Source organism: Equus przewalskii, chromosome 14 (genome assembly GCF_037783145.1).
Source record: "Equus przewalskii isolate Varuska chromosome 14, EquPr2, whole genome shotgun sequence".
Taxonomy (NCBI): domain Eukaryota; kingdom Metazoa; phylum Chordata; class Mammalia; order Perissodactyla; family Equidae; genus Equus; species Equus przewalskii.
In genome coordinates, this window is record NC_091844.1 from 29,354,010 (window position 1) to 29,603,569 (window position 249,560).

The 249,560-nt window shown below is 50.1% G+C and overlaps 4 protein-coding genes, 2 long non-coding RNA genes and 1 pseudogene across 16 annotated transcripts; 4 read left to right on the top strand and 3 right to left on the bottom strand.

Moving 5' to 3' along the window:
- Nucleotides 1–18,014: 18,014 nt before the first annotated feature.
- LOC139075524 (uncharacterized) lies at nucleotides 18,015–19,848 on the bottom strand. The gene is made up of 2 exons (XR_011525976.1): nucleotides 19,499–19,848; nucleotides 18,015–19,102 (listed from the first exon to the last, which is right to left on the bottom strand). It is a non-coding gene; the product is annotated as an uncharacterized lncRNA (long non-coding RNA).
- Nucleotides 19,849–20,084: 236 nt separating this feature from the next.
- On the top strand, nucleotides 20,085–58,551 carry RAB11FIP5 (RAB11 family interacting protein 5). Of its 4 annotated transcripts, none has more exons than XM_070572404.1 (6): nucleotides 20,086–20,717; nucleotides 41,888–42,324; nucleotides 42,456–43,152; nucleotides 50,716–52,362; nucleotides 55,845–56,034; nucleotides 56,312–58,551. In XM_070572404.1, exons 1-6 carry the CDS (start codon nucleotides 20,287–20,289, stop codon nucleotides 56,513–56,515), a joined length of 3,606 nt encoding a protein of 1,201 aa, XP_070428505.1. In that variant the 5' UTR covers nucleotides 20,086–20,286; the 3' UTR covers nucleotides 56,516–58,551. The 4 variants fall into 4 exon arrangements, with proteins under 4 accessions (XP_008514813.2, XP_070428505.1, XP_070428504.1 ...); XM_070572403.1 differs by having other exon boundaries at nucleotides 20,092–20,717; nucleotides 50,404–52,362; XM_070572405.1 differs by lacking the exon at nucleotides 20,086–20,717 and adding an exon at nucleotides 20,818–20,848 and having other exon boundaries at nucleotides 50,404–52,362.
- A 1,574-nt stretch (nucleotides 58,552–60,125) lies between these two features.
- Nucleotides 60,126–168,149, top strand: SFXN5 (sideroflexin 5). Of its 8 annotated transcripts, XR_011525978.1 has the most exons (15): nucleotides 60,178–60,336; nucleotides 67,490–67,558; nucleotides 78,649–78,726; nucleotides 93,033–93,059; nucleotides 93,631–93,685; nucleotides 95,677–95,702; nucleotides 114,116–114,169; nucleotides 115,231–115,287; nucleotides 116,697–116,762; nucleotides 126,530–126,620; nucleotides 136,318–136,401; nucleotides 138,318–140,229; nucleotides 142,264–142,349; nucleotides 148,594–148,711; nucleotides 165,054–168,149. XR_011525978.1 is itself a non-coding variant. In XM_008516590.2 (14 exons), the coding sequence occupies exons 1-14, from the start codon at nucleotides 60,232–60,234 to the stop codon at nucleotides 165,129–165,131; spliced, it is 1,026 nt and encodes a 341-aa protein (XP_008514812.1). In that variant the 5' UTR covers nucleotides 60,126–60,231; the 3' UTR covers nucleotides 165,132–168,149. The 8 variants fall into 8 exon arrangements, 5 of the variants coding, with proteins under 5 accessions (XP_008514812.1, XP_070428511.1, XP_070428510.1 ...); XM_008516590.2 differs by lacking the exon at nucleotides 136,318–136,401 and having other exon boundaries at nucleotides 60,126–60,336; nucleotides 140,114–140,229; XR_011525977.1 differs by having other exon boundaries at nucleotides 136,318–140,229.
- Nucleotides 168,150–175,816: 7,667 nt separating this feature from the next.
- Nucleotides 175,817–194,474, bottom strand: EMX1 (empty spiracles homeobox 1). Its single transcript, XM_070572411.1, has 3 exons — nucleotides 192,143–194,474; nucleotides 186,092–186,276; nucleotides 175,817–176,373 (listed from the first exon to the last, which is right to left on the bottom strand). The coding sequence occupies exons 1-3, from the start codon at nucleotides 192,666–192,668 to the stop codon at nucleotides 176,206–176,208; spliced, it is 879 nt and encodes a 292-aa protein (XP_070428512.1). The 5' UTR covers nucleotides 192,669–194,474; the 3' UTR covers nucleotides 175,817–176,205.
- A 27,011-nt stretch (nucleotides 194,475–221,485) lies between these two features.
- SPR (sepiapterin reductase) lies at nucleotides 221,486–229,213 on the bottom strand. The gene is made up of 3 exons (XM_008516589.2): nucleotides 228,403–229,213; nucleotides 227,530–227,820; nucleotides 221,486–222,297 (listed from the first exon to the last, which is right to left on the bottom strand). Exons 1-3 carry the CDS (start codon nucleotides 228,722–228,724, stop codon nucleotides 222,107–222,109), a joined length of 804 nt encoding a protein of 267 aa, XP_008514811.1. The 5' UTR covers nucleotides 228,725–229,213; the 3' UTR covers nucleotides 221,486–222,106.
- On the top strand, nucleotides 228,929–236,620 carry LOC139075526 (uncharacterized). The gene is made up of 3 exons (XR_011525980.1): nucleotides 228,929–229,066; nucleotides 229,448–229,526; nucleotides 235,919–236,620. It is a non-coding gene; the product is annotated as an uncharacterized lncRNA (long non-coding RNA).
- A 3,989-nt stretch (nucleotides 236,621–240,609) lies between these two features.
- On the top strand, nucleotides 240,610–242,663 carry LOC139075527 (small ribosomal subunit protein eS27-like; annotated as a pseudogene).
- Nucleotides 242,664–249,560: the final 6,897 nt, after the last annotated feature.

The following is a 249,560-nucleotide window of genomic DNA, read 5'->3' on the forward strand; positions in this document are numbered from 1 at the left end:
AGTACTTAAAATCTTCTACAGAAAAAAACCCAGTCCCAGAACATTTCACAGGTGAATTCTATCAGATAGTTAAAGATGACATAATACCAATCTTTCAGAAATTTTTTCATAAAATAGAAGACAAGGGCATACTTCCCAATTCATTCTCTGAAAACTACAGACCAAAATTCCTTATGAACATAGATGCAAAAATCCTTAACACAATATTAGCAAATAAAATCAGCAACATATAAATAGAATTATATACCATGACCAAGTGGGCTTTAACCTAGGGATATAAGATTGGCTTAACTTCTGAAAATCAGTTAAGGTGAATCACTGATTATAAATTGAAGAACAAGAATAATATGATCATCTCAATAAATGTAAAAAAAAATTGACAAAATCCAACATCTATTAATGATAAAAGTTCTTAAGCTAGGAATAAAAGGGGACGTTCTCAACTTGATAAAGCATATCTAACGGAAACCTACAGTAGATGTTCTATACGATGGTGAAAGACTGAATGTTTCCACATAAATTCAGGAACAAAGCAAGGATGTCTGTTCTTGCCACTTTCAATCAACATTGTACTGGAGATGTTAGTCTGTGTGATAAGGTCAAAAAGTGAAAAATAAAAATGAAAGCATCCACATTGGAAAAGAAGTAAAATTGTCTTTATTCACGGATGACATGATTCGGTATACAAAAAACCCTAAGACATTCACAAAAATCTACTATTCTTCAGAAAACTACTACTGTCCAAATTGATCAACAAATTCAATGCAATCCCTATCAAAATCCTAGCTGCCTTTTTGCAGAAATTGAGAAGCTAATTTTAACATTAATGTGAAAATGCAAAGGATCCAGAATAGCCAAAATAATTCTTGAAGAAAACAAAGTTCGAGGACTCACATTTTCTGATTTCAAAACTTATTACAAAGCTACAGTAATCAAAACAACATGGTAGTGGCATTAAGTTGGACACACAGACCGATGGAATAGAACGGAGTCCAGAAATAAGCCCTTACATGTAAGGCCAATTTATTTTTGGCAAAGGTGCCGAGGCAATTCAACGGGGAAAAGATATTCTACACAAGTATTGGCAAGGATGTGGAGAAACTGCATCCCTCATACATTCTCGATGGAACTGTAAAATGGTACAGCCACTTTGGAGAACAGTTTGGCAGTTTCTTAAAAAATTAAACAGGGCTGGCCCCATGGCATAGCGATTAAGTTTGGTGTGCTCTGCTTCAGTGGCCCAGGTTCTCGGGTCTGGATCCCAGGCTCAGACCTACACCACTCGTCAGCCGTGCTGTCGTGGCAACCCACATATGAAAAATAGAGGAAGATTGGCACAGATGTTAGCTCAGGGAGAATCTTCTTCAGGCAAGAAGAGGATTGGCAACGGTTGTTAACTCAGGGTGAATCTTCCTCAAAAAAAAAAAAAAAGTAAAACATAAACTTACTATTCAACCCAGCAGTTCCATACCTAGCTATGTCTAACTGAAAGAAATGAAAATGGATGTCCACACAAGGACTTGTACATGAAAATTCATAGAAGGATTATTCATAATAGCCAAAAATAGGACACAATCCAGATGTCCATCAACTGGTTAATGGATGGACAAAAGGTGATATATTCATAGAATGGAAAACTACTCAGCAATAAAGAGGAATAATCGCTGATATGATATAGATGAACCTCAAAAATGTTATACTAAGTGAAAGCTAGACAAAAGACTATGTATTGTATGATCCCATTTATAGAAAGTGAACAGAAAAGGCAAATCTATAAAAGCTAGAAGTAGATGAGTGGTCGCCTAGGATGGATTTAGGGGTGGGGATTGTCTGCAAACAAGCACAAGGGAACTTTTTGGGGTGATAGAAATGTTCTAAATCTGGATTATTGTGGTAGTTGCCCAACTCTATAAATTTACTAAGAATAATTGAATGATATACTTCCAATGAGCGAATTTTATGGTATGTACATTAAACCTCAATAAAGCTGTTTTCAAAAAAATCATCATAGGTTCAGAGACCAGAGTATTGGGATAACTAGAGATGTTTTATTGTTTCAGCTGGGGCAAAATCTGTGGTAGGTCCAACGCTGAAGGCCATATCCAACTCTATACCTGTGGTGGGCTGAATAATGACCTCTAAAGATATTCAGGTCCTAATCTCTGAGGCCTGTGAATGTGAATTTATATGGCATAAGGGACTTTGCAGGTGTGATTAAATTAAGGATCTTGAGATGAGAAGATGATTCTGGATTATCCAAGTAGCGGTCCCTACATGCAGTCCCAAGTGCCCTCATAAGAAGGAGGCAGAGGGAGATGTGACTATGGACAGATATGAAGATGGAAGCAAGAGGCTGGAGGAAGGGGTCATGAGCCAAGGAATGCAGGCAGCCTCCAGAAGCTGGGAAACGCAAGGAAGCAGATTCTCCCTTAGAGCTGCCAGAAGGAATGCAGCCCTGCTGACACCTTAACGTTGGCCCAGAAAACTGATGTCAGACTTCTGGCCTCCGGAACAGTAAGGGAATGCACTTGTGCTGTTCAAGCCATCAAGTTTGTGGTAATCTGTTATAGTGGCAACAGGAAACTAATATAATATCCAACCTCAAATATATTTGATTTATATTTTATGATTTTATGTGCAAACATAAAAAATTCTAAATTTCACGTTATAATCTGGATTTATTTATTTTTTTAAAATTCAAATATTAGGCAGCACAGATCTTCCTCATCAGCACGGCAGTAATGATTGCCTGGAATTGAGTAATGTTGGCCCATCACCCTTCGCTGTCTCCCGTGGCCTGCTTGCTTCTCCATGTCTGCCTGGCTCCTGTAGGCACATGCGAGTTTGGGAACCCACTTTAGAATTGTTACTGTAGCTTTCTGCAGCCATATTTGCGTCTGCATCGGAGGACGTGACCCAGTCACTATGAATGGGTGTGGCATCTTCCTCCCTAGCATGGCTTATAACTATGTCCTCTTTAAGAGGGTCAAGGGGGAAAGAGGGGGCACTTCTAAAGCTGCCTAATTATTCCCCCCGTGTCACTTAACATCTGCTGGCCGAAAAGCCCTTGCCCACATTATTGCAGGGACTCATTCCCTCTGTCAATCATCTGGCCTTTCTAGAATATTTGGGGGTGAGGGAGTCTCTGAAGTCCATACTTTGCTTGTTTTTCCACTTTGCCATGTACTGATCCATCATTCCAGGAGCTCCAGGACCAACCCCCTCTCTTGGAAGATGTTGTTAGCATCTTGGTGGCCTCAGAGGTGCAGGATCGGGTACTGGGAAAGCTGTTCTTGAGTCTAACACATGAATACAGACCTGTTTAATTACTTGCTTCAGCACAGATGAAAGGTTGGCAGACTTACCCACAGTTTTAGGGTGAGTTACAGTGCACAAAAAGATATCTTAAGAGTATTTATTAGAATGCTCCAGCCTTAAAGGCCAAGTGCCCCCACTTAAGCCCCTTTCTGGGCACTCCCCCTCTCCCATCCCTCAAGAAAATGAGACCCACAGCATCTCTCCACCGGATCAGGATGCTAAGGTTGGTGTTCCCACGCTCTGACCTGTTTCCTTCCGAAAAGACAGACAACTTTACAAAATCTTACCCACTTGCTGCACCCCATCCCCACCCAGGAAGCCACGGTCCTCCTCAGTGCTCCTCCCAACGTCAGCATTCAGCAGTCTGTGTTACAGCTTGTGCACAGCCTCATGAAACAGCCCTGCAAGTACGTTTTGGCGAGGCCCCTCGGGGGGTCTCCATGCTGAAGAGGAGCTTTGCCTGGAGTCCTTTCAGCTGCTTTCCTGGCTCTCCTCCCAATTTCCTGTGAGCAAATGCTTCCACTGGGATATATTCACACCCTTGCCCAATACATGGCTGCAGAGACGGCCTGGGCAGAATCACATTTTTTTAAAGCGAACATTTTCCTAAGCCTTAAATGGTTTTACATTGCCCTTAGCCAAAAATCCCAAGTCTTTAAAGTGCGGCACAGGTCCTGGAAGGGTGGCTCCTGCGTTTCGCTCCTACCGTTCCCCTCTGTGTTCAGGCCACACCAGCCTTCTCTCAATGTCATAATGTCTTAATGTCCTGCCAGATCTTCCCTGTCTCAGGCCTTTGCACAAGCCCTTCCTCCTTTAGGCAAACTGTTCTGGAATTCCTTTCTGCTTCTCATCTTTCTCTGGTCTTGCTTAATGTGATTTCCTCAGGGAAACCTTTCCTGACCTCCCATCCCAAATAAAGTCCCCCCATAATACAGGCTCCCGTCATCCTCTGCTCTCTCCTCAGAGAGCTTGCTGAAGTTTTATATTTTTGTGGTTATGTATTTAATATCTGTCTCCTCCACGAGACTTTCCCCACTCATGAGGGGAGCTCCTTGAGAGGCTGTGTCTGCCCCACATTTGTTGAATCAGTAGATGAATGAACGGGAACACTTTACAAAGACACTTCTCCCCCTCCGGCCCCATCTGCGATTTAAAATATGCAGAGTTTCTTACTGTTTTAAACCTTTTTATTTGATGTTGGATATGTCTTTACAATTTGCCTAACCAAGAGGCCCAAGGCTTGTTTTTCTTCAAATAAACAAGAAGTCAGTCACCAAAGATGAAGTCTGGCAACACAAAGAAACTCTCAGGCTTGGAGACTACAGCTTGTCCTTCATGGGACTGAAGGTCACGGTGCCCCTGCCCGCTCTGGCCAGCAGTCGGTGGAGGAAAGCTTTCCTCACACAGGGACAGGGAGCTGGCTCTGAGGTGACGGGACCCCCAGCTACAGCTGCCCTTCCCGAGCAGCCTGTGGTGCTCATGGCCCTTCTCTGACATGCGATGACTTCTTTATCTCTGTTAATGGATATCTAGGCTCCACCCAACGTGGCTTGCTATTTGAACTCATGCAGAAATGAACATCCTTATGCAAAGTTCTTGGAACACTTGCTCGAGGATTTCCACAGGGTAAATTCCTAGAAATGGAATTGCCAGATGAAAGGGATGACCCAAGTTAAACTGCTGATAGATATTGCTGGATGGATCCCCCAAAACGCTGCGCCAGTTCAGACTCACACCAAGCTATCCTTTTGGCCCCCACGCTGGATATCACTGCTGTATTAATTTGCAGTTTTAAACTACTAGTGAGGGTGAGCATTTTTTCATATATTTAACTGCCCTCTGTATTTCTCCAGTGAACTGTTTATTCAAATTCTTTGAGCAGTTAAGATAGAACCCCAAATATAAAAAAATAAACTCCTATATTTAATTCTACTACTTGAGTGGGATTTTTATGTTTAGATCTTGAATGTACCTGACATCTTCTTTTTTTTTTTTAAAGATTTTATTTTTTCCTTTTTCTCCCCAAAGCCCCCCAGTACATAGTTGTATATTCTTTGTTGTGGGTCCTTCTAGTTGTGGCATGTGGGACGCTGCCTCAGCGTGGTTTGATGAGCAGTGCCATGTCCGCGCCCAGGATTCGAACCAACGAAACACTGGGCTGCCTGCAGCGGAGCGCGCGAACTTAACCACTCGACCACGGGGCCAGCCCCCCTGACATCTTTTTTTATGAGTTGGAAACTCCAACTTTGTATTTAATACTTATTACTATCATTTTTTACAAATGGAATGTAAAGTTGTCCTTTTCCTGCATATTTGAAATACCATCTTTATCATAGCCTAAAGTCTTACCAATGTGTAAGCCTGTCTCTAGACTTTCTATTCTGTTTCTGCTGACTCTGTCCACTTCTGGCTCCACTCCACATTGCTTTAGTTATTGCAGCTTCATGGCACGTGCCTGGGACTGAGGAAGCGCTCCACAAATATTTGTGACTCTCTAAATCTGCTCTTTTGAATATACTTTAGAATCAATTTGTCAAGCTATTTGTCAAGAAATTTCATTTCTTTTACTTTCAACTCCTTGAGTGATTTTATTTTAGGCATATCCTTTATTGGCAGCATATGTTTTTTTAACCATATCTGAAAGTATTTTCTTTTAATTGGTAAGTTTCTCCCATTCAGTCATTGCGATGCAGATGGAATTAGTCTTGGCCTCTTTCATAATTTCAGATTGCTTTTTAATACCCTCTCATCATTTTCCTTGTTTTTTGTCATTTGCTTTCTGGTTTGTGTTTTCTTTGTTGTTTCTCCCCACTCTGGACAGTTTGAAAAATGTATAATTTAAAAATATTAATCTTTATCTTTTTATTTATTTATTTTTATTTATTTGGATTTTATTTTTTTTCCTTTTTCTCCCCAAAGCTCCCTGGTACATAGTTGTATGTTCTTCGTTGTGGGTCCTTCTAGTTGTGGTATGTGGGACGCTGCCTCAGCGTGGTTTGATGAGCAGTGCCATGTCCACGCCCAGGATTTGAACCAACGAAACACTGGGCTGCCTGCAGCGGAGCGCGCGAACTTAACCACTCGGCCACGGGGCCAGCCCCTATCTTTTTATTTTTACATAAATGTGCTTAAGACTGTGTAACTCCAAAGTTACTCCTCTTAGAAACCGAAAATGCAAGCCAACAAAAAATAGAGATATTGAAGATCTAAACAGTACAATTAGTGAATTTGACCTATTAGATAGAATAGAACTCTGCACCCAAAAGAGAAGCACAACCTTTTTGGGCAGAAGAAGGACGTGTAAACTGACCATAAAAGAAGTTGCAATAAATTTCACAGAATCGCTATAGTACAGAACATGCCTTCTGACCACAATGCACTACAATTAGAAATAACAAAAGTAAGGCTTAAAAGCACCTGCCTGCTGCAATTTTGCTGCCTCCGCTGTCCCCTCCAATCCCTGCCACCCGTTCCTCCCTCCTGGATCGCTAGATGGCTGCAGGAAACTTGAAACTCTCACTCTACACAGCAATTCAGATTCTCCAGCCTCTCCTGGCAATCCCAGCTCCCAGATCAGCTTTCTCCATCCAGAACCCATCCAGGTGCCCAGCAGAAACAAAAGGGTCATCTTCTGATGTACCAGGATCTGCCCTTCTGAGAAGACTGTAATGGTGACGTCGCCCACAACCAGTATCTATTAGCCCTCCGTCCCCATCTCCGTGAAAAGCGAATGAAGATGCTGCAAACACTGTGGTAATTCCCTCTTCCTCCCTTCCTTCCTCCCCCACCTTTTGAGCATGTTTTATGATTTTTGTTCATTTCTGAAATCAGCAAATATTATTGAGTACCTCCTACATGCCAGGCACTGTAGAGGAAGCCAAGGATAGAGGTGAGCCGGGCAGATGTGGTCCCTGCTCTCACGGAGCTTGTGGTCCAGCAGGGAGAGAAACATAAAAACAAATAGCCACCCAAATCATTGTAGCATTGCCCCTGTGGGCATCCATGAGCGCCTGTGATAAGGAGATTCTATGCAGCTGGGGAGGCCAGGCCAGGCTGGACGGCCGAGGGGTGTGAGAATGATGTTAATAGAGGGGTAAGAGTTACCTTGGCACAGAGGAGGGAAGAATGTGTCAGACAGAGGAAACAGCAGGTGCAAGGGCCCTGTGGCAGGAGGGAGCGAGGTAAAATACTAGAGACTGAAAGGAGGCCAGCTTGACTAGGCCACTGTGAGGCAGGCACAGGTTGCAGAGGAGGATTGGCACCAAGTCATTTGGGCCTCACTGTCCAGGCTGAGGATGGCTGCCCTTATTCTAAGAGCAATGAGAAGCCATGATGATTTTTTTTTGTTTTCATTTTTAATTTGTTACTGTTAAATATAACACAAATACAGAAAATCATATAAAGCAAATTTACCATTTAATGAATTGCTATCAAGTAAATATCACCAATGGAAGAAACTAAGGAGACATGATGACCCAATGCAATGTGGGATCCTGGGCTGGATCTTAGAACAGAAAAAATGGTGATAATGGAAAAACTGGTGAAATCTGAATAAAGTCTGTAGTCTAGTTAATGGTATTGTATCAAATGTTGGTTTCTCAGTTTGGGCAAATGTACCTGTAATGTTAACCTTAACGGAAGCTGAGTAAAGGGCTTATAGCAACTCTCTGCACTCTCTTTGCAGCTTTTCTGTAAACCTAAAATTATCCCAAAATTAAAAAAAAATTTAAGCTGACAAATACCAAAAACATCCTCAAATCCAGAAAATAATGTAATTAAAAACTAATCACTTCACATACTTCTGTAATACTTTTTTTGGGTTTCATTTGATCATGTTATTACATAACAATGATTTTGTAATATTTTCTAAAGATAGAATAAAAGGTAATTTAGTCTTTTCTTTCTTTTTCTTTCTTTCTTTCTTCCTTCCTTCCTTCCTTCCTTCCTTCTTTCCTTTCCTTCCTTCCTTCCCTCCCTCCCTCCCTCCCTCCTCCCTCCTTCCTTCCTTCCTTCTTTCCTTCTTTCTTTTTTTGAAGAAGATTAGCCCTGAGCTAACATCTGCCGCCAATCCTCCTCTTTTTGCTGAGGAAGACTGGCCCTGAGCCAACATCCGTGCCCATCTGCCTCTACTTTATATGTGGGATGCTGCCACAGCATGGCTTGACAAATGGTGCGTAGGTCTGTGCCCAGAATCCAAACCGGCCAACCCCAGGTCACAGAAGTGGAACACATGAACCTAATGACTACACCACCAGGCCGGCCCCTAATTTAGTCTTTTCTTAAGAATAACAGGTAAAATTGACATATAGTGTCTAGAGATCACACTTGACGCATGTGTTAGACAGAAACCTACATAGCTCAGGTCCCCTCAAGGACAGACGCGTCTCCTGAATTTCCTCCCATCTGTGATGGTTATCATGACCTTGACACTTTGGAAGGGTACTGCTCAGGTATTTTGAAGGCTGTCCCTCAATTCGAATTTGTTTGATGGTTTTCTCTTGATGAGAAAGCAGCTATGAGTTTTTACAAAGGCACAGAGGTGAAGCGCCCTTCTCATCACGTCATGTCGGGAGGACATGTTAACCAGTCTGATTTATCACTGGGGATGTTAATCTAGACCACTTGAATAAGGTGGTCTCTGGCAGGCTTGCCATTGTAAAATTACTATTTTTCGTACTCTGCCCTTAGAGGGTAAGTCTCTGAGTCCAGCCACACTCAACAGGAGGGGAATTAAGCTCCCCTTCTTGGAGGGGGCAGTCTCTCCATGTATTATTTAGAATTCTTCTGTAAGGAAGATTTTTCTCTTCATTTACCTTTTTTATCCATCCAATCATTTATTGATATCACTATGAACTCATGGATATTTATTTTATTTTACGGGTTATAATCTAATACTACTGTGATTTATTTTGTGGCTCACACTGTTCCAGCTCTGGCCATTGGGAGTTCTTTCCTCTTGGCTCCTGTGTTCTTTTGACACGATCCCCCAGCTTTTTGTCCTGAGGAAGTCCCTACTGTCTGGCATCACAAAAGGATCCAGGCGCATCTTGTATTCTCCCTGCCCTAGTCCCAGAATCACCCATTTCTCCGAGGAGCCTGGTTCTTTTTTACTGGAGAACGATATTTAGAACCCATGATCTGGGTGTCGGGTGTGCTCATTGCTATTGGTGTATTTACCTGTTTTTAAAATGTGCTTTTCAAGTTTCTAGGTTCCTCTTGTAGCGATTTTTTCCTTGTAAACTATTTTTTGGAAAAACTGGATTGTGCGTCCTGTAGTTCCCCACCGTCTGGATTTTGCTGGTTACATTCCTGTGTTGTGTTTAACATTTTTCTCTGTGCCATGTAGTTCCTGTAAATTCATAGTTGGATCTAGAGGCTTGATCACATTCTGGTTAGATTTTTTTTGAGCAAGACTGCTTCATAGGTGGTGGTGTGTTCTTCCATCAGGAGGCACATAATTCCTGGTTATCTCTTTTTTTGTCATTCAGCAGCCATTGACAACCACCGCCCAGATCCATTCGTTCATTAGGGCTTCAAAATGGTGATATTCTAATTCAGTCGTCCCTCCTTCATTCATTTGCTGGAAACTTCTATAGAGAAACTCTTCTCCTCATTGACTATTTTGTTACCTAGTGTTACAGTTCATATAGAAAGGGCAGGATTCTTTCCCTTTACTTAGCAGTTTTCAAAATAAAGTGTTGGTTCCTCAGCATCTTCTAATGATGACAAATTTAATTTTTAAAAAATCATCATGAAATCATGGATTTAAATATATTTAATGTATTTCAATCCCAATGATTATACCTTGTTGATGCTCTATTTGCTGTGCCTTTGGCCAATGGAAGTCTCTCGAGTTGGCTCCTCAGTACCTTCTGACACCATCCTAGTAGGCTTTGGTGGCTTTCTTCCAATATGGCATCTGGGAAGCCGGTGAAAGGCCGATGCCCTCGGCAGCCTCGAGGTTTGGTGGGAGCCCCTGTGCCTGGTCTCTCCCTTGAAGAAGACAACTCTGCACCTTCTAGGTTTCTGGATAGGGCCTTGAGGGGTTCAGCAAGAGAGGGAATACAGGACAGGGACCCAGTGTGGGTGGGAAGGATAGTGAGTTCAACTTTTAACTTTGTCATGGCTGAATTGTGACCCCCTCAAATTTATATGTTGAAGTCCTAACCTCCAGTACCTCGGATTGTGACTGTATTTGGAGACAGGGCCTTAAAGAGATAATTAAGGTAAAATATGGTCACGTAGATGGGCCCTAATCCAAAATGACTGGTGTCTTTTATAAGAAGAGAAGATTAGGACACAGACAACAGATAGACGGAGGGACAACCATGTGAGGATGCACAAGAAGACGGCCACCTGCAAACCAAGCAGAGAGGCCTCAGAAGAAACCAAATTTGCCAACACCTTGATCTTGGACTTCTAGCCTCCAGACCTGTAAAGAAAGAAGTCTCTGTGGTTTAAGCCACCCAGTCTGTGGTATTTGTTACAGCAGCCCTAGTAAACCAATATAAACTTGTTGAGTTTGAGGTATCTATGGATGCTTCATGGCATTTGTAAGTGTGAGTCTGGGGTTCAGGAAAGAGGACTGGGCTGGAAGTAGACATATGGGAGTTGGGGACGTACACAGGGTGGGTAAAACCCTATGTGTAAAAGCGAATCTGCAGGGAGAGTCTGAGGAGCGAAAAGAGAGGAGGCTGAGAAATACACCAACGTTAAGAAATGAGGAAGGCCCAGGACCAGAAGGCTTCCCTGGGGAATTCTATCAAACTTTCAGAGAGGATTTAATACCTATACTTTTCAAGCTATTCCAAAAAATTAGGGAGGATGGAACACTTCCTAACACATTCTACGAGGCCAACATCACGCTGATACCGAAGCCTGACAAGGACAGCACGAAAAAGGAGAACTACAGGCCAATATTGCTGATGAACATAGATGCAAAAATCCTCAACAAAATTTTGGCAACCCGAATTCAGCAATACATCAAAAGGATCAGACATCACCATCAAGTGGGATTCATACCAGGGACACAGGGATGGTTCAACATCCGCAAATCAATCAACGTGATACACCACATCAACAAAGTGAGGAATAAAAACCACATGATCAGCTCAATAGATGCAGAGAAAGCATTTGACAAGATCCAACAGCCATTTATGATAAAAATTCTTAAGAAAATGGGGATAGAAGGAAATTACCTCAACATAATAAAGGCCATATGTGACAAACCACAGCCAACATCATACTCAATGGGCAAAAACTGAGCGCCATTGCCCTGAGAACAGGAAGGAGACAAGGATGCCCTCTATCACCACTCTTATTCAACATAGTACTGGAGGTTTTGGCCAGACCAATCAGGCAAGAGAAAGGAATAAAAGTAATCCAAATGGGGGAGAATAAGTGCAACTCTCGCTGCTTGCAGATGACATGATCTTATATATAGAAAACCCCAAAGAATCCATTGGAAAACTGTTAGAAATAATCAACAACTACAGCAAAGTTGCAGGGTATAAAATCAACTTACATAAATCAGGAGCATTTCTATATTCTAATAATGAACTAACAGAAAAAGAACTCAAGAACACAATACCATTCACAACGGCAACAAAAAGAATAAAATACCTTGGGAAGTGAAAGACCTATACAACGAAAACTATAAGACTTTCCTGAAAGAAATTGATGATGACATAAAGAGATGGAAAGACATTCCATGCACATAGATTGGAAGAACAAACATAGTTAAAATGTCCATACCACCTAAAGCAATCTACAGATTCAATGCAATCCCAATCAGAATCCCAATGACATTCATTACAGAAATTGAACAAAGAATCCTAAAATTCATATAGGGCAACCAAAGACCCCGAACTGCTAACGCAATCCTGAGAAAAAAGAACAAAGCTGGAGGCATCAAAATCCCTGACTTCAAAACATACTACAAAGCTATAGTAATTAAAACAGCATGATACTGGTACAAAAACAGGCACACAGATCAATGGAACAGAATTGAAAGCCCAGAAATAAAATCAGACATCTATGGACAGCTAATCTTCAATAAAGGAGCTGAGGGCATACAATGGAGAAAGGAAAGTCTCTTCAACAAGTGGTGCTGGGAAAACTGGAAAGCCACATGTAAAAGAATGAAAATTGACCATTCTTTTTCACCATTCACAAAAATAAACTCAAAATGGATCAAAGACCTAAAGGTAAGACCTGAAACCATAAGACTTCTAGAAGAAAATATAGGCAGTACACTCTTTGACATCAGTATTAAAAGGATCTTTTCGAACACCATGTGTTCTCAGACAAGGGAAACAATAGAAAGAATAAACAAATGGGACTTCATCAGACTAAACAGCTTCTTCAAGGCAAGAGAAAACAGGATTGAAACAAAAACACAACCCACTAATTTGGAAAAAATATTTGCAAGCCATATATCCGACAAAGTGTTAATCTCCATAATATATAAAGAACTCACACAACTCAACAACAAAAATCAAACAACCCGATCAAAAAATGGGCAGGTGACATGAACAGACACTTCTCCAAAGAAGATATACAGATTGCCAATAGGCACATAAAAAGATGTTCATCATCACTGATCATCAGGGAAATGCAAATCAAAACTACACTAAGATATCACCTTACACCCATTAGAATGGCAACAATAACCAAAACAAAAAGTAGCAAATGTGGGAGAGGTTGTGGAGAAAAAGAAACCCTCATACACTGCTGGTGGGAATGCAAACTGGTGCAGCCACTATGGAAAACAATATGGACATTTTTCAAAAAATTAAAAATAGAACTACCATATGACTCAGCTATCCCACTACTGGATATCTACCCAAAGAACTTGAAATCAGCAATTCCAAAAGTCCCATGCACCCCTATGTTCATTGCAGCATTATTTACAATAGCCAAGACATGGAAGCAAACTAAGTGCCCATCAACTGATGATTGGATAAAGAAGATATGGTATATACATACATATACACACACACACACACACACACACACACACACACACACACACAATGGAATACTACTCAGCCATAAAAAAGGATAAAATCATCCCATTCACAACAACATGGATGGACCTTGAGGGAATTATGTTAAGTGAAATAAGCCAGATAGAGAAAGACAATCTCTGTATGACTCCACTCATATGTGGAAGTTAAACATGTAGACAAAGAGAACAGATTAGTGGCTACCAGGGGAAAGGGAAGGGTAGGGGGGCACAAAGGGTGAAGTGGTGCACCTACAACACGAATGACAAACAATAATGTACAACTAAAATTTCACAAGATTGTAAACTATCATAATCTCAATAAAAAGTTAAAAAAAAAAGAAATGGGGGAAGAAAGAAAACTTCCTGAAGGAGACCCAGAAGTAGTGGGTTGAGGGAGAGGCAGGAGCAAAAGCATGGAAGAGTGGACTCCTGGAGGCAGAGAGTGGGGTTGATGGAGTTTGGAGAAGGGAGTGGTTAACTACTGAATGCCAAAGAATGGTCAAGTAGAATAAGGACTGAAGGAGGGTCTTGGGATTTTGCAGTTATGTGTGGGGTGGGAGCATGGAGAGCCCAGGCTGCAGTAGTTTGGAGGGAGCATGGGGAAGTGAGGGGATAAAGACTAGGAGGGTAAATCATCTTTGGGAAACCTGATGGAGAAGGAGGACACGGTATATAGGCTGACAGTCAGGGGAATTTGTTGTTTTCTCTGTTTTTATTGGGAGTAATTTGAGCATATTGATATGATGAGAGGAAGGAGCCAGTAGATGAGAAAAGCAGAAATGAAAGAGGGGATGGAATCCTGGACTGCCCAAGGCAAAGAGAGGGAAATTAAGCACACAAGAGTGCCTTTTCCTCTGAGATGGGAAAAAATGCAGGTGGTAGATAGATTTATAGTTGTGGGGTTGGAATGTGAAGATGAATATTGATGCACCACTTTTGATATGGATGCATGTTTTCCTTTCTCTTGAGTATGTATCTAGGAGTGGGATTGCTGGGTCAAACGGTAACTCTCATGTTTAACAATTTGAGGAAGTGCCAAACTGTTTTCCAAAGCAGCTTCACCATCTTACATTCCCACCAGCAAACTATGAGAGTTCCAATGTCTCCACATCCTGGCAACATTTGTTATTGTCTATCTTTTTTATTATAGCCATTCCTTTGGGTGTGAAGTGGTATCTCATTGTTTTGATTTACATTTGCCTAATGGCTAAAGTTTCTAGTGTCTTTTGCCTGCATTTTGGCCACTTGTATCGATTCTTTAGGGTATCTATTCAAATCATTTGCCCACTTTTAAATTGGGTTGTCTTTTTATTGCTGAATATAAAGAGTTCTTTATATATACTAGATACAAGTCCCCTGTCAGGTATATGATTTGCAAATATTTTCTCCCATCTTGCGGGTTGTCTTTTCACCTTCTTGTTGGTGTTCTTTGAAGCACTAAAGTTTTTGACTTTGATAGAAGTCTAGTTTATCTATTTTTTCTTTGTTTGCTTGTGCTTTTGGCGTTGTATCTGAGAAGGCTTTGCCTAACCCAAAGGTCATAAAGATTTACTCCCGTATTTTCTTCTAAGAGTTTTATAGTTTGAATGGTTACATTTAGGTCTGTGATCTATTTTGAGTTAATTTTTGTGTATGGTGTAAGGAAGGGATCCAACAATTGTTTTGCATGTGAATATCCAGCTGTCACAGCACCACTTGTTGAAAAGACTATCGAATGGTCCTGGTACCTTTGTGGAAAAACCAGTGGCCATAAACATAAGGGTTTATTTTTGGACTCTCAATTCTATTCCATAATCTATGTGTTTATCCTTATGCCAGTACCACACTGTCTTGATTTGTAGTAAGTTTTGAAACCGGGAAGTATGAGTCCCCCAACTTTGTTCTTCTATTTCAAGATTTATGAGGTTATCCTGAGTCCCTTGCATTTCCATATGATTTTCAGGATCAGCTTGTCAGTTTCTGAAAAAATAGCAGCTGGGACTTTGATAAGGAATGCGTTGCATCTGTAGATCAATTTGGGACACACTGCCATCTTAACAATATTGTCTTTCCATCCATGAACGTGGGATGTCTTTCCATTTATTTAGGTATTCGTCAATTTCTTTCAAAGATGTTTTGTAGTTTTTAGTGCACAAGTCTTACACTTCTTTTGTTAAATTCATTTCTAAGTATTTTATTCTTTTTGATACTCATAAAGGTTTTCTTATTTTATTTTCAATTGTTCATTGCTAGTGTATAGAAATACAGTTGATTTTAGTATATTGATCCTCTAGCCTCTAACCTTGCTGAACCAAGTTATCAGTTCTAATAGTTTCTTAATGGATTCCCTAGGATTTTTTACATCTAAGATCATGTAATCTGCACACAGAGATAGTTTTACTCTTCCTTTCCAATCTGAATGGCTTTTCTTTCTTTGTCTTGCCTAATTGTCCTAGCTAGAAGCTCCAGCACAATGTTGGCAGAACAGAAATGGAGAGAGGACATCTTTGTCTTATTCCTAATTTTAGAGAGTATATTGTTATTTTTGATAGCTATTATTTGTAAACATGTCACTTTTTCTCGCAACAATTTCTCTCACAATTCCAAGAAGAATTAGAGCTCATGTGAATGAATACACAGGAGAGAGTAGCTATAAAATCTTTGAGAAAAAGAAATGAGAGAAGATTTGCCCTTCTATTATAATAAAGCATTTAAAAGGCGACAATAATTAGAATGGCACTGGCAGAATGATTTAAATCTCAGTGGAATAGAATACAAAGTTCAGACTCTGTCTATAGTATAAATAAGAACTTATATGAAAAAACTAATGGCAAAGGGATAGGGTTTTGCAATAAGTACTGGGAAATTCGGGTGGCTGTTGGGGGAGAGAGGGTTAGATTTTCATCTTAAATCATTTACCAAAATTCTTTGTAGAAGAGTTTAAAGAGAATGAAAGAAGAAAGAAAAGCCAAACGATTTAAGAACTAGAAAACATATGAGTGAATATTATTGGACTTGTTAGTGTGGAGGAACTTAAATTTGAAACAACAGAAGAAATTAAAAGATTTGACTACATAACTTCTTATGTCAAAAATATATTTGCAATAAATATAAAAGACAGCGTTATTATTCTTAACATAAAGTGTTCATACAAATTAATAAGAAAGCTTCAAAGAAAAATGAGCATAGAAAATAGATAATTCAAAAAGTAGACAACTCATTAAAAGAGAAAATAAAAATGACTAATAACTGAAAAAGATGTTCAGTCTTACTGGCAATCAAAGAAATGCAAATAAAACAAGGAGGTATGAGCTTTTGCTTTCAGCAAAGATTTCTGAGATGATAACACCCATTACTGCTTAGGACGTGTTGAGATAGTTCTCATACTAACCCTGTGGGGTAAGGTCCTCATATCAGGCCCATTTTAAAGATGGGGAAACTGAGACTCAGAGGGGTTAAAATGCTGGTAAGTGATGGCACCAGGATTTGAACCTGAGCTGGTGGGGGGAGGGGGAGGATGACCGACAGGGGGAAGTGTAGGTTGAAGAGCCAGGCAAATGAATTTGAAGTGCCTATGTGGAACGGCAAATGGGATTTGACGGTATTGCAGAGGGAAGCAACGAGTGGAAATTACACAAAGGACCAGTCTTTTAAAGCAAGAACTGTGCCTTACGGACAGAGAGGCCCAGGAAGGCGTGAGCACCCGCAGCCCTGGGGAGGCAGGGGAAGCGGGAGGGTTCTCCCCGCAACCCTCAGGGCAGGCTGCCGCAGGTTGGGGTGCTGGTGGTTTCATCTTCTACAGGAGGAAACGCACCTCTGGGTGGCCAAGACCTTAGTGTCTTTGGAGTTTCTGCTCTTTTCTCACCCACAGATGGCTAGCAGACCCCGCCCTTTCCTCCCGGAGCCAAGTGACCGGCAGGGGAGCCCTGCCTGGCTTCACTGCCCTCCTGCTGCCAGCCGCAGTCCTGGTCCAGCAGGAAGCCTGAGCTTGCCAAACTGCGTGGGCCAGGGCAGGAAGAAGGAGAGCGGCAGTAGCCCGTCTGAGTTCTCCTTCTCCCTTTCCTGGAGCCTTGCTACTGCATGGGGTAGGAGGAGGGAGGCAGTCCAGTCACGGTGGAGAGCTGGGAAACAGATGACACAGAATCATTAAAGGAGAGTGACAAACACATGTTGTAGTTTGGTAAAGATGTCTTCAATTGCAAAGCCCTTGGGGAATCCATTCTTAAAGTGGGGGCTTCATCCTGACTCTGTAACCTTGGAGAAGTCTGTTAACCTTTTCCTTACCTCAATTTCTTCATCTGTAAAATAGGTATGACAACACTTCCTGCCTTATTGACTTCAAGTGGATGCGGTGCTTAGATGACCAACAAGCTAGTGTGAGGGCAGATTGCCACAGACAGTAGAGTCACTCAGACCCGAGTTCAAGTCCAGTCTCCACAATTTTCCAGTTGGAGACTTGGGAAAAATTACCCACACTCTCTGCTTCAGTTTCCTCATCAGTGACTTCAGGGATAGCAATAGCACCTGCTTTAAAAGGTAGTCTTCAGAGGTAGAGATAATACATACGAGTGTATGGTAGAACCAGGACTCCAAAGCCCACATTAACCATTACACTACAATGCCTCACAACTATAGTGCATATAAAACAACAACATACAGTATAAAGAAAAGACTGGAAAGAAATACAACAAATTGTTAACAATGCTTATTTCTGGATGGCGAGATTATGATCTATTTTTATTTTCTTCTTTATATTTTGCTGTTTTTTTCCAGATTACTTTTATAATCAGAAAAAAAGCTGTATATGATGTTCAGATGCGTTGAGATCATTTGTGATGGTCTCCACTGCATTAAAATCTTTGACAATATTTTCTCATGTAATCTTCTCAGCAACTGCTTGAAGTAGGAATCATTATCCCCATTTTCTAGATGAGGAGATGAGGCTGAGAGAGGTTAGCGAGCTGGCTTAATCTTCAGGTCTCATTGCAGCTAAGTGGCAGAGAGCCAAGATCCATAGGAAGATCTGGCTAAGTGCTGTCCACAGGGATGCTGGGCCATGGGGCTCAGTGCCAAGGACCGCCAATCCCCCAGTCTTCTGATCACAGAGTTACAGTGGGAGGCTATCAGGATTGGACTTGTGGTGGGCGTGCTCCCATCAGTCTCCTGTACTTGTTTCCTACATCCATACTCCTGGTGGAGGACCTGGCCTAGGAGAGGGGATTTTGGCATCCTCTTCTCACAGCATAGCAAGTCAAGGGGTACTGCGGAGTCTCCCCAAGAAGAAAAAAAAGTTTCTACTATAAAGGTATCCAACAGAGGAAGCAAAATAATAGGAAAACCACCCAAGATTCAGGGAAGTGGGTGTGAGCGAGCTAAAACATTATCTATCAGAGCAGGAAGACAATGGATAGTGGCCAGTCCCGATAAATCCAGATACAGCTATGTAAGCATTTTACACAGAGATATGGAGGTAACCACAGGCCTGAAAACACAGATGGCTATGTAAGTAGCTATTCCTGGATCTAGGAGTGGAGAGGGAGTTTTTTGCTTTTCATCAATAACTGCGTCTGTCCTATTTGATTTTTTTTAGCTGTTACATTTTATTTAAAAATAATTATTTTAAAAGCACAGGCTCTGAAAGTAAAAAAAAAACAAAACAAAAAAGTACAGATTTAGGGGTCATTTGTGTGGATTCATATCCCACCTCTGTCAGTTACGGATCTTGGGCAAAGTTAACTTCTCTAAGCTGCAATTTCATCTTCTGGAAAATAGGGATAAAAGCTCCACAGGGTTGCTCTGAGGATAAAATGAGGTAATACATATAAAGCGCACGAGCTAGCAACGGCCGAAATTCAGCATCTATAATCATTAGCCATTGTTATCATTATTAATAATAAGCCAAGCATGCAAGTAATACCCAAGGATTTGCACATAGTAGGCACTTACTAATGGGTGGAAGTAATTGTTTAAACCCCCCACCAGAGCCTATAATTTTCCCCAACTCGTGACGCATGAGCTCCAGCGCTCCCAGCGAACACTTAAATATTGATGCGGTTACTCATTTATTCATCACTCTGCTCTCCGCCGCAGTGTCCGCTGAGGGCGAGCCCAGCTCGCCCGCCTCCCGCGCCGCGCTCTCGCGGCATCCGAGGTCCCTCCCGCGCGCGGAGGTGGAAGGCGGCGGCGGCTCACCCGCTTCCACGTAGCAGATGCGAGGCCGTCACGTGGCGGAGCGGGAATCGCTTCTGGCTTCACGCGGGCATCGTCCCGGGCAGGGGTGGGCTGGAAGAAGGAGAGCGGGGTTCAAGCTGAGACCGGCAGCCGGGGTCCGCATCATCCCCACATACCCGCGCCAAGGGGATGGTCATCCTGGGAGGGGCGGGCCAGGGCAGTTTTAGGGCGAGGGCTTTCCGAAGCAGGGACGTCTTGAAGGAAGCTTTGGGACTAGCCGGGAGACGCGGAGTGGGCATCTCACACCAGGCGGAGAGTGTGGCGCTGCCCTCAGGCCAGGCGGGCTTTCACCGGTGCCCCCAGCCCGGGGCGGGGCCAACGCGGGAGCCCCGCCCACCCCTCTGCAGAGGCCGCGCGCCCCGCCCCCCGCTCCTCGCCGCGCTCGGCCGCCCTCTCCGGCTCCAGGCGGGTCTTCCGCGGCCCGGGCCGGGGCGCGGCGGTCAGCGGCCCCGCGGCACCGCCTTCTTGCCGCGCGGGGCCTGGGGGGCGCGGGGCGCGGGGCGGGGCCGGGGGCGGGGCACTGACGTCGCGGCGCGGCCGGCGGCCCGGGAGGCGGGGAGGCCGGGAGGCGGGGAGGCAGCGGCCGGCGCGGCCCAGCCCTGCCCGCAGCTGCGGCGGCAGGGTTGCGGGCGGCGGCGGCAGCGCTCCCGGCCGGCTCCTGACCGCCCCCCGCCGCTGCCCGGTTTCTCACTTGGTCCGGGTGTCTGCGCCCGGTTCGGCCGGCCCTCGGCCACTGCCACTTCCCTGCCATGGCCCTCGTGCGGGGCGCCGAGCCGGCGGCGGGGCCCTCCCGCTGGCTCCCCACTCACGTCCAGGTGACCGTGCTGCGGGCCCGCGGGCTGCGGGGCAAGAGCTCGGGCGCCGGCAGCACCAGCGACGCCTACACAGTGATCCAGGTGGGCCGCGAGAAGTACAGCACGTCGGTGGTGGAGAAGACGCCGGGCTGCCCCGAGTGGCGTGAGGAGTGCTCCTTCGAGCTGCCGCCCGGCGCCCTGGACGGCCTGCTGCGGGCGCAGGAGGCCGACGCGGGCCCGGCGCCCTGGGCCGCGGGCTCTGCTGCCGCCTGCGAGCTGGTGCTCACCACCATGCACCGCTCGCTCATCGGCGTCGACAAGTTCCTGGGCCAGGCCACCGTGGCGCTGGACGAGGTCTTCGGCGCAGGCCGCGGCCAGCACACACAGTGAGTGAGGGGCGCTGGCGCGCCGAAACGGTTAAAGGCCTCCCGGGGCGGGGCTGGCGGGGGAGCGGGACCCCGAGCCTCGGCCAGAGCGGTGCGCCCTTTGCCTCGCGCTCAAGGGCGTAAACCGACAGGTCGGTTCTTTGCATGTCTGGGGTCGCCTTCCGATCGCCAAATGTGCGCTGTGCTGCGCTCGGCCGCTGGTGGATCCTTGGGGAGGCCTGGGGGAAGTGTGAGCCATGGCCTAGCGTTAGGAGTAGATTGTCAAGTAAAGTTCGGAGTGGGATCCAGAGGCTCTTGGACTCCTCTAGAAGGGAAATCTTGGGGCCATTGTTAGTGCCTCCGGGCCTGTCTCTCTTTCCTGGAAGGGGAGGGGAACTGCAGGCCCCAAGCCCGGCCCGCAGGGTAGTGGAGAGGCGCTGCCTCGCCCTGGGGACGAGGGAAGGTGCTGTGTTGTCCTCGAGGGCGAGACTGAACGGAGGCGCCCCACCAAATCTGGAGACTGCAGAGGGCATCTGCTTCTTGTCTGGTGATCAGATGCCCTCTGCCGCCCAGAGACGCCCCCCAACGCCCTACCCCTCTCTGTCCCTGGTCCAAGAACAGAAAAACCTCCTAAATAAGGGAAAGAAACACTTCAGTCAGACTTCAAGCGTCTTGTCTCTCCTGCGTGAGGTGAGGGCCATGGCATGGTTAATGCACAGTAGGCGTAATCTCCCAGTCACTTCCACCTGGAAGGGCCAGTGAGTTTTTTTAATCATTTATTTTGGCAGTGTTTAACCTTCGCTGTATTAAGATCAAGGTTTCAGGCTTGGAGCCCCATTTCCTGTTTTGAGCTTGGGCAGGATCTGGAAGCCAGGCCTTAGGGCTGACAACTTGAGTGGATCACTCAAGTGGTTAACTGGGGGTGACACCTTCCCTGGATGGGGAGGTTAAGGGGATGGGAGCAGGGGTGTGCCCTCGGTGAGGACAGATGCTGGAAAGTTTTCCCTGAGTGGAATGGCATCCAACTGAGTAAATCTAGGAAGGCTTGCTGGAGGAGGAGGATGAGCCTGCTGCAGACCCAAATGGAAGCAGGATTTGCATAGAAAAGGATCTGACCTTGAATATTTTTTTCCAAAATGTGGGTAGGTAAGGGCCTTCGTGGCTCTTTGTGGCTTGGGGTGGGAAGCGGGTTAGCACAGGGCAGGTTCCGGGCAGGGCTGTCATCTGGCTCCATCTCCCCCTCCCCTGGCCTTCTCCTCTCCTTCCCTCATGACTTGCTGTTTGGTTGCTGGGTGTGGGGTCATGTGGTGTAGCTTGGCCCTTGTTTTGTTTTTTTCCTCCCCTTTTCTGTCCTGTTCCCTCCTTCCTGGCTCAGGGACCCCAAGGGGGTGGGGGTGGGGCGGAAAGCTCTCTCCTGGGTCTCTTAGCATTTTCTTTTTCCACGGAGCTTCCTGTTCCCAAATTCATTCCACCCGTCTTTTCCAGTCCGTCAACCAGCACTCAGCTAATCTGACCAGACTGGGTGGGTGACACATCTGGGGGGCAGACAAAAAAGTCTCCAGGCTTGTGGGGAGGGGCTTCTGTGAGGTCAGGGACTTGGGGAGCGCTTCTGTGAGGTCAGTGATGTGGGGAGGGGCCTTTGATTATTTTCAGTTCCTGCCTTTGGTTTCTTCTCGGCCTCTGGATCGTCCTTAGCTGAGCGTCTGTGCCTGTAGACCCAGCAGGGCTTGTTTGCAGCCAAGGACAGTCCATCTTGCAGAATTTCTCTTGCCACCCCTTGATCTGAATGAGGGCCTTACTTTACTTTATAGAAGTCGCATCTTTTCCAGCAGGATCTCTCGGCACCCACCCGGCTGCCTTTCTTTTGAGCATGGACCTGGGTTATTTATAGAACCTGGAGGGGCCAGGAGGGGAGAGGGGCACTTGTGGTGGGCAGAGGAACAGTCTGTGGAGTTGGCCTCATCTTATGATTCACTGGACCTAGAAGCATATCCACTGACAGAGGGTGAGAGCCACCACCCCCACGCTGGGCCCCACCTCCCACCTCTGGCTCTAATGGCCACCCCTGGGGGCCTTTCCTGGAGTACCCTGCATGAGCTGCTAAGACAGTGAGTCTGCACATTGTCCATGGGGGAGAGGGCAAGACGGAGAGGACCAGGGTCTATCCTCTTAGCTTTGGGTAATGGTGGAAAAGAACAGTAGCCACTCTTTAACTCCAGGAACCAGGGGTGTTGGTCACAAGGAGGCCAGATGGTAGTCCTGTGTTGCCGAGACAGAACCTGACTGGGGAAAGGCAGCCTCATGGTTAATAGGAGGGGCCTGTGGAGTTGCACGGAACGGATTCCGGTCCCAGACCTGCCATCTTGTGGCAAGTCAGATAAACTCTTAGTGCCTCAGTGTTCTCATCTGTAAAATGGGTCTAATTTACACCCTCACACAGTTGATGTAAGAGATGAACTAAGAGTGCGATTAAAGTACGTGGACATGATTGGTGGTCAGTGTTGGGGCTCCTCTCAGGAGCTGCTGTGTGTGGTGATGGTGACGGTGGCGGCGGGGGTGCTAGATGCCTCGACACCCCAAGGCTCCTTTGTCAGTGGGATGCTCTGTGAGGTGAGGGATTTCACTGGAGGCCTTCAAATAATTGAAGAGGAAATTCTCGAAACAAAACAATGTGATATATGGGGAAACTGATTATAACCCTCTCCCCTCGCTAAAGCCATAAGTGGGTCATCTCAGGTCTGAGAATCCTAAGAGATGCTTCTCTCCTATTTCCTTTCTGGTTTTTACCTCTGGCACCCAGCCTTGTCCTCCCCACTGGGTGCTCTGTGTGGGGTAAAACAGTCCCTTCTGTGAAGAGCCCCCGTTCCAGGCCTGTTGGATTGATGGTTAGAGCCTGGCCCCCTGGAAAGGCTGTCTGTGGGCTCAATTTGGGTTGGGAACAGTTTGTCTTTTTTCATCACAAAGAGTGAAACTGTTGAGACCACGGGCAGGCTGCTAACTGGCCCCCGGAGAGGCTCTGTCGGCCCTGCCAGCCTTGTGCTGTTGATATAGTGGGGGGCGTCCGGGAGGCCTGTGGCTGAGGAGGACTTGGGTTGGAGACCAGAGTCATCTGCCTGGCTGGTCCTGGTGGCCTGAGACCTCCTTGAGAAGGGTGGGTTTGGGGGCACTGGAAGAGGCACCTGAGGGAAAACACAGCCTGCTGGCCTCAGGTCGGGACAGTCTTTTGGGGCTTCCATCCAGCCCTAAACCTCTCGATAGTCTTCGTGTTACTGTTGTAGGCAGATGGCCTGTGACCTCACAGCCTTCTCTCCACTGATTTCCAGATGTGGCTGCTCCTCAGGAAGCGGCTGAGGCCACGAGGGTCCTTGGCTTCGGCTCGTGCTCCAGCCCCAGACCTGGACGCTCGTGGGGCTGCTGAGGCAGTCTGCTTTGGCTTCCCTGCCGGGGAGGGGTGTGGCTGTACTTAAACCAGTCATTAGGACGGAGGAGGCTCCGTCTCCTTTAGCTGTGAGGCAGTTTTTATTTGGGGTTGCTGGAGCAGTAGCGTCTCGGGAGCGGGGAGGGGTAGGAAGTGCCTCCTCCGTCAGACTGGGCGGCTCCTCCTGGCTGGCACAGCAGCTTCCCCTTCCCTCTGCATTTGGCCCTGGGCAGGAACCCCATCTCTGCCCTGTTCTCCCCTCCCTGTTGGCAGCCGGGGACGGGCACCACTCAGCAGAACCTCCACCCCGGGCGACCTTGAGGGCTGTCCCTTTCCTCTGTCGGGGCTGCCCGCCACCCTGGTGCTGTGACGCTCTCGCCCACGCTAAACGACTGGTCTGGCCTCGTCCAGATGTTTCCCCTGCCCTCCCCACCCTGCGCCCGCCCGGACAGATAATTAACGCAACACAGGAGCTCTGTGTGCTCTGGGGAAATGAGTGCTCTATTTCGTTCCTTGTGCCCAGGGCCCGTCCTCTGCAAAACGGCGTGGTCGTGAAGCAGCTTTGCCCTTCCGCACGACCACCTAATAAAACTACGTCCACGGGGCGGGTCCTTTATGCACCTGGCAGTCCTGCCTGGAAAGAGTCTGAGACTTTGCTCTTTCCGAGCCGGCTGAGGACCCCTTAGGTTATTTCTTCCCCCAGGATCAGCGGCAGCCAGGCAGGAAAGCTGGGCTTGGCAGGTCAAGCTGAGGCCCGGGCGTGGGGCTGGGCCCAGGCCGCTCCTCAGTGAGCAGCAAGCAAGGGGGGTCTCTGCAAGTTCAGGTCCCAGGAGGCCGTGCTTCAGAGGAGCTGCATGGGGGAGGGGCTTTGTCACCGGCCACCTCAACCTTCTGCTGACCCTGGGGTGGGGGGCTGTGGAATCATCATGGAATTCCAATGTCAGGGCTAGAAGAGCACTTCATGTGGAATTGAGGCTGGGGAGGGAGAGTGACGTGTTGTCAGCTACTCAGCAATTAGCGGAGGGTGGGGCTCTGTGTGGTTTCTGTGAGGCCCTGGCGGCCTGCGGAGCTATAGGATTTGGGGTAAAGAAGAGACGTCATTTGGTGCCCTGTGTGCATCCCAGGGTTTCTGTGGAAGTGTCTGTGGGGTGTGAGTGAGAGAGATACATTTTGGTCAGGATGGGGAGGGGCCTTGGGGCTTATCTGCGATCCTGGAGAGCAGTCTTGTCCAAAGTGCTGGGCAGAGGCCGAGAGGGGCCCCTAGGGGGGAGGCCAAAAGAATGGGAGGACATGGACACCCCGGCCTACGTGCCCGGAGGGTGCAGTCTCGTTAGGAGGATGGACCCCCGAATTTGCAGGAAGGGCCATATCCAGGTGCTGTATTTTGGGGCCTAGCCAGAAGCGCTGGAGATGTTCAGAGTAGGACAGAGCCACTGGGCTCAGCTGTGGTCAGGGCAGGCCTCCTTGAGGAGGCGACAGACACCAAAGACCTGTCAGGCTGGCCTTTGGAGATCCTGTCTGCCAACCACCTTCTCTGAGTTCCCACACCAGTAGCAGGTGGCGCTCTGTTTTGGAGGGTTATTACTTCTGTGTTGGTCTAATATCATGCATTAAGCCCTTTCTAGGTGCTGGTACTGTGCGAAGGACTTGACTTACAAGAGCTCACGGCAATCCCTACAGGTGCAGCTACTAGAGTTGTGTTTAACAGATGAAGAACCGAGGCACAGAGAGGTGAAGTGACTTTTCTAGAGGCACACAGCACATGCCGGAGTTGGGATTTGGACCCGGGCAGCCTGGCTTCAGAGTCTGCTCTTCACTACCACGCTGTGCTGCCCATCTCAGTTTTCCCCCACATCTCCCACAATTCAGCTCTGCTTAGGACCAGGTGCTCAGCGGCTGCCCTCCTGAGGGTTCCTCTCGCCTCCCCAAAGCCCCTCTCTGTGGTTAGGCTGGGGGCTCTGTGAGCATGCCCTGCGTCTCCTGTGTGAGGCCTTGGCTGACTGGGGTAAGCATGTTTGGTCTGCAGCTCGGCGTCTGTCTCGGAGAAAGGGGCTGTTGCCTGGTACTTTAGGAAGGAGGGTATCACTGCCACCAGGGGTCTCCCAGGAGTGGGAGGAGGCCTGGGAAGCTCTGCCTTGGCCCCAGGCCCCCCTACCCTGGGGAGATTTTCTCCCACTGGCTTATGCAGTAGAGCAGGGCTTGGGAGCATCAGCAGACACAAGACTTCCTGACCTTTCCCGAGACATCACGTGCTGGTTTTACTGTGACAGAGCACGCCGAGCCGTCCGGTTCCTCCTCCTGCAAGCCTTGTAGTTGGCCTTTTTTTCTTTTGTTCAACATCTAGGAAGCAGTTACTGGGCAACCTTTGTGCCTAGGTTAGAGCTTTGGAGGAAAGGAAAGAGAGAAAATTTATAGGCCTAGAAGGGCGAAAATATGCCTGAGACAAGACTTACACAGGAAGGATAAGTAGCCTACAAAGCAGCATATAAAAAGTGTGAGAGAAGGAAAGGGTCAGATGAAGCATGAACTCACCGGGGGTGGAGTGATCAGGGTGGGCTGCCCGGGGGAGGCGGGACCTTGAATGACGGGTGAGGTGTGAGCGGGGCTGGGTGAGTTTTGGGGAGGGAGACTGCCCCTCCTGGAAGGGGAGGTGGTTCGGTGGGGCTGGGCCAGGGGAGGGAATGGAGGGGAGCCAAGCTTACTGACTTTCTCTACTTCTTATTTATTTTTGAGTAGTTCACCTGGTTCAAATTCTAAAGGTACAGAGAGTACACAAAAATCTCCCTCTCCTCGACCTTGTGTCACCTAGCTCCTCTTGGCAGAGGCAGCCAACATTACCAGTTCTTGTGTAACCTTCCAACTCATTCCTTGCATTTTTTTTCTTTGCTAGTTTTTTCTTGGTGAGGAAGATTGGCCCAGAGCTCACATCTGTTGCCAATAGTCCTTTTTTTTTCCTCCTCCCCAAAGCCCCAGTACATAGTTGTGTATCCTAGTTATAAGTCCTGGTTCTTCTATATGGGATGCTGCCACAGCATGGCTTGATGAGTGGTGTGTGGGTCCACACCCAGGATCCAATCTGGTGAGCCCCGGGCCACTGAAGCAGAGTGCATGAACTTAGCCATTATGTCACTGGGCCAGCCCCTCATTCTGTGCCTTTAAAGCCAAGACATTATGTATTTTCTTCTCCCCACCCTTTTTGTTCACACAAATGCAACATTCTCTACACACAGGTCTGTACCTACAGTCAGCTTGACATCCCCACATAGGGGTGTTTATTGTTTGTCTCTACCCGTTGTGGGTCTGAACTGAGACCCTGGCAAAGGGATGGCCACTACTTAGTTTTGTCCTCCGTGACCCAAGACTCCTGTTTCGGGTGAATATGGGGTTAGGAGCAAACTGGGGAGGAGGGTGTAGTTAAGTAGAATTTCTTCCTTGTTCCCCCATCTGCCAAAGAGCCCCTGGGAGAAGTCGTCTTGCTGGTTCTCTCCTTCCTCCCGGGCAGGGTCATTGCTGGCAGTCCTGGGCTACGTTGCTCCCACGGGGCTGATGACAAGCCTGTAAAAGGCCCTTGATAGACAGTAAACCCAAATCTTTATGTGTGGGTTGGCCTACTTTTCAGAGTGCTTTCCCAGCATCACCTCATTTCATTCCTCCCTGAGGGCAGGCAGGGTGACCCCCCTCTGTACAGATGTGAAGGAGACTGGGGTCTCAGGAGGTGGGATGACCTGTCTGAGGTCACATGACTTGTTAGTGGCAGCCAGACTTCTGACGTTGAAGCCCAGTGCTTGCTTTTCTCCGTTGTGCCTTCAAATGTCCGTGCTCTCTGTTGCTGTCTGTGGTGGCTAGCCTTGTCTCCAGGCGTTTTTATAGCTTTGCCTTGGCCGGGTGAACGTGGCCACGTCCGAGGCAAGCTGGTGGTGACAGACCTTTGGAGCCTCCAGCAGAAGGAGGAATGAGGATCAGCGAAAAGTTTGTGCCCGGGAGGGAGAGGGGGGTGGACCTGGCTGGGGTCTGAGGTGAGCTGAGCGGGCCATGCCCAGGGAGGCAGGGGTAACCAACGAAGGGACAGTCTGGGCTCCGAGAGCTGTTGGTGCCAGGCACGGCGCCAGAGACGGTGATGAGAATCATCTTCTGGCCTGATGGAGGCAGGATCCTGTCCTGCGACTGTGTCTGCTTTGCGTTTTTACTGTAGATAGCAAATCAAAGGGCAGGTTAGGTTGTGGTTACAGGCAGCCAGAGGGGATTGGCCTGCGGCCACGTGCCTCCTGTCTGATGGAGTGTAGGGAGGGCTGCTTTTGTGGGGATCCAGGGGCTGGAGGAGACTGGGGGAGAGGTTTCCAGCTGTCTTTCCAAACTCTGAGTAATCACAGTTTTACTTGGCCCTTCTCCCTGCCCCTAACTGGCTTGTTTTATCAGCCCTGTTTACAGAGGTGAAATGACTAGTTTAAAACCACTTAGTAAGTCAGAGCCAGGACCAGAACCCAGGTCTCCCATCTTCCAATCCACTAGAGTTTTCCCACTATGCCCTTAAAATAATTTTTATTTTTAACTTATTTTGGGGACTAGCTGAGCCCCGCCAATTCTGTCTCATTTATCCAGCAGGCGTTAGAAGGTGTTCCATATATCAAGGCCCTGTCCCTGGGTTGTGGGGGATAAAAGGGCTGGCCGGTAGCATAGTGGTTAAGTTCCTGCACTCTGCCTCGGCATCCAGGGGTTCACCCGTTTGGATCCCAGGTGTGGACCTACATGCTATTCATCAAGCCATGCTGTGGTGGCATCCCAAATACAAAATAGAGGAAGATGGGCACAGATGTTAGCTCAGCGACAGTCTTCCTTAAGCAAAAAGAGGAAGATTGGCAACAGGTGTTAGCTCAGGGCCACTCTTCCTGACCGGGGGAAAAAAAGTCAATAAGAGTCCCTGCTGTCCGTAAGTAGTATGAGTGCAGGGTAGAGTGGCTTTGCCAGAGTGCTGCTGGAGGGGGACGAACGGGGGTCGCTCCCGGCCCCTCATACCTTCCCCATTGCTCCTGTCTTAGTTTAGGAATTTTTTTTTTTTTTTTTACCTCTGCTCTGTTATCATAGCTTTGGCTGCCTTTTTATAAGCCAGAATGCCAGTTTATTAATTGGTGGTGAGAAATCACTGCTAAGGCGTAAGGAGTTGCTCGGGTCTGCCTGGCCATGCGACCTGCCCCTGGCTGTGCTGGCCTCCTGCTGGTCTCGTGGCCTCGCCTCTCTGCTGTCTCTTTCCCTCTTCCTGCAGCCCAGTATGCATCAGGTCATGTCCTGGTTTTGTATCCTGGAGTGCTCTTCAGGGCCCAGAATAAAGTTACCACTCTTTAGTGTGATGTTCCAGGCCATCTTCTGTCTGCCCCAAAGCACCTTTCTGCTGTCTTCACCTGTCCAGCCCTGGGCACCTGTGTATTCTGTTCCTTCCACCTGGAAGGTCTCCTTGCCCCCCTGCTTGCCTCCTTCCTACCCATTGTTCAAGGCCCAGTATAAATGCCATGTCCTTTACTACCCCCTCCCTAAATCATCTTACTACTCCCCTTTAACCTTCTTGCACACTTTATTTGTGCATTTTTGTGGTGTTGATCACCTTCCTTTATTTATGTGGCTATCTTTTTTCCCCACCAAGATGTAAGCTTCTCCAGGAGGCTCCCTTTCTTGTTCCTGGCAAATACTCGGGAAATGTTTTGAGCGGAGGCCTGGCTGAGGCCCCCTCTGGTTGGGTGGAATTTCACTGGTGAGTTCCTTGTGCTTCTAAGACCTTGTGAGTGTCAGGGTAGGCTGTGGGGACCCCATGGGCCAGGCCCTGTGCTGGGGCTGTTGCCGTGAGTGGGCAGGGCTGAGCTCACAGGTCGGCACAAAGCTCAGAGACCAGGAGCGGGGCTCAGCCGTGGGATGAAGAGAAAAAGCCTGGTCCCAAGGCTACCCCCGACCTCCACAGGGTCTAGTCAAAGTGCAGCGTTAGTCTGTGTGGGACCAGAAGGAAAGTATGAATGAGCCCGTGTTCCCTAAATGCTTTGATACGCATCTCCAGCCATCGCCGACAGATTCGGATGCTTTTTAAAAAACATAACCATAATGCCCTTATCACACACATAAAATCAACAGTTCCTTAATTATCATCCAGTCTCCAGTCTGTATTCAAATTTCCTTGATATCAGCACTCTCTCTTCATGGGTGGCTTCCTGAGTCACGATCCAAATAGGGCTCCCGCACTGTGCCTGGCTGTTTGGTCTCCCAGGATGACAGTTCCCTCCCTCTTTGTGTTGGACCCCTACCTGATGGAGGAGCTTTGTCCCTGAGAATATCCCGCACTGTGGCTCCCGCTGATGGGTTCCTCATGACACCCTTCCCCTGATTCTCCAGCCCCTGAGCGCTAGTCGCTAGGTCTGGAAGGCCCCTTCCTCACGCCCTGCGTCCTGGCCCCGAGTCCTGGCCCCGAGTCCTGGCGGGAGTCCTTCCCCAGCTGGCTGACTCCCCTGCGAGGCCTCACTGTCTGCGTCTCATCTTCAGTGAGGTCCAGATTAAGTGGGTTCTGGGCTGTTAGCCCCACCCAGCCCTTATGAGGTTCTCCATCGTCCTTTGTCCCAGTGGTTTTAGTATCCACTGATGATTGCCACCTAGGTCTCCAGTTCTGTCTCTTCTTCCACATCTTCAGGAATCTGCTGTAAGGAGGAGCTTTGTCTCTCAATTATTTGGTCCCTTTCCATAGGAACAGCAGGCTGGCACAGTTCACTCAGGGATAGCTGGAATGGCAATTCTCTGCCACTATTTTTTACTTAGTGATGACTTTCAAATTATAAAAACCTACCCTGCCCCGGATAGTGTGCATGACACCACTCATTTACGTGGCAGGAGTTTCCTGCCAGAGCAGACATTGCAGGGCAGCCTGGGGGCGGTGGGGACACGGTGGCCCACCTCTGAAAGCTGCAGGCCTTTTGAGGGCAGGTGATTTAATCTACACAGCATCACTTGAGATGGCCGACAGCTGGCCTGGAGCAGGAATCGGGGGCGCATAGTGTTATGGACAGATATCTTAGTGTTTTCTCCCACACTTTCCCCCGACATCTCATTTTTGAGTCCCACGTTTTCTCCACTCTGGAACCCTGCAGCCCCCCATTTGTACGAACTCTCTCAGGGAAGCCAAATGGGGAGAATGGGGCTGGAAAGGGAGAACTGGATTAGCATATCTTTCCTCTCCTTCACATTGGCTCCTCCCTTTCCCTTCTAGAAGATTCTCCAGCTAGCACATTGGGCAGCACAGTTGTCTTTCCTAAGGGCCTCTTGGCTTCATTTGCCTCAGGGGGTGGGGTTTGACTCCTGCAACTGTCAGCTTGCAGGCCGCTCTAGCTGTTCACTAGCCTGAGGCGAGGCCTGTCCCTGAAGAGGCAGGCTGCAGCCACAGCCAGAAGTGAGAAGCTGCAGACCTGGTGGGCTGCAGCTGTAGCAGCTGAGGACCAGCCCCAGGGAAGTTGGAGGTTGTGCTGTTGGGGCCGTGAATCAAACAAGCCCTCGGAGCAGCCTCCTCCCCAGCTGGCAGGTGCACTTGGCTGTTTTTGTTTCCCTGGAGTCACCTTCACTGGCATGCAGGGTGTTTGAGGGGCAGACTGAGCACTGTAGCGTGACGTGGGAGCCTCGGGGCCTCTGGCCGGCTTCTTGCCCCTTGCCGGGCCTTCCCAGGCCCCTGAGTAGGAAATGGGGCACAGCACCTTTCCTCTGCTTCGAGATCTCAGTGATTGCCATGGACCTAGTGGGCAGAAAGGGGAAGACGTGCCCTCCTGCTGCCTCTGCCCTCCTTACTGTGAGCAGCTGTGCTTGGCCCTCTCCGTGCCGAGAACCACTTTGGTATCTGGGGAAGCCTGTAGACCCCTTCTCAGAACAAGATCTCTAAATATATAGGATTACAAATTACACCAATGATAATGAAGCACATTGATCAATATATTAAAACATTAATTATGGAAATGTTTGCTAAAGTAACATGTGTTTTATTACTATATTAAATAAGATGATCCAGTGGTGCTCTAATAACTTGAGAGTTCAAAGCAGTGATGAAGGTAAATAGTATTTTGTGACATCTGCAACGTCTGTAGTGGGATATGAAGGTACCTGCTTTCTCTTGGTGATACACGCGTAGGTACTGCTGCTGTACTACTCCTGTTGCAAAAATTCATAATTGGAAGAAATGCTAAATTTCAGATAGAGGTTAGGGGAGATAAAGATGTAATTTATCTCCCGTCTAACACATAACTGCCTGCTTTAGAGAAATAAGGGGGTGACTTTGGACTCCTTGGCTGGGCAGGAAGCTTGGGCCTCTGGGCTTGGGTATGTGTGTGTGTGTGTTGTACTTGCACAGGGAGGCAGTCTAGTGCAGTGATCACGGCTAGGGGCTCTGGAGACAGGGAGCCTGAGTTCAAATCCCGGCTCTCCTACTTATTAAAAATAAGTGAGTCACTTAGCTCAACGGGCATCTCTGTGCCCAGCGTCTGCGTCTGCGAAAATGTGTGAGCTGACACTCCTGTGGCATTTCCCATGTGCCAGGCCCTGTTTTCTGAGTGCTCCACACATAATCCACTTAATCCTCATAGTGGTCTGTGAGGGGAGCGGACGTCCATTACCCCCGTCTTATAGACAGGTGTGGAAACTGAGGCAGGAAGAGATGAGGTGACCTGCTCAAGGTTACATAGTGGCTAAGTGGTGGGGCTGGGACTTAAAGGAGGCAGCCTGGCTCCAAAGTCCATGCCAGGAGCCCCTCTCAGGGTCTGCCTCCCACACCTACCTCACAGAGCTGTGAAGAGGATTAGTGAGGTATAATTTGGTGTGTTGAGTGCGTAGGATAGAGCCAGCATGCAGTAAGTGCTAACTGAGATATGTGGTTGTTAATGGTGATAAGATTCATGGCCTTTGAGGCCTAGTGATGGGGTACAGTGGGATCAGCAGCCCCCCTCCATTCTCGGGGCTGGGTACTTCTCAGGTCTGGTTGGTCTTCTCTCAGGGAAGTTAATGAGATTCTTAGCTCAGAGATGGCAGGTGAGGGTGTCAGGGTTAAAGAAGGTCCCCTGTTGGAATTGTCCCCTTGAAGCCTGGCACCTGTGGCTCCTGCCCTCAGGAGGCACCTGTTGGGGGTGGTGGGCACAGAGCCTCCTCTTTGCTCTTTGGGAGCTTCTAGTCTCATGGGTAAGACCCATGGGTTTGTGATGATAGAAATGTTACACAATTGTTCAGTTGTGAACAGGACAAACAAGTTCAATTCATAGATAATTTGTTAGTTCATTGGACAAATATTTAAGTGTCCACTATTTTAAGTGCTGGGGAAGCAGAGACGCGCCGAATCAAGTTGCCTCCTGTGGAGCAGGGGAAGACAGCCGTTAAGCAGCTGTGTATACATGCATCATTTTACTGTCTGGGACACACGCACAAGTGCACGCACACGCACAGTGTCAGGTAGCATTAAGTATGCTGAAGAGATAAAAGGGGGTGAGGGGCAGTTGTAGTTGGGGCACTCAGGGAAGACTGAGGAGGTTCAGGTGAGCTGATTAGAGTGAGGGAACCGTGGCCCGAGATCTGGGCCTGTGTCTCAGGCAGAGAGAAGAGCAGGTGTGGTGGCCTTGAGGTGGGAACATGCCTGATGGGGTCTGGGACACCAAGAAGGCCAGCGTGGGATGAGAGATGCAGAGTCACAGGAGCCGGGACCCAATAAATGGGTCCTCTCCACCATTCCGAGGAGGGGCTTGATGAGCTCCGGTTTCACCTGTTTGCTGGGTGGAGCGTGGATGGCAGAAGGCGGGTAAGCAGGCTGCTGGTGGTGGACTGCACTCTAGCAGTCAGTGGTGAGAGGGCTTGAGTTCTGGATATAGTTTGCAGATAGAGCTAAAAGAGTTCAAAGTTTAGATGTGGGGTGTGAGGGGGTGTGGGTTTGGGGTCTGAAATAAGTGATGTGTAGGGCTCAGGAAGGGGCGTGATTATTTGGGTCGTAAACTGAATTTTGGACTGATAAGAACTGGGGACAAGTCACATGTGCCTGGGCCTGTGGCTGTCACGCCCGTCTCCCATCTGGTCCCTGACAGGAACCGCCCTGGCCCTTGCGTCTGTGTTTGGCATCTGCCCTTGGTCTGCTCTCCCGGCATGCTGGGCCTTTCCAGTTACGGTGTGTGGCAGCTGCATTTCCTGAGAGGTGGGTGGAAGCTGGGTGTGGTGGGCCTGGGAGCCCTGCTAGCAGGAATAACTAGAGCCATTGTCTTGGTAACAGGTGGGGGAACTAGCCCCCGACCCCTTCCATCCCACCTTTGTCCTCTGCCCCTGCAGTAGGGGGGTGGTCCGGCAGGGGAGGAGGCTGAGGGCTGAGTCCTAAGTCCGCACTGGGCCTGCTGGACTTTGTCAGGCCCAGGGAGCTGGGGGAGGTAGAGCTGCTGAGCAGGGGGCCTTTAGGAGCTTTCCCATGGTTCCGCCCTCGCAGGAATTTGGGACCCTCATGGCTGTTGGGGTAGGCTGGGCTGCTCTCAAACAAGGTTTTCATGGCCTGGGGACTAGTCAAAACCTTGAGATTCTCTTAATGACCTGTCAGAGCTTCATCCTCCTGGGATTGTGCCAGCCCTTCCAATGGGTTTCTGGTCTTCATGCCCCATCTCCACGCCTCTTCAGGAGTCTGAGGTGTACGTCCAGGCCTTTTCCAGCCTCTCTCCTCTCGGGGCATCCAGAGGCTCAAGCGTTTGCACTCAGTGTGATGAGAAATGCTACACCTTAAAGGTTAAGGGCACGCGCTGGGAGTTAGGCATCTTCATGTTCAAGTTCCAACTCCATCACTTACTAGCTGTGTGACCCTGACCAAGCCACAGACCTGCTCTGTAACTTGGTTCCTCCTCTGCAGAGTGGGGATGGTGGACCCTGTCTCCTGGCTGTGTGGGTAGTAGAAGAGGAGCCTGATGCGCTGCAAGCATCAACAAGGCTAGCTCTGCTGATTCCCTAGCCCTGTCACGCGTTTCCCTCCGCTCAGGTGTGGTCCACAGGCCAGCAGCAGCACAAGCATCCCCTGGAAGCTGGGCAGAAATGCAGCCTCTCAGGCCCATGCACACCCACGGGGTCAGAGCTGCGTTTTAACCAGACCCAGTGCTCCTTTTACACTTGGCAGTTTGAGAGGCGCTGATGTGCGTCCCTCCTGAGTAGCAGCGTCTGTAGCAGTGCATGGCAAGGACATCAGGGTAAGGAGTTTTCTCCTACTGCTGCTTTCCTGACGGTGCCCATTGTGTCTTGGCTGCAGATGCACCCAGGACGAGTCCTAGATAATTATCATCTTTGTCAAACTGTTGTCTCCTGAGCACGTGCTGCCTGGGCCTTGGAGAGTTCAGTGCCCCAGACAGGGCAGGAGTCCAGGCGGGTGCAAGGTGGAGCCGTTGAGAACCTGCAGTGAAGGGTGTGTCAGCTGGTGATTTACATGCTGTTGGGGCCTGGGAACCCAGCTCTGAGGACTGGGCAGGTGTCAGGGGAACTGTATGGGGGCAGAATCACCGTCCCTCCTCCTGTCTCCACCAGAATGCTGTTTCAGGAGTGGTTTCATGGAAAAGAGCCCTTGTTCGTTTTAGCACTCTTTATTTATAGAAAGTGCTTAGTGGTGCCCGCCCCTCCCCCATGAGCGTGTTCCTCTGGAAGACAGCCTTCTCGGGGAAGGGGGGGCGGGGATGAGCGTGTCCAGGGTCAGTCCTCTCAGAGGAAGCTGGTCCTCGACTTTGGAAGGCAAGCCTTAGGCCGGCAGAGGAGAGACACAGGTTTCTCCTGGGTATTGCCTGAGTGTCGATGATGAACCCGGGTGGAGGAAAGTTGGTTGCTGATCCGTGAAGTGATGTAATCAGGCAGGGAACATCCCACTGTGGTTCTCACATGGGGTCTGGTGGATTCAGTCACTTGAGGAGGGATGCCCGCCCCCCCCTTTAAAAATATAGATTCCCAGCACTGGCCCTTCTGGTTCAGTAGGTTTTAGGTGCTGCCTTGGTGTGACTAGATTTAAAAGAAATCCCGTGCTGTTGCATGGCAGGGTTGGGTGCCAGAGCTGTAGGGCTCTGAAGATGAGGGCTGTCTCATGAGCCGCTGTCTACATGTGTGTTGGGGCTTTGGTCAAATCCTGGCTGATTCTGGCTGGGTCTCAGCCGTGGATGGGAGTGACAGGTCAGGCCTCAGCCTGAGCCTTGGAGTGGGAGTTCCTAGAGCTGCAGTAGCCCAGCCATGCTCAAAACCGGAGACCAGCGTGGGAGACCCGGCTGCTCCTCCCACCAGCCATCTCCTCTGTGGCCAGTCCTGGGGAATTTGGGGGGTATTTGTTAGGGGAGCCAGGAATCTGAAACTGAGGCACACTGCTCAGAGTTAAAGATGTGAGAACAAGACGAGTCCTGGGAGCTCACAGCTCTGGGAGAGAATGACAGGACTCAACGGGAAGCGTTGGTTCCGTGCTGACCAGGCGTTGGATACGTCATCCTCTCAGCAGCCTTGAGAGACTGGTATCTGCAGTGGATGGCCGGGGAAACGGAGGCTTAGAGAAGTAACCCCATAAGTGAAGGTCACACGCTGGTAAGGATGCAGAGCCCAGCTCTGAGCCAGAATGTTCTGCTGCCACGTGCATCCCGATGAGAGCAAGGGGTGGTCACAGCAAGGCGGAAACGGGATGGGGGCCGGCAGTGTATCCCTGAGGCCTTGTAACATCTCAGGCTTTACTGCCATACATTATTTCTTTACTTTGGAGCTGTGTGCCCCAGGGGTATACTCAGTAATATCCTCGGGCAACACAGTCCGGCTGGGGAGACCCTGATACCCAGGAAATGACAGTACCATGTGGTCATGGAGCAGAGTGCATCCAGATCTGGTTGTAGAGTTTGCTTCAGAGTATGTATGCCTGGTTGGAAGGAGGAGGGATTGGACCAGGCCAGGATGGTGGCAGCTGAGAGAGCTTCCTAGAGGAGGTGGGACTTGAACTAGGCCACAGGACCCTGTTGTCACGTTCCCCGTCGCAGCCTCGGTCTGTAGGGATGAGGTGCTCAGAGCCTCTTTGCTCTGGGGTCTACTGCCGGGGTGGGGGTGGGGGGTGGGGGCTCTGTAAAGAGAAAGTCTCTGTTGTTTCACTGAAGGATCATCAGTCCATGTTGGCAATGTTCGTGGCCTCCTAGCCTCCAGTGGACCGTGTGCTGCCGTGCCTGGCAGGTCTGGGGCCTTGGGGGGCCGTCTGGACAGGCAGGAGGAAGCAGGAGCAGCAGGTGGGAGGGAAGGATGCGCCCTTGGTCTGGGAGCTGGTGGTTGTGTGGCCTTGCCATCTCAGCCTGTGTGGGTCACACTCCTGGGAGAAGGCCTGCTCTGGTCGAGTCCTAGGGGCACTCGAAATGCCTGGCAGGGTCCAGCTCCATCCTGCCCTGGACTGGTAGGGAGATAGATGGGAGACCGTGGCTGGGGGTCCAGAGGCAGGTCCTAGCTATTCTCAGCCTCACTGTTCTGGATGGAGGAGTCTCAGAAAATGGTGAGGAGAGTCTTTTCTTTTCCCTCTGGCTTCCCTGAAAAGCAGGTCTAGAGAGAGAACCCCAAATTCCCTGAGGAAGAGCAGGAGAAGCAAGGGTGACCTTATAGAGGAGGGGGTTGGGAGGGCAGGGAACAGGGGTCCTTTGGGCAGAGGACCCAAGCCTCCCCCTGGGCTTGTGATGCCTCCTCCCTTCATCTGAGGGATGTGGGGAGAGGTGGGCAGCCCATTCTGTGGCTCAAGCAACTGGGGAGATAAGATAGGAACAGGCCTTTTCCTGTCTCTTTTTCCTATTATGACAGTAATGTATGCTCCTTATAAAACATTCAAACAGGACAAAAATAGACAGTGTCAGAAGTGATAGTTCCCTGCAGACTCACCCCCAAGAGATAACCATGGTCAATGCTGTGATGTAAGGAGTGTTGACCAGCCGGGGCCAACGGCCCCTGACCTTTAGGCCCTAGCAAAGAATGGCTGTGCTTACCGATTCCAGTTACTTAAGGCTTGCTGGCTTGGGGCTGGAGTCCATATGCTTCTGTTTTGCCCCACCTCCCAGGATCTTCCTGTGCTAAATGGGGCCTAGTCTGGGTTTGGGGAAAGTGACTGGGGCTTGGCCTTTAAAGAGTCAAAGGTCAGGCCCAGGGTGGGCATGTGGTTGAGAAAGTAGGGTTGTGAGGATGTTGATACTAGCTGGTTCGTCCTTCTAGTAAACGTCCCCCTTGGCCCCAGACATCCTCACACACATTCCTTCTGTCTGTCTCTTAGCTCTCTTCTCCCCTCACTTCTCCCCGCCTTGCCTATGTCTTTTCTCCCTGCCCCTGTTTATTATGGGAGCACAGAGGTGTGCACACACAGCCTCTGAGCATGGCTTCTGAGCCCTCCCTGCTTACCGTCCCGACCCAGCCTTCCCAGGGATGGTCTCTCAGGTTTGGGAGAGAAAACCAACAGAACAGCCCAGGCTCACTCTGCTCAGGCCATCAAGTGGGTCACCAAGGAGAGGCCAGGCACGTAGCACATGAGAGGTTAGTCAGGATGGACTCTTGCAGAGGGATGCAATTGGAGGTGCCCCTGCAAAGGCCTTTTTTTTTTAAAGTTTCAACATTAAAAATAACCATCACCACTACCACCACCACCACCAAGCCTTTGCAGTGACTTAATTCTGGACATTTGGGTGTTTAGGGATTTTTCATACAAAAGATCCCTGACTCCCAACTCCTTTATGTCCATGAAAAGCTCAGGGGGTTGGACCTGTGGGGGAGGCAGATCTTAGGAGGGGGATGACCGCCATAGCAGTGACTGAGGCATGTGGGGTGTGGTGTAGTGTGTAGTGCTGTGTGGTATGGTGTGTGAGGTATAGTGTGTAGTGTTGTGTGGTATGGTGTGTGAGGTGTAGTGTGTAGTGTTATGTGGTGTGGTGTGTGTGATGTGAGATGTAGTGTGTGGTATGGTGTATGTGATGTGTAGTATAGTGTGTAGTGTTGTGTGGTGTGGTCTGTGTGATGTGAGGTGTAGTCTGTAGTGTTGTATGGTATGGTGTGTATGGTGTAGTGTGTGGTATGGTGTATATGTGTATGGTGTAGTATGTAGTGTTGTGTATGATGTGTGGTGTAGTGTTGTGTGGTATGGTGTGTATGTGTATGGTGTAGTGTGTAGTGTGTGGTATAATGTGTATGGTGCAGTGTGTAGTGTTGTGTGGTATGGTGTGTGTAGTGTGAGGGGTATGTGTGTGTGTGTACTGAGGCACTTTGAGCCCTCAGTGACTGCTGTGACCACCTCTACTAGGTTTTATTCCACCTTCACGCTTGATTGGCTGGGTCTAGAATTCTAGGCTAGAAGGCTTTCCCGCAGAATTTTGAAGGCATTACTCCATGTGGTGCCCAGTGCTGCTGCTGAGGGCCCGATGCTCTTCTAATTCCTGAATGTGTGAACCTGTCTCCCCTCTTTGGAAGCCTTCAGGGTCTCCTTTTTATGCCTGGTGTCCTGATACCTCACAGTGATACCAGATGACTGGGGCTTTCTTTATTTACTGTGCTGCCTCAGTATGGGCCCTTCTGTGCTGGAGCTCCTGGCCCTCAGTTCAGGAAAACTTTCTTGTATGATTTCTTTCATAGTTTCTTCCTCTTTGTGTTCTCTGTACACACTCTCTCTCTTCTTTCTTTCTTTCTTTCTTTTTTTTTTTTTGGTTAGGAAGACTGGCTCTGAGCTAACATCTGTTGCCAATCCTCCTCTTTTGGCTTGAGGAAGACTGGCCCTCAGCTAACATCTGTGCCAGTCTCCCTCTACTTTGTATGTGGGTCGCCTGCCACAGTATGGCTTGATGAGCAGTGCAGGTCTGTGCCCAGAATCCGAACCCACAGACCCTGGGCCATTGAAGTGGAGCACGCCAAACTTAACCCTTGCGCCACTGGGCGGCCCCTCTGTTTTCTTTTTGTAATTGATAGAGTTTCTTTTTTAGAGGAGTTTTAGGTTTACAGAAAAACGAATAGAAAGTACAGAGAGCTCCCATGTATTCCCTCACCACCCCACCCCGCCCCAGCTTTTTCTGTAATTAACGTCTTGCGTTGGTGGGGTACATTTGTTACAGCTGATGAGCCAATATGGATACCCTACTATTAATTAGAGTCTGTAGTTTACATTAGGGTTCGTCTTTGTTTTATGTTCTGTAGGTTCTGACTAACATATAATGACATGTATCACGCAGCATAGTTTCACTGCCCTAAAAATCCCCTTTGAGTTGTTGATTTTCAGGTTGCTCTGCTTTTTTCTTGTCTTATGGATGGGAGAGATGACTCCCAAGCCCCTCACATGGGAGCAGACGCTGCTTTCTTTTTGGACTTTCCAGTGACTTGCTGGTGAACCTCCTTGGGTTGACCTCTAATAATTGCCTCATTTTTGTCCTTCTACTTTCGGGGAGATTTCCTCCAATTTATCTTGGAATGTTCTATTTCAGCTCTTCTGTGCTGGGGAGGTTACGCATTCTGCGTGTTGCTGTGAGAAAGGGGCTGAGTTTCAGTCACTCCTGTTTTCAGCCCTGCACCTGACCCCTGTGTTGGGCTTGGTGTCCCTAAGTCCAGAGCCTTTCCGGTTCAGGTTCTCTGTGAGAGCTCTCTGCTCATATCTGTAGGAGATGGGGCAGGCTGTGACCTGGCTGAGAGGAGGGGAAGGGGACCTATGGGGCCGTAGCTGTTCTGCACGGAAGCTGTATGGCGCCGCCAGCCAGGCAGATCGGATTAGTCGGCCTTCCTTCTCAGGCCTCCTCCTGGGAGTCTGAGTGGTCGGGGAGTAGGATTTGGGAAGCAGAGGAAGGAAGGGCTCCGTGCACACCCCTCCCCTGTAGGGTGGGCTCCACCCACCCTGTGTAGCAGTCACGTGTTAAGGGTCCCTGGGAGGGTATAGTGGGAAGAACGTGGGCTTTGGCGTGATAAAAACCTGCTCTGAGTCTCCCCGCTCCTTCCTGGCTGCTGGTTCCTCGATGAGTTACTTTACTTCTGAGCCTCGACCTCCTGATTGTAAAACGGGGTAGTGTGTCTGACCCCTCAGGCTTGTTGTGAGTGTAACCGAGAGTGAGATGAGAACCCTGCCTCCGTTGTAGTTCTCACAGTAGATGCTCAACAGATGCGAGTGCTCTTTCCCTCCCCTGGGTCTCTTACTTAAGGCTCCTTTATGCTGTTCTGGTGTGCTCCTCCATCTTGCAGAAGTGTTCCTGGCAGGGCTTGGGGTGAGTCAGTGAGTGGGTAAGGGGTGTGTGTGTGTGTACATGTGTATGTACACTAGTGTTCCTGGCCCCAAGCCCCTGGGTGAGTTGTTCTTTCCTGGGCTCACGGGTGGCTCAGAGCAGAGCTTTGGCTGGGAGTGGTCAGAGATGATGTAAACAGGGGAAAATGTGGGTAGGTCTGTTTATACCAGGGCCTGGAGATGTAAGGGTCCCTCCCAGCCCCAGCTTGCCCTTCTGGGCCTCAGAATTTCAGAGGTAGGGAGATGGGGTGGGTGGGGGAGGTGTCTCTGAGCTCTGGGGAAGGTGCTGGGGCCGGAGGGGGGCATGGTATGGTAGCCACTGCCCCGCCCAGTAGCACTGGGGAGCTGCCCCTACTCAGGATGTGGTTTTCTCCACCATGGAAAAGTTGCAGACAGTTTCTCAGCTCTGCCTGTGGCCTGGAAGGCAGGGCCTGTGTGTCAGAGCAGGAGCCTGTGGGGAGAGGCTGCCATGGCCCCCATGGCAGGGAGGGGCTCTGTGAGGTGCCCGTGACCAGCTTGGCCGCGCTCCTCCTCTCACAGGTGGTACAAGCTGCACTCCAAGTCAGGCAAGAAGGAGAAGGAGCGTGGCGAGATCCAAGTCACCATCCAGTTCACTCGCAACAACCTGAGCGCCAGCATGTTTGACCTGTCCATGAAGGACAAGCCACGGTCCCCCTTCAGCAAGATCAAGGACAAGATGAAGGGCAAGAAGAAGTTCGATCTGGAATCCGCCTCTGCCATCCTTCCAAGCAGCGCCGTGGAGGATCCTGAGCTGGGCAGCCTGGGCAAGATGGGCAAAGCCAAAGGCTTCTTCCTCCGCAACAAGCTGCGCAAGTCGTCTCTGACCCAGTCCAACACCTCGCTGGGCTCGGACAGCACCCTGTCCTCGGCCAGCGGGAGCCTGGCCTACCAGGGCCCGGGTGCCGAGCTCCTCACCCGCTCGCCCAGCCGCAGCAGCTGGCTGTCCACCGAAGGGGGTGAGTGAGAGAGCGAGGGGCCGTGCCTCCCTGGGGAAGGCAGGGGGCGGGCTGTTCCCTCAAGGTGGTAGGGAAGGCCCCGGCCGGAACAGGCGTGTCTCCTGGCGCTAACCCCTGTGCTTCCTTTTCAGGCCGGGACTCTACACAGTCCCCCAAGTTGCTCACCCACAAAAGGACCTACAGTGACGAGGCCAACCAGATGCGAGCGGCTCCTCCCCGGGCCCTTCTCGACCTTCAGGGCCACGTCGACACAGCCTCCCGCTCTTCCCTCTGTGTCAATGGGAGCCACATTTACAACGAGGAGCCCCAGGGCCCCTTGCGGCACCGCAGCTCCATCTCGGGCCCATTCCCACCCTCCAGCTCCCTGCACAGCGTCTCTTCTCGGCCCTCCGAGGAGGCGCCTCGGTCTGCGGATGACTCCTGGGGCAGAAGCAACCGCAGCACCAGCAGCTCAGAGGTGGCACCTGGACAGGAGGAGCTGAGCTCTCAGGCCAAAGTGTTGGCCATTGGGGCCAGCCACTCTGGAGAGGAGGAGGGGGCACGGCCCCCAGAGGGGAAGCCCGTGCAGGTCGCTACACCCATGGTGGCCTCTGAGGCTGTGGTGGAGAAGGAGGGAGCCCGGAAAGAGGAGCGGAAGCCCCGGATGGGCCTCTTCCACCATCACCACCAGGGGCTGAGTCGGAGCGAGATGGGGCGCCGCGGCTCTCTGGGAGAGAAGGGTGGTCCCACTCTGGGGGCCTCCCCGCACCACTCGTCCACTGGGGAGGAAAAGGCCAAGAGTAGCTGGTTTGGCTTGAGAGAACCCAAGGAACCAACTCAGAAACCCAGGTACGTGCTTGGCAAGACTAGCTTTGCTCTTTGGGGAGGACGCTGGGGTGTTTGCAGCCTGGACCCTGGGGCAGGGAGGGCAGAGCAGGTGGGAGCCTCAGGCAGGCTGCTGGGGCTCTGGCTTTGCATGGTTGAGTGAGGAACCCTGTCTCCCTAAGCTAAGGCTCGTTGTCAGCACACGGACACAGGTGAGTTGCAAGAGCACAGAGCTCTGAGGGCACCATGGGTTGAGGAGCCTACCTCCTAAATCATGAGCCTCATTTCACCCCCTGAGGGAGGGCAGGAATAGGAGAAAAGCTGGGAAGGCCATTTGTATGAATTCTTTGCTTCCCAACCTCCGCCTCTTCCCCTCTGGCCTCAAGGTCAGGGAGCCTTGGCAGGTAGAGAGGTGGGGACTGGGGACAGTACCTCAGGCTCCCCTCACCCTCTCTGAAGCTGGGCAACCCTCCACCCCAGCTGCTGAGCTGTATGTGGTCTCTTCCCTCTGAGAGGTGGGAGTCAAGTAATTGATACCCCCACCCCTCCCCTCCCTACTCACCCCCAGTTGCTCCCTTGGCCTGACAAGTGGCTGTGGGCAGCTCCCCTGACATCTGTGACCTACCATCTGTCCTTGGAGACCCTGGGGGCACTGGCCCTCTCTGGTGTCTCTTGGTCTTGAGGTATGGCGAGTGCTGATGACGGCTGCTCTGTTTTGAATGTGCTGAGTCCCACCTGTGAGAGGAATGTAGGAGTCCTTCAGCTCAGGCCCTGGGCAGAGCTCCTAAGAGAATTCTGATACCAATTAGGATTCTGTACCCAATTCTAACATGAGGGGCGGTTCCCCACTCATCCAAGGAATTCTCTGACACCAGCTGGGTGTCCTACAATTCATCTCAATTCTGACATTGTCTACCTGGAGATAGCAGTGGATTCCACATGTGCTCGGTCCTACAGGACTGTCCCCCACCACCAGGTCAGATGCCAGTCGCAAGTCCAGGTTGTCACCTGTGCTTCTGACCAACCAGCTATAGATTGGAGGTTCCAACGACCCCTTCCTTCCTTGGGTCCAATGAATTTGCTAGAGTGGCTCACAGAACTCAGAGAAACATTTTACTTACTAGATTATCAGTTTATCATAAAAGGATCTAACTCAGGAACAGCCAGATGGAAGAGATGCACAGGGCAAAGTATGGGGAAGGGGCACACAGCTTCCATGCCTTCTGAGCGCCTCACTCTTCCCCCAGTCTCTATGTATTCAGCAACCTGTAAGCTGCCTGAACCCTATCCTTTTTTGGGTTTTTATGGAGGCTTCATTGCATAGGCATGATTGATTAGATCACTGGCCATTGGCTCTCCCCTCCCAGGAGGGTCAGGGGGTGGGACTAAAAGTTCCAACTCTCCAATCACTCGGTTGGTTGCCCTGGCAACCAGCCCCCACCCTTAGATTCTTTCCAAAACTCACCTCATTAACATAAACCCAGTTGTGGTGGTGAGGGGCTTGTTATGAATAACAAGACACCCATTTCACCTTTATGGCTCTGAAGCTATTTCAGGAACTGAGGACAAGACCAAATACTAGAGCAAAAGAGACACCTATTGTTGTTATCACTCCGGAAATTCCAAGGGTTTGGGGAGCTGTGAGCTAGGAACAGTGGATAAAGACCAAATATGAGAAATACATATATTTCAGATTTTCTCATCTGAATGACCAAATTTCTGTTTCTTATAAATCACGATATCGCATTCCCTGATGCCCACCCTGGCCCTTTTGCCTCCTCCTGACTGGTAGTCAGCAGAGGCTGCTGCATTGTCCAGCAGGGCCCAGGGAGTGGCTCCAGGCATAGTCCACAGGAGCCAGTATCTCTCCCCCTTCCCAAGGGCCTGGGGCCAGCCCTGGACAGGCAGCATCTGTGGCCACCCCTTCCAGTGTGGCAAGGGTGCCTGTTTGTGTTCTCTCAGCCAGCCTGCTCCTCTCCTTTGGTGGATATATGGGCAGGAGGTGGGGTGGGGAGGCGGGGCACAGTGGTGAAGGGTCGAGCAATGGGGCAGAGGGAGGGCCCCTAAACCTGTTCCCCAGCAGAGGGGAGGGGACTCTGGAAGTCCTGGTTCTTTTCTTTCCCTGTGAAACTCTGAGTCCGCTGAGCGGAGTAGGGAGAGGAATGTAGGACCTTTTTGTGTTTGGGCCCTGGCTGGCTGGCAGCCCTCCACACAGCCTCGTAGACGGGTGTGTGGGCTGGATCCGTCTCTGGGTGACGCCTCCCCTGCTTAGTAGCAGCTTCTGTCCCTACTGCCCAGCCCCTACTCTCCAGAGCCCAGGGGAAGCCTGGGGGAAGAGTGAGATGAGGGGATGAGCCTTTCTTAAGTGCCCAGGCTGAGCCTGGTGGCCCTCTGACAGCTCAGAGATATTTGGAGGTGGCAGGGTAGAGGGAGGTGGCAGGAGCCCTGGATGGGCATTTGCTGGGAGGAGGTGGGGGCCCTGGGTCAGAAGGGGCACAGACCGTGGGCTCAGTGCTGTCGTCTGTGGGGTAGGACAGATGCTGGGGGACATCTGTTTGTGCAATCATTTCTGGGCACGTACCCAGACTTTGGGCTTAGACCCCTGCAGGCCATGACTGAATAACATTGACTTGGAGTGAAATTGGGGTTGTCATTGCTCCTGCTTACAGCCTCTGTTTTCCTTCTCCTGTTTCTCCATGTCTCTTAACGGCCTTTCAGAGTCAAGAGAAGTTGGGTCACTGATGGACATAGGAAGCTGAGGTGTCCTTCTGTACTTGAATTTTCAGCTTGTCCTCAGCTGGTTGAGGGCGCCTGGGCATCCCTGCCCTCCCTGAGGCCCATTTGCAGGGGCAGGCTCTGTGGCCTTGCATCCAGGTAGTGAACTGGAAGGCTGTTCCCTGGGTACAGTGGCCTGGCCTGGAGAGGTGTGAGCCCTGGCCATTGAGTTACATCAGCGTCACCCTTGCCCCGTGTGCTTTGAAGAGACGGGGAGGCTGGCATGGAAGAAATGACTGTTGGCCTTTACTCAGAGGGCTTGCTTAGAGCTTTTGAGGGGAGAATGAGAAGTGAGCTAACTCGCAGCAGGAAGCTGTAGGTTAGACACCCAGCAGCGAGTGACTGAATGTGACTGCAGGATCCCCAGCTGGGGCACGGGGAGCCCATCCACAGGCCCAGAAGTTTGGGGTGCCTCTGCCGGGGGGCTGCGATCCCGGTTGCTGGGTGTTCCTCACTGGGAAGGGCAGCGGCGCCCTCTAGTGCTCCCCTGTGGCACTGATGCCCATGGAGAGGCCTGAAGCTCTGCATTGGCTGTGCAGCCTCCAGAAAAAAGCTGCTGCTGTTGGAGGAGGCAGTGGCTGGAAGGGAGGGAAGGAGGGTGTGAAGGGCCAGGAAGATGGTCCTCCTGTTCTTCCTGACCTGGCTTTCATCGGCCAGGTCCCATGGCTGGCACACTAGGCCTCCACCAGGATTTGTGGCTCGGGGGAGGGGGCATTGGAGGGCCTGCGCAGCAGCCCTGCTGGGAGCCATTCACCTTGAGCTGCGCTCTGGCTGCTTAGTGTGTCGGGACTGCCAGGACCACGGGTGGTACGCCCGCAGTGCCACAGCGGGTTGTCTTTGTGTCTGTCCCTTTTTGACCCTTCTGGAGTAGAAGCTTCCAGAGGGCAGGTGCCCCTGAACTCTGATGCCCCTCCCCCCACTGATCCTAGCACTTTGTGCACAGTGGGGAATCAAGTATTGAACACAAACATTTCCTTAATTGGGGGTAAGTGCGGCACAGCATAGAGGCAGTGTATTGTGGTGGCCTTTACCAATCCCTGCGTCCACCCAGCCCCTCTCCAGGAGTGGTGGACAAGGGCCCCATGAGCCCGGAGTGTGCAGTTGCGGGCATTCTCAGTGGAGTAAATGAGTAACTATGGTGTGTGCCCAGTGAGTTAGTGTGGCCATAACGTCCTATTTGTGCCTGTTTTCCTGGCATAGTTAATAATGTCCCTTTACTGTATTAAAAATGTTCTGGTTTGGAAGATAAATTATGTTTTCCCTACTTACAACTTACAAGGCCTCTCTATGTCACTTCATTGTGCCCACCTGATGGGAGAGGCAATGTCCAGTCTCCTGGACACGTTTCCTGGACTCTAGGGCGCATCTCAGGCAGATTCCAGGACATTGTGCCTTAGGAGAGTTGGCTGAAGGGCAGGTTGCCTAGGGGTGGGTATGCTCTAAAGGCTGGCTTTGGCCTTTTGGGGGCCTGCCTGGTACAGAGCCAGACTGCCTGCAGATCCACATGCCACCTCTGGGACCAATGCCTGGAAATGAAAACAAGGACACAGAGCCATCTCAGCCTAAGGAAGAGCTGTCCAGCAGTGAAACCTAGCCTCCAGCTACAGAGGTGGCCCGGTGGTGGAGTGAGTTGCCCAGCAACAGTGTTTAAGAAGAGGGGGGCTGTCAGAGTGAACAGGAGATTTCTGCGTTAAGTGGCAGGTTCAACTGATTGTTCTAAGGTTCCTGCAGGCCCTCGAGTTCTGTTCCCATAGGTTGAAGGGGCAGAGACATTTGGACTTTTGATTTCTTTCCCCAACTTTCCATCCAAAAAGAGAAGACAAAGCAGCATATGCTGAAGCCCCCACTGCTTGGCGGGGGGATGGCACCGTGCTAGGCTGGCTTGGTAGGTTCTCGGATGCAGGTGGTTTCTGTCTGTCTTCAGAGCATAACCTGCAGAGGTAACCACACATGGGAGTCGATCTCTGATCTGTGTCAGGTGGAATGGTAGGGAACGGATGTTTTAAAGTGAGAACCTTCAGAATGTGCACCTCATGTGGAGCAAGGGCGAGGGAGGCATGGGGTGGGGCATGTTGCTGGGTCGAAAGCGTGGACAGGGTGCTCTCAGAGGTGCCGCCAGCTCTGCGGAGCATGCCAGGCCTGGCACCTGGAGTCCCTTCCTCCAGGGAGAGCCCTTTGCTGGTTCCATACCAACGGGTTTGTGTGCATCTCTGGGGAGCCCATGGGGGTTGCCAGCCTAGCCTGGGGCTCCAGCCTTCTACCCTGCCACTCTCCTGCCCTGCAGTTCTGACCGCCAGCCAGACTGCTGCAGACTGCGAGGGTGAGTGGGGCCAAGCTGGGGCTGAGGGGTTGTAGAGCTAAGCTTGGTGCTATTTATTGTTGATGGAGCTCTCTTCCCTCAGACCCCTCTTGCCACTCATCACAAAGGGGACTGGGGAGAGTACCGAGTACCAAGTATCAGAGTACTGAGCCCTGTTCTTGGGGACTGAGTCCTGCTGGCAGAGTTGGGCTGTATCTGATATGGGTGCTCCAGTGGGGAGCGGCTCAGGGCAGGGTCTTGACCCACATGGTGGTGGTACATTGCTCTCCTTGGTACGCAAGGTAGGCATGTGTGCCTTGGCCCTGGGGCCTGTCTGGAAGGGAGAAGGGATGTCTGCCGAGTTTGGGACTCTGGGCCCAGGATTTTCCCTCTTCCAGTATCTTCACCATGTTGTGACCATAGGGGCAGAGCAGTGCTGGGAAGCCCAGCTAGGGTGGGAGTGGATGGGAATTTTTACATCCTCTCCCTCCATCTCTAGATGGTGGCATGAGACTGAGAATCCACCCTTGGATAGGGAGTTATTGTAGGGCAAAAATAGGGTCAGGAGAGCCTCTGGAAGCTGGATTCTTAAGAGAAAGCCAGGGGCTTGAGACCTGGCTGTGTCCTGCCTGTGAGGCGGAGTCGCAGACTCGCAGACTGTCTTGGGAAACCCACCTTTGCTGCTAGTTGAACTGGACACCTTCCCGTTGTCTGCCCCCAGTGTTTGTGGACAAGCTGGCCCTGCCTGTGCCCCACTCTGTCTGGGTGCCGGGTTCTCAGAAGAATCCTGGCAAGCTCCAGACTCGTGGGCCTCTTTCCATAGGTGCCTCTCCTACCCCAACCTGCATTCCTGTGGGCTGACTGATGAGGCCACCTTCTGCCACCTCAGGGCTCACCCCCTGCATGTCCCTGTGGGAAGAGAAGTTCCCCAGGATGTTTCCACCTGGGTAGGGGTCAAGGAATGGGGGTCTTGGGACTTAGAGTGGGGGCTGGGAGACAAGGCTAGGATAGCAGGTGAGGCCACCAAGGTCTGGGTCTGACATGGCTCTGCCTCCAGGCAGGCACAAACCTCTGATAGACTGCTGTCACCTCGGGTGTTGGCTCCTGCATTGTCTCTCTGGCCTCTCTCTCTGTCCCAGGGGTGTTCTGGGGCAGCCGAGAGCTCTAGTGTCACAGTTCACCCTGTCCACACTCCTAAAGTCAGTGGCGTGCTGTGGATTAGGTGCAAGTGCAGGAGATGCCCCCTCGTGTAGAGGACCCTGGAGGGGACACCTGAAGGCCAGCAAGGCTTTTCCAGCATCTTTAGGAGTGCAGGTTCACTGCCATGGAATGGATTTCCCAGGGAAGCCAGGGTTCTGTGTGGGGAACCCCAGGAGGCCCCTGGTGACATCCAGTGTTGCTGCTGCCGCCTCTGCTCCCACATTCCAGCCTTCATCTCCCCAGCAGGGCTGCTTTCAAGGCTGGCCTGTAGGTGCCATTGGTGAGGAGCACAGTCTGCTAGGTGCTGGGCTGTGTGGACACCTGACAGTAGACATCCTCAGCAATGTCTTGCTGTCCTCATTGGCTGGTTATGGTACCCCTCCAAGAAACAAGAGGGGTGGGTTCTCTTCGATTGACACCTTGTCATACCTGACGACAGCCTCATCATTACCTCCTGTTCCTTCAAGGGGTCAGTGGAACCCAGACTGTTTCAGGAGTCAGAATTCCAGGTGCCCTGCTGGCTTCTATTAGTGTGGCTTTGTCCAGCCAGAGACCTAGGCCCAGCCTTTCTCTGATCTCTTTATCTCCTGCAAGTCAGCTGATACTTTCTTTTCTCTCTCTCAGTCATTAAAGGGATGTAAGGCTCTGTCTGATTGGTTCTTCAGGTGTAAGTCTGGCATCTAGTAGAATCTTCAGCATAGGGTAGTGGAAAGAACGCTAGGTTTATCTTGGGATTCTGCCTGTAAAATGGGATTATTGCTCTCTGGGGTTGGTGTGAGGATTAAATGAGCTCTTGCCAGCATCTTCCTCCTTGGATGGTATCAAATAATGTTACATGTTGGGGCCTTCCCTCTGTCCCCTGGGCCACATGCCTGAACCCTGCCAATGTGGCATGTGGCACCTCATCCTGAGGCAGGTGGGGGGCAAGGGGCGGTATTCAGCGGGGGCGTTTCCAGTCTTGGCATTAACCAGGAGGCTCACGGTTTTGTCTCCCTCCACAGCCTGGACGTGTCTCCTCAGGTAGAACCTGACCCAGCTGCTCTTCCTCACCACCTCCCCTGCTCCCCCCGTGCTCCGGCCCCCCCCACTCCTGCTCCCACTGCTGCTCCCATGCTAAGCACTAACCTTTTAGCAGCCGCCTCCCCCGCTGCTGCCACTGCTGCTGCCACCACCGCCGCCCCTGAAGCCACCCCATCTGGATTCTTGGGTCTCACCAACCCGTTCCTCACCTCCTTGCAGAGCAACCCTTTCTTCGAGGAACTCATAGCCGACATAGCACTAAACTCTCCTTCACCTGCTCCCTCTCTCCCCAGTGCCTCGAGGGCCAGCCCCACCCCCCTGGCCTCCCCTGGGAAAGCCCCGCCTGAGTGGGACGACACCTTCAACGTCTTTGCTGCCAGCAGGCTGCGTCCAGAGGCCAGGAGCAAGATCCTGGCCCCTGCAGGAGTGGGGCTGGAGGCGACTGGGCTGCGAGACCCAGGCCCCGGGGCCATGACAGTGAAGGCAGCTGAGCCCCGGGGGGACCCTGGGGGAGGAGGAAGAGGTGGGAGCAACGTGTGGCTGGAGCCCAGGGTTCCTCTGGACTTGGGACTGGACCGCCAGAGCACGAGTGCGGCTGACCTGGGGCCCCTTGGGTCCGTAGGGGCTGGCCTGCCCTCCACATCAGCCCAGCTGCACTCCAGAGCCTCGGACCCCGAAGCAGACAGGGAGCTGCTGGCCCCAGGAGGGGAAGCAGGGCAGAGTCCAGCAGACAGTGCGACGTCTCTCTTTAGCTCCCCAGAAGTGATCAGCGTGTGGGAGAGGCTGCCTGGCCCAGACGACGCCCCTGAGGGCCAGGATAAGGAGGCCTCCCAAGGCGAAAGCCAGCTTTTGCACGAGCTCAATACAGTGGACAATTCCTGGCCTTGGGATGTGGTTACTATTTCTCCTGCGGCTGAGACGTCCTCACCAGTCCTGCAGGGAGAGTCTGATGAGCTGCCTCCTCCCCAGGTGCAGCCAGAGTCGCCAGAACCCGTGAGCCCCAAGGGGAGCCAGGCACTTCCCCCACTAGAGCTGGAGCCAGAGCCCAAACCCAAGCTGGCGTCCGGCAAGGGGCTGCAACCCAGCACACCACCTCCCAAACCACCACGCCTCTTCACCCCCTCAGTTTCCCAGGAGAAGGAGGAGGAGGATGCAGGGAAGCTGAGCAGCAGAGGGGCAGAGACAGGAGGAGAAGACACCTTCCCAAGTGCTCTGGTTGCTGGTCTCCAGGAGGCCAAGGAGGAGGACAAAAAGCCCAGGTTGGAGTCTGACAGCCGTTCTTCTGGAACCCTGCTGGGTGAGCCAGGCCTGGAAGATCTAGTGGAGGATGCCAGCCGTGCGGGGTCTGGGCCCTGCCTGTCTCTGCCCACCAGCTGCCCTCAGGCTCCTGCCCCCATACCCTGTTACTCAAAGAGTTTGGCTCTTCAGAGTCAGCAGAGCTGGGGGCCTCCAGAAAGAGAAGGCTCTGAGGTTCCTGAGGCCCAGAGCCAGGGACCAGTAGGAGAGGGGCTTGGGCCCCTGTCTGGCAGCTCCCAACAGGCTGACCTGTGGGCCTCGGAGGAGGATGCCTTGAACCCCTTCTTGTCTCAGGGGAGCCAAGGTCCCCCCAGCCTCCCGTCCACATCCCCTCCAGGGTCCAGGGAATCTTCCGTCCACTCTGGTCCAGAAGAGCTGCCCACCCCCACAGAGCCTGCCTTTCCACCGCCCCCTCTCCTGCCCTGGGCCAGCCACCGCCACGGGGGGCCCAGCCCTCCGTGTTCTCCCCCGCCTGGAGCCTGGCCCCTGACCTCTTCCTCTCCACCCCCCGGGGAGCCAGCCTCCCCCTCTGCGGGCTCCCCTGCCCCACTTGGGGAGGACCGTGCTGCAGCCACCCCAGCCTCCCCGCTTGTGCTTCTGCCCTTGGAGACACGACCAGCTGAGGAGCCACAGCCCAGTGCCAGGTGAGCGGCCCCCCGAGAACACTCTCCAGGAGGAAGTGGGTCAGGGTGTGCAGAGCACCCTGAGGGCTGAGGTGGTCCCATTCCAGCCTCAGCCCCTCCAGAGGCAGGCGAGGGGCTCCTTCGCCTCGAGGCAGGATGGGGGAGGCTGTGAGGACATGAGTATTCTGTGGTACTGGCTCTGAAGCCCCCTCCTTTTTGAGGCCTTGGAGGAGCAGGTGCCCCCATAAGCCAGGGGTTTGGGTGTCACACTGATGAGGTGCAGGAGATGAGGAAGGGGGTGGGGAGAGAGGTGATGCGGGCCGGCAGGGGAAGGGGGGTGAGAACTCAGGCACTCAGCCACAAGGTGAGCTAGGGGCTGGGGGCCATGAAGCTTGTCAAATAGGGGCCGTATCCTCCGTGGCAGGCCCTGGGGGAGCAGGCTGTGGAGGGCAGAGAGCCAGAGGAGGGATGGAGACTGAGGTCAGAGAGGAAAGCTGGAGACACCTTCAGAGGACAAAAAGAAAAAAGAAAATGCTTCCCACATATGTGATCCTCAGAAGAAAGGTCTCCAGCTTCGTCAGGGGCTTCATCAGTTTGCGTTTGTGCCTTTTGGGCTGGTCCCCTGCACTTAGGACTGTGCCGACCTGATAGCGGATGCCTAGGTGACTGTGGTCACTGTGGCGTTGGTCTGTTTTGGACAAATTATGAGGCTGTGACCTCACCAGGTGGTTGCTGAGAGGTGAGCAGAGCTGAGGTCTGGAGACACAGTCCCTGGGGGGTGATGGGCTGTGACTTAGCGAGGGGCAGCTAAGTCCGTAGGGGTGCCAGCGCTCGAGGAGCCCTGAGTGAAGAAGAGGGGAGCATAAGTGGCCACTGCCTCTGGGGAGCAGGGCAGGGCGAGGGTTTTGGGGAGCAGGACAGACTCCAGCAGTGGCCTCTGTGAGGCCCCAGCCCACTGGCTCATACATTCGTCATCCAGATTCACTGAGCATCTGTTGTGTGTCAGACACTGAATAGGGCTGAAAGACACTGTCCCACCTGTATTCCCAAGGAGTTCCCAGTCCAGTGGGGAAGATGGAGGTGAATCCATGAAGGGAAGGCCCGGGGGCCGGTGCTGATATATGAGAAGTGGGTGGGAGGGAGTCTGAGCTGCCACCGGCGGCTGTTCCAGTGGTAGGTGGTGATGCCGTTCCCGGAGGTGTGGGAGAGAGGTTGTTACAGCTTCATTGCTCTGATGACAGCATCTTCAGCTAGCCCTGCTGTATTCCAGCACCACTTCAAATTATACTCACCACTTTCTACAAGTTTTATTCTCTTCAGAGTTGGCATCATGTCTGTACTTGGCATGTTCCTTACATCATGAAGCAGATGGGCCAAATGAGCTGTCCCCATTTCTCAGACGAGGAAATGGAGTCCATGAGGGATCCAGGGTCCGTCAGATGTAGTGGGGCAGTCAGACTGGGAGCCCAGGACTCCTGGCCCGTCATTCAGGGCGTTCTTACGCGGCAGTGATGTTCCTCCCCTCCCCCAGCACAGCCCATGGGTGGCGTTAGAGCTGCCTTTCACCCCCATCCCTACTGCAGACCCCTAGGTGGGAAGGAAGGACTGAGATAAGGTCTTTTTCCTCCTGTCTGCCCCTGCCTGGACTCTTGGAGCTCTTCCCAGCTTGTGAGTCTGCATCCATGGCCCTATCCTGAGTGACAGAGCTGGCTTCTCTGGGTTTGGGTGAGCCCCCTCCAGTGGAGATCAGGGCCTTGGGCTAAGCCATTTTGCTTCCTACTCCTGAATGGTCCAAATCCTCTGTGAAGTAAGCGTAAATTTTAAGAGGTGCCCAAGGGGCAGGTTAGTTGATTTGAGGGCCTGATGCTTGCAGTTGGGGTGAAATCACAGGTACAGGTACTGGGGGATCCCAGAGGAGGGTCCCCTTAGTCAGCCTGGGGGAATCAGGAAGGTTTCCTGGAGGAAGTGGCCTTGCACAGCTTTGAAAGGAGAGTAGGAGTTAGCAGGCCAGCAGGGGCAGTGTTCCAGACAGAGGAACAGCTTTTGTCAGAACGTAAAGATGCAAGAGCTGTTTCCCCTGGCCAGAGTGCGTGGGGAGTAGAGGGCCAGGAGGAAGGGCAGGGGCCAGACTGCGTTAGAGACTGTGTTTTCTTACCCTGACAGGGAGCCAGGAAAGGCTGTGTAAGCATTGGAGAGGCTGAGAACATTATCCCACAGCAGAATGGGGGTGTGCTTGGAGGTGGGCAAGAGACCCACGGAGGAGCTGACTTACCAGCTGTGGCCAGAAGGAGGGTTTAGCTAGCACTGGCTTGGAGAGGAGGAGATGGTGTGAGAGAAAGTGAGAAGGCAGCAGGGCTGATGTTCGTTAAGGCTGCATCTGAAGCGAAAGATTCAGAGGGGTTCCCAGGTTTCTGACTGGATTCATGGGAGGCTAATGGTGCCACGCATCGCTGGGGAGCACAGGAGAGGGCAGGCATGGAGGGGAGTATGATGTGCCTGGGGTGACCCTGAATGGAGCAAGGCAGCCTGTGACTCTCTACATGATGGGTCCAGAGCTCAGGGGTGAGTTCTGGGCTAGAGATAGATTGCGGTGACAGGAGTCGAGGAGGTGGAGGGGAGGAACCCAAGGGCAGACAGCAGTTAAGACTGAGAAGGGGCTGTCAGAGGTCAGAAAAGCAGATAGAGGTCTTGAGGGGAAACGAGGGAGAAGGAGAGCAGCCCAAAGGAAGGAGAGGTCCTAGTGTCAGCTCCACAGAGAGGTCAGTGAGGTGAGAACCGAGGGGTTGGTGGCCTCAGCAGGAACATATGTGATGGGCTGGCGGGAGCCACTATGATAATGGGTTGAGGAGTCAATGAGAGGTAAGAACTGAGAGAGACAGAATGCAGCCTGCATCCTCCGGGTGAGAAGAAGGAAGAGGTGGAATGACTGAGGGTGATGGCTGGGCGAAGACAAGGTCAAGGGAGGGTTTCTCAGGCCTGTGTAAATGCTGAGGGGAGCAACCGGCAGAGAGAGGTGGGTGACCAAGTGTCTTAGTTTTAGCACTGAAAGTCCCCCATCCTGGCAATCCCCAGTCCTGGGAAAATTGAGGAAGTGAGAGGGTTGGTCACCGCCCTAGAGAAAGGTTACGGTGTAGAAGAGGGGGAGGGAAGATGGATGGCAGGGGTGTGTGGGGTGTGGCCCTGCAAAGACTGGGTGTAGGTGCAGAGCAGTTTGTAGGACAGCTTCTACTGTCTCTGGGAAGGGTGAGGTTGTCTGAGGGAGTGAGATGGGGATGGTGCAGGTGGTGGGGTGAGGAGTGAGGACAGCAGTGAGGGCAGAGGAGAGAAGGGCTGCTGAGGAATGCTGGGTGCAGATGCCCTGCAGCCCTGGCTGAGTAGGGGCAGCCACCACCAAGTGGTAGGTTTCTGTCCAGCTGACCTGCTGGCCCCACAGAGAAGGTGGCCTCATCTTTCCCTTGTGCTGCCCATCCATCGCATGACACATATCCTGTCTGTCTCTGCAGTCCCCACCCTGTGAAGCCCCTCAGTGCTGCCCCCGTGGAGGGCAGCCCTGACAGGAAGCAGCCCCGCTCCAGTCTGAGCACAGCCCTGAGCAGCGGGCTGGAGAAGCTCAAGACAGTTACATCTGGCAGCGTTCAGCCTGTGGCTCCGGCCCCTCAGGTCGGCCAGACAGTGGACACCAAGAGGCTGAAGGTGAGGCCCAGCAGGATGCCAGGGGGCGTCTGACCAGACGTTTGGTGCTGTGGAAAGAGGGCAGGCGTCTCAAGGTCAGGAGCAGGGTGCTGGGCAGGGCGGAGCAAGGAGCAGGCCTGGTCTCCCATGCCAAAGCCCTGAAGCCAGTTTGGCCATCTGTGGCATTAGAGATGGAGGCAGCTCCAGGGGCCTGTGGGTGTGAGACTAGGGTGTCGGTGGGCAGGCGGACAGATAGGCCTGAGGCTGTCCTGCTCACTCTCATTCCATCTGACTGCAGGACTCAGGTGTGCTGGATCAGTCGGCCAAGTACTACCACCTGACCCACGATGAGCTCATTGGCCTGCTTCTACAGCGGGAGCGGGAGCTGAGCCAGCGGGACGAGCATGTGCAGGAGCTGGAGAGCTACATCGACCGGCTTCTAGTGCGGATCATGGAGACCTCACCCACGTTGCTGCAGATCCCCCCTGGCACCCCCAAGTAGTCCTCTTCACTCCCGCCCCGGGAGGGTTGGCGTGGACCCATTGCCCTAACAGGGCTCACACCCTCCCTCCCTCCCACTGAACTCAGCCTCCCCGGGGCAGGGTGCAGTCTGTCCTCTATTGTGACTCTTTGCTCTCCCTCCTGCCTCAGTGGGGCTGCTGGAAAGGGGCCCTTTGGACTCCCATTGGAGGCATCAGGTTCCGTGTACAACTTGTGTGTCTTTGGGAGCCCTGGGTCTTTCCCACCTGCCTATTTTCGTATCCCTTAGCTTTGGGAGCTCCAGGGAATTGGAACAAAGCATTCAGCCCTCAAGATGGAGCAGGGGCAAGCTGCAATTTGATATGGTATCTGGGACATAGTTTATTACCCCTCAAGGATGGTTGTCCATTTCTTCCACGGCTAAACCCTCATCTTCTTCATCTCTCTCTAGCCCCTAGGGGACTCTTAGTATTACTGGGTCAGTGGCAAGGACCAAGCTGCCCGTTTGTGATTTATGGGCAACCAGAGCACCTGCTCTTCAGCCTCACATCTGTTCCCCTGAGAGAAAAGAGCCCGTGTGGTCTGCTGTAGTCTCATTTCTGCCATGCCCTGAGTCTGTCTGTTTCTAGCTATTTGCGGAGCGAGTGCAGTGTGGATGGAGGGAGATGATGTGTTCTCCAGGCCACTCCCTGCCCTCCTCTTCTGACCTTCCCTTTGAGTGTCATGTGTGAATGTGTGGAGAGCTGGGGCAGGTGGGGGGAGAGCGCCTCCTCACCCACCTTCAAGGTGTGGGCCCCTCTAGGCCTCAGGGTTTGGGGATCAAGCCTTGTCTCTGTTCTTGTTGCCTGTCCAGATGCCAAAACTGTGCTGCTGCAGGGTTTGACCTTTTGGAAACCAATGAAAATGTGCCTTTTGTGGGTGGGGTCAAGAGCCTCTGGATGTAGACCTCTCCCCCTGTTTGACATCCCCCTCCCTCCCTGTTGAGCACAAGGGGCTGATCTGTCAGGGCTCTGGGAATGGGAAAGGAGGAGGGGGGCAGCCCAGCTGGGCTCTCTGCCCCTCCCCTAGAGTTAATTTCAGTTAAGGGTGTGGCCAAGCTGCTGCTGCTCCCTCGGACTCCCTGCTCTCTTCTCCTCCTCCCTCAACCCCAATTGGGGAGGGTTCTAGGATAAAAACTGCATTCTGGAAGTGGGAGGTCCCATCTGCCTATAACTTAGGAAAAGCCTTTGTTGCCCTCCCATCCATCCACTAGCTGCCATCCCAGCCTCTCTTCTGCCCCATGGCCTTGCCTGGCTTGGCTGCAGTTCACTTTGAAATGAAGTGTCTGCCCTTTGGCCCAGCCCCTGCTGCAGAAACATGGCAGGCTTCCCCATGGCATCTGCAGGGAACCTTTGGTGGTTTGGGGCACCCTGCTTTAGCAAAAGTTCTGGGATAAGGAGGTATTGAAGGAGGGTACTTTTGAACCAGTGAGGAGCTAGAGGGTGAGAGCAAGTCTGGGATTGCCTCTTCTTTGTGAGGGCCTGTGGGATCGGTCGGGAAGCCTTGGGAGGAGATGTGCTCTATGGGTAACATCTTCTGCCAGAAGCAGAGGAGCCCCACACATGGGGGAAGGCCTCTGTGATGTTATCTACCTTAAGGACCACTCATCAAAGCTTGAGGAAAGTGTCCACAGGTGCCTAGGACTTCGGTCATGTTTTTTGGGGTCATTGAAGGTTGGAGAGGTGTCTGGGGGGGGGGGGGGGTCACTCCTCTACTAGGTATTCCTCTGGGCTCTATTCAGTCCCAGCCCTGACCCTGATCTTCTACTCATCCTTGATTGTGGGCCTCCAAAATGCCCAGCACAGGGATGTCTTCGGGAGAGTTTTGAGTTGAAGCCCAAGGTTCTTATTGGATGTTTCTGCTCCTGGCCACAAGTTAGAGGAGAGCTGCTGGTGGGGTGGGCAGGGAGCAGGCACAGTTCTGCTTTGCTGTTTGTCTTCCTAGTTGTAACTCCTGTTTATAAAGAGCTTGTTCTTCATGTTTTGAGCACTTTATGAAGAATAAAAAGTTCACATACTGCAGGTGCCTCTGTTGTGTTCCTGTTTGATGAGCATGTGAAGGAGGCTTCTTCGGAGAGAAGGCAGCCTTAAATCAAGGTGATGGGGTTCTTGGATGACACTGCCCCTGCCCGAACATCAGGGGCAGCAGCACAGTGTTGCCCAGTGGCCTGGACTCAGTCTTTTCTCACTCCCAGGATACCCACATTTACTGAGTACTGTCGGGGAGTATAGGGGTAAAAGACTTGATTCCTGTTCTCAAGCTGTGTAGTCTAGAAGGGAAAGATAAGACAGAAATCCAAGTTACAGATGGTTCTGCATGGCTAGCTAGAATCTCTCCAGCTTTAGGAAAAGTCTGTTTCTTGTGGTTCAACTGTGGATGAGGACCTGACTGCTACAGCTCATGAAGTGTCCAGAAAGACATGGGCAGGCATGAGCCAACCCTGCACCTCGGCATGAGACTAAGGAGATCCAAAGTGGGGTTCCCTAGGGTTGAAACCAAGTATTTCTACTATTCTCTTGGGTGAAACAGGCAGTTTCCCCAACTCTCTTCTTCCAGTCTGGCTCACTGGCCAGATAATTCAGTTAGGAATCTCTGCAACTCTGTTCTGCAGGAGGGTGTTGATTATCTCTGCTGGTTTCTTGTTCTTTGATCTGCAGTGCTCCCCCTTACCTAAAGTCCTTGTAGCTGGTGTTTGATAAACACTGCTGAACCCCATCTCCAACTCCCAGTTCTCTTCCTGCCCAGGAATTGGGCCCAGGAGAGATCTTCCATGGTTGGCCAAAGAAGTGGAGCCTGCCAAGGCTCTTAAGCCTCCACTGTTTAGGTCATACAGCCAACACACATTTGTCCCTGCTGTGAGCCCTCTGTACCTGGCACTGAGGACTTAGCAGTGAATCAAAAAGTCACAACTCCTGCTCTGTGGACCATAGAGTAGGAAAGACGGATACTCAAAACCTTAAATAACTATAAATGCAAGGGTGGCAAAAGAGAGGTTCTGGGTGCTAAAAGAGCACGTAGTGGGTTTTGTGGAGGTAGGGTGATGGATCAGGAAATGCAGTGTTTAGGCGGAGGCCAGAAAGATAGCCAGCGTCAGGCGAAGATAAAAAGTTAGTCTTCTGGGTACGGAATGTTCAAGGGTCAGGGGCGATGAGCGCCCAGCATGCTCCAGGAACAGCGTCAGGGTGGCTGCAGAGCACAGGGCGAGGGACAGGGTGGCTACAGAAGAAACTGCATAAAGATCGCGCAGTGCAACTCTGCAGAAGGCCTTCTGAGATTAACCCTACTCCGTCTGGAGTCCTTTCCCAACTGGTCCCGGGTCGGACTCGCTTGAGCAGGGCTCTTCCGGGCTGCAACTCCAGTAGCGATGCCCACCGCAGCAACTCAAACTTGTAGGGGCAGGTCACCAGCGAGGGATCGCCCTGTGGCCCCCTGTCGGGATTTTAGAGTCGTACATGCACGCTCTTCCCGGACTGCAGATCCCTGGCAAAACTGGCGGCGGGAACCGAGCCCGGGTCTGAGTCAGTGCAACTCTCCGCAGTCTAGGGTTGTTAAGCGCTGTGACGAGAAAAACTACATTCCCCACAACCCCTTGCGCCCCCGGCTGTCTGCGGTTGCTTATGACCAATCCGGAGAGGCAGCTGTGGCGGGGGCCGAGGAGGGACATTTTAAAAGGGCCGGAGATTGCGGGCGTCAGTGGCCATGGCGGATACAGCGACTACAGCATCGGCGGCGGCAGCGGCTAGTGCCGCCAACGCCTCGACCGATGCACCTCCTTTCCAGCTGGGCAAACCCCGCTTCCAGCAGGTGAGGACCGGGCTGTGGTCTGCGAGTCGGCGGGTGGCACAAGGAGGGCGAGCAAACTCCACTCCAAAATCCCCTTTAGCCCTAGGGTCTCCGACCCGCGGCCACCGGGGAGCCTGCAGCGACTGCCTCGGGGACCTCGGCCACAGTCGCCCCTTTCCCATTGGTCAGCAGGGTGGACGAGGACTCCCACCTTGGCTCCCTATTGGCTGTCGTCGCCGTCGCTCCGCGGCTGCCAGCGCCTCCCAGCCTCTCCCGCCCGAGGCGCTCTGTGATTGGTCACTGCCGGCCTCGGCCCGGGATCCGGGCGCCTGGGTCCGAGCGGCGTCTGCAGGGTCGCTTTGGGCTGTGCAGCGGTCCACTCTGGGCAGAAAGTTCGAGTCCGGCCCTGGGTGAGAAGTTGGCGTGGACGAGGTCCCTTCTAACTTTTTCCCCGGGTGGTGACTGGATTCTTTCCGAGCTGCTGGCGGAGGCTCCGGGCAGCACCTGCGCCCCGCGGTCGCGCTCCCAGCCCTCGATCCCACGCCGGGTCCGCCTTGCGCGACGGGTTGGGGCCACGAGCCGAGGGTGCCCGCGGCCCGGCGAACCCCGTCCCCTCGGCGGGGGATTCGCTGACGCAGCGAGTTGCCCGGTGGTGCCCTGCCGGGGACGGAGCGAGGACGTGCGGGGAGAACCGGGGTGCGGAGGAAACGCTGTGTCATCCCCGGGACCGCCGGCCGCTCGGGGGGTCCGCGTCCCCGGCCGGGAGCCCGCCCCAACCCCTCCCCAGGGGGTCGCCACAGCCGGGCCCTGCTGCCGCCGAGCGCTCGGCTCTGACCGACCCGGTTGGGCTCTCCGGGGCGCGGTGACAGCGGTCCTTTAACTCCGGGACCCCGGACAGGGCGTCGCTAACTCGGCCACGGAAACGGGGATCGAACCGGCGGCCCGGGCTGAAGGCTGAGAGGGGCCCTTCCCACGCCGTGGGCCACGCGTACTCTCCATCCCCGCTGCCTCCGGCGCCGAGGACACGGACTTTACTAGGAAAAGGGCAAAGAGACTGCTGAGGTGAACCGGGCTTGCCTGGGCTGGGGGCGGCGGAGGCGGGCAGAAAGAAGTTTGCAGGAAGGAAGGAAATTGTAGAAAGGTCGGCGCGGTGGGTTTGTTTCTGTTTTTTGGGTTTTTTTGGTGGTGATAGGAGAGGGACCGGTTCCAGCAAACTGGTGCACCGAGCTTCGCTGATACTTAAGGAAACGTGCTCCTGAGACTTCTGAGAAAATGTCCCCACGGTTTTTAAATAGGACTTTAATTTCTTTAAAAAAATAAACTGTCTGGGCATGTAGGTGCCTGAGGTGAGACTGGCGTCTTCCCGCCAGTGTAGCATGCCCCCTAGGATGACTGTCAGGAGTGCCTCTGCCTGTTCCAGAGTGACTCTTCATTGACTGTCCCCGTTTCCCGGCCCTCCACACACAGTGCACCCATCCTTCAAGGCTCAGTCAGGCCCACCTCCTCAGAAACATTTCCTCCCTTCTTCCCCTGTGACATTACCCACTGGTGGGACCAGGTCACTGACTCCCTCCTGCCTCTTTGGCCACCCAAAGTGTGATCCTCATAGGTCAGCCTTTACTGACAGTCTGCCCTGTGGTCCTCTACTCCTTCTCTGTGTGATTTCTCGGTCTCCTCAACCCCTGTGTGCGCCTTTTGAGAGAAGGGGCTGATCTTGCCCTTTGGGTTGTCTCCATCTTGCCTTGAGGTGGGGCTAGACACATAGTAACATGCCAAATAAAGATTCCTGGGTTGTTCGTTTTCCAATACCTATTCTGGGACATTCGGTCACACAACAGACATTTATCAACAACTTTTGAGTGGCTTTAACAACTGAGCTGTTCTGATCACCCCTGGAGCCATACAGGCACACCTGAGACTGCTGTCATCCTGGCAGCCTTTGCTAGAATCTCTTTCTGTCACTGCTCCTGAGGGCAGTAAAAGTGTTTGTTGTATTTGCCTTTGAGCACCCTTCCTCCAGCACAGTGGCCTGGGTAAACCACAGTGCACGTGATTCATCGCTGTTAAGGAACTTCTCCTCTTTTGCCCAAACCTGCTCCTTCCACACCACTCCCTAGTTATGCAAGCAGCCCAACCTGCCACCCAACTGACTCCCAAGAAACCTAAGAGTCACCTACGTACTTCCCTTCCTCACTCTCACTCTCTAAATACAACCAGAGGGCCAGCGTTCTCATTTCTTACTCAGCTCTCAAATGCACCAGTCTCCGTCTCTGGAATTCCAGACCAAGCCCCATCATCTATCTCCTGAGCCGCAGTGGAAGCCTCCCAGCAGGTCTCCCGGGTCCACTCTGGCTCCCTTCCAGTCCCTGCCTTGTCCTCATGGCGGTCCCAACAATGCAGGTCTGATCAGGTGACTCCCACTTCCCTGCTTAAACACCCTCGAGTGGCTTCCCCTCCTTCTAAGATAAAGACCTCACTTTTGAAAGGGCTTCAAAAGCCTGTGTGGCCCACCCCTGCTGACCTCTTCTTCCTCAAATCAAACCCCCCACCCCCACCCCCTAGAACTCTCCTTCCCACCACACTGGCTGTTTTCAGTGCCTTGAACCCTGAGTGGTTCATAATGCAGGGTCCATTCCCAGGGCCCACACCAAGGACATCACCCTCAATCCCCATCCAGTCTACTGCTTTCTGCAAGACCGGGTGCCAACGTCTTTCCGTACTCCCAGGAGTCATCGCAGAACTCTCTTCGTTTCCTCCGTCAAGGATCTCCCTGTGAAGGAGGGCAGGGGGAGGAAGGCACTGAGCAGCGTCAGGGTGGAGGAAGATGGCTCACCTTGATGGGCTGTGGTCTGTGACCACCTTTCTCCCTGTAGGATGATGCTGATAGCCCAGCGTTGTTCCGACCTTTTGGTGTGTTGACTTATTTAATTTTCACAACAATCCTGTGAGACAGGTATAGTTATCCCTTATATTGTAGGTAAGAAAATCGCAGCACACCAACGGATTAACGAACTTCCTAGGCATTCTGGCTCCAGAGTCAATGTTTGTTTGTTTATTTGTTTATTGTCAACTTTTTTATTATGGAGGTTTTCAGACATACAAAAGTGGAGGCAATTGTTGATGAACTCGTATGCACCCATCACTCCACTTCAACAATGACCACTGTAAAGCCAGCCTCATTTCATCTATACGCCCCCACCCCCAACCAGTGGATTATTTTAAAGCGAAGCCCAGACATCCCATCATTTTTTTGTACCTGCTAGTAGGTATCTCTAAAAAAACAAGAACTTGTTTGATTAGGGTTTTTTTTTTTTTTTTTGAGGAAGATTAACCCTGAACTAACATTTTCTGCCAATGCTCCTGTTTTTGCTGAGGAAGACTGGCCTTGGGGGGGTCTCTTTTATAAGGGCACTAATTCCATTCATGAGGGTTCTGCCCTCATTACCTTCTCACCTTCCAAAGTCCCCACCTCCTCATACTATCACCTTGGGGGTTAGGATTTCAACATAAGACTTTTGGGGGACACAAACATTCAGTCCATTGCACTATTCACATTTCCCTGATTGTCACGTCATTTTTTAAATAATTGGTTTGCTTGAATCGGGATCCCAGAAGCCCACAATTATATTTGACTGATATGCCTATTTTGTCTCTTCTAATCTATTGGTTCTGCCTTCTTTTTTTCTATTTGTTGAAGAAACTGGGTTATTTGTCCTGTAGGATTGCCCTCGTTCTGCATGTGGCTGAAGGCATCCCTGTGGTATTATTTAACATGTTCCCCTCTCCCCTATTGTTCCTGGAAACTTAAAGTCCATGCTTTTAACCACTGCCCCATACTGCCTAGCAAAGGGAAGATGACAAGACAGCCCCCGGGAAGCTCTGTGACCTGACTCTGCTCCCTTTCCTCCTCTGCTCATTTCCTCTCCTGATCTCGCTCTTTTCTTCCCTTCAGGCCCACACACCATTTTTTAGCAAATTGGGGGCCCAGAACAGAAAACATACACACATCCTTCTTCCCATTTGTGTTTCAGTCTATCCAGAAATGTTTTGTTTTTAAAATTCCTTGCTCCTTTGGAAGTCTCACTTTCAGGGGTGATGACTGGGGGTGTGGATCTGCTGGGACGGAAATCCACCGAAGCCTGTGGCGCAGAGCAGGTGGCTTCACAGGGCTCCCTCTAGAGTATGGGGAGCTCTCTGAGCAGGAGGATGCACACTTCGCTTCAAGGCTGAGGGCTTTGTGTGGGCTGAGTCAGGAGGCTCAGTGGGGAAGTTTCTTCTGTAGTTTGCCTGAAATAAGTTCTAAAATGCAAGTGCCTTGCTGATAGTTATGTGTTTTAATCATTTCTCTCCTATAGGCCAGAGAGTGACCGTTTCCCAGAGTGCTGTGGACAGGGCCAATGCCTAGTCCAGTGGCTCCAAACCCCTGCTGCACTTTAATCACCTGGGCAGGTTTCTAAACAGACATTGATGCCTGCCCCCAGCTGGTCCAGCCCTTCTGCCTTTGGGCTGCAGGTTCCATGAGTGTTTTATCTCTAAGCCAGAAGAGCAGTGGTTTAGAGGTGTGGGTCCAGGAGGGCTGTCAGTTTCTTCTAGGGTCTTTGCCCTCAGCTGCTGCTCGCAAGGCCCGCTCTGCCCCAGGGGCTGCTCTGCCCCAGGGGCCGTGGAGGTGGGAAGTCTTGCTGCCGTTCCAAGCCCCTGCTGAGAATTAGCTGACTCACCTTTCTACTAAAGGGAAAGGGAAGGAATCACTTGGCTGACTCATTCCTCCGGTGAAGAAAAAGGGAAGGAAAAACATCTACTGACTATCTGATTAGGTAAAGATGAGGGCTGAATTTTGGAGGGAAAAGAAGGCCATACATTTTAAACTATTGAGAAAATAAAAATTAATCAGACTGAGAAAGTAGAAACCTTCCCAGCCATTCATCAGGCTGGGAGAACAGACACATAAAGCCAGTTACAAAGAAACAGTGTTTCTCACAAGGACCCACTTCAGTTATAAAGTATCCTAACAACTTCCTTCTTTGAGAAGCCACTCTCTCAAGCTCACTGAGAAATCACCTTCTCCAAGATCATAGGTTGCCAGAAACTGTGCTGTTTAAAATATCAGTAGGAATGAAGCACCCCCCCCCCCCTTTTGATTGATGCGTCTATGTCACTTTAACTCAGAGAATCAACCCAAGCTCAGAGCTTCAAATGAGTCTCTGGACACAACCTGCCCCATTTATCCTAACTTTATAGTTTCTAAGGAAACAAGATTCTACACCCACTTCTCAGTCCAGATCTATGTGGACCCCTTTCCCCACAGCCTTGCTTTGCCTTGAGCCTATTAAAGCACCATTTCACTTAAATTTTACTCCACCTTTCTCCAGAATTCTATACTAACTCCATTTTTTCCCTTTTTTGGTGAAGTAGCCTGAAGTTCCTCTGCTGTGTGGCCTCCCTCATTGCAATGAGTCAGTAAACTTGACTTTGTCAGACTACAGGTCTGTCCCTGGGGGGGTCTTAGGCTGATCTGGCCAGGACATTATCATCTATGCTTAGCATTTCTAACTCAGAACACCTTTCTTGAATCTCAGGCCTCTATTTCCAAGTGTTTACTGAAAAATTACTTCTGGAAGGCCCTTTAAGTATCTCAAATGTACATAACCAGTACAGAACCATCTTCCTGTCCTCTAAATGAGTGTTCTTCTTGCTTTCCATATCCTTGTTAATAAGCATTAGTGTCTAACTAGAAATCCAGGCATTATCCACAGCTCTCTGATCTTCCTCATCCCGTAGACGGTCAGCCTTGCTCTACTCCCAGGACTTGGCACAGTGCAGGGCACACAGTCAGTCTTCAGTAGCTTTTTGGTGAATGAATGAATAAACCACAGGAGTCTGGTACAGTTTCTGACTCCAGCCTTCATGCCTTCCAGCTCTGCTGATACCGTTCTCTGCTTGGTAAACTCATCCACCTGCCTGTCCCAGCTCCTCTGGAAGCCTCCTTGACTCACTGGGAAGAAATAACCTGTGCCCCCACTGTGCTTTATGATGCCTCATTTCAGCATGGATCACAGTGTTTCGTAGTTGTTTACTTCTTTGTCTCTCTTGGTAGACAAGGTCCGTGAGGGCTTGAGGCTGCTCCATGCAGGGGGTGCCTTGGGGAGCAGAGAGATGGAGGCGGCATGGGGCCTGGTGTGTGCAGGGGACTTTGAGGTGACACGGGGCCTATGGCAGGGTCTTTGTGGGGAAGGGAAAGTTGGCTGCAGGGTCTGGTGTCCTAGTGAGCAAGAGGAGAGAGTGTGGAGGCTTCTGTTTCCTCCATGCAGGGGATGGGCTCCAAGAGCTGTGGGCTCCAGGGAGGATTTGGGGCCAAGCCCGGGGTGTAGAGCCTGGAGTGTAGCGAGGCATGAACTCCCAGCATTTGCGGCTCTCCCCTTTGTCACCCGGCTTGGTGCCCTCTCTCCTCCCCTCGAGCTGGCTCTGTCTCTTGGGCAGAAGGCCCAGCAGCAGTGTTGTTCCGTCTCCTTTCATTGTTCCCTAATGCCTGTGGCCTGCTTAGCACAAAGCCCTCCTTTTCTGGGGCCCCTGCTCTGGGGCAAGGCCGGGAGGAGCTGCCCCTCATTCTGGGCCTCATAGCAGTTCCAGGGCTTTGGGGAAAGGAAGGCCTGAGGGCTGTGAGCTGGGCACTATCAGGCTTGAGCTCTGCCTGTGTGAGCTTTCCCTGGGGGCAGGGCCTGAGCTGGATCTTGGAGAGGGAATCCCTCACTCGAGAGGTCCTAAGCAAAGCAAGGAGGCTGCTGTGGGCAGGGAAGGCTGGGTGAGGGCTGGGGACCAGGCCCCCCCTCCAGCCTGTGTGCTCAGTGGTGCTCGGGAGCTGCTGGAAGGCTTGGAGTGCATCTCAGTGCATTGGGAGGAGAGGGAAAAAATGGGAGACACCTTGAAGAGACATTGGGACTGGTCACTGAGTGCCTTAATAGTCTTTCTGAGTTGACTTTAGAAAGCCCTGAGGCCTGAGAAAGCTGTCCTCAGGTCACTGAGAAGTGAGGTCTCTTTGGTATTTATCACCCACAGGCATAGTCCTGGGGACTGTGGGACCCCAATAGTAAGGGTGAGCTGCGGGGGAGGGTTCCCCAGTGTCTAGAGGATGGTTTACAGCAGCTGATCTACTCTATTCTCCTTCCTCCCGCTCCAGACATCCTTCTATGGCCGCTTCAGGCACTTCCTGGATATCATCGACCCTCGCACACTGTTTGTCACTGAGGTAAGTCATGGCTGTCACTCTCAATGGAGGCCCCTTGACCTTTATACCTTGTCACTTTAGAAGATCTGTGGGTCATCTGTGTGTACACTTTATACACATTATCTCATTTCATCTGGATCTCATGACATCCCTTTAAGATGGATATATATCATTCTTCTTATTTCAAACTTTAATAAAATTACTACCAAGTACATGAATTACATGCTCATTACAGAAGTTCAAACAGTACAGATGTGTTTACGTAGAACAAAAAAGTATCCTTCATACACTCTTCCTACCAGTTCCCTCGTCTCACAGGTCATGTTAGCTTTATTAAGGCATAATTTTTTTTTTATATATGAACCATTCTATGGGTTTTGACAAACGTTCAGTCACGTATCTGCTGCCACAATGAAGATGCTGAACACTTCCATCTCTCTAAAAGGTTCCCTCATGTCTGTTTTTAATCAGTTTCCCCCTGCCCCGCCCAGTTCCTGGCAACCACTCGTCTGTTTTCTGTCCCTACTGTTTTGCTGTTTCTAGAATGTCACATAAATGGAATCCTACAGTATGTAGCTTTGTGTGTCTGGCTTCTTTGCCTTCTCATAATGCTTTTGAGGTTCATCGGTATTGTTGCATGTATCAGGACTTCGTCACTTATTGCTGAGCAGTATTCCACCGAAAGGGTGTTCCAGAACTTGTTTATCCATCCACTTGTTGGTGAACACCCAGGCTGTTCCCAGTTTGGGGCTATCAAAAATAAAACTGCCGTGAGCATTCTTTGTGTGGATGTTTGCCTTCATTTCTCTTGAGTAAATAAGTAGGACTGGGATTGCTGGCTCATCCGATAAGTGTGGTGAGCATGTATTTAACTTCATAGGAAACTGCCAAACTGTTGTTCAAAGTGACTGTACCTTTTACATTTCCATCACAATGTTCCGGTTTCTTCACATCCTCACCAGCACCTAGTACTGTCAAATTTTAATTTATTTCAGCCATCCCAAGAAGTGTCTCTATTGCCTTTGGATATATATTTACAAATGCATGTAGGAATGCATGCACATATAAAGTAGCAAATATTCGTTAAGCACTCACTGTGAGCAAGGCAATGTCGTAAGCACTTTACGTGCATTAGCTCATCAGGTGAACTCAAAGCAACCCTGTGAGGTAGATACTATTGTAAGTTCCATTTTACAGATGAGGAAACAGAAGTTAAGTCTCATGCACATGGTGCTGGCCAGTGGTGGAGCCAGGGTATGAACCCAGGTAAGCTTGTCTCCAGAATTCTTATTCTTAGCCAGTTTGCATTCCTGTTCAGGTAACTTGAGTTTAGGGAACTCTCCCGAGATTACTCAGCTGGCAGAAGGCCCGAGCTCCCACTCTGGACTCCCACATGCCCTGAGACAAGTCATGGTGCCTCTGAGTTGGCTTTGGAGCAGACAGCACTTCTCTGGACCTCTTCTCTGTGCTGAGCATTGGCTTGCTTCAGCCCTGGAGTTGATGAGCTCTGGGAAGGAAAAGCCATAAAGGAAAGAAGCACAAGGCCTGCTTGGCACCTGGGCCTGGAACCATCCCCATTGTGCCTGGAGGAGCAGCTCAATAAGGGGAAATGTGGGAATTACCCTGAATGTGGTTTCCTGCTGCATCTCAGCAAGGGTGAAGGGCTCAGGTATTTTTCTGACTGGCCTTACGTCTGGACGTACCACTTCTCAAGGGCGAGGCTGCTGTACTTCTGGGCCCTGTCTTTATTCTCCTAAGGAGTAATCAATGCCATTGCATAAAAATTTGAGAGAGCACCAAACTAGAGAAACTACTTACCTAGCCTAGGTTATGTGTCTTTCTAGAAAGTTCCAGAATGGTGCACAACTAGATACAGTTGCAACATAAATCCCAACATAAATGCCACCTGCTTAATGGAGGAGGCTGCAGAGGCCAGTGCTTAACTCAAAGGATGGAGGTGCTGGTGGTGGACTTTGAGGTGCATTGAGAGGTGGTGGAGGGAGCCTTGGGGAGACATTTCAGTGCTCCCCAGATTTCCACGAGCAGGCAGGGGCTTTGGGGATGGGTGGGCAGCTACAGCACAGCATGCTACCTATGCCATGGGTTCACACCCTCTCTGCTCTCCAGTCCACCCTCCTTTCATTCCCAGACCATTTCATTTTTCTACTCTCCTCCTGTACCATATCTTTCTTCTTCAACTCTTGGATTTCGAAAGGCCCCAACATTCTTGTACATCACTAAACCATTTTTGGTCTGTTTCCTCTATCAGTAAATACAAAAATTTCATACTTTTCTTTACTATTAATTGAAATGTCAAAGCAGCTTAATTATTTACTGATTAGAAAATAAACAATGGAATGGTAGTTTTCAAATATTTTTGAAATTCCACATGTTCCCTTCCCTCATCAAAGGTTCTGATAGGTTTCCCAGAAAGATCCGCACCTCCTCTCCCCACTGTCCCCCAGTTGGGGACTCTTTTCAGCACTACCTGCTGGCCTCTTGGAAAGTTTCTGCCCACAGAAGATCTTCTAGGCCCTACTAACTCTGGGAGGGCTCTGAGTGGGGCCTTCAGGCCCTCACTGGTTCTAGACCAGGCCAGTTGCTTAGCAAGACCATCTGCATGGAAGCGATGAGAAGTTGGAGGCACCGAGAGGAAAGAGTGTCTTCCCTGAGCTCCTTCCCCATGAACTGTGGCACTGCCAGGAGGGTCAAGATCCCCCTTCTGCTGGGCTCAGTCCACAGAACATGGCTCATGTCTATAAGACACTGTTTCTCTCCCGGGGCCATTGGCTCATGTCCGTGAGAGGAGAGTGGAGAACATGACGAAGAGGCTTTGAAAGCCGGCGGTTCCTGAGGTGGAAAGATCCTGGGCAGCTGAGCCATCTGGTGACCCCATTCTGAGGGGCATTAGCTGAGTTAATGTGTAGACTCATCTTGAGAGAGTTTGCAGCTCCTCGTTTGCAGTTTATAATTGACCAAGCTTTAAAAAGCTTCCAACCCTTGTATGTGTAATGAGGCGGAGGAAATTTTATTCACCGTAATTTCTCTTAGGAAGAAGGCTGTCTTTGTTCTAAGAATGTCTTGAGCAAGGCTTCAGAGGAGGAGGTTGGTCTGCTTGACAGAGGGGGAAGAACTGTGCTTTTGATCCTAAAAGGAGAGAGAAAAGAGAAGGACGAAGAGGTAGGAACAGAGGAAAGGACGTCGAGTAACCATGATGAGCTGAAAGGCCAGTGGCTGGGGCTCTTTTGAGATGGGTCATGCCTACAGTGCTTGTGAAAGTTATTGACATATCACACTATTGTCCCCTCCACCATCATTCCCGCGAGGTTGTCAGTAAAGTCTGCCTGGTTCATGAAATCTCTGCAGGAGTAGATTGTTTGGGGGGATCTTGAGTAGCTGAGTCTCCTGACAGGAAGCAGTGTGTGCAGGATCAGGCCTGAGGAAGCAGATTCCCAGGAGCTGGCAGAAGCCCAGCTTTGGCCTTCCACAGAGATCATGGAATTGGATCCGGATCTCTAAGGGCAAGGCTGTACCAGCTGACATGTAAGTTACTTTTAATTATGGACTGAAGATGAAAGGGATTTGCTATTCTGCATTCAACAGTTATTTAAGGGAATGAATGGTTGACAGATTATCATCCTGAAGGGCATAGAAAACCAGCTGAAATAGTGTTAACAACGCTGACTCAGTATCGGTGTAGTAATCTGAAACTATTTAGGGTGTATTGTAGGATAGAATAAATAAGTAAATATACTGATGCTGGGAATCAGGGTTCTCACCTTGGGAGTAGGGAGATTAAAAATATGGAGTAGGGAAAAGACAGACAACTCTGCGATGTTGTATTTGAATTGGAGGTGTGAATATGAAGTCACGATTTACCACCCCCCCCCCACACACACACACATACACATGTGTTTACATTTATATTTCCAATTTCCAGCCTCTGTTCACTGAAAGGGCCTGGAAGCAATGACACCCCAGAAACAATGTACCATTATGCACTAAAAGGATCCAGGGCTTCTTGGAGGGATGGCCAAATCCACCTCTGGGGCAAGGAGAGTTGCTATAGAAAGTAAGAAAGTGCTCAAAGAAGGATGGAAACACAGGAGGTGGCTTGAAAGGAAACCCACTGGCCAGATTTGGGACAATTTGAGCATTAAGAAGAATAAAAGCAATGGATTATAACATGTTGAATAATAATAATAATAACAATAAATCCACGAGTCCATAGTAATACTGAAAATCTGGGAGGGGGAACCTCTTCACAGAAGAATGTCGGCTAATAAATGTAGAAGGAAATAACCATTGTGTAATCCTCAGTGAAATAACTGATTCCAACCAGGATCTTTAATGGGTGCTCTTTCCACAGAGTAAAGGGTTTTTGGGAACTAGGATATTCGTATTCTCTGAGTAAGTATCACCCTGAAGATTATTTATCAATTACAAAGGGGAAAAGGTACCTTTATGGTGGAGAGCTTTGAGGACGCCCTTTAACCTGGTGGCCAAACTTAGCTTCGCTAACAGTGAAAAAACCCGACATTATGTGCTTCCTGATGAGATGTGATTCTAGTATTAATTCCTAAATACTGTAAAATATATGAAAGTCTAAAGATGAAAATTAAAACTGCTCATTATCCCACCTGCCAGAAATAAGCACCATTAGCATTTTTGTGTATGTCTATGTACAAAATTAGAATGGTTTATATAATATGTATATGTGTGTGTGTATATGTCTAGCTCTATCTATATAGATATATAAAGAATCATATGACATATATGTACACATAATGTCTATGTATACATGAGATATATTCTTTTTTCCATGTAGCATCTCATGAGCATTTTTCCTTGTCATTAAATGTTGTTTCAAAATATGTTTGATAACTGCATAGTAATCTATCATGTGGTTATTCTCTAATTTATTTAATCATTTTCTCTTTTGTTGACCATTTGGATGGTTTCAAGTCTTTTGCCATTATAAATAATACTGCGATAAATATCCTTGTACATAAATCTCCCCATATTCCCCTTATTTCTTTTGGATAAATTCCTAGAATTTATGAATGAAAGACATAATAGGGCTTTTGATATATATTACCACATTGCCCTGCAAATTGTACCAGCCTGTGCCGAGATTTTACCAGTTTATTCTCTCAATTGCAGTGAGTGAGGGGGTCCATTTAAGTGTATTCTAGACAGCATCAGATGTTCTAATTTAAAATCTTTAATGGATTTTAATTTAAAAAATACCCAAATGTCAGTACCCTTTTGCACTTCAGATTCTTGCCCATCTGCATACATTTTTGGCATCTTTATTACGTTGAACATAGACTTTTTATTTGCTTTTCTCATTCATTTCCAAGTCTTTATAATCTTTTTAAATCAAATCTTATAGTATAAATAACCATACCTGTTAGACTTTTAAGTCTAACACATAGGTTCTTTCCTATCTTTTATGCTCCTGCAAAAACAGTCTCAGGCATATCACTTTTCACTTCTGCTAATTTTTTTTGTTTTAGAAAAAAATTCCCAAGACTTGGGTATCCAGGCTGGAGGCTGTGATTATTGTTACCATTCTTGGGATAGCTGGACAGATTTATTTTCTAAAGGGTTGTACCACCTGTCATGCTACCAGAATTAGATTGATTTCTATGGTGATCAGAGGTCAGCCACAGGGAAAGCAGAGCCTCTCCCTGTGTGTCCCTGGTTTCCTTCCTTTGGGCCTCCCAGAGGGTGGCTCTTGGCTGGTGGGAGCCAAGGACCAATCTCAGCACAGGCAGAGAGCTCTGCGGGTCCCTGGACGGCTGAGAGGGAACAAGAAGGGGCTTAGGAAGGCCGAGGGAAAACAGGAGGGCTTGGGGCTCTACCTGCACGTAAATCATGAGCTTTGGCCCCCAAGTCCCACTGCCTGGGGGCCACAACAGGAGTGGATAAAGCCCTGCTTGCAGACAAGGTAAGAATGCATGGCCCTGCGCTTGTTGGATGCAAGACTGGTCCAGGTGAGAACAATCAGGCACCGAGCAATCAAGGCATGAGGTGACAGAACCTGCGTCCCCCTCACCCCATTTACCCAGCCAGCCTTGCTCTGTTCCCTCGTGCACACCCCACCCCACTGCCAATTCTTTCTCCCCTGACCCTTGACACTGCTCTTTTCTTTTCTTTTTTCTTTTTAGTTCTGCAAGATCTGAAACTCCCAAACTCTCCACTTTGCCTGAAATGCCCATGTTTCCATGGTACCCACTTTCTCCAAACATGCTCTCCAGTTTCTCTGTGTCGGGCTGGGCTCGGCTTTGAATGACAGTGAAGAAGGCCCTTCTTTTTCTTGCCTAGGGTGCCCTCCCCAGCAGGCCTCAGCTTTGGGGGATGCAGGCATTGTTGTGGTTTCTTTGGGAGACCGCCCTTCTCTCAATTACTGTCACGAGGACAGGAGGTTCTTCCCCGCTGATGTCTCGTGGAAACGGCCCAGAACTGAGATTGAGGGGACTAGAGGTCTCCAGGTGCCGCCCACCCCCTCTGTGACCCTGGGCATGGAAATGCCCTTCCCTCTGGCCCCAGTTGTCTCAGACAGGGGTGGCCTTGATGGTTCCATGATAGACACGTGCAGAGGGGTATTCTTTTCCGTTTCCTGTGTGAACAGGGCGCAGTCTCTTGGAATCCGGGGATTCTGTAACCAGCATCACCAAGGGGGCATTTGGTCTGCTGCTTTGGAATGTGGATTCCTAACCCTGACCATACCCTTCACCTTTCCCCCAGCAGCCTCAATCATTCATTTTTGTGGAATGTGCACTGTGTATGGCCTCCTGTTGGTGATGGACTCTGGTGGGTGGGTCCTGTGGTCCTTCAAAGATGCCTAACCAGTGCTGTGCTCCCTGCGCTTTGCAATCTGACAGATAACATGGGCACATGAGCAGTAAGTGGTCAGGGACCTCAGAGTGGTGCAAACTCAATGCTCTCTGACTGTTCAGAGGAGGGAGCGAACATTTCTGGAAGATTCTGGAGCCGATGGCCCTGAGCCTTGAAGGATGGATGGGGAAGGTGATACTGTTGGGGAGGAAGGGTGTCCTGGTGAAGTGAACAGTATGGGCAAGGTCAGGAGTGGGAACTGGCAGGCACCACCTACACGGTGGGTGGGTACCTTTACCAGAAGGGGGGTGAAATATTTCTGGGTGCTACTCACGTCCTGGCCAGGTGCTGTCACTCCCATCATATTTAATGTAGTAAATATTATTATAATACATTAAACATTTAAATCAGTTGACGTTCTCCCTTAGCCTGCATTTAGTTTAGGAAGGGGCTAGGGGCCCCCGCAAGCCCCCCAAAATTAGTTTTGCTTCTGATGACTCTCTCTGGCTTTCCTTTCCCTGCTCTTCCCTTCCTGTGTCCCTCCGTCCCCATTCGTGTCAGGCTTGGTCTCCTGCCCTCTCTGGCCACCACCCTTACACTCTGTGCCTGCCTCTCTGCTTCCTTCTCCTTCCCCTCAGCACCTTTGGGTGGGACCCTCAGGGCCAGGATTCTCCTCATTCAAATTATCTGCCACTGGAGCGGACCTCCCAGGTGCCAGCATTTCCAGAGGGACATTCTGGAGACCATGTCCCTGTCAAATACAAGCAGGCGCCCTCACAGTGACACTTTCTGGCAGGCGAGCCAGAGGCAGGCAGGCTGGTGATGGAGTTTGGGAAGCAGCAACCTGGGCTGTCCCTCCCCCTGGGTTCTCCCTCCCCCTGGCCCCTGGGCTCCTGAGAAGGGCCAGCAGCCTTGTCTCCAACTGCCTGGGCCCCTCATCATTTTAGGATTCAGGGTCTGGCTGCCTGCTTGTTCCTGGTTGAAAAGACTTCCTGCAAAGTTCACCCTGCCACAGACCTCCAGCTTTCCCCACCCCTCAAGAACCCAGGGCTCTTCCGCCAAGCCTCATGGTGCATCGGGGTGAGAGGAGGGTTCAAAGCAGGGAGACCGTCCTCAGGACCCCTGAAAGCAGCCCCCTTCTCTGCAATGAGGAGACCAGCCCCCAGAAGAGCCAGCCCTCAGGGACCTCTCAAGACAAGTGGGCTGAGGCCTTGTCTGTCCCACCGAGGGCCTGGAGCCCCAGCCTCTCAGCCTCTGGCAGAGGGGGGCCTGGCTGAGGGTTAGTAAGGCCCAGAGGCAGAAAACCATGTTCTAGCTTCCTTCAGTCCTGGATTCTCAGACTTGTCTTCAGGAACTTTGGATTCAGTTCTCCCACAACCCACGCCAAGATCAGGGCTCTTTGGAACTTTTTCTTGTGGCGGGAGGCCTCCCTTTGGTGACCGCATCAAATGAGATGGAGCCTGGCCAGGTTGTTATAGGAACTCGGGAGAATCCCTGGAGTGGGAAAATAATGAGGACGCGGGGCCATTCACCATTCAGCGGTGGAAAGTAGAGCATCCATTGTCCTGCGGCAGAGGCTATGGCAGCGGGGGGAAGCGGCCTTGGGGTGGGGGGCCTGCCCTGTCACTAGGAGGCTCTGGGGGTGTCAGGGGCACAGAGCAAGGGTCTGAGCAAACCGTGGGTTCAAATACTAAGCCGCTCACTTCCTATCTGTGTGACCTTAAGCAAGTTAAAACAATCAACATGATCCCATTTTGTTGAAAAAACAAATGTCTTCAGTCTAGAAGGAAAATTATCCTCCCTTTTGCAGTGGTTATCTCAGTTTATGTTTGTAGGTAGTTTAAAAATTTTTTGTGCTTTTCTATTTTTTTCTGACATTTTCTCTCAACAGCATGGATTACTAGTATAACTGGAAAAACACAAAAACGAAAACACCAAGCTATCTCTTGGAAACAAACAGATTCTGGGAAGGGATTCTGGAATTTCAGAGTTGATATGCATACATTTGAAAGGGGAAGGACAGTACTTTCCAGCAGTCAGGCTGCTCCCAAGTAAGACGGCTTCCTGGCCCCCTGACCGCCCTGGGATAGAACAGCACTGGCCACGGGTACTTCACACACAGGCCTGCTGGGTCGCGGGTGGCCTCGCTGGCTTGTCTGTGCTGGCGGTTATTCCTGCTGTTACAGGACAGCAGGTTGCTTTCATTTCCCATCCTATGAGACTGCCATGTCAGCCCGTTCAGCAAATGCCCCATTGTCGCCCCCACTGCGTGCCCTTCCTGGTACTGTATCCTGTCTTCAGACCAAGGGGCTTATGCTGCCTTCTCGGCACTCCCATCCTCAGCCAGCCTTGTCCCTCCATCAAAAGGGCAGCAGGGTGGCTTCACTGGGTTTTTCCCTCCACACTGGCTGGGCGTCCCTGGTGGCTGGGTCCCTCATCTGTCCTTGACATAGGCTGCTTCCTCTGACTGTTGTCTGCTTATTGTTAATTTTTTGAGGGTCCAATATACCTATGGTAAAACGCACAAATCCTGAATTTATGGCTTAATGGATTTTGACAGATATTTATGCCCATGTAACCACCACTCAGATCAAGACATTGAACATTTCCATGAACCCAGAGGGTTCCTGCATGCCCTTTCCACGTCAGTAACCCCCACAAAAGTTACACTATCATGGTCTCTACTATCATAGGTGAGTGTTGCCTGTTTTTGAACTTGATAAATATTCTTCTGCATCTGACTTCTTTCACTTATCATTGTGTGTATCAGCCCTCTATTGATGTGTAAGGAATCGCCCCAAAATTTAGCGGCTTAGAACAACAAAGTCGGTTCTTTTGCTTGCTGAGCTTCAGCTTGAGCGGGGCTTAGAGGGGATGGTTTGTCTATGCTCCCTGCGGCATCAGCTAGTGCAGCCTGACTCGGGGCTGGAAGGTTCATTTCAAGACGGCTCACTTGGATGGTGGGCAACTTGGTGCTGACCATCAGCTGGTGGCTCGGCTGGAGTCATCCGCCAGGCCCTCAGTTCCTATCTACATAGGTCACTCCGTAGGCTGTTTGGGCTTCCTTACAATATGATAACTGATTTCCAAGAAAGTGACCATCCTAAGAGAACAAGGTGCAAGGCATTTTTTTGACCTAGCCTCAGAGATCCCATAGCCTCTTCTTGGCCATACTCTTGTTTGTTGAGGCAGTCATGAAGTCCTGTCCAGGATCAGGGGGAGGGGATATAGACTCTACCTCTGGATGAAGATGTAGGAAGGTTCTAGAAGGGCCTGGGACATAGGAGATATTATGGCGGCCGTCTTTGGAAAATACATTCTGCCACATTATGTTTGTGAGATTCAGCCACGTTGTGACATGTATTTGCAGTTTGCTTTTTTAGTTGCTGTATAATACTTCATTGTGGGCATGTACTACAATTCACTTATCCAGCCTGCTCTTGCATTCAGATAGTTTGCAGTCTAGGGCTATTTGAATAGTGCTGCAATGTATATTCTTATACAAATCTTTTGGTGGACGAGGCTGCCTTCTATCACTGTTGCTGTCTCTTTAGCTTTTAAGATTTTAAAAAGCATACAATTGCATCCTCTTTCATTTTCTCTCTCTTCCCATCAGTTACCGTAGCCATATGTACTTTAGTATGTAAATCTCTGCTAGTGTTTTTAAAATGTTGAAAAGAAATTATATAAGTATTACATAAATATGTTCTCTTTATAAAAACTTTCAATATTACAATTAAGATTAACGTTGCTTCTGACACCCCTTGCCAAGTCTGGGTGCTTTCCTCCTAACCCGAAGTAGACCCCTGTCACCAGTTTGGTGGGTCTACTTGTAGAGCTTTTTTGATGCATTTACACATATAAATATTCTCGTAGAAAATATTGTTTTCTATGTGTATGCGTGTGTGTGCTTTGTTTGTTTGGTACAACGAGTGGCATCATACGGCTCTACAAATCGCTTTCTCACTCAAAAAAAAATCTTGGAGATATGGCCATAGAATTGCATGGAGCTCTACTTCACTTTTTAAGCCAACGAATAATGTTCCCTAGTATCGTGGTACCACTGTGATTTAGCCATTTCCCTATGCGAGGACATTTAGTTTGTGTCCTTCTTTATTGTTTTGTGTGTGTCCCGTGAACCAGAGGGTAGGCCTTGCACACTGCAAATATTGTCAGTACTCAACTCATACTGATGCGTTCTCACAAGGGTAAGAGGTGCAGGAGCCCTAGATCTATGCCCCTCAAGGTCTCTTTTCTTTCCCCTGCAGAGACGTCTCAGAGAGGCTGTGCAGCTGCTGGAGGACTACAAGCATGGGACCCTGCGCCCGGGGGTCACCAATGAACAGGTAACTGCTGGAGGTAGGGCAGGGAAGGAAGGTGGTAAATTCACAGCCATTCCATGCAGCCAGAACCCCTTCTCTTCCCTTCAGCATCCACTTCTGCTGCTGCTACGCGCCCTGTGGACTTGTGGCTCTTTGGAGGAGATACTCAGGTCTCTCCTGTACCCTGGGTCTGGTGGGAAGCATGGAGGCTGATAAGGCTAGAGGAGCCCAAAGAAAGTGGTTTGCTGCAGCTGAAGTGCACGTCTCTTCCCAAGTCAACAGTCAGTGACATCACAGTGGTAGCTTGAAATCAGCCATAATGGGAGTATTTACACCATGGAAATTGGCAGATGCTACAAATCAGAACTTCCCCCCCAGAGAACATGTTATCAAACATTTACCAGCATACCACTACCCAAAAGTTCAGGTTGAGGATGGGAAAGATGGGGGAGGATGGTGGGGATTAGGCTCGGAGACTGTGATTTCATTTTTCTGTATCACATGGGAACTTGAACTAGAGCTAATGGAAATATTGATGGTCATATTTGGTTTGGTGTGGGGAGGGGGAGGTAGTATAGGGCAACTTTATTGATTACAGAGACTGACAGTTAATGTGCCCAAGTTTTTCTTTTTGTTCATAAACTTTATTTCAAAACTTAAAAAAAATTAATTTCACATTTTTTCCCCCAAAATAATATGCGTATATATATTCAAAAAGTCAAATCGTACTAAAACACTTGTAAGGAAAAATTGTGTGCTGCCTCACCCCTCCCCAATTCCCATTCCTATTCCCTAGATACAAATACTTTTAGCTGTTTCTTTAGATAGAAATCTGTATTTCAAATGAATATGCCTTGTCTATACTGCTATTTCTCAACTAGTTCTGTTGTATTATCTGTTACGGTAGTTGAGAAGTCAGCTTTCTTCTTATCCATCCCTGTAAACACACTTCACCCCCTACCCTCATCACCCTCCCAAATTAGTTATCATGTTTTGAGGGTCTGTGGATATTCAATATTCACATTATTACAGTTGTATCGCTAACATTCACTGTAGAGTCAAGTTGGTTGTATCAAGATTATGTTTCCTCTCTTTTTGAACTTTATGTTTTATCTGGAGTTAATAATTGCCTCTTTTTTCTTCCTCATTGGCTTCGTTTTCTTTGTACCATCTCTAATTCTTGCTGCACCCTTCAGCAGCCTTTCAATATTTTCAGGGCTTCCTTTCCATCTGAAGACTCCTGTCCTTCAGTTGCATTTTTTTCCTTGAAACTTTTCTTTCTGGGACCCACCTCCTCCAGCTGCAGGCCTTCCTCTTGGTGTGCAACTTCATTTTGGTGGGACACCTTTTCTAGTGGCTTCCTGAAAAAAGAGTAAATGGGAAGAAACCTTTGAGTCCTTTTATGTCTGAAAAATTGTAATTCTGCGCTCAACCTCAACTGGCAGTTTGGCTGAGGAGAAAATTCTAAGCTGACAATCGTTTTCCTTCAGAATTTTGAAGACATTGCCCTATTGTCTTCTGGCTTCCAGTATAGCCGTTGAAAGTCTGATTTCATTCCTGGTTCTTTGCAGGTAACCTATTTTCTCTCTTTGGGAATGTTTAGGATCTTCTCTATAAAATTTATTTCTGAAATTCCACACTGCCATCTCTTTTAAAATTCGTTATTTTGGGTTCCTGAAAGGGTTCCCCTGTCAATCTGAAGACTCCAATTTCTCAGTTCTGGCAAATTTTCTTATGCTGTTTATTTGATAATTTCTTCTCATTCTGGAATTCAATTGGTCAAATATTCAACATCTTACATTGACACTCAGATTCTCTTATGTTTTTTCTTTTCTATTCTGTCCCTTTGTCCTTCTGTTTGGCTTTGCAGGAAATTTCTTTGAGTTTAGGTTCCACATGTATATTGAATTTTTAACTTCAGCTAGTATAATTTTAATTTCCAAGAGCTCTTTGATTGTTTCTTTTCTTCATTCTTTTAAATAGAATCCTCTTCCTGTTTTGGGAATACAGTATCATCTCATCTCTCTACATTCTCGAAGCCAAAGAAGGAGGAGAAGGAGGCTGGGGTCCCAAAATTCCATTTTCAGACTTTCATTAATTTCCCTGCTTTTAGCCTCACCTACTCCCACCCTCCACTGTGCTAATGTTCCCAATCTGGAGTCTCCTGGATTCAGTTTCTCCAGAAGGTTGATAAACCTCCAGCGTCTGGTGGGGACACAGATGAGGGCGGTAAGAGTCACCTTGCTGTGTGGGGAAGGCCTGGGGGTCTACCTGCTTTGAGGACAGACTTTCAACCAACCCCCTCTGTTTAGCCTTCCATCAGCCCTTTTGTCCTGTGGTACCTGGTCCCTCCACGTCCTGAGCTTTGCTGGTGTCCTGGGCGCAGCGGGCTGGCTCCTTACGTGTAACCTCTTCAGTTATTTAGAGGATGGCTCTCTCCTCGCTGCTGGATCAGTTACTAAAACTCATTTTCCATCCAAAAACATGTTGCCGTCCCTCCTCTGCTATTGTCTCCTCTTCTGTTCTTTTGGTGACTCTGTGAGGCACTGCCCTCCTTCTAACACCTTTAGGCGCGAAGCCCATGCTGAGGCTCCGTGCTGCCAGCATGACCCACTAGTGCCTGGCTGGGTGATCCCGAGGCAGGTGGCTTAGCCACCAGCCCTCCCAATCCAGTTTGTTTCAGTTTGTGTTTATGGAGCACCTACAGGCCAGGGTTGGTGCTAGGGCCTGGAGGAGAGACCAAGGAAGAAGCTGGAGGAGGGTTTTGCCTCATGGACTCCTCAGACTCTAGGCAGTGACTGTGACAACACAGGATACCACAGGAGAGCAGAGGAAGGGGTAACCTGCCCAGACTAGGGATGTCTGATTTCTCGCCAGAGATTTGAGGAATGAGAAAGAGCTGGGGAGGAGCAGGCGCTGGGGAGGAGCGGGCCAGATGAAGAAGCACAGCCTGAGCAGAGACAACAGGCCCCTCCAGAGGAAGTGACAGTGAATGTGCTCCACTGCAGGCCGGCACGTGAAGGGAGGGCAGCACCCGAGTGGGTGCAGCGCCTTGGCCAGCCGTCCTCGTGTGGGACCCTGGAGCGCGGCGCAAGGTGGTGCCGTGCCTGGGTAGGCAGGGTCCATCTTCAGGCGTCTGCGCTGCCTGCTGAGCTGGGGGCAGCTGCCAGCAGAGAAGGCAGGCAGGATCTCTTCATTACCCAGGGGCCATGCAAGGAGCCCGGGTGGCATGTCCTCTCACGCCCCTCTCTAGGCTGAAGTCCCTTGCAGTTCCTCTCGGACACATCAGGGGTGGGTCCAGCCTCCAAGTCCTTCCTGACCCTGTGTCTGCTCCCAGCCCAAGCTCCGCCCTGGCCCCTCCTTGCTGAGGTTGGCCTTTGGGGACTCTTTCCAGCTTCCAGAGTTTAGGGAATGAGGACACATTTCCCTTCTTTGCTCCCTTCAGTAGCTTAAAGCTGCCCGTCCTGTTTCCTGGGCCTTGTTTGTTTTCTGTCCTGAAAGCCCCCTTGGGCCTCCAGGGAGCTGGGAAGAGGGAGGTCGGGGGCCCTGGCACTGGCTGTGCTTCCCGACTCTGGCTCATGATGGTGATGCCCGCAGTGTCCATCTGGTGGCTGGGTAGCACAGTGCTCTAGGTGTGAGCCTGCTGCTCAGTCCCCCTAATGAGCAGATCCCGCCTCTCCCTCCCTCCGCCGTCCTCCTGGCTCCCCAGAGTATGGGGGCTGGGCTCTGCAGCAGCTGTCCCAGTGCCTTCCTCCCTGGGCCTCACCTGCAGAGCCACGCCCCACTGACTGCCAGTGAAACAGGAACAGAGGGGATGGGTGACGACGTACGGGCTCAGGGTTTGGGGAAACCTCAGCAATCTGAGATCAAGGACAGTCTCCCACTCGTGGTGCAGGCTGGCCCTGTTCGAGGGTCCCGTCTGTGCTGTCTGGAGAGGCCCAGGGTGGTTCTCGATCTCAGTCTGGACAGCGGCCTCGTCTGCTCCTGGGCTCTGTGCCTGCTTTGATGTCCTTTTGCAGGCGTGTGGGTCAGAAACCTGTGGCTGTGTCCTGATGCCTGTGGGCCTGTCCCGATGTCACGGGCAGCGCTGGGTAAACTGTGTGCCAATTTGTTATCTAACCTGCCCTCCAGTTACAACATCTCACCAGGGGGTGCTTGCAAGTGGATTGATAGTTTGTTCACCCCTGATGGCCTTGGTTAGTGGGTGGCTGATAGCTCCTCCAGAGACTGTTAATGTGTTAAAAGGTTGCTACGCCAATGGAAAATTAGCCCTGAGGATAAAATAGAAATAATTATTATTTACCCTTTGGGCTTGACAGGTGGAAATTTGGTATGCTAGGAACCCTAGTAAGGACTGTAGCTATCAGTTAAACAATAGAGCCACAGAGGCCTAAACGTGAGAACAGGCAGCTAAGTTTCTGGGTGGCGACTCTGCTGTGCACACTTTATATGCCGGGCTTTGCTGGCCTGATTTAATGTGGATGGAGACGTCCTGTTAGAGCCAACCCCCATCTTCCCCCCACTTTCTGAAGGTGGCTTTGGAAGGGGCGTGGAGTGGAATAATGTGCACAAACATGGAGGCAGAGTGGGTGGTGTGGGGCATGGTTAGAGGAGCTTCGTGTTTGTGAAGGTCTTGCAGCCCCAGTTACACCTGGGTAGTTAATGCCATCAATCCTGGCGGTGGGCATTTGCTGAGCCTCTGGTATGTGAAAGGTGCTGAGGTAGGTGCACGCCAAATGAGCATATGCCCTGGTTCCTGCCCTCCTGCAGCCAGCTCCCGGCACAGACGAGGCGACCACACGTCAATGGGGGCTGGAGGCCAGGCTGGTGGCTCAGCTGCGTGGAGCTAGTGCTAAGGTAGGTAGTAGTTCAGGGGTGAGGGAATCCTGAGAACACAGGTGATGAGGAAAGGTGTCATGGAGGGGGACGCAAGTGGGCCCTGAAGGGTAGGTCGAATGCAGAATGTAGAGAGAGACCCCAGGCAGTGGGAGGGACGTTCCCTGTAAGTCACAGACAGAAGCCGAGAAATAGAGTGGAGTGGAGAGAGAGAGAGATAAGAGAGAGTAATGAGGGAAAGAGAGAGTGATGATGGAAAGAGAGAGATGAGAGAGAGAGAGAGAGAGAGAGAGGGAGGGAGGGAGGGAGGGAGGGAGGAGGAGTGGGGAGAGAAGATGAGATTAGAGAAAGTTGGAGAGGAGGTTGGGAAGTTATAGGCCTGAGTGTGAAAGTCTTTGAAACCGGGGTAGAGTTGCTGGATGTGTTATGTGGGGCAAGAGGAAGCTACTGGAAGCTCTTGAGCAAGGGAGTAGCACGCAAGTGTATGGTGGTAGGATCCTTCTGGTAGAGGGCCAGGTGGATGGGGAGCTTGGCAGCTACTGGAGTCGTCAGGGGTGAGTAGAGCAGGTCTCTGGGAGCCACGGTAGGCTTCTGAGTGGTGGTTCTCATCCATCCCCCACATTCCCCAGAGCCTGAGAACCAGCCCACCTTATTAAGTGCCTACTCTGCACCCAGCGTAACGTATCAGCTGCTCAGAGGCCCCGTGCGGGATAGATTTCTGCCTGCAACCTGCCGAGGGGAAAGGGCAGCTGGGGTATAAGAGCCTGCAGGTCTCCTCCTGTGGCAGAGGGGAAATGGGGTCAGCTGTGCTTGGGCTTTGCTGAAAATAGCCGAGAAAATACTGAATCAAAAATCCTTGCACCCCAAATTTTCTCTGGGTGTCAGCAGGCTTGTCAGAAGCTGGCTGAATGGAAGGCTTGGATGACCCGCCCTTTACCCTGACCCCTAGCCCTAGGCTTCTGGGATCCTGCCCAGCACCCTGCCCCATGGGCCAGCCCTGGGTTGGGCCTTATAGTTAGCATGGAACAGGCAAGTGATCAGTACCAGTTGAAGCATTTGTGTCACGTGCTAGGTGTTGTACCGGATGCTGTAGACGCGTCTGTGGGCTGGGTCACCCCAGCAGCCTCCTGCTGGTCTCCCCATTCTACCTGGGCTCCTCTGTCCATTCCCAGTACAGCACTCAGAGCAGTCTGTGAAAGCATATATTACATCGTTTGTTCCTCTGCTCCGGGCTTTCCCAGCCTCGGCACTATTGGCATTTGGAGCTGGATAATTCTTTGTTGTGGGGACTGTCCTGTGCACTGCAGGATGTTTAGCAGCGTCTCTGGCTTCTACCCCTTGGCTGCCAGTAGCACCCATCTCGCCGAGTTCCTGACAACCAGACATTGCCACGTGTCGCCTGGGTGCAAAATTGCCCCATCCCCCATTAAGAACCATCGCCCTAGTAGAAACTCTGTAATGTCCACCCTTTCTACTCAGTGAAAGCCATGGTCCTTAGCATGGCCTGCAAAGCCCTGTTCATCTCTGACCTTGCCTTCAACTACTCCCCCCCTTACTCAGTCCACTCCAGTCACACTGGCCTCTGTGCTGTCCCTCAAACATGCTGGGCAGGCCCACTTCTGCCTCAGGACCTTTGCACTGGCTTTTCTGTCTGCCAGAACAATCTCCTACTGGATATCTGCATGGCTCCCTCCCTCTTTCAAGTATTTCCTCCAGTGTCACCTCAATGAAAACTACCCTAACCACCTTGCTACTGGCAGGCCCCAAACATCATCCTATTTGAGCATCTGTCAGGGGAGAAAAAGCCCAGGGAGCAAAGTAGGAGCTACTAGGCCTAGAGGACAAGGTGGGATCTTGGGGGGCCAGGCTTCCTGGGGACGAGGGGAATCCCACCTCAATGCCCCTTTATCACATCTTCCCCCCAGCTCCAGCCCTGGCCTTTTCTTTTCATCCCTCTCCCCCGTGACAGAAGCTGTGGCCCTGGCCATGTCATCGTGTTCCTGTGTCCCCTGCATGTTCCCCACCCTTCACTCCCTCCTTTTGTGCAGACCCCATTACAATAAATTTTAAATTAAAAACAAAATCCATCCCGCCGCCAGCACACGCTCCCCAGCCTCATCCTGTCCTACTTTCCCATGTTTCCTGGAGCAGCCCTCCTTCTCAAGGATCAGAGAATCCACTTATTGATTATTTTTATTGCTTAGTCTGTCCTCATTAGCATACAGGCTCTATGAAAGTGGAGATTTTTGGTCCTCGTTGTTCACTGATGTATTCTTAGACTTAGAGCCGTGCTTGGCACATAATGGGTACTCAGGAGATAGCTGTTAAATAAGTGAATTTTCCTTAATCTTCACAATAACCTTGAAAGTAAGTAAGTGTGCATATCCCCATATTACAAATCAGGAAGTGCAGGCTCAAAAAGGTTAAGTTGCCCCAGGTCGCATAACCAGCAAGGGGGAGATCTGCAATTCAAACGCGGGTTTGACTCCAGGGTCCATTCTCTTAACAGAGCGAAGCCGCGTGTGCACGGAGGCCATGCCAGCTGCTGTGTGCTGTGCCGCAGAATGAGGGGAAGTTCTGTCTCCTTTCATGTGCCTGTAGAATTGGGGGGGTGCCTTCACCCCACATACACTTGCCTGTGTACCTAGTACCTGGGAGTAACCATGGCAACAAAATTAATGGTGAGGAATAATGAGATTGGCCCAAATGATAAATTAGGAAGATTTTTTTTGTTTTGTGAAGGCATCCTTTGCCTTGCAGAAGGATCCCCTTCAGGCTCTGTTTAATTACCTTCTGGAGGTTGTTTTAAATAGGCTCTGTCTTTGCTGCCTTCGGAGGTTTGGAGAAGCAGCCTGGAAGGAGGCAGAGGGGAAGGGGAGCGGGCCAGACTGGGGCGGGGCCAGGGCAGTTACTCCTCCTCTGTGGTCTGGCTCTGCAGGTATGCCCTGCTGCCCTACCCCGGAAGGCAGCGCTCCTCCTGCTGAAGCTTGCTGGGCAGCCCCCTCCTCACCCCACCGCCTGTCTCTTGGCCTCTACACTGAGGTTCTAATAGGTTCAGATGGCAGCTCAGCTGAGACACAGGCCTTTCCTGAAATCAGCAAACTCACCCAGACTGCTCCCCCTACACCCTCTCTGTCTTCACTGTCCGAGCTAAGAAGTCAAGCAAGGTCCAAAGTCTCGTGTCCACGCTGGTTTGTTTTGCTGCAGCCGGGAAGTTCCAGGGATCAGGCCTGCACATTTTTATGTTCAGCCAGACGCACAGAGGGAGACGGGCTGAGCCCGAAGATCAGGTCACGCCGAGAAATTATATTTTAAGTGGAGCTGTTTCAGTGGCTGGCGAGAAGACACCAGGGCTTCCTGTCCTAGATTTGCAGTGTGGATGGGCAGTCCAGTGTGTCTCTCTTGGCCCCCTGTCGAATGCTTTACAGCTCAGGATGGTACACACCTGTAACCTGTGGTGGGACTGGCTCATGAAGCTTCAAACGAGCAACCAGCTCTGGTTGGAGGAACCTCTGTGGCTCTTGTGGAGGCAACTCTTGTGGGGGGTACCTGGCCTGTGGGTCCCGCAGGTCTCAGGGAAAAGCCCAGACCCGAAGAGTCAGCCCTGAGTCCTTGTCCTGCTCGCTCTGTAAGCTGGGCTGAGCCTCATCAGACAGGAAGGGGCCCTGGAGAGACTGGAGAGACTTGTCCCCACCTCCTGCTCCTTCTCCTGCCTGATTAACTTAAAAAACAATGTAAGTCTGAGGGGTGCGGTGACTGGCAGGGGACGACCATGCAAGTCGGTGGCGGAGCCAGGGCCGAAATCTGTGACCCTGACTGTTGTTGCTGCAGCCTGGAGCTGGGATGAGCCCAAAGCCATCAGGTCATGACTAGGCATTTTAGCTTAATGGAGATGTCCCTCCCACCTCACCCAAAAACCTCCTGAGGTGGGAGCATTGCCAGATGTCACAAGCAGAGCCTCAAACACCATCTTAGTTCTCGTGCCTTCCTCTCTCCTCCGGAAACACTTCCCTGATGTCATGGGGGGCAGTTTCCTATAACCCCAAATGGGTTATGGTAGGTAGGGTTATACTAACTGCTGTAAAGAAAAGGTCCCCAAATGCACCAGTTCAAATAAGATACAAGTTTATTTCTCTCCCATGTAGCAGTTCAAGTTCCAGGTGGACAGGGGGCTTTGCTCCACGGGATTATTCAGGGACCCAGGCTTCTTCCATCATGTTTCTCCACCATCTTCCTGGGTTATCCTCTCTGCCTGGCCCAGGCTTGTAAGCTGGAGCAGCCACACCCTCACTCTGGTTTATAGGCAGAGGACAGAAAGCATGGAGGGGGAGGTGCTGGCCAGGGAAAGGCACATCTCACTTCCTCTCAGATGCTGCTGGGGGACTCAGTCACATGGATAAGCCTAACTGCAAAGGAGGCTGGGAAATGTAGTGTAGCAGGTCAGCTACCTGCCCCGCAAAGGAGGCTGGGAAATGTAGTGCAGCAGGTCAGCCACTTGCCCACTACTGTTCTATTACTATGGAAGAAGGGGACATAGATTTTGTTAGACAGGTAGCATTCTGTTCTGTAGAGGTCAATGAAGAGCTTAGAAGTTGTGCACCCTGTTTCTATTTTTCTAGTGGTCACTCTTAATTTTTCTTAACAGTTACTTTTGAATAGGTAACATATGAACAATATACAGAATTCTAAAGATATTAAAAAAGTAGAGAATAAAAAATGTCTCCCTTTCCCAATCCCCCAATTGCCCACTTCCTCTCCCTAGAGTAACCATTCGTTTCTTCTGTATCCTGCCAGAGATATCTGCATACATTTATCCTTTTTCTTTAAGTGCTAATACTATAATAATGGTAATTACAGAGAAATTCACTGGAACATGGTTATAATAACAAAAGATAGGACAGTCACAAAAGGACAAATATTGTGTGATTCCACTTATACAAAATACCTAGAGTGGTCCCACTCGCAGAGACAGAAAGTTGAATGGTGGTTGCCAGGAGCTGGGGGAAGGAGGAATGGGGAGTCAGGCCTTACCGGGTACAGAGTCTCAGTTGGGGAAGATGAAAAAGTTCTGGAGATAGATGGTGGTGATGGTCATACAACAGTGTGAATGTACTTAATGCCAATGAACTGCCACTTAAAAATAGTTAAAAAGGTAAATTTTGTTATGTATATTTTACCACAATAAAAAGAAGATAGGAAATAGGCTAAAAGTCCATTACTAGGATACAGTTTATAATATATTCATTCAAGGTTTCTATTAGGAAGAATAAGGCTGCTCTGTGTGCTGATGTGGAAAGCACTCCAAAATATATCAGATGCCTAAAGGAACAGAACAGTGTGCATTGATGTGTTAGCATTTAGAGACAGGAGCATGTGGTGGTTAAAAGTGGGGAATCTGGAACCAGGCTGCTTGGGTTCAAATCCCAGGGCTGCGATGGGACTTTGGGCAAGTCACTTAACCTCTCGTTGCCTCAGTTTCCACATCTATAAAATGGGAGGTATACTAGTCCCTGCCTCATAGGGTTGTTGAGGAGATTAAGTAAGTTAATAGTCACGCGTTGCTTAACGATGGGGATATGTTCTGAGAAATGCATCATTAGGCTATTTTGTCATCATGTGACCATGATAGAGAGTAGTTACACAAACCTGGATGGTATAGCCTACTACACAGCTAGGCTATATGGTACTAATCTTATGGGACCACTATATATGGGGTCCGTTGTTGACTGAAATGTTGTTATGTGGCCCATGACTGTATGTACAAGCCCTTAGAAGGGTGTCTGACAAATGTGAATGAATGAATCAGGATGAAAGGATGAATAAATCTGAGTTAGAGGTCATGAGCTGTAGTTCCGGCTCCACCTGGGACACCTTGGACGTGCCTTTTTGCTTTGGTTTTCTCATCTGTCCTATGGAAACGGGTTTCTGAGCGTGGGAATCAAATAGCTACTGGGAGGGGAAGTGCTCAGCAAAATAGAAAAGCATGGAATTATCACGTGAGGTTTACCGTTGCCTCTTGTCTTTGGCACTGGCCAGCCTGGGCCATGTGCATGGTGGTGTCATTGCGGGGTGGGGAACATGTCTGTAAGCTCTGCTGACACCCCTGTGAACTTCTGCCTTTGCTGGTGAGCTAGCATCTGCCTGACTGTCTCATCGCTGCTCCCTGGGTTGGGGTGAAGGAGGCAGTCCCTGAACCTGAAGGACATGGATGTGGCCATCGATTAAAGGACTGCTTGGCTGGACTTTGGCGAGAGGGTGGGAAGTGACAGGTACTGACGAGGAGCATCGCTGCCGGGCTGCAAGAAGGAGGTTCTGGGACCTGAGGGTGATGTCAGCCAATTCTCTTCCTCCTCTCGTGCCTCAGGCCTGGCAGACACCCTGGCCAGGCCAGACATCCATCTGCTCCATGGGGCCCCTGGAGAGCAGGGAGAACACGAACCTGGAGACCAGGAGGCCTGGTGCCCATCTCCATCCTGCCACCAGGCCCCAGGGACCCTGGCTGAGTCATTTAGTCTCTCTGAGTTGAGTTACCTTGTCTGAAAATAATCTACCCACCTCACAGGTGTACTGTAGGAATAAGACAATAGAGAGGAAGTTACTTTGAAAAATAATTAACTCCATTATAAAATACTGCTCATTTGAATGACTTCCCCTCTGTTTTAGGCATATGGAACATGTTCTATGGGGCAAGTGTTTTAGATATGCATATCTCATTTAAACCTGTGTAGTAGTCAGGATAGCAAGTGCTGTAACACACAACCCCGGATTTCAGGGGCTTAAACAGTAACATCTATTTCTCACTCGTGTCAGAGTCCAGTGCAGTTTGGGGGCTTGGCACGTGCTGCTGTCCAGGGACAGGCTCCTTTCACCTCATGCTTTACTGTCTTCTAGGGCCTCGCTGTCCTCCACTGGGTTCTCTGTGGGGGGCTTTGGGACCAGGCCTGGAAGTGGCAAACATCACTTCTGCCACAGCCAGTTAGCCAGCACCCGGTCACAGGAGCCCACCTGACTCAGGGGAGGCTGGACGTAGAGGCTTAGCTGTGTGCACAAAGGGAGATGCAGACTGCCAGGAGCACCAGGCATGGTCTCTGCCCTGCCTTACAATAACCTGTTCTATGATGGAGAAACTGAGGCACAGAGGCACAGTAATTTGCTCAGGGCCACATGTCCAGTAAGTGATTTGAATGCAGGCCTGCCCAGTTCTAACACCTGTTCTTTACACTGTCCTTTGATGTCTTAGACCAGTGCTTTCCCCCCAGGCTGTTCATCAGAAAATTGGAGAATTTTTTTTCTTTTTTGTTAAGAATTATATGAAGAGATCTTGAGGTTTTTTGGTTGTTGTTGAGGAAGATTGGCCCTGAGCTAACACCTGTTGCCAATCTTCCTCTTTTTGCTTGAGGAAGATTGACCCTGAACTAATATCTGTGCCCATCTTCCTCTACTTTGTATGTGGGACATCGCCACAGCATGGCTTGATGAGCAGTGTTTAGGTCCGTGCCTGGGATCTGAACCCACGTACCTGGGCCACTAAAGCGGAGTGTGTGAACTTAACCACTATGCCACCTGGCCAGCCCTGAGATCTTGAGTTTTTAAAAATGAAACTTTAATTTTAGAATAGCTTTAGATCTGTTGTGTGCCCAGGGCTGTGGGAGATGCTGGGGGACAGTGCTGAAAGGCAAGTCCCTGCCTCCGAGGAGCTGGACCGTGAATCCCCAGGACCCAGAAGCAGAAGGTTCTGATTCGGGGTGGAGCGTGTGGGTCAGGACTCTGTGCACAGGCCTGGGGGCGCACCTGGGGTGGTGCTGGGAGCTGGGGGTGCACTTCCGGAAGGCGCTTTCTGAGCAAAGGACTTTTTTTACCTCTTTGCTATTGTGCTCTCCCTCACCCACTCTAGCTCACAGTGGTTCTGCATTTGGTTTTTCTCTCTTCCGTCCCCTCCATTCCCCAGTTATTATTTTTGAAAAATCTCCTGCTTCTAATCCTCCTGGGTCTGGAATAGCAGACAATCAAATATGTTTGAGATGTAGCTAAAATAGGAGTAATTAGGTTGTGAATTAAGGCTCGAGGGACCCTGCTGTGAGTAAAATGCATAAACTTTAATATATCAATTTTATAACCTCTATTCTTGCTGCTCGCTGGCCTTCTGCAGCTTACTTTATATTCAGATGACAACCTTGCCATGCAAATGAAGCCTAACTGAACAGTTCTATTACACAACTTTAAACATCAACTGCTGGCTGCATCTTCCCTCTCACCTCATACCCTTCTTGCTCATTAAAAATGCACTGGCTTTTGGTTTGCCCACAACGTAAGTTTTTATTCACCATGTTTTCTTGATTCTAAAAGGCCTACTTTATTACACTTTAACATCTCTTAAATGGGATGAGTCTTTTAATTGATGAGGGTCTTGGCATTATGTCATAGTTTTCTTTCTCAGTGGCACATAATAGTGTGTCTTAGGGTCAACGATGTCTTAGATTCAAGGAAACACAGTGTTTATATCATTTGAAAGAATTGACAAATTGTTCTGTTTCTCCAGCCTGTCCCCCAAGCTGTGCTGGAAAGAGACAACTTCACCACTCATTTGAAAGCCACAATAGGAATTAGAATATCTACAACATAAGCAGTTAGAAAGCACGGCTCAGGCGCTTTCACACACCTCCTCAACAAGGTTAGAGGCACAGCTATTATCCCCATTTTACAGATGAGGAAATGGAGGCTCAGAGGTAGAAGTGGCAAAGCCAGGAATCCAGGCAGTCTGTCGTTGTTGTCACATGCTGTCAAGTTGCTCTGACTCCTGGTGACCCTATGAATGAGTATGTCCGCTATGGCCCGTCCTCAGCAGCCCTACTCAGCTCCTGTAGATCACGCCCATGGCTTCCTTTAAGGAGTCAGTCCACCTCGTATTTGGTCTTCCTCTTTTCCCGCTGCCTTCTACTTTTCCCAGCATTATTATCTTTTCCAAAGACTCCTGCCTTCTCGTGATGTACCCAAGGTGGGACAGCCTCAGTTCCGTCATTTTTGCCTCTAGCACTAGTTTAGGCTTAATTTGCTCTAGGACCCACTTGTTCATCTTTCTGGCACTCTGCGGTCTGTCCAGCTCTGAAATGATCACTCTATGCTGCCTGTAGTGATTCTGGGAGACAACTGAAGTATCTTCATTTAAATTAGGGCTGCTTACCTAGCCATACCTTAGCATCAGCTAGAGGGCTTTAGAAGAATGCTGGAAGGATTCTTCAGGTAATTGTACAGCGCAGCCTGAGTTGAGAACCCTTGGTTTAAATGATGTGTGAGATCCCCTAGCTCTGCTGTTCTGGGATCCCTGAGGCCACACTCCCAGGGAAGCTGCCAGACCTGGGGTGACCAGGACAGCCTGAGCCTCTTATGCCCTTTGGAGCCAGATCTCTTGGTTAGAAAACGTGGCTTTGAGACCTTAAATTGATATGTGCTTTTAATTTTTTTTCCTTTCTCTCCCTCCCTTCCTTCTCTTCCAGCTCTGGAGTGCTCAGAAAATCAAGCAGGTAATCCGATTTTGGATTCTTTTCCTTCCCTTCTCCTGCTCTCCTGGACCCTGCCCCGCCCTGTCCCGGGGATCCAGTGGAAGTTCCTCCTCCCATGGCTGTTACTGCTCGGCCGTTCCCCTCCCCGCGTGCCCCCGGCCACCTCACCCCTCCCTTCTCCCCCAGCACCCAGGGCCTGAGCTTCTGAAGACTGGAGTTCAGGCCAGCTCACCTTTCCCTGGGCCCCTGAGCTCCTTCCCTGCAGGCTCCTTCCACAAAATCCTTGTCACGTGCCTGCTGTGTGCCAGGTGTGGGGCCCAGAGGGCCTGCAAGGTGGACACAGTCCCGCTCTCCCCTTCCTTCAGCTTTGCACCTTAGTCAGGAGGAGAAGGGCTGTTGGTGGCCCCTGCTTTGGTTTTCTCTTGCCCTGAATGGTGGGAAAGGACTGACAGACCAGAGGGCAAGATACAGCAGCCACTGGTCATCTGAGTCTTCCTGGGGGAGCTCCCCTTTCCCTCCCCTCCCCCCTCCTTCCCCAGGTCCTCTCTCCCTCCCCCACTGTCACCCTGTGCTCTGTCCCGGCTCTTGCCAGGCTATTCTACACCCGGACACCAATGAGAAGATCTTCATGCCCTTTAGAATGTCAGGTAAGCCCCTGGGACCCTCTGGTTCTGCCCCGCCTGGGCACTTGCTATGGTCACAGCTCCAGGAGCACCCACATGTGTTGGCCTGCGGACGGGCAGAGCCCGTTACACACACAGCCACACCTGCTCCTGCATGTTCACCTGGGCTCAGCGGTGCAGGACTCTGGCCAGGCCTCCCAATCACCTGTGGAGCTTTTAGAAAATGTACCTGACTGCCTTTTCTGCCTGAGCAGTCGGGGTGGAGTGGAGGCCTCCACAGGTGCATCTGGTGCCCCACCCCCAGCTCACACACCGCTCACTTAGCGGCAGCCTCCGGGCTGAGACCTTCTAGGGGCAAGCCCTGCCTTCTGAGTCACTCCCTCTTACCTATGTACACTGCGCCCTTGCCTTCCGTGCCCTGCTCCCTGCTCAGCCCTTCCAGGCAGTTAATCCCAAGACTAACCCCCTGGTCTCTGGTCCTGCTGGTAACCTGCCCTTCAGAATGTATGTGCTGTGTTTGCACTACTGCACACTCAGGGAAGGTGCATGCCATTCTGTGGAGACCAGTGGGCAGAGGGGAGGGTGGGAAAGTGAGTATAAGGTCCTTGCCCGCAGGAAGTCCCCACCCTGCGGTCGCTGGAGGGAGAGCTCTGTATGCATGAGCTTACTGGCCTAGAAAGCACTTGCACATACACTGGCTGGGGCTGGCATGGTTATCCTGCCTACAGTTCTGAGAGGCTGCAGGCCTCGCCCAGGGTCACACAGCAGAGGCCAGACTCACATAGAGCGCTGATGCCTCCTCCATGCTGTTTCTCGGTGCAGTGGGGCTTAGGCACCCCCGAGTTACAGGGTGGGTGGGAGGGCTGCTGCCTTGGGAAGTCCTCAGGCAGCTGAAGAAACAGTCTCTACCAGTGAGCGTTCTCAGTTAAGTGGGTTAGGCAGGGTCCCCTCCTGTAAAGAGCCTGACCTCACGGGGGCGAGAGAATAAACAACCAGGTGGCATCATCATGCAAACTGGGGCAGTTAGCACCCAGTGACCCCGTTTGCCATGAAGACCCTCCAAGGCAGCGAAGGCTCCAAGCATCTTGTATCCATGGCGGTAGGCGCTCCCCAGTCCTGGCACAGGGCCGGAGCAGCTCTCACCCTGAGCCTGGCTTCTCTTGTAATTCCCCAGTCAAGCTTTACACCTCTCTCCAGAGGGATGCGGGTAGGAGAGGGATGGCTCATGTGCATGCACAGTTATGCACACTTGGGATGTGAACCTTTGCTTTAGACGGAACTCAGATAAGCGTAGTTCTCTGCTGACTGGCTGTTATAAGTTAGAGACTGGGGACAGGAAGCTGCCATTGACAGCAGTGGGGGTGGCGGAGGAGCCTTGCCGTGAGCAATGGGGAAACAGCGCCCAGGGCCTGGCTGCGCTTCACCTCGGCCCTCTCCTGCTCTCCTGAGGATGTCTAGCCAGCCTTCTAGAGATTTAAAGACCACTGGCACTTAGAGGTGCATGTCTCACATGGGTAGGGAATTCCCTTTCTGGAAATGGTCATGATGCCAGGGAAGTAAGGGCGTGTGCTAGAAAGACAAACTGAGGGAAGGAGGACATTCAGGGGCCTTCTGAGACATCCAGAGTTGTGAAGCAAGTGTGGGCAGGGGCTGTGATGCCTCGTGGAGGAAATCATGGGAGGACCACCAAGTTAGAGTGGTGGTGCCCCAGCCCTGGGCAGCCCTGCCTTCAGGAATGAGCCTCTGGGTTTTGCATGGGAGTGAGAACTGTCTGGTTAAAGGGGAACAGAGAGAGGGAGGCTGGGGGACACAGCGGAACCCTCTGTCCTGGAGAGGGCCAAGCTGGGAAAAGGTGTGAGGGCTGGAGGTGCCTCTTGCCTAGCCGACCTGAGCCACTTCATCCGGGCCACGGCGAGACCAAGCCCAGAGTCTCTTCCGGTATCTCCTTTGAGAGGTGGGTAGGGTGGAGTGAGGGGGCATTAGAAGACCTGACTCTTTTCTCTCTCCTCTCACAGGTTACATTCCTTTTGGGACGCCAATTGTAAGTATTACTTTGAAAGGATTTTTCTTTTCTAAGAGAAATTTTTAATGTATAACTTTACATCATTGTTCATGAATATTTGATTGAGTTGTTGATTTGGGAAAAATTCCTAGAGGGAAATTATTATTAGACAAAATAGCATATATTTCTTTTTAGTTCTCTTGATGTGTATTGTCAAACATCTTTCCACAGAAATTGTGCATATGTACACCCAACACAGAGCCTCGCAGCGCCTTCATCCCTGCACATTTTCCATCCTGAATATTGTCATTAGGACATGCTGTTTACAGGTTTTCCAAAAAAGCTTGGGCAGTTGGAAAGTAAGGGTGCTTTTTGAAAACTAAAGTTTAAAATTAACTCAGAAAAGATTCAGTATCGTTTTTGTTCAGTTTTGGAATCAGAGTTAAGTTTACTCTTAATTTTTTTTTATATTGGAGCAAAACAAACATACGGAAAGGTGCATTTGTCATAAATGTACAGCTTGATACATTTTCACAAAGTGAGCTCATCCAAGTAAACATGACTTAGATAAAGATTTAGAGCATTACCAGCACCTCAGAAACCTCTCCTGTACCCCCCAGTCACTAACCCCACAGGGAACCACTTTTCTGACTTCCTTCACTATATTCTTGTTTTGTCTGTTATTGAACTTTATATAGATGGAATCATCAGGACGTACTTCTTTTGGCTTAGCTTCTTTCACTCAAAATTGTTTGTCAACTCCTCCTTACGTTATACGTAGTATTAGTTTGTTATTTTTCACGGCTGCATAATATTCCATTGTTATAACTATATTGAAAATTCTTTATCCATCCTACTGTTGGTGAACATTTGGGCTATTTCCAGTTTGGAGTTCACAGCAAATAGTGCTGCTTTGAACATGATTGTACAAGTATTTTAGAGGATCCATATACCATAATTTCTCTTGAATTATACCTAGAAAGCTAAAGAGATAACAACTGAGTGCAGCATGTGATCCTAGAATTGGGATTGGGATGGGGGCAGGGGTATGTGTAAAATGGTGTTGCAGTCTCATAAAATTAAACCGACACTTACAATGTGAGCCAGCAATCCTACTTTTAGGTACAGTCATGGGCCACTTAAAGATGGGGAACATGTTCTGAGAAATGTTTTGTTAGGTGATTTCGTTGTGCGAACATCATAGTGTGTACTTACACAAACTTAGATGGTATAGCCTACTGCACACCTAGATAAACATAGAAAAAGTACAGTAAAAATATGGTATAAAACATAAAAAATGGTACATCTGTTTAGGGAACTTACCATGAGTGGGGCTTACAGGACTGGGCGTTGCTCTGGGTGGGTCAGCAAGTGAGTGGAGAGCGAAAGTGAAGGCCGAGGACGTCACTGGACACTACTGTAGACTTATAAACACTGGGCACTTAGGCTAACTAAATTTATAGAAAATATTTTTCTTTTGTCAATAGTAAGTTAACCTTAGCTTACTGTAACTTTTTTACTTTATAAACCTTTAAATTTTTTAAAACTTTTTGACTCTTTTGTAATAACCCTTAGCTTAAAACGCAAACACATTGTACAGCTGTACAAAATATTTTCTTTCTTTATATCCTTATTCTATAGGCTTTTTTATTTAAATTTTTTTTTTTTTAATTTGAAAACTTTTTTGTTAAAAACTAAGACACACACAGGTGACAAACTAGGCCCACACAGGCTCAGGATCATCACTATCACTGTCTCCCACCTCCACATCTTGTCCCGCTGGGAGGTCTTCAGGGTCAATAACACGCATGGAGCTGTCATCTCCTGTGATAGCAATGCCGTCTTCTGGGACACCTCCTGAAGGACCTGAAGGTTTGCTTACACCAGTATCCCACAAACACATGAATAGTGTGTTGTGCTACAGCATTACAGTGGCTACGACGTAGCTAGGAGATAGGAATTTTTCAGTTCCATTATAATCTTATGGGACCGCCATTGTATATGGGGTCCATTGTTGGCCAAAACATCATTATGCAGCACATGAGTGTATTTACTTCAAGAGAAACAAATAATAAGTCCACACGAAGATCTATACACAAATGTTTATAGTAGGTTTTTTCATATGAGCCTAAAACTGGAAACAGACAAGAATAACCAATAGATGTTAAAACCACCGGGAGAAAAGTGATTGGGAACAGGATATTTGCCCAGTCTAAAAGTTTCCTACATATTTCATATATATCATTCCTTCTATGTTTGTTAGTTGGCACTGTCCTATAAGTAAGAATTTGCCCTTCTGCCTCCCCATTTAATGTTTTTTAAAACTATTGGCATGGTCTTGTGTATTTTTTTTTGTATTTGGTGGGTAATAATTTACTTCTGTCATTATTCATTTTTAAATACAAACTGTGCCAAATTTGACCAATAGGAACCTCTTACAGGAGTTTCTCTGTCCATGTGACATGTCTTCCTTATTCTTTGAATACTTCACTGCTTTCTGGCACAATAAATGGATATTCTAGACTCATCTTGTAGTTTCTTTTTCCCAATCCTGGAATCCTCCATTTCTCCTAGGAGCCCTGCTTCCTTTCAAAGGGGAATGGTATTTAGAAACCAAGATCTAGATGGTAGGTGTGCTCATTGTTACCGGAGTGTCATTGTTACTAGGCCCTCTTAGCAGACATAGCCAGGAGACACAACTTTTTAAAAGTTGTGAGTTCATACTAATACCTCTAGTTCCAATCTAACATCTCAAGGTTCTTCCCCTCCTTCCATTCCATATTTATACCTCCCTTCTCCCTGAACGAGAATTCAACAACAATATATATTCACTTACTAAATCTTATACATACAAATAAAAGAGTTTCAGGATTGCTACATCAATGCCACTACCCCAGAAATGTAGTAAGTAAAGCCCAAGATTTCTCTGAAGTTCTTTTGGTCTATTGACTGTATCCTACTGAGAGGAAACGGAGAACCGTGTTCAAGATTACTTGAGTTAATTTTTTTCTTCCATGTGTTTGTGTTATTTATTTGATACACAGTTAGGTTTATTTGTTTCTTTTGGCATTCAGTTATAGTTATTTCCCCATTCTTATTGATTTATTTCTTTGAACTGTATAAAATGTCAACATAGTTCAAAAGGAAAAGCTATATAAAAAGGCATAATAAAAGTTCCGTCTCCCTCTCCATCCCTTCTATCTCCTTCCTACCCATCTTCTGTAGGTAAACAATTTTATCCTTCCTAATTCTTTTTGTAAAAATAAGCAAATACAAATATATTTCCCCTTCTTTCTTATATAAAAGGCAGCATACTTTATAACTCTTTTGCACAATGTTTTTTTTCACTTAATGATATATCCTAGAAATCATGGTATATCAGTCTATGGAGACCTTTTTCATTTTTTTTTTTTTTAATAGCTGCAAGTAGTGTACTATGTGGAAGTACCATAATTTATTTGGCTAATTTCCTACATATGGATGTTTAAGTTGTTTCCTATATTTTGCCCTTATGAATAATCTTGTACATGTTTTTTGATATTGTTGGAGATATATCTTGAGGATAAACTCCTAGCTTCTATGGAAAGACTAATTAAATAGACATTTCTGGCAACACTAAGCAAGAAAAAAGAGAGAAGATGCAAGTAAGCAATATTAGGAATAAAAAGTACGATAACTATAGATATAACAGAAATTTAAAAGATCAGAATGCATTGAACAATCAGGGGCAATCAATTTGAAGACTTAGAAGAAATGGATGCATTTCTTGGAAAGGATAGTTTACCAAAAACTACCTCGCGAGATGAAATATAGAATTTTAATAGACCTACAAATAGAAAGAAATTAAATTAGTTGTTTGAAATATATGCATCAAAGAACAAACAACCCAAAAATCACCGCTAGGCTCCCATCATCTTCCAGGTGACTACACTCAAAGGAATAGCCAAACTGAATTTTTGTAAAACTCCTGAAAGGGCATAAAAAAGAGGAAATGTTCCTCAATTCATTTCTGAGGCACTTTGAGACCATACCAAAGAAGTAAGTGCAAGAAGAAAATTATAGGCCAATACCGCTTTTGAAATTACATATAAATAGCCTAAATGAAATAATATCAAGTTGAATCCAGCAATGCTTTAAAATTTCATGTAATAATAGCATAATCAAATAATTCTTACCAAGAATGGTAATTTTAGAGAATGTATTAATATAATTCATCACATTAAAAAATTGAAGGAGAAACATGATCATGTCAGTAGATAGAAAAAAGTCATTTGATAAAATAAAACATAACTCCATTTACAGTTTTTAAAAAAGAGAAGGTTAGGTCTAGAAGGGAACTTTGTTAATTTGATAGAATGTCTACCAAAAAAAAAAAATCCAAACCCTGTAACAAGCACCATTCTTTTTGTTTTTTCTATTTTTTTTATTCAGATAAAATTGCTATATGAGATTATATAAGTTTCAGGTGTGCAACATTATAAGTAGACATCTGTATACACTACAAAGTGATCACTACCAAAAGTTTAGTTACCATCCGTCACCATACAATTGACCTCCTTCACTCATTTTGCCCACCCCGCAACCCCTTTCTTTATTTTTTTTTATTGCAGTAACATTGGTTTATAACATCATATAAATTTCAGGTGTACGTTATTAAATTTTGATTCCTGTGTAGATTACATTCACCACCCAAAGACTAGTTACAATCCATCACCATACTTATGTGCCTAATCACCCCTTTCGCCCTTCTCCCTCCCCCATTCCCCGCTGGTAACCACCAATCCAATCTCTTTCTATATGATTGTTTTTGGTGTTTTATCTTCTACTTATGAGCGAGATCAAGCAGTATTTGACCTTCTCCCTCTGACTTATTTTGCTTAGCATAATACCCTCAAGGTCCATCCATGTTGTCACAAATGGCTGGATTTCATCCTTTCTTATGGCTGAGTAGTACTTCATTGTGTATATACCACATCTTCTTTATCCATTCATCCCTTGATGGGCACCTAGGTTGCTTCCAAGTCTTGGCTATTGTGAATAATGCTGCAATGAACACAGGGGTGCATGTATCTTTATGCATTTGTGTTTTCATGTTCTTTGGATAAAAACCCAGTAGTGGAATAGCTGCTTCATATGGTAGATCTTTTCTTAATTTTTTGAGGAATCTCCATACTGTTTTCGATAGTGGCTGCACCAGTTTGTACTCCCACCAGCAGTGTACGAGGGTTTCCTTCTCTCCACATCCTCTCCAACACTTCGTGTTTCTTGTCTTGTTAATTATAGCCGTTTTTATGGGAGTGAGGTGACACCACATTGTAGTTTTGGTTTGCATTTCCCTGACAGTTAATGATGTTGAACATCCTTTCATGGCAAGTATCATTCTTAAAGATGAAACAGATAAGGGTAAATTCTTAATGTCTGGTACAGGATAAGAATGCCTGATAATGCTTCTTCTATCCCATTTTCCAAGGAGACTGGCAAATACAATAAGACATGAAAAAATAAATAACTAGCATTACGATTGGAAAGGAAGAAATAAAATTATTCATGGGAATAGGCACACTGTTGGAACTATTGTTTTAAAAGATTTCTGGTTGTAAGACAGGTATAGAAAATTTTTATTGTATGTCTATAATCCTATAATAAACATCTAGAACATGATTTTTATTAAAAAAAGATAGCATTTAGGATAGCACTTAAAACTATAAGGTACCTAAAAATAAAATCAAGAAAAGATTGTAAGACCTTTATGGAAAAATTTAGAAAACTTTATTTAAGGAAGTTGGAGTTCTAAATAAATGGAGAGGTATATGGTCTTGGATGGGAAGACTCATCATAATCAAGATATCAATCAATGGGGCTGCCCGATGGCACAGTGGTTAAGTTTGCACGGTCTGCTTTGGCAGCCCGGGGTTCGCCAGTTGAGATCCTGGGTGCAGACATGGCGCCGCTTGTCAAACCATGCTGTGGCAGGCGTCCCACATATAAGGTAAAGGAAGATGGGCATGGATGTTAGCTCAGGGCCAGTCTTCCTCAGCAAAAAGAGGAGGATTGGTAGGATGTTGGCTTAGGGCTAATCTTCCTCAAAAAAACAAACAAAATAAAACACAAAAGAAGATATCAATCAAGATATTAATTTTCTTCAAAGTAAAATCTATATTCAAAATCTCAGCAGGATTTTTCATGGAACTTGACAAATTGATACTAAAAATTATGTGAGCAAACTAAGGGCCAAGAACAGCCAAGACCGTTTTTAAGAATAAAGTGATGGGAGATGACTCACTCTACCAAATATTATAAGACAGTTTGGTTTGGGTACAGGGATAAGCAAATAGCTTGATGGAACAGAATAGAAAGCCTGGAAACATACCTGTGCCCATATGGAAACTTGATCTTCAACAAAGATGACATTACGAATCAGAGGGGAAAAAGGATGGACCCTCTAATAAATCATTGGCTACCTAGATGGAAAAGAAAGAAAGCTAGATCTCACCTCATATACAAAACATATTTAAATATGAAAAGAAAATATTTGCAGCATTGTTTATAATAGTAAAAGACTGGAAACCACCAAAACGTCCCTCAACAAGAAAATGGATCAATAAGTTGTGGTTTAGTCATAAAATGGAATACTTAACACAGGAAAGAAAGTAATGAACAGGGGCTATATTTATCAATATGGATAAATCCCCAAAATAATGTTGAATGTAAAAAATAATAGCAAAGTAATAGTACTGCCTGATGTCATTTATATAATGTTTAAAAATATGCAAAGCAATATTATGTATAGTTGTGGGTACATTTTTCATGTATCCATAAAAACATTCATGGGAATAATTAGCAACAGATCCATAATACTGTTTACCTGTCGGGAGAGAGAGAAGGGCTTGGAATCTTGCAGAACAGGAATGCTTCATTTGTATTTGAAGTGTTTCATCTTTCAAAAGACAAAATTTTCATAAAAGTTTGACAAAACTATAAGATTTGACAACACGTGGATGCTCATGTTATCCTCTAGACTTATCTGTATGCGTGAACTGTTTCATTGTATATATATATTTAAATATATATACATATGTAGACAGAGTATCATTCACATCTTTATCCTTATGCAGTTTCCCTGGAACTCCTACATTGTTCTGAAATATTCTGAGGAAGGATTATAAGTTTCCCACCATAATTGTGTGTGTTTAATTTCCATGCGCTTCTTGCAGTTGGTGCTGGATGTATTTCAATGCAATGATGTGTCCATGACAGTTTTACCTTCTTGGTGTCATAATCTCCCTCCCTCTTTGACACACACACACACACGCTCACACACGAAATATCCATTTAGTTAGATATTGTTGTCTTGAATTCTACTTCATCTTGTATTAATCTTTCTATTCCTGTTTTGTTTATTCGCCTTGTAAATCATTGCCTATACCTTTAGATCAGAGTGACATTTCATTTTTGTGTCATTTTGTATTATATGTCTCTTGTAGACAAAATTTAGCTGAATTCTACTTTTTTACCCAATTTGAGAAACCCTGTCTTTAATTTTAATAATAAATGGAACTCATTCATATTTATTCTGCAACTTGCTATTGTGACCACTTATCCCAGGCACCAAGTGGTTGGTTTGTTGGTTTGCTTATTAAGCTTTGTTATTGTTTCCATTTCTTTTACTGATTTGTACTAAAGTGATCGTTTTCATTGGTCCTTTTGGTTTCCTAAGTAGTTTGAAAGAGGAGCATCCCAATTCTCTCTAGTTACCATTCATCTGTAATATTTTAGAGAGGTTCCATTATATTTACCTTATCCATATCAATAATTGAATAATAAATATAACCTCCTCAGCCCTACCCACAAAGGAAGAGACTTTTAACATTCCATTTGACTCTGCTCTCTACACCCATACACACCTGCCAAGATTTGGGAAATAGTTTGGAATCTCATCAGATTTTTGAGTCCTTGCTTGACACCTGTATTAAACCTTACAGTCATTTAGGCTTTGTGTGTGTGTGTGTGTGTGTGTATTTTCTGTGTTTGGCTAGAGTACTTCTTTGAATAATACTCGGAGTGTGTGGGCAATAGACTTTCTGAGTCCTTGCCTTTCTGGAAATGTCTTTTTTCCCTTTCATACATGAACAATAGTTGGCCCGATTCTCTCTTCCTTTATAGGTAAACCTCCCCCCGCCCCCTGGGATCCTTTGGTATTTTTCTCTATCTTTGGAGTTCAGAAATATCCTCAGGATTAAAAAAAAGTCTTCTCTGTATATTTTGTAAAATTATACAAGTAATACATGAATATATTCTTTGGAATTCAAAAATACCACTAAGAATTTTTTGAAGAATATTTTAAAAGTTGTACAAGTAATACGTGAATATGTTCTCTCAGCTCAAAATTCAAACGATACAAAGAAAGTAAAAGTTCCTCTGACAACCCTTAACCCCAAATCTGCTCCCCGAAGTGACCTCTATTAGAAGGTTGCTGTGAAATTTCAGGCCTTTTTCTAGACATACATACATATGAATTGTCATTAAACATTTTTTTGTTTTATATTTTTTCATTAAAAATACAACAATATAGTTATTTATCTACAATTAGCTTATTACACTTAGCAGTTTGCTTACATAAAGATCTGCTTCATTCATTCATTCATTCATTTGTTCATTTTTCCTACTGAGTAGTATTCTCTCCCCAAGTGATGGATTTAGATTGTTTCTGATTATTTGCTATTAAAGTAACAGTGCTGTGAAAAATCTTTGTAAAGCTCTTTTTGCACAAGTATGAGGACTTCTCAAGGCCCATTCTAGAAGGAGAATTTGCTGCAAAAATGGCTATGCACATTGAAATTTTTGATGACGATAGCCATATTCCCTTCAGAAAGGCTCTATTTCACACACCTTTGTAACACTGGTATTCACATTGGTAGTGTTTTTTGCCAGTCTGATAGGAGAAGGGTAGCATCTCATTGTGGTTTTAATTTTTATTTCCCTGAACACCAAAAAGATTGTGCTTCTCTTCATCTATTTACTGGCCGTTTATATTTCCTCTTCTGTGAATTGCCTGTTCTCATCCTTTGTCCATTCTTCCACTGACTGTATTCTCCTGATTGATTGTAAGAGTTCTTTATATATTTTGGATACTAATCCTTTGACTTGCATATATTGCAAATCTCTTCTCTCAGCTGCTTTCCCTTTACTCTCTGGTGTCTTTGTTGTAGAAAAGTTTAAATTATTGATGTTTTTAAATGTAAAGATCTTCTCTTGGATTGATTTTGTGTCTTGTCTCCACCACCCACCTCTATCTCCTTTATAAAAACAACTGGATTTGTGAGCGTTGTGTCTAGGAATCAGCTCTTGGATGTATTTATCAATTTTTCTGTTCTCGGCTCCTTGTTTGTTCATTTCTGTTTTTGTTCTTATAATATCCCTCTCCCTCCTCTCTTTGGTTTGTTTGTTTTTTCACATTTTGCCTTGAGTGCTTAATTTATTTTATTCTCATTTTTTCGTTCTAATGAAAGTGCTTATGGCTGTGAATTTGCTTCTGAGTGTATCCAGTACCTAGCTATATCTAACATGTTTTCATATATAGTGATCTATGTTTTTATTTTCTAAATAAATTTGAGATTGTAGTTTTCAATCCTCTTTAATCAATTAGGTAGTTAGAAGAAAACATTTTAAATCCCAAGTGGTTGGGTTTTAAAAAATGTATTATTTTGTTATTATTTTCTAGTTTATCTATTTTCAGAGAGAATGACCTCTACAGTTCTGCCATTTGCCATGTATTGTGGTTTTCTTTGTAGCATAGTATATGATTATATCAGTTAGGATTAGGACCATCTGCATATAAAAAAGTTTAAAATAACAGTGGCTTAAACAAAATAATTTATTTCTCTCTCATGTCAAAGAAGTTTGGTGATAGTCAGATCCCCACAATGCTATCAAGAACCCAGACTTCCACTTTTCTACACCATTCTCTGTGCTGGCTTCTATCATCAAAATCACCTCATAACCCAATATGGCTGTTGGAGTTCCAGCCATCGCATCCACATTATAGGGAGGAGAAAAAGGTTGTACCTCCCAACTGAATCAATTCACCTTAAGGAGCCTTCTTCGAAGTCTCACGCAACAGTTCTATTTACATTTCATTAGAATTTAGCTAGATGTATAGTTAATCTCCAATTATAGGGATTCTGTTAGTATGAAAGAAGGGAAGAATGGTTAATAAGTAGACAAACAAAAATATGCCATAATAATTTTTATAAATATTCCATTGACACTTGAAAAAAAAAAAAGACATATCATTTAGCAGTATCTGCTCTTTGCCCAGCCAAAGAAATTGAATTTGGGGCTCATTTCACCATAAGAGGCCAACTAGACCCTTACAGATTAATGGCTGCCATCAACTGGAGTGAACTAGGTGACCCAGGGGATGCCAGCACTGTCTCTAGTTCACAAGGTGTTATTGAGGACATCCCATACTTTTCCACTCTCTCCTTTTCCTACCCAAGACAAGTGAGTCATTTCAGGGTCACCAGGGCCTTGGAGGCATCCTGGGAACTTGGGTGCTGATACGCTCCCGTGCCGGTCAGGGCTTCACTGCAGAAGCAGATGCTGTGAATGTCCTATCAGGACCGGTCGTCTCCCAGCTGGGGGCAGACATCCCTCTGGAGATGAATGTGTGGGGTATGAGAACAGGACAGCCCAGCCCCTGAGGTCCTGTGTGGACACTTGATTGAAGTGAATGGGTAGCATGAGCTGGGACATCTCCCAGCAGACCCCAGTGGTGGCCAGAGCTCCTGAGAGGAGCCGTTGGACATGGAGAACCTGTAGCCTTCCATCTTGGCATGTTGATGTGGATAAGCAACCTGAGGACTCATCGGTCCCACTCCCTCCCTGACCACTGCCTCACATTGTGTGGAAGAAGCACTGTGGCTATTCTGGCACTGCCACCCAAGGCCGGGCTCCCCCTGCCACATCAGCTCCCCTCAGGCCCCACTGTCTCCTGGTAGCATGGAGCATCTCAGCCAACGCCTGGTCTGAAGGGGAGTGAAGGTTCCAGTCCACACCTTAGGGAAGCCCCTGGTGGGTAGAACGCATGAGAAATATATACATGCAGAAGCCACTAAAATGCTTACCAAAATAGAAATGGGTTGCCAGCGAATGTGCTAGGAACTGGGTCCCTGAGTGATGAAGGGAAGGGGAGAGGAAGGCCAGCAGATGCTTTGACTGAGATGCTTCTGGAAGCAACACCCAAGTTGCCTCCTGCCCAGGTGAGCATCCCCTCTCGCCCCCTGCCTGTTCCGCCTGGCCTGAGAGTAACCCCGCCCCCTCCCTGCTAGCTCCGAGCTCAGGAGGAAAGAGCTGGTTTTCTCCCAGAGGCTGCTGCCAGTTTAGTCAGCACATTTCACAGATCCACTGGCACCCATGTAGCGTCTTATTTTAAGCTTAACATTTGAAGATGGGAACTTTTCCCCCCTTCAGTGTGTGGCAAAGAGATCCCAATTTATACATAAGCGTGGCGGCTAAACCGGTGCACCAAGGCTGTTCCCGTGGCTAGTGTGGTTCACGGCTCCCCTTCTCCGGGTTCCTTCCCGGAAGAACCCCACCAACTGTAGTCGTTTCTTGTAATCGGCAGCTTTATTCCCAGGTTTCCACTAGGAGGTGTGCAGCACTGTCCTTTCCGTGCATGTGTGGCTGGGGAGAGGCAGGGCCAGTGTTCCAGGCCAGTCCTGTCCTCTCTGCATCCCCCCAACTGCCAGCCTATGCCCTGCACCCTTGGCTCCCATAATGCCTCAGATCCCAGGGACTGGGTTTTTCTCGTGGGTCCGAGGTTCTCCCAGGTGGCCTCAGTGCCTCCCTCCTCAGCCCTGAGCTCCCCGTGACACTGCTGTCCTCCTCTGCCCTCCCACTGTCATTCTGGAACTCTTAAAACTCAAGGCCCCAGTGCCCCATCTCCAGCTGGAAGACTCAGGAAGGCAGACCGGGAGCATCCAGGTGGTGAGTCCAGTGGCCTTGGGTTAGTTAACATCCAAACCAGCTTTCTGTCTTGGGACGTTCAGAGATCAGACTCTATTCTAAATCCTCTCATTTTAACAGTACAGATGATCCTGTGGACTTAGAAATCCCATTTCTCAGAAGGGGCTGGTGTAGGTCACTTCATGTCTGTGGGAAGGAGGGGTGGGCCACAGACGGTTCATGTCACATGAGGATTTCGCTGTGTCCCAGGGCCTTTCTGACGTCTCTCAACCCTCCTCATCCCACACCCTGCTTTTTCACACCTTTAAATCCCAAACCCGGCTTTCCTCCTGGCCCAGCTCCGCTGCAGCTGGACCCGCTCATTTTGGCCTAGTGACACCGTACAACAGGTGATTCCAGTTAAGCTGGAATTGACCGGTGAGGGACAAACATTCATCTGACAAAAGATGTTTACTTTAACTAGTTGGGATCCTTTAAATAGCAGCCCTCCTAATACACCAAAGTGTTATTTTTTAGATTGTTAGCCACATGAATCAGAAGATGGAGACAAAGTAGAAGGTAAAAACCGCAAATTGTTGCGTGCTGGGCCCATGGCAAGTCTTTTGAAGACAAAGGGGAGCATTTTAGAGCTGAGTGAGTCAGTGTGGAGGAAATGGATATGATGCCAAAGTCCTGCTGCTTTACCAGTAAGGACTCCCAGGTACGTGAGGAGTGAGCGTCGGATGGTCTCACCCCACTGAAGCTTCTAGAAGCTCTCGAAGAAGATAGATGTCAAACAGATACTTTCAACTGAGATGAATACTGCAAGGAAGGCAGGCGGGGTGCTGGGGGACTATGTGACTGGAGACCTAACCTTATCTTGAGGGTCAGGGAAGGCTTCCTGGAGGAAGGGACATCTAAGCTGAAACCTGGAGGATGAGGGGGGATTAGCCAAGTAGATACGGGCTGGGGGGTGAGAGGGACAGTTATTTTTGCCAAGCAAGATGCTTCTGTACCCTGTTGTCTTCCCCTGACTTAAGTTTCACCCAGCTGTTTTGACACAACTCCTGTTTCCTCTCCAGATTTTCTAAACTTTTAAAAAATCTCTCTCCTATCACTTGAATCAGTTTTGCATGGGCAGCAACCAAGGGGGTGGGGGTTGCTAAGTTCTCTCTTTCTGAGTCCCAGTGTCGCAGAACACAGAATTGTGACCAGTGGCCGTGCTCCTCTGTCCTTGTCTTCAGCTGTTGATGTCCCACTTGTGGCCAGGCAGATTGGAATATTTGGTGTCTCCTCTCTCCCAGACGGAGACCTCATCTCTCGATGGGGTTAGCACACTCTGAAGGAGGAGGCCTGAAGTCAAGATGCAATTTTGCTTGTGAGCCGGTTGCCATATGTGTACCATTGACCCCATTCCTGATGCTGTCCTGAGACGAGGCTTAAGCACAAACTTCCTTTCTTCCTGGGCTGGCCAGGGCTGCCCCAGAGTTGGGCTAACGGTCACCGGGTGGAGTGGGTTGATAAGCTAGGCTGCTCAGGAACCAACGTCACCAGTGAAGACATAATTGAAGGTACATTAGCAATGGTACAGAATTTTGGAGGAGGAAGGACAGCATATCCACTCTTCATATGTGGTGATCCCTGTATTAATCAGCTGTTTGCTGCTCTAGTGCTGTATAACAAACATCCACAAAATTTTGGTGGCAGCCATAAGCATTTATCCTTAGGCATCTGTGGTTGCCTGGGGTTTGACTGGTCTAAACTGGGCTTGACTGAGGTAGTTCTGCTTCTCATGGCAGGTCTCAATGGGGTCAACTGGGAGTCAGCTGACCCAGGCTGGACTCTCCTCTTCACATCTCTCGTCCTTCTTGGACCGGGATGCTAGTCAGGGCTTGTCTTCCTGTGGCAGTGTTAGAAGCACAAGAGGGCCAGCAGAAACACATAAAGGCTCTGAGGCCCAGGCTCAGAACTGGCACCCTGCCACTTTCTTCCACACGCCGTTGGCCAATGCAAGTCGTATGGCCCAAGCAACGCCGAGGGCATGGAAATACATTCCTCCTGTGGCAAGGGAGGAGTGAAGAATCAGGACCAAAAACTCAGTCTGCCCCCCTCTCCAAAGGTCAACACCCTCATGCAATTCAGACTGTAATAAAAGGAGTAAGGAAGAGATGGATGATGGTCGTCGTTGTCACAATCCATCATAGGTCTTTTCCCTGGCCAAGAATTAATTACCATTCCTGCTAAGGAATTAATGATGTTCTTCAGGGTGTAGCGTGGGCCCAGCTTTGTGCTGAGTGGTTTGAGGGACATCAGAGAGAAGAGCCTTGACTCTAGCTCTGGGAGCTCCAGGAGCTCACTATCCTTTGAGGGTTATGGCTTGTGTTCAAAGAGAAGATGGGGCACAAGTTGGTGCTCAATTGTGTAATGCAGACTGTGGAGTTCAGAGAAAGGAGAGACCAGCAAAGACTAGAAAAGAACAAGATAGGAGGAGAGGAACAATACTAACACTCAACACCCAGTGAGCACTTGCTGCATGCCAACACTGTGCCAAATTCTTGCCATGTTGCTTCCTCTCATGGCCATCCAGGGAGGCACCAGAGTCATCCCCATTTAACAGATGAAAAAACGGAGGCACAAAGAGCTCAAGTCCCTTGCCCACGGTCACACAGATGGTAAATACTAGAGCCAGGATTTGAGTCCCACTCTTCCTGCAAGCAGAGCCTGAGTGATATCACCAGGGCCCATGGCTGGCCACCCGAGGGGAAGGGGAACAGCAAAGATAGACAGATGTGCGAAGAGGACAGCTGCCAGGGGGCGGGAGCTGTGGGGGGCACCCCAGTCATGTTACGAACTATAAATGGGAGCAAAGTTAGGATGTGCGATTTGGCCAAGGTCCTGCAGCAAGATAGGGTGGAGGCTGTACTGGAAATTCTGGCTGTTGGCTCTTCTTCCACTTTCCCTGGTACCAGCCACATTCTGGGCTCTCTCCACTCGTCTGCGCGGCCACGCCTGAAGCTTTTCCCTCTTGGAAGAGGTGCAATCCACTGGCATTGTAGCTGGGTGGACTGGCTCCCTCTCTATCCATCGCTTTCCTCCTTTCCCCTGCCATGTTCTGGAAAGGGCAGCGTGAGGGAATGTGGGCAGGTTGCACCAGAGATATACATCTGAGAACTGAAGGAACATTTATTTTTAATTTAGACTTAAAAAGAAAAAAGGAAGTTATAAAATATCTGCTCTTGCTCCTGGGATTGTGCAGATGGTGCTGCGTGTTGCCTAATAGGGAATGGGGCTGGCACCCGCCTGCTCCTGGCCCCACCAGCCTAACTGTAGGACCTGGAGGGCGGGGTCCCTGTTCCTCTTGCCTCAGCCTCCAGTCGCTCCCTTGGCCCCGTTGGGCCAGTGTAGCATCGTGCTCCGCTGCTTTCTAACCTCACCCTCCCTGGACTCACGTCTGCTGATTTCCCAAAGCTCCTGCTTCAATAAGACCAGACTCTTGTTGGCTCTTCCTGCTCCAGTGAACACACACACACATGTGCACACACACACACGTACACACCTCAGCTCTGTCGTCCCTCCTATCAGCAGATAACCAAAGCACACTGACTTCTCTCTTCCTGAACTCCTGGTTATATGTTAGAATTTATGCACACCCGAGGACCTTGTGAAACAATCTTGTCATTTTCACGCCCAGCTGTTATAAAGGACGTTCTGCATTCTCCTGTTTGGTCTTTGTGTTTATGGTGGTTAGGTGCTGTATATTCCTCTCTTCTGATAAATTTCCACTGGGAGCAGCATGGAACTTGGCGCATAGAAGATGCTCAAAATGGGCATGGAGCATGAGTCCTCCTTTGTGCTTACGGGGATGAGTAGAGAACGAGCCCCTAAAATCAGAGAGTCAGGGCCTCCAAGCCAGGAAGCAGGAACTCTCTTTCTCTAGCTTTCTGTGAAGGCTTGGGCAGATCGCTGAATTTCTCTAAACCTCAATTTCCCCATTTGCAAAATAAAGAAAGTAATCTTTATTTTGTCTAAGCCCCAGAGTTATAATAAGGATCATGGTAAGTGACAGAAGGGGAAGTGCTTAGCAAAATTAATCAATCAAGCAATCAATCAATCTCTTTAAGAAAGCATAAGGGGTCAGAGCTGCCCAGCCTGGACATCAGGCTGGTGTTAGGGCAGGAGGTTGGGACAGGAGGCCAGATGGGGTTGGCCAACAAGGTGAAAACCTCATTAGTTACAAACTGTGTGTAGTACATTGCCTGGGTACTAGTTTAGTTTAGGGCTGTGGTTTGTTCTGGAAAAGAATTGATATCATAAAAAAATGCACGCCACTAGAAAAAAACAAATGAACATGAAAATGATACTAGAGGAAGTTTAGGGACGAAAAGATAAGAGGAAGCCAGCAGTGAAGTTTGGGCACAAAATAGCTGCAGTGAGAGTCCGTATACTTGGCGGATGTGGGCCGTGGAGAGCTGGCCTGAGCTTCTTGACAGTCAGTGCAAAGAGAGGCACAGTTAAATGCCCACTGTCTGCAAGACTGATGCAAACCAGATGCTCAGAAGTATAAATTTCTGACCCTGAGACCAGAAAATTTCCCCCAAGAGGATTCATAAAGGGGACCCTGTGATGTAATGAGCAGTGAGTGTCCTGGGCAACAGCTGTCTGGTGGGTACAGTGAGTCCCATGGGGCTATATCTTATGACGCTCCTGGTGGCCTAAGCCCAGTTCAGGGGGTGCGGTGGGGCTGGAGGGGGAGAAGACAATGTGGTTCCTCACACACTGTGTTATGTGAGCTGACAGATGATGGGGAAGGATATGCTCCCCACTGTGGAGAGCAGCTCTGGTTCCTCAGGTTTGGGAGGCAGTCAGACAAGCACATGTGTACGAGTGTGTGCAGGTGTGCACACACACACTTGCTGGCTCACAGTCTCTAGTCTCAGCTTTAGGCCTTTCTGGGCTCAGCTTCCCTCTGTGGTCTGGCTCCTGACTGGGGGGTGACCAGCAGGAGGTCCTAGGTCCCCCGATACTTCTCAGCAAGGGCTGGGGGCTCCCTTTACAGATAATGGGGTTATCTCTATTGACTTTACATCTACTACTTGGAACCTGAGAATAGAATTTTAAACTTTAAAGAAGATAGGACTTCCCAGGTCAACCCTTTCACTCTATAGGTAAGAAAGCTAGAACCCCAAAGGGGATTGTCTTCTGGAGTTCACACAGGGACAGAGCTGAGGCTAAGACCCAGTGCCCTAAGCTGTCCTTGCAAAGAAAGATCAAATCAAATTGGGATTTCATTTTTGGGAGAAAATCTCCTAAGATAATTCTTCATTGGAGCTATGGAATGGCTTCACATTATATCATTTCATTCAAGCTGATATGGGCCAATAAATATAAATGTGTGTGCGTGTTCGCTGTTTTAAAACATTTTAATGTTTAAAACATGATTTACTAATGCTGCTGAGGATGTCTAGAATTTGATTTACTGTGTAGTATTGAATGTTTATACTTGTTCCTTACAGAAATTCTTGCCAAAGAGCCATTTTATCTACAGGAATAATAATTAAGTCAATATGTGGATGGTTGTGCACATTTCCTCCATATGCAGCGGTACTTGGTACATGTTATTTTGCACACAAGCACCCAAAAGGTAAACTTGAGACACACGCATGGGTCCCTGAAGTCCAAGGTTTGGCCAGTGTCAAAATCAGACAGTTAGTCTTGACTTCAACCAGAAAAACAGAGTCAGTGAGTCCAGGTCTTAGGTGATATCTGGGCTTTGGGAATAATGGATCCACACCTCTGTAGCAATATTTAGCCATATGTGTGTATTTATTCATTCATTCATTCATTCACTCATTCAACAAATATTTATTAGACACCTGTGTTCAGTAGCTTAAATGTGGTGTAGGTTTTGCTTCATGGGGGCTCAGAGATAACAGATATAAATCCCCCCAACTTCTATTTGTAAAGCACTTAAGGCCTTTGAAATGATTGTTTAATCCTTGCAAAAGTCCCTTGGGATGGCCAGGGTGTGAAGGAGCCGGTTAGCTGAGTGGATGTGAAGGTGTTCTTTTTGTTTGCTTGTTTGTTTTTATTGTTCTTCTGCCCACCAATTACGGAAATAATGCATGTCCACTGTTTAAAAGAATACAGAAATATTCATGAAGAATGTGAGAAAGTACCGTGGAGCCCGACCTCCAGAGACAGCTACACACTGTGCTGCAGATTTTTTCATGCTTGGAGATATGGATGTGTGTGTGTGTGTTTGTGTATATGGATATAAATGATGAGATTTTTTTTCTTTACAAAAATGGGATTATGCTGTAATATAATTCTGCAACCAGGTTTTTTTTACCACACATCCTCTCACTGGGGGCCGCAGTTTGTCTGTACATATCATCCACAGCAGTGTGTACAGATGCAGCTCACTCTGGTTCGTGGCTGCGTCATTTTTCTTTGCAGAAGTGTGGGATGTTTTGCTTGCCTTCTTCAGCCTTTCCTCTCTCTCGTAGGTCGTCGGTCTTCTCTTGCCCAACCAGACACTAGCGTCCACTGTCTTCTGGCAGGTAACAGTCTCCTGGCAAACAGAGGCTCCTGAAGGCAGGGTCTGACAAGTGCTGGGGAGAACTCCCCACCCCAGGGTCTCCTCTCCCATCCAGGCCCCTCGGGGAGAGTCATCCCACTTCCCACCCCTCCCAGACCCAGAAGCCACTGGGAGCAACCTCAGGACTTGGGGCCCTGCTGAGTAGGTCCCCAGCAGCCTGCGTCCCAGGCCATTATGTGTCACTCTGACCTTTGCATGGAGGTGATGAGGGCTGGGCTGGTGCCCTCGCCTGGATGGCTCATTGCTGGCTGCCCACTCTACCCCTTGGCTGCTTGTCCCATGACGAGTGACCTCAAGGCCCACAGCCTCGTTTTGACATCAGCCTCACCCAAATCTGTGGGGAGGGTAAATCCACCCCCAACCTCGAGATAGGGAGGTGGACAAAAAAGCGTCACAGCCTCTGTTCTCTGCTCCTGCAGAGAGTCCTCGTTGTGGCTCTCTAAAAACAGCTGAAACTCTGTATGCGAGTCTGTGCAGAGAAAGAGGGACAGGGAGAAAAACCAGTCTGTCTGTGGGAGAAAATGTCAGTCGTCTCTGAGCAAAAGTCCAACAGTGTCCGGGTCTGGATCCTGCAGGCGGTGCAGGACGCTGGGCTGGGATATTTTTGAAAGAGGTTCAGGGCTGTCCGTCCTTCCAGGGGCCCAAATGTCTACCTTCTGTCCAGTAGGTAGTATAATAAGGATGATGTTGCAAAGGCGGGGGGCCCGTTTGAGCCATACGCCATAATCCCAGAAGAGGTGTCTGTCTCTGGATGAGGATAGATGGCAGGGGTAGGCAGGACCAGTGTCCTGGTTTGCCAGGAACTGAGGGGCTTCCCAGGACTGGGGACTTTCATTGCTAAAACTGCCACAGTCCCAGGCAATCTGGGACGGTTCATCATGCTGATTTGTGGGATGGATGGCACCACCATGAGTTACAGACCCACGTCTTTCTGGAGGGCGGTGGCCTCCAGGGGCCCAGGCCTGGCTTCCAGGGAGGTGACCTCACCTTCCCTGACTTCTCCTCTCCCCCATTGTCTTTCAGTGGCTGAACCAGAGCCACAACGCTTGTGTCAACTATGCAAACCGCAATGCTACTAAGGTGAGCACCACAGACCACTGCCCAGGTTCAGGCTGGGGTGACCCTCATCCTCCCCATGGTGTGGCATGCGACCACTGGGGGCTGCCTCCTCTGGGTCAAGCATTGCTCCCCTCTAGGCACCTTATTTAAACTGCCAACCCTTCAGGAGGGGCCCCACTGGGAAGGGGCTGTTCACACGAAGTCAAGAAGGCCCATAAAATGGGAATGTGATGGGGGCGCTGACAGGGATGAGCTCTGCTGGCTTCAGAATTCTCCTGAGGCAGCTCTTATACCAGATCATAGGTGAGGACGGTGTGGTCCACATGGGGACTGAATTCCCCTAAAGCTTCCTCTAGGCATGCCTGGAAGCTGCCTCGGGGCCCCCAGACTGTGGGCTGCAAAGCTGAAGGGCTGCCCTTGAGGGATGAGGAGTCTGAGAGGACCGGCACCTCCTCCCCAAAGTCCCCTGCACTCCTGAGATGAACTCATGGTGGGGGCCCGGTCACCTTCTCTTGTCTGGGGAGGGGCTGGGCCCTGCTTCACTGGCGAGGCTGCCTCCCCTCCTGGCTGATTCTCCCGTACTTCCATCCAAAGGCCGTGAGATGGGAGGAGGGGCGCATGTCCCCTTGGGTGGCTGTCAGTTTGGGGAGAAGAAGGTCTGGGCATTTTCTGACCTTGGGGGAGAGTTGAGGGAAGTTAGGAGCTGGCCTGGGCGGTAGGAACTTCAGGACGTTTTGCTCTGAGGACGCCTCCGCCCCCTACCTAAACCCTCTGTCCACATCTTGCTCATATGCTTCACACGTGGACATCTCCGCATGGCTGGCTCCAGTTTACCTTAAACCTAACATCTCCCAGATTGCCATGATAGCATGGTTAAAGGCAAGTTCCTCAGCTCTTTCTTAATTTTCTATGTTGAAACTTAGTATGTATTTTTCCACAGAAATATTGAGCAAGTGCCTTCTGTTGGTGTAGAAGCCCAGTTGCTGCATGGGTTGACAAGGGCCATGAGAGCCAGCCAGGCTATACCCAGCCTTGACACTGCCATTTCCACCTAGAAGTGCTCTGGGTGCCAAACAGCCCACTTGCAACAGTGGGCCTTCCTACACTGCATCTGCTTGCCCCAGCCATAAATGACCCATTTGGCTCTTGCTGTTCTCTGTCTCCAGCCAGCGGTGTTTGCCAATGACCTTTCTAGAACAGAGCAGAAGTGCAGTGAGCCCTTCAGCATCTCCCTACCTTGTATTTCCATGTATGGAACTGCACTGAGGGTGGCCTGGATCCCTTTGGTTTCCAGAAAGACTTTTTCCTTCTCTCCTATCCCTCCAGGCTGATGGACAGGAATACCCCTAGCTGGCTGGGGCTATTTTCAAGGGTGGAGCGTGGGAACTTCGGGCACCCAGTGAGCCTGAGATTCTGTCTCTGTCTTCCAGCCTTCACCTGTGTCCAAGTTCATCCAGGGCTATCTGGGAGCTGTCATCAGTGCCGTATCCATCGCTGTGAGTAACCCTGCACTCCCCACCTTCCTTTCTGTCCTGTTGCTTTGTGGCTGCCCCACCCAGTAGCTCTGGCCAGACCTTGTCTGAGGGTCAGGGCCGGGTAAGGGGTGTGGGAGACAGAGGTTTCTCTGGGTGGACTGTCAGGCTAGGCTTTCTAGGCAGAGAGGAGAGTAGATCCTAGTGGCACTTTAATGGAGAGGGCACAAACTGGTGCTCCAGATTTTGGAGAGCAGGAGTGGGTGGGGAGGTGGCCCCTGTGGGCGATGCAAAGGGCTGCCCACTCCAGCCAGGGCAGGACGTACTAAACCGTTGTAGTGTACACCATCGTTTGTTTCACTCTTCTTCTAAAGTAGGGATTTGAGGTTGCTCTGAAATGGCCTCATTTCCTCTGCTCCCACATAGACCAGCTCACCTCCAAATAGCAGTTAGGTGGGAGGGGATCCCCATTTCATGCCCCAAATTGCACTCCTTCCCTAAATCCTTTTATCTTACCGCAAGCAAAAACCCAGACATTGCCACATCTATTTAGATGGCTCATCAAGAGACTGCTCACCCCACCCTGGTGGTCCTGCAACCCAGCTTGAGACTTCGTTTGGGGTCATACAAGTTGGGGACCCCTCATTCTATGGGGGGGGTTGCTGACCAAGGTCAGGGGCTCTTGTGAGAGAGGAGAAAGGGCTCTGTCACCTCCTTGTTGCTCCTTATGATAAGAGGAGCTGATGGCTCTGCCTACTATAGTGGTTTGAAAATCCCATTTTCCTCCTTTGGGATTTAAGGGTGAGGTGGGGAGGAGCCGGGAGGAGGGAACCACATGGGAAGAATATTGAGGGGCCCTGGCTGGGAAAGGCTTGAGTGAAGGGGATCGCTATCCTTGACAGATGTCCTCCTCCTGCAGGCTTGGGGCTCCAGGAATGGGAACACAGCTTCTTCCCAGGGCCGCAGGCTCTCGGCATCCCAGTCCTCACTGTCCCACCCAGGGGGCCCTCAGTCATTCCATCCCAACCACCTTATAAGGCCAAAGCTGGCCCAGATTGTGGGGTGGGGGTTCTGATGCCCAAGCCATAGAGTTACTGGGGACTGGGCTTCCTCCAGGGCTCTCAGAGCCAGGGTCTCACCCGCAGAGACTGGGGGCCTCACGCTGGGCCGCCACGGCCCCCAGGGGCTGTGCCTGTGCCTCCTTCCTCCTCCCTGCCTAGCTGCGGAGCCCCTTGAGGAGATTTTTCCTGACCACAGTGGCCCATCCTATTCTCCCCCTGCCCCAAGTTCTAGAAACTTCTGTCCTTCCCACACACTCACTCAGTTCGCCCTGTGTCCTGTCCTCTCATTGTTCACTGGATTACAAGTTAAACAGGGACAGGCCCTGTGTCTTCTCCCCCACAGAGTGGGGCGCGGAGCACTGCTCCTTAAATACTTGTTAATTAGGTTGCTGATTGATTGCCGGCCTGGGGAGGCCCCTCTCGGCTCCATCCCTGAGTCGCAGCAGTGGCGGCGTCCCTCTGCCTGACGTCTTCACACAGTGAGGGTCTGACTCCGGCAGATGGAGTGGAGTTTCTGACTTGGAAAGTCTGCAGCTTGCTTGCTTTTCTTTTGTGTGTGTAAATCACAAAACCTCCAAAGAAAGAGGCTTTATTTTATTTTCCTTTCCCTTGTTCTCTCGAACCCCAGGCCACGCGGCCTCATTAACTGATCTCTGCTTCAATTAGTGACAAATCCCCTCCCAGGGCGAGCCTGTTAGGAGGAGATGACCTGCAAACAAGTGTCACGGCCTCAGTGGTTGGCCCAGCTCTGGCATTAATTAAAACGAGTCCCTACAAGCAGGCGGCGTGGATGGGGGCTGACAGGCCGAGGGCAGGTCCCAGGGACTGAGGACCAGGCCTTGGGTGTCCAGCCTCCTCTCTGAACCCTGCACAGCCCATTTCCCCTCTCATGAGCCCCTGACCTTGGCCAGCAACCCCTAGAATCAGAGACCCCCAGTCTGTGTGCCCCGTAAGTGGAGTCTTGTGCTGGTAGCGGGACCACTGGCATGGGGTTAGCAGCTTTTGGTGAACCCTCTAAATAGATTTGGCAATGTCTGGCTTCTTGCTCAAGAATAAAACAGAAATTTCATCTTAAGTTATTTTTGAAATCTAGCAGTTTGCTGTCTTTTAACAAAGGAAGCCGCCATCAGCCCTCACTGTGTTTTAGTTTGAGAGTTCGCGTTGAGCGTTTCTGTGGTCAGCCCCCGCTGGGCCCCGGCTCCATGGGGTGTGACACATTCATTCCCTTCAGGGGTGCATATGTGCCCCTTTGCAGATGCTGAGCTGCAGATGCACAGACTGGAGTGTCCTTCAAAATGCTGACGGGGAAGCTGAGGACACTCTGTGGTATAACCAGAATTAGGAGGAAGGGAAACATTGGGTGTGGTGGGAGCCAGGAGAGGGGCCCCTAATTCACACAGGGCTGACTCTCATAGAACAGACCAGAGAGAGCCGAAGGCAAGGCTGTATGTTCCAGACAGAGGGCGTAGCACACAAAGAGGCACACAGGAGAAGAAGAGCATGACAGATTCCAGAAGCTGTCAGAAAATGAGTATGGCCTCCATGTCAGGAGTGGTGGCGATGAGGTGATGGTGAAGCGGGGGAGCAGCAGGAGTACTCATGGAGTACTGTGAGGACCCTGCTCAGGAGTTCCGCAGCCACGCCAGGAACCCCTGCCTGGGCTCAGGGACCCAGGGCGTCACAGGGGGTGCAGGCAGAAGTGGCCTAGAGAAGTCGTGGGAGCCCAGCAGATGGACCACTGTCAGGGACACAGGGTCCTGGATGAGAGTGGCCCCGGGCTGGAGAGGAAGGCTCAGGATTAAAGTCCTACATGATTTGTTAGGAGCGGGTTGGTGGAGCCAGAGTATGAGAGATGCTCATGCCTGCTCCTCACGCCCTTTACCTTCAGCCAGGGCTTAGCTGGCTGAGGACTCCCATGTTGGGGCAGTGCTGACCTCCATTCCCAATGGGTTTGAGTCCTGGGGGGCCCTTTCTGTATAGGGTGCAGTGGTTGTCTGTTAACCTTGCTAGACTCTGGAGTACAAGGAGGTGTCCCAGGGGATCCCTGAGCTGAACCCCTCCCCCTCCCAGTTCCCATTGCTTACTGGCCTAGTCAGATGGGCAAATAATCACACTGGTGATAATGGCTAACACTTATGGAGCGCCTGCCATGGGCTGGGCGCTGTTTAGGTTCCATCTCCATTTTACAGCTGAGGAAAGAGAGGCACAGAGGCGAAGTCAGTGGCAGAGCTGGAATTCAAACCCAGGCTTAGTCACACACTATTCTGCTAACACAAGGATCCCAGTGTTCTCGGATTCCAGATTGGAAGAACTGTTACCACCCATCCTGGTAGACAAGCCCCACCCCCACCCCAGTTACCCTGAGAACAATGGGGCCTGGAAAAAGATTTTCGAGAGGCTCTTTAGGTATAATGGAGTTAGACCCTCCACCCACCTTCACACTTGCTTCCTGGGCCTGTGTTTTCTGGACAAAGCTGAGTCAGCAGCATATATTTGTCCCTCATCCAGAGCATGCCCTGCCTCCTGCAAGATCACCCCTGGTTGGCTCTGTGGTTGAGGGTGCACCTGTGGGTGTTCTCTGTGGTCCAGGGTGCCCCTCAGGCCATATTGTTCTTCTTTGGGCTTGATGGAGGTAGGGGGCTTGACAGCCTAAGAATCCTGGACCAGACGATTGTCTTGCTGCTTTTACTATGAGTGACTTCCAGGTTGGAGAGCCCATTGCATGGACCCTATAGCAGAATCTAAAGTGTTCTGGAATCCTGCAGATGGTAATATTGTCAGTGGCAAGTCCAACACAGATGTCAGCTCCACATATATTCTGGAGAGGACAAGTTGTTGTCTCCTCCTACGTGGAAGGGGTCTGATGTAATTGTTTTTCCAGCAGGTGGTCAGCAGGTCCCTATGGGACGTGGTTCAGGGCTCAGGGCTGGTCACTGTTGTTGGCAAACAAGCCACTCAGCTGCAGTTGGAGCTGACTGATGTTTTAGCTTGTGCTTGGCTCTGTCCTGACCACCTTGGCCCTTTGCTCCTGAGCCTGCCGCCAAGTGACAGGCTGGCTGAGGTTGCAGGACAATTGACCTCTATAGAGGGTCATGGGCCCCACTTGGTTACTGAGTTTATTCTACAACAAGCGCCCTCTGGTGGGCATTTTTGGTACCTCAAAGATTCTTTGACCTGCCCCAGTCCTTGGCCCTCCAGGGCCCCCACAAACCCCTGACAATTTGGTTCCATTATCCACCATCCAAGAGTGGATCTAAATTCTGCTCTCATGCCATCCCTCCTTTCAGGCATCGTTCTCCATTGTTCTCCAGGGTCTCTTGGACCCCTTTATGGCAGGCATCAGTAGGGAGTCCACAGAGCCAGCTGCAGACAACCTGGTATTTCATGCTTCTGAAGCTCGGCTGAGCCCCCTTCCCTTCTTACCTGGCTGCCTCCTACTCACCCTTCGGGTCTCAGTCAGGAATCTCCTTTCCCAGAAGCCTTCATGGACCTTGGGGCCACCCCCTCAAGATTCCGCCTCCTGGCAGAGTGGATGAGCCATCCACTCAGGTGGACTTAGGCCCGTGCGTGCAGCACCCAGCACCTTAGAGCTGTGTTTGCTGAGGTGGACAGCAGTGACTGCACAAGAAAAGCCTCCCTTTTTTTTTTCCTGCCTCGGAAATCATTCACTTGATTTATTCTAGAAGCATTTATTAAGCACCCACTCGTTTCACCAGGCACCAGGAATTCCGTGAGGAATAAGAGAGACACAGTCCCTGCACCCAGTGCTTAGGGCCTATTGGGAGAGACAGATATTTAGTACAGAGTTCACAGTTTAGAAACATTTCTGTATGATTCAGTTTTTCAGTCATATACATTTATTACTTTGATTCTCAACATTTTAAGAAGGTAAATAAATATGTACTGAGAGACTGTGATAGGTCCATGGAAGGAGGAGTTCCAGGTTCTGTGAGAGACTGTAAAGGGGAGGCCTCTCTGAGGGCCTGACATTCCAGCAGAAAAGTGAGGAGGCCAAGGGAGGGGCAGTGCTTGAAGGCTGGGGGGTGGGGATTGTCTCATCGTAGGAGCAGGGCCATGGCGAGGTGGCTGGAGCCTTGCAAGCACAGCCTGGCCTGATGGTCACACAGGGCCGTGCGTGTCTCTAAGTGCAGTGAGAAGCCACTGAAAGGCTTTCAGCAAGTCCATATCCTTTTTAGGGGACCACTGTGGCTGCTGTGTAGAGAGTGGACTGGAGTGGGGCGAGAGGGCAAGCAGGGAGCCGAGTTAGAAGGGTCAGTTTTCCAGGGAGAAGTGTCCGGCACTTAAGCGAAGCGGTGGGAGCGGAGAGAGAAGTAGCCACGCTCCAGATACCCAGCAGATGGAACAGGCAGCTCTGCGCAATTGGGCTGGACGTGGGGCAGGAGCGGCTCCCATCTGGGGACACACCTAGGTTTCCAGCATGAGGAGCTGAGCTGGGACTGAGGGAGGGTGACCGGTGTGGTGGGGAAGAGCAAGATAACCTTCATTTGGGATGTGTGAAGGTGGGGTGCCCGAAGCCCATCAAAATAGAGACATCCCGCAGGGGGCTGAATGGATGGGGTGGAGTAGAGGACACAGCCTGGGGGAGAGAGGGCTACATGCATTGCTCAAGCCCCAGCCACTGTCTCCTTGCTGGCCTTGCAGAAATTGGGCTGCTGTTGGCCTGGGAAAGTCCTGGGATACAGCTATCAGCCACATAACTCACGATGCTGAAGGTCTTGTGTCATAGAGCTCCCACCCCACCCCAGTTCTTGGGGCTGGTCAGCACTTGGCCCCACTGTGGGGGGTTGTCAGGAAGCTAGTCTTCCTCCCCTTCCTCTGCTCCTGTCACCTCCCCGTGGCAAATATAGCGGCCTGGGAGCCAGAGCTGGAGAGCAGTGGCCAGAGAAGGCCCACTGCTTCCTTGGGCCTTTGCTGAGGTCCCACTAGTCCTGGGCTCTTGCTTCTCCCAGGACCCTCGTTTGCTGGCCACACAGGGAATTCTTGTGCAAAATCCACACCCTGTTTGTTTTCCCCTCCGCCAAAATGGAGCCCCTGTTTGGTTAATTTCTATTTTGTGGCTTATTTGGAGGCTGTTAAAACAGACCCTGGGGGACCCTCAGCAGTGATTGTTCCATATCTCATTATCTTTCCCGAACCTGATTATTAGCTCAGATTTTTCTGATCGCTAGCTGCTGTTCATGATGAGTTGTGTGCCATTAATGCCAGCTGGTTCCCTTAAACAGGACCCACCATGCCAGGGAAAACGAGCTGGCATTCAGAGCCACCAGCCACTTGGCTTTTTAATTTTAATGGGCTCCACCAAATGTTCCAGGCCAAAGGGCCCCCGAGGAACCAGAACAGACGGGCTCCCAACCCCCGGTCTGCAGCCCACCCTGGGTTCTTTCCCGGGCTGTGGCCATCCTAGCTGCTGGGACAGTAAGGCCTGGGTTGGGGGCCTGTGGGAGGAGCAAGAATGAGTGGCCACTTGGCCACTTGCCGTCCTTGTGTTCACACCTTCCTGCCACCAGGCCCATGATTGCTGGGTGGGTGGGGTGACCTCGCCGGCTCCTAGCCCTTCTCCCCAGTTTATTGGTCCCTCTCTCCTCCCCTGGGCTCTGGTGTGTGGGCCATGCTCTCAGAAACTTGCCTGTGCCTCGCTAATTCTCTCCCCGTCTATGTTGGGGAGACCCCGGTGGACTTCAGGAACAAGGAGGCCAGAAGAGACCCAGGCATTGTTTTCTCTCTTCTTTCCTCCTCCCTACGCTGGGCTCCCGCCTGGGGTCGGGGAGAGACAGACTGGGTCACTCACTCTGGACTGTGCTGTCCTAGCCAGAGTGAAGAAGATCTGGCCAGGGAGGGGAGGGCTTGCGGGGGCTGGGGGAGTAGGGGGCAAGTCTGAGTGTTTGAGTGTTTGCTCCGACCGGTGACCACTATCCTCCTTGCCCTCTGGCCACACTCCAGCTCTGCTGCCCCCAAGAGGCTGCCGGGGGAAGGGCCTGAGCTGCCTGCTGGCTTCTCAGAGGGCTCCTGCTCCCCCTCCTCCAGCGCTTCCTGCATCTTTCCAAATGAGGGGGGTTTGAACCCAGAAGGGTTTCTAGCTGGTGGGAGGAGGGTGTGGTTCAAGGGCCCTCTCTTCTCTGACAGGAGCTGCCTTCCCTTTTCTGCTCCTCTGGGCCCCAGCCCCAAGCCCTCTTTTTAGGCTTTCGCTATGCAAACAGCCAGTTTTAAATGGCATGTCTTAAAAAGAAAATGGCATATCCCACAATAAGCATTCTTCGTTGAGAGGGAGGACAATTGGAAAGTAAATAACACAGCAGTTAAGAGCGAAGCTGTGGAATTAGACCCTGAGTTCAAACCCCAGCTTTACCTGCCCCGTAGCAGCTGTCTATCCTTGGGCCAAGTTACTCCAGTTCTCTGAACCTGTCTGAACTTCTCTGAATCTGTCAAAAGGGGCAACACACCCCATCTGAAAGCCTCGTAGTGGGGACTTAAGTAAAGTGTTTCATGTGACAAGCTCAGCACGTGGCCTGGCATCTCCCCATTACCTTTCCTCCTCCGCTTCTCCACCACTAATGCCCGCCTGCGTGTCCTCCGGCCTCCCTCCACACTTTCCCTTTCTGTGCTCTGTAGAAACGTGTTTCCTGGTATTTTTTGACTCACAGAAATAGACAGTCACTCGCTGCTGAGAGCTGGGAAGACCTGGACTTGGGTTCCATCTGTGTGGCAGGGGCCGCCTTGAAGCAGGGGCAGCGGGGCCCAGTGTGGGCTGGCAGCTCCCTAGCCTACCCCACTGTACCACTGAGGCGTGTCCAAGCCACCCCCCGCCTCCCTGCCTTCCCTTGAGCCAGCAGAGGGGGCAAGGATTGGACTCCGAGCATCAGCTGGAGGCTTCAAATGGAGGCTGGCCACAGCCTGGCTCTGTGGCACCCTGGGCTAACCAGGGGCTGGTGGGCTGGTGCTTCCTGTCTGCTTGGGCCATTCCTGCTGTGCCATGCCCTGCTTTGACTGCTGCAGGCACCCAGCAGCCCTGGAGGCCCTCCCAAGGCTCTGCGTCTTCCCCCAGCAACCCAGCAGGTTGAGGCCATACCCAGGGCTGCGGGTGCAGGATGACCTGGTGAGCCACCAAGTGTGCCAGAGCCGAGAGCAGGCTGCCCAGGCCCCCTCAGGACAGGAGTCCTGCGGCAGCCCCTGTGGTTCCTCCTCCCAGGAAAGGTCTACAGGGCAGGGGCTGGCTCTGACCTCAGTTTTGGGGAGCAGAGGCCTCTCTATGTCCATCTTCTGGTCTGGCCACATGCATCTTACCGTTATCTCTCCATGTCTGTGCTCATGATGTTTTCCCCACCAAACGGTCCTTTTCCTCCACCTCGACTAGCCTCCCTTCCCCGTCTCCGAGGAGCCCGCTTTCCAGTCTGTGCTGATCTCTCCATCTATTTGTTGGCTGAGGCCTTCATCCCTCAGTCACAGTGTATGTGCATGTGCTACATGCCATCCACCGCCCTAAGTGCTGGGCATGGAAAGATGAAAGTGGCGCGGCCCCTCTGTCCCAGTGCGGGGGCGCATCACACCCATGAGTGTGTACTGAGTGCCAGGAAGGAGGGGCTGGTGATGTGCAAGGAAGCGACTTTCTGCCTGGGAGAGGCAACATCCTTCCTTTGTAGCTTCATTTATTGAGACCTCTAATGCGCCAAGCTCGTGCCAAACACTTTACGTACATTCTTATAACAGCCCCGGGATGCTATAAATATTACTATTCCTTTTTTACAGACAGGGAAACTGAGGCAGAGAAAAGTAAATGACTCCTACTGTTACTAAGTGACACTGGAGGTGGATCTCAGAGGTGGGCCTTAAAGAACAGGTGTGGACTGAGCAAAGGAAGGAGGGCATTCCGGGCATAGGGACCAGCCTGGGCAAAGGCCCCAAGGCTGGAAAGCTCACTTGGCATCTGATGAGCAGCAGGCTGGACTCATGGAGGCGAGATATGGGGTGCTGGGGGAGTGGGGAATGAGGTTATGGAGGCCAAGACTGCCACGTGGAGGAGACGGTACCTGCTCACACAGGTTGTGGAGAGGAGCTGGTGGTGGTGGATGTGATTGGACCTATGTTCTAGAAAGATAAGGGGATGGACTGGAGTGGGGTAACCCAAGACAAAAGTGAGGAGGGGCCCAATGTCCTGGGCTGGGTGAGGGGAGCTGGGATCTGAGTGAAGACGGGCAGTGAGCCCAGGATATCCACTGCACCCCCTGCCCTGCGCTGGGCTGCTTGGCTTAGCCCTCAGTCACCTGTGGGCAGGTGTGTGGCTCTCCCTCTCTGAGCCCTGGTGGTCTGGTGAGGCCCATGCCTGGGCCCACAGTGGGGCCTCAGAAAGGTGGACTTAGAGGCTGGGCTGGAAATCAAGCGTTCCTACACTTTGTTTATTTGCAGATTATGTGTTCTAACAGTGACCACCCCACCATCCCTTCTCCCCTCCCCAGAGAGTTTGTGTGTGTGTGTGTGTGTGTGTGTGTGTGTGTGGCTGATGTTTCTCACCTCCCTCTTTCTCCTGCACTGGTCAACTAGGATGACTGGGCAGTGGTGCTTTGAATAGCCACACTGGAGCTCTGCAACATCAGTGATCCTGAGGGTCAGGGGTCTGGGGAGCAAATGCACGGGAACACGGTGCCCCTCACTCTTCCCCAGCCTGCCCTACCTGCCACAGGCCGCTGAGCACATGCACTTTCTTCTCTTTCTAAGGTGGGCCTTAATGTCCTGGTGCAGAAAGCCAACAAGTTTACCCCGGCCACCCGCCTTCTCGTCCAGCGATTTGTGCCCTTCCCTGCCGTAGGTAAGACCTGCGTGGCGCGGAGGTCTGTGTGCATGTGCATGGCGTGCGTGTACCACGCCTGGGCATGCGGGGCTGCAGGCTGCCCCTCCACACTGCTCCTGACACCAGGGGTCTCCTGGCTGGGGCAACTGGAACAAAACATGTGGAGATAGAAGTAAGGGTGACAGGGGCCCTGCTGACCAGCTCTATGCCTGGATTCTGCTTTTGGCACAGGGATGCTTAACCTGTGGCCCCCAGACCCCCAAAGGGTCAGTAGACAGAATGCAGTGGATCCTGTGAACTTGGTTGGGGAAAATATTTACACTAACCTCTAATTGAAATTTAACATTTCATTCCATTATGAATGTAGGCAGCAAACCACAGTAATAAGAAAGACCTGTGACTTTGTCACCAATAGAAATCACAGATATTTTCATGTCACATACAGTTGTTCCAGAAATCTTAAAGTATCAATTATGTTCAATACTAATTCAGAATTATGATTTTTGTTTGTTTGTTTGCTGAGGAAGATTGACCCTGAGCAAATATCTGTGCCAAACTTCCTCTATTTTGTATGTGAGTTGCCACCACAGCGTGGCTGACGAGTGGTGTGGTTCTGCACCCGGGATCCAAACCTGTGAACCTGGGCTGCCGAAGTGGAGCACGCTGAACTTAACCACTACACCACGGGGCCAGCCCCTAAAATTATGATATTTAATCAATCCACTGGTAATGTTTTATAATTCATTTATTAAAAAGCACAATATCACAATTGAAAAAATATTTTGATAACTTATTTCAATATAATCTCTTTGTAATCCTAAATATTTTGTTTTATGCATTTGGAGATATTATTTGCAGAGGGGTACACAGGCCTTACCAGATGGTCACAGTGGTTGCCGGCGTAAAGGAAGATCTGGAGCTTCTGCCGGTCTAGTGTTCGTGTCCCTGGGTATTGTGGGCCCTGTAGGTTTGGGAGGCCAAGGCCCAGTCTGGAGAGCCAGGAGTCAGGCCCAGGCTCGTGGTCCTGACCCTCTTCTTTACCTCCAGCTCTGCTTCCCCATCTGTAAGATGGGGGCAGCTGTACCTACCTTCCTACAGCCCAGAGCTGTGGGAGGATCAAATGAGACCACAGAATGGATTCTATTCATAGGAAAGTGCTTTGAAGCACAGAAAAAGCCCCCGTGAGAAGGTGGGAGATCATTACTGGGCAGCCCCACCCCCTCGATGGCCCAGAGGCTAATGAACTCCCAGGACCAACCGCCCGGCTGAGCCTCAGCCAACCCAGATAATTGCTATAGCAACTCCACACTTTTAATGAACCCTCAGCTATTTCTGGCGCGGACCATTAATGGAATAACTCTTTAGATCAGACTTTGTTAAGGGGCCTAATTGAGTGAATACGGCCGGCCGCCAATCTCGTGTTCCTCGCCGTCCCAGGCTGGAGGGTCAAATGCAGCCTGAGAAGGGGGCAGCTCTCAGCTGCACTGGACTGGATCTGGGTCTCGGCTGAGATGTAATCTGTCCTTGAGTCAAGCTTCATACAAGTGCTTCGCCAGCGGCCCATTCGAGCTCTGCTCTGCCGGCCATCTTGCTATGTGACCTTGGGGAAGGTTTTAACCTCTCTGTGGCCCCTTTAGGAGGAGAGTCCCTGCTTTTGGGTTTGACCCTTTCTGCCATCCTCACCTAAGGCTTTCTCACCTATCCCTCTTTGGGCTCCAGCCTGATTCCTCTCCTGTGTTCTTCTCAGGGAGGAGCCTGCAGCCCCCTCACACTGGCCCAGCCCCTATTGAGGGCTGGGCCATGCATCCCCAGCCAGTTGCACAGGTTGCGCCCAGTGTGGTTTACAGTCTGATAGCCCTAGCTTACCAGGATCCTGAGAGAAGCAACCCCTTCTGGCTGCTTCCTCAGGCCCATTGCCCAAGTCCTGCCTGTACGCCTGCCTACCTTCCACGCCCTGCCCCAGGCTCTCCTCCCCGACGTGCAGGCTTCTGTCTCTCTGGCACCTGATGTCCATCCCAGGGCTATCTGCGAATGGGTGCTTACCGACTCCCTGGTCAACACTGACACAGTGGTGTATGAGATGAACAGGATGCCCCTCACCCTCCAGGGGCTCAAAAGCGCCTGGTCCTCTCAGGCCACCATCTAGTCCCTGCACTGGCCTCCCTCCACCTTGTCCCCAGGCTTAGACAGAGCATCTCTAAACCCACTGCATGCTGGCAAGGCCTAGGTCTTGCCAGGTATTCACCTGCTTTTCACAGCAGAGTAGGCCAGACTGGGCCAAGCCACCATTAGGACCACCAAGAAGCTTGCTCAGGACCTGCTTTTCCTTGTAGAGGGTCCTGTGCCCCTTTGGCCCCCTGGCCTGATGGGGAGACAGGACTCACAGAGCCATGAGTGCACACGGGAAGTAGGTTGAGGCAAGTGGAAGTGATCAGGTTAAGCCCTGGTTGTTGGGATGTGTGTGGGGAAGGGGATGGAGCAGAAGGGAGTCTTCAGGGGAGGGGGGTCCTGAAGGGGCCTGTGTGCCCTGTGCTCAGAGGCCACCTCCCCCCTCCCTCCCTCCTGGGCAGCCTGGGCACTCAGGTCTGGGGAACAAGGAGGCTCCCAGGAGTCAGTGGCTTCCTCCCTCTGCTCTGCCCAGCTGCTCCTGCCCTGCTGCAGCCTGGAGTCTGGGAGGTGGGAGAAGACCTCTCTTCTCTGGACCCCACATGCTGCCCAAGACAGGGGCACGAGGCTCCAGACACGGGATACCTGGTCACCAAACCTGACCCTGCCACTCCCACCTCTCTCTAGCCTTGGCCCAGACCCCACTTCAGCTGCTTCCCACTGAGACCTCCCTGACAGTCACTGCAGGCCTCCTCTGGGTTTGCAGATCCTGGTACTCCAGGGGCTCTGCAATTTCCCCCAGCAGGCCTCTGTTCCCCCTCAACTCTCCTCATTCTCTCTCTGGGAGGACCCTATGGCAGAGTGAGCCATCCCCATTTTACTGGAGAATAAACAAATTAAGACTTGCTGAAAGTTATCCTGAGCTGGCCAAAGACCAGGCCTACCAGGCCCAGCCCAGGGCCAATTCAAGCCCACTTGGATATCCCCTCACCCCTGCAGCCCAGAAACCGAGGGAGGTCGTCCAGAGGCAGCCGGGGCTGTTCACTGGTCCCACCAGGAGCCCTCCACCTTCAAGTTCACCCTGGTTTTTCAGCCAGAGGTGTGTGTGTGTGTGTGTGTGTGCGCAACTGACACATGTGCACACATGTGTGCTGAGTACATGGGAAGCCCCGAGGACACTCACCACGGCCCCTCCTCTCCTTCAAGGTGGTCTTGGAGCCCGGCTCTGCCCTGGTCTAGAACAGCAATCATGTGGGAAATCTCAGTTTCTATTTATGCACGGAGATGTTAGGAGAGACGGTGAGCGCAGGAGCATGTGTGCTGGCATCAGAATCGATTGGGGACTGGTAATTAATTTGTTTAGACCTTAATTAATTCTCCAGTTCTTTCTTATTTGTGGACTGTCGCGCTTAATTGTGTTCAGGAGCTGGAGCTCAGAGCAGGCCCTCCATTAATTGACGTGCAGTTGCTGCGAGGTGGAAGTTAATGGTTTGGGGAGCTGGGCAAACAGTGTAATTAAAGGTCAATCGGGGAGGCATCGGAAAAATACACCCCTCCAGGTCCAGCCACCAGTCTCCATGAGCAGAGTCCATTCTAGGGGAGGCAGGCCCCACAAACAGCCTTCCTGTGAGGCCTTGGGGTGGGGGTTGGGAGGAGTGACCCGCAGGAGGGTGTGCCAGGTCCTGAGTGGTATGACGGGGCACTGGCAGGAGGAGCAGACATACCTTGTCAGGAATGGGCAGGCCAGGGGCTTCAGCCAGGAGCTGAGAGGTGGGGACCCCAGATATCACCTGGCAAGCACATCTGTGTACCCAGGCTCTGTGTGTGTGTGTGTGCAGGGTGAGGGCAGGAAGCTCTGATGGTCACGCCCAGGCTGCCTGGCTGAATCCCCACAGAGCAGGGGACAAGCAGCATTACCTGCTCATAAAGACCCCCATCTGGGCTCTGAGCACCCGGCGGGGAAGGCCTGAGCCTCATCACCAGCCAGCCAACTCTTCGCACAGGGAATACCTTCCTGCATGGACCAGAAATGCCAGCCTCATCCTCCCTTTGCTGGGAAATGACTTCTTCCTGTGCGGTCCGCAGCAGTCCCTTGCATTAAATGTCACAGCTTATTTCATCACCATGAAAACATCTCTGCATTCCCCAGCGGTCCTCAGGGTGTCTGGGCAATCACTGGGAGAAGGTCTTCTGTTCGTTCACAGGAGTGTGCCCCATACCTGCCCCATCTCCATGTTCCCCTTTGCCCACGTGGGTCTCAGTGTCATTGATTCCCCCCCACTGCTCCTCTCTTGGTGCTCAATCTGCCCTGCTTGCCCCGTCCGGGAGGTGGCCAAAGCAGTGTGCCCGAGCCCCAAGGGTCAGTCCCCAGCCTGCTCCTCTCCCATCCCTCATCCCCTGTGCTTAAAAGACAGCAGCGTGCATCTGTGTCAGCTGTGTCCTGGGCCTCTCGACTTACGCTGCCTCCATCCAGGTCAGTGATGATGTGGTGTCCATGGCCTTTAGGCTCCTCTGGAGGCCCACGAGTCCTTTCCTTGACCTGGCCCCTGGGCTTGCCCCTACGAGTACCCCACTGCAGCTGTGGTGAATCTTGTGATCTCCCTTCCTGCCTCTCCCACTGGGCCCCCCACCTTTGCACATGGCCCTGCTTGCCTGGAGTCCCTGCTCTTTGCCACTATCTCAGCCCTGTCCTCTGCCTTCCCTTGGCTGCCAGGCTTTCATTTCTCCACTCAGATACCACTCCTCCAGGAAGCCCTCCGTGGTAGCGCCATCAGCATTAGAGCACAGCCTCCTGTGTGTGCCTATGTCTCTTGTGGAACTGCCTGTTTTCTTTCCAACTCTGCCACCCTCATCAGACTGTGAGCTCCACAGGACAGGGAGTCATCCATCACCTACCTCCAGGCCTCCTCTGTGCCTGGCACACAGTCAGTGTTCAATGTGGGTTTGTTTGGTGATCAAATGAGTGCTTTGGCAGAAAAGGCTCGAAATTGGGCACCCACAGTGGAACCCCACCCTGAGACATGACCACCTTTTGTGGCTTCTTAGACATTACTCTGTTTTTCCTTTCATTTTTAAAATTGGTTTTTGAATGTTCTGTTTTCTTACATAAGTTTTCACTAACACTGTCATCCACTCTTAGTTGGCAGGCCTAGGGACGATGACCAGTGGGTCCACCACTCACCAGGTCATCCTGGGCACATCCTCCAACTTTTCTGGGTTGGATCTGGAAGGATGGGTGGGCTGGGCTGGGTGCCAGAACTGAAGGCAGCTCCAGACTGGCATGAGCCCCTGGTGCATGTCAGGCCCCATGAGGACATGGGCAGTGGGGCCAAGTCAGCCAGAGGGAGGTCTCCAGTGGAATGTCCTAGGGCTCTGTCTTCAGTCTCGTCCCCTTCAGTTACTTTGTAACTGCCTTGGTCACATGTGACTCTGGGTCACATTTCAGGAGCAGGACAGCAACTTGGCAGTGATTGTGAATTCATGGGCAAGAGCACCAGGACCCAGGGTCTCACAGCTTTGTTAGAAGGCTTACTGTTCAGAAAATGCAGCTGCACAAGTGTAGGCGGCCTGAGCTTCCTTGGCTGAATCGTTAGGATAAAGCCCCGGGGACCCTGTGGGCTGAGTAGGCCTGCAGCGGGGTGGGTGGCTCTGATGAGGCTCCCTTGGACTGCAGCTGCGTCACTGGAGACAAGCTACCCAGAACACAGGAGTTGGTTTAGTTCTGGACTCCACGCATCGAGAGGAGCACTGATAAATGGGAGTCCCACAGAGCAGCAGGATCTTCTGGAAAACTGACTGTTACTGGAATGAGCTGCCTGGCCCTGGGTTAGGGAAGTGTCCGTGTAGCTGCCTGGCCCAAGAAAGTGTGAAGGTCATGCACATGTGACCAAGTCACCTGCTTCTGGGTGGCTTGCCCAGGCCCTGGCATAGAGTAGGTGCTCAGAGAATGCTTATTGAATCATTGGCCTTCCAACTCAGAGATTTTATAAATCCTGAAATCCAGAGGCAGAGAAGGTGGGGAAGCACAAGGCAGGGGAAGAGGGTTTAGGGGTGCAGGAGGAGCCGGGCCTGTTGGGGAAGAGGGAGGCGAGGGGGTCTGCAGCCCTGGATATTAGCTGAGAGTTCAAGCTTTGTCTCATGGCTCATGGGGACCACTGAAGAATCTCAAGCTAGGGAGCAGCTGTGCTAAAAAAGAGCTTTCCAGGAGATGAATGTGTTAGCAGGAATCTTTTATTAAGAGACCCTGAACTTCAGAGTCAGCCTACACCTACATTTACAGGCCGATTTTTCAGTCCAGAAATTCCCAGTCCTGAGTTTGTGACACTTCAATATGGGTTGTGAAACTCCCCAAATTCTCAAGTTTTTAAAAGAAAAATCTGTAAACTGCTTTTTAGCCTTACAATGAGTTTTGGATGTATTTCCATGGTAATCATAGAACTCCAACTTATCCTTCTTAACAGCCACAATAATTCAGTCTGTGGCTGTTTTTTTTTTAAATTATGAAATATTATTTCAAACACATGGAATATTATAGGAAATAGAGAAAAAAAATGTTCGATGCACCCAAAGCCTTCTGTGCCCTTCACCTTTGTGATTCTGGTCCCTTCCTTCTCTCCCTGGTGGGATGGCTGTTGACTTGCATCCTGCCCATTTATGTTTTTATATTGTGTCATATGTGTATGTACTACAAACCAGAAATTGTATTGTTTATGTGGGGGTTTTTTGGTGAGGAAGATTGGCCCTGAGCTAACATCTGTGCTCATCTTCCTCTATTTTGTATGTGGGAAGCCGCCACAGCATGGCCTGATGAGCAGTGTGTAGGTCCACGCCCAGGATCCGAACCTGCGAACCCTGGGCCACCAAAGCAGAGCATGAACTTAACCACTGCGCCACCCGGCCAGCTTATGTTTATGTGTTTTTTAAATTTACATTAACTACATTAAATGCATTAACTGTATTGTACTGTATATATCCTTTTAAAACTTACTTTTCATTAAGATTTATCCATGTTAATACATATACATTCATTTTGGCTGCTCTGGGCGTTCTGCTGCATGACTATTCCACAGTTGATTAACTGGGGACATTTGGGTGTTCCCAGTTTCTTGTTATTATACACAGCACTGCACTAAACAACCTTGTACGTGGGTCCCTGTGCACATGGGTGGGAGTTTCTCCAGGGCAGGGGTATTCTGGGCCCTCCCTCAGTTTTGGTCTCACTGTGCAGCCAGTGTTGAGAGACCAGTCTGGGAGCTGTACCGAGAAATGTCAGAGGGCGCGTGTCCCCAGCTTTACTGGAATTGCTGAATGAGCTCGCTGGCTTGTACTCTGCCTGCAGGGTTTGGATTTTTGTTTCCCTCCGTCCTCTTCGACACCTCTTCAACATTTGGTATTATCAATCTTTAAAAATTCCTGTCCATCTGAAATAGTTCTTTTCTCATTTTAATTTGCAATTTTCCAGCTTCCAGTGTGGTTGAGAATGTTTTCTTAACTGTATTGAGCATTTAGGTTTCCAAATAGAAGAGAGAGAGAAAGAAGGAGATCCCTATTTCATACCATATACAAAAATAAATTCCAGATAGATTAAAGACCTAAGTGTGAAAAATAAGATGTGAAAACTTCTAGAAGAAGATATAGATGAACACTGGAGTAGGGGTAGAGTTTCTTGATGACGCAAAAATTATATACCGAAGAGGAAAGGGTCACTTATTTGACTACATATTAAACTCTGTGACTGAAGACACCATCAACAAAGTGAGGAAGCAAGCCACACGCCTGGAATAGCTATTTGTAAAGCATTTAACCAATGCAGATTAGTCTCCAAAACAGGTAAAAACTCCTGCAGGTTGACTTTTTTCTTAAATTCAAAAATCTATCGATTGAGTTCATGTTCATTGATTTTTTAATATTTCTTTTATGAATTCCTACTTGAATATTTTTCTGTGACTTCAATCACTGTATCTTTTCCATAATAATTTTTAAAGCTCTGTATATATTTTATGGATATTTTTAGCTGAAAGTAACAGACTCAAACCAGCTTAAGTAATAAAGAAATGCATTACGTTACAAAGGTCGAGTCCAGAGTGAGGCGTCCAGGGCCCTTCTTCCGTCTCTGCTCTGCCAGGGCCTCCATCTTCAGGCTCGCTTCCTTCATGGTTGTAGGATGGCAGCAGTAATTCAGGCATCGCATCCAGAACCCACTGCTGTCCAGGGGACAGGCCACCTGTTCTTAGCTGGGAGGAGACCTTTCCCAGAAGTCCCCTACAGACATCTCTCGTTGGCTAGGATGGGCCACATCTCCCTTCCTAAATCAACTACCGGCAAGGGCAGGGTTATCACAATTGGTTTAGACTAATCTTTTGGGAGTAGAACAGCTATTGGGAGTCGGTGACCCTCCACAGATCAATATTAGTAGCCCTTTGTCATATATAATAAATATATTTTCCCAGTTCCTCATTTATTGTAACATGGTTCATAAATAGGTATCAAACGCCGTATTTCTCAAGTCTAAGATGGCTCAGTTATAAGAGGCATGAATATAATGGCCTTTCAGAAGAGGAGAGAACTATATTTCATGTTCATTTGACAGAATAAACAAGCATTCGCTACATATTCAATCCAAGTCACGTTCTTCAATGCCACAGAGCTGGAGTCTCAGCCTTTTTCACATCTTCCGATTCTCTTTTGGACGTTGGTGGTTAAACCCAGCATCGTGGCCACCACTGCTTTTGGTAATCCCTGCCTCTAATCGTGACCCTTTCAGCCCCTTTTAAAGTGTAATTTCAAAGCACATAAAAAAATATTGGGAATTTTTTGTCTGCATTTCCTATATATTTATACTTGTGGTTTCCTTTTTTTCTTTACTTGAAAGAAAAAACATTCCTGAAGTTAATCAGCTGCTTTACGAAGTTTCTGATATAGAGATGCCTAAGTGTAGGACCCGTGAATAGGTCACGCCAAACCCTGCTGGCTGGAACGTTTTCAGGATCTACTTTGAGAAGTTTGGCAATTGTTTTTCACTTTGTAGGCAAATAAAGCATGATTATGTTCTCATTATAAAACTGCAAACCGTATAGAAAAATTTAGGGGAAAAAAGTGGAAGTCCTTCAACAGTCCCTAATTGCTGAATTTAGTTCCCTTCCTCAAGGGGATCGCGCTCTGAGGTGTAAACCTCCCAAAACGTTACCTGTGGATTTATGCACACATATGTGTGTATACCAGCCACAAGGTTTAACATTCAGTAAACCATCCTGTACATAATCAGTAGCTTTTTTCATATAAGTTTGTCTTGGAGATCTTCCCGTGTGAGTTTCCTAATGGTGGACATTTAGGTTGTTTCTAATTATTTGCTCTTACAAACAGTGCTATAATTAACATCCTTGTAAATGTCTCTTTGTGCATATGGGCAAGCATTTCTTTAGGGTAGCTATCTATGGTTTGGCAATTTCTGCTGCCTTTAATTGCATTGCCTGGTAGCTGGCAGACGATCTTCTGCATGTACAATAACTTTTCATGTCCGTGCTCCATTATAGTGTAAGTTTTAAAAAGATGTTTTAGGCAACAATTAGGAATCTAAGTTTAAGTTCAAATTCTGTCTGGATTGTTGTAGGCAGCTGAGGTGACACTTGAACGAACAGATACCTCTACACATGGCCAAGTTCACCCATGCATAGGCAGTTGTGATGGGGAGCAGGTAAGGTTCCCCCCATTGTAAGGCACATCATGATTTTTAGCACATTAAAATATGAGAAAATGCATCTTAGAACAGAGGACTTATGGTATTTTATTTTCCAAACGAATAGCCCATTGCTTTGCCTCTGTGTCTGAACGGTCCTTGCCCTGCGAGTTAATACAACTGCTTTACCACAGCCTCATTTCCCCTACTGGTGGGTGTGTTTCTGGACTATTAACACCATTGATCTGTGTGTCTGTTCCTGTGCTGGTTCAGGGGGCAAGCTCGCCTGTAGTCGTCTTTTTGAGAACTTTCTTGTGCATGTGTCTTTCTGCCTACTGCTCTTTCTTCTTCCCTACACTGTCCCTTTCACGCGGTGCTTCATTAGTTGTTCACAATCTGCATGATTTTGCACCGCGATGGGTCTGATGTAAGAACACCTGCAGCAGTGCAGAGCATATTTTCCTCAGGACTTGACACTGAACTTGCCATCAGTGTGAAGCAATCTCTCTCCCTCTCTCTCTCGCTCTCTCTCTCTCTCATCCTGTGACATCTCCCAGCATCGCTGCTCCAACATCAGTTACGCCTGAGTCTTGAATGGTGTCAATCTGAGTTGAAAATGTGCCAGCTTTCTTAACATTATCACTAACAAACTGCTTAATTAACCTGCTGGTAGTGTCAATAATAGATCTTGCTGGTGGGCTATAAAGGAGACCCATGGCCCATGGTTGGTCTCTCTCTCCCTCTCTTTTTCATTTGCTTAGGCTCTCAGTGTCGGTGTCTCCAGAGCTGTACTTGCCAGGAGTGGGATGGGAGGGACCAGGGAGGGTTTGAAAGGAATATAGCAGAATTGAAAATTCTAGATGAGATCATGGAAATGAAATCACTGAAGCAGACTGGCATTCTCGGTGCTCAAAGGCAGGGATGGCTAGTAACCTGTGCATACAGCAAGTGCTCAATAATTGGACTACCAGTGTACACAGTTGAGAGAAGAGATTAGAGGGCATGTGCCATTGGAGTAGGCAGTAAGAACTGTGGGTTTTCCGAGGGAGGAGGCTGGGGGGCGCCATCATTCTGAAGCTTTTAGGGTTTTCTCTGTCTTTTTTCCATGCAGGCAGCTTAGATGAGAGGGGAGTGTTGTCATCCCAAAAAGTGTTCTGGAGGGGCTTGTCTGAGGGGAGAGAAACTGGGTTTTCAGCTCATTTCAGGCTTTATCTTTCGTCTCAAGTGGTTTTGTATTTGAACCAAGTCTTGCCCTGTCCTGCTGTGGTTACGTTGCACATTTGGAAATTGCGGAGAGCAAGCGAGGTGCCACCATGAGGCTGGGCAGGGGGTGGAGTTCACAGAGTGTCGGCCAGCGGCTTCTAGCTTTAAGCAGATGCTCATCCCGTGGACCACATTCCTGTAGCCTTTCCCAACCTGGAATGGGGGGGGTGGGGGGGGGGCGGTTCTCTGAGGGCAGAGACTGATGCCTTTCAGGACAGAAAACGCCAAGATCCTCTCCAATGGTTTTGTTGGCCCTCCTGGGAACTGAGGGCCTGGCTGTCCCAGGAGCCTGAGGGATATAGAGCATTCCTGCCTCCACTAGAGGGCGTGTCACTGACACAGAGGCCAGGTGCCCCCTTCCCAAGGCCACTCTGGGGGCCCTTGTGGGCCCTGAGCCCTGGGAGCCCCTGGGGCTGGCAGGGGCTTACCTCTGAGGGTGAGATGCAGAGTTAGGGTCGGAACCCAAGCCCAGCTGGGCCAAAACCCAGGTTCCCAACCTCTCCTCCTTTACCCCAGACTCAGCTTCCTAATTCTCTCAGTCTCTGGATGTATATAAGACAAGTTTTTCAACATCAGCACTACTGACATTTTGGGCTAGATAATTCTTTGTTGTGAGGGCTGTCCTGTGCATTGTAGGATGTTTAGCAGCATCTCTGGTCTCTGCTCACTAGATGCCACTAGCACTCCCACTACAGGTCGTGATAATCAAAGATGACTCCAGACGTTGCCAAATGACTCACAAAATCGCCCCCACTTGAGAGCCATTGTTTGAGACAGGTGAGCGTGCCTGGTGTGGGGACAGGAGGGACCTGATGCAGAAGAGGTCTGCCCGTGGTTACCACTGCAGCTGAGTGTCGTGTGGAAACGCGAGAGCTCCTCAAAGATGGCATATGTGCTGTAAATACATTTTAAAACTGCCTTTGGTTCCTGCTTTTCTTCTCCAAAGACTGCAGAGCATCTCGGTCTTCCCCTCTGTTTGTTCCACCTCCCCACTTTATTGAAACGGGAGACTGAGGCTCGGAGACCCCCAGAGTCTTGAGCCGCCCCTCACCTGCAGACCCCTGTCCCACAGCAGTGAGCACCCTGGACCACTCTGCTCCCTAGCGCTGGCTCGGGCACCAGGAGCATCTGTGGTCCTCCTCCCACTCCACCTGCCCACGAGGCCCTGCCGCCCTCCAGTTCCCCAAACCCCGGTGCCCCCCCACTGGAGGGAGTGGGGAAGCAGCAGGTGTTGATGCTAATCAGCGTTCACAGCCCAGAACTGCAGTCGCTCCCAGGCTCACACACTCCCCAAAATTAAACACTCATTATACAAAATTAATTGACATTAATTAGCAAAAATTAAAACTTTAAACACAGCAAAGCGCTTTTGGGGGAGGAGTGAAGCAGGCGGGCTCCACATTTGTCACCCCCCACTCCCCACCCGCCCACCACCCCCAAGTCCCCCCACTTCCATCCTGGAGCAGGGCTGGAGGAGTTCAGGCGAGGTCGGCACCAGTACTGGCCCTGGGCCCAGGCCCAGCCATGTGAGTCCCAGGAGAGAGGAGCCAAAAGAGCCTCCCTGTGCTGGTCACCAGATGATGGGTGGCCCACAAACTCCGGGATCCAGCGCTTAACTGAGGAGCCAAGAACCCTCCCCTCTGCCCAGGTCCCCATGATCTCAGCTGAGATTGGTGGGGCATGGCCAAAGAAGGAAACTCAACCATCTGAAGCAAGAATGTAGGAGGTGTGCCTTTAGCTCTGCCTGACCCCCCCCTCCCCCAAATCCTCCCATCTCCTGGGTACCCAAAAGACTGGGCACTGTAGCCTTTCAGCTTTGTCCCACTTTGCTGTGTGACCTCAGATGTCACCCCCTACCCTGAGCTTCAATTTTCCATCCATATGATGAGGGGGTGGTGCTGGGTGAACACTGAGGTTCCTGCCTGCTCTGGCACCTGCTGTCAGGGAAGCAAATCTCTGGGATCTTGATTCACTCAGAGGAACAAGGGACTGAATGTAGAGGGCTGGCATTTGAAGAGGATGCCCAGAAAGGCAGCCCTAGGGACTGAGTTGCTGATGGTGGAGCGTCAGGAACTAATGATGCATCTTCAGGCCAGAGAGCCCTCCCAGATGGGCATCCACTTCGCCTGCCTGCGGGGCCTGCTCCTGAGGAGAGGCAAGCAGCATCCTTGATCGCTGGTCGCTCTCTAAGCCCCTGAACAGTTTCCCCTTCCTCCCTAACACTCGTTATTTTCCACCGTTGCTCATCAGGTTCCCGAGGGCCCCCAAGTCCCTCACCAGGCTGATAGGCAGATGAGCAGCAGAACCACACCTTTGCCCACCGCATTTGAACTCGGCACTTACTCAGAACCTTTGTTGCCTGGGGTAGGGAGGCCGGGCTGAGGGTGGAGCCCAGTAGTCTTCTCCAGCAGATGGAACGCCATCCTCACCCCTCAGTCCTGCTCCCTGCTCCCCTCTCTCTCTCCAGCCAGTGCCAATATCTGCAATGTGGTCCTGATGCGGTACGGGGAGCTGCAGGAAGGCATCGATGTCCTGGATGGTGATGGCAACCTCGTGGGCTCCTCCAAGATTGCAGCCAGACATGTGGGTCTGCCCAGGGGCTCAGGGGGTTGATGCGGGGCCAGGAACAGGAGGGGGTTGATTTTCCATAAATGTTTTCATTCTTCAGGGGCTGCTGTCCACAGCATGCCCTCTGTGTCCTCTGGATCTTTCCTTCTCACCCCGTCCCCACTTCCCATCTGTATGTGCCCCAGGCCTCAAGATCTGGTCCCAGCTATGCCTGTCCCCTCCAACCACCCTCTCATCACCACTGTGAAACACCCCATCTCTTGTCCCAGCCCCTCAGGACCCAGTTTCTCTGATCTGTTAATTGGTGAGGGCAGAGGAACCCCCCGACCCCACTCCGAGCTTGCTTTCTCCTCCCCAGGACCTAGGGCCTTGCTCCCTGGGCCTTCATATCCTCTTGGGTAAGAAGAGGAAGCCTGGGAGTGGGTGGTTTGTGGTTCTGTGCTAACAGGCCCTTCTGCGGGTGATACCTCCCCGGGGACTGAGTGTGGCCCAGGTGGAGGGATTCCAAGCTTGCAGGAAGCCACAGGGGTGGATTGGAGAAGAATATTTTATTATAAGAAGGCCTTCTTTTACTTGTGGTTTCACCAGCCTCACCCACTCTACCACTTGTAATTAAAAAGAAAAAATTCCAGTCTGTGCATCTCCCTATGCTTTCCAGCCTTTATCCTAATGGCGATTAGTGGCTTGTCCTGCTCTGGCCTCCCGGTGCTGGGACGGGGAGGGGTCAGCTATGAACATTCACCTCTGCTCCAGCCACTGTCCCTCAACAGCTCCCACATGGGGCCCTGAGTCTTCCTCTGTCAGTGAGACCTTCTCCACAGCCTCCAGTGTGGGCAGACCCCTCTCTGTCCCTGTCCTCCCCTCCCCACTGGTCTCAGGGAAAACCTGTCCAAGGCTTGTGAGGGGCACCGGGCTCAGGGGTGCCAATGTCAACACTGCATCCTCTGCTTTCTGCAGTGGCTCTGGGTCCCTGTCATTCCCTTGCCTGTTCAGGAGACTGGAGGGACCCTTTCCCAGGCCTTCCTGAGGCTGATCATGAAGGACCCAAGCTCCTGGAAGAAATTTTCAACCCTTAGCCCATCGTCACAGGGGATTTGGCCTTAGTTTCCTGCCTGACCCCAACCTATCCAGCCCTATCCTCTTCCCTGAGTGGCTGTGAGGGAGGCTGACCATGATAACTCCTCCTTGTGGACCAAACAGCAGGGGACCCCAAGCTCTTCTGCAGCCCCAGGCTTCCTTTGGCCTGACTGGTCAGCCCCTTGCTGTCCGGGGGAAGCCTCCAGGGATCCATGGGCTACAAGCCATTCCTGGAGCCTTCTCTGAGGGGCGGGAGCCCGTGGGGTTAAAGGAACTCCCCACAGTGACCGTCAGACTGCAGCACTGCCACTGAACTGTGCCTTGACCGAGCCCCCAGCCCCCGGAATCCCAAGGGAGCCCCTGTAGGAGACACAGCAGACATGCAGCAGAAGCATTTCTCCCTTACAAAGCCAACCTCTTGTCACTAAGAAAGACTCTCATCCAGAGCCAGGAGATGCAAGATCTTCCAGATCTCTGAGTTTAAGGGATGTCAAAAAGAAAGAAAAAGTAAATCCCAGAATTTCTGTCCTCCCTCGGCACCATGAGTCTCACGTGGCTCAGCAGGCCCCAGCTGTTTGTTCTGGTCCTTCCAGCGCCTGTTTTGTTTTTAGAGCATCTCAAGTCCTCCATATGCTTCCTCCCCAGCCTCTGCACCCTGCCACCGAGGCACCTCCCTGGGCACAGGCCCCTTCCTGGGGCTGCTTCTGTGTTGCCACCCCTACCCCCCACATGGCAGGTGACAGGGATCTGCTCTTTTCAAATGCATGTGGTGGGAAGCGGGAGTGGTGGTGGTGGGGGGGGCTTTTTCTGTTGTTGGAATACAGCTTCATGAACAATTCCGTGAATTATTCCATTTGGCCAGATGTGCTTAGCAGCAGTACACACACCTAAGAGTCTGGGGTGGGGTTTGTTGCCAAGTATCTGTCCCCCACCCAGGACCCCCACTCACCACAGCCTCTGCTTGACCCTCAGGCCCTGCTGGAGACGGCGCTGACGCGAGTGGTCCTCCCCATGCCCATCCTGGTGCTACCTCCGATCGTCATGTCCGTGCTGGAGAAGTAAGTTGGGGCAGCCAGCACAGAGGGGCCACCATCAGGGAGGAGGGGGCCCCGGAAGGGGAACCGGCTGGCCCTGGGCAAGGGACTGAGGAGGAGCTGGCAGCCCTCCCTGCCCTGATTTGTCCAGACTCTCCCAGGCAGGCCAGCCCTGCTCTAAGGAGCTGGCGGTTCTGGAGTGTTGCGTGTCTGTATGCGTGTGTGTGTGCATGTGTGTTCACATGTGCGTGTGTGCGAATGCGCTCTGTTAGTACATGGTGCAGGACCAATTGTGAAGAGAGAGTCTGAGGAGTGTTGTGGGAAGACTAGATGTGGGGCCAGTGCTGCCCCTTTGAGGCATCCACCATAAGGCAAATCACCACCTCCTTGAGCCTCAGTTTCTCTGTTTATAAAATACAAATAGTCCTAACTCTCTGCCTCCCTCAGAGGGATGTTCTGAGTACATATACTTGTCATGACTGTAGAGAAATAAAGGAAGACAATGATAACCATGATAGAGTGATTCTATTAACTAATGAGTGTGAAATTGAATCGTGGCGACGAAATGCCGCTCGAAGGAGAGGCTGAGCAGGGAGGGGGCCTGCCAGTCTTCATTGCAGGTTTGGACAGGCCCTGAGGACTAGGGTGAGTCTGGGGGCCAGGCAGGGAGCAGGGCAGGGTCTCGCTGGGGAGCAAGGTGAGTAAAAGCCTGGAGTGCAGGTAAAATGAGGCCATGGCGCCCTCCCTCTTGGGGGTCTAGCCTGGGAGGGGGCCCCTCAAGGCCGTGCTTGGGCCAGGGGGCAGTGCAGGATGAGGACAGGGTGGCGGCACTCCACCTGGGGCTCTGGAGCAGGGGCTTCTCCCCAGTTTGGGGACCTTCTTGTTCCCACAATATGAATTATAATAATGGCTAACATATATTAACTATTCCTACATCCTGGTCCTCTCTCAGCCAGGCCTATGCCCAAATGCCATCACCTCGATGAGGCCCTCTCGACCACCCCATCCAGATGACAGCCACCGTTACTCCCTCGCCCCTGCACTGCCGTATTTTTATTCACAGCACTTGTCAATCTCTGAGATTCTCTCATTCTTTATTATCTGTCTGCTCCACTAGAATGTAATCTCTATGGAGGCAAGTCAATTCCTTGCTTACTGCCCTGCACAGCATCTAGCACAGTTCTGGCCCATAGTAGATGCTCAGTGTTTGTTGAATGAATGAATAATCTGATTAGGTGTCAGAACAGTGCAACACACTATGATATCCCCATTTTACAGATGAGGAAAGGAAGGCAAACAGAGGTTATCTCATCTGCTTGCAGTCATACACTAGGAAATGTCAGAGCCTGGAGTGGCCCAGGAATATGGCTGCAAAACTGGGCTCTTCCTACCGCAGTGGCTGCCTCTTGGGTCTTCAGATCACATCACGTAATCAGCATGTCTTTGGGTCCTACCCTGCGTGGAGGCCGGGGAGGAGCAGATTTGGGGGCCTGGCCTCAGAAAGCCTGTATTTTGATAAGGGAGATGGGCATGACCCACACACGGGTCAGCTGCATTTGAGACCCTGGTGGTCTGGGCGCAGCAGTAGGGGGGCTGGTCCAGAGGACAGGGGCTGCGGCTGACTCTGAGAGCAGGGGAGGATTCTGTGGAAGGGAGTGCTTTCTGGGCAGGGTGTGGGCCTGTTGTGTGGACATTGAGGAGTCCAGCGTGACAGAAGCAAAGCATGCTCGTCAGGGCCAGCTGAAGAGGGGCCCTGTGTGCAGTGAGGAGATGATTCCTCCCTCATTCTAGAAGAGGGGTGAGTCGAGGGGTGGGGTTACCTGAGCAGGGGTGTGGCACACTGAGCACTGAGATTTAAGAAAATTAATCTTGGGGCCAGTCGGGTGGCATAGTGATTAAGTTCGCGTGCTCCACTTTGGCAGCCCTGGGTTCATAGGTTCGGATCCTGGGTGCAGACCTAGCACTGCTCATCAAGCCGCGCTGTGGCAGCATCCCACATAAAATTGAGGAAGATTGGCGACAGATGTTAGCTCAGGGCCAGGCTTCCTCACAAAAAGAAAAAAAAATTAATCTTGTATGGAAGTTGCAACATTAAACAGGACCTGGGAGAGTAATTGCTGTTGTGCCCCTGACCCTTGTATACGTAGCTGCCTCGTGGACTGAGTCTGTCCCCAAATACCAGCGACTGCAAGTAGACACAAGGAGACCACCAGGCAAATGAGGAAGGTAGGACTTCTGTCTTCAAGGCTCCTGAATCCCGAACCTGGAATTTGCTGGGGAAAAATGTGGTCTGTGATGCCTTCTCGGCTGGCATCTGAGTTGGGTTTACAGAAAATGGGGTGATGGTTAGTGTTCCATTGTTCTGGGGACTTAAATTCAGCCTTGGGAGGCCATGGGAGGTGATGGGGCATTGTTCTAGTTCTGAACCTCCCGGGCCTGGGATCTGCTCAGCTTCTGGGCTGCCCTGCGTCTGGCTTGCACACCTCAGATCTGGCTGCGTCAGACCTCAGGGTCTGAAGAAGCCCCTCAGCAGGGTAGAGCCAGGTTAGCCGCTCAGTTCTGGCCGCCTTGTATTTGGTTGGTCCTTCCCTGAAGCTCCTGAGAGGGTCTCTGGGGAGGAGAAAGAGTCCAACCCGGGCTTCCCTAGGAATATCAAGATGAACTAGACCTGGTTTGTGCCCTCAGACTTACTCACCTCGCATATATCCAGGGAACTGCAAGACTGTGAGGCTGGAGGGGCAGGGCACCGTAGCAGCGCCAGCTGAGACTCCTGGTAGGAGAATAAAATCTGGGTTCCTGCTCCCCCACTTTTGAGCCAGGCTGGTCCAGGAGACTTCCCTCAGCCTCAGTTTCCCACCTGGAGAATGAAACCCCTGCCCCTTTCCTGAAGGCCCTTGGCTCTTTGCAGGGGCCCCCTGAGCACCCCGTAGCCTTTCCAAGCAGGGGTGCTGGGGGCAGGGCCTCTGCTGAGGAGGCTGAGGGGGGCAGCAGCCCCCACCCTCAGGGAGCCCCAGTTGGGTGAGGGAGTCAGGACAGCCAGGGAGAAAAGACAAAAGAACACTTACAAAGCAGTCTACTTGCAAATTAATGGAGCGCAAACTACAACTGTGCTCCAAGTGCTGAGGGAATGCACAGCAAAGGGCAGACAAGCTGTTGTGTGGCTGCTGAGGGTGAGGCCTGACTTGCTTCGCCTCTGGCCTCGGTTTCTCCTCTCTGGAGGAGCACTTCGAGATCCTCCAGGTCCTGGGTTTCCTGCTGAATAAGAGATGTAGGAGCCCACACGGTCAGGTTCCTGTCTCTGAGACTGAAAGGAAAAGATTTGTCTCAAGTCAGAAGCAGAGGAGCCTCCATCCCCAGCCCAGAGCACAGGGGTGCACATGCCCTCCAAACACACACACACACACACACACACACACACACACACACACACGCACGCATGCACACACGCGCGAGTGTGCGAAACATCCCCCCTCACTTTCCCTTGGGCTGAGGGCTCACATTCCAGCTTCACTGTCCTGAGGCAGAAGCTGGTTGGTTTTAGACCCAGAGCTGGGAGATCAGCGCCCCCCATGCCACAACATAATCCCCCCAAATGTAGAGGCAGGTGCAGTGGCTCTCTCTCACCAGCCCTGCATCCCTGGCCCTGGAGTTCACCCTCGCTCCCAGGCTGGGTCTCAGCTGGGTTGGGGTTCCGCCGCATCCTCCACGGTGGTTCCTGAGGCCGCTCCCCAGCCTCCCTCATTCCCTGGAATCCGGGTCTTTCCTTTCTCCAGGCATTCGCACATCTCTCCATCTGCATATTTTAACTCCCCCAGCTGCCTTTCCAATCCCTCCCTGCCATTTCCCTCTCCTCCTCCCCTCCCCCGTCCTGCTGTGTTCACTCTCCCGCCTGCTCTGGGCTGGGACATCAGAGGCTCCTGTTTGGCTGCTGTCTCGGGCCTGCCTCCTTCCTGAGTAGGGAGCACAGGCCAGGGGCTTCCTGGACCCCTTTCTCAGTGGGGACTTCAGCCAGCCACTCCTGAGAGAGGAGCCAAGGTCACAGCCCCACCAGAGTCTGTCCTGTGTCCCCGCCAGAGTTCCCAAGGATTGAGTCCATGACCTGCCCCACACCTGCCAGGGAGGGAGCTTCACTCTTTCTCCCTGTCACCTTCCTTGCCCTCAGTGACCCTCAGGGCTGTATCTCCAGAAACTTCACACCCTCCTGGTCTGATCCCCCTCAGGGACTGAGGTCCCAGTCACTGCCACCAGGGCAGGAGAGCAGCTCCACTTTCCACAGCATCTTCAGAGCTGGGACTCCGGGCCCTGCGTGCAAGGGTGGAACCAGCCCATGGGTCCCACCTCCCTGTCCTGCTGGAGAAGGTGATCTGAGCTGAAAAAGATCTCAGGGCCCATCTCAGCCTGACTTCCGGCCTCTCCATGACTCCATGGAAGCCTCCAGGAGGCTTTGGGCTGAGTCCAAGGGAAGTGTGAGGCTCCCCTGGAGGAGAAGGAGAGGATGGGGCACTGGACTGAGGTGGACAGGATAGTCCAACGGGCTGGAGCTTGATATAAGCACCTTTGTCCTGCTGCTCTTAATCCTGAGGAAATTCCCCTCCCCAGTAGCTCAATTCAGGCTTCATTCAACAGCTGAGCAGATCTGGGGTCCAGGCAGTTGGAAGGGCTAGCAGACCACCCAGCCACCGGGATCCTCCCTCCTCCCTGCACGCAAGGAGGGCCAGAACCACAGCAATAATCATGGGCGCTTCCTGTTCCCAGGCCTTTTACTTGCGTAGAATTTACAAGTAATTGGGCTTATTGGTACCTTAGCAGGAGCATCCTGGGGTTGGGTTTCTTAGAAGTGTGGTTGGGGATCAGCTGTTTCAGACTCATGGAGGCCTGTTCGAAATGCAGATTCCCAGGTGTACCAACTGGATTAGGATCTCATGGGGGTAAGGGGCCCTGCGAGTCTGCATTTTTAACCACCTGCCTAGACACTAAGTTTGAGAACTGTTGCTCCCGGTTTTGCTGTCTGCTCAAGGCCAGGTGCTCTTAGGATTCTTGTCCCAGGAGGTAAAGGTGGTGTGGGGTTTGCCTGCCCCCAGGAGGGCCTCTCCTGCCTGTGGCCTCAGCCAGCCCTGCTCCAGAAGGGGAGGGGCAAGAGCCCCGATTATATCCCCTTCACACCAGGAGCCAGTCTCAGTCCCGTGGGGGCCAACACAGTTGCCAAGGTCAGATTTAGTGCCCACCCAGCATCCCCTGGCAAATAGTTCAGTCATCCATCTTGCTGGCACATCCCACCCCCGGCCTCCCCAAGTGGAATGCTTAGTGGTCCCCACCAAAGGGCCTGCTGGATTATACAAAACGTAAAGTTCTGATGGACAATACGGAAAGGTGTATTTGCCGGCTGGTGTGGCCCTCCATCTGTCTGGAGAGCCTGTTTTGTCATGGAGCTGGGGGACCCGGGGCCCTGGAGGGAAGTTTTTCATACCCCTCTCCTGCCCAGGGATCTCACCTCTGAAGCTTGCCAGGGGGAGTGGCTGCCAGCTGTGACATGCTGGTGATGAAGCTGGCAAAGGGTCCGGAAGGCAGGAGCTGGGATCAGCATGGGGTGACAGCGCTGGTGGGGAGTCAGGAGTCCAGGCAGCAGCCCCGCGGGCCTCCTGCAGACTTGGCCTTGGCACTGGGCAAGTCGCTGCCCCTCTCTGTGGCTCTTGGATTGAAGTTGACCAAGTAGGCATGGGTGTGTTCTGTTCCCATACACAGAAGAGGAACATCCCCTCCCAACTGTGTGTATGTGTGTGCAGGTGTGTGCCTGTGTATGCGTGTGTGTGTGTGTGTGTGTGTGTGTGTGGTTTGTCGCCTCCCCTGGGCTTGGCATCTACTCTGGTTTGTTTGTTATTTCTTTTCGTGCTGACTTCAAGGACGATCTTACTCTCCTGGGTGTCCCCGAGGAGCAGGAGCTGACAGCCTCCTCTCTCGTCTCCCCCACATGTGGCCTTCTTTGCACAGGGCTGGACACATGGTGGGGTGGGTGCCCACAAATCCTCATTTATGATTTATGGTTGAGGCTTCAACTAGCCTTCAGGGCAGGGCCTGGGGAGAGGGATGCCAATTGGGGAAGGCATCAAAGACAGAATTCCACCACAACTATTTAGACACGGGCTGGCACTGGCCCAGAACTGTGCTGCCCTGGCCCTGGGACTTGGAGTGGCACTTGGCATGGTAGCTAGCGGCCCACTCACCCTGTCTTCTGGTCTCACGGGGCTCCCTCCTTCTGTCTCCCTCGAAGGACGGCTCTCCTGCAGGCGCGCCCCCGGCTGCTCCTCCCTGTGCAAAGCCTCGTGTGCCTGGCAGCCTTCGGCCTGGCCCTGCCCCTGGCCATCAGCCTCTTCCCACAGATGTCAGAGGTAAGTGAGGGAGAGGCGCAAGGGCAGGACAGGGAGGGCCAAACGGTTTGGCCATTGATTAACAAATACTTATTCAGTGCTGACTGCTTAGCACTGGGCTGGGCACTGGGGTCAGAACCCTAGATGAGACTGGCCCAGGCTCTGACCTATCGGAGCTGAGGGTCAAGCAGTGAACACAACGATGAAACAGGGAATAGCAAATGAAGGTGAGGAGTGTTTGGATGGGAGAAGTTCAGCTGGCTGTGGGAGGAAACAGTAAGGGGCCCAAACCGAGTCTAGAGGGAAGTGGCATTGCACCAGGCCTGGAGATGGGCTGCAGTTGGCCAGGTGCATAGGGGGTGAGGGGACACAGAGGCTGGGCTCACATGGTGGGAAGGCTCTGAGGTGAGGTGGCACACAGCATGTTCCAAGAGCTGAGGAAAGTCTGGAGCAGAGAGTGGAGCAGGATGAGGTAGGCCAGGTATGGGGGCCTAGGCCAGGCGGTGCCAGGAACTGGGAAGGCACAGAGGGTGAATGTCATCAGAAGGGCTGTGCAAAGCAGAACCACAGATTCCTGATTTTCAATGGTCCCCATGGCTGCATCGTGAGGCTGGGCTGGAGCTCTGGAGGAGAAGAAGGCATCAGGAGGCTGTGGCGGGCGTCCAGTGAGAGACAATGGTGGCTTGGACCAGGCTGTTGGCAGTGGGCATCGAGAGAAGTGGGTCCTTTAAGAGAGAGTTAGGGGCGAGCCCCGTGGCTGAGTGCTTAAGTTAGCACACTCTGCTTCAGCGGCCCAGGGTTTTGCTGGTTCAGATCCTGGGTGTGGACATGGCACCACTTGTCAGGCCATACTGAGGCAGCATCCCACATGCCACAACTAAAAGGACTCACAACTAAAATATACAGCTATGAACTGGGGGGATTTGGGGAGAAGAAGCAGAAAAAAAAAAGATTGGCAACAGTTGTTAGCTCAGGTGCCAGTCTTAAAAAAAAAAAAGAACACAACATGAGATCTACCCTCTTAACAGATAAAAAAAAAGAGAGAGTTAGAAGGCAGCTTCATAGGGAATTGATGAAGAGCTGCATGTGGTGGGAGGGAAAGGGAGCCGGCAGGGTATGCGCCCGACTTTCTGGTTTTGAACAACCAGGCAGCTGTAAGTCCTACTTAACAAGCTGGAGACACGAGGAGGGGCTGGCTTGAGGGAAGACAGTGTGTTGAGTTGGGTGGACATGTAGGATTTGAGGAGCTGTGGAATGTGTGAATGGAGGTGCCCTGTGGGGAGTTGGCTCTGGGTCTGGAATACAGGAGGGACAAAAGAAGAGGCCACCAGCATAAAAACAGTAATGGAAGCGAGGGCAGTGGGTGGTATCAGCCAGGGAGCATGTGGAGCAAAGAGGCCCTGGGCGGGGGAGGACGGGGGTGTGGTATCCAAGGACGAATGGCCAGGGCAGTAAGGACAGAGCCAGGTGGGGTCAGCGGGTGGTGGGCCATCCACAAGGTCAGACCCTCCTGAGAGGTCATGGTCCGTGAGGTTGAAGCCTCCGCTGGTGTCTCAGGTGTTGAAGGCAAACCCTGTCCGAGGTGTGGGGCCCAGCTGATGGGTGAGGAGATGGGGCGCAGGCTGACCGCTCAGTCCAGAGGCTGGCGCCAAGGGAAAAGAGAGAAGCAGACCCACAGCTGGAAGGAGATGAGGGATCAAGAGAAGCTTTTATTGGTTTATTTTCCCATTTTTCAATGGGAGAGACTGGAGCTTGTGTAAATGCAACAGGGAAGACACTGGGAGGAAGAGGATGGGGAGAGCAAAGTCCATGAGGCGGGGGGACAGAGCACAGAGGAAGGGATTCAGGGCTTTGCCTTGGCGAGGGGAGAGCCCTCTCCCCCCTTTAGTAGGCAGAGTGCAGGCAGATGCAGTTGGGTGTGGGGTTCGGGGTTGGGGAGGTTCCAGAAGTTGTCCCGATGGCTTCTGAATTCTCATGACTAGCAGAGAGAAAGGAGGGTGGGCAAGGGGGAGGTCAGAAATCTGAGGACTACAGAGAATGTTTGAGACATTCAGAGGGGAGAATGGGAGAGACAGATGACCAAGGAAGTCAGGGAGGCCTGGGGGTGGGTACAGGGGTCAGCAGAGGGGATGGCTGAGGGAGGACATGGATCCATGGGCGTGACCAGGGCTTGTCTACCCAAAGATGCTGGGGCCGGCTTCGGGAGAGGCCACAGGGTTCACTCAGCGGGTTTTGTGCAGCTAGAGGGGGCATTCAGGAGGTTGGTAGGAGATCAGGAGGAGCTGTGGACCCCCTTGGGATCTTAGCGGGGTTGGGGTGAAGAGGGCAAGTAAGGTGAGTGGGAGAAGCAAGTCTGATGGAGAGGCAGACCCAAGGGGGTCAGAGAATGAACGTGGTATCTGGAGTAACTGAGCTCACGGGAAGATGGAGGCTGTGGCCAGAGACCGGCCTTCTGACTTGTGATTGCAGGACTGACCCTGCTCAGTCCTCCAGAGAGCTGGTGGGAGGGGTGCAGGTTCCTGCAGGGAAGTCAGGAAAGGTGAAAATAAGGGGTCTGGGGTGATGTACCTGGACTATGAGAACTGGGGACCCAGGGTCTTAGAGTAGGAGGTGGTGACCCAGCCTCCAGCCCCAGGTCCTAGGGTGGGGTGAGGGCTAGAGTCTTCTCTCCACTGAGCCCCAGAGTCTTAGAAGGAAACTGTGATGAGTGGGGGCTCCTGTCATGGGGGTCTAGGGCACACTGGGATGGGAAGCCTGGTGTATAGTCTGTGCCAGCAGCCCCCTCAGGTCCATGGGATCCAGCCCTGTCGTGAAGCCAGGGATACCCCTCCCCATCCTCTTCCGCACCCCCCAACCCTGAAAGCTGAACAGCTATTACTCGAGGCCAGGGGACTCCAAATGGAGCCAAGGGCTCCAGGTGACCTGGAAGTTTTAAAGATGGGAGGGAGGGCACTTCGGTGGTCCTCGCATCCCCATCCTGGAAGGGCTTGGCCCAGCGCTCCCCGAAGCTGCTGCACCTCTTTGTACAGTTGGGCTGAGCCCGCATGTCCAGGCGAGGGTCAGAGTGCTCGTGGCACACGGTGTTCAGAAGCCTTCAGTGCTCTCATAGCTCTGCCTCTCTGCCTAGGGGAGGACCCAGGGCAGAGAAACCCCACAGTACAGGATTGGAGACCATCCCCTTGGAAGGATTTTCAAGGTCATCCAGTTTACCACCCATTTCTCTGCTGGAGAAATGGAGGCCTCGAGTAGGCGACGGAGCAGCCCAAAGTCACAGAAGCCAGGTGCTGACATGGAAGGAAAGCCCAGAGGCCCACTTCCCATCCAGAGCTCCCAGGAGATGCTGCATCTGCTTGTTTTGTGGGATTTTCTCTCCTCATTCAACCACTTTCCCTACCCTGAGGCAGGGAAGAGAGGAGGGAGCTGGGGGCCACCCTCTGGTAGAGAAGAGTCTAGGAGTTCTGTGGGTCTTTGGCAGGTGTCCCTCGAGGGCAAATAATGGAGAGATGGCCACCATCCACCCAACCAGGCCTCCGGCCCTGGCTGCAAAGAGGTGGTCTAAGTGGGCAGCCCTGGCCTCACAGAGGTTCCATGTCAAAGTCCAGGCTCCTCTCTTCCCCCGTGCCTGCCTCAAATAGGCATGAAAGTTAGTTCTTCTGGGTGTCTAACCAAAGTCCCTCTCATTGCAACCCAAGCCTCTTTCTCTAGATTGGGAAGAATATAGTCATTGCATACTGTCTGTTCTCTGGGAAAGGAGGGTTAGGACATGGTTTTCAGAGCCCTCTCCTTACCTCCGTCAACCCCAACAGCATGCAGGTGGGCCTGGGCATTATGGGGTATTTTGTGGCCCGTCTGTGACCTACGCCACCAAGACCATCAGCCAATTGGCTGAGAGGACCTCACTCCCCCATCCGTCCTCCCAATTAACTCTCTCTAACGAGGTGCTGCCTCTGTCGTATGGGGATCATGTCTCACATCCCAGAAGCCAGTGGGATTTGCTGCAATAAGTCTAGACTTGCTTGGGCTGACCCAACCTTGCCAAGAGTCACCAAAGTTGTCAACAGGAGTAATTGCTGGAACACTAATTAATTAATTAGGGGACTTGGAGATAGAGTTTAGGAACTGGTTCCTAGAGTGGCTGGCCTGCAGTGATGGGTGTGGGGTTTCCAACCCACTAACCCCAGAGGTTGAGGAAAGAACTTTAATCCCCCTTCAATCCCTGGGAGAGAGTTTTGTCTGCTTTTTTCAAATCAGTATTTCTGCCTACTAAAATGGTGCTAATTTAAAAATGAAAATTACAAATAATAATAATCATAGCTACCGTTTACTAAGCATCTACGCCGCTGGGCAGCATGCTGGGAACTCTGCATATGCCTTGTATTAAATCCTCCTAATGCCCTCCAGTCCCAGGTGTCATTGACCATCAGGGATGTTACCTAGACAGTTAGATGTGTGCAGCTAAGCCTCTCATGACAGATTTTGGCTGGATATCTGGAACTTTTGGTGCATGGGAGGAACTGAAGCCGGGGAAGGGGTGAGGTCACTGTGGGCATCAAGAAAGGGCAGGAGCAGCCAGGGGCAGGGGGAGAACCCCGACCAGGTGGCTTCATGGATGCTGAGGACAAGGGCATTTCAAGGAGGGCGGGGGCAGTGGGAGGTCTCTGCAAGTGAACTGCTGCAGGGGGACTAGAAGGAGTTGACAAGACTTGGCAACCGGGTGTTGTAGCGAGGCAAGGCAGTCTAGGAGGCAAAATGGTAGTTAGGTTTCTCTCTTTGTTCAGAGAAGTGAGTTCAGGGATGGGAAACCATTGGAGAACAGCAAAGAAAGCTGTATTCACTGGGTATTCTGTGAGTTGAAGGTTGGGAGCCTGGAGAAAGGGCAGCGATGGGGAGGGAGTGCACATTGCCCAGAGTGAAAAGGCATGGCCCCCTTGGTCCAGTAAGTAGAGGGGCCTGGTTGGCTGTGGTGGGCAAATGGGGGTCCAGAATATGACAGTCCTATGAGGTAGGCACCAATATTATTCCGTCTTTACAAATGAGGAAACTGAGGCACATCAAGGTTCAGTACCTTGCCCAAGGTCCAAAGTTGGTAATGATGGAGTGGGCTCTGTAGCCACAGAAGGATCCCATAGCCCTCCACAGCCCACCCCCACCTCACTATAAAATGAGCTCCAGATGGCTCCTCGCTCATTTATCAGTAGGAACATTCCAGCCCTCCTACCCTTCATGGGAATTCACATCCACATTCAAGGGACATTTTGGAGTAGGTGTTTGTGCCTTTGTCTGTAACCCAGAGCTTGGGGGACAGGGGTTGTCTAGTGGGCCAGCAGGTGGGGCGGGGAACCTCCTGAGGAACTTGGGTGTGACGACGGGGGCACAAGGTATGGCCTCCTTTCTGGGCCTCAGTCCATCACCATGCAGGGAGCATGGGGTCTGCCCAGGTGAAGCCTGTGACCTGCAGGTCAAGGCTGTGGGGCATTGGCTAAGGCCGGCTTAGCCAGGCCGTGCCCAGGCATGGACGGGCCCTTCTGCACCCAGAATCTGTTCCCCACCCCACAGACACTGGGGTGCTTTCCCCTTCTTCTTTTAACTGGGAGGCTCCAGTCATAGCCCCCTGGTCTCAGGGAGCCTCCATTCTAGTGGGACAGACGGAAACCCAATAAACAAGAAATGTCAAGTGATGGTGTAGTTATGATGAAAATAAAGCAGAAGGCTGTGCCAGAGCTTGCCCAGGGTGACTCGAGGTCAGGCGGGTTGTGGAGGCCTCCGTGGCATGGCGGGGCCTGATTTGTGGTGGCCTTTCTGGCCCTGCCCACTCTGGAGATTGGGGCTCCGGGGTCCAGGCAAATGTAGTCATCTCAGTCCTCTCCCAGGCACACATGAGCGTGTGCGCATGCACACACACACACACACACACACACACACACACACACGCACATGCTAGTGCCTTAGCTCCCGCGAAGGAGATGCCCTGGGTCCAGTTTCCGGGCCCATGGGCTTGGCTGCCACAAGAGGCTGGACCGGGGGTGGTGAATGTCCCTCCAACTCCGACAGCCGGTGTTCCCCACCTGGGAGCACTTCCAATCCCGTTTAATGAACCTCATGCCTCCCAGAGCAAGAAGCAGTACCTTGGCCAAAACCCCCTCCTGCGTCCCTGCCTGTTTCTGTCTCTGTCTGTCTTTGTGCCCCTTTCTCCCTTTCCCCATTCCTCTCGGGCTCTCCCCTCCCCACCCCATTCCTCTCTCTTTCCACCCCCGACTGTTCCCCCGGGAGCTCGGGGGCTGGGGACAGGGCTGCACGTACAAGCCGGAGCCATTGTTCTACAATCTGTTTTTGTCTTCATCTTGTTGGCAGGCGGCAGGAGAGGAGCAAAAGGTTAATGAGGCACTGTGCAGCGGGATTACCGCGTGAACGGGCGAGCGGCGGGCGGGCGAGCCAGCCGTGGTGACAGGGAACTAATTAGAAGCAGTTTAACAGGAGGAAAAAGTGAAATCTCCTCTTCACCAACTGTCAATAATTAGCTGATTTGGTGAGGTTGAAATGTGTCCACAGGAAAAGGTGGGGCTTTTCTGTGGATGAGTGAGTCTCGGGGGATTGGGGACCACTGGGGGCTCTGCCCTGTCCTTAGGTAGGATTGGGGCCAAGGTTCCCCCATGTCCCCCAGGCCTGCCCTCCTCCACTCTGGCTGCCATCCCTCAGCCTCAACTATCCGTATGACCTTGGTCTTAACCTGAGAGACCTCTGTTTCCCCAGCCATAAGATAAGGTGTTGAAACTAAGTTTCTTCCTGGCTCTGCCCATTAGGCTTCTGGAAGTGACACCATGAGACAGGGCCCTGGTACCAGAGTCAGGGGAGCTGACAGCAGACTGTGTGACCTTAAGTCAGAAGCTGACCCTCGGGTGTCTCATCTGCAGCATGGGTGTGCCCTCTGAGGGCCACCTTCTGGGGCCAGGCACGGCTTGAGAATGGTGCTGAATCACAATGGGCAGAGCCTAGCCTTCCTCGGAACATGCCTTGCAGCCCCCAGACCCTCACTCTCCCCTTCTGGCCTCCCAGGATCACTAGGGGCTGAGGTGAGAGCACAGGAAAGACCCTCTGGCTGGGCTGCTGGTGGAGGAGAGAGCCCTGGGCTGCTTCTGTAGGGCTGGGGGATCTCCAAGTGTATACGGCTCTGTTCCCTGCACCAGCTCTGCAGGGGCCGAGTGGGGACAAGGAGTCAGGTTCACTAGCAGCAGGGTTGCATCCTGTTGGGCCTGTTTTCCCTGTTGGCCTACCCTGCAGTTGACTGTCAGTTGTAGGTCTCTTGGGCCCTGCGCTTTGGCCTTCCCTGACACCTCAGCAGGATACCCTCTCCCAACCCTCCCTCTGCCCCTCCAGCTTCTGCCAAACACCTTGACTGGGAGAAGAGACATCATCAGAGCCCCCCGGCTTCCTGCTCAGAGCCTCCCATGTCAGCCCTGCCAACCCACCCCCAACTCTCCCTCTCACCTCAGCCCTGGAGGGTCCAGGCACTGAGGGCGTGTTCTGAGGAAGGCTGAGGCCCTCCTTATGTCCCCACGCCACTCACAAGCCGCGCCCCACCCTGGTCCCAGAGGGTGGCTCTTAGGGCCCACACCCATGCTGTAACTGAGGTACCTGAGGGTCAAGCTCAGTCACCCCACTTCTCACTCCCTGACTCCCAGCCCCCGCTGCTCCCCCTTCCAGCTCTCAGAGTTAAGGAACAGAGAGGCATGCCCTCCCTCCCTGGGAAAAGAATGTGGGTACCCCCAGTGGGTGCCAGAACCTCCACCATCCATCTCCTCATCACCAGCCCTGAGGAAAATGGTGGTTTTGATGAACCAGCTTGGCTGGGAGCTGTGACACCCTGGAAGCAAATGTCTCCCCTAGCTTGCCTCTCTTTCTCTGAGAAAGCATTTGAATGAGCTCAGGTCTACATTCGACCTGTTCTAGAAATGACCCTTCCCCAAGGAAGTCCTCCCTGATGAGCTCCACCAGGATCTGTCTCATCTCACACATGGAGACTCTGGTGGTGTGTGTTTCCTGGGTCCCATCTCCCTCCTGGGGACAACAGTCTTTTCTCCCTCTCTCAACACATAGGGTGTCCCTCAGGCTGAGAACTGGCGCTCTTTCTCAACACCTAATACAGAGCATGGCTCACCTGGACTCGCCTTGACTTCGTGGGTCTCCTGCTTCTCCTGTTCTTCCAGGGCTGACGTGAGGCCAGAGACAACGACTAGGGGACATTGTGTCCCTTCTGAGTCCACAGGCGTTCACCATCTCCCCGAGCAGGGCCTCCTCCCCTCCCATCTGACATCCATCTCCTGCTTTGCTTAGAGATGTTTGTTTGGGGTTTTTCTCATTCACTGGTTTAAGCAGCCCCTACTGGACTCCGAAGCGGGCTATTTTTACTGTCAGAAATCTGCCGCCTCCCCGCCCGCTGCTTTCTTGGAGTTTGCCCACAGGACCCCCCAGGAGGGACGGATGGGAATGGCAAAGCCACTCGGAGCCCAGGAACGCCAACGCCACCTGTCATGTTGCCTGTTCCCCACACCCCCACCCCAAACCTGTGCGTGCACACGGGCCCACGCATGAGCACACGCACGAACACGCACACACGTGCCCCAGCGGCAGGCCTCTGCAGGGCCGCCTCTCAGCCTGTCCCTCCCCGGTTCTTTCTAGGGCTTTCTAGAACACCTAGCTGAATTCAGGACAGGGAGGGAGGAGGCGTGGTTGTGCAGAGCTTCTGTTGAGAGGATTAAAGCCATCAATATGTGCGAAGTGTTTAGAACACAGCAAAGGCTCAGCCTCCGAGCTATGAGGAGACCCGAGCGAGCAGGACCAGGCCTGGGCACTGGGATGACCCCGGAGTCCTGCCTTCTTTCTGCAAATTGCACAAGTTTTCTAAGCCTCCAAAGGGTTCTCCCATCCATTTCTTGATACTATCCTCACTCCAGCCCCAGGAGGTAGAAAATCTTCCCACTGTACATATGGGGAAACTGAGGCCCAAAGGCTGTGAAGATGAAGGACAGAGAATGATTCTGAGATTGGTCCACCAGAGGGCACCCAGGAACAGTGCACAGCTCCAAAATGGGGAAGGGGCCTGAGCATCCACCGGGTGCACATCGCACAGGGGAGGAGGAAAAGTATCAAACAGGATGCCTGCACTTGGAGAGCTTCAGTTCAGTTTGATTCAGCCATTGTTGAGGACCGACTGTGCACAAGCCATGGGGATACTGCCTCAGAGACTCACATGGGTGGGGTGGGGGATGGCCGTATTCACGGATAGTGTACAAACTGGCCTGTGACTGGGGATGTGCTGGAGATGGAAATAAGTGCCAGGGGTGCCAGAGGTGGCACCAGTGGATTTAGTCTGAGAAGATCAGGGGAGGCTTCCTGGAGGAGGCAGCCTTAGAGGATTAGGATATAGCTGGATTTAGACCTCAAAGCCTAAACATACAACATACTGGAAATCGAGAGCAGCTGATGGATGAGCAACCTGGAGAGGGTCCCAGAAGACCTTGAATGTCCAGCCAAGAAGTCTGACATTCACTGGGAAGGCAGTGGGAGCCCAGAGCCACCACCAGAGGCCTAGCCCAGGAGTCCAGGCTCAGGCCTCAGCTGCTCCTCAGCCCTGGCCTAACACCCCTGCCCTCTAGGATACTCAGGATAGCTTCCCCAAAGACGGAGCCCGGAGTTGTGTGTCTGAGCAGGACCCGAGGCCTGCCCGGCCTTGGTGAGACAGGGTGGGATGTGGCTGCCTGGGAGGTAAGCTGGTTCCTGGCCTGGCAGAGGCCTCAGGCACACGGGATCAGCCAGGTGCTGGCATGGGCATTGGACCCTGCATCAGTGTCGCCACCACCTGTGGACCGTCAGAGGCCCAGATCCCTGACCAGGAGCAGGAGGCAGCTTTGAGCCGTGTCACAGGGTCACGCTGAACACCCTACCCCCCAGCCCTGCGCCTTTGAAAAGGAGGCGGAAAAGACACGAGAAGAAAGGCAAGGAGGAGGAAGGTCTTTGTAGTGGGTAAAAGCCCCTGAGAAGGGGGCACAGGCCGGGATCCAGTTTCCTGTTTACGTCTCGGCACCTTAGCTCCAGGTTCAAATATGTAAACTATCCGCCCGGTCTGGCTGCAGGTGTGTGTGCTCCCGAGGCTGCAGAGGCAGAGGTGGCCCCAAATGCATTCCTGACCCTGGCCCCACACCCAGGATGAGCCAGGAGACAGGCAAATAGCTCAGGGTTAACCCTTCCTGCGCCACGAAGGAAGGCTGTCAGGCTGTTCTAGGGGACCGTGGGGCCAGCCGGGCATTGGGGTGCTCAGGGGAGGCTAGGGGGGACCAGACATGGTGCTTCGTGTTTGCTGCCTCTGACCTTAGATGTAACTGGAAGTCTGGGGGTATCTGCTGCTGGGGGCAGCAGGGTCTGGCTGTGTCTGGAGGGTGGGGTTGGGTCTCTGATATTGGGGCAGGATACAGATGAGGCTGTCTGGACCCTGGGTGGAAGTTCTGTCCCAAGTCAAGGAATGCGAGCAGAGTAACGCTGCTTGTCTCATGGCAGGGTGGGCCTGTTCCTAGCAGGCCCACGTCTTCCTGGCACCTCAGTTCTGGGGCTGGGGGGTACCATCAGCCAGTGCTGATTCCTTGCTGGTGCCTGCAGCCCCACCCTCTAAGGTTCTGGCTCCCCATTGCAGACACCGCCTCCCTGGAGGGCTCCTGCTGACTGGCTATCAGTTGCCTGGGGAGGAGTCCACCAGAGGAAAGGAGGGACCCACAGGTTCCTGCCTGCCCTCCGCTGGCAGCCTGGGGCTAGGTCACCCCTTCTGGCTGCGGCCACTCCTTGCCCAGCCCCATTTCTCCTTGTCAACTTCTCCCCAGAGGAGGCCACTCAGAGCTCGTCTGTGGTCAGAACCAAGCCCCTGTCCTCAGCCCACTCCCCTGGGGCTCTAGCCTTTACTGAGCTGGTGCTGGTGGCCCTCCTTGCTGCACCCACTCCTCTCGCCGGGCCTTGGCCCTCCCTCCCTCCACAACCCACCTGTGAGCCTCTGTGGCCACCACACCATTCTGATGCCGACATGGCACATAAAGCCCACTTCTGCTTCTTACTCATCAGCCCCCCAAACAGCAGGGTGACCCCAAGAGAACAGCACAGCATTTTGTCCCTACCTCTGAGAACCTGGAGCTGGTTAGGGCAGATGCAGGGCACTCCACTGGCCTCACTCAGTACCTGAGTCACATTCATTTACCAGCAGGGCCCTGGATGTGCTTTCCGAGGAGGACACTTGGCCCCCCACATCTCAGAGAGGTGATCTTCAAGGGAGAGGCAGCCCAGGAGTCCCCACCCCAGCCTCCCTTGCTGAGCCCAGTGATAAGGACCCCCAACAGTCCTGACACCCGTGAGACCTCAAGATGGTGGGCCATTTGCCCAACCTCCAGCCATGGCCAGAGAGCTGGTGGGGTCTTACCCAACGGCCAGTTGAATTGGCTCAGGACAGAAGTGAGAGGCTGTGACTGGGGTCAGCACTAAGTGGGAGTTAGGAAATCTGGACCCCGGAGGCCACCAAATTCCATTGCCAAGACCAAAGCCTTTCATCCCTCACTAGGACCACTCAGAAAACTGTCTGCCTGGTGTCCATGCTGCCTGGTGTCTGTGGCTCCCTCTGTCACTGCTTCCACTCCTTGGGCTGATACCCCAAGGCCGCCGTCATGGGCTTGTTCCCTATACCCGCCCCTCCAATGTGCCTGTTCCCCAGGCCTGGCACCCTCCCCTTCCATCTGCTCTCCTGGGCAAGCTCCTCCACTCCGGGGGCTCTGGCTGTGCTCACACACCCCGGCCTCACTCTCTTGCCCATACACCTGCCCAGAGCTCCAGAACCTGGGACCTGTCTGCCTTCCAGACCTCTCCACCTGGGGGACCCGATATGGCCAAACCTGAGCCCATCACCCTCCCGCCCTGACCCGTCCCCCTCCCATCTTTCCTGCCTCTGAGAATGGCGTCACCAGCCACCCCAGCTCCTGAGCTAGAATTAGGAGTCATCCAACACACAGTCATCCTCGACACCTCCCTCTCACCCCCACACGGGATTGGTCATCAACTCCTGTGGATTTCATCTTCAGAAAGGATCCCCAGCACATGCTTCTCTCAGTCTGGATCATGGCCTGCTCCTGCTCAGAATCCTTCAATGGCTCCCCATTGCCCTCCGATAAAATGCTGACACCTTATGGCCTACAAGGGCCTGGTTTTCCCAGCCCCCTTTCCTGCCACATTCCCAGTCTGCCCAACATCGCCCCCACCCAACGGGCTATGCTGGCCAGCTAATGCTTTTCCCTTTGCCCGCCAAGCTTTCTTGCCCTCTTTTATGAAAATCCTCCATTTTCCACCTCCTCCGAGAAGTCCTCCTTCCTTATTCTTTCATCAATACATGGAAACGCCCACCCCCTCCCCAGTTTCCATGGCACTCTGTCTCTCTGGGATCCATCTGCTTTCATGTCTGACTCCTCCCCTAGACTTCAAGCTTCTCAAGGGCATGGGCTAGTCTTGTGCATCTTTGTGTGCCCAGCCTTGGTGTATGGAGTTGGCAGCCATAAACATCTGCTGACTTGAGGGCCTATCGAATTGAAATGAAAGGAAAAGCCTTGAATGCCAGCTCTGTCCCCAAGCCCCTGCTTTGGAGGGCCTTGACCACCTCCCCCTGGAGCCTTCCCATTGCCCGCATCTCCCCCAGGCGTCCCTCCTACCTGCAGCCCTCAGCGCAGTGGGGAGCCTGGGGGGACCTGGGTCTGTGACAACCCCCACAGCGAGGGCAAGGCCTCGGTCTCCCCCCGGACGAGCGCTCTCCAGGGAGTGGACCAAGTGGGCCGTGGCCCTGGCCCGTGGTCCTCCACCGTGGTGGTGAGCAGCCCTGCCGATTTTAATGCGGGCCTCAGTGCTTCAGTGAAAGCCGGCATGGGAAGTTGCTAATAATGGCACTAAAATAAAATATGCTACATCTGTTATGGGTAGCAGAACAAAATTAGCTGCTCACACCTCTGACATCCAAGATGTCTTAACTTAAAATACTCCTTGGCTTACTTTACATCATTTACTGATTATATTTAAAAGAAATACAATTTTGCAATTACTGTTCTTTCCAGCGTGATATCTATGCATCATTTTCCTTTTATGTTTATATATTTCTCCTTCATTAGTGCAGTCTGAAGGGTGATTAGGATTCTTCAAACATTTTACAGAGGTTAAACGTTGATTAAGATTTAATTATTACTGTAAATAGCTTGGAATGACATATGGTGCAAAAGCCTGACATATGTGCATTTGAATAAATGAAGTGCTATTTCCCAGGATGCCTCAGTAGCTGTTTAACAGCTTTCCCGAAGGGTTATGTTACACCTCATGGTAAGATTGCTGGGATGTTATATTTTGTTGGTTTTTGCAGCTGAAAGCTAAGAACAGTTTTCCAGTTTTTTAAAAACATTGAATATTTTAAATACCTAAATTGTTTTGCACAAATTTTTGCTAATTTGTCTAACTAGGTTAAACATTTTCAAAAGCATTTAGATTTTTAAGCGTGGGTGCTGTGCATTGTGTCAGTGGCAGCGTGGGGACGAGGGGAGCTGGTGGGGTGGAGGGGACTCGGAGGCCGGCAGGGGTGGGGAGGGAGGAGGCAGTTTGAGGAGAGGGGGTGGGGAAGAGGCCCAGGCCCTGAGCCTAGCTCTTGTCTCTTTGGCCCTCTCAAGTGGCAGAGCCTGGGTATTGGGTTACCAGGGACTGCAGAGGCAGGGTCCCCCTTCTCCAGGAACTCCGCCATGCCCACCAGCGCTGGTCCACACCGAATTCCCTCTTGTCTGGCCTGTGGCGTGCATGGCCTGGGCATGACTGAGTTCTTCTAAGGCAGGGGCTGGTCTGTGGTACCTTCTGCCTGCTCCCCAGGGTTGCCATGTTTTGACATCCAGCAGGTACCTGGGGACCAAGTTCAGCTGAGCTGAGTTACAAAGGCCTGGTGCTTCCTTGACTCTGCCCAGGGCCCTGTCAGGCTGGGGCGCCCCCCACGAAGGGGCTCAGGCATCCTCACTGGCTTAGTCCCTGGAGCTGCAGACCAACATCTGGGCTGCTGTGGAGCCTCCAGGGGGACCCTGTCCTCCCAGTGCCTTCTGCCTCTCTTTGTTCCACTCATTTATTCAATGCTTACTGAATACCTACTGGGTACCCATCACTCGGCCTCGAGGAGGCCGGGAGAAGCAAGATCACACACTGCATTCCTGCCTCACGGAGCTTGCAATCTAATGTGGAGAGTGGGGAGATGTGTGAACGGTCAACCTCAAAACCACGTGATACGACTCAGATTGAAGAAGGGCAGGGAGCTGCGGGGGCCTGAAGAGGTGGCCACACCCAGGCTGGATGAGGGAAGATGTCCAAAGCTGAGGCACAGAAGATAAGCCGAAGTCCAGGGAAATCCGGGTCAGGGAGGAGGAGAGGAAGTGGCAGAGGGGCCAGCTCAGGCAGACTCAGGGTGGGACCAGCTCAGTGTCTCTGAGGCCCTGAAATAAGTAGGTGTGCCGTATCTCCAGTCCAAGGAGCAGGGTGGTGAAAGTTGGCAGGGGCGGGATGGCGCACAGGTCTGGACTGGGTCCCTGAGGGCAGTGGGGCCCTGAGCCAGTTTGTAACAAAGAGGGGCATGACCACACTTGTGGTTGAGAAGGCTCGCACTGGCTGCGTTGGGGGATGGACTGGAGTAGGTGAGACTTGAGGGGAGGGAAGGAAAGAGGAGGCAAGGAGGCCCCAGGGTCTCTGGCGCGAGCGCCATTGGGTGGCACTGTGGGAGCCTGCTTAGGGCAGTGGGAGATGGTGAATTCAGTTCCATTTTCGATGGGTTCAAGTGCCTGTAAGACATCCATGGAAAAGTCTAGCAGGCAGTCAGCTGTGAGCCCAGGGCTCAGGGGAAAATGTAGCTGGAAACTCCTCAGATCTGAGAGTCACCAGGAGGGTTGAGTCACCCAGGGGTGTGTGCAAGGAAGAGAGCCCAGCTAGACCAGGCCCCGTGGACCTGAGAAGTGTCCGGCGGATGTTACAAAAAAGGAGCCAACAGTGCCCCTGGAGAGAAAGATTTTCATGGAGTGTAGTGGGAAGAGAAGCCAGATTTGCTGTGGGTTGAAGAGTCAGTGGGAGTGAGGAGGTGGAGATGGCCAGTGTAGACAACGCCTTAAAAAAACTTGGATGTTGGGGAGGAGAGAGACCAAGCGGTAACTGGTGCGGGACGTGGGGTTAACGGGAATTTTCTCAGATGGGAGGTTCTTGTCTGTGCTGAAATGCTGGTGCGCAGGAGTCAGTGGACGGAAAATGTGGGAAAGAGGGTGGACAAGCCAGAAGTGGGCTGCGGGAGTGGGAGGCAGGGAGGTGGAGCCCAGAGGGGATCTGCCTTCCAAGGGGAGGGATAGCTGCGGTGGGGGGCAGGAGGGCAGGTGTGGAGCAGAGTAGACACAGGTAGGCCATGGGTTTGATGATGGGGTGCTGAGGGGTCCCTTCTGATGCCTTCTGTTTTCCCCCTGAAGTATAAAGAAGGCTCATCTGCTCAGGATGAGTGGGGAGCTGCGGGGGGCGTGGCTGAGGAGACAGAGAAGGGCTAAGGTGGCCTCTGAAGAACGGGAGAGGGAGTGGACCAGCAGTGTGGCCCGGGGGTGGGGGTTTGCTGGCCACTCTGAGAGTCCAGCCAAAGTCAGGAACAGTGACTGTCGAGTGGTCTACATTAGGTGGTCAGGTTCTTGTGGAGAGAGGGTGGATGCATGATTGGGTTCCTCCAAAGCAGGGCTTCTGCCAGTCAGGGCTGGAAGGATGTTGGGGTGAGGGAGTGGCTGGAGTGATGGTCCCTGGTGTCCCATTGGAGGGGGAGGGTGTGAGGACTGAGGAGTCTGAGGCCTGAGGTCTCGGTGGTCTGAAAACAGATAGGGAGAGTGAGTGGGATGCTGGAAGGATAGGGGACTGTGGGGTCCAAGAGGGTGGGGTTTGGATTTAAGGAGTCTGAGTGGAGCAGCCCTGGGTGGTGCCGAGGTCCAAGGTGTGGCCCTGGGAGTGGGTTTGTGCAGTGCAGTGGCCAGGGTCCTTGGAGATGAGGGAGACACTGTAAGAAGCCAGATGTTCACCCACAGGGCCATGCCGTCAGAGAAGGAGGCAAGACCTGGGCTGGAAGGGATGCTGTGAGCCCATGGCAGACGGCAGGAAAGAAGGAAGATGTGTCATTAGGCGGCATGCTGGGCCCTGGCTGGGGGTGCTGGAGGCAGAGGCGGAACTGCGGGCACCAGGATAGTCCTAACTGCTACTCCCAGCCTCCCCGTTCACCCCTCCCTCCCCTTTCCTCTGTCTGTTCTCACTCTCTCCTCAGATCGAAACATCCCAACTGGAGCCTGAGATTGCCCAGGCCACCAGCGGCCGGACAGTGGTGTACAACAAGGGGCTGTGAGCGGTAGCAGGCCAGCCGGCCTGGGGACAGAGCGTTGTCCAGGCCGGGGAGTTGGGGACAGGGAAGGGGTCTCATGGGCTGCACCTGCAGAGAGGGGCAAACCGAGCCCCCCAGTCCTGGGCCACCTGGCACTGCAGTGGTAGAGACTAATCCATTCACCTGTTAACATAAGGGTGAGGAATTCTAACACATTTCCTATAAAAATAATCAAGTGCATTTCTGGGCCTTACGTGGGGTTGTCATAACTCTACTCAGCACAATTATGTGTGAAGCTGAAAAATTGTAGAGTGCCCACAGGGTAGAATTAGGATCCTTTTATACTTTGGTTTCTTTTTTCTTTTTCTTTTTTATCAGAATCAAGTCTGAGCCTTGGCTGCAGCCGCCCAGATGCGGCAGGTGGACAGGTGGTAGTGTAGGAGTGGGCCTGGGAGTTGGTGGATTTAAGAGATTACTGTAGCTGGGCTCGATGGCTCCCAGGGCTGGGCTGGGGAGAGGAGGGGAGGCAGTCTCCACCTCATAGGATGAATTGGCTACAACTAAGGTACTCAGGAGGTGGTCCAGGGAGTCAAGCAGCATGGGAGGCCTCTGGAAGATTCCTTGGGCGGCTGGCTCTGAGGGTGGCCAGCCTTTATCCATGCCACATCTGTAGAACCAGTTCCTCTGCACGAAGTCCACTGACACACTGGGACTGGTGTCACCCTTCGTGGAGCCCTGATGTATTTGAGGCCCCTGAGATGACCCCAGCTCCAGGCAGGAAGCCCCAAGAAGGAATGATGTTTTCTGGGAACCACGGACTGCACTCCTTCCAGGCACCAGGCTGGACGGCTGGGTGTTGGGGCTGAGAGTGGGCCTGGAGCCAGGCTGACTGCATCAGGGGGGCCTCTCCAGCCACAGAGGCTGCCTGCCCCATCCAGCTGCATCCTGACTGGGAGGGTCTCGTGCCTGAGGGTGTGGAGGCCAGATCTCTAGGCATCTATCTGAGAGGCAACATCGACCCAGGAACAGTGGGCCCCAGCTCTGGCACTAATTTGGGCTGTGTGACCTTGGACAAATCCACTCCCTTCTCTGAGCCTCCACTCCCTATCCAGAACCAGAGGACTGGATCGAGGGGATCCCACCTGCTCTTCCAGCTAGACCTCGTCTTTGCCTGTCCTGCTTGGATGCTGGTCATGCCAGGCACATCCCCAACGTGGACACTGGACTGGGAAAAGGGCAGGTCCCTTTGGGAATGGCCAGCAGTTTGCCCTCAGAACCTGGACTTTGCCCTTCTGTGTGTGACCCCAAATCTTGGGAGAACTTGAGCTTTGCCAGACACTTTACAGTTCTGAAGGAGGAGGCAGCATGGGTGCCTGGGCCTGAGTGTGGGGTCACATGTGGGTGCGTGCCACCTCTCGCCCCACAGGGCCCTCCAAGGCCACTGGCTGCCGACTCCCATCTCCCTCCCATTTGCGGGCCGGGAGAGAGGAGAGAGCTCTGCAGAAGAAAGCAGGGCTGAGGTGGGGGTGAACAGGGTAACCCCTTGTCTTAAAGGCCCAAGCAAAGAGGAAGTACGGGCCTCAATGCACCCCTCGCCTGACCCCAACTGGAATAGAGCCCTGGACAGGCAGCTGCAGGGCCTCCCTCCCCTGGTGACTCCACCTGGGGAGAGACCTGGCTGGAGGTGAGCATAGGTGCGTGCAGGAAAAGGCTGGCGCCGGGCAGCAAGGGCGTGGCCACAGCGGCTCTCCATCCTGAGGGCAGGGGTAGGTGCCCGTGGGTCTTCCACGGGCATTGACACATGCACCTCCCAGAAGCCCCTGCTGCCCTCACCTCCCAGCCAGCCCTGGAACCCCCAAGCTAGCTCTACAGGACACTGCCCTGAGGGCTCCCTACTCTCCTGAGGAGCTGCCGACCTCCTGCCCATCAGGAAAGGGAGAAGGCAGAGACAAGGAGAACAAAACAGCAGAGTGGACGGGTGCCACAGTGTTGGAGGGGCAGGTATTTTTAAGCTAATCTCGCCATAATGTGAATGTGCCAATGACTGGGGGCTAGGCATGTCTCAGTCCTCTTTTGAAAAGCTCACTTCAAGCTCCCCCTGCCCACCTCTCATTGGGTCTTGTTCTTGTGCACTTTACCTTGGGACCAAAACTGCCCACCCTCGCCCCATTCTCACCCCCTCCAGAGGCCTGGCAGAGATGGGGTCTTCAAATCCCTCTCTGTGCTGGCTGCCTGGGCCTGTCCCAGCCCAGCCCTGTGGCCTCAGCATCTCATAACCTACTTACTTTGTCTCTTGGGTGATTTCTAGTCATGCTCCCAAATGCAATTTCAGGTGAGCTAAGGGGGCTTCTCCTGGTGGAGGAGGCAAAGGATCCTTTTAGCTCAGGGTGATGGTGATGCAGGTTCAGCGGGCCATGCTGCTAAGCCCTGGTCTGGCTGCAGAAAGCACAAGGGGAAACTTTTGGTCAACATCCATCCCCAACTCTGCTGAGGCCAGAGGAAGGGAGTCCTAGTGGGCAGACTGGCTCATGACTGAGGCGGCTGCCCAGCCAGAACCCACAGGTCAGGGCTGGCCCAGCTGTGCCACAGTACGGGGCACACCTGCAGCTGGTTCTCCAGCCCTTGCGCACCCACCCGACCCTCCTCTGGTCATGTCCAGCTTTCCCTCAGGCTCGGGGATGCCCTTCTCCCATTTCTGGAGAGCAGTCTGAGGGTGCAGGGACCAAAAGCCCAAGACAAGATGGCTGCTGAGTCAAGATGGCCGACAGACCCCTTTCCACTTCCTGGTTGTGAGCCGGCTTACTTCCTGTCCTGGGCCTCTAGCCCCGGAGAAGCGTGGAGTCCTGAGAGGAGAAGGACTAGTGGACAGAAGCAGAGGTGATTTTCCAGCCCTGGGCTGGTGTGAGTCAGGCATCAGCACACATGCCTCGGCCACACCCAGGGGGCTCCGCAGTGTCTTTTTAACTTCTCAGAAATTTTCTCAATCTCTGTGATTTATGTAATACTAACGAGCTGTGGGCAATAAATGATGGATTTAAAGCATCAGGGCTCGGCTTTGTGAATTGTGGGTGGGAGAGGGGGGAGTACGGAAACACGGCAGGAAGAAGCCAAGAGCTGCCTGAGGATTTTGTGGGAAGGCCCCAAGGAAGGTGCAGACCAGGCTCCAGGAGGGGTCAGGCCCGAGGCCCAGAGGGAAGAGAGGAAAGGATGCAAGAGCATGTGAGGGCAGGAAGCCGGACAAAGTGGGTGAGTTGATATGCTGCAGAAGGACACCCCCCCACACACCTATACAGAGCTGCTCCTGAGTGCTCACTAAGGGCCCCACTGCAAGGTACTTGAGTAGTTAAGAGATTTTGGTAGATTCTCATACTGTTTGTATCCAGGGGACTAGGGGGAGGGGGAGAAAGGGAGGAGGGTCTTTCTCAACTGCCTGGGGGCCAAGAGAGGCTTCACAGGGAGGAAAAGTTTGAGCCAAGCAGAAAGGTACCTGATGTCTGCAGTGTGGTGGCACCAGCCCTGGGAGCCCTGCCCCTTCCTAACTCCTCCACGGTCCCTCAGGCCTCAGCTCTGAGAGCTCTGGCTCCTCTTCTTCCAGGCAGCCCCAGAGTTCCTTAGGGAGTGAGGCCTGGCCTCTTCTCCAGGACCTCCAAGCATCTTCCACCTCTGCAGGGAGAAGCTGCTGGCCTGCTGTGCCAGGCGGACCATGTACTAGAGGTGGGGTTCATGGTTGGGGTCAGGGAGACCCGGGTTCCAGCTGCAGCTTGGCCCCAGCACGACTGTGACTTTTAGCCAGTCACTTCTTTCATTCACCCATTTATTCAGTTAGCTGTTTATGGAGCATCTTCTCTATGGAGCCTTGGTGTCCTTAGCTGTAAAATGTCAAGAACAGCATCACTCGCTGGACTGGTGTAAGGACTGGAGAGACCAGGTGAGGAGCGCACCCAGACTTCTCTCACCCCTCCCAGGTGTGGAGGGCACTGGGCCTCCTAGGAGGATGGGGGAGGGAAAAGGATGGGGGAGGGGTCTGTTCTCAAAGTGATACTTCTAGGTCAGGGGGCTCCTGGTCTCCGGGGAATGTCTTTACTAAGTGCCCCAGTGCCACAGCCCCTATCCAGGGCGGAAATCCTTGACTCTCAGGACAGACACAAATCCCTCCTGGGAGCTGTTTGTTGTTTTTACCTGGTTTGGGGGCTCAGCTCCTGCCCAGCCCAGAGATCATTAACACTCCAGGAATGCGGCTTCCTCTCACCCATCCCCACCCGCTGGCCCCTAGGGCCTCCCTCCTCCCACTCAGGCCCTGGTTAGAAGGACAGTCAGAATGCTAGGGGATGAGGGCAGTGATGTGTGACCCTTTCCCCAGGGCCTGGGGAGCCTGGCCTCATTTTCAGAATGGAGCTTCTCTCAGTCTCTCAGAGCTGCTGCTGCTCCTGCCATCTCACCCAGTCCCCTGCCACTCATTAGCCCCGAAAACGGGAACGTCTCAGGCTTTCCCCACAAGGCCTAACCCCGACATGCCCATGCTTCCCTGCAGTACCAGATGTCTCTCTCAGGGGCTGAGAAGTGCTCGTTCTCCATGCCCCACTCCAAGCAAGTCTTGGCAGCCTTGTCTAAGGTCAGAGCCTGGCTGCTTCCCCACAAGGACACCACCTACCCTCAGTTCCCTGGGCCCTGTGGAGGGGTGGAGAGAAGGAAGGAGAAAACCAAAAGGGGAAAGAGAAGGTGGACAAATAGGCAGACGACAGAGGCCCCAGACGCCCCCCTCGGAGACCCCATGCAAATCCAGTGAGGAAGTGAGGGAAGGGGGCCGCCATCGGTCCCCAGGCAACTGAGCTGGTTCTCCTCCGCACGTGTAGGGGTGGCAGAGGAGGGACAGTGCAGCAGGGCCATCACTCACTCAGGAGGGAGCTGCAGGAAGCTCAGTGTCATTGGAGAACAGGCAGACATAAATGGGCCAGCTGCTGCAAGGCCAGGGACCCCTGAGAGCCACTGGGGCCTTTCAGAAGGGAAGTGGATTCATCTGGCAAGAGTGGAGTGTTCCGCGGACACAGGCAAGACTGCGGGGAGGCCAGGGAACAGGCCAGTCTGGCAGTCAGGGTGAGGGAAGATGGGGCCTGGACCAGATGGTCGGGTGGGGATGGAGAGAAGTGAAAAGAAGTTCAGGACTCAGCTCTGGGTGACTGATTGTGGGGAAGGTGGCAAAGAGGAGTCAAAGGCAGCCCTGGGCTCCTGGCTTGGACAGCAGAGGACATAGATGGTGGTGCCATTTCTGGGAGCTAAGGAACTGAGAAGGAAGGACAAATCTGCAGAGAAGGTGATTCACTCTGTGTTACAAGTTCTTAGAGGCTCCTGTGAGATAGCCAAGTCAAGACGTCAGGAGACAATTGGCTGTGCTTGTCTGGGGCTCAGGAGGCGGGTCGGCATTCAATATGTAGCTGGCATCTTATCCGTTTATAGAGAGCACCTGGAGCTAAAGGGCGAGAGGCACCCACCCAGGGGAACTCTGTGGGGTGAGAAGAGGAAGACCTGGGATGGAACCTCGAGGAGTCCCCGTCTCTGAGGCCTGGGAAGAGACAGCAAGATGCTAAGAAGCTTAGCCACAAGAAAGGTGTTTTGGGCTGAATTGTGTCCCTCCAAATTCATGTGTTGAAATCCCAACCCACAGTACTTCAGAATGCGATTGTATTTGGAGGCAGAGTCTTTAAAGAGGTAATTAAGGTAAAATGGCCATTAGGGTTGGTCCTAATGCGATATGACTGGTGTCCTTCTAAGAAGAGGAAATTTGGACACAGACGCACGAAGAGAGAGAACCCCATGTGAACATGAAGACAGCCAACTGCAAGCCAAGGAGAGAGGCCTCCGAAGAAACCAACCCTGCTGACACCTTGATCCCGGACTTCTAGCCTCCGGAACTGTGAGAAAATAAATTTCTGTTGTTTCAGCCCCCCAGTCTGTGGTGCTCGCCACGGCAGCCCTGGCACGCTGATCCAAGAGGTGAGAGGAAGATGAGGGTGCGGTATCCCAGAGGGTGGGAGATGAGAACGCTTCAAGCAGGAGGGGTTGTCCATGTTCTTATAGGCACTGGGAGCTGAAGGGAGAGGAAGAGCAAGCTGCGCCCCTTGGAAGGACCTGCAGAGAATGATCCCGGTGGAGTGTGGTCAGGGCGGAAGCCAGATCTCCAGGGTTGAGGGTTGGTAAGACTCCCACTGACGGCCAGTGTAGATGATTCTTGGAAGAAATTTAGTTGTGAGTTGGGCAGAGGCATGACAATGGCTGCAGCGTGACGTGGGGCTGAAGGAAGGCTTTAGAAGGGAGACTCTTGGGCATGTCGAAACTCTAATGGGCGAGAGGCTGAGACTGTAAGTCAGGAAAGAGGGAGAACCACCCAAGTGTGAGGTCCCCCAGGGAGGCAGGGAGAATCCTCCTTGGCCAGAGGGGGAAGGGTCTTGGGTGGGAACAGGAGGCAAGTGGAGAGGATGCATTGGGTGTAGGCAGTGTGGGTTTGAGGGTGGGAAGTTGAGGGGTGACAGGCCAGCTTCCCCTGCCCCTCCACTCTGCACCCTTCTCCACTGGCTCTCCACCCAGGGTGGCTGACTCTGATGAACTTGCTGTCTGGCTCCTGCCATTGGGAGTCACCAGCAGGAAACAGGAGGATGAGAGGAGAGTGAGACTGGGGGATTAATTCCCACTGGCCTCCCCTGCAGTCTGTGGGCCTCTCACTCCTGAAGGCCTCAGCTCCCATCTAAGGTCCTCTCCATCCAGCTCTCCTCTCCGGTTCTCGTAACTGTTCCTGCCTCTTCAGGCTTAGGGGCCATATGGGTTCCCCATTGTTGTCAGCCTTGGGGTGCTGCAACATCTCTTGTTGGTGTCCCCAAATTTGTTAATTGTTCCTTTATTCAGCTCTGCTCAAAGTGCCTCATTTGAAGGGGCCATCTCTTTCTGCTGAGCCCCTGACCATGAAGGTGTTCCCTTCTTAGTGCTTCTTTTTTCTCTCTGAAGATGGAAGTAAGGGCCTCTGCTGAGGGTAAGGGGGAGAGGAAGTTTGGGGAGAAGGGTGACCGTTTGAGACGTCCCCTTGGAGAATGGGAGTGGGCTTCTCAACAGGTGTGAGGCCTCAGCTGAGGCTGGGACCTCGGACTTTGTGGGGTGCGATCCACAAGCTTGCCCAGTGTCCTCATGGACTCAGCTGCAAGGGCAGATGGGAAATGGGTTCAAGCAAGTTTGCAGTTTTGCTAGGCAGGTACAGCTAAGGAACAGTGAGACAAGGGGATGTCAGAGAGAGAATAGAGGGGCCTGTGGCCAGGAGGGGCCCATGAGGTCAAAGCACAGATGGAGAGGAAAATTGAGCGAGTGATTGGGAAGAACGTGTGATCTGAAGGGGAAGGACATCTGAATGTGTGATTTGACAGAGGGTGCAGTTCTGGGCTCTGAGAAGCCCTGAGAGTGGGTGGTGAGGAGGCGAGGAGGGAATGAGAGGCTGGGGTGCTGGGTGGGTTGTCCATGGAGACCCCCCGGGTCTTGGGGAGACAGGAAGACCATAAGCCAGCCATAAGCTCTTTGACAAATGAGGGGGTGTGACTGGGACAGGCAGCAACGCATGGCCCACGTGCACAGCCGCACGCCCACACACACCCACACAGTCACACTTGCGCACACACGCCTACAGCCCTCCCAGACACTCGCAGACACCCTCACATGCACTCACCCTCACACACACCCCAGACAGCAGATGGGGCGCTTGGGTAATTGGTTAAACCTGTTCCCGATGTCTGGCTCCGCATTGGCAGCGCCTGTCTGACAGGAAAGCTGGCTGGGCCTGCACCGCTCAGCCTGCTGGCCTCCCTGCCCCTCCCCCTGCATGGCCGCCCTGGAGCAGGGGCTCCAGCAGAGGCCTGTGGGCCCCGCCTGGCTCCCTCCTGGGCAGAGCCCAGTCCACCAGGCGAGGGTTCCACGAAGCCCCATGGGAAGCAAGCACAGCACCCATGAGGAGGAGCGAGTGGAAACCAAGGGCAGAGATGCTAAGCGCATGAGCCCTGCTGTTGCCGAGGCCAGAGGTGCCAGTCCCGGAAAGTTCCATGGACAAGAGGATGTGTGGAAATCACTCCCTGGAGGCGAGGCACACGGCTTAGGCCACAAGAGTTGAGAACAGTTCCCCTCTGCTCCCTCCACTTCAGCCGCGTGCAGCTTGGGGTTCTCACAGGTGTTGGTCGATTCCTCAGCTCATCGGACTCTGTGGGGCCCGGGGGCCCGGGGGCCCGAGTCAGGCTCACTCAGGGACGGCCTGGCCCAGCAGCCACTGTCCTCCTGCGCTCACGCCTGCAGGCCCTGATCTCCAGGCTGGAGGAGCAGTTGGGGGAGGGAAGGGAGCATCGTTCCTCGGCTTCTCCCCTTCCCGGCTGCATCTGTGTCTCTTCGAGAGAGACTTTGGTTTGTTCCCTGGAGAGGGCCCAAAAACTCCCAAATTAGCAAACCTGGCAAGCCCGCAGCTCAGAAAATAGTTCATCCTGATTCCATGTTTTTCAGGCTCGCAGAAGCCTTTATTAATGAAGTCACAACACCAATATTTACCGTCTGCGGGGAGAGGCACAACATGGGGGATGGATGGGAGTGCAGTGGGGACTCCCGCCCCGCCCCATGCAGGCCTGGCCTAGGAAGATGGGCAGGTTTCCGTGGGTCCTTTCCAGCCCTTTATCTGGATGACAGGGGGTGCTCTGCTGTGATCTTCCTGCTCCCCCCTTCCCCCCCAAGTGAGAGAGAGTCTTGAGAGGAACAGCTCACCCATTCCTCTACCCCCACTGGTGCCAAAAGGATGCCTCCTCGTCTCAGCCTCACCCCACCTATGCATACATGCTCCCCAGAGGTCATCCACCTGCCTGCAGTGAGAGACTCCACTGCAAGGTTTAATCAGGACTTATCCAGGTTAGGATTTTCAAGATGTAAGGGATGCATTTTCCTGGCTGATGGGGGGAAGGGACGTTGGGTTGGGACAAAGCCCTTTGGTTTCTAGCATTAACTGGACCCAGAAGAGACGCTGACAGTCCCAGCAAAAGGACCTTCTGTGCTTGGATCCCTGCATGTGCCCCAGGCACACAAAGCTGGGCCTTTGACATCTTTCCAATGACTTCACTTTTGATCAAGACCCCAGGACATTCCAGCCGCCAAGAACAGCATAAGTAAAGGCACAGTGCAGGAAAACCCATGGCTCACTGGGGGACACGGCTAACACGGTGAGACTGAAGCAGAGGGCACCAGGGGAGAGGTAGAAGAGGCCAAGGGTAGCAAAGAAGTGGAGACAGAGTGGGGGGCATAGGAAGGGGTTGGCACAGTCCTATTTGGGCTCGAGGAAGAGAACCCTAGCTGCACCATGGATGTCCTCCTTTGAAGTGGGCCTCATCCTTGACATCCACTCATTGTGCCTACCACTCCATCCCTCCCCTCCCAATCCCCCAGGAGCCATGGACACTGTTTCCCCAGGTAGAAGAAACCTTGGCTGTTTGCCAAGGTGGGAAATCCTGGAGAACAGGTGTGGAGATGAGTCAGCTGTGAACGTGTTGCATTTGAGGTGCTGAGGGGCATGGAATGCAGCAGACAGGTCTGCAGCTCCGCAGAGGTCAGCTGCAGGCATGGACCAGAGAGCAAAAGAGAAGTCCTGGAAGTGGATGTGAAGCCCCAGGCAGAGGACACAATGAGGAGGCAGGAGGAGCAAGGACTGACCCTGGGGTGGACAGAGGCAACGAGGCATGGACAAGACTGGACAGGACTCAGAGAGGCAGGAGGCGAAGGCGTCAGAGGTACTGCAAGGAAGGCAGGGAGGGGTAAGGGAGTCAGGGAGGGAATGGCCAGAAGATTGGGGTGCCGGTGAAGCCAGACCGGAGGCAGGAGAGTTTGGCCACAGTAGGGTGGCAGTAAATACGGTTGGTGACTGTCATCAGCATCAGCAGAGGAGGGGTGCAGAGGCCCAAGAGCAGAGGGTTGGGAGCACGTGGGAGTGAAGAAGCGGAGACAGGTGCAGACGTTATAAGGGAAGGTTGTTAGGAATATGGGTTTTGCTTTTTCAGGATAAAGGAAACCTTGCTGTGTGACAAGCAGGAGAGACAAGTGGACAAAGTGAAGGGCAGGTGAGCTAGAGAGCTGAATGAGCCCTGCCTTGTAGCTCGTTCCCAGGTTGGGAGGTCCTGAGTCCTTGGGGACAGGTCGCAGGCTCAGCCTCCAGCCCCGTCTCTGAAGCTTTCCTGTGCATGGGGTCTTCGCCAGGGTCCGGTGAGCATCCCGGTGGGGCCAGGACTTGGGGCTGGAACCGTCAGCCTCAGTCAATGGTGCCCCCTGCACCTAGCCCCCAGTACTCCCCTTTTCCTCTGGTTTCCCCTCAACTGGAGAAGCCACCAGAGTCTCTGTGCACACTCTCTCTCCCCTGACCCACCTGGGCCTGATTCCCACTGCTCAGTAAGTTTGAAAAGACCTGAACATAGAGCCTCCCTCATCCACAGGATGGTCCTTCCCTACGTCTAGCCTCAGTTTCTCTTGCTGTGGAGTTGGAGCTAGACACCAGGTCAGCCACTAACAAAGGAGAGGAGTTAATGAATTGAGTCTCCAAGGCCCCACCCCAGGCTCCCAGGTCCTGAACGAGCATGTGGTGCCAGTCCCCACTGGCCCCCAGTGCCGGCATCCCCACCCCAGGCTCGCGGGCCCTGGCGTGGGAGCTGGATGCTGTGTCGTTAAGAGAGAGATTTTTATTTTTCCCATAGGGAAGGGAGACACAAGGGGCTCACTAAGAACTACAGCGGGCATCTGGAAAATAAATTAAACAGAAACGCATCAAAACAAAAAGGAGATAAGAGAAACGGAGAGTGGCTGGGAGGCTGCAGTCACGGCGGCCTGCGGGCAGCCAGGCTCTCCGAGGAGGAGGTGAGCAGTCCCAGGCCTCAGGTGGCCCATTTTTGTTCCTCTGTCGGTGGTGGCCCCAGGCTCCAAGCCCTGTGGGGCTGTGATTCGAGGCCTCCCCGCAGCCGGCCGGGGAGTGGCCAGAGTCCATCCGGGCCCACCTGGGGGCCTGGCCAGGAGCGAGCAGCACTCTGCCTTCATGGGTTCGTGGCTGCCCACTCTAGTCATTGGAGGTGACATCGATGTCCTCCCCGTTGGCCTGCTTCGTGGCGATGCGCCACCGGTTGATGTGGTGGGAGCCCTTCTTCTTCTGCTCGGACTCCGGCCCCTCCTCCTCCAGCTTCTGCCGCTTGTACTTCGTCCTCCGGTTCTGGAACCACACCTTCACCTGGGCCGAGGAGGGAGGGGCACAGGTGAGAAACACCCAGGAGGCCCCCAGAGCAGCCAGCAGGGCCTCAGCACTCAGGCTGAGCTGGGAGCCAGATGGGGAAACTGAGGCCAGGGTCCTCCCCTCTGGCCAGGTGCCACCTGATGGGTCTGGAGGACTGCTCTTCCAGATACAAATGAGGTGGGGCGAGGAGAGGACACAGTGGGCCAGAGATGGGCGGTTTTCCCGTCCCTCTCAACAGAGGGAAGGGAGGCAGCCATGTAGCTGCCCAGCACCCTGTAGCCACAGCAAAGCAGAGGGGAGGAGCCGAGGCTCTGAAGCCCAGTGACCTGGGTCTCTACCAGTTTCTAGAAAAGACAATCACTCCTTCACAGGGCTGAGGGGACCAGTAAATGAGAGAACGTATGCAAAGCCATCACACGGGTCCCGATGGGCTCCCTGAGGGCCTGACGTAGGCCTGTCCCCGGGCCGCCCTGCAGCACAAAGAGGTACAGTGGATGTGGCTACAGATCAGGAGGTGGTGTCCACACCAAGAGTAGCACCTGGGACAGCCAAGCACTCCTGGGGCCATGAACTCCATGCTTGAGGCTCTAACCTCACACAGCATCGAGGTCAGGCTGTTTCACCAGGGAACCCTGTCTTAGTAGCCCCGGTGGAATTGCCCCCATCCCACATCAGAGACAGAGCTGGGCAGGGGAGCCCTGGTCCCTCAGGTGCCAGCTCCTCAGGGTAGTCTGAAACCCACCACAGAGGCCTTTCACTCCTTGAACAGAGGGGAGTCTGAGGCCCCCACAGTACTGACCCCTGCAGCCCATCCAGATATGGGAACAGGTCACATGAGGAACAGCTGGGAGAAATCCCAGGGGACAGAAGCAAGCTCCTCTTTAAACCCAGAAAGCCCCTCCCTGTTCTGCGTCAGGCAGTGAGAGCCTGACAAGGGGAGGGTGCAGAGACCGGACAACCATGCCCTGTGACTGGGGAGGTGGGGTTGGGGGAGGGCAGGTCTATGATACTATGCCTACCTCCTCCAGGAAGCCTCCCCAGATTTAGTCCCATCTCTAATCATCCCTCTCTTCTCCCTCCTCCTCCAGCATTTGTTCAGTGTCCAGGACACAGCCCTTAACATCCTCTCGTGCATGATCTGAGAGGCCCATCCTGGCTTCCTAACTAGTCTTCATGCTTGAGGACTGTGGAGAAAGCCTCCGTCTGTCAACTCCTCCTGACTCTGCAGTTCTTTACTTGGCCTCGCAGAAACCAGGCCAGACCAGATCATCCTGAGTTGGCAGGATGGGCCTGGGCGCTGATCCTTTGCTAAAAGTTCCTCCCCGTCCCTGGGCCTAAGTCCCTCATCTATAGGAGAAAGGCTTTCTGGGGCCCTTGCAGCTCCAGAGCACTCTGGGCTTTTTCTCCAGAGGGTCCTGGGGGAGGTGAGGCAGAGAAGGCAGGGTTACGAGGCATAGATGACTTTCTGGAAGTGACAGCACCCTTAAAAGCAAGTGGGTGCTGCCAGCTGCAGCTGGAGTGACCCATGATGCCCATGGGTGGTGCGCGGTAAGGCGTGTGTGTGGAATGATGGTGAGCACCTCAGCTTGGGCAGCAGCAGTGACTGCTGAGGGGAGACCCTTGAACTCTGGGCAGGGCCAAGGGCAGTCCTCAGAAAGAAGACCCAGTGCAGCCCCTCGTCCTTGAGAATGGGTGGCAAGCACAGGCCTTAGCCATAATACCAGGCAGTGGCAACCAAAAGCAGCCTGGCCTCCAGGCCCAGGGAGCAGTTCCATGCCCAGGACGCCCCACCCTCGCATTCCCAGACACACTCCTCCATCCGCTTCGTGGAGCCCACCCAGCCCAGGGGTTCCCAGGAACCTCTGCCCTGGCCCTTGATTTTAGAACACTAGGATGGGGGGAGGGGGCAGCCAGGCCTCAGCTCACTGGCTGTGCCGAGCAGCCAGCCAGTGACAGGAAGAGAGATGGTGACCAGCCTCAGGATGCAGTGAGAGGAGGGCCTCCTTCCCTCATTTTCAGGGCAGGGTTCAAACCCGTCTCACCTCAGATAGATGGGAAGGATGGCAGGTGCTCTAGGCACAGGGCTTCTGGACTCCACGCCCACCTTTCCTTGGACACAGGACTTGCTGGGCCCTGGGTGGCTCTCGGCAAAACCATTCGGCAGCCGGCCTGGCCCCTACCCCTCACCCTGGAGCCCACTGCGACTGTGCCAGCCAGTGGGTGGATGAGCTGGCCCTGCCTCCTGTGCAAGGCGTGTGCATGACTCAGGCCTGGCTGCAAGGCTGGGGTGGCATTCCTGAGAGCCCTAGGGACAGCTGGAGGGCTAAGTGTGGCCAGCCTGGTGATGGAGTGATCCGGGCAGCCCTGGGCAGCATCAGGGACACAGGGCACCTGTCTGCACCTTCTCCCTCCCACACACACTCCAAAGTCTGCTTCCAGGAAGGAGACTCTGACAATCACACTTGCCTCTAGTGGGATGGACCTACCCTGCTACCCTTGCCCAGCTCCCCTGAGCCAAAGAAGGAAAGCTTCGATGGCAGAACGTCAGGCACAAGATATGTTTTCAGGCCAGGGGCAGCTCCTGGACACACCCAAATGAAAGGTGATTCTGAATATTTCCCCTGTGAAAACACCTGGGGTCAGGGAGACAGCTCTCTAGAAACAGAAATGTAAACCCTCTCCCCAGGCAGCCTGGCTATCTTCCGGAGAACAGCCTCAGGCTGAGTGTCCAGATGCTGTTTACAAAGACTGTACTAACAGGGTGCTTATGACTTCACCGTATCGATGAAGACGGCAGGATGCACAGTTTGGGCACAGTGTGATCACCACCGCGGAAAAACAAAGGCTCTGCGCAAGGAAAAAAGACTAGAAGGAAATGTACCCAAACTACGGCCGACTGTTCTTTCTTCTTTCTACTTTTCTGACTTTTCTTTAATGCATTACTGACAGCGAATGGGTTTTTTTACTTGGAAAAAGAAAAGGAACTGGGCTCTGAGAGGAGTTGGAAATGAGTGACACTCCATGACCTCTCCAACCCAGCCAGGCTATGCTGGGGTCACCCCAGAGCCCCTTCCCTAGAGGACAGAGGCTCTAGAAAGGAACCGGGTCACATGGTGTGGGTACCAGCTCTGAGGCAGCTGGCTTCAGGAGGCCGTGCTCATTCTGCACCTGCTTTCCCCAGCACCCGCACACTACACCCCAAAGGCAGTTGAGGTGTTGGCTGGAGGAACCCCTCACCCATCTCTGAGCCCTCTGGGTTTGGGGAGAGGTTCCCTGTGATCTCCCAAGTCCCCACCTCACTAAACATCTCTAAAGCCAGATCCTCCCAAGATTCTCTGCTTTCGCCTGAACTACCCCACCTGGAACACTCTTACATAGCCTTCGAAACCCTGCTCAGATGTTCCTCCACGGGGCCTGCCCCATTCGCCTGTCTGGAGTGCCTCAGTACTTTTCTCTGCCTCAGTAACAGTGACCCCGGCAGCACATTAATTTATTTGCTTGAACCTGTCTCCTCACTAGACTATGGGGATCTGGAGAACTAAAGTGGTGAGTTCATTGGCTTTGGAGTCCCAGGGCACACATTCCAGGCCTGATCAGCCAGCTGGGCTGAGGCGACCTGGAGCTATGCTGTAGGCAAGAGGCACCTGGGCCAGACTTGGAGAACAGGAGAAAATCAATGGCGGAGGTACTGAGGTCTAATCAGAAAGGGGTCTGGGAAGTGCTACCTGCTGGAGAGAAGGGATCCTTTTCTGGCTCAGTTCAGTGGACACTTCCACATGGGGGTCAATTCTTAATTCTCCATGTTGCACATTGGATTAACCATTTTTAGGGGGGAGCTGGGAGAGAGAGACCCATCGTTGAGGGAGACAAGGGTTGGATTGAGTCAGGCAGGACGAAGAAGGTGAAACTGCTGTGGATGGATGAATGACTGCATCCACGTATTACTGGACTGACCGATGCATGCATTAATGAATGAAGACATGCATGTATTAATGCACGAGTAGATGGATAAATGAGCTAAAGAACAAGCAAACTATAGCTCCAGCCAATATGTCAGACTTTACTTTCGAATAATCTGCTGTTTGAATGAACCAGGTCTGGATCCCTTCTTTTCCACCACTCCCCAACCTTAGCCCATCCCAAATGGAAGGGTCTGTGGCTCCTGGACCCTGCATACTTTCAGGTGAAAACCTGTCCTCTCCTCAAGAAGTTCAAATACCCCTATTAAGGGGTATTAGAGTCTTATAACCCCAACATAAGAAGTTCCTCTTATGTCCTACTGTTCCGTCTCCTACTTTAATTTAAGCCTGTGTCTTCCTGTTCTGTCACCCTCAGACTAGAGAGAGGCTTGGAGATATCAATCAAGCCACCCCTCAGCCTGCTCTGCTCCCTGCCCTCTTCCCTGGGGATCTGTTTCCTATCACTTGATCATGTGAGCCGCTCCCATTCTCAAGGTCAAGCCCAATGCCATGTTAAGCTCAACCTTCACCCACCAAACTGAGGTCAGCTCCGACTCCCCATCACCCACAGCCCGAACTTCCTCCGCCTTCTTCTCTCCCCTCTCAGACCATCCTGAATGCTTGCCCTCACTCTCAGGGAGACATCATAAGTCCACCATGCCCCTGCGCCAGGTCCTTGGAGACCACTCCAGTCTCCCATGTCTCCTCTGCTCTCTCCTGACTCCCACTGGACTCCTGGAACTTCAGAGGTGCAGAAGTTCTTGGAGAAGAGCCAAGACTTAGAGAAGGGATGAGCCCATCTCAGAACACACAGTGAGCTAGTAACAAAGCCCTCTTGACTTTTTCCTAAAATTCAAGTCACTTGGATATCTCCCTCTCATCCATTCCCCAACAAGCAGAGCATTCCAGAGCAGGAAGGGAGCCCAAGAGGTCTCTTTACCAGGCCCCTGGGGGAAAAAAAGCCCATAGGCAGGTGACCACACACTCCTGCCTCCTAAGACCTCCCTCCATGCTTTCTGGCTCCAAGACAGTGGCCAGACTTCACAGCTCTGCTCTGTCTTAATCTGCCCACCTCAAACCCTCCCCTTCCGTCCCACCAACTTAGAATCCTATTCATCCCTCTGAGCCTTCCGCCCATGCAGGTCTCCCCCGACCTTCCGCAGCCCACAGCTGTGACTTCAAGGGGACTCCACTTGCTCGTCCTGTGCATGTCCTGCAAGTGTGCACACTTTGCATCTAGGCCCCACTACTAAATGAGGAATCTCCAAGGCGACATTTCTGTACCCTTTTCCCTCACACCTCAGCTAAACTCAAAGCCAGGGAAGGTCAAGAACCAGCCACTGAATTGTTCAGAGCAGGAGGGGCAGCTGGAAACACTGACCAATCGATCAGCCTGGAGCAACCAAATGCTTTCTCTCATCCCCCTAGAACTAATGTGCCCCCCTCACACACACGCACAGAATCACGCAAGCTGCAGCCCACGCTGTATGACTGCTTACCGGCATCTGATGTGTACACATGATATCACCTGATCTTTGGGCATCAATCACACTAAGCCCATATGTGCCCCATATTGTGGGCACACACATGTTACACATACCCATTACACACACACACACTCACTCACTCACACTCCCAGCTCTCATCTGACCCAGGCCCAGGTCTGCCCCACCAGCCACCATGACTGAACCTTAGATGGGCATCATGCCACTCAGACTCCAGGGCTGCCCTCAGCAGTGAGGGACAAGTAATTAGAGCCAGAGGGAGAACCAGCCCTTGCCCAGGGCCCCTCACTCCCCCTCCTGAATGGGCCCTGGCCTCCTGGATCACAAACTCCCTACTCCCCACCAAACATACAGCCCTGCCCCAACAAAGAAGCTCGGGTTGCCCTCCAGCATGCCATGCTAAAGCTCTGGGCATACAGAGACCCCTGAGCAGCTCCGGATGAAGAGCCACACAGTGATCTGCTTAACCCTCCCAGAAGTTTTGTCCATGAACTACTAGATAAAACTAGATCATGTAGACCAACAATCTGGATGAAAGTGCAAGGGAAAGATAGAAAACAGAGGGACGCGGAGGGAGCAGTGACAGCAGAGAGCAAGGGAAATGACTGATACAGTTAACATATGGATATGTGTCACTCAAGAGAAATTTGCCCATTCATTTAATACAGGTTTATGGAGCAACTACTCCTTGCTGGTCACTGAGCTGGCCCAGGGGTACAGCGAGAAATAGGAAGGCTTGGCCTCTGCCTCCCAGAGCTGATATGCTCAGGCCTGTTGTTCCTCAGAATCACCCAGAGAACTCTTTCAAAAACTTCTCTGGGGGGGCGGCCCTGTGGCTAGTGGTTAAGTCCAGCATACTACACTTTGGCGACCCAGGTTCTTGAGTTCAGATCCTGGGCACTGACCTATACCACTCGTCAGCCATGCTGTGGCGGTGACCCACATACAAAATAGAGGAAGACTGGCACAGACTTTAGCTCCGGGCTAATCTTCTTCAAGAAAAAAAAAAAAAGAGGAAGACTGGCAACAGAAAAAAAAAAAAAACCAACAAAACTTCTCCTAGGTCCCATCCCTAACTCCTAAGACAATCTCCTGAGTGGGGCATAGGAATCTACCTTTTAAGATTTCTTTGAAAGATAGATATAGCCAGTCTACAGCCCAACATTTGGACATGGCAGATAATTAAACAACAAAGTCCTATGCATATTATGATATATGGAAGATACACTGCGAGCTCTGAGAACTTGGAGGAGGGACTATATAGAAATGCAGGGAAGTAGAATATAGATGAGCCAGAGACTCAGGGCTAGAAAGAACCCTGGAGTTCATTTCATTCAGTCTTACAGATACAGCAACTGAGGCCCAGACAGAAGACAAAGCCAGAGCTGCTGAGATGATAGATGACCATTAGCAGACATACGAATATACTATCTGTCAGTTGCTAAAGAGATCAAGAGAGGTGGAAGTTTGAGATGGATGGCGGATACACAGAAGATAAAACAGAGGCGATGATAAAGAGATAATCAACACTTGGGTAAATAGGAGTTATTGTTAGGAAGAAGAAGATTATAATTACTAGAAAATAGGAAATAGAAATTAACCAGCTTGGGGAGGCAGTTTAATGAGCACAGACAGAAGTACATGGCTACATATAAAACAGCTATCTGTGCAGGACAGATTACAGAGCTCTGAGAGACAAATATAGATATTGACAATAGAACTAGACGGCAGGGGGCTGACGGGAGTGACTGATGCTTGACAAAGAGCTGATAGCTGGAAATGACAGGTACGCTTGCCCGGTAAATATTGAAAGATGGATAGATAATTAGTTAATTATATAGCCTAGGTCCAAATGATAAGTTATGAGAGGGACATGGCAGAAAGAGTACTGGACTAAGAGGCAGGAAGCCCAGGTTTCAGTCTTTTATAACACTAACTTGACATATTACTTTAAACAAAGAGATGGACTGGGGATGAGAATTAATATTATTTGAGTTCATATTAGTTGCCTTTAGTCCTTGAACAATCTATTTTCTGGATGAGGAAACCAGAGCTCAGAGAGGGTGAGTAACTCACCCAAGGTCACACAGTCAGCAGGGAGGCAAACATTAAAATTGCATCTGCCTACCTGGGGAGCTCTGTTCAGTCTGTCTCCTAGTCCTCACCTGGAAAGACAGCCCTCTACAGGAGGTTTCTCAGGCTCAAACCTTCCATAGTTCTATTATTTTTTTGTTCTGCATGCTAAAACCAGCTCACCTACAGATGGAACAAGATTAGACATGGGTGTTGATAGTGAAGCTGGGTACATTATATTATTCTATCTGGTTTTGTTTTAAATACGTGTTTGAAACATCTTATAATAAAAATGAAAGAAACCATCATTACGTTTACTAACTAGCATTGTTAGGAGCAAATATTGACAGGCAGCTAGGTTCAGTCTGAAAGTTAATCAAAAATGCTCTCACTGAGCTAAAAAATTTGAAAGTTTAAAAACAACATTGTTTCAACAAGTGTTAATCTGTGGGTGGTGGGATTATAAACCGTTTTGTTTTCTTACACTCCTACAGTTAAAATGTAATAACTATTGCCTTTTAAATGAAGTAACTATAAACACCATTCTTAAGTCGACACTTTGTTTTAGACAATTTTAAAACACTTTGCCAGGAGGGAAAAGAGTATTATTTTATTAACTTGGTTTTTTAAATATCGTTCCTTAAAACGTTTTAAAATGAACTCCGTTGTTTTGTAAGCTTTCTCTCTGCAGTGAGAACAGCCAGGCTAGCAAATCTGAAACAGCATGGGTCCTGCAGCAGGGACGGGAGCAATGCATTGATTAAAGGGAGCATCAGCCAGATACGACGACAATAGACAGCAAATACGACGCGAGGAGGAGCGGGTGAGGTCGGGCCGCAGGGAGCTGGGGAGGCAGTTAGGGTTTGGACCCCCACTAAGCCCCTTCCTATGCTCACTGCTCCCCAGGAGGCCCCAGGCTGCCTCTCCCACGCCAAGCCTGGCGCCATCTCACCATCTCGGACCAGGGTGGAGGGCGGTGGTGTAGCAGGGGGCGAGGCCAGCAGGAAAGGGGAACAAATGATGAAATGCCGGTGGGGCGGGAGCTGCTGGGCCGGCACGCCGACCTCTCTGGTTTGCAAATCTGGGAGTTGTCTGGGACGGAAGGGAGTCAGGTCTCCAGAGGCCCATCCAGACCCTGAAATCCGCCTCCGGGGCAGCAGCCAGCCCCTCCAGCACGTCGTACTCCTGGTGGACCAAGAGCTTAGGCGGCGCTTCCAGGCAGCATTTATTTATGGCAAAGTCTTTACTTACAGTAAGCCCAAATCTGCCTCCCTATAACTCCCTTCTAGTTCTTTAAAAAAAAAAAATTCTTTTTTCTTATTACAAAAACACTACGTGGTCCTTGTAATTTCACCCAGTTCAAAAACCCCTCCAACACCATTAGAGTTTATTCCCTCCGCAACTCAACAGTCCTTCAAGTGATTGAAAACAGTCCCTTGGTGCCCACAATCTACCTTCCCACCATTCCCGGGCCGCTCAGGTGCCCGCGCGCGCACACAGCACGGTTTCCCGGCCCTGTCAGGCGGCTTGCGCAGAGACCAGCGCCGCCCTCGGACTCCCGGCAGGGCTGGCCCCTCCCTGGCTGGCCCCTCTGCTTCTGATCTTTATAGCCTGAGGAGACTTGGGCTTTCTCCCCACGGCATATCCGCCGTTGGGTCGCCGAGGCCTCCGCCAGCTTTGCCCGTGAGCAGCAGCGAAGCCAGCGCGGGAAAGGCCTGGTCATCCGGCCAAACCGTGAGCGCCCCAGCAAAGTGGCGGGAGAAGGGCTGAGACGTCATGGGACTGAGACGTCTCCAGTATCATCGGGGCGGCCCGGGAGTGACCGCGGCGTGGGGGCTCCTAGCCCTGCCGGCTCCCGAGGCCGCCGCCGCCTCCTGGTACCCTGCGCCTCCTCTGGGCTTTGGGAACTGACTCGGGGTCAAGTTTGCTCCCAACCGCCTGGTGCGTCCTTAGCGCTTGGGAAGGTCCTGCAGCCTCTGGGAGGCTAAACATCGAAAGGAAGGGGCTCTACAGACAGGCTTGGCGGGGCGCTCCGCAGGGTGGCTTCGGAACCGGGCGGGAGAGAGCTCAGGGAAGGCCGGGGCGAGACTCGGCCGCGCCCGCCCCCCGCCCCCCGCCACCCGGGCTCCCGGGCGCAGCGCGGGCCACCTCCCCGCGGACGGGCGCGGCCATGATTACCTGCGTCTCCGAGAGGCTGAGGCTGCCGGCCAGCTGCTTCCGCTCGGCGCCCACCACGTAGTGGTTCTTCTCGAAGGCGCGCTCCAGTCGCAGCAGCTGCGAGGGCGAGAAGGCCGTGCGGATCCGCTTGGGCTTGCGCGCGAAGGGGCCGTGCAGAAGCAGCCCGTCCTGGGGCACGTCGCTCGCTGCGGCCGCGCCGCCGACGGCACACACGCGGATACAGACAGAGAGAAGGGGCGCCGTGAGCACAGCCCTCCGCCGGGCCGCCCGCCGTGCTCGCACGTGCCCTGGAGCGCTCTGCTCCCTCTCCAGTCCTGGCCCCCCGCCCCCACTGCTCCCCTTTCCCTTATGCCTCCCCATCCGTCAGTCCCCTCCCATCACCTCCCCAACATCTCCCCACGCTCCGAGAACTACCCGGTCGGTGGACGCTCGGAATTGCAACGCTGAGGATCACTCTGCTGCGCCCGGAGGTGGGTCCAGGCCTGGAGAGGCGCCGGCCAGCCCAAACCCACAGTGCCTGGAACAACTGAAGGGGCCAAGGGGTGGGAAAAGTCCCCTAGCTGTCTTCATCCGCCTGTCCCGTCATATCTTCCTCAAGGGGGACCAAGGGTAGAGACAGAGCTGGGTGTCAGGTAGGTGATAAAGGGAGCAGCAAGGCTCTTAGACACCCCCTTTATAAACACAGATCCAGAAACGGGAAGGCACCCGAGGAATTCTCCCTTCACACCTGCTCAACCCAGCCTTGCAGCTAAATGCTCAGGCTACTAGCCCTTCGAAAATTCCTGCCAACGGGCAGGGCTCTACCTGGCAAGTGGTAAAAATAGGCCAGCAGCTAGGCCAATGTCCAGGCAGCAGCTGGAGGTCTAAGGTCAGGCTTATTCTTCCCCCTCACCACTTCTTTCCCCCCAAGCCTTCTGGTGAAACCCTCTCCCCACAGGAGACTCTTAACCGCTCTCTGGTGGGAAAAGGCCTTGCTTCCTCCCTGAATAGTACCGTGCTGAAGAAACACGTGTATAAATATCTAGATGTCATCTTTCTCTCTAATATATATAGATATAGATATATTGGTTTCTGCATGGGCGTGTGTAAATATATGCTCCAGCCTCCCTACTGTCTTTTTCTCCCATTTACCATACAGGATTTTCAAAGAGTATGACTGTCCCTTGGCAAATGTTGGCCATCCTGGGAACTCAGCTCCCACCTGCAGGAGGAGGGGCTGGCACTGGGCTCAATGAGGCTGGGATGGTGGGGTCAGAAACTACAAAAGCTGAAGCAAACCCCCACCCACAACCCCAGCCTCAGTGAACCCCCCACTAGGCCCTCACACAATCTCTGGATTGGTTGCATGCGCTAACAGACTCAAACAGGCCCTGATGTCACCCACGGATTCTCATGCAGTGGCCTATGACAGTCCCCCTGACCCACCAACAATGCAGACCCCTAGACGGAATGTTTTGACAGAGTTAGCTGTTGAGATTGACTGATCCAATTAAATTTCTTCAGAAATGGCCACTGGTTTGACTCAATTTGACCTGTTTTGTTCTTAAGATAATTGTTTGCATAATTCAGTTGAGGTCACCCATCTCTGGAAATCTCTCTGTAAGTGAAGCAAGGACACATAATTGAGATGCTGTTGCTAAAAGTCTCCAGGTAACCGTTCATGTCCTTTTGCTGGTGGAAACTGCCTGACATCACTTTCTCCATGTCCCTGGTCTTTGGACATCCACACAGATGAACTTTATTGCTGGGGGTTTCTGTGGAACAGGGTCACCTAGGAATGAGGGGCTAGTGCCTAGGGGGAGATAAAGTCCCCTGACGGGGAGAAGCCACTAACTTCTAGTCACCTTATCCATTTCAAGCGGCTGGATCTGTGCTGCTACAAAAGGGAGTGGGATCACATGATAAGAGAGATGGAGGGGGGACACCTTGCCCATTGGCCATTCAAGATGAGGTCAGCCCAAGGCTCTCAGGCCTCATGGAAGACTCAAGGAAGAAAATTTTAACCTGTGATGGTGAAAGGGACAGGTAATCAGGAGAGGGGGTCAGGCAGAGAGGGGTAAGAGGGAGTGAAAGGAGGAGCCTGATCCAGTAGGAGTAAGGATTGAAGTGTCCAGTGGGGGCCAGTTTATAAGCCAGAGAAAGGTGAGAGGGGTGGGTGGGAAGCAAACACTTCTTGTTGATATCAAAAGAAATCGTTTCACAAAACAACATTGTTCTGAGCCCGGGTGAAGTCCCAACAGTGGTTTCCTCTGGACAAATAAGGTGGAGAGGGACAGAGAGAGAAAGCCTAGCTCATCTCACAGTTCGCAGGGTTTGGCCTCAGCAGTTCAACTGGCCCAGGCTGGTCAGAAGTGAGGTGGCATCGCGGATAGACCCGGTAGGTGTGAGTGGATGAGGCGTGGAGGTGTGGAGGGCAGTGTGGGGCTCAGAAAGCTGGGCTGCAGTCTGCCTCAATGTGTGTGATTTGATGGCTGCTCTATAATTCTGTGGTATGTGCCGGTCACTTCTGTGGTGGAGTTCTCTGTGTTTGTCTTCATAAACCCAAAGTGGAGGATAGAAGCAACAAGCTTTCTGTCCTTCAGACATACACATGCCCCTTTGCCTCAAGTCTGCTATTTTAGGGGAAAGTTAGGTTGCTTAGGTCTGCTTCACTGAGAGAATGGCCCCAGTGCGTTGTAATGCCCTGTCGGGGTAGATAGCCTGTGTCTTGCAGTGTGTCCCCACATGGATGTGCAGAAACATAGGGGTCCTTCTGACCCAGCCACAAAGAAGCAGGGGGCAGGAAGATTATTCAAGATGCTGATAAGTGATGACAGATTTGATTTCAAAAGAAGCAAGGCTTTTCTGTGTAAGACAGAGGATGTTTAGTACAAAACTAACCATCCCAAGGAAACTGGTCAATAGCTATCTGTTTCAGTAAGGACAAGGGTGGTGCCTTAGGTGCTTACATGCCTGGGCCCTTCTCATTCTGACCTATGGGGAGGGGGCTTCAACCATCTCTACTGGCTTCAGTTTCCAGGACAGAACAAGCTTGGGGCTGGGGTGCGGTGTGGCCTGTTTTGATGCAGTCATTCTGAGCTGTGAGAGTGAACTGTCAGTTTCAGACAAGCACAAGTGGAAAAGTGGAAAGGGGCTGGCTTAGCCTTCCCTGGAGCTAGCAACAGCACCCCACCCCACCCCGTTTTCCTCTAGCCACTCTTTGTGGGCCCTTTCAAGGCTATGGCTGGGAACCAGCAATGGAGACTTCCAGGAATGAGACGGCTGGAGGTGGGAGCTAGGGATCCGAAGCGTCCGGGGCTGGAGCTGCAGTCCCATCTGGAGAGGCGGTGGCCGGTCCGGGGCTCTGGGCCGGATGGCAGGGCGGAGGGGCCTGGGGCTACGAGAGGGAGAGGCCGGCCAGGCAGCGGAGATAACCTCATTCCCCCTCCTCCTGCCAGAACAAAGGAGCCCTTTGAAGCACCGGCCCATTACTGTCGGCGGGTCCCAGAGGGCTGGGTCTCCCACGGCCCCCTCCCGACGCTGCTCCCCGGCCCGGAAAGTTCCCGATGTCCAGGAAACAGCTCCGAAGTGCGGCCAGCTCCCCTTCTCCGCCGGCTCCTCCCCTTCAAGCCTCGAAAGCCGCCCCTGGCTTTGGGGTCGCGCCGCCTGGTCCCGACCATCTCGCGCTCACTTTTCCTTTTCCACCGCCTTGCTCTGCTGGGAAGCCGCTTTCCTGCGCTCTGGGATCGCGCTGCTGCCGGAGGGCGCTGCGCACAGAGCGCAGACATGTTCCTTTTCGTTCGTGTAGGGTTTCCTTTCTTGCATTAAAACGGGGCTGAAATGAGCATCGCAGAGACCCGGTTCTCTAGAAAACGCGGCGCCGGAGGGCCTGGCATGGCTTGGCTCACAGCCCCGAGGCCTCGCTGGGACCGCAGGGCGCACGGCTGCCGGGTCGCGCACTGGTCTGTGGCGACGATGACCAGCTCCAAAGCTAAAACATCTCAGGGTTCGAAAAGTCCTTCAGTGCCCAATGGATATCTGAGTTCAAAAATGCGGCTACGCTTGGCTCCATCTCTTCGTCCAGACACGATTCTTGAGAGAAAAATCCAACCCTTTTTGCAACTCGACAACGTGTCCGCCGGGACTGATGGCTCTGGGAGCCGAGGCAATATCCGAGAGGGTTTTGCGGAAGATTTATCCGGTCTCACCCGCTGGGGATGCTCAAAACCGAAGCTGGATCTCTCGCGCAGCGCACCCAGCCCTCGGGGCCCCGAACCCGCACGGGCGAGGCCAAAGGCGGGAAAGGCGGCGCGGCTGGCGTGGGGCGCTGGGTCCGAAGCAGGGGTCTCGGCCAAGGAGGCCATCTCCGAATGGACAGAGACCACAGGGCTTAGGACCCGCTCTGCCCTCTCCTCCGAGCCTCCTAACTGCCCGTCCCTCCGCTGCCCCGGCCTGAAGATTCACACAGAGCCGCGATCCTCAAATCGGCCCGTGGGCACCAGGTTTCGAAACCCCGGCCGAGGACTGAGTCCCATGGAGGACTGAGGTGCTTTGCTCAGTTTTTAATAAAACTTCATTTTATCAGTAAACATTGACTTTAATTGACAGATTTCTTGCCCAAAGCGGCTGGCACCGTAGGCAGCTTTTTTTTTTTTTAGATGATTTGAGCAAATCTTTGAAATCCCCAGGGAAGACAAGTCTGCCCACAAAAATTCTTGTTCAAGTAATTACATTCTCTTATTTTGTGGGATCTGCTGGGTCAGTATCTACTGGCCAGACGGGACTGAGAAAATTGACGAATTGGGAGCCGGGAAAGTGGCTTTCCGTGAAACAGTTAAGCAGCTATAACCAAAGAAGCTTCAAGAGATCATTTTTCTTCTATTATCTAGATAATTGTACCAAACATCCAGTTTACTTTGTGTAGACTCGGTTCACCGTCAGATTAGCTCTAGGAGCCTAAGCTCTAGCCGTGTCCTTTTCATTTATTTCGCTAAAAGCCGGGTTTCCTACCTCTAAGTACGGAACCTCACAACGAAGGGCGCCGGTTTACACAAACAAAATAAAACCGGAAACTAAGGCTATTACTGCACAAATTAAGGCCACTGTTTAAAAAAAGAAAAGAAGAGAAAAGAAAATTCCAACAAATTCAAGGAAGAAAACGAACTCCAACAAATGCAACTCTCCTTCGGGAAAGTCAGATAACTGAAACCTCTGTGTGTGTGTGTGTGTGTGTGTGTGTGTGTGTGTGTCTGTGTGTGTCTGTGTATGCGTGTGTAAGGCCAGTGGGGGATCTTCATTAGCAAACCTATTGCCCGGTGCAGACAAGGGGGCTCGGACTGCCTACGACCTTAAAAGCCCTCTGCCCCCGCCCCCTGCCCGGGAGGACTGCCGTGGGTCCCCAGCAGCCAGGTGGGCTCCCAGAGTCGGCGAACGGCGGAGGAAGCCGGCTCGCTATTGCAAACCTTCCCCGCCCTGGGTCCGAGAGGCACGTGCGACTTGGAGAAGTCGGCCGAGGTTGCTGAGAAACATCCCAAGCCAGCGGAGCACTCCACGCTGAACATTAACTCTCCAGTTTGCCCTCCCTGCTGCCCCTTCTTCCCACAGACCCGGGGCACGCGGGGTGGACTTTCCCCTGCCCGGACGCGCCAGCGACGCCGTTTCCCTGGGAGTTGGTGGTGAACGTGCGAGCGAAGTATGGTCCCGGGTCCAGCCGGGGCGGAGAGAGGGCGGCGGGCGCTGCGCTCTCTGGGATGGGACTGTCTCAGCCAGGACAGATTAAGGCAGGCCGCTGGGAGGACCCCATGCAAGGATGTGCCCGAGTTTGGCGTCCGGACCTGCACGGTTTCAGGGAAAGCCTGGAGGTTCCAACCTGGCTCTCTGAGCGAGAACCCGCCACGGCGGAAGCGCGGATGGAGCCGGCGCGGCTGTTCCCAGCTTGGGAATCGGCCTCTACGGAACCGCGAGCTTCTCGCAACAACTTCTCAACAGCCCCGCGCGCCCCCGAGCATCCCCCGCGCCACCGCAGCGCGGGCGCCGGCCGGCCGCCTGGGCGGGCACAGCGTGGGCACTCACCCTGGAAGCGGTGGCCGAAGAAGCGGTTCCGCAGGACCCAGGGGTAGAAGTGCAGAGGGTCCCGGTGCTGGGCGCCGAAGAAGGAGTGCGGGGGCTGCAGCGGGGAGGCGCCCAGCTGGTGCGCCGGGTGCACGGTCAGCGCAGGGTGGTTCATGGCCTCGGGGAACACGAGCTCGGGCCCGCCGTAGAGCGAGCGTCCGGCGCCCGCGGCGGCAGCGGCGGCGGCGGGGAAGCCGCTCACGAAGGCCGCCTCGGCCGCACCGGGGTGAGGGTAATTGAGCGCCGTGGGCCGGAGCGGCTCCTCCGAGGCGGCCGCCGCCAGGGGATGGGAGCCCGCGCCCCCGCCGCCAGTGCCCCCGCCGGTGCCACCGTCCTTCGCTACCAAGGACTCGATGGTAAAGCCGCGCTTGGCCGTGGGCTGGAACATGGTCGCGGCCGCCAGAGCTGAGCGAGGCAGCCGGGCTCTGGGGAGCGCTCCGCGTCCGGGCGCCGCCGCCGTGCGGGGTGTGCACCCAGCCAGGCACATGCACACACGCTAGCACCCCTCACCTCCCCCGCCCGCCCGCCCGCCCGCGCTCAGCCCCTGTCGGCGAGCCAGGCGCGGGGCGGCGAGGGGCGTGCGAGCGAGCGAACGCGGAGTCGGGCCACCGCGCGCGGCCAGGCACGCCGGCCTCTGCGGCCGAGCGGGCAGCTCCCGGCGGGGGCTCCGTGCGGTGCTGCGAGCTACCTCTACGGCCTGGGGGCTGAGCCCGGCCCCGTCCCTTCCGAGTCCAGCCAGGACCGACCCCCGTCCCCGGTCCTCCCAGCACTGCCCAGCCCGGCCACGGCCGCCTCGCCGCGCGGCGAGAGTTAGCGGGCACCTGCCCCGCGCTCGCCCATTGGCCGCCGCTCACCTGCCCCAAGGTGGGGGGCGGGGCGGGGCGGGGCGAGGGACGGCGGGTGGGGACGGAGCCAGCAGTCGGAGGCAAAAACCGGACTGGAGCCTTTGCCGGGCGATCTAGGCCTCCTCCTCCCCTCGCCGCTGGCGTCTCCTCTCGTCTCCACCCTTTAGCGGAGTCTGGCGGCCGCCACAACCGTCCCTGCCCACGCGGGAGGCGCAGAAGGCGTCCGAGGGGCCTGGGGCTTGGGAGAAACTCCAGCCCCACTCCCTGGTGTGTAACTCAGTTGAACCCTCTCCAATTCGTCCCGGGATGTCGTTTCAGTTCTCAGACAACTTGGATCCGAGTGGAGGTCCAACAAACAGGTTCTCCCTGCTCGCCTGGCCTCCGGGACCCTCCTGCTCACCCACCATCCGCCTCCTGGGCCGCGGTCTGAAGCCGCGGCCTCTTTCGTGAGATTTCGCGTTTTCTGGGTGTTAGGGGAGACAGCGCTGTCAAGGGGACACTCAGTTCCTTGCACAAGGGGCCAGGCCGGGGACAGCGCGGGAGGAGCCGCCGGAGCGCTCACGACGCAGCTCTCAAGCTGCAGTTCGCAGCTGCTGGGCCCCGCCGCGACCGGGCCGGCTCAGAGCGGGCCGCCGGGCCTCCGCGGGGGGCGGTCTCCTTTCCCCGCCTTCTCCGGTCGGGCGAGCCTGGCCGGGAAGGGGCCTCGAGGACGCTGCCTTAAATTGGGGCTGGCCGAACAGTCCGAGCCCGTCTCCAAGAATACACATGGGCGGTCCGGGGAACGCAGCGGCCGCCTAGCCTCCCCCGACCCTCACCTTCCACCGGCGACCGCAGAACAGCGGTCGACTCTGCTCCGGCCGGTTTCCATTTCATGCACTAATTCCCCGGGGGTGAGAGGACGGTTAGCAATGAGAACCACCACTCCGCAAACTTTTTCACCCGGGCCTTCCAGGCCGCAGGAAAACACCGCGCTTAGGCCTAGGAGGGCGCTGGGCGGTGGCAGGGAGGCTGGGCCCGGGACCCTGCCAGCGCACTGCGAGGAGGGGACCGCAGCGCGTCCCGCTTCCTCGCCGCTGCCTGGGTCACTCAGAGCGGTCCGGCCTCGGCTGGGGTGTGAGGATCCGGGCTGGGTCTCCCGGCGCCCCAAAGCCAGGGGTCCGCGGGCCGCGTGACTCTGCAGGGACTCCAGGCCGGGTCTTGGGAGTGGCCCGCCTTAGCGCCGCGAGCCCTGGTCCGGGAAAGCGCTCCGGGCGCCCTCGTCGCCACAAAGCAGGTTAAAGTCTATTTTCCACTCGGCTGCTCCGAAAAGCCCCCGCGCGCCGACGCCGTTCCGGCCCCCTTGGGAGAGGTGGGGAGGGGATGGTAAGATTGGGGGGAGGTGAGGCGACCGCACCCTGCAGCCCTCTGCGTCCCGGGCAGCCCGGGGCCGAGCGCCGCGGAGGCGCCCCAGAAACGCCTGCGGAAGGAAGCGTTACCGAATCGGTGGCGAGCGCTGTGTCTTTTTTGCTGGCCTCTCGGGATGTCTCTGGCTCTCTGTGCTGGTCTCTCCCTCTCTCCCGTTTCTGTCTCAGGCTATTTTCCCCCTCTCCTGCCTCCCTGCTCCTCCCCGCCCCCCCCCCCGACTTTTCCTCTATTTCTTCCCCCTCCTCCTTTGCCCCATCCTTAGTCCTGGAAAAGGGGAAGCTCCGCCAAGCGGGGACAAGGACCTAACCAGGCCATATCACTAAGGGGGCGAGAGTGCGGAGCTGGGCAAAGGCGCAGAACGAGATTTTCCTTCTCTAACGAAGGAGATGACAGGAGATTTGTTGGTGCAAGGTCCCCGCGGGGACGCGGGTTCAGTTGGATAAGCGTTGCCTGGGCCTGTGCTCTGCGGCGACATACCACGTTTCGGGGGCTGCGACGGAGAAGACAGGAGCCGGAGCAAGTTGAACCCGGCCCCAGGGCCTTGCGCCCCTAGCCAGAGACGAGCCCCCTCTGCCTAGCTGCAGGCTTCCACCTCCTACCCGACCGCGAGGCTGGGCGCTGACCGCGAACTCGCTAAACTGGGCATGTAGAGGAGCTTGGAATCTACAGGGCCATTCCTGGACTTGCGTCTACGCTGGCTACTTTCATTCGTATGGCTCTGGGTATACATGTTCGTATCTAAATAGATAGGCCTTTATAATAACACCACCTTTCCTTGTGGTGGTGCTTTCGAAGTACTTTGACATCCGGCCGTGTCATTAACCCCATTTTACAGATGAAGAAACATTGCACAGGACCAGTGACTTGATTCTGGTCACGGTCGGATTGAGCTGGGACAGCTCAGTAGTCCTGGCCAGGCTCAGGTTCCACCCCCAATCCCCCACCCCCACCCTGACTCTCCCAGGATGGGGCGGGGCATTCGCAGAGTTAGGGATGGGGTGCTGGAGGGTGCTGGGTGATGGGAGTTCTGCCTTCATCCTTCCTCTCCTTTCCTTCTCCCAATGCCCCTTTTCATCTCCCCTGTAATTCCCTAATTTCTCTCCTCTTCCTTTCCCTCCCTCTGCAGATATTTATGCCTTACCCTGTCTCCTCTATTTCCGCTCCTCTTAGGCCCTCTTCCCCTGTTGTTGCTCCCCCTACAGTAGGTTAAGAGAAGAATTTGTCACCCTCAGGGGGTCTCTAAGCCTGCCACTGTGTTCTGGATCCAGCATCAATGCCCCCCACCCCACACCAATCTTTTCCTATGCCGTCTCCCCTGCCCGGTCTCTGCCAAGCTCTCTCATCGCTGGCTCTAACCACCCCACCCCAGCTGATCATGTACACAAACGCCTGCTCTTCTCACCAGCGGACAGACCCCACCTTAACTCAAACCTGATCCCCCCACACCACCTCTGTTCCCCAACCCTTCCTCTCCACCTTCCTGTCCTCCCTCTCAAGCTACTGAGTTCTGAGGAGCCGGCAGGCTGATCATGCCTTCCTCATGCTGGAGCGCCCTGCCTTCCCACGTGTCTGCCCACTGCTTATCTTTTGCTCCACACCTGACAGCACCCCACCCCCTTCCCGGGGTTCCCATCTCCCACAACCCAGGGTTTTGCTTTCTGCAGAGGAGCCTAATGCCTATTCAGAGGATAAGACCTGGACCGTCTGTCCTGACTATGGTCCCACATCAACTTTTCTCCTCCTTCCCTCCATCTCTGGAATAACCTGGGCTCAAATCTCTACTCTTCCATTTACTAATGGTGAGACCTGGGGCCAATAATCTCACCTCAGCTTGCACAGCTGTGAAATGACAAGCATTATTTGGGACCTCTGTGAGGATTAAATGAGATAAGTATGTTACTGTCTCTGCTTTGCCCATGTGGGAAACTTGGGAATCATCCTCAAATCTTCGCTGTCTCTCTGCATCCACATCCAACCAGTCATGGGGTCTTGTAGTTAAGGACTTCTCAAATCTATGTCTCCTCCCTTTTTTGCTTCTTTGCTGGCTAACTCCATTCTTCAAAACTCAGTTCATCTCCTCCCGGGGATAGTCATAGTGTTGACTCTGTCATAGTGTTGACCTGCAGGATGGAGTTCTCTGTGTCTTCGTCGCTCTCCCTCACTAGGCTACGACTCCCCCCCCCCGCCCCCAGCCCTTCCCCCTGCCCCCAGCCCTGGCTAAGGACCTGTGGTGTACACCTTGACTCCCAGCACAGGCCTGGCAATGTTTATCAAACAGAGCCCTCACTTTTGTGGAGAGCTTGGTCCCCCAGCATCCCCAGCCATCTCCCTTTTACCTTTCATTCCCTCCTTCCTGTTCAGCCTACCTTCGTCTTCATGTCTCTCATGTCTCGCTGCCCTACAAAAAGTCTTCTGTCCTCATGTTTCCCTCATTCTGTTAACTTTTCTTCTTCACCACCAAACTTCTTCAATAAGTGTGTCTCTGACTCCTTCCTTTCCTCTTGACTGCATAAATCTTTGCAACCTGGCTTCCACTCCCATCACATTAGGAAAATGACTTGCAAAAGGTTCAAAACTTTTCTTATGATGCTGTTACAAGAGCAACATGTGCTTATGGAGACAATAATAGGCAGGACAAGCTTACAGAGTCATTGTGAGATTGATGACTTATAATCCCCACCCAATGGGGTGCCTAGCACATAGTAAGCACTTGATAAATGTTAGCTATTATTTTATAGAGCTGTGCTGTCCAATATGGAAGCCATGTGGCTCTTGGGTGCTTGAAATGAGGATGGCCCAGATTGAGATATTCTGTAAATATAAAATACCAAATTCGGAAGGCTGAGTGTTTAAAAAAATGTTAAATGTCATTAATGTTTTCTGTGTTGATTACATGTTATAATGATAATATTTGGGATATATTGGGGTCAAATAAAATATATTATTAAGATTATTTTTATCTGTTTCTTTTTACTTTTTAAATGTGGCTACTAGAACATTTAAAATTACATATGTGTCTCACGTTATATTTCTACCAGACAGAGTTGTTATAGAAAATACAAGTAATCCAAAAGAGCCGGGGAGGCTAAAAGGGTGTGGGGGGAGGGAAAACAGAAATCATATAATTTTCAAACCTTACCACCCGGAAACAACCCTCATGGAATTCTTGCTGTATATCCTTCCAGTTCTCTCTCTCTATGTGTCTCCCTTAAAAAGGGTGGGAGGATCACACCATATAGAGTTTTGTAACCTGCTTCTTTAGCTTCATAACCAATCACAAGCATCTTCGTATCCATTAAATAATCTATATTGTTGGACATTTATACTGTTTACAAATTTTCGCTATTTTAAACAAGATTTTGACCAACAGCCCCATAGCTGTATCTTACTGTATGTCCATTAGGATTACTTTTCTATATAAATTTCTAGAAGTATAATTTCTAGAAATGTAATTTCTAGATAGGCAATATTTTAATTCTTTCGGTATTTTGATTCTTTTAATTCATGTTGCCGGTTAGGCCTCTGGAAATGTTGTAGCTATTTATTCTCTCATGAGCAGAATTTAAGGGTTTCTCTTCATTCTCCGAAATGTTCATCAGGACTCCTTATTTCCAAATTCGAGTCTTTTTAAGTTTTAAGTGTCTATGGGCTCTTCAGCATTTCATTAACTTCAACTCTCTTTTCTTCATTTCTTTAACTCTCTCTTCCCTTCATTTTTCTAACAAAGTGCTTGCCTGGATCTGCCACCTCTGGGAATTGCTTCTTTGTGGGTTCCCTTTTCTTCTCCTAACTGTGGCCACTCACTAGGTGTCCTTGTCTATTCCTTCTATCTAACTGTCTTCTATCTATCTATCTATCTATCTATCTATCTATCTATCTATCCATCTATCTTTCTAGCTATCATTTATGTATCTGTGTATCTACCTATCACATATCTATCATCTGTCTATCTACCTATCACATATGTATCTATCATCTATCTATCTATCTATCTATCATTTTTTATTCCCACAGCTTCAACCAATACCTCGATGCAGACTGTGTACACATTTGTAATGCCAACTCTTTATTTTTCCCCAGATCGAGTCACTAATTTTTGAATGCTAGTGAGATGCCTTCCTGGGACCCCACAGGCTCCTCACACATTCACTATACTGCAAAATTGAGCTCAACATCTTCCCCACCAAATCTGTGCCTCTCCCTGGCTCAGCCTTCTTTGATAACAGGCCCACCTTTCTCCAGGACACCCAGTCTCAGCGGCTAAGAGGTCACCACCCTGCACAACCAGTCAGTCTTTGCATCCATTTCTTTCTTTCCGTTCCCCTGTGACTGGCCTACTTGAGGCTCTTATTATCTTTCCCTGGTGATTCTCTTATGATAACCTCTCTATAATTCATCTTACACATGGCTGCCAGATTTCTACAACACAACTCTATCCTGTTAAAATGTTTCCACACAACTGTGGGACCTAGGGCAGTTTATTTATCTCTCTGCAACTCAGCTTTTTATCAGCAATCTGGAGATAACAATAGTACCTGGAGAGTTGTTGAGAGAATTGAAACGAAGTAATTCGTATATAGCTCTTAGCACACAGAGTAACCACTCAATGAGTATTAACTATTAGTGTCACTGTTTGAACAATAAATTCAAATTCCTTAGTTTGGCATTTGAGACCCTCCATGAGCGAGTCCTTACCTTGCTAGCCTCATGTCCTCTGCTCACCTATGGGTAGCCTGCACTGCAGCAACACTGCCACCACCCAGGGCATACATCCAAGGACTCCTTGCTCTCTGTGCCCACCCTATACATTTCCCCTCCAAGGCTCACTTAAAAACAATACTCTAGGGGCTGGCCCTGTGGCCAAGTGGTTAAATTCGCGTGATCTGCTTCAGGGGCCAGGGGTTCACCAGTTCGGATCCTGGGCATGTACCTACACACCGCTCATCAAGCCATGCTGTGGCAGCATCCCACATAGAAGAACTAGAATGACTTACAACCGGGATATACAACTGTGTACTGGGGCATTGGGGAGAAAAGGAAAAAAAGGAGGAAGATTGGCAACAGATCTTAGCTCAGGGCCAATTTTCCTCACACACACACACACACAAATTACTCCAGGGCATGTGTCAGTCCAGCTTCTGAGAAAAGGAAAATTGTCAAAAGTGCATGAAGCCAACTCTACGGAGTGCCAGCTTCACAAGAACTCCATTTATTTTCTTCACTGCTATGTTTCCAACACCCAGCACAGTTTCTTGGCATATAATAGATGCTCATTAAAGATTTGTTGACTGAACATATGAATGTGAGAAACATCACTTAAGATTATGTTTGTTCCAAGACAGTGTAGCAATGTAAATTTTCATCACATAGGACATAAAGAAGAGACAGTTCATGCCCATTGAGTTGGCCATGAAAGGAGAGTTTGACCCAGGCCTCACTTTGGGAGATTTCTCCTGCAGAGCCTCTAACTGATGGGAAAGGAAACCGAGACACTTTGAACGTGGACCCTGCCCAGCAATTGGCTAAACTCTTGGGTGGGGAGGACTACAAATTAAAAATTTCCAGTGTGTCTCTATATTGTAAGATGTGCGAACTTGGAGCAAATATCTCTTTCTTCTGGCTGCCTTGTTTTTGCGAAGATAAACCGAAGACGTAATTCTTAAATGGAGCAATTAGAGCTCCCAGGCTCAGTATTCTGCAAACAACATAAATGTCTTCTCTGTAATAGGATGTTATCTTTGCAGATTAATATTACTTCAGGGAAACGTTTCTTTCCAACATACGGGTCTAGGCTGCTCTGTTCCTGAAAATTAGGGCTCTTCCCTGGGAGTGTGGATGTTCATATTTACATGATTCCCCAAAGAACTGGAAAATGAAGGGCAGGGAGGCCTCTATCTTCATCTCCCACTGGCAGAGGGGTCTTGACCAGAATTGCCAAAGCCCATCCTGAGCTACTGATTCTGCTGTATGCTCACTCAGAGTTTCATCTGGAAGGAGTTCCCAGACTTTGAGAAATGTACTCGTGTCAGACAATTATGTAGTGATGAATTGGGCCAGTGGGTCTCCAGCAAGGCCAGCCACTGGGAGTTCAGGAATGGACATGATGACTCTAAGGCATCCTGTGAGGCAGCAGAAGGCTCGAATGGGAGGACTAAGAGAGCAGGGGAGATCTGGGCTGGAGCTGGGAGACAATCTCTCTTCCATAAAGCTGGAGAGGCTGAACTTATGAAAGGGGGACGCTAGATTCTGCCATTACACGGATGAGGCTATCAACCAGCAGACATTTGGGTCATGCAATGAAAAACTAAGCCCTTTGCCATATATGACAAACCCATAGCCAACATCATACTCAATGGGCAAAAATTGAACCCCATCCCCCTGAAAACAGGAACGAGACAAAGATGCCCTCTATCACCACTCTTATTCAACATAGTACTGGAGGTCCTGGCCAGAGCAATCAGGCAAGAAAAAGGAATAAAAGGAATCCAAATAGGGAGGGAAGAAGTGAAACTCTTGCTGTTTGCAGATGACATGATCTTATATATAGAAAACCCCAAAGAATCCATTGGAAAACTGTTAGAAGTAATCAACAACTACAGCAAAGTTGCAGGGTATAAAATCAATTTGCATAAATCAGTAGCATTTCTATACTCCAGTAATGGACCAACAGAAAAAGAACTCAAGAATACAATACCATTCATAATCGCAACAAAAAGAATAAAATGCCTTGGGGTAAATTTAACTAAGGAAGTGAAGGACCTATATAATGAAAATTACAAGGCCTTTCCGAGAGAATTGGATGACGACATAAGGAGATGGAAAGACATTCCATGTACATGGATTGGAAGAATAAACATAGCTAAAATGTCCATTCTACCTAAAGCAATCTACAGATTCAACGCCATCCCAATCAGAATCCCAATGACATTCTTTACAGAATTAGAACAAAGAATCCTAAAATTCACATGGGGCAACAAAAGACCCCGAATTTCTGAAGCAATACTGAGAAAAAAGAACAAAACGGGAGGCATCACAATCCCTGACTTCAAAACATACTACAAAGCTACAGTAATCAAAACAGCATGGTACTGGTACAAAAACAGGTGCACAGATCAATGGAACAGAATTGAAAGCCCAGAAATAAAACCACACATCTATGGACAGCTTATCTTTGACAAAGGAGCTGAGGGCATACAATGGAGAAAAGAAAGTCTTTTCAACAAATGGTGCTGGGAGGGGCTGGCCCCTTGGCCGAGTGGTTAAGTTCGCGCGCTCCGCTGCAGGCGGCCCAGTGTTTCGTTGGTTCGAATCCTGGGTGCGGACATGGCACTGCTCGTCAGACCACGCTGAGGCAGCGTCCCACATGCCACAACCAGAAGGACCCACAACGAAGAATAGACAACTATGTACTGGGGGGCTTTGGGGAGAAAAAGGAAAAAAATAAAAATCTTTAAAAAAAAAAACAAAAAAAAAACAAATGGTGCTGGGAAAACTGGAAAGCCACATGTAAAAGAATGAAAAGTGACCATTCTTTTTCACCATTCACCAAAATAAACTCAAAATGGATTAAAGACCTAAAGTTGAGACCTGAAACCATAAGGCTTCTGGAAGAAAACGTAGGCAGTACACTCTTTGACATCAGTATTAAAAGGATCTTTTCAGACACCATGCCTTCTCGGAGAAGGGAAACAATAGAAAGAATAAACAAATGGGACTTCATCAGATTAAAGAGCTTCTTCAAGGCAAATGAAAGCAGGATTGAAACAAAAAAACAACCCACTAACTGGGAAAAAATATTTGCAAGTCATATATCTGACAAAGGCTTAATATCCGTAATATATAAAGAACTCTCGCAACTCAACAACAAAACATCAAACAACCCAATCAAAAAATGGGATGGAGACATGAACAGACATTTCTCCAAAGAAGATATACTGAAGGCCAATAGACACATGAAAAGATGCTCATCATCGCTGATCATCAGGGAAATGCAAATCAAAACTACACTAAGATATCACCTTACACCCGTTAGAATGACAAAAATATCTAAAACTAATAGCAACAAATGTTAGAGAGGTTGCGGAGAAAAAGGAACCCTCATACACTGCTGGTGGGAATGCAAACTGGTGCAGCCACTATGGAAAACAGTATGGAGATTCCTCAAAAAATTAAAAATAGAACTACCATATGATCCAGCCATCCCACTACTGGGTATTTATCCAAAGAGCTTGAAGTCAGCAATCCCAAAAGTCCTATGCACCCCAATGTTTATTGCAGCACTGTTTACAATAGCCAAGACATGGAAGCAACCTAAGTGTCCAGCAACAGATGAATGGATAAAGAAGATGTGGTACATATATACAATGAAATACTACTCAGCTGCAAAACAGAACAAAATCATTCCATTTGCAATAACATGGATGGACCTTGAGAAAATTTTGTTAAGTGAAATAAGCCAGCGAGAGAAAGATAATTTGTGTATGACTCCACTCATATGAGGAATTTAAAATTATGGACTAAGAACAGTTTAGTGGCTACCAGGGGAAAGGTGGGGTGGGGGGTGGGCACAAAGGGTGAAGTGGTGCACCTACAACATGACTGACAAACATTAATGTACAATTGAAATTTCACAAGATTGTAACCTATCAATAACTCAATAAAAAAAAAAAAGAAAAACTAAGCCCTTTGGTATAGCTCAATGTCAAAACGTTTCAGTGGGCCCATCCCCATGTGATTTGGTGTTCCACCAACCTGTTCACCCAGCCGCCTCCCCAGCTGCCCACTCACTCAAATTTGTTTGATCATATCTGGATCTAAACAGCTTTGTGTCACTCAGTGCACATATTTCTTACTCTCCTTCAGTTATTCAACAATTTGGCCAGGGTCATTTGTGGATTCTTTATTTGTAAGTGCAATCATTGAATACGATGTCACATTTGTTTCTAATAACACAGTAGACTAGATGTCCAGAGAACCTTTCCGGAACAGAACATCTAAGAATCTGTTTTACTACATTTTGACTTTTTATTATAAAAATTTCCAAACATACACAAAATAGTATAATGCACATCCATGCACCCTGTTGCCTAGATTTTATAATGGTTAATATTTTTCCATTTTGCTTCCTTCCTTTCTCTCTGAAGCATTTTAAAGTAAATTACAGCCATCATGATGTTTCACCCCTAAATATCCCACTATGAATCTCTATGGGGAATTCTTTTTAAAAGACAAAGACTTTTTATTGTGTGAAATTTCAAACACACTTTGTAGAGAGCATGGTATGATGAATCTCCACATGTTTATCACTCAACTTTAATTATCAATCTTTGCCAGTCTTAAAAACATCTTTTTGAATGATGTTTTTGAATGATGGCTGAGCTGGCACAAAAACAAGGAAAAATCCTCAATTGCCCAGAAATTATAGAAAGCTTGAATTGAGACAAGGAAGTGAGTTCTGAAGCTAGAGTTTGTGTTGGAACAAATCCCAATTCACTGGTGGCCCAGAGCATGGGCTTTAAAGGGCCACGGTGAGAGGGACAGGGGACAAAGCTTAGGATAGGAAGTCACATCAGAGATCCCTAAAGGTGACATCTTTACCGAGTGAATGAGAAAAAATTCCACCCCCACAAAGGGAGGTAGTGGACACATGTCTGGCTTAGCTTTGGCTCTGCATGAAAGGGAAAAAAAGAAAACATGTTTTCTGCAGAGTTCCTAACCACAGCTCCACTTTACTTGGATTTGGGGCCAGAAATTTTAGGAAGCCCTAAAAGATTCCAAGCTAAAAATTTAGTGTCCACTGGCAGAAGCAAACGAGTGTATTTACTCTCTTCTTTAGAGGAATATACTTAAAAGCCAAACTTCAAATAACTTCCCCATGGAAGATAAACTCACAATCAAAAATCACAAAATACACAGGGAAGTAAACTACCATGAGAGTTAGCAGAAACCGTGAACTGCAGAATCAGACCTGCAGAGACAGCACATATTAGAATTATCACATATAGAGTATAAAATATTTATGTTTAATATGTTTTAAAAATAAAAGAGAGTGTTAAAAAGAAATGAAAAAAATACCTAGTATGAGTGTGGAAAATGGTACAACTTTGGAAAATTGTTTGGCAGTTTTAAGTAAAGTTAAAATATACCCAATCAGTCATTCTACTCCTGGGTCTATACCCAAGGAACAAGTAGATATGTCCACAAAAAGATTTTATTCATAATCACGAAAACCTTGTAACAATCTACATGCCAATCAACAGTAGGATGAATAAGTAAATTACTAGATTCACACAATGGAATACAATGAAAATGAACAATGGATGTATGCAAGAAAATGGATAGATCTCAGATACATTATTGGACTGATAGAAGTCAGAATTATGGTTACCTCTGAGGAATTATTGACTGGCGAGTGGCACAGTGGAATGCTCTGAAGTCCTAGAAATGTTCTATATTTCCACCTGGATGGTGTTTACACAGATGTACACATATGTCAAAATTCATCATGATGCACACTTAAGATTTATGCATTTTACAATATGTAAATAGTACCTCAGTATAAACAAAAGGGACCCAGCCAATTTGGAAAAGTACCAAAGGGAAATATAAATTATAATCACTGAAATTAGAAACTCAATTTATAAGAAATTAGCAGATTAGACATAGCAGAAGAGAGAATTCATGAACTGAAAGATGCGAAGAGTTGAAGCAATGCACCACAAAGAGAGGCAAAGATGTAAAAATTATCAAGAGGTTAAGAGATATGGAGCATGGTGTATGGAAGATTATATCTAACCAGGATTCTCGAAGTAGAGAGCAGAGGTAATGGAGTAGAGGCTTCATTTGAAGAGTTAATAGCTAAGAATCTTTCCAAATTGATTAACAACAGCAATCCTTGCATTGAGGAAGCCCATCAAATTCCAACAGGATAAATAAAACAAACCCACACACAGACAACGTAATTACAGAAAACCTAAGGAAAAGAGATCTCAAAAGCAGCCAGAGAGAAAAGACAGATTATTACAAAGTGATGAGAATAGGGCTGACAAGTGACTCTCAACAACGGATGGCAAGAGAGAGGGGGACAGACCTTCAAACCACTGAGAGACAATGACTTAAAACCCAAAATTTTATTTGTAGCAACAATGGTCTTTCAAGAATAAGAGTGAAATAAAGACATATTTGGGCAAATCGAAAATAAAAATTTCTACCAACTGACGCTCACTGAAGGAATTTCAGGCAAAAGGAAAATTATTGCAAGAAGGAAAGTCTGAGATGAAAGGATGAACAGAGAGTAAAGCTAACAAAATAAATATTGACTGATTCAAAAATGGGCAAAAGACTTGACTAGACATTTCTGCAAAGAAGATATAGAAACAGCTAAAGAGCACATGAAAAGATGCTCAGAATTACTAATCATCAGGGACGTGCAAATCAAAACCACAATGAGCTGCTACCTCACACCCATCAGAATGGCTACTGTCAACAAAACAGAAAATAACACGTGGCGACAAGGATGTGAGGAAATTGGAACTCTTGTGCACCATTGGTGAGAATGTAAAATGGTGTAGCCACTGTGAAAACAAGCATAACAGTTCCTTAAAAATATAATAGAAGTGCCATTTGATCCAGCAATTCCACTTCTGGGTACATACCCAATGGAATCAAGAGTAGAGTTTCGAAGAGATATTTGTACATTCATATTCACTGCAGCATTATTCGCAATAGCTAAAAAGTGGAAGCAATCCTAGCTTCCATCAATGGATGAATGAAGAAGCAAAATGTGGTATATGCATACAACAGAATATTATTCAGCCTTAAAAAGGAAGGAAATTTTCCTACATGCTACAACATAGATGAAACCTGAGGACATTATACTAAATGAAATAAACCAATCACAAAAAGACAAATGCTGTATGATTCCACTTAGATGAGGTACTTTGAATAGTCAAAATCATAGAGACAGAAAATAGAATGGTGATTGCCAAGGGCTGGGCGGAGGGGAGAATGAGGAGTTATTGTTTAACTCTGTAAGAGTTTTAGTTTTGCAAGATGGAAAGAGTTCTGGAGATGGATGGTGGCGATGATTGCACAACAATATTAATGTACTTAATACCACTGAACCATACACGTAAAAATGGTCAAGATGGTAAATTTTGTGTCGTGTATTTTACCACAATAAAAAATAAGTTGAAAAATAAATACACTAATAAATAAGTAAATAAAATAGTAACAATAGCAAACAGCGTGTGTGTCTTAAAATATATCTTTTTGGCAAAAGAAAAACTTAGCAACATCCCCTTTTCCAAATATACATATTGACAGTATAAAACCTTAATGTTCCTGTATAGTTTGTAGGACTAAAAAATTAGAACTAAATATCAAACAATAGCACATAAGTTGCGGCAGAGTGATGACTGAAGTTAAAGCTTATTTGTATCATGTATTTTTCTGAAGAAAGGTAAAGGTAGTGATTAACTTTAGATTTTTGGAAGTTAAATATGCCTGACAAAACGTCTAGGGTAACCACCAAAGGAATAGAAACACAGTATTACTTCCAAATTAGTAAAAGAGAAAAAAATAGAATTTTAAAAAATCTAGATGGGAGATAATTAAATAACAACGAAAACAGTTTCTTAATAAAAACTGTAGTGAGTGGAAAAAATCTCAAATCCCCGGTTTCCAGGCTATAACAGCAGTGTGCCACTAGGCTGAAAGCGCCCTGCTTTGGGACATTAATCTGGTTAGGAAATAACTGAGAAAACATGGAAAGTGTCATAACAAGAAGTGTTAGAGAATCTGTCATTGGCATTCTCTTCTTGGAGATGGAACACAATCACTGAGCAATTCTAAATAAATACTTAAATCACAGGAATTTAAAAAGTGATGTCAAAACAAAAGTTTGAGTTTCTATTTTTCACAAAAATTTCCAAGAGTTTACCATCAAATTATGATGCCAATAGTATTGTGAAGAGTAATCAAGTATTTCAACCTCAAGAGTTAATCAGGGTTGACAGGAGGGCTGGTACAGAGAGTAACACATTTCAAGCCAAGATTCTGTGCATTGTTTGAAATTTATGAAAGAAGGTAATAGACCTTCTTGATCAGAAACTACTTTCAAAGTACAAAAACTTCAAGGCAAATTAAAATATTTTTTTAAAAACCTTCGTAATCAGATTGTTGACAGGTGGAACAGAGCATTATAAAAGATGTATTATTCTGTTACCCATTCTAGTTCTTCTGCTAACAAAAATTCAGGAATAAAAGAGAAATTAAAACTTGAAAAAATTATAGAAAATCAGAAAAAAATGTGAAATGCATTTATATTGGTGTAGTTTCGTAGTAAACATCCAACTTTTGGTGACATTGTCTTTTGTAAACTATTATCTGATTAATTGAAACTTAATAAGAAAAGTAGAAAGTATCTAAAGTAGAAAATATTTTATTTCTGGGAAATAAAATATTGTGTCTATCAAGGGCATGGGGAATCTAATTTGTTAACGAGGGCAGGTATTTTGGGTTGGAAATCAAAGAGAAATATAAAGAGAACTTACAATTAATTTGAGTTGGTTTCTACAAGCTGTGCAAACTTACCGTGAAATTTAGGCAAGTTACTTAACCTTTCAGTGCTACTTTCCTTTTCTGTAAAATGGGAATAAATCATAGAACCTGCCTCGTAGTCAGTTGGGTGGAGTCAATGAGTCCTTTAATGTAAAGCTCTTAGAATAGTGGCTGGCACATAGCAAGCATTTAGAATTATTAATAAAATAATAAAGATGGACATTTGTTCCCATAAATTACTCATGAGATACAATAAGACAACTGACGATGCAATGATGCCAAGCTCTCAACCTGTGTAAGGGTTCCGCAAAAAATGTCCCAAACCATCTTAATTAAGCAGACATTCATGGATGCCGTGGGTATGGACAAGACCACTGGGAGGCTCTTACATGGGATTATTATGGAAGCTGATTCTAATAAAATACACGGCTATGTCTACACAGGAGCTGCTGACACAAGTGAAAGATTTAACGTTGTTCCTCCAACGTTTATGGAGGATGAGCCAAGAGCTTTATACACACATTGTCATGCATGTCTTGGGGATTTAATGGTGTTGAGTTTTGTGGGGGTATGAAAGAACTCCGCGATGATCTCAGTACTGTCAATTCTTTGTATGACACTATTCATGCATCTCTGAAAAGCTGGCAAATTTTCAAAACATTTGTAAGTGGAGTGAAGGCATAACATACAGGAAGCTCCGAGGTTGCTGAAAACATGTTGGATTGTTGGTTGTGGCTGAGGGACTTCTGTAGGTGATTCAAACATGTGAAGTTGTATCAAGCTATTCTTGAAACGCACAGGTGGCTGCTGCAATGAGGTCTTGGTTGATTTTGGTTTCCAAATTTGAATTCACCTTTTGTTTACAAATTCGAAACAATGGGCTAAGCATTGCAGGCATTTTTTTTTTCTAAAGAGCTTCTAAGTGAAGCTATAGACATTTTTCTCTTTGTCATCAAAGTTAGAAGCAAAATTTCATGGTTTATCATCTGAGAGAAGTGATAAATATTTCAAAACCATTTGGGACAGAACGGAGAAATTATGCCAAAAAGTAATCCCCAAAGGTTTCAAAGTGGGAAAAAAAATGGTTTTAAGAAAAAAAAGTTCATGGTAATTCAGGTAGTGTATTTCCCTTACTACATCAGAAAAACAATTTATAAAAAACGTTTATTTCTAACAAATAGTATCCACATTACTAAATTTGTGTTTTCAAAAGCCAATAACAGCAAAGTGAAAGAAATTTCAGAAACGCTGTTTTGAGGAACAGTATATTAAATGGAGACACAGCTAAACATGTGCAAGAATTTTTGGTGTGTCTGCCTGCCGTGCCCACGCCTCCACGTACACTCTACTGTCCTGGGTGAAACACGTGACCCTTCTCCTGGCCACAGCTGATTGGACTGAGGCAGTCACCATGAGCTTGCTAATGGCCTTGGTTTAGGTCTAGGCTCAACAAAAGAGATTCTCTCCCAGGCATTTGAACTAAGTGACCCAGAGGGAAATGACACTTGGTAGTGGGCAAGGGGCAGAGAGTGCAACAACCCAGGGAGGTAGGGACAATGTGTAGAGCCCCTAACATCTGGGCCTCAGAGGGAGTCCAGGGCAGCAGCCCCTGCAGAGAGGCCATCCTGACACCAACCTGAAGGCCTGTTGTACTTAGGTGCAGCCTTTCTCATGGAACTGCCCACCCCCCACTGCCCCTCCCTGTCTGTCTCCCAAGCAGCTCTTAAGTCTCTGAGTGCAGTCCTTAAATCTCTGTACCTCCCATCCCCCTACAGTAGATGTCCACCAGCCTCCTGGGGAAATGGATTCATTAGGTAAGAGAACAATTAGGAAACGTGGCCCGGTGAAGGATGTGATGAGTATGGAAGGCAGACCAGGAGAGGACTCTCCACCTCTTACTGGATCCCCTGGAAGGTGGCTGGAGTATTGGTGGCATCAGTAACTGGGGAGAGGCCTGGAGGAAGACTGTGTGACAGCCCTGGGAAGTCTCCGGAGCATGATGTTGAGGACAGAGCCGGATAATGCAGACACTCATTCCCAGGAGAGCAGCTCATGTAAGCCCCAATTCCTCAGGCCTGGTGCCTCAAAGACATCTGTCATCTAGCCCCGTCCACCCTTCTCTAACACACCCCAGGCCACCTGGCTAGCTGGTGTCCCTGTCCCCACACACCAGGCCCATTCCCCTTCAGTGCTTTTGCTCACAAGGTGTCTGCCAACTAGCATGCCTTCCTCCTCCCCACCAATGCCAACCCTGCTCCACCTTCAGCCTGTTCTGGTCTCGCTTCTTCCAGGGAGGCCCTTGCTCCCACCGCTCCCTCCCTCCCTTCCACTCACCAAACAGCACCCTTTGGAGTCTTCAGGCCACTACTTACACTTGCATTTGTGTAACTCAGGAAATGCATGTGGTAGGGACACGGGACTCCTGGGGACCATGGCATGAAAAGAACAAGGCAGCCACTGCCCTTGGTTCCCACACCAGAAATTCAGGCCCTCCGCGTCCCGTTTTTTCCTCATTCCATGGCCCACCCCTCCAAAGAGAAAAGAGAGTCAGAAGAGGTCCCTTTCTCCCACATTTATGTCTAAGTTGCCAGTGCTCCTCCTCCCATGTTCCCGGAATCTCGGGTTCCAGCTGTTCTCTCTCCTTCTGCCTCCACAAAGGCACAGGATGCTTCTCCCAGAATGCAGCCCACTCACTCACCCCCACCCAGCCCCAGGGACACCCCTGTTTCTGCCCCATGCTGCTGCATCAGCCTGGGCCCCCAGCCCCAGCACCTGGCAGCCACCATCCTTTAATGAGCACATTAGTGCTCAGGTGTGGCGAGCCCAGGATTCTCGGTAAGCTGGGGCGAGCCTCTCGTTATCCTAATGAGCCGCTGGCAGGTCTTCTGGAGACCCTCCTCTTTCTCTAGGGATCACAGACCTTTGTCCCCTCTGTTGCACCACTGGATCCGCCCTTCCTTTCCCACCCTGCCACCACTTGCAGCTCAGGCCTCAATCTTGCTGCCCCATTCCCGCTTGTCTGTGAACCTGACTCTAGGCCCTGACTTGTCTGATGTCCTCAGTGCTGACACTGGTTGGTGGAATTTCTGGTTGCTCAGACACAAACCACAAAAAAGGCCAGGACATGCTAAGCCAAGCTTTCTCTTGCCCCATCACACTTCCTTCAGTGCAATTTGCTCTTCCTCCAGGAAGCCTTCCCTGACCACTCTAAATCGAACTGACCTGGATCTCCCTGTTCTGTCCAGAGAAGTCTGAAGCTCACAAATGATTCTGTAACATGTGTTCACCCTTTGCATCTCTGAGACTTTTCTAAATACATAGAATGCTGTGATTATATGATGTACTTTTCCAATATTCAACAGATCTGTACTGAGCACCTACAATGTGCCAAGCATTGTACTTCGTGCTGAGGACAAAACAGTGAGCAAGACAAAACATGATGCCCCTCTCATGGAGCTTAGCAAGTAGCATGTTGGGTGGAATAGAATAAATCACCGGACATTGATGACACAGTGTGAATGGTGTTGAGTGGGTGGCAGGGGGTGTTTGGGGAGCACGTGGCAGGAGCACAATATCAAAGATGCCAACCATTTCTTGTTCCACCCAAACCCCTATCTGAGGAAACTCTGGCCCAAACAGTCCTACTCTGTACCATGTGAACCTGCCACCCACCACCCCACCTCACCACAGTTTATCAGACCAAGAATGGACTTGTGACCCACGGGAGCTAATCCTTGGCCTGGCCAGTGACCTATAAAGGGGCTCACTCTTGGAAATGTGAGCTAAGAGATGCAGAGGGAAGTTGCAGTTAAATGTGGGCCCAGGCCTTGTGGACAGGGCTACATGCACACTGAAGTCATGAGGGAACAAAGATGAAGGGTGCTGAGAGAGAGGGAGGCAATGGGAGCTGACTGGCAGAGACATCAAAGGGGGCCTCTGAGGGGGAAGGCTCAGGGCTCCTGTTCCTGCTCACCAGGCATCTGGAAAGTGAACCACACAACCCCCAAACGAAGGAGACCTAACTAGACAGGGCCCCAGACTAGGTTTGAGCAAGGAGTGGGATAGGCCAAGAGAGGCTGCTGGGGATGTGAAGGATCAGGAAGACTTAGCTCCTATCAGGAGTTTCCTGGAGGTAAGACTGTTTGTTATGGTGAGAGCTCCAGGAGACATGCACAGCACTGTGTATGAGTACACAGTAGAAATTTAGAGAAATTTAAAACGGCAGAACTATACTTCCTTGGAGCAAAATAAATATATTTTCTCTTCCTTCCTTCCTTCTCTCTCTCTTCTTATTCTTTCTTCTTATTACCAAGGAAATGCATGTTCACTATGGAAATTTTTCGAAATATAGGAAAGCAAAAAGAGCTACATAAATTCTTCAAAATCCCACCACTCAGATATCATTATTTTTGTCTTACTGTTATTCGTATTAATAATAACTAATATTTATTGAGCCCTTTCTAGATACAAGGCACTGTTCTAAGACTTTCCACGCATTATTTCATTTCATCCTCATGACGCTATGAGACAAGTACTCTTTTTTTGTTTTGTTTTGTTTTGTTTTTAGGAAGATTGGCCCTGAGCTAACATCTGTCGCCGATCCTCTTTTTGCTGAGGAAGACTGGCCCTGAGCTAACACCCATGCCCATCTTCCTCTATTTTATATGGGATGCCACCACAGCATGGCTTCATGAGCGATTCCTTGGTCTGCGCCCAGGATTCAAACCTGTGAACCCTGGGCTGCCAAAGCAGAGTGAGCAAACTTAACCACTTAGCCACCAGACTGGCCCCCTGAGATGAGTACTCTTTTTAACACAATCTAACAGGTGAGGAAACCGAGGCACAGTTTAAGTAGGAGGCAGAACTGCAACTTGAATCCAGGCAGGCGATAAGCAGTGTTAAAATTTTAATGTACATATTTGTGTCTTTGAAAAAAGATCATAAACTAATATGAACTCCTTTTCTGTTTCTCTTTAGAAATATGCTTTGAAAAAATTTCAAGTGACATATAGTCATACTGTACATACTTTACATAGTTCAAGTAATATATTTGTGCTAGAGAAAGTTAAAAAGAAGATAATTTTAAAGAGGAAAATGAAAATCATTTGTGATCCTACCACCCAAAAGACTAGTGTTTACATGTAGGAGTCTGTCCTCCATTCCTGGAATGAATTTAGGATTAAGAACATAACTGCAGCTCCTAAACCCGGCGACATCTCCCAGGGAGTCTTTTAATGAGCTGGGAAACCACACGAGCATTCGACAGCTGGGTGCACACTGGAGGATGGGAATTATGTCTGAAACCCTGAAGAGCGCTTCTGTCTGATGCAGAGGAGTGTGTTCCAGATTGTAACACGAAATGTCACACAGAGTCGTTACGAACACCTCAGTTGCAATGGAAAGAGAACCAGGCCAGGGGTCACAAAGCTGGATTCTCCTCCTGAGATGCAGGAGCTGGGGAAGTCATTTCCTGTCTGAGCCTCAGTTTCCTCATCTGTACAATGAGCTGTTACATTTCTAGGAAGGAGTGAATGTCGGCAGAGCTTCATTTCGGGGTTATCTCCTGCATTTTGGAGGACCCCTGACATAGTTCCCACCCAGCTCTGGCATGAACAGCAAGAGGGCCGGTGTCATGAAAGGAGCTGGGGTCAGGGAACACCAAAGGCTTACAGACGTTCAAACGAGGGTGTGAGCTCTGTTTTCCTGGAGGGCTGGGCCAGCCAAGCCGATTAGGGGCCCGGAGCAGCTGTGGGCCGAGGGAGGCCGCTGGGAGTGAGGAGATTCAAATGGCTCTTTCCCACCCTCTCCCCACCCGCCTGTTCTGTGTAAAAATTCCAAACTCCCAATCAAACCCCCTTCTCTTTTCTCCTTTCATTCACCTGCCCATCTTCCTCTCCTCTTCTCTCCTTTTCTATCCAAACTCATAATTAATCGCTCAAGGCAAAAGTAATGAATGTTAATTGGCCATCTGTAGGAAGACTAATTAAAATCTACCACGCTGGGGTTTCAAACATACCTATAGCAACGGAGTGAATCGGGAATGAGGCGAGGAGGGACTGAGGTAACAGCTGAAAGACTGCAAAACACCATTGGGCTTAGGTGTGAGGGAACGACGCCAGAGAGGGGCCGAGACGCTGGAGAGACAGTGAGAGAGAGACGGAGAGGGAGAGACTTCCCTGCTGCACTCCCACCACTGCAGGACCCGGCATTGTGTTGCCGTTCTGTTTTGCATTTAACAAACACGTTTACACACTTCCTTCTCCCTGAACCTGGCTTAAGGGGTGGCTGGAGTTCGTCAACACACAATTGTTGTCCCTCAGTCACAGGCCCAAACACACCCATTTACCCAGGAACACCTGCACCATGTCAAAATCACACCCAGACATACATACACAGACACGCAGACACACACACATGCTGGTTAAATCTCATGCACAGCTTTGCACAGGTTCACTCTTGCAAGGTAAGACCCTGTTGCATGTGTACACACGCACACCCAATTATAAACTAGAGCAACCCAGGGGCACAACATGTGCGTACATACAATCGCACACAGTCACATGTATGCACACAGTTGTATGCATACATGGTTTAAACATACAAACCCACTGCTATTCAAATGTAAATGCAGGTGTGCACTCACAGTAGTTTACACTTACCCTCACATTCACACAATAGTCTTATAGGTGTGTGCATACAGTGATACAGTGATACACCCAAAGCCACATTTGCATGCACATACTGCTGTCTGGGAAGCTTTAGATCCCAACACTTATACACAGGTACACACACAAACTTTCCCTCCACGCATAAGCAGAGCTGAATGTTCAAGCACCCATATATGACTAATATTAATATTGAGGTGGCACAGTTACACACCCACGTGGCTGGGGCCGAGCACAGGCCCACGCGTAGTTCATGTATATCCATATATGTGCCTACAGAGACCCCCGCCCAGGAGAGAACACACCACAGATGATGGCCTCGCGCCTTCCTGAAAAAACAGGGCTGGAGCCACAGACACTTAGGCCTCGCCTCCTCTCTCGGAACACTGTGCTTCGAGCAACACGAGCACCCACAGCCTGCCTAGAATGTCCCCTCTGACCCTTGGGCAGAAAGTATGGTGGATCTGAGGAAAGAGCAGGAGACCGCCTGGTGTTGGGATGGGCTTTGATGAGGCCAGGTCAGGGGTAAGGCCGCCAGCATGGGGATGCAGGGGTGAGGCTACCTGCATGGGGGTGCTTGGCAGGGCCTTTATACTCTCTGTATCTTGAAAGGGTCAGTCCCGTGGGTCTGGGGAGGCTGATCCTGGGTGGGCAGGGCACTGTGGGAAGAGCCCTGACACAGGAGCTGGGTCTCTGGGCCAGGGTCCCTAATTTCTCCTACTACAGTGAAAAGACTGCCTTCCTTTCTGGACAGCTTCTGCGTCCTCTTCCTCACTGCTGTGAAAATCCCTTTATGATAGCTTAGATTAAAGCAGGAAAGAGAGCAAACACAAAAATGAACTTCCCAACATAGCGGGGTTGGGGATGACAGCATGGAGAGCGTCACCAGAGAGAAAGGGAACAGGGTTCCTTACCAGAAAGGGTGAAGCAGATCTCTGCAGCCCAGAGTCAGTGCCCAAGGCACATCCTCAGGTCCAGCAGGGACAGCACCCGGGAGAGGAGCAGGCCAGAGGAGGGCAATGGCCTCGGGGTCCCCAGAGAGCCCTGTATGCCGGGTGCATCCCCAGAAGTTGGGAGTCAGCCGCAGAAGGAATCTCCAGCTATAATAATCAGGCTGCAAGGAATCCCTGGTGTCCCAGGGGTGACAATAGCCATGAGGCCAGGCGCCCATCACCACCACTCTAGGATCCAGGGGGCTTGGCTACCTTACATCCCCACCTGACAAGGAGGACACCCAGCTGCTCTGATGGCCCAGGGCCACACGGCTGTAAGTGGCCAAGCCAGGCCACAAAAGCCAAGTCCAGTGGCCTAAGCTCCTAAATCTGGGCAGCCCCTGGGCCTCTCCCTGTGCAGGACGGGAAGGAGTGGGGCCTGCTTCCCAGGGTGAGCCTCCGGGCCCTCAGGGATCTCCCTCTGCCAGGCTAAGGCCCCAGAATTCTCTGGGAAGAATATGCACACACACACACTCACACACTCTCTCTCTCACACACACACACAACCCTATGACAGCTTCTACATTTGGAGCTGACAGATGTGCAAGGTAACAGCTCGGCACCGCCTGTGCAGCTGAGGCCCCGGCATCGCGAGGGGGATTATTTCCAGTGAGGCTCAGGGCGGCTGCGTGAGCACACGCCCGGGTGTCTGTGACTGTGTGTGAGAGAAGGAGTGTGTATGAGTGTGTGTGAGTGTGTGTAGCTTCTCTCGATCTCTCGCCCCCCATTGAAGTCTGTCTTACTGTACTTTCAAATCTTTCCACCTCTGTCTGTTTTCCTCTCTGTTTCCCCATCTTCCTTTCACCGTCCTGCTCGCTCTGCCTCAGTCTTTCACCCTCGCTGTTTCTGTTTTTGTGTCTTGGCCTGGATGCTCCAGAGAGGAGAGGAGACTGGCCAGTTTGCCCCTTGTCCCTTTCCTGTCCCACCCAGGCCACAGGATGGGCTCTTAGAGAAAGCCCATTTTGTTCAGATAACAAAGTAGCTGTCCCTGCCCCGAGCACAGGGCTCCTGCCAGGGGGCAGATAGGGGAATCTGGGGCTGTCCTAGGCCCAAGAGCAGCCGCCTAGCCTTGATCACTGTCTCCAGACCTGGCTTTCTTATCCTGATGAGCCAGCTCACCCTGACACTTATCCTTTATGTGCAAACTAACATTTTATAAGCCAATAGTGCAGACCCCTTTCGCCTCCCCAAATTCTCCATCTCCCTCTCTGTATTCCCAAACCCCACCACAGACTGAGCCTAGCCATGGCTCTGTGCTGACCCCACATCTCGACTCACAGTGACCCTGTCCCTGACCACGTATTGGTCCTTAATTCTGACCTCAGACTAACCCTGACTCTTTCCCCTGAACTTCCCCTTCTCTGAGGGACTTCCTCCTTTGATCTCTGCTGTTCACAAGGTTCACAGCCTACTTTTTAAATTAATTAATTAGTTATTTTTCATAGCTCCCTTTTTTTTCCTCCCCAAAGCTCCGCAGTGCATGGTTGCATATCCTAGTTGTAAGTCCTTCTAGTTCTTCTATGTGAGCTGCCACCACAGCATGGCTACTGACAGACGTGTGGTGGGGTTCTGCGACCGGGAAAGGAACCTGGGTTGTCAAAGTGCTGAGAGCGCCAAACCTTAACCACTAGGCCAACAGAGCTGGCTCACAGCTCCCCTTTTGTTTTGTTTTGTTTTTGGTGAGGAAGATTGGCCCTGAGCTAACATCTGTTGTCAATCATCTTTTATTTTTTCTCCCCAAAGCCCAGTAGATAGTTGTATATCCTGGTTGTTTAAGTCATCCTGGTTCCTGTATATGGGATGCCACCACAGCATGGCTTGATGAGCAGCACTAGGTCCGTGCCCAGGATCCGAACCGGCAAACCCCAGGCTACCTAAGCCGAGCACACGAACTTAACCACTCGGCCATGGGGCTGGCCCCCATGCCTCCCTTTTCACTGCTCTAGTGCAAGTGGGGACACACCTAGATCCACTGAATGGGAATCTGGGGGGAAGGAGGATCAATGGAAGAGTGATTTTTCTTTTAACTCCCAGGTGATTCTGACACAGGCCAGCCCCACCCACTTCCACAGTACACAGATGCTTTCCTTTAGGGATTCCAAGTGGGGGTTGAACCCCACAGAGGGATGCCTGGGCTGCGTGGGGCTTGTCTGTAGAGACCTGACTCCCAGGCGCCAGTCATCACACCCAAGCCCCTTCAAATGCTCACTACACACCCGGCAGTGGGCCTCTACAGCAGGCACTCACTCACTTGCTTGCTCACTCTCTCATTCACTCAGTCACTCATTTATTCATTATTCATCAAACACTCAACAGGGCCTCAGTGGGTTAGGGCTGTGGGATACACACAGCCTCTTGAGCCTGAGGCCTTGGATCCCTGGAGTCAAGCTGGGGCTTGGACCGGCAGAACCCAGGCGAGAAAGGCCTTTGCAGCAGCTGGATCAAGACCTGAACCAGAGCACAGGCCAGACAGACTCCCGCAGCTCCAAGAGGAGGCACCCAGTCTAGGGAGTAAGAGCTAGGCCCCTCTCTTCCCTTGCCCTGGGGTTGGGGATAGGGGGCGCAGGCTTGTGGGCAAAGAGACCACTAGACATCTTCCAGGTTAGTGAGCTGAGCAATCACTCGGAGCCTCTGGGGTCAGCTGGGGGATGGGCCTGAGAGGCGGATCTCCAAAGGGAAAAAGGAGCTTTCTCCCTCCCTTTCTCCTTTCCCCCAATACCTCCCTGAAAACAGAAGTCCAGGGCTCTCCCAGCTCACACTAAGGGCGGCTAGGGCTGAGGGGGAGTACACGAGGATGAGCGAGATGGGAGATAAAGGGCCAGGTGGGGGGAATCTTGCTGGGAAGTAACGATAATTCTGGGGTGGGAGCAAGGAGGTGGGCTCTACTTCACAAGGCTGAGGGAATGGGCAGCACCCAGCCCTGCCTCCCAGCACTGCAGGCAGAAGACCTCAGAAGTGGGGCGAGTAGCAAGGCTCACCCTGCCCTCTCCTCTGCCATGCTTTAACCCTCCCCCACTGGCTCCAGAGGCTCAGAGTGAATCCTCAGCTGACTTCCCAGCAAGCTGCCTAAGGGCTTCGAGTCCACTCTTCTTCTCCTCTATACCCCAGACCACTGACAGATGCCACAGGGGCTGGAGAGGTGTCACCAATGGGTCTCCACTCTGGTGACAGCAAGTGTTCTTCACCCACCTCCCTGTCACTACATGGGACCCCAGTGGTGAGGGAGCACGGCTGGGCACTCTTGGGCATGTTCACACAGGGGTGTGCACACGGGCTACGTGAGTGGGAATTAGTGCATACACACGTTAGCAGCAGAGGCCATGTTCTATGGGGAAGGCCACATGCTGTGAGGAGAGGCTGTGGGTGAAGCCGGCCAGAAGGCAGTATCCCAGACCCCAGCTCCCCCAGGTTAGACATGGAGAGATGCTAGGGTGGACCATGTCCCTGAGGAGTGGTTCTGAGTGGGGAGGTAGGAGCAGCTGGGCACCTCCAGGCTTGGCAAACAGTGGACACAAGCACAGAACTGCACTGTATTCATGGGATGAAGGACAGGAATTGAGGGGTGGGGAGGAAGCTCCTGACCAGCCTAGTCCCAGCTGGTCATGCTCATGGACAGAGGTGCTGAAGCTCCCCGGGGTTGGCCTGGAATATTCCCCTCACTCGCCAGCTGCTGGCCTCTAGCTCAGGGGTATTAAATACAAAACCATAAAACTGCCCAGCTCAATCACCTAAAGACAAAGAGAAACCTTGTTTGTCTTTTGGCTAATCTGAGGCCCTGCTGCCCCGGCAGCTGGGCCCCGGGCATGTGCAGGCATGCATTGTGTGTGTGCTTGCATGTGCTCGTGTGTGTGGTGGCCAAAGCCAGGCCATGCGCTCTGGGAACACAGCTGGTTAGCCCCTGGAAGCTGACAAGAAGGTCTTGCTGCCCCAGTCCCGGACCAGGGGAGGCTGAGTCCAGGCCAAGGAGCAAAGCCTGGCAAATCCCTGTCGCCAGAGGCCACAGGTCCCTAAGGAGGACTTGGGGCCGGCCAGCGAGAGTGATCCTAGCCGTTTCTCCCCACCGAGCTCCCTGCGGGCCCCTGAGAGTCACAGGGAGAGAGACAGGTCTAGGGTCATTCCCAAGGCTCTTAAATCCCAGGGCTGAGATGACGTGTCAGGCGTGGGAGGGCCTCGCCACCTCGTGGGGACATGTGGTACTCCTCACTGAGTCCTGGCCAACCAGCCCGGTGTGGAGAGAGGGAGCCAACTCTCTCTCCCCACAGGGCATCCACTAGGGGTTGTGCTGGTGCTGACTGTCCTCACAGTCCCATGGGAGCAAGGGGCTGGGTGAGGAAATCCGCCCAACAGCCACCAGACAGCATGGCAGCCCAGGCTGGCCTGGCTCCACCTGCAGAGGCAAACCTGATGCCACCAGATGCAGCCTGACCACCTTGGAGAAAGGTTTGCAGGGAGGAGTCTTAGAGCTCATCTGTTCTAAGGAAACTGAAGCCCAGAGACGGAGGGGGCCCTGCCCAAGACCTCACAGCATCTCCGTCAGAGGTTAGCGAGACCGAGGGTTCCCGCTCCAAGGCTCACGCTTTTTCCTGTGAGCCCAGTGAGTCGAGGACAAGCTGTCAAGACTGAACCCCGGCCCCACTGAGGCCCGGAATAGAGGCAGGGCTGTGAGAGTTCTTGCTGCAGGCCAGCAAGGGGGAGGGCATCTGGACCGTGTGGGGGAGATGAGGCTGCAAGCAGGGCTCTAGGATGGACTGGATCTTGATATTACAAGGCAATAAATACTATTAGCCTCTATGGGCACTTACTGCAATGCTTACACCGTGCTAAACATTTACAAACATCAGGTCATTTAACACAGTGGCCCTTTGAGGGAGGCACCATTATAATCCACATTTCTCAGATAAGGAAACTGAAGCTCAGAGAAGAGAAGCAACTTGCCCTGGGTTACCAGCTGGTAAGTGGCAGAGCAGGGATCCGAGCCAGTGATTTTGACTCCAGTGAGGGCAAAGGTTCTGTTGGGTGAAGAAAGAGCACGAGTTGCTCTCTCCCTCCTAGAGAACCTAGCAGGGCACTGCCGGCTCTGGCCCAGGGCCTGCCTCCAGCCAACAGGAGCTGCGGCGGCTACTCCAGGACGCACGGCCTCGGTGCGCCCTCTGCTGTGCACGAGAAGGAGCAGCACTCCCTCCTGCACCATCAGAGGCAGGGCTAATCCTGGAGATGGCTGGCAGGGACCATGGTCTCTCCTCCCAGATAAGGGCCAGGGGCGAGGGGCTGGCTGGCTGAAGACCACCACCACTGTGGTCCCAGTCTGGCCCAAATCACCGACCTGTAGGATGAGTTTGGTCACAGCCCTGGTTTCTCAGGGCTTCCTTCTCTTGGTATCTTGCCCATCTCCCACAAAGGCATGTTGGTCCTAAGCCCAGCCCACTGAGGACCAGGACCACACACCAGATGGATGCTACCAGGAGGACCCCCTGAGGAGCTGGGCTCCATTCAGAGGATTGCCATGTGGCAAAGGGCACAAGTGGGAATTCAAGAGAGCCAGGGCAGGCTGTGAGTCCTGCCCAGAAGTCTGGATTCTCTTTGCATAGGTGAGGAAAAGGTAGTACAGACTGAGGTCAGTATAGGCAAAAGCATGAATGTCCATCTTGGCCAACTTTGTTTGAACCTGGGCTTCCACTGGGAGGAGCTCAGTGAGAGGAGGCAGACAGCCTCAAGACAACTCCCCGGGAACTAAGGGCAGCACCCCACGTTTGGGGTAACTGCCTCAGGAACACCCTTGGGCCTAGCAAACCAGGGAGTTAGCATGGGCCCTGTATCAGAGGAGAAAGCAGGCGTTAATAGAAGACAATCCACATTTTATTTGTGTCTGCCTTTGGCATGTACACAAACTCTCAAGGGTCCCCTCCCCCTGTCTGGGAGATGGACAGTAGGTTCTGGAGGGAAGAGACATCAGAATGAGGACATGAGTTTCAACAGAAGGTCCTGCTACCCTGAGCAAGCGGCATCCCTGTGGGCCAGAACTCGCACCATCCTGCCTCCCCTCCAGGCCATCTGTCAATCTACACGGGCCCACCAATTTGACACCAGCTCACCCTCCCTCTCCCCATGGACTGGCCAAAGGCAGGAGACCCAGCCTCCTCTCTTCAGTGTTTCAGCTTCTTGTCCTGCTTTCCCATCCCTAAAATTCTATTTCTGGAGAGAGAGAACACCAACACTCATAACTTCGCTTACCTACACCTACTCTTAACTCAGGGTTAACTCAACACACCTAAGAACCGGGAACTCCAGCAACCTGCCGCCCTCACGGCTCTGGATCTGAGGGCAGGAGAGCAGGCGTGAGTGCCTATCTGTGGAAGGCAGGGCTGGCGGTGCCACTCTGGAGGGATATGGGGAGGTGCAGAGCTCCTGGACGTGCCTGAAAGAGGGGAAAGAAAACCCCAGGAAGCCAAGGACATGGGGTTATTTATCGTAGAAGTCAACATGGGCTCCAGACTTGAACACGTCCTTTTGCAGCAAGCTTAGCAGTTTCTGGGCTGACAGCCTGCAATCCACCAGCTCGCCCTTTGTCTTCAACTCCTGCAGCCTTTTTCTCAACTCTGGGTCCATGGAGGTCTCCCGAGCCAACTGCTGCATGTCTGTGTCCAGTGGACCTAGGAATGAAGAGCAGAAGATGAGAGGACACAGCTGAGGCAAAGGCCCCTGCTGTGTGTGTGGAGTGGGGTAGAGTCTGGTCTGGCCAGAGGCAATACCTCACCTTGGCTGACATTTGTGGTCAAGGTCACCAAAGGCTCCACTCTGTCACTACTGAGCTCCAGACTCAAATTCCAATGCCACTGAACATGGTCACTCCAGACCACTGTGTCTACAACCAAGCTTAGCATCTCCTGGCTAACCAGCACCTCCTCCTGACTTTCCGATTTCTATTAATGAAGTACTTTCCTTCCAGACTCAAAACCTCCATCACCTCCTCCTCTCTGCCCACTCTGCCCCACAGCCGACCAGTCCCTGGGTAGGACCCTTCTGATTCTATACACCCTGACATTAAGGCTCTTTATTAACAAGCCCACTTCTCTGCCTGCTTCAACTCCTTCTGTAGCCCTCTGCTAAATTCATCTTGCTAAAACATCACTGGGGGCAGCAAAATGGTGGCACAGAAATTTCTAACGCTTTTCCTCCCAAACAAACATCAATTTGAACAACTAACTGCGTAACAAATTACCTTCACAAGAGCCAAGGACAGACTGAGGAAGGTAGGAAAAACAGGTTCATACTATCCCTATGACCCCTCTTTCGCCAAGCCCAGGCAGCCCAGCGTGGAGAGGCACACCCTCCCTGTGGGAAAAGGAGAGTGAAGGGAGCACCTGACTTCCCCAGGGACTCAAGCCAGCCTGCCCCAGCACCAGACCAACTCCTAGGGCCCTAGGTGGCTCCCTCTGAGCTCCCACGAGCCCAGGTCCCCAGCTCAACCCAGTGCCTGCCAGCTCCAGCAGCCCAAAGCAATTCCCACAGCCCCAGGCAATCCCTGGGGCTCCAGGCAGCTTCTTGAGCTCCAGGCCCCCAGAAGGCCCCTGGAAACCCAGGCCCCTGACCCACTCCAGCACCAGCTGGCTCCCATGGTCTTGGTGGTTCCCATGTCACCAGGCTCCTGGCAAGCTTCCAGCCAAGCCCAGCACCAGGCTGACTTCATGGACTCAGGGTTTCGATCTACTCCAGCAACAGGCTGTCCAGGGACTCCAGCAGCAAGCCCACATGGACATCACCAAATGGCCCACCCAGAATTGCTGGATGGGTTGACTGACAAAGGACTTTGCCTATCAAAGTCAGTCTGTAAAGACTGGGAGAGGTGCCTAACTTCTTCAAATGCACGGATACCAATGTAAAGCCACAAGGATCATGAATAATCAGTGAAATGTGACACCACCAAAGGAAACTAATAAAACTCCAACGACTGACCCTAAAGAAATGAAATCTATGAACTGTCTGACAAAGAATTCAAAATAAGCCTCTTAAAGAAATTAAGAGAACTTTAAGAAAACCCAGAGACAATGAAATTAGGAAAACAATGCATCAACAAAATGAGACGTTCACCACAGAAACAGAAACCATTTTAAAAAACCACCCAAAACTCTAGAATTGAAGAATACAATGACTGAAGAATTCAGTAGAGAGATCAATAGCAGACTCAACCAAGAAGAAAAAAATGAGTCACCCAGAAGACAGGTCATTTGAAATCATCCAGTCAGAGGAACAGAAAGAAAAAAGAATGAAAAAGACTGAAGAAAACCTACATTAATTAAGGGATACTATTAAAAGAAACAATCTATGCATTATTGGAGTCCCAGAGGGAAAAAGGAGCAGAAAGCTTATTTAAAGAAATAATGGCAAAGAACTTCCCAAATCTAGGGAGAGATTTGTACATCTTAGTTAATGAAGCTAACAGGTCACCCCAAAATTTCAACCCAAAATGATCTTCTCCAAGACACGAAGAGTAGACGGTTTCATTGGTGAAATGTGTCTGTTTTTATGCCAATACCATACTGTTTTGATTACTATAGCTTTGTGATATAGTTTGAAATCAGGAAGCCTGATGCCTCTAGCTCTATTCTTTCTTAAGACTGCTTTGGCTATTCAGGGTCTTTTGTGGTTCCATACAAATTTTAGGATTGTTTGTTCCACTTCCGTGAAAAATGCCATTGGAATTTTGATAAGGATTATATTGAATCCGCAGATTGCTTTGAGTAGTATGGACATTTTAACAATATTAATTCTTTGAATCCATGAGAATACAATATCTTTCCATTTATTTGTGTCTTCTTCAATTTCATTCATCAATGTCTTATAGTTTTCAGTGCACAGGTCTTTCACCTCCTTGGTTAAATTTATTCCTACGTATTTCTTTTTGATGAATTTTAAATAGGATTGTTTTATTTCTCTTTTTGATAGTCCATTATTAATGTAGAGAAACTCAACTGATTTTTGTATATTGATTTTGTATCTTGCAGCTTTCCTGAATTTGTTTACTATTTCCAACAGTTTTTTGGTGGAGTCTTTAGGGTTTCCTATATATAGTATCATGTTACGTGCAAATAAAGACAGTTTTCTCTCCTTTCCAATCCGGATGACTTTTCTTTCCTTTTTGTGCCTAATTGCTCTGCCTAGGACTTCCAATACTACGTTGAACAAAAGTGGTGAGAGTGGGCATTCTTGTTCATCTCAGAGGAAAATCTTTCAGCTTTTCACTATTGAGTATGTTGTTAGCTGTGGGCTTGTCATATATGGCCTTTGTTATGTTGAGATATGTTCCCTCTATACCTACTTCGTTAAGAGGTTTTTTTTTTTTTTAAAGATTTTATTTTTTCCTTTTTCTCTCCAAAGCCCCCCAGTGCATCGTTGTATATTCTTCGTTGTGAGTCCTTCTAGTTGTGGCATGTGGGACGCTGCCTCAGCGTGGTTTGATGAGCAGTGCCATGTCCGCACCGAGGATTCGAACCAACGAAACACTGGGCCACCTACAGCGGAGCGTGCGAACTTAACCACTCGGCCACGGGGCCACGGGGCCAGCCCCAAGAGGTTTTTTTAATCATAAATAAATGTGGAATTTTGTCAAATGCTTTTTCTGCATCTATTGAGATGACCATGTGATGTTTATTCATTTTATTAATGAGGTGTATCTTACTGACTGATTTGCAGATGTTGAACCATCCTTGCATCCCCAGAGTAAATCCCACATAAATACATATGTGCTGTCATTACTGTTTCTTCATATCAATGCCTGGCAGTGACTGAGTCTGCAGACCCGTCGTTCCTTAAGCCTTGCCCTTAGTTGTTTGTCTCAGTAAAGCCTGGTAGTTCAGTAGCTGCAAACAAAACTTCTTCCTACCATTTGGGAAGTTACCACTTTTATTGGCAGATATAATTTTGAGGTCAATAAACTTCTTAAAACTAAGCTTGGATTGCATCTTGGAGAGGCAGAAGGGAGGCGAGCTGCCCGCCCCCACCCCACCCCAGCCGAAGGACCAGCACACTGGCAGCAGCCACCATGGTGACCCAGTTCAGTCATACTGACACAGACACTGGCAGCCACCATTGGAGTCCCTCCTCCAGCCTACTGTATGATCCTTTCAAAGTATTGTTGAATTTGGTTTGCTAATAATTTTGTTGAGAATTTCTGCATCTATGTTCATCAAGGATATTGGCCTGTAATTTTCTTTTCTTGCAGGGTCCTTGTCTGGTTTTGTTAGCAGGGTAACGCTGGCCTCATAAAATGAGTTTCCCCACCTTTACATGCATTTACTGGGAGTGCCTTCCACTTGCTGATATGGAAGCAGCCCTCAAGGTCAATGTCTTGTTCAGCTGCCTCCAATAAAGCCATCCCTGGTCACACCACCAGCAGGGAATTACTCACTTCTTGAACTCTTATAGGCACTTTCTACTCTTCTTATAGGAACCACAGCACCCCAGAATTTGGCGTTAATGGGCCTCAGTGGCAGAAAATCAAGGAATCTCAGGGTTGGAAGGAGAACCACCCTTCTGATCCTCGAATGTCTTTCAACCATCTGTGCATCCCTGCTAAGTGGAGAATTGCTACCTTTCCATACAGCCCATTTCATCTCTGGACACCTGTTAGAACATTCTTCCAGAGACTGCAATAAAAACCCAACTCAGCCTTCATTCAGGCCTTGGGGGCCTTGAAAAAAGTTCAACTTCCTCATAATGCCCAGGGCAGCCCCCTGAGATCTAACCCAGCCACACGGCAATCTGGAGTCTGCTCCACTCCTGGCTGTGGTTTTCATTTGCTCATTGTTGACTGAGTGAGTCCTAGGTTGAGCTCTGAGTAGGTGGTGAGTTGAATGTTGGCTGCAAAAAGAACTGCGTATGTGTTAGGGAGTGAGGGAGGATAGGGTACTGGAGAGCATGAGGACGTAGAAATGGCACTGATCATGAACTTGGAGGCAAGGTTTGATCCTGCTCTGCCACATCTGGGCTTTAGTCAGCTCATTCTACCTCTTTGCCGCATAGACGGATCTCCATCTAAGTCACTCAGACATTATACAACAGCTACGTCACCACCTTCTAATCCCAGCAACCTCAAGCCTAGACTAGAAGCCTCATTCTTAAGAAACGGGCACAGTGGCATCATGGTGGGGTGGGGAGAAACCAGAGCAAGTGTCACTAGACCTCCGACCCTTTCCATGAGGATAGGAGCCCTATCTTATTTATCCCAGCATCCCCCCAGCGTTCCAGCACAGTTCAGCCTGATGGTTGGCGTTCAACAATGTCTGTCTGCTCTTCACTCAACTAACATTTACCGCAGACTGACTCAGTGGGGCACTTTGCTAGGTGCTGGGGACAGACAGATGAACAGTGCACAGTCCCTGCCTTCAAAGTTTTCCTATCAAGACAGAGAAGTAGAGAAACACACATATGAAAATAATACAATGTGATAGGCCATCTAACAATTAGAAGGGCTAACAGTTAGATAGCACTTCACAGCGAACATTTTCACATATATCACCTCATTCCATCCTCCAAACCACCCTATGAGACAGGTAGCATCTTTTACCTGTTTCTCATGAGGAAATGGGGTAGAGGCCTGGAATTCAAACCCTAATTGTCTTTCAAACTCTAATATCTCAGACGTTCTGGCTCCACCCTCCAGTCTAGGCAGCTCCCCACTGTGCCCTCTAACTGTAGATCCCTGCCCCTGCCAGCTCTACCTTCCTTGGAGCCTGTATTTCCCTTAAGGAGTGACGAGTCATGATTCAAGGACAATATACTCTATGGGCTCTTTCCTGGAGGGGACAGATTAGGCCCCTTGCCCAGCTCCCAGAGGGGTACAAGCTGGTTCTGGGGGACAGAGATGGCAGTAATGCCACACGTACCTGGGGCATAGCTCAGCACCCTCACCGTTGGTTCTTCTGCGGCCAGGACCCGGAACATCATGTTACGGGCAGCCTTCCCTGCACAGTACAGGGTCCAGCCCTTGAAGGGCTGCAGGGCACAGAGGGATGAGATGTTAACCACGGTCCTGCTGAGACCAGGACTGTCCGGGAAGGCCTTCAGGATGCCAGAAGTCAGGCAGAGCATGGAGGTCAGGTTCAGAGCCCAGTAGTTGTTCATTTCAGTTGAGTCGGCTAGGTCCACGAAGCCTTTGGACACATCCCCAAGACTGCCTGAAAAACCAGACCCTGGGTATCACCCAGTGCAAGCGGGTCTTTCTCTCCCCTCCAGACCTCTCCAAATCCCTCCACACGTCCCCGTCCCATCGGGATCTCGAGGAGTCTCCCTAGTGCTTCTGAAGACGCCTCCCTCTTTCCCGCTTTGCAGACATACACACGTGGGGAATCCACTCACCCCAAGATGCAGACTGAGAAGAGGCATGCCCCACTCAGAGACTGGGAGAGAATTCGGGGGTCCATTTGGAGAAGCGGGGGAATTTACTTCTGCTGGGAGACCCTTGCCCTGACTCAGGCCTCCGCCAGAGGGCGCCGAGAAAGGCGATCGGGAAGGTTGACGCGCGTTTTGGAAAACCTGGCCTTGAAACCGGGAGGAGTTAAGGGAAGGGGCTGAGGCTTCCTCCACACCTCGCTGAAACCACTAGGACGTTCAGGCGTCTTCTTTGACTCTTAGGTCTTTCTGCCCATTACAGTTTCCAGCGGTGGGGGAAGTGACACGGAGGAAGAACAGAAAGGGACGCTAAGTAGTATTCCAAGAGCTCGCCCGGGGAGTGCGCCCCGTGCCGGCGGGCGTCTTACCCACGTTGTTGATGAGCAGCACTCGCTGCAGCCCCTCGGGCCTGGGGAGCTCGCGCAGGGTGCCGAGAAGCTGCTGCAAGCCGGCCTCGGCGCCCAGGTCGGCGGGCACGCGCACCACGCGCAGGCCGGGCCGCGCGGCGCCCAGCTCGGCCTCCAGCTGCCGCAGCGCCTCGTCGTTGCGGGCGCTTATCACCAGCACGGAGCTGGGCGACAGCAGCCGGGCCAGGAGCGGGGCCAGCGCCCGGCCGAAGCCGCGGGAGGCCCCAGTGAGCACGCACACGGCGCGCCCCAGGCCGCCCTCCATGCCACCGCCTGGCTCCATGCTTCCGCCCTCCGCCCGCTGGGTCCGGGACGCCGGACCCGCCGGGGCGGCCGCGGTGGGAGGGGCCGCCCCCAGGGGCGGGGCAGGAACCCAGGCTCAGCGCTGTGGCCGCCGGCCGGGTGCTTGTTTCTCTTGGCTTCGGGTGGCAGAAGTGGAGGCTCCAGCGCGGTCCGAAGGGCTAAACCCAAAGGGCGGGAGGCGCGGTCCGCGCCGGAAATCCCAGCTCAGTTCCGAGCGCGGCCTCCTTCTTCGCCCAGCCCTCCTGCACGTTCAGTCCCGCGCTGGAACGCGTTCTTCTCCCAAGTCCAGACCCCACTTCCTTGCACAAGTGACCTTCTCCAGGTTAGGCCATCTTGCTCCGTGCTGGTATCCCTGTACGTGGCCAGCAAAAGCCCTGAATGAAGCGCATGCCACTTTAGGGCTTGGGAAACTCTCTGCCCTCCGGGTAACAGAAGCTGCCTCCTCCAAGTGATGTAAAAACCTCTTCTCTCTTACTAGGCTCTGAGCAACTGGGTGCTCGCGCCCAGGTTCCCCTGCCTTCTGAGATTTCTGACTCCTCCCTCCATAAAGGTCTGTGTTCCCCAGGATTCTGGACCCACTCATGCTACACTCTTCTAGTAGGCAATTTCATCTCCTCCCAGCTTCACGTTTATGCAGCTGATCGCGTAAGTCTGAACTTCCTGACCTGTGCTTCAGAAAACTCACATTTCTGTTTTTTTCAAGGAGAGAGGGAAGATGGGAAAGTTGGCAGACAGCTACAAATCTCCTTAAAAAGGAGTCTCTTCAGAATTTAGCAAGAGCGGTGAGTAACCTCCGATAACTCGGCCCAAACCTTCTCAGGGCTTTCCCTACCCTGGGGATAGACAGCAAAGTGGCCTTTCAAGGCTCCTGGAAAACTGCATTTTGCTTCCTTGTGCTGTAGGCTATCATTACCAACATGAAAACAATTTGGGGAGCTTTCCTCTTGTTAACATAGGTGCCTTTGCCGCAAACTTTTTGTGAAATGTGCAGTTCAGACATGGGACATATTCTAAGGCAGAATGAAACTTCAAAGAAACCTTAAACTTCATTTAGTAGATTTATTGTTAATATGCATAGTATTTTGAAACTATTTTATATAAAGTAGGACAAAGAAAAGAATTATGCTAATGTTGTTTGGAGCCAAGATTTACAGTATTAGAGAAAAGAGACCGAGTATAAATTCAAAGAAGGGAAAAGTCTGTAAAATTGAATTCAAACTGGAAGCCAGAAAATCGTAGAGTTTGTTGCAGTTACTTTTACTTTTATACAATAATACCAAAGACACATTCTTCTCTTCCCTGTGCGTTGGTTCTCCTATGCCTACAGCTAGGCTTTCTAAGAGTGCTCCTGCAACAAAGGCAGAGATTAAAGTGGTGCCCAGATCAAGTCCACAGTAGCATTTTGATTGGCCCAAATAGGCTTTTTTTTTCTTTTTAAATTTGAGGTGACATTTCTAAAGTGGGAGAATTTCCAGCTTCTTTTGAATGATGGGAAGGTCTGGCAAACTGGGTTCTGGTTGAGGTGAGCCATGGCGCCTCTCAGGAAGGAGACTGTGGCTCCATTGTGCCGTCACCCTCACCACTCGCAGGTGTAGGCATTTGCGTCTCCCACTCTTGATACATAGCTGAATTCTTAGCCGGTGCTGATGGTCAAAACATTTCACAGCGGGCGGCAGGTGGCGTAGTGGTTAAGCTTGCAGGCTCTGCTTAGCAGCCAGCTTTGCAGGTCGGGATCCCAGGCATGGACATACACACGGCTCATCAAGCCATGCTGTGGTGGCATCCCACATACAAAATAGAGGAAGATCAGTACAGGTGTTAGCTCAGGGCCAATCTTCCTCACCTTAAAAAAAAAAACATTTGGCAGCCAGGACACCAACCAATCAGAACAGATCCAGGCCACTGTGCAGAGTGATTGTGGAAAGGTGAGTCTGGGGAGGGGTGAGGAGGCTTTTGATGTGCTAACACAGGGAGGACTCTGTGTCTATGTGTAAACCGTTGAAGCTGCCCTGCTTTTCACTTATCTATTAATGATGGCAGATAAAGATCATGAACCTGATTGCTCCAAAGCTAAACTCTCCTGAACTGGAGACAGTGTACTCTTTAAATAATTTTTAATAGCTTCTTGCTCTCCAGGCCTCAAAAAGCAGGTTGGTGAAAGCACAATCTCCTCCATCCATTCCTTTGACATTTAGTGAATTTCTACCACGTGCCAGGGTTGGAAGAAGGGCGGAGCGATGAAGGGATGGTTAAAAATCAGACCTAGCCTCATCTAAATCTGGCTGCCTCTGGAGGAGCTGCTGGGAACAAACAACCCCAAGGAGACTGTATTGGCTTGGACTGCGAGAGAGCCTGGGAAGCCCCTGCTTTCTGGGGAAGACTGTTGTCTGCCCCACACCTCCCGCCACTGCCAGTCTTATTTCGAGTAATATTTCGGTAATTTGCAAGTAATATTTCAAGGGCAACACAGCCCATAGAATTCCTTTAACAATATCACAATGGTCCCCAAATTTGCCTGCACGTTGGAGTCACTGAGGAACTTCAAAAACACATGGCTGTGTCCCACAGGCCCGGACTTGGAATTTTTAAAAGATCCCCACATGATTCTAATGTGCAAATGAGTTTGGGAACTGCTGCAAGAGCAATTGGCAGGAATATTGGCTTTAAAGGTGCAAATTCCTGGGGCTGGCCCCGTGGCCGAGTGGTTAAGTTCGCGCGCTCCGCTGCAGGCGGCCCAGTGTTTCGTTAGTTCGAATCCTGGGCACGGACATGGCACTGCTCATCAGACCACGCTGAGGCAGCGTCCCACATGCCACAACTAGAAGGACCCACAATGAAGAATCTACAACTATGTACCGGGGGGCTTTGGGGAGAAAAAGGAAAAAATAAAATCTTTAAAAAAAAAAGGTGCAAATTCCTGAGAGATGAGATATGTTAAAGTAAATTAAAAGCCTAAACCTGATAAAAGACATTAGTAGAAAAATTGGTGAAATTCGAAGAGCTGTAGGTGAGTTACTGGCATTGTATCATTTCCTGATTTTGCCCATTGAACCATTGTTCTGTAAGAAAATGTCCTTGTCTTTGGAAATACACTGAAGTATTTAGAGGTAAAGGGACATCTAATCTGCGACTTACTCTCAAATGTTTCAGGAAAAAAATAGAATGAATACAGCAAGTGTGATAAAATGTTAACATTTGGGACATCTGGGTTAAAGGTGTACAGGAATTCTTAATACTATTTTTGCAACTTTTTAGAACCATATTTACAGCTCAATAATAAAAAGATGAATAACCCATTTAAAAAGTGGGTAAAGGATCTGAATAGATATTTCTCCAAAGATAAACCAGTGGTCAATAGGAACATGAAGAGAAGCTTAACATCATTGGATATCAGGGAAATGCAAATCAAAACCACAATGAGATATCACTTCACACCCACTAGGATGGCTATTATCAAAAAGACAGATGATAACAAGTGTTGGCAAGGATATCATCTTAGTCTGTTTGGGCTGTGATTACAAAATAGCACAGACAGGGTAGCTTATAAACAACAGAAATTTATTTCTCAGTCTGGAAGCTGCAAGTCAGAGATCAGGCTGCCAGCGTGGTGAGGTGAGGGCCCTCTTCCAGGTGGATGACTTCTTGTCGTATCTTCACATGGTGGTAGGATGGAGGGATCTCTCTGGAACCTCTTCTTTAAGGACACCAATCCCATTCCTGAGGGCTCTGCCCTCATGACCTAATCACTCCCAAAAACCCCACCTCCTAATACCATCATACTGGGCATTAGGATTTAACATGTGACTTCTGGGGGGACACAAATACTCAGACCCTAGCAGAGATAGAGAAATTGGAACACTCATGCACTGTTGGTGGGAATGGAATGGTACAGCTCCTTTGGAAAAGAGTCTGGCAACTCATCAAAAAGTTAAAGAGTTACAATTAGACCCAGCAATTCCACTCCTAGATATACACCCAAGTAAAAAGAAAATGTATGTCCACACAAAAGCTTGTGCATGAATGCTTACAGCAGCATTATTTATGAGGCAAAAAGTGAAACAACCTGTGTGTACATTATTTGATAAATGGTAAGTGCAGTGTGGCATATCCTTGGAATATTATTCGGCAATAACTGAATGAACTTGCAAATATTATGCTAAGTGAAAGAAGCTGGACACACAGGTCACATATTATGTGATTCCATTTATATGAAATGTCCAGAATAGGCAAATCTATAGAGATAAAAAAAAAGTATCTTAGTGTTTGCGTAGGGCTGGGACTGGGGAGTGACTGCTAATGGATATGGGGTTTCTTTTGGGGGTGATGAAAACTTGTAAAATTGATTATGATGATGGTTGCACAACTCTGTGAATATACTAAAAATCCTTGAATTGTACACTTTAAATAAGTGAATTCTATGGTATTTGAGTTATATCTCAAGAAAGCTGGTATTAAAAAAATAAATAGTGAACTCTAGTTTAAAAAAACTTGCTGAATCATTTAGGGTTGAAGTGTAATGCTGTCTGCAACTTATTTTGAAATACATTAAAAGAAAAAAGATGGATTAATGAGTGGATAAAGGGGTGGATAGAGGTGATAAAGCAAATATAACAAAATGTTACTTATACAATCTAGATGGTGGATATATGTGTGTTCACTACACAATCCTTCAAATTCTCTCTATATTTACATTTTTTATGATAAAATCTTGGGGAAAAATGAATTAGAAATATCAGCATAAACTGAGAATCCACCCTCTCCCCCAAATAAATGCTTTTTAGCTGCATCCACTGGAAAGGTTTATTTATTTATTTATTTGGAAATGTTTAAAAGCAATGACAATCCAATGGCAAAGAACACCCTTATAATACCAGATTGTGGTCTCTAAATACCATTCTCCATTAAAAGAAACCAGGGTTTCCTAGAGAAATGGCTGATTCCAAGTCTGGGGAAGAAATATACAAGATGAGCCCTGAATATCTTGCCTTATGCAAGAAAACAAGGAAGCCATAAAAAATTAATGAGGTCATGCAAAAGGACACAGGAGCCAATATGAAGGGGTTGCCATTGGCCAAAGATGGAAGAATTTTTAAAAACTTCTTAAAGGAAATAGTACTATGTACCCACATGTACCCATCACCTAACTTGAACAATTAACATTTGTCATTCTTGTTTCATTTATCCCCTTCATTTTGATGGAATATTTTTAAACAAATCAAATAAGGTACAATTTGAGCTTCACAAAAGGAGAGACTGCAATTGGTTGAAACACGTTGAATATATAAAAGCTAATGAATTCATAACAATACTCAAAAAATGAAACACATTGGTCACCATTGGAGGTAACTAGGACACCAACCCATTACCCTGAAAATTGACAATTTAAAAGGAAAGAATTAAGCATTCGTCCTGTGCCTTTTGTTATGGTATTTTAGGGGTAACCAATTTGCCTTAGTTGGTGTGGAATAGTTTATAGAAAAATTTCAACTAATAAATGTAGAAGAAATAAGACAATGAAAAATATCACCAACCCATAGTGAAATAACTGATCAAGGCAAAGATAATCAATGAAAAACCTATTAGATGATAAATTATGAGGAAATTTACAATGGAGGGATTGGGCTGTTACAATCTGAACTCATTTGTTAATTTCAGTATCTTTAAGAGTGGTTTTCCCACTTTTAAGTGGAAATGTGCTTTGAAGGTAATATGTGCCTTCTGATGTGAAACATAAAGTCCACAGCGATAGTTACAGAGTGTTTTGAGGGAGAAATTGAAGAATCAATTAAGAAAGCATAAGACTCCAGAATGTGAAACTTTCTGCAGAACGTTGATCAGTTTCTTTGAGTCAATGGTATGAAAAAAAGGTGGAAGGGACTGCTTTATATTAAAAAGACATATTAGCTGAATTCAAAATATGGGTCTTGTTTGGATCTTAATTCAAATAAACCAACATAAAAATACCCTTTTGAGATAATTGAGGAAATTTCAATATGGACTGGTACTACATGATGTCAATTATTTATTGCTAATTTTTTAGGTTTAGTAATGGTATTTGGTTATGTAAGAAAATGATTAAATTTTTAGACAGAGTAAAGTGACATGAAGTCTGGGATTTGCTTTAGAATACTTAAGTAAAGAAGAAGGAGGAAGAGGAAGGGGGAGGGGAGAGAAAACAGGGATATATAAAGGAAGGGTGGTAAAATCTTGATAATTATGGAATTATTGAATCTGGATTATGAGTATACTGAAGTCCACTATATTATTCCCTCTTTGTTGTGTATGTTTGGAAATTTTTATGATAAAAAAAATTTTTTAAGCCCAGGACACTGGTAAAAGTACTGGAACATTCTACACTTCAGAAGACCTGAATTCTACATTTAGAATTCAGACCTAAAAAGGTTAGAACAATTCTATACTCCAACTAATAGCATATAAGCATGTCCATTTCAGCATATTAATTTTCTTTCAGCTCTTTAGGTTTTAGTAAGGTTGTGTATTTTTATTTCTTCTGTGAGCTATTTGCTCATGCTCTTTGCCCACTTTTCTATTAGACTTCCTATTTCTATGCTTCTTTTTGGCTTCTTTTCATTTATTTTTTTTCTTTACTCAAGTTTTCTTTGTTCCATTTACTTTTTTCCCTATTGATTTGGAAGTTACATATTTTATTTTTAGTCTACCAATGGTTACTTTTGAAATAAAGTTATAAATGTGTGAACTTTTATTTTTCCATCCATATTAAAAAGGAAACATTACATTTTGAGGGAAACTATATGACTGAATTTTGGAGGAAAACAGGTCTGGTTGGAATCCTGGCTCCACCTCTTACTTATGCAACCTTAGCTAGGTCACTTAACGTCTTTCAACCTTGGTTACTTTATAGGCTTGTTTATTCAACATTGTGCAAATACTTGATGAGTGCCTAGCATGAACCAGGAAATGGGCTAGGCTCCGGAGATATAACAGTGAGCAGCTCAGATAATCCCTGTGTTCACAGAGGGTGGAATAAAGCAGCTCAATATAGCACTTAGTACATTGTTTTCTAATTCAATAAATAGATATTATTATTATTATTACATCTCCATATTATGAGAGATTTAGCACATTTTAATTCCTTCCTTCACGTATTCCCAGGCATTAGAAGTCTGATGTTGCTCTCTTTTTTATTTTGTAGGTGACCCATTTTGTTGCTGACTGGGTCCATACAGGATTATTTACGTATGCTTGAAACTTCAAAAGTCTACCTGATGTGTCTAGGTGTGGGTCTCAGTTTTATCATTTATTAATTGATTACGCAAAGATTTATTGAGCATGTACCATGTTTTCACAGTAATTTCGTGGGCCCTTTTGTCATGAAGAGTCGAGTCTTTCTTTAGTTTAGGGACATCTTTCTATAATTTATTTCATTATAGTCTCTTCCAGTGGAATTTTCACAGTTAGTTTATTTGATCTCCTGGATCTGTTTCCAAGTCTTGTATATTTTTGTTTACCATCATATTAATCTCTTTACCCTTTTCATACAAATTCCATAAATATTGCTTGAGCCAGTCTTTTAAATCTCTGTAGTATCAATCTGTAAGTCATTGTCTCCGTAGGTTTACCACGTTGATTGCAGGGCTCCAGATGGCTGTAAGGTACAGGCAGGGAGCTCTGTTTAGCAGGCAAGTGTGGAGCCCTCATGAATGGTATTAGTGCCCTTATAAGAAGAAACACAAGATCTTGTTCGCACTCTGTGCCATGTGAGGTACAATGAAAAGATGGCTGTCTGCAAACTAGGGAGAGGGCTGTTCCTGGACACTAGATGTACTGGCACTTTGATCTTGGCCTTCCCAGCCTCCAGAACTGTGAGAAATAAATGTTTGATGTTTTAGCCACACAGACTATGGTAATTTCTTATACAGCCTGAACTGACTAAGACAAAGGCTAAAGGTTTATTTTCTGGAAAGGGAGAAACACAATATCTTTTGGCCAGAGAATACCAAGTACAGCTGAGGGCATGAATACCCTACCAAATGCGGGGGAGGAGAGGACGCAGGGGCAGGTGAGCAAATGATACCTAATGCCAGAACCACCAGCCTGTTTCCCTCACTGAGTCCTGAGAATGATGGCAGCCATGCCTTGATCCTTCAGACCACAGATTGGAAGAAACTTCCTTGGGGAGCCTGACCACCCCGAGAGAGAAGACCTAACATCAGGACTTCACCAACAGATGGCCTAACCAGATCACCTTATAAGGAAGTTCAAAGTCAACAAGCTCCATTCACTGACTGAGGGCTTTCAAATAACTGTTTAGTCCTCCCACCCTAAATATAACATATTCTATGAATAAAACAAGAACAAGATATTAGAAAAAAGAATACCTAGAGAACAAAAAAGTTGGAAATTAAAAATCTGATAGCAGAATTGTTATGAAAATTAATAGACTGGTTGAAAGATAAATTTGAGAACATTTTCAGATGGTAGAGCAAAAAAGATAAAATAAGGCAAAAGGAAAGCAAGAGTGTTAGTGGACCAGTCCAGGAGATCCAAAATCTGAATGATAGGAGCACTAAAAAGAGAGAGAGAGAAGGGAAAAGAAAAGAAAATGGGAGCAGGGGGAAGAAGGAGGGAAATTATCAATGAAATAATTCAAGAAACATGTCCAGAATTGAAGGGCATGAATTTCCAGATTGAAAAGGTCCACTGAGTACCCCGCAAATGGGATGAGAATAAGCCCATGGCAAGGCTTACCATTGTAAATTTTGAACAACAGAGATAAAGGAAAGATTCTACAAGTCTCCCGAGAGGGAGAGGTAAAAATAAGGAAAAAGATCATATGAAAACAAAGGATTATAATCAGAAAGTCTTTGGACTTCTGGACAGCCACCCTAGAAATTCTGAAGGAAAATGATTTCTAACCTTGAACTGTATCCCCACACAAGCCGTTAATCATAAATGAAGGTAGAATAAAATGCCTTTCCCGATATACAAGTCTCAAAATATTTCTCTTACATATTCTATGTCAGGAAGTTTCTTGAGTATGTTCTCCACTAAAATAAGATCAACCAAAAAAGAAAAAGTCATGGGATATAGACAAGAGGAGATAAAACACAAGAGAGGAACTCCCATGGTAACGGTTGGATTACTTGGGAGCAGATTAAACTCCTGCAACAGGAAGACCTTAAAATATGGTGGCTCAAGTAAGACGGAAGTGCATTTCTCTCCGTCAGAAGTAGATGTGCTCTCCTGAAAAGGTAGGTGGCTCTTTCCTGTGAGATTTCCAGGGTCCCAAATTATTCTATCTTGTTGCTTGACCATCAACTAGGATGTTGTCCTCGTCTACATGGTCCAATCTGGCTCACCAGCATGCCATCTACATTTCAGTCTTCAGGAAGATGAGGGCAAGCAGCTCCACTCATGTCCCATTAGCCAGAATTGATCACATGGCGTATTTGATGGGAAGGTTGGCAGTCAAGTGCTCCTGAACTGGGATACGGAAAGTGAGCATTCCTTCCCTGCAGCAACACTCCAAATTCAGCAAAATATTGCTGGACAGCTCCTGCCCCTCAGTGGCTTGAGGAAAAAAGAAATCAGCTCCAGTCCCTCTGCCAGACCACGCTTGTCATTGCTCCTCCATAGTCACTTTTCTTTTTTGTCCCCTTTGACCTAGGATTCCCTAATAGTTTGTCACTGGGTGATAGCTGCTGTATGTGCATCCTTTGATTTCATTCATTCATGTAGCTATGCATTTGTTCAATGACTATTGAGAGCCGACCAAGCATCAGGCTTCCAAGACACCACGTCCACACTGCATATAGGTGCTGGAGATATATCAGCTTAAAAAACAGGCAAAAACTCCTGTCTTCCTGAGGCTTACATTCTTGCAGGGAAAAACAGACCCCCAAAACAAAGTAACACCTGTAGTATGTTGGATGGTGATAAGCTTCAAAGGAAAATAAAACAAGGATGGTAAATATGGAGTGCTGGGGAGGAGGGTGCTTGCAATTTAATGTAAGGTGACCAGAGAATGCCACACTGAAAGCACAATATTTGAGAAGAAAACTGTAGGAGGTGAGAGAGTGACCCATGCAGATAGAGGAGGAATATTTCAGGCAGAGAAATCAGCAGGTGCAAAGGCTCTGACGTGCGAGTGTGCCTGGTTTGTCTGAAGAACAGGAAAAGGCCAGGGTAGTGTCAGTCATGTTAGAAAGTAGAGAGAATTTGGAGAGGAGAAATCATGGAAGAGCAGATTTGTATAGGGCCTCGTAGGCCATTGTAGGACTTTTCCTTTTATTAAGAAAAAGGAAAGCACTGGAGGGATCTAAGCCTAAGGGATCTGCATGGACTTAGGATCATTCTTTAGAATAAATTGGAGAAGCAGGAAGATCAATGAGGAGGTTACTTCTGTAATATAGATGAGAGATTATGGGAGTTTGGACCAGGGTGGTGGCAGGGAAAATGATGAGACTTGATTCATTTGGGGATATATTTTGAAGAGAAAGGGAAAAGGATTTGCTGAGGAAGTGGATTTGGGGTATACAAAAAAGGAAATAATAGATGGTGACCCCAAGTCTTTGCACCTGAGCAACTGGGAGGTAGAATTGCCATTTCCTGAGATGGAGAAGGCTACAGAAGGAACAGGATTCTTTGGAGGGCGATCAAGAGTTCAGTTTGGGAGATGTTAAGTTGAGATGCCTATTAGATATCCAAGAGGAGACGTCAAGTGATGGATATAAGTTTGGAATAAAGAGGGGACTTCTGCACTGATGGTATAAATTTGAGAGTTCTCAGCAGATAGATAGTTTTTTAAAGCCTCAAAACAGGAGGAGCTCACTTGGGGAGTGAATGTAGATGGAGGAGAGAAGAAGTTGGGGAGATAAGGAGGAACCACAAAAGGAGACAGAGTTAGGGTTGCCAGGTAAAATAAAGGTGCCCAGTTAAATTTTAATTTCAGATAAAAAATGAGTAATTTTTTAGTGTATAATTACCTCATGCAATATTTGACACATATTTATACAAAAATTATTTGTTATCTTAAATTAAAATTTAAATGGGGATCCTGTATTTTTGTTTGCTAAATCTGACATCCCTGGACTGAGATGTGACCATGGAGGTAGGAGGGAAATCAGGAGAGTATGATGTCTTAGAAGTCTAGTCGGGGAGGAATGTATGCTTGATATATCACAGGCTCCTGATGGGTCAAGTAGATAGAGAACCGGTGACTGGATTTAACAACATAGAAGTCTTTGATGGCCTTCACGTGAGAAGTTTCAGTGGAATGATGGATGCAAAAGTTTAATTGAAGTAAGTTCAAGAGAGAATAGAGGACAAGAATTAAAAATGCCAAGGACAGAATGTGTAGATTATCTAAACCCTGCTCCCCATCCAGTCCTGCTATTGTTGAATCTTCATCTCAGATCTACAGTTCAAATGCAGAATGTCCATAGCTCACAGGATCACTCCACGTTTCCCTGTTTGTAAGAAGTTTTCTCCTGTATGGATCTGTTTGGTTGTGGAGCACGTTATCCTCCTGCCACTGCCTGATTCTCTGAATCGATGGGGTTTCTATCCCTACTTACCATACTCTCTGCAGGGGCCCCACTCCCCAGATTAGAAGATGTTAGTGTCAGTTTCCCTGAGAATTATAGGTTACCATCAATATAATCAGCTTAACAATGTCAATAATACAAATGAGGCATGTGATTTACAATTATCATGGACATCTGAATATTCACTTCAAATACGAATAATCATGCAAGATTTAACTTGGAATGGAAATATTCATTATGTGCTTTATATGTTGATATTTTGTTACACTTTGATGTATTTTTGCAAGAGTAAAATTCTGAGGTAATTAATGATGACTGTAAAGGCTGTTAATTTTAAATATCAAAACAATTGTTAAGAGATTTCAAGTAAATAGGAGGAATAAACTAAGTTAATACAACATTAAGAAAGTGTGTAAGAGGGGCCGGCCCGGTGGCGCAGCAGTTAAGTTTGCACGTCCACTCCGGCCCGGGGATCCCAGGTGCGGACATGGCACTGCTTGGCAAGCCATGCTCTGGCAGACATCCCACATATAAAGTAGAGGAAGATGGGCACGGATGTTAGCTCAGGGCTAATCTTTCTCAAAAAAAAAAAAAAAACAACGAAAGTGTGTAAGATAGATAATTTAGGGATAAAATTGTATCCCTTTTGATCCAATAAGTGTTTATTAAAAATGTAAGTAATAATACATGCAAAATAATAGAGATTACAACTGAAAACTGCTACAAACTAAGAAAATTCTGGGGGCCAACCCAGTGGTGCAGCGGTTAAGTTTGCACGTTCCGCCTTGTCGGCCCGGGGTTTGCCGGTTTGGATCTGGATGTGGACCTACGCACCACTTGTCAAGCCATGCTGTGGCAGGCGTCCCACATATAAAGTGGAGGAAGATGGGCATAGATGTTAGCTCAGGGCCAGTCTTCCTCAGCAAAAACAGGAGGATTGGCAGCAGATGTTAGCTCAGGGCTAATCTTCCTCAAAAAAAAAAAAAAAAAGAACGAAAGAAAATTCTGTAAGGTCAGTGGTATAAAATAAATATTCTGAAATCAGTTTTCATAGTTAAATGATAATAAGTTAGAAGACATAAATAGAAGGCCATATGTAATAGGTGCATAAAAGACAGAATACATAGGTATAAATTTGAACAAGAAATGTGCAAAACCTATATAAGGAAAACTAAGACTTTCCCAAAGAACACAAAAGTAGACCTGAATGGAAAAGTACAAAATGTTCTCTAACAGGAAGATTCATCAGAAAGATGTTAATTCTCCCTAAATAAGTGAAATATTTTTAATAGAATCTCAATAACAATACCAACCAAACATTTTTTTTCTGACTGAAACAAGGTAGAATAGTTAGAAACAATGTATCTCTGGCAGTAGATTGGATCCTGTACTGGAGGTGGGAGAAATGGAGAAAGGGTATTATTGGGTCAAATGGCAAAGATGAAATGTGAATGGTCGAATGGATAAAAATATCGTATCAATGCAAATTTATGAAGTTGATACCTATACTGTGATTATATGAGAGAATATCCCTATTCTTAGGAAATGCACACTTAGGGGTATTTAGAGGTAAAAGGGACATGTGGTACAAAACTTGTCCTCAGAGGATTCAGCAAAAAAGTTATATATGAGAGAAAAAAGCAGAGAAAATACAACAAACGTTAATAAAATAATGAAACAAATGTTAATAGGTGATTCTGGGTAAAGGATATATGTCTGCTCTTTGCACTGTTTTTATTTTTGCAATTATTTTTAAATTTGAAATTATTTCCAAATAAAGAGTAAAAAATAGAAAAAAAAGAATGGACAGAAAGATTCTGAAAAGAAAAGCAATAAAAGGAGCTCAGTCCTACCACAAACATACTGTTGAAATGGTGTGGTTTTGAGAGATCTGGACGGGCAGGGCCTGCGAAAGGATCGGCATGCCTTGGCTAGAGATTTACTACCTACCTCCATCCTTGGAAGAGGAAAAGAAAAAATATAAAAAGAAATGGCTAGTTCAAAGTCCAAGTTCTTCTTTTATGGATGTAGGACGCCCAGGTTGCTACAAGATTCCCGGTTTCCAGCCATGCTCAGACAATGGTTCTTTGTGTGGGTTGTTCAACAGCTGATGGGAGGAAAGGCCAGACTCACAGAACGGTGTTCATTTAGAAGAAAGCAACACTAACGATCCACACAACTTCCTGAATTGTGTTACATCACAGAAAGCCTTATCAGTTCAGTAATTCTAGTTAATTTACCAAGATAATGTAATTATGTTTAATTCTATAAGGTATACAACAGTGATCTCCTCCTTTGGTGTCAGTTTTTCAATAAAGTTTTGATTATGGGCAAAAAAATAAAGAAAGAAATGGTATGCTTGTGGCACACAAGTAGATACAGACAAGGAAACAGAATAGGAAAATCCAGAAAAAGATGGAAAGCATAGGAGAATTTAGTCTATGATGAAGAAGGCATCTCAATGTTAATAAATTGTGTTGGGACCATTGGATATCCATCTGGAAAAGATAAAGTTGAATTCATACCGCATACTATATATATCAAAACAAACTCCAGATAGAGCAAAGATTTATATGGGAAAAAAGAAAACCATATAGAAAAAACCAGATAGAGCAAAGATTTATATGGGAAAAAAGAAAATATGGACAAATTTCTTTGCAACATTGGAGTGAGGAAGGCCTTTCTATGATTGAAACCAAATAAGAGGAGATTGATATATTTTACTCCAAAAACTTCTGGTGGCAAAAAAGTAGACAAAGTTATAAGGCAGAGAAAAATAGGAAAATTTTGCAACTCAGAAATCTGACAAAGGGCTCATCTCCTCAATATATAGATCTCCTTGAAATCAAGACAAAAAGGATAAGCAATCCAATATGAAAATAGGCAAAGAACATGAAAAGACAATTATCAGAAAAAGAAATACAAAAAGGGCTTTAAACACATGAAAGATGCTCAATTTCACTCATAATATGAGAATTGCAAATTAAAACATAATTGACATGCCATTTCTCATCTATCAGATTGCCCAAAAACGCAAATATATGACGACATATACTTTTGGCAGGGAACTCTTATTTTTGTTTGTTTGTTTTGTTTTTTTGAGGAAGATTAGCCCTGAGCTAACATCTGCTGCCAATCCTCCTCTTGTTGCTGAGGAAGACTGGCCCTGAGCTAACATCCGTGCCCATCTTCCTCTACTTTATATGTGGGACGCCTACCACAGCAATGGCTTGCCAAGTGGTGTCATGTCCGCACCTGGGATCCGAACCGGCAAACCCTGGGCCACCAAAGTGGAATGTGTGTACTTAACTGCTGCGCCACTGGGGCGGCCCATGGCAAGGAACTCGTGCATTGCTCACTGGGACCTAAAATATTACAACCCTATGGAAGGCAATTTGGAAACATCTTTGAAAATCACGAATGCTCTTATACTCTTTGACCAATAATCTCACTTCTGGAATTTTACCTCAAATAGACTTCTCATGTATGAAACAACTTATGTTCAAGGTTATGCATGGCAGCATTGATTATAACAAAATTTGGAAAAGATACAAATGTTATAAGCAGAGATCTGGTTAAACACAACCATGGTACATCCACACAATGGAATAATATGCAGCTGTAAAAATGAATGAAAATTTCTCTGTATAATGATGTGAGAGGATCTCCAGAATATATTCAGTAAAAGGCAAAGTGAAGAACAGAAAAAAGTATATATTACGTTACCTTTTGTATAATAAAAGGGGGAAATAGAAATATATATTTAGATTTTCTTACAGTCATATTAAATACTAGAAAGATCCCCAATAAATTATAAAACGAGTTAATTATAGGGGAAGGAGAGGGGAGTTGGGGTGGAAGTGAACATACTCAGAGTGTACCTTTTTGTATTATTTTGATTTTTAAAGCCATGTAAATGTATTCTCTATTCAAAAATAAATAGATTAAACGGGTTCTTTGTGTTTTTTTTTGTTTTTGAGAAAATTAGTCCTGAACTAACATCTGCCACCAATCCTCCTCTTTTTGTTGAGGAATACTGGCCCTGAACTAACATCTGTGCCTATCTTCCTCTACTTTATATATGGGACGCCTGCCACAGCGTGGCTTGACAAGTGGTGCATAGGTCTGCACCAGCAAACTCCGGGCATTCGAAGTCGAATGTGTGAACTTAACTGCTGCGACACTGGGCCAGCCCCAAATAGCTTCTTTTTTTAGTTTTAGAGATTGGCTCTGAGCTAATATCTGTTGCCAATCTTCCTCTTTCCTTTTTTTCCCTTCTTCTCCCCAAAGCCCCCCAGTACGTAGTTGTATATTCTAGTTGTAGATCCTTCTTGTTGTGCTATGTGGGACGCCGCCTCAGCATGGCCTGATGAGTGGTGCCATGTCCGAGCCCAGGATCCAAACCTGTGAAACCCTGGGCCACCACAGCAGAGTGTGTGAACTTAACGCCTCAGCCACAGGGCCGGCCCCTAAATAGGTTCTTAAATGAAAACATAAATGTACTAGAAAAAAAGAATAAAGACAGATTATATCAGAATTTTAATCTTTGTGGACTAGCTTGGCATTTTAGCATTCATAACATTAAACAGAATAATCTCTAAGAACTATATTTAATTTTTAGTTATTTAATTTTGTTTAGCTTTGAGTCTTTTTGTTTGTTTGTTTTTGTTTTTGTTTTTTTGGAGGAAGATTAGCCCTTAGCTAACTACTGCCAGTCCTCCTCTTTTTGCTGAGGAAGCCTGGCTCTGAGCTAACATCCGTGCCCATCTTCCTCTAGTTTATACGTGGGACGCCTACCACAGCATGGCTGCCAAGCAGTGCCATGTCCGCACCCGGGATCCGAACCAGCGAACCCCGGGCCGCCGAGAAGCGGAACGTGCGAACTTAACCGCTGCGCCACCGGGCCGGCCCCTAGCTTTGAGTCTTTTAAGAAAAAAATCCTATTTGGGAATCTTCACGTTTTGTGAGGATGACTTACAGGGAGAATATCAACTTTGCCACCCCAAAGATTTCTGAGGAGGAAAACCAACATCACGTGGAACAACATCGTGCTGAAACAACTTCGACTCAGATATAATAGAGAATATAGTCTATCAATAAAAGGAGAAAGTTTCAGAGAAAAATGAGATATCTCGAACCCATTCTGTTCTTATTAATCAAATTTCAAAGCAATAGACTTTATAAAAATATTTCAAGAAGATAATTCCTTTTACTTTTGAGTCTATGCAAAAATTGAAAGAGGAAGCTTGAAAAAAACATTGCTAGAGACTGCCAACTATTTTTAGTGTTAGAAGATGAAGGATTTTTGACATTTGATGAAGATACAAGATTCCTTCTATAAAATATGTTACCAAAAACATTTTTTAGAGTTAAAGTCTGCTGTATATAAAAAGATTAATGATATTATTAAATGTGCTACTTCTGTATCCTATACATCAGACACTTGGATATGCCAAAACAACCAGAAGTCCTTTTAGAAAATAAGGTAGCAACATGGATTACTGGCAATAAACAGAGAGTACACATTTTCTACATTCTTCTTCAGCCAAAGCAAACTATGTGCTATACAACATACTTTGGAATTGCTTTGTCATGTACTTACACAAGATATTCAAACAAAGTAAAAAGGCAGTTATCACACATTAAAAAGGCTGTTTGACCAAAAGAAAGCCTTGACATTTTACTTAGCAGATAACAATAGCAACATGGCAGGACTTTCTAACAACTCCTGGTAGCTTGAAGATAAAGCTGTTTACTTCCTGGAAACTGTTGAAGAAGTAATCAACTCAATTGTCTTGTAAGGGCAGTATTCCTTTCACTGTATGAAACCTGCTGTTGGAGTAGGGAATCACAGATAAGCAAGAGCAGGGCAGAAGGCCAGAATGAACCAAGCAATAAAGGATTAGCATTGGAGACATGCATATGAACTCATGTGTAGCTTAATATAGGTACAGAGGGATAAATAGACAAATAATTATAGATATGTGTATATACACAGATATATTCCCAAGCTTTGCCCTCTAAGAGGGTCAAGAAGCAAAAACAAGGAGCTGGTCTGGTGGTGCAGTGGTTAAGTTTGCATATTGTACTTCGGCAGCCCAGGGTTCACCAGTTTGGATCCCGGGAGTGGACATGGCACCACTTGGCAAGCCATGCTTTGGCAGGCGTCCCACATATAAAGTAGAGGAAGATGGGCATGGATGTTAGGTCAGGGCCAGTCTTCCTCAGCAAAAAGAGGAGGATAGGCAGCAGATGTTAGCTCAGGGCTAATCTTCCTCAATAAGAAAGAAAGAAAGAAAGAAAAAGGAAGGAAGGAAGGAAGGAAAGAAAGAAAGAGAGAAAGAAAGAAAAGAAAGAAAGAAGAAGAAAAAAAAAAAAACAAGTAACAATGAGCACACTGAGTGCCCAGATCTTGGTTTCTAACATCATTCTCCAATAAAAAGAACCAGGGCTCCTTGGAGAAATGACTGATTCTAGAACTGGTGCAGGAAATAGCCTGGAACATCTTGTAGTGCCAGAAAGCAAAAAGGTGCTTAAGAAATAAAGCCCCACAGTAATAGGCGTTTGTCAAAGAGACACGGGAGACAACTGAAAGTGCTGCCAATGGCCAAACCAGAAAAAATTGAGCAACAAAACCAAGTAGTATTGGATTACAACCCAAAGCTTAAAATAGTTAGTCCACTATACATACGTGATTTAATAAACAAATAAATGGAGGAGAATAGACAAATCTCCTGTACAAAAGATTTTCAAATAATTTATGTAGATACCACTCCCTCGAGGAGGTGAAGCATAACTCCCCGCTTCTTAAGTGTGGGCTGTGCGTAGTGAATTCCTTCCAAATTGTACAACATGTAGAGGGTGGAGGGAGAGGAACATGACAGTGGAGAAACCTGACAAAAACACCTTAGGGATCAAAACCACCTGGGGATCAAGGTCAACATCAACAGTGGTGAGTCATGTTGATAGTGTGTACCCAGGATGTGATGCGGTGAGAACCTCACTTTAACACTGTGGTCTCCCTCCCCAGACCCATAATTGCAATCTAACCATGAGAAAGACATCGGACAAACCCAAACTGAGGTGCCGTCTACAAAATACTTGGCCAGTACTCCTCAAAAAATCAAGGTTATCAAAAACAAGGAAAGCCTGAGTAACTGTCCTTGTCAAAATAAGACACCAAGGAGACATGGTGACTAAATGGAATATGGTATCTTGGATGGGATCCTGGAACAGAAAAAGAATATTAGGTAAAAACTAAGGAAATCTGAATGAAGTGTTGACTTTAGTTAATAACAGTGTATCAATATTGGTTCATTAGTTGTGAACAAATGTACCATACTAATGTAAAACATTAATAATAGGGAAGCTGAATGTGGGTGTATCTTCACAATTTTTCTGTAAATCTAAAACTATTCTAAAAAATATAATGACCCATTCATTAACCCTTATTTTCGTTTTAAAAAAATTACTCGAATTTAGGTAGATAGGTTTTTCTGGTCTGGAGATGTAACACAGTGTTTGATGTTGCTAGAGGCTCTGTTTTTTCGAATCCTGGCGTTATTAGGTCGCAGTTACCACCTATTGCCACTGGGGGCGCGGTCAAGAGCTGTGTATTCTGAGCCCTCTGCCTTCTGCAGAAATCCTAGGGGCTGGAGCCCTGCTGAGTGGTTGGGGCAAGGGGCGCTTTCTCCTGCGTGTTCTCCCTCTGCTCTCCTGGGGTGTTGGCTTGACGAGGTCACCCCCCCACCGCATGTGAAAGCTTTCGCTCTGGTAGAGGGCTTCCTTCTAGGCTGCAAGGGCCCTAAGGAGTCCTTGAAAGTCCCGTGAACGACTGTTTCCTCCCCGGTTCCTTCCCTCACGGATCCTCCTGTGGTCTCGATCATCTTTAGAGGAGGGAGCGAAGATTCTCTTACCCTGTTCCAGCTCCTCTGAGGGGAGCTCTGGCCTGTCTGTCCTCTGTCTTATGGCTGCGTGGATCTCGCTGACGTTTTCTGTGTTGAGTTTGGGTGTCCTCTGTTGGAGCATGGATGTTTTCTTGGTTGTATATTGGAGAGGTAAGATTTCTGAGTGTTGGGGCTGGCGGATGGTGCAGTGGTTAAGTGTGCATACTCTGCTTTGGTGGCCCAGGGTTCGCTGGTTTGGGTCCCCGCTGCGGACATGGCACCGCTTGGCACACCATGCTGTGGTAAGCATCCTACATATAAAGCAGAGGAAGATGGGCATGGATGTTAGCTCAGGGCCAGTCTTCTTCAGTGAAAAGAGGAGGATTGGCAGCAGTTAGCTCAGGGCTAATCTTCCTCAAAAAAAAAAAAAAAAAGATTTCTGAGTGCCCTCACTCTGCCATGATGCTCAACATATCTAGGTAGATATGTTTTTCTGTCTGCAGTTTACTTTAAAATGCATCCAAAAAATTAGAAGGATTAATGGAAGAATAAAGTGATGACTAGGTGGATAGATACGTGATAAAGCAACTATAATAAATTATTAATAGTAAAGCCTAGGTGGTTGACAAGCAATTTCATTCCTAGGTATCTGCCCAAGAGAGATGAAAACACGTCTCCACAATGACTTGCATGCAAATGTTCACAGTAGCGTTATTCCTAATAGCCCCAAACTGGAAACAATTTGAATGTCCATCAACTGGTGAATGGATAAACAAAATGTGGTATACCCATTTAATGGAATACTACTCAGCAATAAAAAAGGAACAAAGTTCTGGGGCTGGCTCCATGGCCAAGTGGTTAAGTTCATGCACTCCGCTACAGGCGGCCCAGTATTTTGTTGGTTCAAATCCTGGGTGCAGACATGGCACTGCTCATCAAACCACGCTGAGGTGGCGTCCTACATGCCACAACTAGAAGGACCCACAAATAAGAATATACAACTATGTACCGGGGGGCTTTGGGGAGAAAAAGGAAAAAAATAAAATCTTTGGAAAAAAAAAAAGGAACAAAGTTCTGATAGATGCTACAATGTAGGTGAATCTCATGAAAGAAGCCAGACACAAATAACTACATATTGTATGATTCCATTTAGTATGAAATTTCTAGAAATAGCAAAACAGTAGAGACATAAAGCAAATCAATTGTTATCCAAGACTAAGGGTGGAAGCAAGAATAAGCTGCAAATAGGCATGAGGGAACTTTTTTGGGTGATAGAAGTGTTCTAAAACGGGATTGGTGATGGGTGCACAACTATAAGAGTTTTACAGTTTTAGCTCTTAAATTTAAGTTTTTGATCTATCTTGAATTAATTTTTGTATATGGTGAGAGGTAAAGATACAAC

Coding starts and splice junctions, on each gene's coding strand:
- SFXN5 (XM_008516590.2), top strand. CDS start 60,232: ATGGCGGATACAGCGACTACAGCATCGGCGGCGGCAGCGGCTAGTGCC. Junction 115,288..116,696: donor CAAACCGCAATGCTACTAAG/GTGAGCACCACA, acceptor TCTGTCTTCCAG/CCTTCACCTGTGTCCAAGTT. Junction 142,350..148,593: donor GTCATGTCCGTGCTGGAGAA/GTAAGTTGGGGC, acceptor TCTCCCTCGAAG/GACGGCTCTCCTGCAGGCGC.
- SPR (XM_008516589.2), bottom strand. CDS start 228,724: ATGGAGCCAGGCGGTGGCATGGAGGGCGGCCTGGGGCGCGCCGTGTGC. Junction 227,821..228,402: donor GCTGCTCATCAACAACGTGG/GTAAGACGCCCG, acceptor CTGGTTTTTCAG/GCAGTCTTGGGGATGTGTCC. Junction 222,298..227,529: donor GGTGCTGAGCTATGCCCCAG/GTACGTGTGGCA, acceptor CTTCATTCCTAG/GTCCACTGGACACAGACATG.
- EMX1 (XM_070572411.1), bottom strand. CDS start 192,668: ATGTGCCTGGCTGGGTGCACACCCCGCACGGCGGCGGCGCCCGGACGC. Junction 186,277..192,142: donor CTTCGGCCACCGCTTCCAGG/GTGAGTGCCCAC, acceptor GCGCGGCCGCAG/CGAGCGACGTGCCCCAGGAC. Junction 176,374..186,091: donor TCAGCCTCTCGGAGACGCAG/GTAATCATGGCC, acceptor TCCTCGGCCCAG/GTGAAGGTGTGGTTCCAGAA.
- RAB11FIP5 (XM_070572403.1), top strand. CDS start 20,287: ATGGCCCTCGTGCGGGGCGCCGAGCCGGCGGCGGGGCCCTCCCGCTGG. Junction 52,363..55,844: donor GAGCCACAGCCCAGTGCCAG/GTGAGCGGCCCC, acceptor CTGTCTCTGCAG/TCCCCACCCTGTGAAGCCCC. Junction 56,035..56,311: donor TGGACACCAAGAGGCTGAAG/GTGAGGCCCAGC, acceptor ATCTGACTGCAG/GACTCAGGTGTGCTGGATCA.